This window comes from Meriones unguiculatus, chromosome 20, assembly GCF_030254825.1.
Source record: "Meriones unguiculatus strain TT.TT164.6M chromosome 20, Bangor_MerUng_6.1, whole genome shotgun sequence".
Taxonomy (NCBI): domain Eukaryota; kingdom Metazoa; phylum Chordata; class Mammalia; order Rodentia; family Muridae; genus Meriones; species Meriones unguiculatus.
Window position 1 is genome coordinate 39,221,973 of NC_083367.1, and position 212,035 is coordinate 39,434,007.

General features: G+C 39.2%; 3 protein-coding genes and 1 long non-coding RNA gene across 11 annotated transcripts; 1 reads left to right on the forward strand and 3 right to left on the reverse strand.

Moving 5' to 3' along the window:
• Window positions 1-44,961: 44,961 nt before the first annotated feature.
• LOC110540127 (amine sulfotransferase-like) lies at window positions 44,962-184,093 on the reverse strand. Of its 5 annotated transcripts, none has more exons than XM_060373643.1 (7): window positions 184,045-184,093; window positions 83,755-83,906; window positions 70,717-70,925; window positions 69,230-69,356; window positions 68,075-68,169; window positions 52,022-52,208; window positions 44,962-45,197 (listed from the first exon to the last, which is right to left on the reverse strand). In XM_060373643.1, exons 2-7 carry the CDS (start codon window positions 83,894-83,896, stop codon window positions 45,079-45,081), a joined length of 879 nt encoding a protein of 292 aa, XP_060229626.1. In that variant the 5' UTR covers window positions 83,897-83,906; window positions 184,045-184,093; the 3' UTR covers window positions 44,962-45,078. The 5 variants fall into 5 exon arrangements, with proteins under 5 accessions (XP_060229626.1, XP_060229625.1, XP_060229627.1 ...); XM_060373642.1 differs by lacking the exon at window positions 184,045-184,093 and adding an exon at window positions 94,247-94,400; XM_060373644.1 differs by lacking the exon at window positions 184,045-184,093 and adding an exon at window positions 94,191-94,201.
• On the reverse strand, window positions 137,095-184,083 carry LOC132649571 (amine sulfotransferase-like). 3 transcript variants are annotated; one of them, XM_060373649.1, is made up of 7 exons: window positions 183,904-184,083; window positions 171,767-171,918; window positions 160,190-160,398; window positions 158,670-158,796; window positions 157,536-157,630; window positions 144,148-144,334; window positions 137,095-137,331 (listed from the first exon to the last, which is right to left on the reverse strand). In XM_060373649.1, exons 2-7 carry the CDS (start codon window positions 171,906-171,908, stop codon window positions 137,213-137,215), a joined length of 879 nt encoding a protein of 292 aa, XP_060229632.1. In that variant the 5' UTR covers window positions 171,909-171,918; window positions 183,904-184,083; the 3' UTR covers window positions 137,095-137,212. The 3 variants fall into 3 exon arrangements, with proteins under 3 accessions (XP_060229632.1, XP_060229630.1, XP_060229631.1); XM_060373647.1 differs by lacking the exon at window positions 183,904-184,083 and adding an exon at window positions 183,875-183,892; XM_060373648.1 differs by lacking the exon at window positions 171,767-171,918 and having other exon boundaries at window positions 183,904-184,047.
• Window positions 148,094-148,674, forward strand: LOC132649573 (large ribosomal subunit protein P2-like). Its single transcript, XM_060373650.1, has one exon. It carries the CDS (start codon window positions 148,094-148,096, stop codon window positions 148,403-148,405), a length of 312 nt encoding a protein of 103 aa, XP_060229633.1. The 3' UTR covers window positions 148,406-148,674.
• A 4,364-nt stretch (window positions 184,094-188,457) lies between the features above and the next one.
• LOC132649574 (uncharacterized) lies at window positions 188,458-198,375 on the reverse strand. Of its 2 annotated transcripts, none has more exons than XR_009588083.1 (3): window positions 191,955-198,375; window positions 190,681-190,889; window positions 188,458-188,515 (listed from the first exon to the last, which is right to left on the reverse strand). It is a non-coding gene; the product is annotated as an uncharacterized LOC132649574 (long non-coding RNA). The 2 variants fall into 2 exon arrangements; XR_009588082.1 differs by having other exon boundaries at window positions 188,461-188,515; window positions 190,693-190,889.
• Window positions 198,376-212,035: the final 13,660 nt, after the last annotated feature.

Below are 212,035 nucleotides of genomic sequence, written 5' to 3' on the forward strand. Positions count from 1 at the left end.
CCATTCTGAACAAGTCAATTAAAAGATCTAAGTTAATAATACAAATTAGAAAAAGGAGATTCATTCCATATGACCACATATAAAGTAGGACAACAAGAAGAAAAGAACCCCTCAGGTCCTCAAGTCCATCAGCCTTATCTGCATTTTTGATGCTGCCATTTTTTCTGCAGTAAGATGGAATTGCAAAGAGGTTTTAATTGGAATGTGTTTTAATTGTTAAATGCTGTTTAAAATATTTGTTGGCTATCTTGAGAATTATCTGTTCATTTCACTAGCATGTTTGTTTATTGGATTAGTTAGACTTTGAGTACTTATATTTTGCAAATCTTTATGTGCCCTTGACATTAAACCCCATTATTTTTAATTAATTAATTTATTACCATTTACTCACTTGTATCTCTCTCTTTCTTTCCCTCCTGTGTTCTTGTATTCAATTTGTATTTTCTTGAGAATTTTTGAGTCAATATTTATAAGGGAAACTGGTCTGAAATTCTGTTTCTTTGTTGAATCTTTCTGTGATTTATATATTAGGGTAACTTGATAGAGCCCACTAAATCAGTTACATGTGCTTCCAGAAAGGGGGTGAGGATTGAAGAGAAAGAGACAAGGTGAGACAACATTAAAGACTGAAGCCAGTTTATTTTTTACATGCTCACTTATATAACTAAGTGAGCTTACAGCTTAAGTCTTACAGAACAGTCAACTTATTCCCAGAATAGAGGTACAACCAAGAACAGAAGTTATCTAACTCCCATAATTATAAACCCGTGAGGCATGAACAGGACAGCATGGACTTGGTGCTTATCAAAGTATTTAAATATTAACTTCCTTAAAAACAAGTTTTCTGCAGCTTTAACAGGAGAAAGGTCTTAAGGTTAAAGCTACACGCTAAAATCAACATGGGGTCAACAATATTCATGGCTCTCCATAGTAACTGTGGCCAAGTACAATGAGTTTGGCAATGTTTCTTCTGTTTCTATATTATGGAATAGTTTCAGGTGTGTTGGTATCAGCTCTTCTTAAGAAGTTTGGTAAAAGTATGTGCTAAAATTGTCTGGCTTAGGCCTTTTGTTTTGGTTGGGAGACTTTTAACAACTAGTTCTGTTTCCTTAAGGGTTACAGGCTTATCTAACTTGTTTACCAGATCTTGATTTAACTTTGGTAAGTGGTATATATCAAGAAATTTTTCCCTTTCATTTAAAATTTGCTATTTTATGGAGTATAGGCTTTTGAAATAAGTCCTAATGATTCTTTGGATTAGCTCAGGATCTCAGTATATCCCCCTTCTCATTTCTGATTTTGTTAATTTGATTACTATCTTTCTAACTTTTAGTTAGTTGGGCTAATGGTTTGTCTATCTTCTTGATTTTCTTTTTTTTTCAAAGAAAGATGTCATAAGCTTTATTATTTGAGTTATTTTAAAACAAAAATTATATAATATTTACTGAGAAAAAGCTTGTAGGTTGTCCAGCCAGTTATATTATTGGAGTTATGTTATATCTCATGAAATAAAAGAGACGCTTTAAAGTAGTTGTCTTTGTCACCTTTTAAATGAAGACATTGGTTTTTGATTATTCATGACAATGTTTCTCAGAAAGAAAAGTTTTCCCACCTTCAGTTTTTGAAGTCAGAGGAAATTACAGGGATGTCAATGAAGCTGTAATGGTTTAAACCATCACCCACTCATCAAGTATCTATGTACACTTCCAGCACTCTTGTTTCCTTATATGCAAACTGGACACAATCAAACTTTACTTTGTAATGGTTTAGAAGATTGCACGAGAAGGCACACAAAGGCTTTATCCAGTCCTTGGTACACATTCCATTCTCTAACAATTACATTAAAATGTCCAAAGGCTAGAAATATCCAAAGTCTAGATTTGTCAGTCATTTCTCCCAAAGAAAAGCCTGTGAAAGTGTCCTGAGGAATAATACTCTGCAACAGTTCTTTCATTTGAAATGAAATTTCCATGTTAGGGGGGTCTTCCTATTTAATAGAGGCAATGTTTTCAAATATCGGAACTTAATCTAACAGTGGAAACAGAGATTTTCATGGTGCCTGTGGTACTTGACTTTGAGTGCACTAAAGACTTTTAGTCCCAAATTCCAGTGCCTTTTACCATTCACAAGATGTTCAATGTACTCCCAGAATGCATGCAAGTGTTTCTTGTTGATTTCCACAAATAATCAGCTCTTGGTATTGTTGATTCTTTCTTTTGTTCTCTTTGTTTCTAATTTATTGATGTCAGTCCTGGGTTTGATTATTTTCTGCAATTTACTCCTATTTGGTGTTTTTTTCTTCTTTTTCTTCTAGAACTTTCAGACATACTTTTAAATTGCTAGTGTGAGATCTCTCCAATTTCTTTATGAAGGCACTTGGTGCTATGAACTTTTCTTTTATCACTGCTTTCATTTTGTCACATAATTTTGGGAATGCTGTGCCTTCATTTTCATTCAATTCAGTAGTTATTGAGTAGAGAGTTGCTCCATGAGTTTGTAGCCATTCTGTTGTTTCTGTTTTTGTTGTAGTCAAGTTTTAACCAGAGTGGTCTGATAGCATACAAAGAAATATTTAAATTATTTTGTATCTCTTGAGGCTTGCTTTGTGAGTGACTATATGGTCAGTTTTGAAGGAGATTCTGTGACGTTCTGAGAATGTATATTCTTTTGTGTTTAGGTGAAATGTTCTATAGATAACTGTTATGTCCATTTGATTCATTATGTCAGTTAGTTTTGTTTTTCCTCTGCTTAGTTTCTGTCTTGATGACCTGTCCATTGGTGAGAAGGGGGTATTGAAGTTCCCCACTATTAATGTGTGAGGTTTGATGTGTTATTTAAGAGTAGGTAATGTTTCTTTTATGGTGGTATTGTTCTTGAATTTGGTGCATAGATGGTCAGAATTGAGATGTCATTTTGTTTAATTATTCCTTTGATTAGTATGAAGTGTCCTTTTCAACGACTTTTCATTAATTTCATTGAAAACCCATTTTTGAGATATTTCGTATTGACAGGTATTAATGACCAAGGATTATTAATTCCTGTTGTTTTGATGATGGTGGTGGGAGAGAGAGAGAGAGAGAGAGAGAGAGAGAGAGAGAGAGAGAGAGAGTTTTCTTTCTTTTGATTTGTGGGGGTGGGGTTATTTAAATTACATGTTTTCTTGAATGTGGTTAACCTTTTTGTGTTTAAGTTTTTCTCTAGTATCTTCTGTAGTTATAGATTTTTGGATACATGTTTAAATTTGGTTTTCCCTTTGAAGATCTTGTCATCACCATCTATGGTGATTAAAAGATTTGCTGGGTATAGTAGTTTGGGCTGATGTCTGTGGTCTATTAGAGTCTATAATGTCTGCCTGGGCCTTCTAGATATTAGAGTCTCTGTTGAAAAGTCAGGTGTAGTTTTAGTAGGTCTGTCTTTATGCTTTTAATAGTCTTTACTTCTGTATGTTTAGTGGTTTGATTATTATGTTGTGGGAGAGTTTTCTCTTCTGGTCCAATCTATTTGATGTTCTGTAGCCTTCCTTTATGCATGTAGACAGATATTGTTTTGGTTTGGGGAAGTTTTCTTCAATGATTTTATTGAAAATATTTTCTGGGCCTTGACACTGAGTCTTCTCCATCTTCTGTTCCTATTATTCTTAGGTTTGGTCTCTTCATAGTGTCCAAGGTTTTAAGGAATGCTTTGTGTCAGGAACTTTTTAGGTTTAAGATTCTCTTTGACCCATGTATCAATTTCTTCAATACTATCTTCTATGCCTGAGATTCTCTCTTCCATCTCTTATATTCTGTTGGTACCTGCACCTATAGTTTCTGTCCTCTTTCCTAGGTTTTCTTCTCCAAGATGCCCTCAGTTTGTGTTTTTTTATGGTTCCACTTTCATTTTCATATCTTGAACAATTTTGGTTATTCCCTTCACCTCTTTGTTTCTATTTCCCTGTATTTTTAAAAAGATGTATTCATAATGTAGGACTTAAGGTCATCTTTTTGTTCTTTGGCTGTGTTAAGATATCCAGGGTGTGTTGTAGTAAAATAGCTCAGATCTGATGTTGTAATATTACCCTGGCTCTTGTTGATTTTGCTCTTATGCTGGCCTTTAACCATCTACTTGTTCCTGGTAGTACCTGGATGTTCCTGATGCTGCAGGACTCCTAGGGGAGACAGGAAGTATCTTGAGACTGACTATGGTGCTCAATGAACAGCTCACCTTTGCTGCTTACACCCCAAGTGGATATTAATGTTCCTGGGATCCAGAGGCCTCCTTGGTAAAAGAGGCATAGCCTTGGGCCTGACAATTAAGCTAAGGGGACATAGCTTAGCTCACCTCTTGGCTATGCCCTGAGAAGACCAAGAAGATTGTAAGGCAAGCCTGTAGGACATTTTCTTAATTACTAATTGATGTGGGAGGACTTACTCAATTTTTGTTGGGTGCCACCCCTGGGTTCTAGAGAAAGCAGATGAGCAAGCCATAAAGAGCAAGCCTGTAAGCAACACCCTTCATTACGTCGACATCTGCTCATGCCTTTAGGATACTGCCCTAATTGGGATCCTGTTCTTATTTTTTTTTTTATGATGAGCAAATATGTGGAGGTTTAATCCAAATAAATCTTTTTCTCTTCGAGTTGTGTTTGGTCGTTTTATTTTTATCATGGAAATATAAGACACAGTGTTTGAATACATATTAATGGATATTAATGGACTAAAGAAGGATTTCATGAGAGAATATACATGTTTATATCAATTTTTATGAGATTAAAAATGAAAAATAGAGAGGTGTTAAACATGTTGCCAATACTGTAGTTCAAGAATCTCTGTAGATTATTCATTCATAAGTGTTTGGAAGTCCTGAAAAAGAATCAAGTTACAAAACTGTCAATTATGGTTTGTGTTGGATGGATAGAACTAAAGGTGACTTGGAATTATTCATATGAATATATGGAGCAATAAATGAAGACTATGAATCTAAAGCTCAGAAAAATGCTTTGAGTTGAATATATCATTGGTGGCAATTTGGATATTGTCACTGAAACAATAAATGTAAGTAAACAGAAGAAGAGAAGAGTAGAAGGAAGGGTTGCAATAAGGAGAAGGGAAGAAGGAAGGGAGGAAAAAGGTTTGAAAGAGTAGGGAAGAGCGAGAACTGGAGTAAACTCCTGTGAAACTTTGGCCAGTTGTTTTCTCTAGGAGCTATGAGCCCACCAGAGAAACAAAGGCAGGATTATCAGGGAGGTAGAATGAAAACATGCAATGTTCCTCTCAGGAATGATTGCTGAAATCTTTAAGCAATCCAAGAAAATCTTCTGTAGCCAACCACTGCCAGGCATTCTAGAGGCAATCTGATGCTGTCACCTAAAAGAAAAGTAAGTAAATCAAAAGTCATCTGGTCTGAACACTTCTGGAAGTAAGTTTGATTGGTAAAAGGTGCCACCAGCTTAGGACACAAAAAGGGAGGTCATAAGCAACAACAGATCTTTGGTCTGGCATCCTTATGACACTTCACCAGACTCCCCTGGTCTGTTCAGAGGTATGAATGTGTGGTGGCTACCCATGTATGTCTTTATTGTGTGTCTCTATGTATGACAGAGTCCCCCTACCCGTGTGTCTCTCTTTTTATTTCTGTTAAATCTGTTTGGTTGAGAAACAAATCTAAAGTAGTTTTGTGCTGAGACCACTGCCACAGCTGCCACTGAGGCAGTGGAGGATTTACTGAAGTCTTGTGGTCCATACAAGGCCCATACTGCCCACCAGTGCTTTGGCACTTCTTTTCTACCAGTGACTGAACGCTGTTTCTGCTGTTGTTATGGTGAGACTGGCAGCTCCCTAGCATGGTTCAGCCACTAGTTTTCATGGAGTAATCAATGTTTTTCTCTGTTGTGAGGATACTCCCGTTGGTTTAAGACATGTGCCCTCTTTCAGGGAACTGAAATATTTTTTGCCCAACTAGGTTAACCACAGAAATTGCAAAAGACCCTTCATCTGTTCCCTCAGTCCTGCTGCAGGGAATTCTTAGAGCCACATACTTCACCACCTGCTCTAAACAGTTGGTTGTATGGGGAGGGAGGATATTTCACTCATATAGCAAAGCAACTCTATGCCAGCATCTGGGGTAAAAAGCCTTTGAGATGGGCTGAGACTGAGCAGAAACTCTTCAAAGCATTGAAAAAAAATGCTGTGAAGCATGCTCTGGCCCTCCAAGACATTACAAAGCCATCTTCTGTACCTGGATGAAGCCAGAATCATTGCCCTGTGGTCCTTATGCAAAGTCTTGGACTCTGCAAAAGAGTCATATCATATCTGTACAACAGAGTTGACCTATTGACAACTAGATAGTCATCATGAACACAGACCATAGCTGCCACTGTCCTGCTGGTAAAAGAAAGTAATACATTAGCTTTAAGACACAACTGTTCCTGACACCCGCATACTCTCTTGAGGACTCCCTAGAAAAGAGCTTATATACAGATGAAATCTCCTATTCCTACTTCCCCATTTTCTTAACTTAACTTTTTTATTGATTCTTTGTGGATTTAACATCATGCATGTCTATCCAAGCCATCTTGCCATCCCCTCACATCTACACTCCAACTGTACAACCTCTCCTACCCAACGAAAACAAAATGAAATAAAATAAATCTAAGCATGGACACTTCAGAGTCTCATGGTGTGTCACATGGTGATCCTCTTGCTCACACAGCTTTATTTACAAATGCACATTGCAATGAGTCATTAGTCTGCTTTGAGAGCTCTGACTTGTTACACTATCAACACTGGATTCTCTTGGACATTCTGCTGTTGCCCTGTGCCATGCTGATCCCACAGATCTGGATATACAGGAATGGCCCTTTCGTATGCTTGAATAGTCAATAGATGGGGTGGATGTTGAGGTGAGCCAACTCAGAACCCTGAATCAGGTGTATGGTAGAAGCTGAGTTGGTCACCCACCAGCAATCCCTTGCCAGCACTTCCAGGAAAAATCATCATCTCTTGCCCAGGCAAGAGCCAGCTTGCCTATATCCATACCACCAGGGCCAGCTCTACTGGGTTGCCCAAGTGAAGTTTAGGGCCCACTTTACCAAGTGCTGCAGCCAGCAAGGAGTCAGTCCAGCCATCTGTCTCTCAAGGGAACAAGCCTTTGGGAACAGTTCCTCTGCCCACTGCAGGTCAGATAGGTGAGAGGATTCATTTCTATTCAGGCCATGCCACCACATGGTAGATGAGGAATGGAGCCACCCCCTTGCTGTCATAATTTTGGAGCTGACATTCTCATAACTTTGGTGCCTCCACCACCAGGGTCAGCTTCACTATGTTGTCCAGGCTAAGTGCAGGGCCCTGCTTTTCTGAGTGTCACAGTCTGTGAAGGACAGGACCATCTTTCCGCAAGTCACTCTATTAGGACCACATATTTCACACCCATACCATCAGTGCCGGATCTCCTGTCCAGATAAGGGACAGGGCCAACTCTCTAGAGTATGGTGGCTGGTGATTGGCACCTTGGAGCCTACTTTCTGATGCTTCCACCAACAGGGTCAGTTCCACTATGTTGTCCAGGCTAAGTGTAGGGCCCTGCTTTTCTGAGTGTCACCGTCTGTGTTGGGCAAGATCAGATTTCCAGCAGTCACTCTATTAGGGCCACATATTTCACAACCTTGCTATCAAAGCCAGATCTCCTGCAAAGTTAAGGGGCAAAACTAATGCTCCTGAGTATGGTGACCAGTCATTAGCAGCGCCAGCCAGTCACTGAGCTTATCTATCAACATAGTCTCAGGTGGTAGCCCAGACCAGGAACATCTCCATGGCCTTTGGTGGTAAAACAGGCCTTGGACATCAACATAGACCCTGGCTACCATACATCCACAGAAATGACATGGCCCTTGGTGGCAGCATGAATCCATGTGCTACCATGGTATCTCAATACTCTTCAACATGGGAACACTGAAAAACAAAGCCAGTCCCCAAATGGCAACACCATCCCAAATAGTTCAAAATAACCTCATTGATCAATAGAGTCCAAGGCAAATATGATGGCACAGTTTGAAGTGCTCAGGCTAGAAAGAGATGTTCCAAGAGTCAGATATGAAAGAAAATTTAAATGTGTTTTTCTGTTTCACCAAAGGAGAGATAATAAATATCTGCTGCACCTAAAGGCAAAGAGAAAAATGTTTCTGTAGTAAATGACTTCAACAAATGTCCCTCATTTACGTAGTGCAGCTGATGAGGGATGGGGTCAGCACTCCTGAGTGCCACAGACTAAAGGGCTTAGGACCAGCTCTTGAGGGGGGACAGCTCACTGTGAGTGGCAGACACCCCCAAAATAATTTCTTCATGGTCATCATTTTATTATTGGTCACAACATGCCCTCCAAGTCACATCCTGTTACCCATTCTCAACAAGGCAATTAAATGAGCCAAATTAATAATTGAAAACAGAAAAAAGACTTATTCAACATGAGCATGATGAGAAGAAGAAAACAGTCCAGATAATCCTTAAGTCCTCAAGTCTATCATCCTCATCCTCCTTCCTGAGTATAGCCATTTTGACTGCAGTGAGATGGAGTCTCAAAGTTGTTTTAATTTGGCTGTGTCCAAACTGTTGAATAGTTTTTCACATATGTATTGACTATCTTGAGAATCATCTATTCATATCACTAGTGCATTTGTTTACTGGATAAATTGGACTTTGAATGTTTAGATTGTGCAGATCATTTGGGTGTGGTGGCACATGCCTTTAATCCCAGCACTTGAGGAGGCAGAGGCAAGCAGATCCCTGTGTGTGCAAGGCCAGCCTGGTCTACCAAGAGAATTCAGAACAGCTTTCATCTTGGAGTCCCAATTGAGTTCATTTTCTCTACAAGTTAATGTGGAGAAGTAATATACAAACATATGCCTCATTTTAATAATGGAAGAGATTTCAATTTGGCTTAAAGATAAACAGATCAGATGAATGAAATATGCATGTATTCAATCACTAATAATGCAAAGATAAAATAAATCTATCTGTAGTATATCACACATTAAACCTACGCTACATGAATTTGTTAAATATAATAAAAAGTAACTAGGAACAGGTAATGTTAAATATAATAAACAAGTAACTAGCAACAGGTATTTTTACTTATAATTCTCTAAGAGAAACATTTTTTTTTTTTTTTCAATGCAGTTTATTCAGGAACATTGAACAATCCTCGGACCCCGGGGAAAGCCAGCCCACAGCTTAAATAGCCTCTGGGTAGCCAACCCAGGCGTGCCACGGGGGCAATGCAGATAGGTCCACATACATGGAAGCAAGCCAGATCCTCGGCCTTAGCCAAATGTGGAGTTGTTCGTGACAGAGAGCACTCACCATCGGGAAGGTGGAAGGCAGAAACCAGCTCCATCTTTAAGGCATAGCATTCTGCAGCTCTCTACAGTTCCCCCTTTTTGTTTTAGACGCATCAGGCAAGAGTAGAGGTCTGATCTCTGATATTAGAAATAAATTGGGACTTTGTACAGATGTTCATTTAGGTGTCATCCACCCAAAGAGCATCAGACCGTCCGATACCTTTTTCTCAGAGGCGGGACCTGGGGCATCAACCCGCATGCAATCAGACATGCTCTTCTCTGGGTCCAAAGCGGCTGACCCTGAGTGCAGTGCTTAGCCTCGCATCCTGAGCGTATCATTTTAGCTTTTTATGGTATCCAACCATGCTTGGGGAGAATGTCCTGCTTCAATGGCTGTAAAGGCCTGAATGATCATGGCTGCATCACACTGTTGTGAGACTCTAATCTTGCATATATACCACAGGCAAACCAAGGAGACCAACACCAGAAGGCCTGCTAACCCTCCCATGCCCGCCCATTCCTTCAGATGATTCATGGCTGCAGCAATCCATGTTGATAATCCTGTGGCTAGTCCTGCGTCCACTCCGGTAGAATTTACTGTGACAATGGCCACTCTCAGCTGCTCCATCGTAGTATCGAATTCTCCAGTCCAATTACCTAAAATATAGCTCGACAATTGTTTAGACAGATTTGCAGCACAGGAAAAATTCTCATGTTGTATGCTAGTGACACAAAGTCCAGCATACTTTCATTGACAGCCAGGTTGAGCGATTTGCCATAGGGTATCAATTTGCTCCTGCAAGAGGTCAATCCTCTGATTGAACACCATCAAGCTTCCTTTTAGTTGAGCATTAATTCCTTTATGTACAACTAAGGCATGAGCTACATTGGCTAAATGATTATTCAGAGTCTGAGCAGTCTGCCCAGTATGACTCATGGCTAATGCCCTGGTGGTAGCTCCAACAGCCGTCAATGAGATGGTAGTAACAATGGTGGCTGTAGTTCCAAGATCCCTTTTCTGTCTGAAGAGAGTCATAGCGTGAGGGGCATCAATGGGCATAGGCACCCAGTGAGGCATGCGAGTAACCAGGGCATACCTAACTTTACTAGCATTCCAGCATTGGGCAAAAAAGCAAGTATCATTACCACAATTACTTGGCTCTATCTGGCTAATAATGAATAAAAATGGGGGATATAGACAAATAGGTGTGGGCTTATAGGAAATATTATGAGAAGCCTTAACCCCTCGTTGGAACATCCTGCGTCAGTTCTAGAACTAGCAGTGGTGGTGTCCGAGGTCTGAGTAGGTTCAGGAGACCATTGCCCCCAGGGGCGAGACGTGCTCCATGCCAATTGACTAACTCCATGTTTTCCTCCAATTTTGAAAGTCATTTAAGGTTCTTAAATTATTTTTTCCCTTTTTTCTTAAATTTTTCATCAATTACACTTTATTCATTCTGCATCCCCCCATAACCCCCTTTCTCCTCCCATCCCAATCCCACCCTCCCTCCTCCCTCTGCTTGCATGCCACTCCCCAAGTCCACTAATAGGGGAGGTTCTCCTCTCCTTTCTGATCTTAGTCTGTCAGTTCACATCAAAAGTGGCTGTATTGTCCTCTACTGTGGCCTGGTAAGGCTGCTCCCCCCCCCAGAGGGAGGTGATCAAAGAGCAGGCCAATCAGATTATGTCAGAGGCAGTCCCTCTTCACATTACTATGTAACCCAATTGGACTCTGAACTGCCCTGGGCTACATCTGTGCAGGGGTTCTAGGTTTTCTCCATGAATAGTCCTTGGTTGAAGTATGAGTCTCTGGGAAGTTCCCTATGTTCAAATTTTCTTGTTCTGTTGCTCTCCTTGTGGAGACCCTGTCCGCTCCAGCTCTTACTATTTCCCAGTTCTTACCTAAAATTCCGTTCACTCTGCCCAACAGTTGCCCATCAGGCTCAGCGTCTGCTTTGATAGTCTGAAGGGCAGAGGCTTTCAGAGGCCCTCTGTGGTAGGTTCCTAGGTTGTTTCCTGTTTTCTTCTTCTTCTGATGTCCATCCTCTTTGCCTTTCTGGATGGGGATTGGACGTTTTAGTTAGGGTCCTCTCTCTTGCTTAGTTTCTTTAGATGCACAGGTTTTAGTGGGTTTGTCCTATGTTGTATGTCTATATGAGTGAGTATATACCATGTGTGTCTTTTTGCTTCTGAGACAACTCACTCAGGATGATCCTTTCCAGATCCCACCATTTACCTGCAAATTTCATGATTTCCTTATTTTTCATTGCTGAGTAATATTCCATTGTGTAGATGTACCACAATTTCTGCATCCATTCTTCAGTTGAGGGGCATCTGGGTTGTTTCCAGCTTCTGGCTATTACAAATAAAGCTGCTACAAACATGGTTGAGCAAATGTCCTTTTTGTGTACTTGAGCCTCTTTTGGATATATGCCCAGTAGTGGTATGGCTGGATCTTGAGGAAGCGCTATTCCTAGTTGTCTGAGAAAGCGCCAGATTGATTTCCAGAGTGGTTGTACAAGTTTACATTCCCACCAGCAGTGGAGAAGGGTTCCCCTTTCTCCACAACCTCTCCAGCATGTGTTGTCACTTGAGTTTTTGATCTTGGCCATTCTCATGGGTGTAAGGTGAAATCTCAGGGTTGTTTTGATTTGCATTTCCCTAATGGCTAATGAGGTTGAGCATTTCTTTAAGTGCTTCTCTGCCATTCGGTATTCCTCTACAGAGAATTCTCTGTTTAGCTCTGTTCCCCATTTTTTAAGTGGATTACTTGGATTGCTGCTTTTCAGCTTCTTTAGTTCTTTATATATACTGGATATGAGTCCTCTGTCAGATAAAGGGTTGGTGAAGATTCTTTCCCAATCTGTAGGTGGTCGCTTTGTTTTGATGACGGTGTCCTTTGCTTTACAGAAGCTTTTCAGTTTCATGAGGTCCCATTTATTGGTTGTTGTTCTTAGAGCCTGTGCTGTTGGTGTTCTGTTCAGGAAGTTTCCCCCTGTACCAATGAGTTCTAGGGTATTTCCCACTTTTTTTTTCAAGCCGATTTAATGTGTCTGGTTTTATGTTGAGGTCTTTGATCCACTTGGACTTCAGTTTTGTGCAGGGTGACAAGTATGGATCTATTTTCATTTTTCTACATGTAGACATCCAGTTAGACCAGCACCATTTGTTGAAGATGCTATCTTTTTTCCATTGTATGGTTTTGGCGTCTTTGTCAAAGATCAGGTGTCCATAAGTGTGTGGATTTATTTCTGGGTCCTCTGTTCGGTTCCATTGATCCACCATTCTGTTTCTATGCCAGTACCATGCAGTTTTTAAAACTGTTGCTCTATAGTACAACTTAAGATCAGGGATGGAGATACCTCCAGAAGATCTTTTATTGTAGAGGATTGTTTTAGCAATTCTGGGTTTCTTGTTATTCCATATGAAGTTGAGAATCTTCCTTTCCAGGTCTGTAAAGAATTGTGTTGGTAATTTGATGGGCATTGCATTGAATCTGTAGATTGCTTTTGGTAAGATGGCCATTTTTACTATGTTAATCCTACCAAGCCATGAGCATGGGAGATCTTTCCATCTTCTCATATCTTCTTCTAATTCTTTCTTCAGAGATTTGAAATTTTTTTCATACAAGTCTTTGACTTCCTTGGTTAGGGTTACTCCGAGGTACCTTATGTCATTTGTGGCTATTGTGAAGGGTGTTGTTTCCTTAATTTCTTTCTCAGCCCTTTTGTCTTTTGTATACAGGAGGGCTACTGATTTTTTTGAGTTAATTTTGTATCCTGCCACTTTGCTGAAGGTGTTTATCAGCTGTAGGAGTTCCCTGGTAGAGTTTTTGGGGTCACTCACGTATACTATCATATCATCTGCAAATAGTGATAATTTGACTTCTTCCTTTCCAATTTGTATCCCCTTGATCTCCTTCAACTGTCTTATTGCTCTAGCAAGGACTTCCAACACTATGTTGAAGAGATATGGAGAGAGTGGGCAGCCTTGTCTTGTCCCTGATTTCAGTGGGATTGCTTTAAGTTTCTCTCCATTCAGTTTGATGTTGGCTATAGGCTTGCTGTATATCGCCTTTACTATGTTTAGATATGTGCCTTGTATCCCTGATCTCTCCAATACTTTGAACATGAATGGATGTTGGATTTTGTCGAAGGCTTTTTCAGCATCTAGGGAGATTATCATGTGGTTTTTTTCTTTCAGTTTGTTAATATGGTGGATCACATTGATGGATTTCCGTATATTGAACCACCCCTGCATACCTGGGATGAAGCCTACTTGGTCATAGTGGATAATATCTTTGATGTGTTCTTGGATTCGGTTTGCAAGTATTTTATTAAGTATTTTTGCATCAATGTTCATAAGGGAGATTGGCCGGAAATTCTCTTTCTTTGTTGAGTCTTTGTGAGGTTTAGGTACCAAGGTGACTGTGGCTTCATAGAATGAATTTGGTAATATTCCTTCTGTTTCGATTTTGTGGAATAGTTTGAAGAGAATTGGTGTTAGCTCTTCTTTGAAGGTCTGGTAGAATTCTGCGCTGAAGCCATCTGGTCCTGGGCTTTTTTTGGATGGGAGACTTTTGATGACCGCTTCTATTTCTTTGGGGGATATAGGTCTATTTAGTTGATTTACCTGGTCCTGGTTCAGCTTTGGTAAGTCAAATCGATCAAGAAAATTGTCCATTTCATTTAGATTTTCAAATTTTGTGGCATATAGACTTTTGAAGTAAGTCCTAATGATTGTTTGGATTTCCTCAGTGTCTGTAGTTATATCCCCCTTTTCATTTCTGATTTTGTTGATTTGGGTGGTGTCTCTCTGCCTTTTAGTTAGCCTGGCTAAGGGTTTGTCGATCTTGTTGATTTTCTCAAAGAACCAGCTCTTGGTTTCATTGATTCTTTGAATTGTTTTATTTGTTTCCAATTGATTGATTTCAGCCCTGAGTTTGATTATTTCCAGCCGTCTACTCCTTCTTGGTGTGTCTGCTTCTTCTTTTTCTAGGGTTTTTAAGTGAGCCATTAGGGTGCTTGAATGAGCTGTCTCGAATTTCTTTTTGAAGGCACTTAGTGCTATGAACTTTCCTCTTAGCACTGCTTTCATTGTGTCCCACAAGTTCGGGTATGTTGTGTCTTCATTTTCATTGATTTCTAGAAAGACTTTAATTTCTTTCTTTATTTCTTCCCTGACCCAGCTGTCATTTAGTAACAAGTTGTTCAGTTTCCATGTGTGTGTAGGCTTTTTGTTATTTCTGTTATTGTTGAGGTCCAGCTTTATTCCATGGTGATCAGACAAGATACATGGGATTATTTCAATCTTCTTGTATTTGTTGAGGCTTGCTTTGTGACCCACTATGTGGTCTATTTTGGAGAAGGTTCCATGAGGTGCTGAGAAGAAGGTAAATTCTTTTGTGTTTGGGTGTAAAGTTCTGTAAATGTCTGTTAGGTCCATTTGATTCATGACCTCTGTCAGAGACATTGTTTCTTTGTTTAATTTCTGTTTGGTTGACCTGTCCTTTGTTGAGAGTGGGGTGTTGAAGTCTCCCACTATTAATGTGTGTGGATCTATATGTGCTTTAAATTTTATCAATGTATCTTTCACAAATGTGGGTGCCCTTGTATTTGGGGCATATATGTTCAGGATTGTGATGTCTTCCTGGTGGAATTTTCCCTTGATGAGTATGAAGTGTCCTTCCCCATCTCTTTTGATTAATTTTGGTTGAAAGTCTATTTTATCAGATATTAGAATGGCTACTCCTGCTTGCTTCTTGGGTCCGTTTGCTTGGAAAGTCGTCTTCCAACCCTTTACCCTCAGGTAATGTCTATCTTTGTGTCTTAGGTGTGTTTCTTGTATGCAACAGATTGCTGGGTTTTGTTTACGTATCCATTCTGTTAATCTGTGTCTTTTTATTGGAGAGTTGAGTCCATTGATGTTGAGAGAGATTAATGACCAGTGGCTGTTAGATCTCTTGATTTTGATGTTGGCTGTGGTCATCAGGTTGTGTGCTTGGTTGCTTTTTGTTTTACTGAAGTGAGGTTATTTATTTCCTGTGTTTTCTTGAATGTAGCTAGCTTTCTTGGGTTGTATTTTCCCTTCCAGTGTCTTCTGTAATGCTGGATTTGTTTGTAGGTATTGTTGAAATTTGTTTTTGTCATTGAATATCTTGTTTTCTCCATCTATGAGGACTGAGAGTTTTGCTGGGTATAGTAGCCTGGGCTGACATCTGTGTTCTCTTAGGGTCTGCATGATATCTGTCCAGGCCCTTCTGGCTTTCATAGTCTCTGTTGAAAAGTCAGGTGTGATTCTAATGGGTTTGCCATTATATGTTACTTGGCCTTTTTCCCTTGCAGCTTTTAGTATTTTTTCTTTGTTCTGTATACTTACTGTTTTGATTATTATGTGGCGGGAGGATTTTCTTTTCTGGTCAAATTTGCTGGGTGTTCTGTAGGCCTCATGTATTCTAATTGGCCTCTCCTTTAGCTTGGGGAAATTTTCTTCAATGATTTTGTTGAAAATATTTTCTGGGCCTTGGAGAAGGGAGTCTTCTTTTTCCTCTATACCTATTATTCTTAGGTTTTGTCTTTTCATATTGTCTTGCATTTCTTGGATGGTCTGTGTCAGGAATTTTTCAGATTTAACATTTTCTTTGACAGATACATCGATTTCTTCCATTGTATCTTCTACACCTGAGATTCTTTCTTCCATCTCTTGTAGTCTGTTGGTTATGCTTACCTCTGTAGTTCCTGTTTTCTTCCCTAGATTCTTCCTTTCCATTATTTCTTCCATTTGTGTTTTCTTTAATTTTTCCAATTCTATCTTCAGGTCTTGAGTTGTTTTGTTTACTTCCTTCACCTGTCTGATTGTACTTTCCTGTTTTTCTTTTAGTTCCTTCAACTCTGTTTCTTTCATTTCATTCAGTGTTTTAAGCATTTCCTTTCTAAAGGCCATAAACTGTTTGGCTGCAGCTTCCTCTATTTCTTTACGGATGGCAATATTCTGTTTGAGTTTATCTTCCTCTATGTCTTTACGAATCTTATTTGTTTCCTCTGTTATCATCTTCATGAGCATACTTGTTAGGTCATCTTCTTGGATTTCAGTTATGGTGGGGTGTCCAGGGCTACTTGCCCCTGGGTAACTGGGTTCTGGAGATGCCATATTGCTCTGTCTTTTGTTGCTTGAGCTTTTACGCTGGCCTCTACCCATTGTGTTATCTTAGGAGTTTGGGGTTATTTTCTGGTGGTTCCTGGGGATCCTGTGGTGGAGAGAATCCCCTTTGCAGAAAGCTGGATTTTCCTGAAGGATGTCTTCTCAGCTTTTTGGGTATAGTCCCTGGATGGCTGGTGTTTTTTCAGGAGTTGCTCACCTCAAGGATATAGACCTGAGTGGTAACTGTGGTCTTTGTTAGTTGAGAGGGTTCTCCTCTCACCCAGGGAAGTCCTGAGGGCAGCTGCCCTGTTTCTGGGTTTCTTGTTGCAAATTTAATGATCAGCTGCTGTGACCCAGTTGGACATCAGGCGCGCCTCAACTGTTTGTGCCTGTGTCTGGAGCACAGCTGAGTGCTGGCGCCTCGGCCCCACTAGACTACTAGACTTTTTCTAGGGAAGGATTGGGTGATTTAGATCAGTACAGTTTCCTTCCTTCCCCGTGGATTCTCTGGAGACACGGACTCCTAGTGTCTTTTTTTGCCCTGGTGCACACTGCTCAGTGTCCGCCAGCTGGCTGGCCACAGAAATTTGCCTGTGCCTGGAGCACAGCTGTGTGAGGGCGGCTCAGTCTCTGCCAGCTGTCTGGTGCGCAGAAACTGCCTGTGTCTGCCTTTGCGGCTTTTGGGGGCCTGAGTGCTTCCCTCAGATGGGTAATTTTCCGGGGACCTTTTCAGGTTGGGGGTGAGCTGAGTGCTCTGAGATCAGACCCGCCGTTTCTATCTCCGGCGGCGAATCAGGCGCGCAGGCAGGCAGGGCTCTGTGCCGGAACCTGGGTCCCCGGCTCTGGCTCCGGGCTGGCTCCTGGGGTGCCCGTTGAACCCGCCTGAGTCTTTTCCAGGGGATGTCTGGGTGACCTAAGGCCGGTCCCAATCGTTTCCTGTACCCTGGGGTTATCTCTCGACTGAAAATTCCAGTCTCTGATAGTGTGGTGCCCAAGGTTCAGTCTGGGACCGTGACCAGAGACACTGGCTTGTGGCTCTGGGCTAGGGCTGGGGCTGGCGGCCGGCAGCCAAGCGTCTGGCGGAACCGGGATCTCTTCCGCGGTTTAGCCGGGGTGAGTTAAAAGCTGATTGAATCCCCCACCGTGGGGTATCCTCTCACCTGGGAAACACAATGACTGTGTTTTATGGCCGAGAGTTCTGATTGCTGTTCACTGTGCTGATCCTGCTGTGCTGCTGCTCAGAATGAGAGTCCTCCCGGCGCCGCCATCTTGCCCCTCTCCCTAAGAGAAACATTTTTAAACCATAAAAGCAGAGGTAAAACTTTTAAAAGTTCACTAAGTTTACAATCATAAATATTTACACTCTGGAATAGTATACAGCCATTAAAGAAAAAAATCGTGAAATACACAGATAATTGTATGGAACTAGAAAAAAAAATCAACTTGTTGGAGGTAACCAAGACCCAGAAAGACAAATGTGGTGTGTATTCACTTCTGTGGACGTTAGCTGTTTAAAGTCTGTAATATACAAGGTATAATGCAATAACCATAGAAGTTAGGTACAGAGTAAGAAATAGGGGGAAGGAAAGATCTCCACAGGAAGGTCAAATAGAATAGTTATGGATAGACAAAGGAGGACACTACAGTTGGAGGATCAAGAAGGGAGGGGAGTAAAGAGGGAAACATGGGAGGGAATATGAGAAAGAAAGTAAAAACTAAGCCATTTGAAGGGTGTAATGGAAAGCTTATGTGTGTGTGTGTGTGTAAGATATATTATGTATAAGCTGATATATATACATTTATATACCAGTTTAAATGAAATATTTACAAATATATATAAATATATAAATAAATATAAATAAGTATACATATATGTATATATATATATCAATGTATATATATATATATATATATATATATTTCAGTTTAAATTAAATCACCAAGCAAGGGGAGATACAAAGCCCCTACTAAATATCACCTGTCACTAAATGAAGCTTCCAACACAGGAATGGGTTACATCCAACCAAGGTGTTGGCCAAGGAGTCTCCATTGGAACCCAGATTAGTGCCAAGGATTCTTGATTTTTGACAAGAAGGTAAAATCATGCAATGGAAAAACAGAGAGCATCTTCAACAAATGGTGCTCATCTACCTAAATGTCTACAGGTAGAAAAAGGAAAATAGATCCATATTTATCACCCTGCACAAACTAAAGTCCAAGTGGATTAAAGACAATATAAAACCTGACGCCTAAACCTGTTAGAAGAAAAAGTGGGAAAGAGTCTTGAAATCATTGGAACAGGAGACAACTTCCTGAACAGAACACCAGCAGCACAGGCTCTAAGATCAACAATCAATAAATGGGACCACATGGAACTGAAAAGCTTCTGTAAAGCAAAGGATACTGTTGTCAGAACAAAATGACAGCCTACAGATTGGGAAAGAATCTTCACCAACTCTATATCTGACAGAGGACTAGTATCCACAGAGGACTAGTATCCAGAATACATAAAGAACTAAAAAAGTTAATCACCAACAAACCAAGTAATCTAATTTAAAATGGGGTACAGAGCTAAACAGAAATTTTTCAGTAGAAGAATATTGAATGGCAGAGAAACATTAAAGAAATGGTCAACATCCATACCGATCAGGGTAATGGAAGTCGAAATGAGCCTGAGATATCACCATACACCAATCAGAAGCACTAAGATCAAAAACTCAAGAGACAACACATGCTGGAGAGGATGAAGAGAGATGGAAACCTTCTTCCATTGCTGGTGGGAATGTAAACTTGTACAACCACTTTGGAAATCAATCTGGCACTTTCTCAGAAAATTAGGAATAGTGCTACCTCAAGAACCAGCTATGTTATTCCTAGGCATATATCCAAAATAGGCCAACTGTTCAACAAGGACATTTGCTCAACTATGTTCATAGCTGCTTTATTTATAATAGGCAGAATATGGAAATATAATAGGCAGAATTTGGAAATGTCTCTCCCTCAACTTAGGAATGGATACAGAATTTGTGGTACATTTATACAATGGAATACTACTCAACAATTAAAAATAAGGGAATCATGACATCTTTAGGCAAATGATAGGAACTAGAAAAGATAATCCTGAGTGAGGCATCCCAGAAACAGAAAGACACATATGGTATATATTTACTTATAACTGGATATTAGCCATATTATATAGGATAAACATATTAAAATCTATACTCCTAAAGAAGCTAAATAACAAGGAGTCCCCTAGGGAAGATGTTTAACCCTCACTCTGGAGGATAGACATCGAAAGTTGAAGATGACAGGGAACAAGACTCGAGGCTAACACAGGGGGGCTCTAAAAGACTCTACCCATGAAAGTATCAAAGTTGAAATTCATAGCCAAACTTTGGGCAGTGTGCCAGGAATCTTATGGAAGAAGGGAGAGATAGAAAGACCTGGAGGAGACAGGAGCTCCACAAGGAGACCTATAGAGTCAAAAAATTCTGGTCCCAAGGGGGCCTGCAGAGACTAATACTCTAACCAAGGACCATGCTTGGAGAGGACCTAGAACCCCTGCTCAGATGTAGCCCATAGACTCAGTCTCCAAGTGTGTTCCCTAGTAAGAGGAGCAGGGGCTGTTTCTGACATGAATTCAGTGGCAGGCTTCTTGATAACCTCACTGTAGGCGGGTGCAGCCATACAAGACCGCAGAGGAAGACCATGCACCTAGCCTGATGAGACCCAATAGGCTAGTGTCAGATAGAGTGGGAGAGGGACCTCCCCTATCAGTAGACTAGGAGAGGGGCATTGGGGGAGAAGAGGGAGGGAGGGTGGCACTGAGAAGTGATGAAGGAGGCGGCTATAGCTGGGATATAAAATGAATAAATTGTAATAAATAATAAATAAAATAAAAATAAATTGTATATGTGTGTGTATGTATGTGTGTGTGTTTAAATGAAATGACCAAGTGAGGGGAGATACAAAGCCCCAACTACAAATAACTTGTTTAAAAATGAAGCTTCAAGTCATTGGCCAAGGAGTCTCCATTGGAACCCTAAACAAACCACCACGCTACTCTTAAGGGTATTGGTTGTTCTCTGAAATCTGATGGGAGGGAGCTATTCCTGAAGACAACAGCTACACAACTCATTGAACACGGAGAAGTCAAGTTGGTCTATACCTAGAATCTGCCTAGTGTTCATAGCACTGGAAGGCAGAGCTTCAAACCTGTTGATCTACAATGATGATTTTCCTGCAAGATTTGCAAGTACAATAGGGGCACCAAGTTTCTGTGAGTAAATTTGATTGGATTTAAGCCCACTCCATGAAATGGAACCCATTCTCAACACTGCTGAGGTAGACAAGAACCTGAGACTAGATAGCCCAGGGACTTGGGGTAAAGCCAAATACTACTGTTCTCCTAAAGCAGTGGTTCTCAACTCTGGATCATGACCCCTTTGCAGAATCACATATTAGACAATCTGCATGTCTTATGTTTAAATTACAATTCAAAAGAGTAGCAAAATTACAGTTATGATATAACAACAAAGTAATTTTATACCTGGGTTCGCCACAACATAAGAAACTGTACTAAAAAGTCCCAGCTGCCCTGGGTCCACACTAACACTTCATCTTCTCAAAAACATGCTTTAGCGACTTTAATAGGCTTTTGAAGGTATCCAAAGGTTTCACTTTGAAGGTAGCTAGTTTGCGTCTTCCAGGTGATAAATGATACTAAACGTTTCATCAGTTGACATTTACACGGTGCTTTTGAAGGTGACCATTCAGTTACTATCCATTTCTTGTCATTTAACTTCTGAATATTGAGTTTAAGAATCTTTCATATTTCTATAACTTTTCAGTATGCAATTTGTTAACATTTTCTCTTGGACAAGGCTTATGTTGGTATTTGTTTTAATTTTTAACAATACCATCAGAGAAGAGAAATTGTATTTTGTTAGAATCAAATTCTTCCTTTTATGAATTTTGTGTTTCATCTAAGACATTTTTCATCAATGTAATATCACAATAAACTTCCCTCTTTGTTTAAAAAAAAGTATTAAAGCAATAAAATGACTCCCAATGACATTTTCTTATATTCCTAAATCAGTGCCTTCCTGAGCTATCATCTGAGAAGTTTCCTCCTGCAAATATAGGAGAACAAATACAGAGGTCCACAGCCAGACAATGTGCTGAGTGAGAGATTTGGAACATTCAGTCTTAAAGGGGATTTCTCCATCAAATCTCTTCCCTCAGGGATGAGAGCACCCAGAGGAAGAGGAGCATCAGGATTGTAAGAGTCAGAGCAGATACAGGACACCAAGGAAACTTGGCCTATATTCACAGTAGGACTGACTCGCATATGAACTCACAGAGATTGCAGCAGGCACTGGGTCTGCATGAGCGGCACTGGGAGAAGAGTCGATGCAAGTTCCCATCTCTACTTCAGACCCTTTCTCAAATAAATTGTAACTCACAAATGGAAAATTAGTTTTCTCCAATGGAGTGTCACTGGGGATACAAACCACTATTAAGGGCAGGTGATGTGTCTAGCAGTAGATGGTCAAGCCAAAATGAAAACAGTGGCATCTTTGGAAGTTCTTTGTGACATAGTGTTATAAGGTTTTCTGTTTTCATTTTCTGTGTTGATTTTTAACTTGGCAAGTTCTTAGTTTATATATTCTAGCTTCCAGACTTGTGTGTTTATGGGATTGTTGTGTGTGCATGAACATGTTTTTTTTCCTACATCTACATGTATTTCTTGTGTTTTTTCTTGGCTCTTTCTCTTTTGTTTGTTTTGTTCTATTCTGATTTTTTTGTTTTGTATTGTTCTATCTCATTTGATTATTATTTTGATAGATGCTGTTTAGTATCTGTGATAAGCTAGAAAGTGTGTGGATAACAATGAAAGGGCAGTTGGGGAAGACTTCAGAGGAGTTTGGGGGAGGAAGTCTATTTTCAATAAAAGAAAAATCAAAAAAGGTAAAAAAATAAATAAAAAGCACAAATTGTAAGGGTAGCTCATTTATAGCTAATGCTAAATGCAAACAGACTTTGTGCAGGGCAGCATCTGAATTATGTTTCAGATTTTGATTGGTACCACTTTTATGGTAAAATCTTACCTTCTACTGGTGGGCTTTGTCAGTCACATGAGATACCAACCAGGCTGTTGCTGTCCATAGTGAGTATCTTGGTATTATTTGCCCCTGGCCATCACCTGCAAAGCCTGCAGATGCTTTTGGGACTACTCTTTCAGATTCTGAGAAGCCCCATGACAGCCAGGAGAAGAGTTAGTGATGAATAAAGCTGCAAAATATTGGCAGAAGCTATAGAACACCATACCAGGAATTAAGGAAGTTTGCAGCTTTGGAAATGATTAATAAAATTATTAGCTTTGTTTATAGTGACTTATGAATGTAGTGTGATAAAGCAGACACCTGCTGTTGTCCTCTAGTTCCATAATAGCAACATGAACCTATAGTATGCATATAAAGAGAGAGACAGAGAGAGAGAAAGAGAGAGAGAGAATGCTAAACAATCCAAACTTCACACAAGGACTACCTCAAAAGTTCCTTTTCAGGGTCTTTCTTTAATTTTTTTATTTATTACAATTTATTCACTTTGTTTCCCAGCTGAAGCCCCTTCCCTAGGCCCTTCCCAATCTTGCCTTCCCTCCGTCTTCTCACCCCATGCCCCTCCCCCAGTCCACTGATAGGGGAGGTCTTTCTCCCCTTCCCTCTGTTCCTAGCTTATCAGATTTTATCAGAAAGGTCTGCATTGTCTTCCTCTGTGGCCTGGCAAGACTGCACCTTCCCTCAGGGGGAGGTGATCAAAGAGCCAGCCACTGAGTTCATGTCAGAGACATTCCCTGTTTCCCTTACTTGGGTACCCACTTGGAGTCTGAGTTGCCATAAACTACATCTGCTCAGGAGTTATAGGTTATATCCATGAAGTTACCTTGGTTGAGTTATCAGTCTCAGAAAAGATTTCTGGGCCCAGATTTTTGGTCTTGTTGTTCTTGTGGAGCTCCAGTTCCCTCCAGGTCTTTCTATCTCCCCCTACTTCATAAGATTCCCTGCACTCTGCCCAAAGTTTGGCTGTGAGTCTCAGCATTGGCTTTTATAACCTAATGGGTAGAGTTTTTCAGAGGCTCTCTGTGGCATGCTCCTGTCCTGTTCTCTGTGTTCTCTGTCTTCCAATATTTATCCTGTTTGTCTTTCCGAATGAGGATTGAGCATCCATCTTATCCAGGGTCTGCCTTCTTGCTTAGCTTCTTTAGGTGTATGGATTTTAGTATGATTAGCCTATATTATATGTCTATTATCCACTTATAAGGGAGTATATACCATGTGTATCTTTCTGTTTCTGAGACACCTGGCTCAGGATGATCTTTTCTAGATCCCACCATTTGCCTGCATATTTTATGATTTCCTTGTTTTAATTGCTGAGTAGTATACCATTGTGTAAATGTTCCATGATTTCTGTATCCATTCCTCAATTGATTGATATCTGGGTTGTTTCCACATTCTGGTTATTATGAGTGAAGCTGCTATGAACATAGTTGCGCAAATGTCCTTGTTGTGTACTTGTATATATTTTGGATATATGCCTAGGAGTCGTATAGCTGGATCTTACTTTCAGAAAAAGTGCCAGATTGATTTCTAAAGTGGCTGTACAAGTTTACAATCCCACCATCAATGGAAAGGGTTCCTCTTTCTCCACATTCTTTCTAGCACTCGCCTGGATAGGTTCTTTCTATGCAGCCCTGGCTGGCCAAGTTCTCAGCCTCCAAGTTGGCTTCTTGCTCTGCCTCTGCCAGGATTAAAGGCTTGCACCACCACACACAGATCACGAGTCTTTAAAGTGGCAGAGATAGTGATAAGAAAGCTCTCAACAACACAAAATACCTGATTTTTCTATATTAGAATATCTGAGAAAAAGTACTCATAAAAGACATTGACTCTTAATGCTTTCATTGACATTAATCAGTTTGCCAAGGCATGATTAGAATTGAATACTACACAGCAGGGTTCTAGATTGAGTAGTTTAACAAGGTTTATAGGATAAAAATAAAAAATTTTATACTAACCTGATATATTGTATGAATGAAAAACTTCACATCAAATGCAACAGAAAACCACCTACAATTATGGGCATCCAAATGCACATTCATAAATTAATCAAGGTTAAAGATTATATCATTTTTAAAAAATTTTTCCTGATTTTGCTTTCTTTATTTTGTGAACGAAATCTGTTATTTACAATCCTACAATACAGGCCTCTAATCTCTGGAGTTTCCACTAGCTTCTTAGACTTCCTTTCTTTTCTCTTCCTTAATTTCTTTTTTCCTTCCTTCCTTCATACTTATTTTCCTCCTTCCTTCCCTCCTTCCTTCCTTTTTTCTCTCTTTATTTCTTCCTTTCTCTCTTTCTTTCTCTTTCTCTTTCTATGTATCGAATCAAAGAACCCTTTCACCAAGTGACACTCGCAGTCTTAAATACCTATATATCTCCCCTTCAAACTTCTACCATATTCTTCTCTCCTTTTTTTTCTTCTCTAGACCTCTTCAGCAACTCAGTTACTTGAGTTTTGGTGCCCCTGTCCTTCAACACGGGTGTGCATGGAACACAGCTGTCTCTAAAGTCCACAAGCAGAAGCTAAAAATCAATCAAACAAACAAACAAACAAACAAAAACCACTACATGTAATTAAGAATAGATACTATTAAGGTTGGTTTTAACATCAACTTGTCATGAAGCAAAATATCTGAGTAGGGAGCTTCCCTGAATAATATCTTTCCTTGGTTGATTTCAGAAGACCCTCCCTAATTGTGTCAACTTCCTCTAGTATTTTAGATAAAAAATGGTGTTGCCAAAGGAAGATAATGCCTCCATTTGTACATTTGACATTCCTTCTTGCCAGCTAGTTAATTTGCACAGTTGTTGCTGCTGTTGATTCCTTCCCATATCCCAGAACCAAGGTTTCCAAAATTTCATTGTAGACTAGGGAGTAGGAGCTATCTAGGAAGTTCCCATGTTACTACTACAATATCTGGACTGCTGAGTATTGTGGACTGGATAATTCACCACACCCCCATTTTCTGCTGAGACAGTCATTGTGGGACTACACAGGATACTCAGGTACCTATGGCAAGGACCTAGTAACCCCTGGATCCTAAGGATATCTCAGCTGTGATTGAGACAATGCTACTATATTAAAATTGAATTAATAAATTCACATACACACTTAATTCATGAGGTGAGTCATTGGAGACATTTAAATGAGTTCTAGATATTGTCAGTCACTAGTTTAAAATGTAGTTCACAGTATCAATAAAATTATGTGTTCAAGCTAAAGAAAATCTTAAGTGAATTATTCACAAATTTTGGTAAAAATAGTAACATCACTCAATTGTATATTAATATAAAAATCATCAAAAAATTCATCAATAAAAGCTTAGATTTTATTAAGTAGATGAGTACATCTTCTTTTCTCTCTCCTACCTCATATCTTAATCGTCAATTCTGGTTTTCTTCAATGATTGGCTATGGGAAGTCTTTTCATTTTCTAAAGTTTTCCTTGATTTCTTCAGATATTTAAACTTTTCATGGCAGAGCTCTATCCCTTTCCTGGTTAGGTTCACCTTCTTGGTTAGTTTTACTCCAGGATATTTTATTGGCCTTGAAGCTCCTGTTAATGGGATTATATCCATCATCTCTTTCTCAGCATGTTTGTTGTTGGTGTGTAGAAAGGCCACTGATTTTTGTAAGATGTATCCTATTCTGCTGAAATTCTTGTATCTTGTATCTATAGTCTTTCTCCTGGAATTTTTGTTTTATCTTATGTATAATATCATATTATATCACATAAGGATATGTTGGCTCCTTTTTTGCCTGTTTATATATCTTTAATTTTTTCCCTCTTGTCTTAATAGATTTTCCTCCTATGATTCAGGTACTATGTTAAAAAACAGTGGGTATAGAGGGCATCTCTGTCTCGTTCCTGTTTCTAATGGGCCAGTTTTAAGTTTGTTTGTTTGTTTGTTTGCTTTTCAATTTAGGATCTTGACTGTGGGTTTATTATATATAGCCTTTATTGTGTTGAGGTATGATCCCTCCAGTTACACATTCTCTAGGAATTTTATCAAGAAATTATCTTTAATTTTGTAGATGCAGGCTTTTTCTGTGTCTGCTGAGATGATCATGTGATTTTATCTCTACGTCCATTTTTATGACTTATTACATTTATGGACTTACATATGCTGAATCAGGTATGCATTTCTCGAATAAAGCTAGCTACTTGGTGTTTGTAAAATCATGGATTTTACTTCATTTCTAACTTTTTGGGTTTTGAGGATGGTGTCTTGTTGCATCTCTAACTGTCCTGAACTTGCTTTGTAGAGCAGGCTGAACTTGAGCTCAGAAATTGACTTTTTTCTGCCTCTGGAGTGCTGGGATTAAAAGCTCATGATACCATGCCAAACAAAGTTCTGGTTTTTAGAAAAGAAGCTACTACCATCAGCCTAATAGATAAGAATCCCTACCTGAATTCTGAAAGATATTCTTTATTACAGATGAGTGTATCTGTTAACAGTCATCAAAGAAATTTCTCTTTATGTCAAACAGAGACTGTTAGAGAAAACCTAACAGGCCATAATGCAGAGATGAATGGCTCCTATGGAACTCATTTCTAATGAACACACGTTTTTATAACCTGACTCCTATAGCTAAGACTCAGGAAACATGTGGAAGTGTGGTGAGAGACTGTAAGTGTGATGCTTTGCCTCCTAAAATGACAGATAAAACTATACAGAGAAGAGATACTCATGGTATCTCAACAATATGGCTTCCTAAGTAAGACCTGAACAATGATAATATCAATAGTCATGCTAAGAGTCTTTGTGTGGTTTATGTGTCACGGTGACTGTAGTCACACAGAAAGAGTTTGGCAATGTTTTTTTCTGTTTCTATATTGTGGAATAGTGTGAGGAGTATTGGTATTACATCTTCTTTGAAAGTGTGGAAAAATTCTATGCTAGAGCCATCTGGCCTAGGGCTTTTTTGGGTTTTGAAGACTTTTAAGATCTGCTTTGTTTTTTTAAGAATTATGGTTTTGTTTAAATTGTTAAGTAGATCTAGTTTTAATTTTGGCAAGTGGTATCTATAAAGGAAATTGTCCGTTTCATTTAAATTTTCCAATTTTGTGAACTATAGGCTTTTGAAATAAAACATAAGAGTTCTTTAGATGATTTCAGTGTCTCTTGTTATGTCCCTTTTATTTCTGATTTTGTTAATTTAATTACCGTCTCTCTGTGTTTCAGTTAGTTTCTCTTGTTGATTTTCACAACGAACCAGCTCTTGGTTTGGTTGATTCTTTTTATTGTTCTCTTTGGTCCCAATTTATTGATTTCATCTGAGAATTTAATTATTTTCTGCATCTGGTACTCATGGGTGTTTTGCTTCCTTTTGTTCTAGAGCTTTCAGGTGTGAAATTACTAGTGTAAGATCTCTCCAATTCTATTATGAAGGCACTTATTGCTATGAACTTCCATATTAGCACTGCTTTCTTTGTGCCCATAAGTTTGGGCATGTTGTGCTGTTATTTTCATTGAATTCAGTGGTCATTGTGTGGAGAGTTGTTAGGTTTACATGAGTTTGTAGGCATTCTGTTCCTGTTCCTGTTGAATTCCATCTTTAATCCATGGTGATCTGATAGAGTACAAGGAGTTATTTCTGTTGTTTGCTTTGAAAATTGCTATAATGCTCAATTTTTGAGGAAGTTTTGTGAGGTGCTGAGAAGAAGGTATTCTTTTGTGTTTGGGTGAAATGTTCTGAAGATTTAGGTCCATTTGATTCATAATTTCAGTTGGTTTCATTATTTCTCTTTTAGGTTTTGATTGAACCCCAGGGCACCAGAGATTTAGAGGCACTGTCGGGAGAAAACCTCACAGGGAATGAAGCAAAGGAGACAGACTCAGGCCACCCAGTACATCCCTGGAAAATCTCCCAACTGGCCCAACCCATGTGCCCAAAATCCTCATGTGCAGCAGATAACCTGCTGCTATCAGGAGAACAATACTCACCCGCCACAGATTACCGCTTGGGTACTGGGGCACAGAGACCCAACCTGAGACCTACAAAAGCCTGGGATCCCTGAGATCAACCCCAGATACTGCTCTAAGGGGCAACGAGTTATCCCTAACAAAACTGACCAAACCATGGGACACCCAGGTTACAGCAGCAGATCACTAAATTTACAGCAAGAAACCCAGCATCAGGGCAGCTGTCTCAAGGACTTCTCCAGGTGAGAGGAGAGCCCTCTCAACTAACAAGGGCCACAGTTATCATTCATGTTTCTATGCATGAGGTGAGCTGTGGCAACTCCTGAAAAAACACCAGCCATACAGTGACCATACCCAAAAAGCTGAGGAGGCTTTCTTCAGGAAGAAGCATCTTCCTGCCAAGGCGATTCTCTCCACCACAGGATTCCAGGAACTACCAGAAACTAACTCCAAACACCCAAGATAGCCCAATGGGTAGAGGCCAGTATAAAAGCTCAACCAACAAAAGACAGAGCAATATGGCATCTCCAGAACCCAGTTATCTAGGGGCAAGTAGCCCTGGACACCCCAGCATAATTGAAATTCAAGAAGATGATCTAACATCTATGCTCATGAGGAGGATAACAGAGGAAACAAATTAAATGCATAAAGACCTAAAGGAAGATAAACTCAAACAGATTATGGCCATCCATAAAGAAGCAGAGGAAGACAAAAACAAAATTATGGCCATCCATAAAGAAATACAGGAAGTTGCAACCAAACAGTTTGTGGCCTTTAGAGACGAAATACTTAAAGCACAGAAAGAAATAAAAGAAACAGAGGATCGTTCAAATAGCTGAAAATTTTGAAGGAAAACACAGTCAGACAGGTGAAGGAAATCAACAAAACAGCTCAAGATCTGAAGATAGAATTGGAAAAATTAAAGAAAACACAAATGGAGGAAATTGTGGAGAGAAAGAACTTAGGGAAGAAAGCAGGAACTACAGAGATTAGCATAACCAATAGACTACATGAGATGGAAGAAAGAATCTTGGGTGAGGAAGTTACAATGGAAGAAATTGATGTATCAGTCAAAGAAAATGTTAAATCTAAAAATTCCTGACATAGACCATCCAAGAAATTCAAGACAACATAAAAAGAAAAAGCTAAGAATAATAGGAATAGAGGAAAAAGAAGATTCCCTCCTCCACAGCCCAGAAAATATTTTCAACAAAATCATTGAAGAAAATTTCCCCAACTTAAAGGAGAGGCCAGTAAGAATACAAGAGGCCTACAGAACACCAAATGAATTAGAACAGAAAAGAAAATCCTCCGGTCACGTAATAATCAAAACAGTAAGCATACAGAACAAAGAAAAAATACTAACAACTGCAAAGGAAAAAGGCCAAATAGCATATAATGGCAAACCCATTAGAATCACACCTGACATTTCAACAGAGACTATGAAAGCCAGAAGGGCCAGGACCGATATCATGCAGACCCCAAAAGAACACAGATGTCAGCCCAGGCTACTATACCCTGCAAAATACTCAGTCCTCATAGAGAAAACAAGATATTCAATGACGAAAACAAATTTCAACAATACCTACACACAAATCCAGCATTACAGAAGACACTAGAAGGGAAAATACAACCCAAGAAAACTATCTACTTTTAAGAAAATGAAAGAAATAATTAACCTCACTACAGTAAAACAAAAAGCAACCTAGCATACAACCTTATGACCACAGCCAACATCAAAATCAGGGTATCTAACAGCCACTGGTCATTAATCTCTTTCAACAACAATGGACTCAATTCTCCCATAAAAATACACAGACTAACAGAATGGATGTGTAAGAAAAGACCCAGCAATCTGCTGCATACAAGAAACACACAGAAGTCACAAAGATAGACGTTACGTGAGGGTAAAGGGTTGGAAGATGGCTTTCCAAGCAAATGGACCCGAGACGCAAGCAGGAGTAGCCATTCTAATATCTGATAAAACAGAATTTAAACCAAAATTAATAAAAAGAAATGAGGAAGGACACTTCATACTCATGAAGGAAAAATTCCACCAGGAAGACATCACAATCCTGAACATCTATACCCCAAATAGAAAGGCACCCACATTTGTAAAAGAAACATTGATAAAACTTAAACCACACATAGATCCCCATGCACTAATAGTGGGAGACTTCAACACCCCACTCTCAACAAAGGGCAGGTCAACAAAACAGAAATTAAACAGAGAAACAATGTCTCTGACAGAGGTCATGAATCAAATGGACCTAACAGAGATTTATAGAACCTTCCACCCAAACACAAAAGAATTTACCTTCTTCTCAGCACCTCATGGAACCTTCTCCAAAATAGACCATATAGTTGGTAACAAAGCGAGCCTCAAAAGATACAAGAAGATTGAAATAATCCCTTGTATCCTGTCTGATCACCATGAAATAAAGCTGGACCTCAATAACAACAGAAATAGCAAAAAGCCTACACACACATGGAAACTGAACAACTTGCTACTAAATGACAGCTGGGTCAGGGAAGAAATAAAGAAATTATAGTCTTCCTAGAATTCAATGAAAATGAAGGCACAACATACCCAAACTTGTAGGACACAATGAAAGCAGTGCTAGGAGGAAAGTTCATAACACTACGTGCCTTCAAGAAGAAATTTGAGACAACTCATTCAAGCAACTTAATAGTTCACTTAAAAACCCTAGAAAAAGAAGAAGCAGACACACCAAAAAGGAGTAGACAGCTGGACAAAATCAATTTCTGGGCTGAAATCAAACAATTAGAAATAAATAAACCAATTCAAAGAATCAATGAAACCAAGAGCTGGTTCTTTGAGAAAATCAACAAGCTAGACAAACCCTTAGCCAAGCTAAGTAAAAGGCAGAAGAGACACCATCCAAATCAACAAAATCAGAAATGAAAAGGGGGACATAACCACAGACACTGAGGAAATTCAAACAATCATTAGGACTTACTTCCAAAGTCTATATGCCACAAAATTTGAAAATCTAAATGAAAAATGGACAATTTTCTTGCCGGATTCGATTTACCAAAACTGAATCAGGACCAGATAAAACAATTAAATAGCACTATATCCCCCAAGGAAATAGAAACAGTCATCGAACGTCTCCCATCCAAAAAAAGCCCAGGACTAGATGTTTTCAGTGAAGAATTCTACCAGACCCTCAAAGAAGAGCTAACTCCAATTTTCTTCAAACTATTCCACAAAATAGAAACAAAAGGAATACTACCAAACTCATTCTATGAAGCCACAGTCACCTTGATACCTAAACCTCAGAAAGACCCAACAAAGAAGGAAAATTTCAAGCCAGTCTCCCTTATGAACATTGATGCAAAAATACTCAACAAAATACTTACAAACAGAATACAATAACTCATCAAAGATATCATCCACTATGACCAAGTAGGCTTCATCCCAGGTATGCAGGGGTGGTTCAGTATTCAGAAATCCATCAATGTGAACCACCATATTAACAAACTGAAAGAAAAAAATGATAATCTTCTTAGATGCTGAAAAAGTATTTGACAAAATCCAACATCCATTCATGTTTAAAGTCTTGGAGAGATCAGGGATAAAAGGCACATTTCTAAACACAGTAAAGGCAATATACAGCAAACCTATAGCCAACATCAATCTGAAGGGAGAGAAACTTAATGCAATCCCACTGAAATCAGGGACAAGACAAAGCTGCCCACTCTCTCCATATCTCTTTAACATAGATCTGTAAGTTCTTACTAGAGAAATAGACAGTTGAAAGAGATCAAGGAGATACAAATGGGAAAGGAAGAAGTCAAAGTATCGCTCTTTGCAGATGATATGATAGTATACGTGAGTGACCCCAAAAACTCTACCAGGGAACTCCTACAGCTGATCAACACCTTTAGCAAAGTGGCCAGATAAAAAATTAACTCAAAAAAATCAGTAGCCATTCTATATACAAAAGACAAAAGTGCTGAGAAAGAAATTAGAAAAACACCCTTCACAATAGCCACAAGAGACATAAAGGATAGGTGTAACCCTAACCAAGCAAGTCAAAGACTTGTATGAAAAAAAAATGTAAGTCTCTGAAGAAAGAATTAGAAGACGATATCAGAAGATGGAAAGATCTCCCATGCTCATGGCTTGGCAGGATTAACATAATAAAAATGGCCATCTTACCAAAAGCAATCTACAGATTCAATGCAATTCCAATCAAATTACCAACACAATTCTTTACAGACCTGGAAATAAAAATTCTCAACTTCATATGGAATAACAAGAAACCCAGAATTGCTAAAACAATCCTCTACAATAAAAGATCTTCTAGAGATATCTCCATCCCTGATCTTAAGCTGTACTATAGAGCAACTGTAATAAAAACTGCATGGTACTGGCATAGAAATAGAATGGTGGATCAACGGATCTGAACAGAAGACCAAGAAATAAACCCACAAACTTATGGATACCTGATCTTTGATAAAGATGCCAAAACCATTCAATGGAAAAAAGATAGCATCTTCAACAAATGGTGCTGGTCTAACTGGATATCTACATGTAGAAAAATGCAAATAGATCCATACTTATCACCCTGCACAAAACTAAAGTCCAAGTGGATCAAAGACCTCAACATAAAACCAGATACATTAAATCGTTTAGAAGAAAAAGTGGAGAAAACCCTTGAACTCATTGATACAGGAGACAACTTCCTGAACAGAACACCACCAGCACAGGCTATAAGAGCAACAATTAATAAATGGGACCTCATGAAACTGAAAAGCTTCTGTAAAGCAAAGGACACCTTCATCAAAACAAAACGACTGCCTACAGATTGGGAAAGAATCTTAACCAACCATTTATCTGACAGAAGGCTAATATCCAGTATATATAAAGAACTAAAGCAGCTGAAAAGCAGCAAACCAAGTAATCTAATTAAAAAATGGGTAACAGAGCTAAACACAGAATTCTCTGTAGAGGAATATCAAATGGCAGAGAACAATTAAAGAAATGCTCGTGACTCAAAGTCCAGCATATTTTCATTGACAGCCAAGTTGAGCGATTTGCCATAGGGTATCAATGTGCTCCTGCACGAGGTCAATCCTCTGATTGAACACCATCAAGCTTCCTTTTAGTTGAGCATTAATTCCTTTATGTACAACTAAGGCATGAGCTACATTGGCTAAATGATTATTCAGGGTCTGAGCAGTCTGCCCAGTATGATTCATGGCTAATGCCCCGGTGGTAGCTCCAACAGCCGCGAATGAGATGGTAGTAACAATGGTGGCTATAGTTCCAAGATCCCTTTTCTGTCTGAAGAGAGTCATAGTGTGAGGGGCATCAATGGGCACAGGCACGCAGTGAGGCATGCGAGTAACCAGGGCATACCTAAATTTACTAGCATTCCAGCATTGGGCAAAAAAGCAAGTATCATCACCACTATTACTTGGCTCTATCTGGCTAATAATGAATAAAAATGGGGGATATAGACAAACAGGTGTGGGCTTATAGGAAATATTATGAGAAGCCTTAACCCCCTCGTTGGAACATCCTGCGTCAGTTCTAGAACTAGCAGTGGCTAACATATAACATGAGAATTTTTCCTGTGCTGCAAATCTGTCTAAACAATTGTCGAGCTATATTTTAGGTAACTGGACTGGAGAATTCGATACTACGATGGAGCAGCTGAGAGTGGCCATTATCACAGTAAATTCTACCAGAGTGGACGCAGGACTAGCCACAGGATTATCATCATGGATTGCTGCAGCCATGAATCATCTGAAGGAATGGGCGGGCATGGGAGCGTTAGCAGGCCTTCTGGTGTTGGTCTCCTTGGTTTGCCTGTGGTATATATGCAAGATTAGAGTCTCACAACAGTTTAATGCAGCCATGATCATTCAGGCCTTTACAGCCATTGAAGCAGGACATTCTCCCCAAGCATGGTTGGATACCATAAAAAGCTAAAATGTTACGCTCAGGATGTGAAGCTAAGCACTGCACTCAGGGTCAGCCGCTTTGGACCCAGAGAAGAGCATGTCTGGTTGCATGCGGGTTGATGCCCCAGGTCCCGCCTCTGAGAAAAAGGTATCAGACGGGTCTGATGCTCTTTGGGTGGATGACACCTAAATGAACATCGGTACAAAGTCCCAATTTATTTCTAATATCAGAGATCAGACCTCTACTCTTGCCTGATGCATCTAAAACAAAAAGGGGGAACTGTAGAGAGCTGCGGAATGCTATGCCTTAAAGATGGAGCTGGTTTCCGCCTTCCACCTTCCCGATGGTGAGTGCTCTCTGTCACGAACAATTCCACATTTGACTAAGGCTGAGGATCTGGCTTGCTTCCATGTATGTGGACCTATCTGCATTGCCCACGTGGCATGCTGAGGTTGGCTACCCAGAGGCTATTTAAGCTGTGGGCTGGCTTTCCCCAGGGTCCGAGGATTGTTCAAGGTTTCTGAATAAACTGCATTGAAAAAAAAAAAAAAAAGAAGTGCTCAAGGTCATTAGCCATTTGGGAAATGCAAATCAAAGTGACCCTGAGATTTCACCTTACACCCATCAGAATGGCCAAGATGAAAAATTCAAGTGACAACATATGTTGGAGAGGCTGTGGAGAAAGGGAGAACTCTCCTCCACTCCTGGTGGGAATGTAAACTTTTACAACCACTCTGGAACTCAATCCGGTGCTTTCTCAGACAACTAGGAACAGCGCTTCCTCAAGATCCAGCCATACCACTCCTAGGCACATATCCAACAGAGGCTCAAGTACACAATAAAGACATTTGCCCAACCACGTTTGTAGCAACTTTATTTTTAATAGCCAGAAGTTGGAAGCAGCTCAGATACCCTCAACTAAAGAATGGATGCAGAAATTGTGGTACATCTACACAACGGAATATTACTCAGCAATGAAAAACAAAGAAATCATGAAATTTGTGGGACCTGGAAAGAATCATCCTGAGTGAGCTGACCCAGAAGCAGAAGGATGCACACGGTATACACTCACTCATATAGACATGTAATATAGGATAAACCTACTAAAACTTTTACATCTAAAGAAACTAATCAAGAGAGAGGACCCTGAATAAATGCTCTATCCCCATCGTGAAAGGCAAAAAGGAAGACAATCAGAAGAAGAAAACAGGAAACAACCTAGGAACCTGCCACAGAGGGCCTCTGAAAGCCTCTGCCCTGCAGACTATCAAAGCAGATGCTGAGACTTATGGCCAATGTTGGGCAGAGTGCCTGGAATCTTAAGTAAGAAGTGGGAAATAGTAAGATCTGGAGAGGACAGGAACTCCACAAGGAGAGCAACAGAACCAGAAAATTTCAACACAGCAGTCTTCCCAGAGACTCATATTCTAACCAAGTACCATGCAAGGAGATAACCTAGACCCCCTGCAGAGATGTAGCCCATGGCAGTTTTGTGTCTAAGTGGGTTCCATAGTAATGGGAAGAGTGACTGCCTCTGACATAATCTGATTGGCCTGCTCTTTGATCACCTTCCCATGAGAGAGGAGCAGCCTTACCAGGCCACAGAAAATGACAATACAGCCACTCCTGATGAGATCTGATAGACTAAGATTAGAAGGAAGAAGAGGATGACCTCCCCTATCAGTGGAATTGAGGATGGGCATTCGTGAAGAAGGGGGAGGGAGGGAGAAATCAGGAGGGGAGGAGGGAAGGGCTTATGGGGGATATAAAGTGAATAAAGTGTAATTAATAAAATAAAAATTAAAAAATAAAATAAGGTCTTCACATAGAAAAGGGGAGAATAGAGGGAAGCAAGGGAGGGAATGTGAGGAGGAACACCTAAAAACTAAGTTTAATTTGAGAGATCATACTGCAAGGTAATACAATAGAAGATAGATAAATAGATTATAGGTAGGTAGATAGATAGATAGATAGATAGCTAAATAGACAAATGACAATAAGATGATGGAGAGTTAGAGCAATACACATATAGATCCATATATATTTACATATATGAGAGTTTAAATGAAATTATTAATTAAGGGGAGATATAAAGGCATGTCTTGTCACCAAATGAAGCTTTCAGCATTGTGAATGAGTTATATCCAAACAAAGTGGCCAAAGGTCCCCAGTGGGACCCGAATCAATCCTGGCAATAGCTATTGCCAAAGCTATTGATTTCTCTCCTAATATGCTGGCAGGGCCAAGTGCTGAGGACAACAGCCACATCACTCAATAAACATGGATAGGTCAAGCTGGTGCCTATCTGACCCCACTGACTAGTGCTTGTGGCACTGTACACCATCACAGTATAAAGGGAACCATCAACTGATCTATGTATGTTCTGATCTACAATGATAACTGGCCTGAAAGTTTTGTAAATACAACTCTGGTACAAAGTTTGTATAAGTTACCAAACAACATCTGATGGTATTTAAAGCACATAAGATGGAATCTATCCTGGACGCTGCTGGTTACCCAAGACCCTGGGAAGAAACAGCCCAGGGACTAAGGGTAAAATAAATACTACTATACTTCTAAAGCACTTGTTCTCAACTGTGAACCAGGACTTCTTTGATAGTCACTTATCAGTTATTCTGCTTACTGATATTTTTATTACAATTCATAATAGTAGCTAAATTATAGTTATGAAGAAGCAACAAAATAAATCACACCACAGCATGAGGAACTGCATTAGAGGGTCACAGCATTAAGAAGGTTGAGAATCACTGTTACTAAACACATCAATAAAATGACTGCAATGTCATTTTGTTATATTCATAGATCAGCATTGTGCTGGACCATCATCCATCTACTGCAAGTAGGAAGGAACAAATACAGTGATCCACACCCAAACAATGTGCAGACTGAGAGACTTGGAACCTTCAGTGTTAAAGGGGATTTCTCTATCAAATCCCTCCTTTCAGGGATCAAGAAATCCTGAGAAAGAGGAAGAGCAACCATCTAAGGGTTAGAGCAGATTGAGGACACCAAGAAAACAGGGCCTCTATGAATGAAAGGACTGACACATATATGAACCCACAGAGACTGCAGCATGTACAGGGTCTGCAAGAGTTTGTACTGAAGCTCAAAACTGTAATTCAGATACCATCTCTAATTGACAACCGCTTACAAATGAAAAATTAGATTTTTATAATGAAGTATAACTGGGGATACCAGTGCTATTAAGAGCAGGTATTATACCTTTAGCAAACTGGCTGCATAAAAGATTTCTTAAAAAAAGAAAAACCAGTACTCTTCCTGTATGCAAATGACAAAAAGGCTGAGAAAGAAATTAGGGAAACTACACGCTTCACAGTAGCCACAAATAATGTAAAGTATTTTGGTATAACTCTAACCAAGCAAGTAAAAGACCAGTATGACAAGAACTTCAAATCTAAAGAAAGAAATTGAATAAGATATCATAAGATGGAAAGATGTCCCATACTCGTGGATCAGTAGGTTTAACATAGTAAAAATGGCCTTCTTACTAAAAGCAATTCATTGCAATCTTATCAAAATACCAGCACAGGTTTTTACAGACTTTGAAAGAATAATTGTAAACTTCACACAAAGAAAAACTGAGAATAATTAAGTTAATCCTTTACAATAAAAGAAATTCTGAAGGCATCTCCATACCTTACTTCAAGCTGTACTACAGAGCAATAGTAACAAAAACTGTCATAGAAATAGGCTGGTTGATCACTTGAATAGAAGCAAAGACCCAGAAATAGACCCACACACATACAGACACTTGATTTTTTAACAAAGGAGCCAAAACCATATAATGGAAAAAAGCAGCATCTTCAGCAAATGGTGCTGATCTAACTTGATGTCTACATTTAGAAAAATGCAAATAGGGGTTGCAGATATGGCTCGGCCATTAAAGGCTAGGCTCACAACCAAAAGTATAAGAAAAATGCAAATAGATCCATGTTTATCTCAATGCACAAAACTCAAATACCAGTGGATCAAAGACCTCAATATAACACCAAATCCACTATGTCTATTAGAAGAGAAAGTGGGGAAGGGCCTCAAACTCCTTGACACAAGAGAAAATTACTGAACCAAACACCAATAACTCAGTCTCAAAAATCAACACTTAATAAATTGGACCTCTTGTAACTGAGACCTCTGCCCCTGCCCCTGCCCCTGCCCCTGCCCCTGCCCCTGCCCCTGCCCCTGCCCCTGCCCCTGCCCCTGCCCCTGCCCCTGCCCCTGCCCCTGCCCCTGCCCCTGTTCCTGCCTCTGCGGATTAAAGGCCTGTACCACCATACCCAGCTCATAAGTTCTCAAAATGGCAGAGAAACAGTAATAGGAGGGTTTTTAAATTTAAATTTGTTTTTTTTTGTTTTTTACAATTTATTCATTGTGTTTACTGACTGAAGAGCCCTCCATCAACTCCTCCCAGGCCCACCATCCCTTTCTCTTACCCCCTATCGCCTTCCCCTAGTCCACTGATTGGGAGAATTTTCCTCCTCTGTCATCTGCCTATAGCTTTAATTATCAGGACTGCCTGGATCTTCTTCCTCTGTGGCCTGGCAAGACAGCATCATCATGGGCATGTGATCAAAGAGCAGGCAACTGAGTTTATGACATAGGTAGCCCTTGCTCCCATTACTCTGTGATCCACATGTAGACTGAGGTGTTAATCGACCACATCTGATCAGGGGTAATAGGTCGTCTCCATACATGATCCTCCGTTGGTGCATCAGTCTCTTCAGGACCCTGTGGCTCAGAATTTTTAGCTTTGTTTTTCTCCTTGTGGGGCTCCTGTCCACTTCAGGTCCTACTATCTCTCCACACCACTTTTTCACAGTACTCGCTGTGCTCTGCCTGAAGTATCGTTGTTAGTCCCAGCATCTACTTCTATCCCCTGTTGTATGGACAGTTTCATGATTCCCTCTATAGTACCCTGGCATCCTTTTTCCTCTCTTCCACCACTTCTGGTGTTTATCCTGTTTGACATTCTTTTTTTTTTTCAACTTTTATTAGTTACACTTTATTCACTTTGTATTTCCCCAATAAACCCCTTCCCCCTCCCCTCATAATCTGACCTTCCCATCCCCTTCTTCATGGAAGTCCACTGATAGGGGAGGTCCCCCTCTCCTTCCTTCTGTTCTTAGTCTATCAAATCTAATCAGGAGTAGCTGCATTCTCATCTTCACTGGCCTGGTAAGGCTGCTCCCCCCTCAGGGGGAGGTGATCAAAGAGCAGGCCAATCACTTCATTTCAGACGCAGTCCCTCTGCCCATTACTATTGAATCCACTTGGACACTGAACTGCCATGGGCTACATCTGTGCAGGGTTTCTAGGTTATCTCCATGCATGGTACTTGCTTGGAGTATGAGTCTCTGGAAAGACCCCTGTGTTCAAATTTTCTGGTTCTGTTGTTCTCATTGTGAAGTTCCTGTCCTCTCCAGATCTTACTATTTCCCACTTCTTTCATAAGATTCCACGCCCTCTGCCCAACAGTTGGCCATAAGTCTCAGCATCTGCTTTGGTAGTCTGCAGGGCAGAGCCTTTCAGAGGCGTTCTGTGGCAGGTTCCTAACTTGTTTCCTGTTTTCTTCTTCTTCTGATGTCCATCCTCTTTTTTTCTGAATGGAGATTGAACATTTTAGTCAGAGTCCTCCCTCTTGATTAGTTTCTTTAGATGTACAGATTTTAGTAGGTTTATCCTATATTACATGTCTATATGAGTGAGTATATACAGTGTGCATCTTTCTGCTTCTGGGACAGCTCACTCAGGATGATCCTTTCCATATATACAAAAGAGGCTCAAGTACACAATAAGAACATTTGCTCAACCATGATTTTAGCAGCCTTAGTTGTAACAGCCAGAAGCAGGAAACAACCCAGATGCCCCTCACCTGAAGAATGGATACAGAAATTGTGGAATATTACTCAGCAATATCACAATGGAATATTACTCAGCAATGAAAAACAAGGAAATCATAAAATTTGCAGGTAAATTGTGACAACTGGAAAGGATCATCCTGTTTGGCATTCTTAATAAGATTTAAGCATCCTCCCTAGGGTCCTCCTTGATGTTTAGCTTCATTAGGTCTGTAGATTTTAGTATGGCTATCCTATATTATATGGCTAATATCTACTTATAAGTGAGTGTATACCATGTGTGTTTTGCAGTTTCTGCGTTACCTCACTCAGGATGATCTTTTCTAGTTTCATCCATTTGCTTGCATGATTTTCTTGTTTTTAATAGCTGAATAGTGTTCTATTGTGTAAATGTACCACCATTTCTATGTCTATTCTTCATTTGAGGCATATCTAGGTTGTTTCCACAATTTGGCTATTACAAATAAAACTGCTATGAACATAGTTGAATGGTGACACATCTTTTGTGTATATCTCCAGGACTGGAATATACCCAGTCCTGGATCTTGAGGTAGATTTTTTTGAGATAGCTCCAGATTAATTATCAATGTCAACAACAACAGAAATAGTAAAAAGACTACAGACACATGGAAACTGAAGAACTCTCTACTCAATGACACCTAGGTCAGGGAAGAAATAAAGAAAGAACTTAAAGGCTTCTTGAATTCAATGAAAGCATTGCTAAGAGGAAAGTTCATAATACTGGAAAGGTTCTTAAAAACAGATTATTTGAGAAAAAAACTTATTTGTAAATGCTATTACCTATTGTTGTTTTCATTGACAGGAGCTGTTTGGTATGGCATTATTAGCAACTGAAAGCAACAGAATAAGGTTCTATGCTGAGTAGTTTGAGAAGCTTCATGAAAATTTTCCTACTAGCCTGATCTAGTATATGAATGAGAACCTTCACATGCAAGGCAACAAAAATCGCATACAATTATACACATTAAAACTCATATACATCATTTCTTTAATTTGCCCTGAGCTTGCTTCTTCTTTAATCTGAACTAAATCTGCTATTTCCAATGTTATTTCTGACTCTAATATCTGTTTTTTTTCTTTTCCTTCTTAGTGTTGTGGTAGGGTTGCTGTGTCTCCTCCCATTCTATTCCCCAACTCTCTGTAAATTATGACTCATGAGGCTCAAAATATTATTTAAAACTTCTATAGGGAATATGGCTGGACTCTTCTCTGACGATCTCAATACTTAAAATAATGCATTTATTATAATCTACATTCCGCCATGTGGCTGCTACCTGAGCTCAGGTAATAGCGTCTGTCCTCACATATTGCTGAATGAAAATTCTGCTTCTGTCTCCATTCTACAATCTTCTTTGCCTACTGGATGTCCCACCTCCTGTTTCCTGTCCAAGCAATAGGGCATCAGATTTATAATTGACAGGTGCTACATCCATACACTATATACGATATTTCTTCTACATCATAGGCTCCTTTTTCTTTACTCCATCTTAATTTCTTTCATTCATCCTTCCTTCTTTTTTCCCTCTCTTTCTTTTTTTCCTTCTTACAACTGAGTCAAAGGACTTATTCACTTGATGACACTCCCGTAGAGTCTTTAACAGCTACATATGTCCCCCTTCAAATCTCTACCATACTCATCTCTCTTGCAACCCTTCGATTCTCTAGCATCCCAGTCAAATGAATTTTGGGCTCCCTGCCCTTCATCCATGTTATGCATGGAACACAGTTATCTCTATACTTAACAAACCAAAGATATTTTTAAAAAACAACCTGGAGTCAATAATAGATATTATTATGGTTGGTTATAACATCAACTTTCCATGAATCAAAATACCTTAGTAGAGAGCCTTTCCTGAATAAGTATCCTGCCTTGGTTAATGTGGATTTAATCAATCATGAATTGTTTCAACTTCCTGATATAATTCAAATAAAGAGTGGTGTGACAGAAGATAGTTCTTCTGTTTGTACATTTGACCTTCTTCTTTCCCACTCAGGTAATTTGCCCCAATTGATGCTGCTGTTGATTCCTTCCCTGATAGCAGAACCAAGCTTTCCAAGATGTCATTGTAGACTAGGCACCAACAAATCTCCAGGGACACTCCAGGCTTCTGCTACCTGATTGGGAATGCTCAGCCACCCAGCCTTGTGGACTGGACACCTAACTGTTGTCACCACACACCTGTGCCTGATGACACAGCCATAGTTGGACTACATTGGCTGCACAGGTACCCATCACAAGCACCTTGCTACCACTGGGTTCTTGGATTCTCTCAGGTGTGATTTTGTTGTTACTGTAGTAATCCTGAGTTAATAAAGTCACATGCTCATTTAATTTACTGGGAAATGCTTTGAGACATTTAAATGAGTTCTAGATATTTTCCCAGTCATTAGCTTAAAATTTAGTTAACACTATATAATGATTGATATTGCATTATATGTACAAGCAAAAAAAATCTTAAGTGCATTATTCAACAATTTTAGTAATAATAGAAAGAAAAATCCATTGTATAGTAATATAATATTATCAAACATTAAAACGCCACAAAATTCAAACCTTATTAAGTAGATGAGAATATTTTCTTCCCTCTTTTCTACCTCTTAATTGTCAATTCTGATTCCCTTCGGTGCTTGTCTAGAGTTTTTCAAGTTAAAGATTCTAATATCCTTTTTCTGTCTGAAGAGAGTCATAGTGTGAGGGCATCAATGGGCACAGGCACCCAGCGAGGCATGCGAGTAACCAGCTAGTAAATTTACTAGCATTCCAGCATTGGGCAAAAAGCAAGTATCATTACCACAATTACTTGGCTCTATCTGGCTAATAATGAATAAAAATGGGGGATATAAACAAACAGGTGTGGGCTTATAGGAAATATTATGAGAAGCCTTAACCACCTCATTGGAACATCCTGCATCAGTTCTAGAACTAGCAGTGGTGGTGTCCGAGGTCTGAGTAGGTTCAGGAGACCATTGCCCCCAGGGGTGAGACGTGCTCCATGTAAATTGACTAACTCCATGTTTTCCTCCACTTTTGAAAGTCATTTAAGGTTCTTAAATTATTTTTTCCCTTTTTTTAAAATTTTTCATCAATTACACTTTATTCATTCTGCATCCCCTCATAAGCCCCTGCCTCCCCTCCCAGTCCCATCCTCCCTCCTCCCTCTGCATGCATGCCACTCCCCAAGTCCACTGATAGGGGAGGTTCTCCTCTCCTTTCTGATCTTAGTCCATCAGTTCCCTGAATAACCTTTTAGCCAATGTAGCTCATGCCTTAGATGTACAAAAAGGAATTAATGCTCAACTAAAAGGAGGTTTGATGGTGTTCAATCAGAGGATTGACCTCATCCAGGAGCAAATTGATACCCTATGGCAAATCGCTCAACTTGGCTGTCAATGAAAGTATGCTGGACTTTGAGTCACTAGCATACAACATGAGAATTTTCCCTGTGCTGCAAATCTGTCTAAACAATTGTCTAGCTATATTTTAGGTAATTGGACTGGAGAATTCGATACTACGATGGACCAGCTGAGAATGGCCATTGTCATGGTAAATTCTACCAGAGTGGACGCAGGACTAGCCACAGGATTATCATCATGGATTGCTGCAGCCATGAATCATCTGAAGGAATGGGCGGGCATGGGAGCGTTAGCAGGCCTTCTGGTGTTGGTCTCCTTGGTTTGCCTGTGGTATATATGCAAGATTAGAGTCTCACAAGCAGCCATGATCATTCAGGCCTTTACAGCCATTGAAGCAGGACAGTCTCCCCAAGCATGGTTGGCTACCATAAAAAGCCAAAATGTTACGCTCAGGATGCGAGGCTAAGCACTGCACTCAGGGTCAGCCACTTTGGACCCGGAGAAGAGCATGTCTGATTGCATGCGGGTTGATGCCCCAGGTCCCGCCTCTGAGAAAAAGGTATCGGACGGGACTGATGCTCTTTGGGTGGATGACACCTAAATGAACATCAGTACAAAGTCCCAATTTATTTCTAATATCAGAGATCAGACCTCTACTCTTGCCTGATGCATCTAAAACAAAAAGGGGGAACTGTAGAGAGCTGCGTAATGCCGTGCCTGAAAGATGGAGCTGGTTTCCGCCTTCCACCTTCCCGATGGTGAGTGCTCTCTGTCACGAACAATTCCACATTTGGCTAAGGCTGAGGATCTGGCTTGCTTCCATGTATGTGGACCTATCTGCATTGCCCACGTGGCATGCTGAGGTTGGCTACCCAGAGGCTATTTAAGCTGTGGGCTGGCTTTACCCAGGGTCAGATGATTGTTCAAGGTTCCTGAATAAACTGCATTGAAAAAAAAAAGATTCTAATATCCCTCAAACATGCTTGACTCAAAATAAGTTAACCTTTCATTGTATGAATAAGAAATATGAAGATTCTTAATGTTTGTGGACCCAAAATTTAATTGTAGACTATGAAGAAAAATGTGCACTATACATTACTCTTTGCAGACATTTTTCTATACCACAAAGAACCATAATTTATATCATTAGTGTATATTACTAATGCTAAGTAGGATTCAAACAGTTTAATTTTGAAAACTGAAATCATTCATTAATCTCATTGTTATTAATCAAGGCATAGTTTAGTCATTTTTCCTTAATAAAGCTTTGTATTTATTGATGAAAACACAGAAACATCAATATTGATTTAACAACATGCCTTCTACTTAATAGATTTTTATGTTTATACAGACACTAGATAGAATTTTATTCTTTTATATCCCAGATAAACTTCAAGGGAAAATTTTTCATGTTCCTCTTAAATATCATGTCAAATCTTTCATTCTGATCCACAGTCAGATGGTTTTTCCAGTCTCCAGTGGCACCTAATAGGATAAGCACAGGAACAGAATAAAGGTAAGTAAATGGAATTGTCAAAGCAAAACTCAGTCTAATCAACTTCAGTATCTTCTCCAACCCATGCAAAATAACTGTGATTTTTTTTTGGCAGAGGTTGTTAACTCTTCTTTGTAGAAGAATTATCACTGAAAGAAATGTATTCAATAACACAATAAATTTACTAATACTTCACTGGCCCATGTATCAGCCAACCAACCATTAAACAAGCTTTACAATGAAACCAAACACTAATAAATATAAATACATGAGAACTTTAAAGTGTGTTTCATTATATGTAACATATATCATGTGCCTGTGGTTATACCTACAATGGTTTGAGGCGTCTATTTTATCCTCTTGATCTCGATTACAGATTTGGAAATATGAAATGGAAATCCTCCAGCATCTGTTTGTCATGATTGCTTTGAATGTTCTGATATTCTAGTAACTTTAAGATGGCCTTTATTTGTATATTTCTGAGAAGAATGTTGTGAGCATTTTGATTAGAATTGAATTGAATCTATAAATTGCTTTTGGTAAAGTCATCATTTTCTCTATATTAAATCTACAAATCCATAAACATCCCATCAGAAGACTATTTTTTAACATCTTTGAACTTGAAAAACACAAAGAAGTTTAAACTCAGATTTAAACTTTTCATTGAAGAGTTCTTTCACCGACTTGGTTAGGTTCAGCTTCTTTGTTAGGTTTATTCCAAGATATATTATTGCCCTTGAAGCTTCTGTAAGTGAGATAATATCCATAGTCTGTTTTCCGTTGATGTATAGAAAGGTCACTCATTTTTGAAAGTTGGTTTTGTTTCCTGAAACTCTGCTGAAATTGTTGTTTCTACAGGCATTCTGGTAGAAATTTTAAATTCTCTTATGCATATTATGGTATCAAAAGTGATACTATGTCTTCTTTTTTTCCCCTGACTATATATCCTTAATTTCCTTTTTATGTTTTAATATTTTGAATAGTGCTTCAGGTACTATGTTTAAAAAAACTGGATATACTTGAGATCTTTTGGCTATATGCCTAGGAGTGGTATACCTGGATCATGAAGTAGTACTATTTCTAATTGTCTGAGAAAGTGCAAAATTGATTTCCAAAGTGGATATACAAGTTTACATGCCCACAGCAATGGAGGAGTGTTCCCCTTTATCCACATCCTCTCTAGGATGTGCTGTCACTTGAACTGATCTTAGCCATTCTGATGGGTGTAAAATGAAGTCTCAGGGTTGTTTTGATTTGCATTTCACTGATGAGTAAGGATGTTGAGCATTTCTTTAAGTGTTTCTCTGCCATTTGATATTCCTCTATTGAGAATTCTCTGTTTAGCTCTCTACAATTTTTTAATTGGATTACTTGATTTGTTGCTGTTTAACTTCTTGAGTTCTTCATATATTCTGAATATTCACCTCTGTCACATACAGGGTTGGTGAAGAACCTTTCCCAACCCAGAGGCTGTTGTTTTGTTGCAATGAGAGTGTCCTTTGCTTTGCAGAATCTTTTCAGTTTCATGAGGGCCCATTAATTGATTGTTGATCTTAGAGCCTGTGTTGTTGGTGTTCTGTTTAGGAAGTTGTCTCCTCTGTGGGCTCTTCCCCACTTTTTCATCTAACAGGTTTAGTATCTGTTTTTTTTTTTTTTTTTTTTTTTTTTTTTTTTTTTTTTTTTTGTTAAGGTTATTGATCCTCTTGGACTTTAGTTTTGTGCAGAGAGATGAGTATGGATCTATTTGTATTTTTCTACATGTAGACATCCATTTAGACCAGCACCATTTGTGGAAGATGTTATCTTTTTCCACTGTACGGTTTTGGCTTCTTTGTCAAAAATCAAGTATCCATAAGTGTATGGGTTTATTTCTGGGTCTTCTATTAGATTCCAATGATCTACCATTCTGTTTCTATGCCACTACCATGCAGTTTTTGTTACTGTTGCTTTATAGTACAGCTTAAGACAACAAGGATATTTGCTCAACCATGTCTGTAGCACCTTAACTTGTAATAGCCAGAAGCTGGAACAAACCCAAATATCCCTCAATAGAGGAGTAGATACAAAAAATGTGGTACATATCAGGAAGTAAAAACACGGAAATCATAAAATTTGCAGGCAAATGGTGGCAACTAGAAAAGATCATCCTGAGTGAGCTATCCCAGAAACAGAAAGACAGACATGGGATAAGCAGATATTAGACATATAATGTAGAATAATCATACTAAAATCTGTAAACCTAAAGAAGTTAAGCAAGAAGGAGGACCCTGGGTAAGATGCTCAGTCTTCATTCACCAAAGCAAGTAAGATAGACATCAGAAGAAGTTGAAAATAAGGAACAAGACAAGAGCCTACCACATTGAGCCTCTGAAAGACTCTACCCAGCAGGGTATTAAGGCAGACGCTGAGACTCATACCCAAACTTTGGACAGAGTGCAGGGAATCTAATGGAAGAAGGGGAAAACAGACTTGGAAGGGTCTGGAGCTCCATAAGGAGAAACACAGAACCAACAAATCTGGGCCTAGGGGGTCTTTTATGAGACTGATACTCCAACCAAGGACCATTCACAGAGATAACCTGGACCCTCTGCACAGAAGTAGCCTGTGGCAGCTCAGTCTCCAAATGGACTCCCTAATAAGGGGAGCAGGGACTGTCTCTGACCTGAACTCAGTGGCTGGTACTTTGATCACATTGCCCTGAGAGGCGAGCTGCCTGACCAGGCCACAGAGGAAGACTATGAAAGACAATCCTGAGACCTGATAGGCAAGGGTCCAATGGAAGGGGAGGAGGTCCTCCACTATCAGTGGATGGGGAAAGGACATGGGAGGAGATGATGGAAGAAGGGAGTGCAGGAATGGGAGAGAACGGGGGTGGTGCTACAGCTGAAATACAAAATGAATAAATTATAATAAATAAAAATTATATTTAAAATTGGATATAGCAGGCAGCTCTATCTCATTTGTGTTTTTAATAGGATAACTTTAAGTTTTTCTCAATTTAGGATACTGGTTGTGGTTTTGGCACATGTAGCCTTTATTATGTTGAGATATGTTCTCTCCAGTTTTACACTCTCCAGCACTTTCATCATGAATGTATATTTCATTTTGTCTGCATCTATTGAGATGATCATGTGAGTTTTGTCTCTAAGTCCATTTTTATATGCATTAAGACATGTATGGACTAACATATTTTGAATCAACTCTACATTTCTGGGAAAAAGCTAACTACTTGGGGCTTGTAAGGTCATGGAATTTACTTTATTTTTCAGTTTTGGGTATTTTGAGACATGGTTTATGGCTTTCCTGGAACTTTCTTTGTATGGTACACTGTTGCTGAAAAAAAATTGTGTCAGGCTAAATAATGTTAATTGTTTGCACTTTGATTATCATGGCTGCATTATTTAACCTTCTATCACAATCAATAAGGCATAGACAATGTTAGATTTTATAATTCCTTATTTACATTGTGCTGGTCAGATATTTCACCTGTACTATCGCAATAACATTCCATTCCACCTCCCAATCCGCATCCAATGCCATCCACCTTAACTATTCCTACCTCGGCTACCTTTTATACATAATCTTTTAAACACTTGCTTATATTTTTTGATCTTGGTGTTTTCTTCATCCATGCCATCCTCATCCTTCCTCTTGGCCCATGTGGTCCCTTCTCCATTGTGGCTTTCTCTCTTCCAGTATTCCTGTCTGTTTCCTGTGAATCTCCTGAACCTAAAGCCTGGGAAACTTAGCCACCCTTACCCCATCCTGCCCTGTCCAGGTTTCAAGCCTTTTAATCAACCTCTCAGAAATAATGTTTTAGGCAGGTTTGCACAATTAGATAAGATAGTAACCAGATCTTGAGGGTCAGTAATAAACATCAAAATATTAGCATCTGATCAACCCCCAAGTGCAGACTGACCTTCAGTCCAGAGACTGGATTGTCTCTGCCTCTGGAATTGTAGATTAAACTCATGTGACATCATGCCCAGCAAGGTCTTTATATTTGTTTTTATCTTTATTGGGGGGAAAAGAACCTAGTACTACCAGTGTAATACAAGAGAATAATTCCTACCTGCATTTAAAGATATTCTTATGCCACATATAATTGTAGCTGCTACCAGTCATCAAAGGAATTTCTCTTCATAAAAAATGGAGATACTTTAAGAAAAGTCTAATATAATCTATAATGCAGAGATCAATGACACCTGTGGAGCTCATTTCTTTTTTCTTCCACTTATTTATTTATTCACTTTACACCCTGATTCGAAGCCTTCTCTACTCTCTTCCATGTTCCCTCCTCACAGGCCCCTCCAATCCATTCTCCACTCCCCTCCTCCTCAGAGAACGAGCAGGTCTCCCATTGGTACCAAGCCACCCTGGCACATTAAGTCACTGCAGGACTAGGCATATCCTTTCCCACTGAAGTCAGATGAGGCAGCCTGATTATGTAAATGGGATCCAAAGGCAGTCATAACAGTCAGAAAGGGCCATACTCTAGTTGTTGGGGTACCCACGTGAAGTCAAACTACACATCTGCTACATATATACAGGGGGCCTAGGACCAGTCCTTGCATTCTCTTTGGTTGGTAATTCAGTCTCTGTGAATCCCCTTGAGTCCAAGATAGTTGACTCTGAAGGTCTTGTGGAGGTCTTGACCCCTCAGGCTCCCTCAGAGTATCCTCCCAGCTCTGCCATAGACTCCTCAAGCTCTGTCTAATGTTGATGTGTCTCTGCATCTGTTTCCATCAGCAGCTGGAGAAGCTTCTCAGGGGAGTTATGCTAGGCTCCTCCTGTCTATAAGTCTAGCAGAGTAACATTAATAGTGCCAAAGATTGATTCTCTCCCATGCGATATTGTGCCTCCTAGAAATGACAGAGAAGCTGTGCAGATAAAAGATACTCATGATATGTCAACAACATAGCTTCTTAAGCTAGATATGAACAGTGATTCTATCAATAGACATCAGTAAAAGTTGCAAAAAAAAGAACTATATTTAAAATTAATGACTACTGAGAAAAGGAAAAATAAGACTCCTAACTGTTTTACAAATTCAAAGTAGTTAGCCATGAAACTAAATACAGAAAACCCACATTGAAGGAATCAGTTTTTGTTTAAATACTTGTAAATTTATGTATGTAACAACAAAAAACAAAAAAGGACATTAGTTTGACAAGAAGTGGGAAGGCTCATAGGGAAATATAGAAGAAAGGGGCATGGCAAAAGTCAGAAGTAGTACAAGAAAGGAGCAAAGTAATGTAATATTTTGATTAAAATTTGCAATAAAATTTTAAAGAGAAATGTATGGACCAAAAAAAATTATAATTTCAGAATGCCATAATTGGGGGGATTTTAAAAATTAAATTGTTATCTACCTCCCATATAAATGTATGATATATATATATATGCAATCTATAATTTAACATTGTTAATTTCTCCATATTCAGTGAAAAAAATGAGACCCAAATGACATCAATTAATGATATCAAGTTCAGAGAGGGCAGCAGAACTGCCACCACTGTGATTCCACAGGATAAACACTTGCAACTACCATTAATAGTCTTTTAAAATGGAAACAGTAGTATGATGTTTTCTGCTATCATAAGTAATTATACTAGCAATAAATATTTCTTGCAATTGGAATAGACAGAAAACAAATATTCAAAGAATAATTGATGAGCATTGGTCTAGTTTGAAGATAAGAAGTAAAATTATATTAAACCAAAAAAGACAGAAAAGGAACATTATTGAAAATTATCTTAATCTAGGGAAATTACAATAAGACTTTAAGAAATTATGTACAAGCCATTATCTATTTTCAAAATGGAAAGTGATGAATAACTTAAAGGAACCAAAATACATGACACGTTATGCTATAAAATGTTGCATTAAATGATTTTAATGAATTAAACATTTTAGTTTGGAGAGAAAAGAGCATCAAGTTAGGGGAAGCTGTTCTTCCTTAACAGCTTCTGACATAATAAGGTCACAAGGCCAGGATATGGTTGTTCATAACTATATTCCCACAACCTGGGAGGTGGAGGCAGAAAAAAAGTGTTGAAGGGAATGCTCAGTTACACAGAGCAAGTTCAAAACCATTCCTAGTCCCATGATTGAGGGAATGTCTCAAAAAGGAAAACAAAATCTCAACTGTTGATGATACATAACTCAATTTTAAAAAGATTAAAAAAGATACCTCTGTATTTATTGTGTAGTCATGTGAATTGTTGTTTAATTATGGAAAAAAGTGACACAGAAAAAGAGCAATTTAACCTCCTGCACTTAAAATATGCAGTTTGTTATTATTTTATAAAATCTGGAATAAAAGAGAGCTGAAAAGTAAAATTCTTCTGGACTAAGCCAAGAAAGTTGCCTCAAATCTATATCCCAGCATTTGCAACAAAGGCAGGAGAAAATCAAATTCTAGTCCAGCCTGAGCTACATGGTGTCTGTACTGCCAGCCTGGACCACACAGTATTATGTTCTTTCAAAATATAATAAAATGTCACAATTTAGAGTTTCTAAAATATCTATGGCAAAGGTCAATACTACTGATATGCCATGAAGAGATGAGTCATGTGAGGTATAAAGAAGAAAAGACACATTTATTAAATAACTAAGCTATGGTACTTTATACTAAAATACTATTAAATTTTTGGTGAAACTCCTAGTTCTATTTCCATTAAGATATTTAATGTTCTCTGTGTTGCAGTCTTTATCAACTTGAGAAACAATTGGAAGTCCAGTGCAATTGCTCCAAAGGATCAGGCTAAAGAGATTCACAATATTATGATTAGGACAGACCGTTGAGTCTAACCTTTGCGCAGGAAGGAGCCCTCATTGTGTTTGGTCCCAATTTTAGTATTTATAGACTGATCATAATTTTCTCGTGGGTTAGATTTCATATTCTGAAATGTAGCTTGTCTCACAATAGCATTCACGTCTTCTTCACTCAGTTCTTTCTCCAGAAAACTGCAGATTTTAAGCACTGAGCCTCTGAGATCCTGAAACAGTCATGGGTTGAGAAATTACTGATCTTATTATGAAGGTATGAGTTACAGCCAAACATGAGACATGATTATGTAATTGCTGGATTCCTTCCTGGAATGCAAAGATGGCTCAACAGAAGCAAATAGTGAATAGGAGTCCTATCAGGCTCAGGAAAAATTGAATTTGGTTATTTCCACTGATACAGAAGAAAATCAAGTAAGCACAACAAACAGTAGTAGAAAGAATGCACTTCAAACACAAAAGGCTACATGTAAAATATCTGCACATTAAATCATACAATACAGCCACTTTTGATGTGAACTGACAGACTAAGATCAGAAAGGAGAGGAGAACCTCCCCTATTAGTGGACTTGGGGAGTGGCATGCAAGCAGAGGGAGGAGGGAGGGTGGGATTGGGATGGGAGGAGGGAGGAGCTTATGGGGGGATGCAGAATGAATAAAGTGTAATTGATGAAAAATTTAAGAAAAAAGGGAAAAAATAATTTAAGAACCTTAAATGACTTTCAAAATTGGAGGAAAACATGGAGTTAGTCAATTGGCATGGAGCACATCTCGCCCCTGGGGGCAATGGTCTCCTGAACCTACTCAGACCTCAGACACCACCACTGCTAGTTCTAGAACTGACGCAGGATGTTCCAACGAGGGGTTAAGGCTTCTCATAATATTTCCTATAAGCCCACACCTGTTTGTCTATATCCCCCATTTTTATTCATTATTAGCCAGATAGAGCCAAGTAATTGTGGTAATCATACTTGCTTTTTTGCCCAATGCTGGAATGCTAGTAAAGTTAGGTATGCCCTGGTTACTCGCATGCCTCACTGGGTGCCTATGCCCATTGATGCCCCTCACGCTATGACTCTCTTCAGACAGAAAAGGGATCTTGGAACTACAGCCACCATTGTTACTACCATCTCATTGACGGCTGTTGGAGCTACCACCAGGGCATTAGCCATGAGTCATACTGGACAGATTGCTCAGACCCTGAATAATCATTTAGCCAATGTAGCTCATGCCTTAGTTGTACATAAAGGAATTAATGCTCAACTAAAAGGAAGCTTGATGGTGTTCAATCAGAGGATTGACCTCTTGCAGGAGCAAATTGATACCCTATGGCAAATCGCTCAACCTGGCTGTCAATGAAAGTATGCTGGACTTTGTGTCACTAGCATACAACATGAGAATTTTTCCTGCGCTGCAAATCTGTCTAAACAATTGTCGAGCTATATTTTAGGTAATTGGACTGGAGAATTCGATACTACGATGGAGCAGCTGAGAGTGGCCATTGTCACAGTAAATTCTACCGGAGTGGACGCAGGACTAGCCACAGGATTATCAACATGGATTGCTGCAGCCATGAATCATCTGAAGGAATGGGTGGGCATGGGAGTGTTAGCAGGCCTTCTGGTGTTGGTCTCCTTGGTTTGCCTGTGGTATATATGAAAGATTAGAGTCTCACAACAGTGTGATGCAGCCATGATCATTCAGGCCTTTACAGCCATTGAAGCAGGACATTCTCCCCAAGCATGGTTGGATACCATAAAAAGCTAAAATGATACGCTCAGGATGCGAGGCTAAGCACTGCACTCAGGGTCAGCCGCTTCGGACCCAGAGAAGAGCATGTCTGATTGCATGCGGGTTGATGCCCCAGGTCCCGCCTCTGAGAAAAAGGTATCGGACGGTCTGATGCTCTTTGGGTGGATGACACCTAAATGAACATCTGTACAAAGTCCCAATTTATTTCTAATATCAGAGATCAGACCTCTACTCTTGCCTGATGCATCTAAAACAAAAAGGGGGAACTGTAGAGAGCTGCGGAATGCTATGCCTTAAAGATGGAGCTGGTTTCCGCCTTCCACCTTCCCGATGGTGAGTGCTCTCTGTCACGAACAACTCCACATTTGGCTAAGGCCGAGGATCTGGCTTGCTTCCATGTATGTGGACCTATCTGCATTGCCCCCGTGGCACGCCTGGGTTGGCTACCCAGAGGCTATCTAAGCTGTGGGCTGGCTTTCCCCGGGGTCCGAGGATTGTTCAATGTTCCTGAATAAACTGCATTGAAAAAAAAAAAAAAAAAAAGGACACCAGTAAAAAAATTCTTCAAATATTTTTCAAAAAGAGTAACAAGAGTTTACTGTGAGAGCGAATATCCTAGTAACATCAAAAGCTACACTCATTAAGTCTCATCAAAATGGCTGCATAAATAGGACCTGAACAAAGATGATCCCAATAGGCATGCTAATGTGAAATGGGGAAATCTCCTAAGTCCTCAATCATGGAAGAAAACCTACAGGTGACTAAGAAATATTAAGAGGGAGAGCAATAGTCTTCCCCAGAAAAAGAGCACAAAAATTGGTTATTCAAGGCCAGGTGGTCAGCCCTGAAATGATACACATAAAAGTAACATGATATGTACTGAGTAGATTGTATCATATATATATATTTAAACAAAAAGAGACCATAAATTTTAAAAAGGGTGGAGGCATACATAAGAGGGTTTGGAGGGAGGAAAATGAAAAATTATTGTCATTATAACCTTGAATTTTTTAATATTGAAAGAAAACAATAAAGTATTTGTCAAATATGAAAAAAAAATCATACTCAATTGAGAAACACACAAAGATTTTTCAGTTCATGTTGGAAATAGCTAAAACTTTCCTACCTCTATTGCTACAACCATGAAAATAAATAAAGAAGAGAAAATTTGGTCAATAACAAGAAAAGCAGAATGTAAACTGAACAACTCTAAGCAGGCTACGTGGTTTTCAAAGGAAAAAATTCAAGCAGAATTAATGACATTTTACGATGGTGTAGAGTACAAAATCAGAACCATAAAAATACCAAGGGAATGTGAAGAAAGTGAAGAAAATTAATAGATAAACAATCTACACTCAGGGCAATTCTACTTTGAATCTCATTTTAAAAAAAAGTATGTTGGAAAATTCATATGAGAAGAATTGAATACATAAATAACCTTAAAAAGAGAAGGTAAATTTGTGGTTTTCATACCTCAATATTTCAAAAGTTAGTAAAAAATTATTGTACTCAATATGATATAGTAATGATATAAATAGAGCATGTGAACCAAATTCATTTTCTGGAACTTCATTTTGAACTTTAACGTGCTGTTAAAATTTGTATAAATGGCTCAGGATTAAATTTTAGTATATTGTAACAAAGTTTTTTGATTAAAGACCAACAGTAAGAACTTAAATATGAAATTATGACTTCTAATTATATAAAATAAACATCAATGGACATAAAAATTCAGATAGATCCTGAAAAAATATTAGTGGCCAATTTCAGTGCCTCACATTTGATTCTAGATAGACCATCCAAATTTAAAGTCAACATAGAAAATTCAAAGCTAAATTACATCACAGATCAAAAAGGTATAATAGCTATTTACAAAATGTTCTAGCTGTATTTGTTTCATTTCTATTGTGATAAAAACAATGAGGCAAGAAAAGGATTGTTTCTCCATTTCAGTTACTATCCATCATTAGAGAAAGTCAAGAGGTGAAGGATAGAACTGAAGCAGAACTATCGAGAACCTCTGCTTGCTGACTTCCTCCTCAGGGCTTGCTCACCCTGCTTTATAATATGCAGAGGGCACAATCAGGGGTGACACAGCCCACAGTGAGCTGGGCCCTTCCAAATCAATCATTGAAGCAGAAAGACACACATGGTATATACTCAAATATAAGAGGATAATAGACATATAATATAGGATAAACATACTAAAATCTGTACACCTAAAGAAGCTAAGCAAGAAGGAGGACCCTGGGTGAGATGATCAATCCTCACACAGAAAGACAAACAAGATGGACATTGAAAGAAGAAAAGAGGAAACAGGACAGTGCCTAAAACAGAGGGCCTCTGAAAGACTCTATCCAACAATGTATCAAAGCAAATGCTGAGACTCATAACCAAACTTTTTCCAGAGTGCACGGAATCTTATGAAAGAAGGGGAGCTATTAAGACCTGGAGAGTACAGGAGCTCCACGAGGAGAGCAACAGAATCAAAATATCTGGGCCCAGAGGTGTTTTGTGAGACTGATACTCCAACCAAGGACCATTTGTAGATATAACCTAAAACCCCTGCTCAGATATAGCCCATGGCAGCTCAGTATCCACGTTGGTACCCTAATAAGGGGAATGGGTACCATCTCTAACATGAACTCAGTGGCTGGCTTTTTGACCACCTCCCACTAAATGTGGAGCAGCCTTGCCTGGCCACAGAGAAGGACAATGTAGCCAGTCCTGAAGAGACCTGATAAGCTAGGGTCAAATGAAGGGAAGGAGGAACTCCCCTATCAGTGAACTTGGAGAGTGAACTTGGAGAGGAGCATGTGAGGAGATGAGGGAAGGAAAGTGAGATTGGGAGGTAGTGAGGGAGGGGGCTGCAGCTGGGATACATGCAAGCAGAACACTGTAAACATAATAAATAAATCTTTAAAAAAAAAGGTTCAATGAAAACTATTGTGGGATTATTATTTATTATTTCTAGTGAGCTAAGAAATTAGAGAACCTCCCCTATTAGTGGACTTGGGGAGTGGCATGCAAGCAGAGGGAGGAGGGAGGGTGGGATTGGGATGGGAGGAGGGAGGGGTTTATGGGGGGATGCAGAATGAATAAAGTGTAATTGATGAAAAATTTAAGAAAAAAGGGAAAAAATAATTTAAGAACCTTAAATGACTTTCAAAATTGGAGGAAAACATGGAGTTAGTCAATTTACATGGAGCACGTCTCACCCCTCGGGGCAATGGTCTCCTGAACTTACTCAGACCTCGGACACCACCACTGTTAGTTCTAGAACTGACGCAGGATGTTCCAACGAGGGTTTAAGGCTTCTCATAATATTTCCTATAAGCCCACACCTGTTTGTCTATATCCCCCATTTTTATTCATTATTAGCCAGATAGAGCCAAATAATTGTGGTAATGATACTTGCTTTTTTGCCCAATGCTAGAATGCTAGTAAAGTTAGGTATGCCCTGGTTACTCGCATGCCTCACTGGGTGCCTATGCCCATTGATGCCCCTCACGCTATGACTCTCTTCAGACAGAAAAGGGATCTTGGAACTACAGCCACCATTGTTACTACCATCTCATTGACGGCTGTTGGAGCTACCACCAGGGCATTAGCCATGAGTCATACTGGGCAGACTGCTCAGACCCTGAATAATCATTTAGCCAATGTAGCTCATGCCTTAGTTGTACATAAAAGAATTAATGCTCAACTAAAAGGAAGCTTGATGGTGTTCAATCAGAGGATTGACCTCTTGCAGGAGCAAATTGATACCCTATGGCAAATCGCTCAACCTGGCTGTCAATGAAAGTATGCTGGACTTTGTGTCACTAGCATACAACATGAGAATTTTTCCTGCGCTGCAAATCTGTCTAAACAATTGTCGAGCTATATTTTAGGTAATTGGACTGGAGAATTCGATACTACGATGGAGCATCTGAGAGTGGCCATTGTCACAGTAAATTCTACCGGAGTGGACACAGGACTAGCCACAGGATTATCAACATGGATTGCGGCAGCCATGAATCATCTGAAGGAATGGGTGGGCATGGGAGTGTTAGCAGGCCTTCTGGTGTTGGTCTCCTTGGTTTGCCTGTGGTATATATGCAAGATTAGAGTCTCACAACAGTGTGATGCAGCCATGATCATTCAGGCCTTTACAGCCATTGAAGCAGGACATTCTCCCCCAAGCATGGTTGGATACCATAAAAAGCTAAAATGATATGCTCAGGATGCGAGGCTAAGCACTGCACTCAGGGTCAGCTGCTTTGGACCCAGAGAAGAGCATGTCTGATTGCATGCGGGTTGATGCCCCAGGTCCCGCCTCTGAGAAAAAGGTATCGGACGGGTCTGATGCTCTTTGGGTGGATGACACCTAAATGAACATCTGTACAAAGTCCCAATTTATTTCTAATATCAGAGATCAGACCTCTACTCTTGCCTGATGCGTCTAAAACAAAAAGGGGGAACTGTAGAGAGCTGCGGAATGCTATGCCTTAAAGGTGGAGCTGGTTTCCGCCTTCCACCTTCCCGATGGTGAGTGCTCTCTGTCACGAACAACTCCACATTTGGCTAAGGCCGAGGATCTGGCTTGCTTCCATGTATGTGGACCTATCTGCATTGCCCCCGTGGCACGCCTGGGTTGGCTACCCAGAGGCTATTTAAGCTGTGGGCTGGCTTTCCCCGGGGTCCGAGGATTGTTCAATGTTCCTGAATAAACTGCATTGAAAAAAAAAAAAGAAATTATTATTCTTAAAGACTACAAACTGCTTTAAAAATAGCAATATTCGGGGCCTGTGGAGATGGCTCAGTTGGTAACGTGCCTGCCAAGCCAGGAGGAGGATATGAGTTCAGATCTCAAGCACTGAGGTAATCCCCATGCTAGGGAAGCAATGACAGGCTGGTTCTTGGAGTTTGCTGGCCAGGTAGCTTCGCTGAACCTGTCTCAGAACCAGTGGGAGCCATTTAAGGAGAAACATCCAATGCTCTGTTGTAGTGATAGAACAGTCTGAACAAAAGCCATGTGGTTGAAAAAAGGGGTTTATTTGGTTCAGAAAGGAACTCCAGCAGGAGCTTATAGCAAAAAGCACAGAGAAATGATGCTTTCTGGCTTATTCTCCAACTTCCAGGCTTATGCTTAGCTAATTTTCTTGACAACCCAAAACCGACTAAAGACAGTACCACTTGCAGGGGACTGTGCCTGCCTACATCACTTGTGACAAACTCTCGCACACATAGCCCAACCTGATAAAAAAAATTACATAAGACTCCGTTTTCAGGGAATTCTAGGGTGTGTCAAATTGACAATCAATGTAAACTAGGACACCTGACATTAACCTATAGCCTACACACCCAGACACACACAAACAACAAACACAACTGGCCATGCAAGGCCATAAATCTAGCATTTGGAAGTCTTCATCCTCCTTCCCCTCTTTGCAGAAGGATTGTAAGTCCAAGTTCAGTCTGAGCTAAATAGTAAGACTCTTTTGAGGGGTTTGTGGGGAGATACAGTAGTTGGGACTCAGTTAAGTTATCCTCATATGCAGAGACTATACAACTGCCAACAACTGTCTCACAAAATCAACTATATAAGCAAAAAGGTTCACAAATAGTATATACCAATCTGTACGGAGAGGTGTTAAAAATTGTATATCCATTAGTGTTTATGAATAAAATCATGTGTGTAGACTTTATGAGTGGTTGTATGTAGGATTTCCTTTGTTTTTATTCTTAACCATCTTTGCTAAGAGCATATTAATTACTACTTAACTGATCTACTGCCTAACTGATCTCTCAAGAAAGAAAAGCATTGTTAATGGGATTTCACTTGCTTTTTAACTCTTAATAGCACTAATTCTGGTATATTCTGGTATATTCACCACTATTTTGTCCAAACAATGCATATGGGTAAAATTTTCATTTTAGACGCATCAGGCAAGAGTAGAGGTCTGATCTCTGATATTAGAAATAAATTGGGACTTTGTACCGATGTTCATTTAGGTGTCATCCACCCAAAGAGCATCAGACCCGTCTGATACCTTTTTATCAGAGGCGGGAATGGGTGGGGTCCACTCTCGGGCCGCACAGCCAGAAAAGAACCCGTGTAACTTGGGCTTTGGGTCTCCGGGTGGGTGCTGCAAGCCTGCATGTCTTGATCACTTTCCCAGGCTGATTGGTGGGACTGGCAGTCCCAGTCACAAAAAAAAAAAAAAAAAAAAAACCCAAGGGGAAAGAAAGTTGCAAGACTGATCACAGGTCACCCAGACCTTACCTGCCCCCATCACAACTGAGCTCCCGCTGCTGAGAGCTGCACGCCCAGCTCAAAATCCCTACTCCCTCTTGGGAGGAGGCAGGAGGTAGCCAGCAGAATTTGCCACAGACCACATCGTCTGTACCCCAACCTGAGATCGGGGCTGAGAAAACCCAATCCTTTTGGGCACTCCCCCAAACGCTGCCATAACCTGGCCGTGGCAGAGCAGAAGGATAAAGAGGCACACCGCGGCTTCACAGGGCTGGAATTCCAGTGCTGCCAGCTGCTACTAGCAAACAAACTTTAGCTTGGGATATGGGACTATGGCCATTGTACTCGTCCTGAGATTCTCCTGGGTCCAGCGCAATAAGGTCTAGCAGCAAGTTCTATCACCGCCCCCCCCCCCCCCCCGACCACTGGCCAAGAAACCCCAGGTCAGGATTGGACTGAGAAGCCCCAACCACTTCTGGCACTCCCCTGAGAGTACCTCCATAAGCTTGCCCTAGCAGAGGGGAAGGACAGAGAGGCAGCCTGCCAAGGACACAGCACCCTCTCTCCAGCTCACCCAGCAGCCCCTAGCAGAAAAACCCAAGCTCTGGATCTGAGGACACTCAACCCTACCTGGTACTCTCTCAGGATCAACAAACATAGGCTCTACCTCCAGGCTGCTTATGGCAGAGAGATCTAGGCCCGGGATCTGGGATTGAGAACACTCAACCTAACTCTTTCTTGCGCCACTCCAGGACCAGTCAATATAACCCCTCCTGGCAGAGGGAAAGGACAGAGAGGCAGCACACAGGAAAGGTGGACACCGAGTCCTGTGGCCACAGTGTCACAGAGCTGACTGTTGGCCTACCCACGCACTCTCCCCAGCAGGACCAAATCAGAGAGTAGAGAGCAAGGGGAACCCCTGTGCATTCCAACTGGTCCTGCAAGAGAGTGAGTGAGCCTTCTAGGGAGAGTTTGCCCCAGACCACTGCAGTAGTCAGAGAATCCGTGCATGCACCCTGCGCCCACTAAAAGCGCACGTGAATAGCGCCAGCGTCACATTCCTTACTTAGGCAAAACTGAAACCAGAGTGCACACTCCCAAACCAATGAACCTCTCTCATCTTCCTGAAAAAAAAAAAAAAAAAACAGTCCAGAAAACAGAAAGAGATGATCATAGCCCAAACTACAATCTCGAGGAACAAACAGTGAGGGTTATAAATAACCAGATGGCTAGAGGCAGACATAAGAACACTCCCAACAAAAATCAGGACATAATGGCCTCACCAGCAACCCCACAAAACAATGCACACTTCAATTCACTAGATATACAAGAAAATGACCTCAAAACTATGTTTCTCCAGCTATTAGAGGCCCATAAAGATGAAATGAACAAAGCCCTCAGAGAAATAGCCAAAGAAATTGAGACTAACCAAGAGGAAACCAATCGTGCTCTCAGAGAAATGACCACGAAAATTGAGGCAAACAAAGAAGAAATGCACAAAGCTCTCAAAGAAATGTCCACACAACGAAAGGCCAATAAAGAAATAAACAAAGCTCTCATAGAAATACAGGCAATTATACCCAAAGAAGTAGAGGCACAATTAGTGATACATAGAGAGGAAACGGACAAAAAAATAGAAGCTGTCATGGAAAAGCAGGACTCCACATTCAAACAGATGAAGGAAATGGTGCAAGACATGAAAACAGAATTAGAATCAATAAAGAAAACACAAATAAAGAAAAACCAGGAGCTGGAGAACATAGAGAAAAGATCAGAAACTACAAAGGTAAGCATCACCAACAGAATACAAGAGATGGAAGAAAGAATTTCAGGAGCCAAAGATACACTTGCAGAAATTGATACTTCTCTCAAAGAAAAAATTAAATCAGAAAAGTTCCAAACACAAAACATCCAAGAAATCAAGGACACCATGAAAAGACAAAACCTAAGAATAATAGGAGTAGAAGAAAAAGAAGACATCAGGCTCAAAGGTCCGGAAAATATTTTCAAGAAAATTATAGAAGAAAACTTTCCCAACTTAAAGAAGGAATTGGCCATAAACATACAAGAGGCCTACAGAACACCAAGTAGACTAGACCAGAAAAGAAATTATTCACGTCACATCATAGCCAAAACACAGAACCTACAGAACAAAGAAAAAATTCTAAAAGCAGCAAGGGAAAAAGGCCAAGTAACATATGAAGGTAGACCTATCAGAATCACACCAGACTTCTCAACAGAAACTATGAAAGCCAGAAGGGCCTGGACAAAAATCATGCCTTCCTTAAGGAAACACAGATGCCAACCCAGACTACTATACCCAGCAAAACTTTCAATCAACATAGACGGAGAATTCAAAATATTCTAAGACAAAACCAAATTTAAACAATACCTACATAGTAACCCAGCTCTACAGAAGTTACTAGAAGGGAAACTCCAAACCAAAGAAAACAACTACATTAAAGGAAACAGAGGAAATAGATAACTACACAACAAAAAACCCAAAAGAATACAAGCAATAAAACTCAGTGACATCACCAACCCCACATCTAAAGTAAGTAACAATTGTTGGTCACTAGTTTCTATCAACATCAACGGACTCAACTCCCCAATAAAAAGACACAGACTAACAGAATGGATGCAGAAACAGGATCCAACATTCTGCTGCAATCCAAGAAACACACCTATGCAACAAAGATAAACACTACCTCAGAGTAAAGGGCTGGAAAAATGTTTTTCACTCAAATGGTTCCAGAAAACAAGCTGGAGTAGCCATCCTAACATCTAATAAAATAGACTTTCAACCCAAGTTAATCAAAAAAGATAAGGAAGGCCACTATATTCTCATCAAAGGAAAAATCCACCAAGAGGACATCACAATTTTGAATATCTATGCCCCAAATACAAGAGCACCTACATTCGTAAATGAAACAATATTAAAGCTTAAATCACACATTGATCCTAATACCCTAATAGTGGGAGACTTCAACACTCCACTCTCACCTTGGGACAGATCAACTAGACAGAAAACAAATAGGGAAATAAAAACACTTACAGAGACCCTAACTCAAATGGACCTAATACATGTCTACAGATCTTTTCATCCAAACTCAAAAAAGTATATCTTCTTTTCAGCACCGCATGGAACCTTCTCCAAAATAAACCATATAGTTGGTCAAAAAGCAAGCCTCAACAGATACGAAAAGTTTGAAATAATCCCCTGTATTCTATCTGACCACCATGGACTAAAGCTGGACCTCAACAACAACAGAAATAACAAAAAGCCAACACGCACATGGAAACTGAACAACTTGTTACTCAATGACAGCTGGGTTAAGGAAGAAATAAAGAAAGAAATTAAAGACTTCCTAGAATTCAATGAAAATGAAAGCACAACATACCCAAATTTATGGGACACATTGAAAGCAGTGCTCAGGGGAAAATTTATAGCACTAAGTGCCTGCAAGAAGAAATTCGTAACATCACATACAAACAACTTAATGGCCCAAATGAAAACCCTAGAAAAAAAAAAAAAAAGAAGCAGATACACCCAAAAGGAGCAGATGGCTGGAAATAATCAAACTCAGGGCTGAAATCAATCAATTAGAAACAAATAAAACTATTCAAAGAATCAATGAAACAAAAAGCTGCTTTGAGAAAATCAACAACATAGACAAACACTTAGACAAACTAACTAAAAAGCAGAGAGAATTTGTCCAAATCAAGAAAATCAGAGATGAAAAGGGTGACATAACTACAGACATTGAGGAAATTCAAACAATCATTAGGTTATACTACAAAAGCCTATATGCCACAAAATTTGAAAACCTAAATGAAATGGACAATTTTCTTGATAGATTCCATCTTCCAACATTAAGTCAAGAACAGGTAGAAAGACTGAATAGCCCTATATCCCCCAAGGAAATTGAAGCAGTCATTCAGTCTCCCCTCCAAGAAAAGCCCTGGGCCAGATGGTTTCAGTGAGGAATTCTACCAGACCTTCAAAGAAATGCTAACACCAATTCTCCTCAAACTATTCCACAAAATAGAAACAGAAGGTACATTACCAAACTCATTCTATGAAGCGACAGTCACCCTGATACCTAAACCACACAAAGACCCAACAAAAAAAGAGAACTTCAGACCTATCTCTCTTATGAACATTGATGCAAAAATACTCAATAAAATCCTTTCAAACCGAATCCAAGAACACATCAAAGATATCATCCACCATGACCAAGTAGACTTCATCCCAGGCATGCAAGGGTGCTTCAACATACGGAAATCCAGCAATGTAATTCACCACATAAACAAACTGAAGGAGAAAAACCACATGATCATCTCCTTAGGTGCAAAAAAAGCATTTGAAAAAGTCAAACACTCATTCATGTTTAAAGTCTTGGAGAGATCAGGGATACAAGGCACATATTTAACATAGTAAAGGCAATATACAGCAAGTCTATAGCCAACATCAAACTCAATGGAGAGAAACTCAAATCAATCCCACTGAAATCAGGGACAAGACAAGGCTGCCCACTCTCTCCATATCTCTTCAACATAGTACTTGAAGTCCTAGCCAGAGCAATATGACAACTAAAGGAGATCAAGGGGATACAAATAGGAAAGGAAGAGGTCAAAGTGTCACTATTTGCAGGTGATATGATAGTATATATGAGCAACCCCAGAAATTCAACCAGAGAACTCCTCCAGCTGATAAACACCTTCAGGAAAGTGGCAGGATACAAAATAAACTCAAAAAAAAAATCAGAAGCCCTCCTGTATATCAAAGACAAAAGGGCTGAGAAAGAACTTAGGGAAACAACACCCTTCACAATAGACACTAATAACATAAAGTTCCTTGGGGTGACACTAACCAAGCAAGTGAAAGACCTTTCTGAGAAAAACTTCAAGTCTCTGAAGACCGAAATTGAAGAAGATCTGAGAAGGTGGAAAGATCTCCCGTACTCATGGATTGGTAGGATTAACATTGTGAAAATGGCAATCCTGACAAAAGCAATCTACAGATTCAATGCAATTCCCATCAAAATAGCAACTCAATTCTTTACAGACCTTGAAAAAAAGATTCTCAGCTTCATATGGAGAAACAAAAAACCCAGAATCTCCAAAACAATCCTATACAACAACAGATCATCTGGAGGTATGTCCATCCCCGATCTCAAGTTGTACTACAGAGCAATAGTAATAAAAATTGCATGGTATTGGCATAAAAACAGAAAGGAGGATCAATGGAACCGCATAGAAGATCCAGAAATAAATCCACACACCTATGAATACTCGATATTTGACAAAGAAGCCAAAACCATTCAATGGAAAAAAGACAGCATCTTCAACAAATGGTGCTACTCCAACTGGATGTCCTCATGCAGAAAAATGAAAATAGATCTATATCTATCACCCTGCACAAAACTTAAGTCCAAGTGGATCAAAGAACTCAGCATAAAACCAGATACTCTAAATCTCTTAGAAGAAAAAGTGGGGAACAGCCTAGAACTCATTGGCACATGAGACAACTTCCTGAACAGAACACCAACAGCACAGGCTCTAAGAGCAACAATCAATAAATGGGACCTCATGAAACTGAAAAGCTTCTGTAAAGCAAAGGACACTATCATCAAAACAAAACGACTACCTACAGATTGGGAAAGAATCTTCACTAACCCTTTATCTGACAGGGGACTAATATCCAGTATATACAAAGAACTAAAGAAGCTGAAAAGCAGCAAACCAAGTAATCCAATTAAAAAATGGGGAACAGAGCTAAACAGAGAATTCTCGACAGAGGAATATTGAATGGCAGAGAAGCACTTAAAGAAATGCTCAACCTCATTAGCCACCAGGGAAATGCAAATCAAAATGACCCTGAGATATCACCTTATACCCATCAGAATGGCCAAGATGAAAAACTCAAGTGACAACACAAGCTGGAGAGGTTGTGGAGAAAGGGGAACCCTGCTCCACTGCTGGTGGGAATGTAAACTGGTACAACCACTCTGGAAAGCTATCTGGCGCTTTCTAAGACAATTAGGAATAGCGCTTCCTCCAGACCCAGCTATACCACTGCTAGGTATATACCCAAAGTTTGCTCAAGTACACAAAAGGGATACTTGCTCAACCATGTTTATAGCAGCTTTATTTGTAATAGCCAGAACCTGGAAACAACCCAGATGTCCATCAACGGAGGAATACATACAGAAATTGTGGTATTTTTATACAGTGGAATACTACTCAGCAATCAAAAAGGAGGAAACCATGAAATTTGCAGGCAAATGGTGGGATCTAGAAAAGATCATTCTGAGTGAAATATCCCAGAAGGAGAAAGACAAACACGGTATATACTCACTTATATAGACCTATAAGATATGATAAACATAATGAAATCTCTACACCTAAAAAAGATAATCAATTGAGCGGACATGGGGTAAGATGATCAATCCTCATTTAGAAAGACAGATGGGATGTGCATTGAACGTATGACAGGAGTCTACTGAGCAAATCTGAAAGACTAACTAGCAGTGTTTTCAAAGCAAAGACTCATGACCAAACCTTTGGCAGAGTACAGGGAATCATAAGAAAGAAGGCGAGTTAGGCTGATGGGGAAAGGATAGGAGCTCCACAAGGACCAAATATATCTGGGCACAGGGTCTTTTCTGAGACTGACATTCAACCAAGGACCATGTATGGATATAACCTAGAACCTCTGCTCATATGTAGCCTGTGGGAGCTCAGTAACCAATTGGTTTCCCAAAGTGAGGGGAACAAGGACTATTTCTAACAGGAACTCAATGACTGGCTCTTTGGCCTCCCCACCCCCCAAGGGAGGATCAGTCCTGTTAGGCCACAGAGGAGGACAATGTAGCCCGTCCTGATGAGACCTGTGCAATGAGAATGAAAGGACATGAAAAGTAAGACAATGTGGTGAAGAAAAAAATGAAAACAGAATGATAGAAATAGAATAACTAATGTTACAAAAATGAAATTACTTCAAAATTTTTAATATAATAATGTTTATTACATTCAAGGCGATAAAAGACAAAATTAAAAATTATCCAAAAACCTAGATTTGGCTGAAAATGTAGATCAGTAGAATATTTATTTGTATAGCATGTATAAGATACTGGTTTGCATCAATGCCATAGAAACAACAACAAAATAAAAATAAAGATAAAAAATGCAACGGAAAACTAAATGGCCAAGATGGCATACAAGATAAATCATTGAGTGCTTTAAGTGCATTCCTTATGGAAAAGAGTGTGGATCTTACACAAGTAAAAATAGGCACATCATATGATCCAGCAGTATTATTCCTAGTTATATGAAAATAAAGTTATCATTCCAAACCTTACTGGCATCGATTGTGATTAAATTCTTCTCTACAGTCAAAACATGCAATAGTTCTAGAAGCTGATTAGATCATTAGATCTAGCTGTTCATTAGGTCATCTAGATGCTCTAGAAAAATGAAAGTGTGATATACATATATATATGTATATATATATATACAATAGAAGTGTTATTTAGATACACAAAAAAGTAAAGCTCATTGAAAGTGGAGGAACCTTAAAACAGATTAAGAGAAATCAGCCAATACAGAGAAATAGTTATCACATCTCTCTTTCTCATGTTGGGGAAAAATAAAAGAATTATAAAACACCTATCATTCTGAAAGTTGAAGGATGATTACTAGCAACTGGGAAGAGTCCTGAACAAGGGTGAGAAGTAAACAAAAGTGACTGGATAAGGGCAATAAATGCTGGTTCATAGATGGCCTTATCACACTGAATCTACTGATACAAATAATTGAAGGTTGATAATTTCTTGAAAAGAGAAGTCTACTCTAGATACATAAGATTGTCTTCATTGACACAGGAAGCTACCTAAGAAGAAATCACAAGAACCAACTACAAGAAGAAAAAGCCCCTGGGAAGAATAGTCAACAAAGGAGGGTCTGGATGTCAGGAAACTCCTCCCACAGGAAGCCCAAGTAGTAGTGAGGTAAAAGGATATTGGAGATTGGGTGGTTTAAACTCAGAGATGGGAAATAACTTTCAACACAACTTTTTTGTCTCACCTTCTTCATGTCTTCATAACTCAGAAACATTATACTGAAGTCATGTCTGTGTTCATACCAGCCTCTAATGTGATCAAACCAACAGCTTCCTGCAACTGAAGGAAAAATTACTGACTAACAGGAAAAGACACTACACTTACTGAACAGCAAACTCTATTATTTTTTATGATTTAGCCTATTAGAAATAAAACCAACACCCCTACATTTGAATGTCTATATGACATTCAATTGTAGGGGTGTTGGTTTAAATTTCATTTGGGTATAACAATTTACACAAGACTTATACCAACTTAAATATTTCAGGCCCCAACTAGACAGACATACAGATATTCAAGAGTTAGTTGCTAAAGACACTGCTTCGTTGTAAAAGTGTTGGCTGCTCCTGCAGAAGACCTGAGTGTGGTTCTCTGCACTAACATGGTGGCTCATAAAACAGTTATAAATCTAGTTCCAGGGAATCTGGTGCTGTCTTGTGACCTCTACATTCAATGTACACATGGTTCACATACATCTATGCAGGCAACACACTCATAAAGTAAATCAACCTAAAATCTTTTTAATAAAGAAGTTCAAGGGTCTGAACTTAAGATTTTTTTAGGGAAATTACTCTTTCTCCTCTATATGAAAGCATGTCTCTGTTTCTTCCATCCTACAAGATTTCTGAACAGCAGTGTTTCCTTTCTACAATGAAACAGAACCTGAATATGATAACGTAAATGTTTGGGATCCTGATTCCACATATTCCACATTCCATGTGCCTCTTTCATTAATCCATTATAATTCCATTCTCAAGAACTATATGAAATATTCCTCAGCTTCCCTTCAAGTTCTTGTCATGGAGAGCACACCTGCATCCTGAACTTTATTGCTATGATTCTTCCTACTCCATTAGCGAGAAGAAAAAAAAAGTGGATAAACTATTTGTAAATATGGTCTTGCTTAAACATTTCCTAAATAATTCAGTGTTGCAATACTGACACCCCTCAAATCATCCAAACATGGCAGAAAAACCACCGTGCATCACACTAAGTTCATTCAAATGTCTTATTGCTCTTTAACTGTCCCCTCAACCTCTTAGATATATGTTCTGTACATTGAGATGGTATAAATATCATCTCTACTTTTTAGACAAGTAAGAGGGGTAAATGTTTTTACCTTTACCATCTAGAAATTTTTCCAGAAAATGTTCTATGATGTCTGTAGATTCCATGGTTAACAACCAATTTGAAAAATAGAAATATGAAATCAAAACATCTTTGGGATTTCTGTAAATATAAAGAATCTGCAGAAAAAAAACCACAAAGCTACTTTAATAATTCTAGGTTCCCCTTTTAATTTCTGATCAATTATATGATAATTTATTTTCCAAAGAAATCAGTGTTTTCAGTCAGGTAATATTTATTAAAGTGTAGTTGGTTATCAACTTGTTTCATGCTATAAAAAGTAAAGGACTATTTTCATTTACATATTATTCCATACATGCACAAGAAGGCAGGTCAGCTTCCCTAGAAATTGTATTATTTGTAATGTTGATAAATATAGTAAATACATTTTCCTAAGGGAAATGACATTCATTGAGTTTTCTAAGCCATTTGATATGCAGCCAAGGTAGTACTGAAAATAGAAAAAAATGAACTACTATCTTGGTACAAACAAAAATAATATCCACATTTAAAAGGAAAATTCTCTCATACTATTATGCATAGTAACTAACACATTTATTAAGAATGTTAGACCAAAATAAATATATGTTTAGTATTAAACCAAGGAAATAGTTCTTAAATAAGTTATTGTTATTATTGCTTTGTTAGGTATGTATGCATATATATGGGATTTTTTTAGAAAGGAACTAAATTATTTGGGAGGGTAGGTATGGAAGAGATTCTGGAAGTACTTGCAAAGGGGTAGAATATGGTAAACATACATTCAGTTTAAAATGTGTTTTAAATAATAAAAATATAATAAAAAGAAATGAGGTAAATAATGAATTTATATTTTAAGAAGTCAGTATTTGATGATATTAAAGTTGAGTGTTACAAATCGAATTAAACCACAACATTACACAAAACTCTAAACCATAAGAAAAGCCACTAGTAAAGAATCCTAGTAAAAAGCCACATCAGAATCCACTAATGAAAGAATTCAAATCAGTAGGAAAATTATACTAAAGTTACAATAATGAAAAGCAAGACCAATGGTAGAGCCCTTTCACAGAATTATAAATGATCATGCTCAATAAATATCAAATATGTCTTGTCTCAATATTGAGCACATATATGCAATTTAAAAACAATGTGAAATACCGACAAATAACTGCCATGTTGACAAATATTTAAGTCTGATGTGTCAATTTCCTAGAGGAAAAGTAAGGATTCATCCTTTGCTGGTTTCAGCAATAATGATTATCCACTTTCTTCAGAAATACAGCCCCTCCTCTGTAAGTTGAGTAACTCTCATACTTGTGACTCTCTACTTCCCATTCATAGATGTGAATTCTAGGGAAGCTGCTGGAAGAATGCCCAGGAGACAAACTCAACAATGTTCAGATCACTGCACCATCACAGCACAAATACTGAAGTACTCATGTTATTCAATAATTAAGATACTGTATCTATGTAAAAAGAAAAAGCTCTATGACATACTTTAGCCTTTTTGCTCTTGAGACCTTTTGGTACTAAGTAATATGGAAGGTGGGAAGTAAAGATGCGAGGTGATGGCATTTTGACATAGTCTTGATCCATAATATTGTACTCCAAGAAAGGTATTGTATCAAATGTTTGGAGATTTCCATTGCTGTTCCGTTCACCCTCAAAATAAATCAAGAAAAGGATATACCGAACCCAGATGGTCCCTGTTAAAATAAATAACAAACCTCTTTTGAATTCTGCTGTAGGTTTAAATAATAAATATGTACAGTAATACCATCCATCATAATGTCTGATGCTTTTTTAATACTTCATTTGTATTTACAAACAAATATAGTTTTGCTTTATTTTTATCTGTGTTTAGGAATAAGATTAGAACAAGCATAATCAAAGGTCCTGAGTTCCCTTTTTATTTGTATAGTGTTTTTTTGTTGTTGTTGCTGCTGTTCTAATTTCTTGATAGTGAGTACTCAAATTATTCCTCTAGATTTTCCTTTCCAAAGAAAGTCTTTTTGGAGTCCTTTACTTCTCATGGACAGATACTATTTGTGGATATTAATAGATATGATATCATTATATCCCACATATACACACTGTGCTAAAATTGCATCAGAATGAGTAGCAATAATATAGTACTATATTTATAGTGGTGGTGATGATGACTGGAGCCTTATGGGTCATTTCTTCTTGGTCTTCATAAACATATTTATTTAAGTTATCCGTTGCCTTTTTACTGTGCATTGCAGGCAGTTCTATTTCTCTCTAAGACTTTCTTAGAAATTTGCTATAACAAAATTGAAAAGCATTCAGTTTTCTTTCCTTCCTGCTTTCTTAATTCCAACCCAAGGTTTCCATGTCCCCAACAATGGATTTTAAATACATTGTAGGGAAAAAAAAGAGGTCAAGGTTTATAGTTTTCTTACTGACTCTTGTATTAGTAACTATCATAATGGTGTTGATGAATACAATGAAAATATTTGGGAAATACATATGAATACCCAAACATGTTTTCACTTCAAACCAGTCTAGGCGTGATCAAATGTCATGGTACTAATGTTTGGCCTATTTCTTAATGATGATTCAAAATGATAAGCCAGTGCATATTTTTACTTAAGCATTCACTCTCATTATTCTGAGAAAGTGACACTAGTGAATTTAATGAAAGGGCCCCTGCAATTTTGAAATAACTATTCTTGGGAATATGTCAGAGACTCCAGAGATGTAGCAAGGAGGATAACATGTCCTATAGCCCATCATACTCCCTCATCGTTATTCTAGCCTTCATCCAGAACATCCATTACCAGTGAGCAATTCTCCATTGATAATTTTGTGTGTGTATGATCCCAAGCATTTAATTGTGATTACTCTGAGAAGTCTTTTTTTGCAATTTATTCATTATACATCTTGATTGAGGCCCCATTCCTCAACTCCTCCCAGTCTCAACTTTCCTACCTCTTTCCCATTTTCCTAGACTACTGAAAGGGGAGTTCTCCTCATCTGCGGCCTTCCCAAAGCTTATTGAGTCTCACCAGGACTGCCAGAATTGTAGCCTGGAAAGGGTGCCTCACCAGGAGCAAGTGATCAAAGAGCAAGCAATTGGGTTCATGATGGAAGCAGAGCATGCTCCCCTTACTCGGATGCCCACATGAAGACTGAACTGCCTGTAGGCTACATCTGAACATGGGTCTAGGTCTTCTCCATATATAGTCCTTGGTTGGGGCATCAGTCTCTCCAGGACCCTCTGGGCTCAGGTTTTTAGCTTTATTGGTCTCCTTGTGGGGCTCCTTCTTCCATAAGATTCCCTGCACTCTGTCCAAAGTTTGGCTGTGAGTCTTAGCATCTGCTTCAATTCCCTGGATAGCCATACTAAAAGCTACAGACCTAAAGAAGCTAAACAAGGAGGGCCCTTGTGAGGATGTTTAAATCTCATTCAGAATTGCAAACAAGATAGACACCTGAACTGGTGGAAGAGAGAGAACAGGATGGGGGCCTGTTTCCCATCCTGTTACTTCATAGAGGAACTAAGAAAAACTCTACCCAACAGGGAATCAAAGAAGATAATAGGTTATTTAAGGCACCAAACCAAGGGAGTGAAAGAATGAAGAGCTTGGTTTACCCTTTTCTCTTATTGCCATGATAAGATAGATTGGCAGTGCAGACCACAGCCAGAATACACCTCATGTGTATTCATGTGTGTGAATGTACAACATCTAAAATCAAATTGATCCCAGGTCCATACATTGAAAATTTTTCTATAAGGCTTTGATGTGGTTATACAATGGAAACTTAAAGTTAATCTCAGAATAATTATTTTGTCTCGCCAAATTTTTCTAATAAGAACTGTCAGAACACTGGGATAGGTGATGATTGGTGGAAAATAACCCTCTAAGAAAAAGCCACCCAAATGAGAGGGTTATGCTACTGCTGTTCCGTAAGTGTAAAACAAAACTAAACAAAAATAAAAGCTTCTATTCGTGAACAAGGTCTTTTTTTTTTAACAATAAACCAATATTTATGAACCTGCCAAAGTTTAACTTGTCAGTGTATACAAACACAAACACGTGCAGGCAAGCCTGCATTTGGCCTTCTGCGACTGTGTACTTTCCTCCCACAGGTACAGATAGTGCACCAATGCACATGCTGAACCACTCTCAGCTTCCTGAAGAACTCTGCAGATGCCAGAGATATACAGTACCAGTCTGAAGTGCAGAATCCAGAAACAAACAGGGAAGGTTTCAGATAGGCCAATGGTCAGGGGAAGGCGAGAGAACACATCCAATATAAATCAGGACATCATGACTTCACCAACAACCCCGAAAATTGATGGATACTCCAATTCATCAGAAGCACAGGGGAAATTACTTTAAAGCTATGCTTACCCAAGTATTTAAGGCTCATAAAGAGGAAACAAATAATTCTCTCAGAGCAATAGCCATGCAAAGTTAGACAGTTAAAGATGAAATGAAAATTTTTATCAAAGATCTGGCCAGTCAGTTGGAGGCAAAGAAAAAGAAAATGGACAAAATTCTTAAAAAACACAGGCAAATATGGCCAAACAAATAGAGGCACAAGTAGAGGTACAATTAATGGCATATGGAGAGGAAAAGAACAACAAAACATAGAGACCATGATAGAGAGACAGGAATCCATATTCAAACAGATGAAGGAAATGGTGCAAGGCATGAGAACAGAATTAGAATCAATAAAGAAAACAGAAACGGAAAAAAACCTGGAGTTGGAGAACTTGGAGAAAAGATCAGAAACCACAAATTGTAAGCATCACCAACAGAATTCAAGAGATGGAAGAGAGAATCTCTGAAGCTGAAGATACACTCACAGAAATTGATACTTCTCTCAAAGAAAAATTAAAATCAGAAAGTTCCAAACACAAAATATCCAAAAATCAAGGACGCCATGAAAAGACAAAATCTAAGAATAAGAGCAATTGATGAAAAAGAAGACTCCAGGCTCCAAGGTCCAGAAAATATTTTCAAGAAATACATAGAAGAAAATTTTCCCAACTTAAAGAAATAGATGTTCATAAATATACAAAAGGCCTACAGAACACCAAATAGATTAGAACAGAAAAGAAACACATCACGTCACATCATAATCAAAACACTAAATCTACAGAACAAAGATAAAAGCAGCAAGGGAAAAAGGCCAAGTAACATATGAAGGTAGATCTATCAGAATCACACCGGACTTCTCATCAGAAACCATGAAAGCCAGAAGGGCCTGGGCAGGTGTCATGCAGAATCTAAGAGACCACAGATGCCAACCCAGACTACTATACCCTGCAAAGCTTTCAATCAACATAAATGGAGAAAACAAAACATTCCATGACAAAAGTAAATTTATGCAATATCTACACAGCAAACCAGCCCTACAGAAGATACTAGAAGGAAAACTCCAGTCCAATGAAAACAACTTCACCCAAGAAAACATAGCATACAGATAATATCCCAACAATAAATAAAAGAAAAAAGCAATAGAATACAGTAAGACCACTGACTCCAATATAAAAGGAATTAACATTCATTAGTCACTATTATCTATCAACATCAATGGCCTCAACTCTCCAGTAAAAAGACAGAGACTAACAGAATGGGTGCAGAAACAGGATCCAACATTCTGCTGCATCAAAGAAAGGCACCTCTGTAACAAAGACAAATACTTCCTCAGAGTAAAGGGCTGGAAAAATGTCTTTCAAGCAAACGGACCCAGAAAATAAGCTGCAGTAGCTATCCTAATACCTAATAAAATAGATTTTCAACCAAAATTAATAAAAAATGATGTGGAGGGGCACCACATTCTCATCAAAGGAAAAATCCACCACGAGGACATCACAATTCTGAACATCTATGCCCAAAATACAAGAGTGCCTACATTCATAAAGGAAACATTATTAAAAATCAATTCATGGACAGTACAAGATGGCTGCACCAGGAGAACACTGCACCTGAGGAGCAGGACAATATTTTCCGTACAGCGACCAATACACTAAACTCTAGGCCCTAAAACAACAGCGATTGTGTTTCCCAGGTGAGAGGAAACCCCCACGGTGTGGGAATCAGGCGGGTCCATGCTCAGGTCACCCAGCCAGAACCCAGAAGAGATGCTGGGTCCCGCAGGCACTAGGTCGCCAGACCCGAGCCACACACCTGCATGTCCTGATCACCTTCCCAAGCAGTTTGGTGAGCACAAAAATAACACCAGAGACTGGGTGTCCCAGTCGCAAGAAAACCCTACAGGGAAGGAAGGAAATGGTACTGACTTGGTCACCCATTCTTCCCTAAAAAAAGTCTCACAGAACAGCAGGTACAAGCCTCCATCACTGAACTGGACTCCAGCCACGGGCACAGACAGTTGCTGTTCGCCCAGCTCTCTGGCACAGACAGAGCTGTGTGCCCCAGGGCAGTAGAGACTGGGAGTCACTGTCAGGAGAAATCCTCACAGGAAAAGAAGCAAAGGGCACAGACTTAGGCCACCCAGTATATCCCTGAAATAGGTCCAGCAGACTGGTCTAACCCAGGGACCTGCTGTGCACCTGATAGCCTGCTGTTACCAGGAGAGTGGTACCCAACTGCCACAGATTACTGGATGGGTACTGGGGCACAGAGCCCCAACCTCAGACCTATAAAAGCCCGGAATACCCAAAATCAACCCCCAGATACTGCTCCAAGGGGCAACCAGTTATCCCTAACAAAATTGACCAAACTATGGGACACACAGATTACAGCAGCAGATCACTAAATTTACAGCAAGAAACCCAGAAGGAGGGCAGCTGTCTTCAGGACTTCTCTGGGTGAGAGGAGAACCCTCTCAACCAACAAGGACCACAGTTACCACTCAGGACTCTATGCCTGAGGTGAGCAGCGGCAACTCCTGAAAAACACAGGCCATCCAGATACTATACACAATAAGCTGAGAAGGCTTCCTGCAGGAAGAAGCATCTTCCTGCCAAGGGGATTCTCTCTACCACAGGATTCCAGGAACCACCAGAAACTAACTCCAAACTCCTAAGATAACCCAATGGGTAGAGGCCAGCATAAAAGCTCAACCAACAAAAGACAGAGCAATATGGCATCTCCAGACCCAGTTATCCAGGGGCAAGTAGCCCTGGACACCCCAGCATATTTGAAATCCAAGAAGATGACCTAATATCTATGCTCATGAAAAGGTTAACAGGGGAAACAAATAAAATATGTATAAGACCTAGAGGAAGATAAACTGAGACAGATACAGAGGAAGTTGGAGCCAAACAGTCTGTGGCCTTTAGAGAGGAAATGCTTAAATCTGAAAGAAATAAAAGAAACAGAGGATTGTTCAAACAAACAGAAGGAATTGAAGGAAAAACAGTAAAATTCAGTCAGACAGGTGAAGGAAATCAACAAAACGGCTCAAGATCTGAAGATAGAATTAAAAAAATGAAAGAAAACACAAATGGAGGAAATTGTGGAGAGAAAGAACTTAGGGAAGAAAACAGGGACTATAGATGTTAGCATAACCAATAGACTAAAAGATGGAAGAAAGAATCTCAGGTGTGGAAGATACAATGGAAGAAATAGATGTATCTGACAAAGAAAATGTCAAATCTAAAAAATTCCTGACACAGACTGTCCAAGAAATTCAAGACAACATAAAAAGACAAAACCTAAGAATAATAGGAATAAAGGAAAAAGAAGATTCCTTTCTCCAAAGCCCAGAAAATATTTTCAACAAAATCATTGAAGAAAATTTCCCCAACTTAAAGGAGAGGCCAATAAGAATACAAGAGACCTACAGAACATGCAATAAATTAGACCAGAAAAGAAAATCCTCTGCCACATAATAATCAAAACAGTAAGTATACAGAACAAAGAAAAAACACTAAAAGCTGCAAAGTGAATAAAGTGTTATAAATAAAATAAAATTTAAAAAATGTTATTAAAAAACTCAATTCACACATCAATCCCAACACCTTAATAGTGGGAGACTTCAATTCCCCACTTTCACCAAGAGACAGATCTTCTGGACAGAAGCCCAATGAAGAAATAAAGGCACTTACAGAGGTCCTAAATCAAATGGACCTAATAGATATCTATAGAACTCTCTACCCATAATGAAAAGAGTATACCTTCTTTTTAGCACCTCATGGAACCTTCTCCAACACAGACCATATAGTTGGTCACAAAGCAAGCATCAACGTATACAAGAGGATTGAAATAATCCCCTGTATTATATCTGACCACCATGGACTACAGCTGGAATTCAACAACAATGGAATTAGAAAAAAGTCTACAAGCACATGGAAACTGAACAACTTGCTACTCAATGACAGCTTGGTTAAGGAAGAAATAAAGAAAGAAATTAAAGACTTCCTAGAATTCAAATAAAATGAAGGTACAACATCCCCTAATTTATGGGACACAATAAAAGCAGTGCTCAGAGGAAAATTCATAGCACTAAGTGCCTTCAAGAAGAAATTTCTGACATCTCGTACAAGCAACTTAATGGCACAACTGATATCCCTAGAAAAAAAAATAAACAAATACACCCAATAGGAGCAGATGGCTGAAAATAATCAAACTCAAGGCTGAAACCAATCAAGTAGAAACAAATAAAACTATTCAAAGAATCAATGAAACCAAGAACTGGTTCTTTGAGAAAATCAACATGATAGACAAACCTTTAGCCAAACTAAAAGGCAGAGAGAAACTATCCAAATCAGCAAAATCAGAAATGAAAAGGGGGACGTAACTACAGACAGTGAGGAAACCCAAACAATCATTAGGTCATATTACTAAAGCCTATATGCCACAAAATTCGACAAACTAAAAGAAATTGACAATTTTCTAAATAGAGTCCATCTACCAAAATCAAATCAAGATCAGGTAGAAAGATTGAATAGTCCTATATCCCCCAAGGAAATAAAAGCTGTCATCAAGAGTCTCACTTGCAATAATAGCCCTGGGCCAGATGGATTCAGTGTAGAATTCTACCAGACCTTCAAAGAAGTGCTAACTCCAATTCTCTCCAAACTATTCCACAAAATAAAAAAAGAAGGGACATTACCAAACTCATTCTATGAAGCCACAGTCACCTTGATATCTAAACCATACAAAGACCCAACAAAAAAAGAGAACTTCAGACCTATCTCTCTTAAGAACATTGATACAGAAATACTCAACAAAATATTTGCAAACCGAATCCAAGAACACATGAGAGATATCATCTACCATGACCAAGTAGGCTTCATCCCAGGCATGCAAGGGTGCTTCAAAATACAGATTTCCATCAATGTAATTCAACACATAAACAAACTGAAGGAAAAAAAAAAAACACATGAACATCTCCATAGATACTGAAAAAGCATTTGACAAAGTCCAACACCCATTCATGTTTAAAGTCTTGGAGAGATCAGGGATACAAGGCCATACCTAAGCATAGTAAAGGCAATATACAGCAAGCCTAGAGCCAATATAAAACTCTATGGAGAGAAACTTAAATCAATCCCACTGAAATCAGGAACAAGACAAGGCTGCCCACTCTCTCCATATCTCTTCAACATAGTACTAGAAGTCCTAGCTAAAGCAATAAAACAGTTGAAGGGGATATAAATTGAAAAGGAAGATTTGCAGATGATATGATAGCATACATGAGGGACCCCAAAAATTCAACCAGAGAAGTCCTTCAGCTGATAAACACTTTCACCAAAGTGGCAGGATACAAAATCAACTCAAAAAAATCAGAAGCCCTACTGTATACCAAAAACAAAAGGGCAGAGGAAGAACTCAGGGAAACAACACCCTTCACAATAGCCACTATTAACATAAAGTACCTTGGGGTGACTTTAACCAAGTAGGTGAAAGACCTGTTTGAAAAAAACTATAAGTCTCTGAAGAAAAAAATTGAAGAAGATATCAGAAGATGGAAAGAACTCCCGTGCTCATGGATTGGTAGGATTAACATTGTGAAAATGGCCATCCTGCCAAAAGCAATCTACCAATTCAATGCAATCCCATCAAAATCCCAAATCAGTTCTTTTTTAATTTAATTTAATTTCATTTTATTAATTACACTTTATTCACTTTGTATCTACCCATAAGCTCCTACCTTCTCCCCTCCTCATCCCACCCTCCCTCCCCTTTTTTCACGCATGCACTTCCCCGAAAGTCCACTGATAAGGGAGGTCCTCCTCTCCTTCGTTCTGATCTTAGTCTAACAGATCACATCAGGAGTGGCTGCATTGCCATCTTCTGTGGCCTTGTAAGGGTGCTCCCCCCTAAGGGGGAGGTGATCAAAGAGCAGGCCAATCAAATTATGTCAGAGGCAGTCCCTCTTCCCATTTCTATGTAACCCACTTGGACACTAAAATGCCATGGGCTACATGTGTGCAGGGGTTCTAGGTTATCTCCATGTCTGGTACTTGGTTGGAGTATGAGTCTCTGGGATAACCCCTTTGTTCAAATTTTCTGGTTTTGTTGCTCTCCTGGTGGGGATCCTGTCCTCTCCAGATCTTACTATTTCCCACTTCTTACATAAGATTCCATGCACTGTGCCCAACAGTTGGCCCTAAGTCTCAGCATCTGCTTTGATAGTCTGTAGGGCAGAGCCTTTCAGAGGCCATCTGTGGCAGGTTTCTATGTTGTTTCCTGTTTTCATCTGATGTCCATCCTCTTTGCCTTTTGGGATGGGGATTGAACATTTTAGTCAGGGTCCTCTCTCTTGATTAGTTTCTTTAGATGTACAGATTTTAGTAGGTTTATCCTATGTTATATGACTATATGAGTGAGTATATAACATGTGTGTCTTCTGCTTCTGGCACACCTCACTCAGGATGATCCCTTCCAGGTCCCACCATTTACCTGCAAATTTCATGATTTCCTTATTTTTCATTGCAGAGTAATATTCCATTGTGTAGATGTACCACAATTTATGCATCCATTCTTCAGTTGAGGGGCATCTGGGTTGTTTCCAGCTTCTGGTGATTACAAATAAAGCTGCTACAAACATGGTTGAGCAACTGTCCTTATTGTTTGAAGATCCAGCCATACCACTCCTAGGTATATAATCCAACTCAGTTCCTTACAGACCTTGAAAGAAAGATTCTCAGTTTCATATGGAGAAAAAAATCTCCAAAACGATCCTGTACAAGAACAGATTATCTGGGGGTATCTCAATCCCCATTCTCAAGCTGCACTATAGAGCAATAGTAAAAAAAAATGCATAGTATTGGCATAGAAACAGAAAAGAGGATCAATGGAACCGAATAGAAGACACAGAAATAAACCCACACATCTATGAATACTTGATTTTTGACAAAGAATCCAAAATCATTCAATGGAAAAAAGACAGCATCTTCAACAAATGGTGCTGGTCCAACTGGATGTCTACATGCTGTAAAATGAAAATAGGTCCATATTTATCACCCTGCACAAAACTAAAGTCCAAATGGATTAAAGACCTCAACATGAAACCAGATACTCTAAATTGTGTAGAAGAAAAAATGGGGAAGAGCCTAGAACTCATTGGCACAGAAGATAACTTCCTGAACAGAACACCAACAGCACAGGTTCTAAGAGCAACAATCAATAAATAGGACCTCATGAAACTGAAAAGCTTCTGTCAAGCAAAAGATATTGTCGACAGAACAAAATGAGAGTGTACAGACTGGGAAAGTATCTTCACCAACCCTGTATCTGACAGAGGGCTGATATCCAGCATATATAAAGAACTAAAGAAGTTAAAAAGCAACAAACCAAGTAATCCAATTAAAAAATGGGGTATGGAACTAAACAGAATTCTCTGTAGAGGAATATAGAATGGCAGAGAAACACTGAAAGAAAATGCTCAAACTCATTAGCCATCAGGGAAATGCAAATCAAAACAACCCTGAGATTTCACCTTACACCCATCAGAATGGCTAAGATGAATAACTCAAGTGACAACACATGCTGAAGAGTTTGTGGAGAAAGGGGAACCCTCCTCCATTGCTGGTGGTAATATAAACTTGTACAACCACTTTGGGAGTCAATATGGTGCTTTCACAGACAATTAGGAATAGTGCTTCCTCAAGACCCAGCTATACCACTCCTAGGTATATACCCAAAATTTGCTCAAGTACACAACAAGGACATTTGCTCAGCCATGAATGTAGCAGCTTTATGTGTAATAGCCAGAACTTGGAAACAACCCAGATGTCCCTCAACGGAGGAATAGATACAAAAATTGTGGTATTTTTACATAATAGAATACTACTCTACAATCAAAAACAAAGAAATCATTACATTTGCAGACAGATGGTGGGATTTAGAAAAGATCATTCTGAGTGAGGTATCCCAGAAGGAGAAAGATACACATGGTATATACTCACTCATAAAGTCCTATAAGATATGATAAACATAATGAAATCTACACACCTAAAGAAGATAATCAAGAAAGTGGACACAGACGAAGATGATCAATCCTCATTTAGAAAGACAAATGGGATGTGCATTTAAGGTATGACAGGAATCTACTGCAAAAGGCATTTGAAAGACTCTACCTAGCAGTGTTTCAAAGCAGACATTAAGACTCAAAACCAAACCCTCGGCAGAGTGCAGGGAATCATATGAAAAAAAGGGGAGTTAGTATGATATGGAAAGGATAGGAGCTCTACAAGGACCAAATATATCCGGGCACAGGATCTTTTCTGAGACTGACACTCAACCAAGGACCATCTATGGATATAACCTAGAACTTCTGCTCGGATGTGGCCCATGGTTGCTCAGTAACCAAATAGTTTTCTAAAGTAAGGGGAACAAGGACTATTTCTAACAGGATCTCAAGGTCAGGCTCCTTGACTCCCCCCACCCCCAGGGGATGAGCAGTCCTGTTAGGTCACAGAGGAGGACTCTACAGCCAACCCTGAAGATACCTGATAAAACAGGGTCAAATGAAAGGGGAGGAGGTCCTCCCCTATAAGTGGATTTGGAAAGGGGAAGGGAGGAGACCAGGGAGGGTGTGTGGGGTTGAGGAGGGACTGAGGGGGCGGGATACAGCGGGGACACAGAGTTAACAAAATGTAACTAAAAAGAAAAACAAAATTAAAAAAAAAAGAAAGACAAATGGGAGGTGCATTAGACATAGGAGAAAACAAGCAACAGGACAGGAGCCTATGGCATAGGGCCCCTGAAATACTCTACCTAGCAGTGTATCAAAGCAGATACTAAGACTCATAACCAAACCTTTGGCAGAATGCAGGGAATCATATGAAAGAAGGGGCAGTTAGTATGACTTGGAAAGGATAGGAGCTCCACAAGGACCAAATATATCTGGGCACAGGAGTCTTTTCTGAGACTGACACTCCAACAAGGAGTATGTATTGGTATAACCTAGAACCTCTGCTTGGATGAAGCCCGTGATAGCTCAGGAACCAATTGGTTTCCCCTCTTAAGGGGAACAGGGACTATTTCTGACAGGAACTCAATGGCAGGCTCTTTGACCTCCCCACTCCCCAAGGGAGGATCAGTCTGCTAGGCCACAGAGAAGGACTGTGTAGCCAGTCCTGAAGATACCTGATAAAACAGGGTCAGGTGAAAGGGGAGGAATTCCTTCCCGATCAATAGACTTGGAAAGGGATGGGTAGGGAGATAAGGGCGGGTGGGTTGGAAGGAATGAAGGAGTGGGATATAGTTGGGATACAGAGTTAATAAAATATAACTAATAATAAAAAAAGAAAATTCATGTGTACTTATGCATGTATATTTCTGTGTATGTGTTTGTGTTTGCATGTGTGTGTGCTTCTTAAACTGTGTGAAGTACACCGAAATTCTTTGAAATATTTTTGAAGTTCACACTATGTGGTAGAAAACTCATCTTAAAAAATTTATTTCTAATATCAGAGATCAGACCTCTACTCTTGCCTGATGCGTCTAAAACAAAAAGGGGGAACTGTAGAGAGCTGTGTAATGTCGCGCCTTAAAGATGGAGCTGGTTTCCGCCTTCCACCTTCCCGATGGTGAGTGCTCTCTGTCACAAACAACTCCACATTTGGCTAAGGCTGAGGATCTGGCTTGCTTCCATGTATGTGGACCTATCTGCATTGCCCACGTGGCACGCCTGGGTTAGCTACCCAGAGGCTATTTAAGCTGTGGGCTGGCTTTCCCCAGGGTCCGAGGATTGTTCAAGGTTCCTGAATAAACTGTATTGAAAAGAAAAAAAAAGAAGCATTTGCAATAAAAAGAAAAGGTTTCTGAATGTGCCATTCCTGTCCACCAGAGTGAACAGGTCAGAGCCGACCAAATGTTGGCTCTTGGCTGTATGCTGCACATCTCATTTCTTTGACATTCCTACTCAGCATCAGAATGTATAGTATATGCATTCATGGTAGATTTCTGTCCTATAGATTGAGTTTCATTTATATTTTATCTGACCATAAATTGTTATGTAAATGTAGGTTTCTGCAAATATTATGTAAATGCTCTTGGTGAATGGACAAGAACCAATTTCTCACACACAAGAATAACATAAAGGAGGCATTATTAGCACTTGGCCTATTCCTGGCATTACCAGATTTTGGATAGGTGATGAGGAAGACATCATCATCGCGAATTTCAATATCTTCCATCTTTTCTAACTCCTCAGTGTTCACCAATTTTTTGTTAAAATTAAATCCTTTAAAGTTTAACAAATATTCATTTGAATTGTCCATAATTATTCACCTAGAAGAAAAAAATATGAATTAATTTCATTGTGAAGTATTATACAATACTGAATAATAATTACTGAGAGGTCAATATGCATGAAAAACTATTTAAATATCTTTTTATAATTTTTAATTTTTATATTTATCAGATGTTATTTACTTTGTATCCCAGCAGTAGTCCCCACCCTCAATTCCTCCCAATCTTACCTTCCCTCATCTCCTCCCTACGCCTTTCCAACTCCACTAATAGTGGAAGTCCTCCTCCCCTTCCATCTGACCCTACCTTATGAGGTATCTTCAGGACTGACTACAATGTCCTCCTCTGTGGCCTAGCAAAAGTCATCTTCCCTCCATGGCGCAGTGGGGCATGAGGTCAAAGAGCCAGCCATTGAGTTCATGTCAGAGACAGTCCCTCTTCCCCTTACTAGGGAACCCAGTTGAATACTGAGCTACCATGGGCTACATCCAAGCAGGGGCTCTAGGTTATATCCCCATTTAAATATCTTAGGTGTATATTTACTCTGACAAATATATAGTGAATGACATAGATTTTGTTATATAAATATCATAATACTTCAATGATGTGACTTTTAAATCTTGTTAAATATGAGGAAACAAAGAGTAAATTGTTAAGTATACATTCCTGTAATTACATTGGGAAGGGTTATCACAAGTCTCAACATACAAATGAGAAAATGCAGCTACACAGAGGTCAACAAAACTATCCAAGTTTGCTCAGCTAGCCATCCTCAGGGGATTTCATAACAATTTGGAGAAAGTGTCCACGTATATATTCAATAATATATTGTATTTTTATTAGCTTCTTTTTTTTATTCTAGCAAAAATAAGAAACTCTTTAGGTTTGCTATTGGTATTTGATGTACAGTTTGAATAACCTGGTCTCTATGAGTGAGGGTTCCCTGAATTACTACTGAGTGGCTCTCTGAAATTAGTAACAACAGTGTATGTGCTTCTGAAAGATTACACACTTATACCTAAAAGGTCTGGTCTGAAACTTGTCATGATTTTCATTTCCAACCAAAGAACCTAACATCAGAATGTAATTTAAGTCTAACTTATAAATGAACTAAAAATATAAAGCACACAATCTCAGGATATGTCTGATCTTCTCAAAGCTTTATCAAGCCAAATATCTCTACCAGATCTGTAAGAGAATGCTCTCCTTAAAAGTAGTGGTGAGAGAATGCAAACACTTCTAATATTACTTTACTATTGGTATGCTTCCATACATTTGATTATTTTAAAAAATTAAGTTCCTCATTGCCAAACTCATTCTATAAACCACAGTCACTGTGAACTAGGTTTAGTTGTGTGTACCTAAACCACACAAAGACTCAACAAGGAAAGAACTTCAAATCATTTTCACTCATGAGCATCATTACAAAAATATTAAATAAAATAACTCAAACCAAATCCAAGAACACAACAAATTCATCATTCACCATGATCAAGTAGGCCAAGGATGGTTCCACATATGAAAATCCATCATGATAATCCATTACTTAAACAAACTCAAAAAATCATATAATATATTTCACTGGATGCATAAAAAGCCTTTGACAAAACAAAACAAAACAAAGCAACAACAACAACAACAACAACAAAAACACACACACAGCTATGGACACCTGATTTTTGACAAAGTTGCCAAAACCATACAATGGAGAAAAGATAGCATATTCAAGAAATGGTGCTGTTCTGACTGGATATCTAAATGTAGAAAAATGCAAATAGAGCCATACTTATCATCCTGTACACAATTAAAGTCCAAGTGGATTAAGACCTCAACATAAAACCAGACAAACTAAACCTGTTAGAAGAAAAAGTGGGGAAGATCCTTGAAGTCACTAACACGAGAGACTGTGTGCTGAACAGAACACCAAGAGCACAAGCTCTAAGATCAACAATCAAAACATGGGACCTCATGAAAACGAAAACTTCTGTAAAACAAAGAACACTGTCATCAGAATAAAATGACAGCCCACAGACTGGGAAAGGATCTTCACCAACCCTATATCTGACAGAGGGCTACTATTGCGAATATATAAAAAATTCAAGAAGTTAAAAAGCAACAAATCAAGTAATCCAATTAAAAAAATGGGGTGCAGAGATAAATAGAGAATTCTCAGTAGAGGAATATCGAATGGCAGAGAAACACTTAAAGAAATGCTCAAGGTCCATAATCATCAGGAAAATGAAAATCAAAAGGACTCTGAGATTTCAACTTATACCCATCAGAATGGCTAAGATCAAAAACTCAAGTGACAACACATGGTGGAGAGGATGTAGAGAAAGGGGAACCCTCCTCCATTGCTGGTGAGAATGTAAACTTGTACAACAACTTTGGAAATCAATCTAGCACTTTTTCAGAAAATTAGGAATAGTGCTACCTCAAGATCCAGCTATGCCCCTCCTAGGCATAGATCCCACGTATAGACATTTCCTCAACCATGTTCATAACACCTTTATTAATAATAGCCAGAATCTGGAAACAACCCAGATATCCCTCAATAAAAGAATGGAAACAGACATTGTGGAACATTTAAACAATGGAATACTACTCAGCAATAAAAAACAATGAAGTCAAGAAATTTGCATGCATGGTGGGAACTAGAAAAGACCATCCTGAGTGAGGTATCCCAGAAGCTGAAAGACACACATGGAATATAATCATTTATAAGTGGATATTAGACATATAATATAGGATAAACATACTAAAATCTCTACACCTAAAGAACCTAAGCAAGAAGGAGAATCCTGGATAAGAGCCTGGGTTGGCTACCCAGAGGCTATTTAAGCTGTGGGCTGGCTTTCCCCAGGGTCCGAGGATTGTTCAAGGTTCCTGAATAAACTGCATTGAAAAAAAATAAAAATAAATAGAGGAATCAATAAAAAAATAAAGATCCTAAATCTTCATTCAGAAAGGCAAACAAGATAGACAGTAGAAGAGAGAAAAAACAGGGAACAGCACAAGAACCTACCACAGAGGGCCTCTGAAAGAATCTACCCAGCAGGGTATCAAAGCAGATGCTGAGGCTCATAACCAAACTTTGGAGAGAGTGCAGGGAAACTTATGAAAGAAGGGGGAGCTAATAAAAACTGCAGAGAACTGGAGTTCTACAAGGAGAACAACAAAACCAACATATCTGGGCCCACGGGACTTTTGTGAGACTGATATTTCAAACAATGTCTATTCATGGAGAAAACATAGAACGCCTGCACAGATGGGCTACCATGGCAGCTCAGTCTCCAAGTGGGTTCCCTAGTAATGGGAACAGGGACTGTCTGTGACATGAACTCAGTGGCTCTCTCTTTGATCACCTCTCCATGAGAAGGTGGGCAGCCTTACCAGACCACAGAGGAAAACAATGCAGCCAGTCCTGATGAGACCTGATAGGCAAGGGTCAGAGGGAAGTAGAAGAAGATCTCTTCTAACAGTGAACTGTTGCAGAGGCATGGGAGAAGAAGAGAAAGGGAAGACAAGATTGAGGAACAAGGGAGGTGGCTACAGCTGGGCTACAAAGAGAATAAATTGTAATAAATAAAAATAAATTTAAAAAAGATCTTCAAGCAGAGAGACACCTGTACTGGTCAGAACAATTAAATCTCTCCTACTCACCAAGCACAGAAAACAGAACTATAATAGAACTATCAATCTACTCACTTAAGATAAGATGAGTAATTAACTGTAAATTAATTGATACCAGAAAATCTTGTCTATTTGATCAGTGAATATTTTCACCTCATACATGCTATAGCTCAAACTGGTAAGCTATAAACATGTAGATGGAAACAACAACAACAACAAAAACAAACAAACAAAAAAAACAAAAGACAATATTTTTCGGGGCAAAAAAAAAAAAGAATTACTCAACATCCTTAGTAATCAGGGAAAGGCAAATCAAAATGACCCTGACATTCCAACTCACATCTGTTTGAAAGGCTAAGATCAAAATCTCAAGAGAAAACCCATGCTCACAAGGGTTGGGAGAAAGGAGAAGATTCCTCCAATGCTGGTGGGAGTAGGAACTTCTACAACTACTTTGGAAATCAATCTTGTGCTTTCTTATAAAATTGGGAATAGCTTTACCTCAACACCCAGCTATATCTCTGCTGCATAAATACCCAAATGACACTCTACCATAAAACAAAAACACTTGCTCAACTGTGCTCATAGCAGCTTTATTCACAGTTACCAGAATCTGGACACAACCATGATGTCCCTCAATGAAAGAATGGATAAAGTAACTATGGCATGTTTACATAATGGAATACTACTCAGCTATTTTAAAAGTTAAGAAATTTGGAGACAAGTGTATGGAACTAGAAAAGATCATCTGGCTGGCATGAGGTAAGCCAGACCAGAAAGACATACATGGTATTTACTCACCTAAAAGTGGAATTTAGCCATATAGTACAGTATAAGCATTCTACCCAAAGAAGATAAATAACATAAAGGATCCAAGGGAGGCCACAGAAATCTCACTCAGAAGAGGAGATAGAATAGACAGAGATAATAGATGGAGAGAGGGAACAAGGTGGGAAAGGGGTCACTAAAAGTTAAGAGGAAGGAGATCAGATCTGGGAAGAGTGAGGTCGAGAGGACAGAAGACCTGGAGAGAAAATAGAAACTGAGGGTGGGTGTATCTCTGTTACAATCTTGAGACCTAAATCAGGGTATCTTCCTGGGAGGATATAAGGGGGACTCAAGCAGAGACTCCTCGTAGCAGAGGCCATAGAGAATGAAGAGGACATCCTCTAAGCAGAGTAGTTCCAAAACCCAGAGATAAGAACACCAAACTTCCCACAAAAACATCCACACAAAATTTACCCTGCCTATAAGATGTGTAAGGATAAAGACAGCAGATAGAGGAGAGATTGAGGGAATGCCCAACCAAAGCTTGGCCTAACCAAAGACTCACTCTATTGGAGAGTCTCAATCCTTGACCCTATAAAGAACACTCTGCCAAGCTTGCAGATAAAAGCCTGTCAGAGTTGCCTCTGAGAGGTTCTACCCAACAGCACCTCAAAAGAGATGCCAAGACTCCCTGCCAAGCATTGGTTGGTGCCTAGAGAGTCTTGAGAAATTGGGAGGAAAAAGAAAAGGACCTGGAGGTGACAGGAGCTCCACAAGAAGAACAGCTGAGTCAACACTCCAGGGCCTAGAGGGGCTTGTTGGGACACAAGCATAATCCAAGGACTATGCATGAACTGTACCTAGACACCCTAGAAAGATTTAGCAGATGGGGAGAATAGGCTTCATGTAGGTCCACTAGTAAAGAAAGGGAAGACTGCATCAGACTCATTTGCCAGCATTTGGTCACTTCCCCCTGGCAGGACTGGCTTACTAGACCACTGGGGAAGAGGACAAGCTCAGTTTTGATGCAACTTAATGAGCTGGGGTAGATGAGAAAGGGAACTCCCCTTTTCACAGAAAAATGGGAGGGAGAGGGAAGGTGTGAAAGTGAGGCTGGGAGTATAGGAAGGATGGGGCTACAAGAAGGACATAAAGTGAATAAAATTTTATGTTACCAAGAAATTCAATTAGGCAAAAATCTAAAAATATGGTGTTGACTAAATTACATTTTTAACAGCCATTGGTCGTTGATCTCTCTCAAAAATCAATGAAATAAAGGTTACAATAAAAGATTCAGACTAACAAAATGGATGTATAAACAAGATCCAACAATCTGTTGCATGAAAGAAACACACCCAGTCTTTGCTTTGGGGACAGCCTTTCTGTCTGTGATGGCAAGTAGGGGGACATAACCACAGACACTGAAGAAATCCAAACAATAATTAGGTCTTATTTCCAAAGTCTATGTGCCACAAAATTTGAAAATCTAAATGAAATGGACAATTTTCTAGACCAAGTCTACATGCCAAAGCTGAATCAAGACCAGGTAAACCAATTAAATAGTCTTATATCCCTTAAGGTAATAGAAGCTGTCATCAAAAGTCTACCATGCAAAAAAAAAGCCCAGGGCCAGATGGTTTCAAAGCAGAATTCAACCAGACCTTCAAAGAAGAGCTAACACCAATACTCTTCGAACTATTCCACAAAATAGAAACAGAAGGAACACTACCAAACTCATTCTATGAAGCCATAGTCACCTAAAGCTAACAAAGACCGAACAAAGAAACAGAATTTCAGGCCAATCTCCCTTATGAACATTGATGCAAAAATACTCAACAAACTACTTGCAAACCGAATCCAAGAACACATCAAAGATATCATCCACTACGACCAAGTAGGCTTCATCCCAGGCATGCAGTGGTGGTTCAATATACAGAAATCCATCACTGTAACCTACCACATAAAAAAACTGAAGCAAGCCTACAGCCAACATCAAACTCAGTGGAGAGAAAATTAAAACATTCCCACTGAAATCAGGGACAAGGCAAGGCTGTCCATTCTCTCCATATCTCTTCAACTTTGTTCTTGAAGTCCTAGCTAGAGCAATAAGACAATTGAAGGAGATCAAGGGGATACAGATTGGAAAGGAAGAAGTCAAAGTATCACTGTTTGCAAATAATATGATAGTATATCTGAGTGACACCAAAAATTCTACCAGAGAACTCCTACAGCTGATAAACACCTTCAGCAAATTTGATGGATAAAAAATCAACTCAAAAAAATCAGAAGCCCTCCTGTATACAAAAGACAAGAGAGCCGAGAAAGAAATTACGGAAAGAACACCATTCACAATAGCCACTAACCACATCAAGGACCTTGTTGTGAACCTAAACAAGCAAGTCAAAGACTTGTATGAAAAAAATTTCCACTCTCTGAAGAAAACATTAGAAGAAGATATCAAAAGATGGAACGATCTCCCATGCTCATGGCTTGGCAGGATTAACATAGCAAAAATGGCCATCTTACCAAAAGCAATCTACAGATTCAATGCATTTCCCATCAAATTGCCAACAGAATTCTTTACAGACCTGGAAAGAAAAATTCTCACCTTCATATGGAACAACAAGAAACCCAGAATTGCTAAAACAATTCTCTACAGAAAAAGATATTCAGGAGGTATCTCCATCCCTGATCTCAAGCTGAACTATAAAACACCAATAATAAAAACTGCATAGTACTGACATAGAAATAGACTGGTGGATCAAGGAAATCAAATAGAAGATCTTGACATAAATCCATACACTAATGGACACCTGATTTTTTACAAAGATGCCAAAACCATTCGATGGAAAAAAAAAAAAAAGAGCATCTTCAACAAATGGTGCTGGTCTAACTGGATGTCTACATGTAGAAAAATACAAATAGATGCATACTTATCACACTGCAAAAAACTAAAGTCCAAATGGATCAAAGACCTCAACATAAAACCAGACTCACTAAAACGCTTAGAAGAAGCAGTGGGGAAGAGCTTTGAACTCATTGGCACAGGAGACAACTTCCTGAACAGAAGACCAACAGCACAGGCTCTAAGAGCAAAAATCAATAAATGGGACCTCATGAAGCTGAAAAGCTTCTGTCAAGCAAAAGACACTGTCCTCAGAACAAAATGATAGCGTACAGAATGGGAAAGGATCTTCACCAACCCTATATCTGACAGAGGACAAATATCCAGTATATATAAGAATTAAAGAGGTTAAACAGCAAAAAAATCAAGTAATCCAGTTAAAAAATGGGGTACAGAGCTAAACAGTGAATTCTCTGCAGAAGAATATCGAATGGCAGAGAAAAAGTTAAAGAAATGCTCAAACTCATTAGCCATCAGGGAAATGCAAATCAAAATGACACTAAGATTTCATCTTACATCCATCAGAATGGCTAAGATCAAAAACTCAAGAGACAACACATGCTGGAGAGGTTGTGGAGAAAGGGGAATCCTCCTCCACTGCTGGTGGCAAGGTAAACTTGTACAACCACTCTGGAAAACAATCTGGCGCTTTCTCAGATAACTAGGTATAGCGCTTCCTCAAGATCCAGCTATACCAATCCTGGGCATATATCCAAAAGAGTCTCAAGTACACAATGAAGACATTTGCAAAACCATGTTTGTAGCAGCCTTATTTGTAATAGGCAGAAGCTGGAAACAGCCCAGATGCCCCTCAGTGGAGGAATGGATGCACAAATTGTGTTATATTTACACTATGGAATATTACTCAGCAATAAAAAACAAGGAAATCATGAAATTTCCAGGTAAATGGCGGGATGTGGAAAAGATCATCCTGAGTGAGCTATCCCAGAAGCAGAAAGACATACACGGTATATACTCACTCATATAGACATATAATACAAGATAAACCTACTAAAATCTGTACTCCTAAAGAAACTAATCAAGAGGAAGGACTCAGATCACATCAGGAGTGGCTGTATTGCCATCTTCTGTGGCCTGGTATAAGGCTGCTCCCCACTCCGGGGTAGGTGATCAAAGAGCAGGCCAATCAGATTATGTCAGAGGCAGTCCCTCTTCCCATTACTATGTAACCCACTTGGACAGGGAACTGTCATGTGCTACACCTGTGCAGGGTTCTAGGTTGTCTCCATGAATAGTCCTTGGTTGGAGTATGAGTCTCTGGGAAGTTCCCTGTGTTCAAATTTTCTAGTTCTGTTGCTCGCCTTGTGTGGTTCCCATCCTCTCCAGCTCTTACTTACTATTTCCCACTTCTTACATAAGATTCCATGCACTCTGCCCAACAGTTGGCCATAAGTCTGAGTGTCTGCTTTGATAGTATGCAGGGCAGAGGCTTTCAGAGGCCCTGGGTGGCAGGTTCAGAAGGAAGGAGAAGAGGACCTCCCCTATCAGTGGACTTGGGGAGGGGCATTCGTGAAGAAGAGGGAGAGAGGGTGGGATCGGGATCGGAGGAGGGAAGGGTGTATGGGGGATAAAAAGTGAATAAAGAGTAATTAATAAAAAAAAAGAATCTCCAATTTTCTGAAGTTCCTGGAGATTGAACAGAAGTAAGTCTGGATGGATCAACAAGGCCGGTTTGTTGAAATAAAGAAACTCATGTTCTGGGGGTGGGAGGGAAAGAAAGAAAAAATAGAGTGAGGGTTCTTGCTAAAATGCTCAATTACTATCCAGAAAGGCAAAAAGGCTGGACATCAGAAGAAGGAGAAAAGAGGGAACAAGTCAGGAGCCTGACACAGAGGACCTCTGAAAGGCTCTGCCCTGCAGACTATCAATACAGATGCTGAGACTGATGGGCAAAATTTCGGGAAAGTGCAGGGAATCTTAAGAAAGAAGTGGTAAAAAGTAAGATCTGGACAGGACAAGGAACTCCACAAGGAGAGCAACAGAACCAAAAATTCTGAGCACAGGGGTCTTTCCAGAGACTGATATTCCAAAAAAGGTCTATGCATGGAGATAACCTAAGACCACTGCACAGATGTAGCCCATGGCAGTTCAGTATCCAAGTGGATTTCATTGTAACAGGAAAAGGTACTATCTTTGACATGAACTGATTGGCCTGCTCTTTAATTACCTCCTGCTGAGTGGGAAGCAGCATTATCAGGCCACAGAAGACAATGCAGCCACTCCTGATTAGACATAATTGACTAGGATCAGAAGGAAGGAAAAGAAGACTTCCCCTATCAGTGGACTTTGGGAGGGGCATGCATGCAGAGGGTGAAGGAACGGAGGGATTGGGACTGGAGGAGGAAGGGAACCATAGAGGTGAGACAAAGTGAATAAAGTGTAATTAATAAAGAAAAATAAAAAGAAACACACCTAAGGCACAAAGAAAGACATTACCTGAGAATTAAGGGCTGGAAGATTGTTTTCAAAGCAAATGGACCCAAGAAGCAAGCAGGAGTAGTAATTCTAATTTCTAATAAAATAGACTTTCAACCAAAATTAATCAAAAGAGGTGGGAAGGTCACTTCATACACATTAAAGGAAAATTCTGCCAAGAAGACATCACAACTCTGAACATCGATGCCCCACATACAAGGGCACCCAATTTTGTAAAAGAAACATTAATAAGACTTAAACCACACAGAGATCCCCACACATTAACAGTGGGAGACTTCAACACCCCACTCTCAACAAAGAACAGCTCATCAAAACAGAAATTAAACAAAGAAACAATGACCCTAACAGAGGTCATGAATCAAATGGACCTAACAGACATCTATAGAACTTTTCACCCAAAAACAAAAGATTTCCTTCTTCTCAGCACCTCATGGAACCTTCTCCAAAACAGACCATATGGTTGCTCATAAAGCAAGCCTCAACAGATACAAGAAAATTTAAATAATCCCTTATATCCTATCAGACCACCACAGACTAAAGCTGGACTTCAACAACAACATAGTGTGCAGATGAGAGGAAGAGCATTGGTAGTGCTAATCTATACTTTTCTACTCACAGTGTGCAGATCAACGGATGAAGGAAAATCAGTTTGGATGAAATGGTAAGAGTAGTAGGAATTGATGATGAGATATAAATACTTTCTGCCAGATATTTCTTAGCAAATGGCAAGTGTTTTGGAAAGTAAAGTGAACTTCGATTTGTTAGGTTTGGAAAGATTTTGATGGTACTAGAAAAATCTTATCAGATGTTTTCCTTAGGTGCATAAATGAAATCAAACATTAAGAAATTACAGGTAAACATTACAGCAACTGAAGGGCAAATTTCACTCTTACTTAATTATGAGAATTATTAGGCAAGAACCAAGAGGGTTTTTTTTGTTTTGTTTTGGTTTGGTTTTTACAAATATGGCCCCAACCTGCTTGAGTAATTTTTATCAAATGATGGTCACCGAAGTGTTTTTAGGTGTATATGAGTGACTAGGTCTAATTTTTCAGGAATTTATTACACATTTCTTCATCCAAGTTTCTGCTGCTTAATTTTTTTATTTTTGTTTTTGTTTTTTCTTGTTGGATTGATTGGATTATTGGTTGGTTGGTGTTTTGAAGTTGGTTAGTTGGTTTTTCTCCTCTTGACAGGAGCTGAGCAATATGGGAAGAGGAAATTGAGGAATTGAGCCATTGTCAGACTGGCGGGTATGGAGTCTGTGGGACATTTTCTCAATTAATGATAAATATGAGGAACTGAGCCTACTGTGGGTGCTGCCACTCCAGGGTGGACAGTGCTGGGTTGCAAAAAAAAAAAAACAAAAAAAAAAAAAACAAAATAAAAAACACCAAGTAAGGGTAGAACCCAGCATTATCCACAGCTTTCTTCCAGCTTATAGCCCATCATGAAGAGGAGTCAGAACAAGAACTCGGGGCAGACACCTGTGCACTAGAGCTGAAGCAGAGTCTATAGAGTAATGCAGCTTCTTGAAAGAGTAGGGAAGAGCAGGAACTAGAGCAAACTCCTGTGGGACCAGCTCAAGTTGTTTTGTCTAAAAGCTCTACTCCTATCAGAGAAACAGAGACAGGGGCATTAGACAGATTTTGAACGGAAACATGGCATGTGTGGTCACTTGTCTACCAAGTGTGCTTACCAAGAATGATCTCTGTGATTTGTGAAATCTTTATGATGGCCAAATCATGGACCAGGCTGACTCCATCTTAAGATTAGAAACCATCTTGTTATTACAAGGTTAAAATAAGTTCATTCCAGTTCTTTTCACACTAAATTTGACCATGTCCTGACACATTGTCCAAATTGAATATGTTCTTGATTTAAAAAATAAAAGTTCTCTACAGCATTACACTGTAGTTTACCTCATTCTTTAAGGTCTTCCAATCCCATGTCTCAAAGACAGAGCTGGATAGCTCAATGAATGTCAACACTAAGATGTCAAAAACGTTCATCCGAGAAGAGCCATCCAGTTTATCAAATCAGGTTGTGTAATTTTTCTACAGGAGATAACAAATCAGGCTAACTGAACTAAACTACACTAAATCAAACTGAACTACACCAAACATTACTAAAAAAAATAGTTAAATCTATTCAGAAACTCAATCAATTTATACTCAGAGTTTTAAATTTTCAACATGTAAATCTTTCATGAAATCAAGCTGAATAAAACCATAAAAACAAGTAACATATAGAAACACATGTATTTCCCATAGAGGCACAGAAAGGATACTTTAAACATTTAATTGAATGCCAATAGCAAGTAATAGTGACTATTCTGAAGTAAACTCACTCCTATCTTCCACACCTGGAAGGAGCATGAAAACACATTCCATAAACAATTCTGAGTTTTGAAGAAATTGAGATCACACTATTGTCTTATTTTCTTGGAATATTCACACAAGTGCTCAGAATTCTCCTCACAAGGGTCCATTCCTATAGACTATGCTCTGACAGTTCTATAGAACTCAGTGGAGGAAATACAACAGGAGAATAGGATCCAAAAGCCACCAGAGTTGCTTGACATGGCCCTGAGGTCAGACTGGATGGATTTTTAAATGAAATATCCACAGAGCATCCTGCTCCAGTCAGTAGACCATCTACTCATATCTCCAAACCCAGAAAAAGAACGTAGACACGAATAAAAGTCCTTCTGTATGGCCAACCAAGCTATGTTTCTGTCAGGTCACATTCCTAAGCTACAACCTAGAAGAAGAAGGACAAATACTTCCTATAACCTTATTTCAGTTGTCCTGCAAATACCCATCCCCACAATGATCAGGAAGAAGTTGAATATTGCTGGCCATGGATAATGAGATTTTCTCATGTTGTCAAGACCCTCTATTCCAGCATCCTGAATATACACACAGCCATTGGGATGGACTGAGACTGTGGAGCAGGCCTTCAAAACCATGAAAATTTCCTTATGTCTGTCCTTGCAAAGACCCTCCCAGATGTTAATATGCCATCTAACGTTTTTCTGGATAAATCTAGAAGCATTATCCTGAGGTCCTTATGCAAACTCTGGGACCCTGAAAAAGACTCATGTCTTATCTGTCCAATATATGTGACATGGTCAAAGCCAGGTGGTCACCATGAATTTTGGCCATAGCTGCCTCTGCCCTCTTGGCAAAAGAAACTGAAACATTCAGTTTAGGACACCAACTGTTCCTGATACTCAACTTCCCTTGAGGTTCCCCTAGAGATGGAATCTCCCATCTACAGTGTACCCCTTTTTATTAAATTTTTTATGGATTCTCTGTGATTTTCACGTCATGCACCCCAGTCACACCAATGACTTTATATCTTTCTATTTGCCTTCCATCTGTGCAAGGTCTCCTCAAAAAACACAATAATAATTTTATATGAATATAACAAAAGAGATTAGATGATTAGCTAGTTTAAAAAACAAAACTTCAAAAATAATATGTAAGCCTGGTGATATGTTTCTTCATAAAATACAAATTGTTGTCAGCTAAGCCTAAGAAAAACCTCGTTGTTGTAGAATTAGCTTGATTAAAGGTTGTTAATCAACTACCAAAAATTATTGCTTTGGGGTTACAATGAACTTGTGAAGGCAAAGATAGTTTGAAAAGGTTTAATTAGGTATGAGTTTCAAAAGAGGAATATATAATCAATAACTTACTGTAATTTTCTTACCTGTAATATTTTTATTCTGTTTGTGAAGACTGTTTTGTGGTGATGGTTTTAAAAGACTGTCTAACTTGTGGCTATTTATTTCTAACATAAAAAATTTTTGTCTTAGGTGGTATAAAAGTCTAAGGAAAAAAATTAAGTTGTTGGAACTTTGCTTCATCCACCCAAAGTGTAAATGTATATGTATGTATGTAAAATGGTTGGAGCTTTGCTACATCAACCAAATGTGTGTATGTATATTATATATGTATATACGTATGTATGTACGTATGTGTATTTGTGAAGTTGTTGGAACTTGATCATTGGAGTTTTTCATCTACCAAGTGTGTGAGTATGTGATTTCTTTACATTGACACCAAAATCCACTCACTAAATGACTGAACACACTGTTGGAGCTTGTCTTCAAAAGCCAGCTCTCCCACAACCATGCTGCCAGAGCCACCTCTCCTGCCCAGGTGAGGGCCAGAACCAACTTTCCTTAATGTTCGGCCAGAGACAGACAGGGATAGCTTAGCAGGATACTAGGCCATCAGCATGTCCTCATGCAATAGCCCAGACTAGAAACCCCCAATGGTGATAACATAAGCCTCAGACATAAAGACCCTGGTGGTGAGAAGACCACATAACCAGAAAGGCCCCTGGCAGCAGCATGGTCAGATGTCACCTTGGCCTCAGATTTGGCAGTGCAGGATACCCTGGTCAATATGAAGGAGATTTCCTCACGTTTTCCTGAGTCCTCTGAACATTAACGTGACAAAGCAGCATCTTCCAATGTTTCTAAAGCCTGTGACTTTGATTAGAGTCAGGAAGATTGACAATTCCTTGAGAACTCTCTTATCCACTGCTAGAGTCTCTGTGTGTTTTCATTTAATAGTAATACCTCAGTACTCTTCAAAAGAAGAACACTGATCCTCCTGCCTCTGCCTCCTTCAGCAAATCCTACCAGTGGGAACCTACAAAATTTGTCATGTTTTTCTTTCTGTGAGGTCTCAGAGAGATAGAATAGCATTGTGGTAAGGAGAGCAAAATGCTACTGAATATGTCTACAAAAACTGCAGTAAGTAAATGTTGTAGAAGACCATCAAGAGCTTTAGAACCTTACTGCAGCTTCCAGATTTCAAGGTACCAAGAAAAAGAGGTAGTGAAAACTAAGAGTTTGATTTTAGTGTGTGCATTCTCCGTACTGCTGGATAGAGACAGCACACTTAGATCTCCTGTGATTTGTAACTCATTACCTGTGCCATTTTTTTTCCAAATGTATTATAGTTATCCCTCTGCCTTATGTTCTGCTGTTTTCACCAATTCTGCTTAAACATTTCTAAAGACACTGAACCTATTTTACCTTATGTGTGGATATTTCCATCTCCATGTAGCAGTCCTGTAAATATCTCCCTGTAACAATAAAATATAGTTTTAATTATTGGTAATGCTTCCGAGTTTTCATCAAATTTCCATACTCTGTGCCAAACTGTTGGATGGTTTATTTTGGTTTTGAATTATAATTTAAATGCCTCCTATTTCTACAGATAAAAAGAAATAGCAACACTGAAACACAAAGCCAGTCACCACCAAAGAGTTCACTGCTCAAGAGACCAAAGTTCTTTGTGAACTGGCCAGAAAAAGAAATCCCAAAGGTCAGATATGAAAAAATGTTCTAATTTGATTTTTTGTCTTCACCAAAGCAGAGGCAAAAAACATCTCCTGCTGACAAAGGGCAGAGAGGAAAATATCCAGGCAATGCAGGATTTCAACAAGTGCTTAATGTTTAACCTTTTATCTATGCCTGAGGTCAGCTCACTGTGACGGGAAGTCATCCTCAAAATGTTTATTTTTCCCTTAGTGGTCATCATTTTATAATTGGGCTAGTGATTCACAACCTGTGCCCCAAGTCAGACCCTGCTACCCCTTCTCAACAAATCAACTAAAAGAGCTAAATTAATAATAGAATTTAGAAAAAGGAGATCATTCCATGCAACCACAACATTAAGTAGGACAAGAGGGAAAAAAAGAACCCCTCAGCTCCTTAAGTCCTCAGCCTAATCTGCATTCTTGATGATAGCCATTTTTCCTGAAGTGAGATGAAATCACAAAGAGGTTTTAATTAAATTTAATTGTGTTAATTGTTCAATACTGTTTAAAATATTTGTTGTCTATCTTGAGAACCATCTATTTATTTCACTGGCATGTTTGTTAATTGGATTGGACTTTGACTATTTACATTTGGCAAATCTCTATGTGTCCTTGACATTAAACACCACTCTTTATTTAACTAATTAATTAATTTTTCATTACAATTTACTCACTATGTATCCCACCTGTAGCACCTTCCCTCTTCCTCTCCTATGTTCTTGTATCCAATTTGTATTTTCTTGAGAACTTTTGAGTCAATATTCACAAGGGAAAATGGTCTGAAATTCCTTTTCTTTGTTGAATCTTTCCATAGTTTACACATCAGGGTATCTTGACAGATCCCACTAAGTCAGGCACATGTGCTGCAAGAAATGGGTGAGGACTGAAGAGAAAAATACAAGGTGAGACAACATTAACTGGACTTCAGGAAAGAGTGGAGCAAGTTTATTTTTTTACATGCTCACTTACATACTAAGAAATGCTTACAGCTTAAGTCTTACAGCACAGTCAGCTTCCTTATTTCCAGAATAGAGGTTCAACCAAGAGCAGACCGTAATCTAACTCCTCTAATCATAAATCTGTGTGGCAAGAACAGGACAGCATGAACTTGGTGCTTATCAAAACATTTAGCAGTAACTTCTTTAAGAACAAGTTCTCTGCAGCTTTAACAGGAAAAAGGTCTTAAGGTTAAAGCTGTAAGCTGAAATCAACATGGAGTCAACAATATCCATTGCTCTCCACAGTAACTGTGTCCAAATACAATGAGTTTGGCAATGTTTCGTCTGTTTCTACATTGTGGAATAGTTTCAGGTGTATTGGTATTAGCTATTAGAAAGTCTGGTAAAATTATGTGCTAAAATCATTTGGCTTAAGCTTTTTTTTAATTTGGAGACTTTTAACAACTAGCTCTGTTTCTTAAGTGTTATAGGTCTATTTAAGTTGTTTATCAGACCTTAACTTTGGTAAGTGGTATATATCAAGAAAATTGTCCCTTTCATTTAAAATTTCCAATTTTATGGAGTATAAGCTTTTGGAATAAGTCCTAATGATTCTATGGATCAGCTCAGTATCTCTTATTATGTCCCCCTCCTCATTTCTGATCTTGATAATTTGGTTTCTGTCTTTCTGCCTTTTAGTTAGTTGGGCTAATGGTTTGTCTAGCTTGTTGATTTTCTTTTCTTTTTTTCACAGAAAGATATTGTAAGCTTTATTATTTGAGTTATTTTAAAAGAAAAAATACATAATATTCACTGAGAAAAAAACCTATAAATTGTCCAACCAGTTATATTATTGGAGTTTATGTTATGCCTCATGAAATAAAAGAGACACTTTGAAGTAGTTGTCTTTGTCACTTTTAAAATGAAGTCATTGGTTAAATGGCTTCCATAGGCTTTGATTATTCATGACAATATTTCTAGGAAAGAAAAGTTTTCCCACCTCCAGTTTTTGAAGATCAGAGGAAATTACATGGATGTCAATGGAGCTGTAATGTTTTAAACCGTCACCATTGAACTATCTATGTATACTTCAAGCACTGTTATTTCCCTGTATGGAAATGAGACATAATCAAACTTTACTTTATAGAGGTTTAGAAGATTGCATGAGAAGACACACAGAGGCTTTGTTCAGTCCTTGGCACACATTCCATTCTCTAACAATTACATTAAAATATCCAAAGACCAGAAAAGTTTTGCCAGTCATTTTTCCCAAAGATAAGCCAGTGAAAATGTCCTGGAGAATAATATTCTGCAATATTTCTTCCATTAGAGATGAAAATTCCATCTTTTGGGAGGGTCTTCTTATTTATCTAAAGGCAATGTTTTCAAATATTGAAACTTAATCTAGTAATGGAAACAGATTTGCAGGGTGCCTGCAGTAGATGTCTCTGAATGCACTAAAGATTTTTGTCCCAAATTCCAGTGCCTTTTACCATTCACAAGATGTTCAATGTACTCCCAGAATGCATGCAACTGTTTCCTGTTGATTTCCACAAATAATCAGCCCTTGGTAATGTTGATTCATTCTTTTATTATCTTTGTTTCTAATTTATTGATGTCAGACCTGAGTTTGATTATTTTCTGCAATTTACTTCTATTTGGTGTCTTTGCTTCTTTTTCTTCTAGAACTTTCAGATGTACTTTTAAATTGCTATCATTAGATCTCTCCAGTTTCTTTATGAAGGCACTTGATGCTATGAACTTTCCTTTTACCACTGCTCTCACTGAGTCACATAATTTTGGGAATGCTATGCCTTCATTTTCATTGAATTCAGTGGTCACTGAGTAGAGAGTCGTTCCTTTAGTTTGTAGTCATTCTGTTGTTTCTCTTTTTGTTGTAGTCAAGCTTTAATCAGTAGTGGTCTGACAACTTACAAATAGATATTTAAATTATTTTGTATCTCTTGAGGCTTACTTTGTGAGTGACTATATGGTCAGTTTTGGAGAAGAATCTATGAGGTTCTAAAAAGATATATTCTTTTGTGTTTGGGTGAAATGTTGTGTAGATAACTGTTATATCCATTTGATTCATTATGTCAATTAGTTTTGTTATTTCTCTGTATAATTTCTATCTTGATGACCTGCCCATAGAAGGGGGTGTTGAAGTTCCCCACTATTAATGTGTAAGGTTTGATGTGTGAGTTAACCTTTAGTAATGTTTCTTTTATAATGGTGGGTGCTCTTGAATTTGGGACATAGATGGTCAAAATTGAGATGTCATCTTGTTTAGTTTTTTCTTTGTTGAGTATGAACTGTCCTTTTCGAAGTATTTTCATTAATTTACATTGAAAACCCATTTTTTAGATATTTGGTGTTGAGAGGGGTTAATGACCAATGATTGTTAATTCCTGTTGTTGTTGTTCTTTATATAGTGGTAGGATACAGTGTGTGTGTGTGTGTGTGTGTGTGTGTGTGTGCACGCGTGTGTTTTCCTTCTTTTGATTTGCAGATGTGGAGTTATTTATTTTCTGTGTTTTATTGAATGTAGTTAATCTTTTTTGTTTTTCTCTAGTATCTACTGTAGATCTAGATTTGTGGACAGATACTGTTTAAATTTTATTTTCCCTTTGAATATCTTGTCTTCTCCATCTATGTTGATTAAAAGTTTTGCTGGGTATAGTAATCTAAGCTGATATCTGTGGTCTCTTAGAGTCTATAATATGTCTGCCTAGGCCCTTCTGGATTTTAGAGTCTCTGTTAAGAAGTCAGGTAATTCTAATAGGTCTGCCTTTATGTTTTTGATTGTATTTCCTTGTTCTGTATATTTGGTGGTTTGATTATTATTTGGTGGGAAGGTTTTATTTTCTGGTCCAATCTATTTGATGTTCTGTCGCCTTCTTGTATGCATGTAGACAGATATTGCTTTAGGTTGGGAAAGGTTTCTTCTATGAATTTGTTAAAAATATTTTCTGGGTCTTGATGCTGAGGGTCTTCTCCAACTATTGCTATTATTCTTAGGTTTGGTCTTTTCGGTGTGTCCAAAGTTTCATGGATGCTTTGTGTCATGAACCTTTTAGATTTAAGATTCTCTTTGACTTATGTATCAATTTCTTATCTTCTATGCCTGAGATTCCCTCTTCCATTTCGTATATTCTGTTGGTGTCTGCACCTATAGTTCCTGATATATTTCCTAGGCTTTCTTCTCTAGGATTCCCTCTGTGTTTTCTTTAAGATTTCACTTCCATTTTCATATCTTGAAAAGTTTTGTTCATTCCCTTCACCTGTTTGATTCTATTTCCCTGCATTTTTTAAGGAACATAATCATTTCCTCTTTAATGACCTCTATCATCTTCATAAGGTAAGAGTTAAGATCATCTTTTTGTCCTTTGGCTGTGTTAAGATATCCAGGGCTTGTTGTAATAAAATAGCTCGGATCTGCTGTTGCCATATTGCACTGGCTCTTGTTGATTGTGGTCTTAGGCTGGCCTTTAACCATCTGCTTGTCCCTGGTAGTAGCTGGATGTTCCTAATGCTGCAGGACTCCTAGGGGAGACAGGCAGAATCTTGGGACTAACTATGGTGTTCAGGAAATAGCTTGCTTCTCACCTCTGCTGCTTGCACCCCAGGCAGACCTGAATGTTCCTGGGATCCCACAGGCCTCTTTAATAAGAAAGGCATGCCCTTTCTCCTCAAAAGTGAGCTCAGGAAACATAGCTGAGCTCACCTCTGCTGGCTATGCCCAGAGAAGACCAAGAAGGTTGTAAGATAAGCCTGTAGGACATTTTCTTAATTCCTAATTGATGTGGAAAGACTTACTCAATTTGGTTGGGTGCCACACCTGGGTTCTAAAGAAACCAGATGAGCAAGCCATAAAGAGCAAGTCTGTAAGCAACACCCTTCATGACCTCAGCATGACCTACTCATGCCTTTAGGATCCTGCCTTTCTTGGGCTCCTGTTCTTACTTTTTTGGATGATGAGAAATTATGTGGAGGCTTAAGCCAAATAATCTTTTCCTCAGCAAGTTGTGTTTGGTTGTTGTGTTTTATCATAGAAAAATAAGACATGGTGTTTAAAGACATATTAATGGATATTAATGGACTAAAGAAGGATTTAATAATATATAGATGTATGTCAGTGTTTAGGAGATTAAAAATGAAAAATAGAGAGGTGTTAAGGGTGTTGCCAATGCTGTAGCTCAAGAATCTCTGTAGATTATTCATTCATAAGTGTTTGGAAGTCCGGAAACAGAGTCAAGTTACAAAACTATCAATTATGGGTTGTGTTTGATGGATAGAACTAAAGGTGACTTGGAATTATTCATATGAACAGATTGAGCAATAAATGAAGACTATGAATTTAAAGCTCAGAAAAATGCTTTGACCTGAATATATCATTGGTGGTAATTTGGATATTGTCACTGAAACAATGAATGTAAGTAAACTGAGAAAGAGAACAGTTGAATAAGGGTTGTAATAAGGGAAAGGGAATAAGAGAGGGAGGAAAAAGTCTGAAAGAGTTTTGAAGAGCAAGAACTAGAGTAAACTCCTGTGAAACTTTGGCCAGTTGTTTTGTCTAAGAGCTATGAGCCCACCAGAGAAACAAAGGCAGGATCATCAGGGAGGTAGAATGAAAACATGAGGTGTTCCTCTCAGGAATTATTTCTGAAATCTTCAAGAGATCCAAGAAAGTCCTCTGTACCCAACCACTGCCAGGCATTCTAGACACACTGTGATGCTGTCACCCAAAAGAAAAGTAAGTAAATCAAAAGTCATCTGTGTGGACAGTCGGGGTTTGGTCGCCATGGCGCTGGCTTCCGCCCTCAAAACTGGTAAACAAGTCCTAGAGCGCATGACCATTCAGAAATGGCGCGCCAAGTCACGAGCCCAGCCCGGGGCGTCATATGGGGTGATGGGTGAGCAGCCAATCAGGGGATGATACGTCATCTCACACCACTCTGGTGTGAGCAGGACTTATATAAACAGCACCACTTCGGGGCTCGGGGTCTTCCTCTTTTCATTGTAATAAAGCTTGCTGCAGAAGGATCCTGTTGTCCGCGTGCGTTCTTGCTGGCGAGACGATTACGCGGGTCACAACACATTTGGTCTGAACACCTCTGGAAATAACTTTGATCAGGAAAAGCTGCCATGAGGTTTGGACACAAAAGGGGAGGTCATAAGCAACAACAGATCCTGGGTCTGGGATCCTTATGACACATCACCAGACTCCCCTAGTCTGTTCAGATATATGAATGTGTGGTGGCCACCCATATATATCTTTACTCTCTCTATGTATGACAGAGCCTCCCAGTGTGAATCTCTGTGTATTTTTCTGTCAGTTCTGTTTGTTTGAAAAACAGATCTAAAGTGCGTTTGTCCTGAGACCACAGCCACAGCTGCCCCTGAGGTGGTAGAGGATTTACTGAAGTCTTGTGGTTCATACAAAGCCCATACTGCCCACCAGTGCTTTGGCACTTCTTTTCAGCCAGTGACTGAAATCTGGTTCTGCTGTTGCTATGGTGACACTGGCAGCTCCCTAGTATGGTTCAGCCATAGTTTTCATGTAGGAACCAATGTTTTTCTCTGGTATGAGGATACTTCCCTTGGTTTAAGACATGTGCCCTCTTTTAGGGAACTGAAATACTTTTTACCCAACTAGGTTAACCACAGAAATTGCAAAACACCCTTCACCTGTGTCACTGCCTGCAGCGACACTTGAATACCACCTGAGTGAAGGCTAGGTAGAAAAAGAGCAGGACAACGCAAAGGAGGACAGCAAATCAAGACTCTGATCAAGGTGTTGTTTACTGATCATGAACACAGCACTTAAATAGCAGAAAATTACAAGCAGTTTCTCATGGTAGCAGCTTCACTTTGTAAAGTGTCTGAGGATTCACTCAAGGTTACACAGAATTTGCTATCTGGTCCCCATGGTTGCATGGAGTTTATTATCTATTTCTCAGGGTCAGAGCTTCTGCTGCTAAGATTGCCAAGGTCAGTCTCTGAGACATTGAGCTTTAGATTAGACCCATGTTTACCAGGACCAGGAGGCAAAATTCCACCGCTCAGACTCAGCACCAGACAGCAATACACACTCATATTTGGCTACCAACTCCATTTTGGCTGCCACACATCTGTTCCCTCAGCCCTGCTGCAGGGAATTCCTAGAGGAACATACTTCACCATCTGCTCTAAACAGTTGGTTGTATGGGGAGGGAGGATGTAATTCCCCAGTAACACCAAGGAGTAGAAGGTCTACTCCTTCTCTGTTCATGGTTTATTTTCCTTTCTCTATGTAGGGAAGACCCGAATCATTCCCTTTACAAGAAGACGCAGGCCCTTATCAGCCTGGTGGAAACTATTGAAAGTAAGAGGCCATAGGAAGCTTCTCTTTTCAACAAACATTACTGGTAGGATTAAAGGCAGCAGTCAGGAAACCCACTAGGTAACTTGCCAGAGGCCATGTTGCTCAAGGACCTGATGATGGGTTTTTGGAAAGGATCTATGAGACATATTAAGTATTTACCCTACTCCCACCCCCAAAAGAAGCCACTAATGTTGCATTTGTCATGCAGTCAACTCTAGACATAAGGAGAAATTTCCAGAAATTACAGGGTTTTGAAGGGATAAATAGATTTCAAGTTGGAATGTTGTACTGGAATACAGCAGCCAAGATTCAGATGAAGACAGACAGGAATAGAAACTCCCCAGTGCTGTGATTACTTTTCTTGAAGAAAGAGACAAAAGACGAAATGGAGGAGGTCAACCAGGAGAAGAGGTCTAGGAACCACCAGTATTGTTAGATGGGCATTAAAACAGAAATACTCACAAAGCACCCTGCTCTAGATTGTATATGGTTTCCTCATAGTTCCAGACATTGAGAAGGAATGTAAACGGCTAATAAAAGGCCTTTTTAGATTCCCTGCAAGCTCTAGGGTACAGCCAAGAAGGTACAGCTATGTGTGCCTCGGGTCACATTCCTACGCTGCAACCTAGAGGAAGGAGAGTGAATGCTTCCTATGACCTTATTTCTGCTATCCTGCAAATCCACACTCCCTCATTGAGTTGGAAGAAGTTGGATACTGCTGGCCATGGATAATAAGATTCACTCATATAGTGAAGCTCCTCTATGCCAGCATCCAGGCTTCACTGCCTTTGAGATGGGCTGAGACTGAGCAGAAAGTCTTCAAAGCCTTGAAAATTGCTGTGATGCCTGCCATGGCCCTCTAAGACATTATAAAGTCATCTCACCTGTACCTGGATGAAGCCAGAATCATTGCTCTGTGGTCCTTATGCAAACTCTTGGATCCTGCAAAAGACTCATGTCATATCTGTCCAATACAGTTGACCTGTCGCAGCTAGATGGTCACCATAAACACAGACCATAGCTACCACTGTTTTGCTGATAAAAGAAGGTAACACATTAGCTTTAGGACACAAACTGTTCCTGACACCCACATACTCTCTTGAAGACTTCCTAGAGAAGAACTTATATGCAGATGAATTCTCCTATTTCTACTCCCCCATTTTCTTTTCTTAAATTAAATATTTTTATTGATTCTTTGTGGATTTAACATCATGTATGCAATGCCAGCCCTCTTGCTATCCTCTCATATCTATACTCCAAACCTACAAGCTCCCCTTTCCCAGGAAAGCAAAATGCAATAAAATAAATCTCAGCATGGAAGCTTCCGTGTGTCCTGGTGTGTCACATGGTGACCCTTTTGCCCATACAGCTTTATTAACAAATGTACATTGCGATGAGTCATTAGTCTGCTTTGAGAGCTCTGACTTCTGTTACGATATCAACACTGGATAATACTCTTGGATATTCTGCTGTTGACCTGTGCCATGGAGATTCAACAGCTCTGGATTTACAGCTTTGACCCTTTCATGTGCTTGAGCATTTAATAGATGGGTGGACATTGAGGAGAGTCAATTCAGAGCCCTGAGTTGGGTGTATGGTGGAAGCTGAGTTGGTCACCCACCAACACTCCCCATAACAGCACTACCAGGACAAACTTTCCTGTCTTGCCAGACAAGGGCCAGCTCTCCTGTAACCATGAATCAGGGCCAGCTCTACTAACTTGCCCAGATGAGGTTTAGGTCCCATTCTCCTGAGTGCTGCAGAGTGAGGGATAGGGCCAGCTATCCCTCTCTCAAGCCCTTGGGAGCAGCTCATCTGCCTGCTGTAGGTCACATGTGTGAGAAGGTTATTTCTATTAATCCCAGGCCATCACATTGCAGATGAGGAATGGGGACACCTCTCCTGCTCTCAGAACCTTGGAGCCCACTTTCTACAACCAGGGACAGCTCCACTATGTTTTCCAGGCTAAGTGCAGGAGTCTCTTAAGGATCCAGTATTGATAGTGTAGCAGAAACTAGAAGCCTTGAAGTATACCAATGAATCACTGCAATCCACATTAATGAGTAAAGCTGTTTGGACAAAAGCATATACTGTATGATACACTGTGACCAACGAGAGCTCTCCCAGAGAGTTTTTTTAATAATTAATTAATCAATTTTTATTTCCTTTATTTTCATTTTATTTTATGTCTTCTTGTGCTCACCACCTCCCATCCCTCAAAAAAGGCAGAAAAAGCAGATGTCAGATATTAAAGTATGGGATTATGAATGGGATTGTGCTGTGTGATGTGAAATCCACAAAGAATTAAAAAAACGGTGAAAATAATAAAGAACTATAAACAACTAATGACAGTTAACCTTGTCAAGGAATAAGCCTCCGAATTAGTCAATGAATGCAAAGTAGTTAGCCCTGAAAATAAAAAATACAACTCATACTAAAAGAACTCAGCATGTAGTATGTATATTTTTATGCATTTATATATGTCACAAAAAGGAGCAAACTATGGCCATCAATTTGAGAGGGAGTGAGGGTGTCACATGGGAGAAGCTGGAGGGAAAGGGTTACAATACTGCAAGGAAGGAGGTAAGTGATATAATATTTTAATTAAAATTTGTAATAAAAATTAAAGAACAGTGTAAGGGCCAGAAAAATTGTCATTGCTGAGTGCCATCATTGGGGGACTTTTTTACACGCATGAAAATGTATGATAATATATAACATATAGTTAAACATTGTGAATTTCTGTATTTTCAGTGAAAAATGAGAACCAAAGACATTCAGTTTATGATGTCAAGACCACAAAGCACAAGCACGTCAGAGCTGCCACAACCACAACTCTAGAGGAAAAACACTTTCACGCACCATCAGTACCTTTTTAAATTGGAAGCAATAGCACGTTATTTTCTGCTATCACATGTGATTGCAGTAACAATATTTCTTGCATTTGAAATAGCAGAAACTAATACTGGCATGAGAATTGACAAGCATTGGTGTCAATAGTTTGAGAATTAAAAATAAAAGGATGTTAAATGGGAGAAGAGGAAAAAAGGAAAATTCTTGTAAATTATCAAAATCTAGAGAAATTTCAAAAATGTTTTAAAATTATGTTCAAAGTCAATGTGATCATCATAGAGGGAAGTGATGAATAACTTAAAGTAATCAAAACCAATGTCAAGATTTGCTTTACAATGTTGTATTAAATGATCTACTGAATCAAATTTCTGAGTTTGGAGAATAAAGAATATCAGTGCAGGAGAAATCATTCTTTCTTAACTTCTGACACATATTAAGGTCACAGTGCCTGGATATGTTTGTTGATAACTGCATTCCCATTATGATGGAGGAAGATGCAGGGCTAAGAATCATAGGGAATCCTTACTTACACATAACAAATTTAAAATCAGCCTGAGTCCCATGAATGATACTATGTCTTAAAAATTGAAATTAGATGTAAATTGTTGATATATAATGTGATTACAGCAGATAGGGCAAATAAGACACCTCACATTTCAGTGTGTGATGTTATGGTAATTGTTATGAAATCATGAAGAAAAATGCCAAAAAGAAAGAGTGACCTCCTAAACATCAAATGTACAGTATATACAGTATGTTATTTTATAAAATACTATCCTGACAGTAATGTAAACCATGAGAGTTGGGTCAAGTCTAATCCCAGCATTTGCATGCAAGGGGCAGGAGAAAATCAACTTCTAGGTCAGCCTGAGCTTCTTAGTGTCTGTGATTGCACCCTGGACCAAATAGAATGACTTTCTTTCAAAATAAATTAAAATAACATGCAGTACAACTGCCTCTTCTAAAATGTTCATTGCCTAGGTAAACACAACTGACATGCCTTAAAAGAGTTGGGTGGGAGGAGGGGCAAGATGGCAGAGCCGGGAGGACTCTCATTCTGAGCAGCAGCACAGCAGGATCAGCACAGTGACCAGCAATCAGAACTCTCGGCCATAAAACACAGTCATTGTGTTTCCCAGGTGAGAGGATACCCCACGGTGGGGGATTCAATCAGCTTTTAACTCACCCGGCTAAACCACGGAAGAGATCCCAGTTCCGCCAGAACTTGGCTGCTGGCCGCCAGCCCCAGCCCCAGCCCAGAGCCACAAGCCAGTGTCTCTGGTCATGGTCCCAGACTGAACCGTGGGCACCACACTATCAGAGACTGGAATTTTCAGTCGAGAGATAACCCCAGGTTTCAGGAAACGATTAGGACCGGCCTTAGGTCACCCAGACATCCCCTGGAAATGACTCGGGCGGGTTCCACGGGCACCCAGGAGCCAGCCCGGAGCCAGAGCCAGGGACCCAGGTTCCGGCACAGAGCCCTGCCTGCCTGCGCGCCTGATTTGCTGCCGGAGATAGAAACAGCGGGTCTGATCTCAGAGCACTCAGTTCACCCCCAACCTGAAAAGGTCCCCGGAAAATTACCCAGCTTAGGGAGCCACTCAGGCTCCCAAAAGCCGCAAAGGCAGACACAGGCAGTTTCTGCGCACCAGACAGCTGGCAGAGACTGAGCCGCCATCACACAGCTGTGCTCCAGGCACAGGCAATTTCTGCGGCCAGCCAGCTGGCAGACACTGAGCAGTGTGCACCAGGGCAAAAAAAGACACTAGGAGTCCGTGTCTCCAGAGAATCCATGGGGAAGGAAGGAAACTGTACTGATCTAAATCACCCAATCCTTCCCTAGAAAAAGTCTAGCAGTCTAGTGGGGCCGAGGCGCCAGCACTCAGCTGTGCTCCAGACACAAGCACAAACAGTTGAGGTGCGCCTGATGTCCAACTGGGTCACAGCAGCTGATCATTAAATTTGTAACAAGAAACCCAGAAACAGGGCAGCTGCCCTCAGGACTTCCCTGGGTGAGAGGAGAACCCTCTCGACTAACCAAGACCACAGTTACCACTCAGGTCTATATCCCTGAGGTGAGCAACTCCTGAAAAAACACCAGCCATCCAGGGACTATACCCAAAAAGCTGAGAAGACATCCTTCAGGAAAAACCAGCTTTCTGCAAAGGGGATTCTCTCCACCACAGGATCCCCAGGAACCACCAGAAAATAACCCCAAACACCTAAGATAACACAATGGGTACAGGCCAGCGTAAAAGCTCAAGCAACAAAAGACAGAGCAATATGGCATCTCCAGAACCCAGTTACCCAGGGGCAAGTAGCCCTGGACACCCCACCATAACTGAAATCCAAGAAGATGACCTAACAAGTATGCTCATGAAGATGATAACAGAGGAAACAAATAAGATTCGTAAAGACATAGAGGAAGATAAACTCAAACAGAATATTGCCATCCGTAAAGAAATAGAGGAAGCTGCAGCCAAACAGTTTATGGCCTTTAGAAAGGAAATGCTTAAAACACTGAATGAAATGATAGAAACAGAGTTGAAGGAACTAAAAGAAAAACAGGAAAGTACAATCAGACAGGTGAAGGAAGTAAACAAAACAACTCAAGACCTGAAGATAGAATTGGAAAAATTAAACAAAACACAAATGGAAGAAATAATGGAAAGGAAGAATCTAGGGAAGAAAACAGGAACTACAGAGGTAAGCATAACCAACAGACTACAAGAGATGGAAGAAAGAATCTCAGGTGTAGAAGATACAATGGAAGAAATCGATGTATCTGTCAAAGAAAATGTTAAATCCGAAAAATTCCTGACACAGACCGTCCAAGAAATGCAAGACAATATGAAAAGACAAAACCTAAGAAGAATAGGTATAGAGGAAAAAGAAGACTCCCTTCGCCAAGGCCCAGAAAATATTTTCAACAAAATCATTGAAGAAAATTTCCCCAAGCTAAAGGAGAGGCCAATTAGAATACATGAGGCCTACAGAACACCCAACAAATTTGACCAGAAAAGAAAATCCTCCCGCCACATAATAATCAAAACAGTAAGTACACAGAACAAAGAAAAAATACTAAAAGCTGCAAGGGAAAAAGGCCAAGTCACATATAATGGCAAACCCATTAGAATCACACCTGACTTTTCAACAGAGTCTATGAAAGCCAGAAGGGCCTGGAAGGATATCATGCAGACCCTAAGAGAACACAGATGTCACCCAGCAAAACTCTCAGTCCTCATAGATGGAGAAAACAAGATATTCAATGACAAAAACAAATTTCAACAATACCTACAAACAAATCCAGCATTACAGAAGACACTGGAAGGGAAAATACAACCCAAGAAAGCTAGCTACATTCAAGAAAACACAGGAAATAAATAACCTCACTTCAGTAAAACAAAAAGCAACCAAGCACACAACCTGATGACCACAGCCAACATCAAAATCAAGAGATCTAACAGCCACTGGTCATTAATCTCTCTCAACATCAATGGACTCAACTCTCCAATAAAAAGACACAGATTAACAGAATGGATACGCAAACAAAACCCAGCAATCTGTTGCATACAAGAGACACACCTAAGACACAAAGATAGACATTACCTGAGGGTAAAGGGTTGGAAGACGACTTTCCAAGCAAACGGACCCAAGAAGCAAGCAGGAGTAGCCATTCTAATATCTGATAAAATAGACTTTCAACCAAAATTAATCAAAAGAGATGGGGAAGGACACTTCATACTCATCAAGGGAAAATTCCACCAGGAAGACATCATAATCCTGAACCTCTATGCCCCAAATACAAGGGCACCCACATTTGTGAAAGAAACATTGATAAAATTTAAAGCACATATAGATCCACACACATTAATAGTGGGAGACTTCAACACCCCACTCTCAACAAAGGACAGGTCAACAAAACAGAAATTAAACAAAGAAACAATGTCTCTGATAGAGGTCATGAATCAAATGGACCTAACAGACATTTACAGAACTTTACACCCAAACACAAAAGAATTTACCTTCTTCTCAGCACCTCATGGAACCTTCTCCAAAATAGACCACATAGTGGGTCACAAAGCAAGCCTCAACAGGTACAAGAAGATTGAAATAATCCCATGTATCTTGTCTGATCACCATGGAATAAAGCTGGACCTCAACAATAACAGAAATAACAAAAAGCCTACACACACATGGAAACTGAACAACTTGTTACTAAATGACAGCTGGGTCAGGAGAGAAATAAAGAAAGAAATTAAAGTCTTTCTAGAAATCAATGAAAATGAAGACACAACATACCCGAACTTGTGGGACACAATGAAAGCAGTGCTAAGAGGAAAGTTCATAGCACTAAGTGCCTTCAATAAGAAATTCGAGACAGCTCATTCAAGCACCCTAATGGCTCACTTAAAAACCCTAGAAAAAGAAGAAGCAGACACACCAAGAAGGAGTAGACGGCTGGAAATAATCAAACTCAGGGCTGAAATCAATCAATTGGAAACAAATAAAACAATTCAAAGAATCAATGAAACCAAGAGCTGGTTCTTTGAGAAAATCAACAAGATCGACAAACCCTTAGCCAGGCTAACTAAAAGGCAGAGAGACACCACCCAAATCAACAAAATCAGAAATGAAAAGGGGGATATAACTACAGACACTGAGGAAATCCAAACAATCATTAGGACTTACTTCAAAAGTCTATATGCCACAAAATTTGAAAATCTCAATGAAATGGACAATTTTCTTGATCGATTTGACTTACCAAAGCTGAACCAGGACCAGGTAAATCAACTAAATAGACCTATATCCCCCAAAGAAATAGAAGCGGTCATCAAAAGTCTCCCATCCAAAAAAAGCCCAGGACCAGATGGCTTCAGCGCAGAATTCTACCAGACCTTCAAAGAAGAGCTAACACCAATTCTCTTCAAACTATTCCACAAAATAGAAACAGAAGGAATATTACTAAATTCATTCTATGGAGCCACAGTCACCTTGGTACCTAAACCTCACAAAGACTCAACAAAGAAAGAGAATTTCCGGCCAATCTCCCTTATGAACATTGATGCAAAAATACTTAATAAAATACTTGCAAACCGAATCCAAGAACACATCAAAGATATTATCCACTATGACCAAGTAGGCTTCATCCCAGGTATGCAGGGGTGGTTCAATATACGGAAATCCATCAATGTGATCCACCATATTAACAAACTGAAAGAAAAAAACCACATGATAATCTCCCTAGATGCTGAAAAAGCCTTCGACAAAATCCAACATCCATTCATGTTCAAAGTATTGGAGAGATCAGGGATACAAGGCACATATCTAAACATAGTAAAGGCGATATACAGCAAGCCTATAGCCAACATCAAACTGAACGGAGAGAAACTTAAAGCAATCCCACTGAAAACAGGGACAAGACAAGGCTGCCCACTCTCTCCATGTCTCTTCAACATAGTTCTGGAAGTCCTTGCTAGAGCAATAAGACAGTTGAAGGAGATCAAGGGGATACAAATTGGAAAGAAAGAAGGCAAATTATCACTTATTGCAGATGATATGATAGTATACGTGAGTGACCCCAAAAACTCTACCAGGGAACTCCTACAGCTGATAAACACCTTCAGCAAAGTGGCAGGATACAAAATTAACTCAAAAAAATCAGTAGCCCTCCTGTATACAAAAGACAAAAGGGCTGAGAAAGAAATTAAGGAAACAACACCCTTCACAATAGCCACAAATGACATAAGGTACCTCGGAGTAACCCTAACCCAGGAAGTCAAAGACTTGTATGAAAAAAATTTCAAATCTCTGAAGAAAGAATTAGAAGAAGATATGAGAAGATGGAAAGATCTCCCATGCTCATGGCTTGGTAGGATTAACATAGTAAAAATGGCCATCTTACCAAAAGCAATCTACAGATTCAATGCAATGCCCATCAAATTACCAACACAATTCTTTACAGTCTTGGAAAGAAAAATTCTCAACTTCATATGGAATAACAAGAAACCCAGAATTGCTAAAACAGTCCTCTACAATTAAAGATCTTCCAGAGGTATCTCCATCCCTGATCTTAAGTTGTACTATAGAGCAACAGTTTTAAAAACTGCATGGTACTGGCATAGAAACAGAATGGTGGATCAATGGAACCGAACAGAGGACCCAGAAATAAACCCACACACTTATGGACACCTGATCTTTGACAAAGACGCCAAAACCATACAATGGAAAAAAGATAGCATCTTCAACAAATGGTGCTGGTCTAACTGGATGTCTACATGTAGAAAAATGAAAATAGATCCATACTTGTCACCCTGCACAAAACTGAAGTCCAAGTGGATCAAAGACCTCAACATAAAACCAGACACATTAAATCGGCTTGAAAAAAAAGTGGGAAATACCCTAGAACTCATTGGTACAGGGGAAAACTTCCTGAACAGAACACCGACAGCACAGGCTCTAAGAGCAACAACCAATAAATGGGACCTCATGAAACTGAAAAGCTTCTGTAAAGCAAAGGATACCGTCATCAAAACAAAGCGACCACCTACAGATTGGGAAAGAATCTTCACCAACCCTTTATCTGACAGAGGACTCATATCCAGTACATATAAAGAACTAAAGAAGCTGAAAAGCAGCAAACCAAGTAATCCACTTAAAAAATGGGGAACAGAGCTAAACAGAAAATTCTCTGTAGAGGAATACCGAATGGCAGAGAAGCACTTAAAGAAATGCTCAACCTAACTAGCCATTAGGGAAATGCAAATCAAAACAACCCTGAGATTTCACCTTACACCCATGAGAATGGCCAAGATCAAAAACTCAAGTGACAACACATGCTGGAGAGGTTGTGGAGAAAGGGGAACCCTTCTCCACTGCTGGTGGGAATGTAAACTTGTACAACCACTCTGGAAATCAATCTGGCGCTTTCTCAGATAACTAGGAATAGCACTTCCTCAAGATCCAGCCATACCACTACTGGGCATATATCCAAAAGAGGCTCAAGTACACAAAAAGGACATTTGCTCAACCATGTTTGTAGCAGCTTTATTTGTAATAGCCAGAAGCTGGAAACAACCCAGATGCCCCTTAACTGAAGAATGGAAGCATAAATTGTGGTACATCTACACAATGGAGTATTACTCAGCAATGAAAAATAAGGAAATCATGAAATTTGTAGGTAAATGGTGGGAACTGGAAAGGATCATCCTAAGTTAGCAGAAAGACATACACGGTATATACTCACTCATATAGACATACAACATAGGACAAACCCACTAAAACCTGTGCATATAAAGAAACTAAGCAAAAGAGAGGACCCTAACTAAAATGTCCAATCCCCATCCGGAAAGGAAAAGAGGATAGACATCAGAAGAAGAAGAAAACAAGAAACAACCTAGGAACCTACCACAGAGGGCCTCTGAAAGCCTCTGCCCTTCAGACTATCAAAGCAGATGATGAGCCGGATGGGCAACTGTTGGGCAGGTGAACGGAATTTTAGGTAAGAACTGGGAAATAGTAAGAGCTGGAGAGGACAGGGTCTCCACAAGGAGAGCAATAGAACAAGAAAATTTGAACACAGGGAACCTCCAAGAGACTCATACTCCAACCAAGGACTATTCATGGAGATAACCCAGAATCCCTGCACAGATGTAGCCCAGGGCAGTTCAGAGTCCAATTGGGTTACATAGTAATGTGAAGAGGGACTGCCTCTGACATAATCTGATTGGCCTGCTCTTTGATCACCTCCCTCTGTGGGGGAGCAGCCTTACCAGGCCATAGTAGAGGACAATACAGCCACTTTTGATGTGAACTGACAGACTAAGATCAGAAAGGAGAGGAGAACCTCCCCTATTAGTGGACTTGGGGAGTGGCATGCAAGAAGAGGGAGGAGGGAGGGTGGGATTGGGAGGGGAGGAGGGAGGGGCTTATGGGGGGATGCAGAATGAATAAAGTGTAATTGATGAAAAATTTAAAAAAAAAAGGGAAATAATAATTTAAGAACCTTAAATGACTTTCAAAATTGGAGGAAAACATGGAGTTAGTCAATTGGCATGGAGCACGTCTCGCCCCTGGGGGCAATGATCTCCTGAACCTACTCAGACCTCGGACACCACCACTGCTTATTCTAGAACTGACGCAGGATGTTCCAACGAGGGGTTAAGGCTTCTCATAATATTTCCTATAAGCCCACACCTGTTTGTCTATATCCCCCATTTTTATTCATTATTAGCCAGATAGAGCCAAGTAATTGTGGTAATGATACTTGCTTTTTTGCCCAATGCTGGAATACTAGTAAATTTAGGTATGCCCTGGTTACTCGCATGCCTCACTTTGTGCCTGTGCCCATTGATGCCCCTCAAGCTATGACTCTCTTCAGACAGAAAAGGGATCTTGGAACTACAGCCACCATTGTTACTACCATCTCATTGGCGGCTGTCGAAGCTACCACCGGGGCATTAGCCATGAGTAATACTAGGCAGACTACTCAGACCCTGAATAATCATTTAGCCAATGTATCTCATGCCTTAGTTGTACATAAAGGAAGTAATGCTCAACTAAAAGGAAGCTTGATGGTGGTCAATCAGAGGATTGACCTCTTGCAGGAGCAAATTGATACCCTATGGCAAATCGCTCAACCTGGCTGTCAATGAAAGTATGCTGGACTTTGTGTCACTAGCATACAACATGAGAATTTTTCCTGTGCTGCAAATCTGTCTAAACAATTGTCAAGCTATATTTTAGGTAATTGGACTGGAGAATTCCATACTACGATGGAGCAGCTGAGAGTGGCCATTGTCACAGTAAATTCTATCAGAGTGGACACAGGACTAGCCACAGGATTATCAACATGGATTGCTGCAGCCATGAATCATCTGAAGGAATGGGCGGGCATGGGAGCATTAGCAGGCCTTCTGGTGTTGGTCTCCTTGGTTTGCCTGTGGTATATATGCAAGATTAGAGTCTCACAACAGTGTGATGCACCCATTATCATTCAGGCCTTTACAGCCATTGAAGCAGGACATTCTCCCCAAGCATGGTTGGCTACCATAAAAAGCTAAAATGATACGCTCAGGATGCGAGGCTAAGCACTGCACTCAGGGTCAGCCGCTTTCGACCCAGAGAAGAGCATGTCTGGTTGCATGCGGGTTGATGCCCTAGGTCCCGCCTCTGAGAAAAAGGTATCAGACGGGTCTGATGCTCTTTGGGTGGATGACACCTAAATGAACATTGGAACAAAGTCCCAATTTATTTCTAATATCAGAGATCAGACCTCTACTCTTGCCTGATGTGTCTAAAACAAAAAGGGGGAACTGTAGAGAGCTGCGGAATGCTATGCCTTAAAGATGGAGCTGGTTTCTGCCTTCCACCTTCCCGATGGTGAGTGCTCTCTGTCACGAACAATTCCACATTTGGCTAAGGCTGAGGATCTAGCTTGCTTCCATGTATGTGGACCTATCTGCATTGCCCACGTGGCACGCCTGGGTTGGCTACCCAGAGGCTATTAAGCTGTGGGCTGGCTTTCCCCAGGGTCCGAGGATTGTTCAAGGTTCCTGAATAAACTGCATTGAAAAAAAAAAAGTTGGGTGATGTGAGCTATACAGAAGGAAAGCCACAATAAACAGAGAGATCATAAAACTATATTCTTTTTTATTAAAATACTATTAAATTTTCTGAGAACCTCTTAGTTCTCTCCCCACTAAGATTTTTTTACAATCTTTGGTTCCCAGTGTCTTTATCCCCTGGAGAAACAAATTGGAAAACCAATATTATTGTACCTTGAGAATAGATTCTGATAAAATAAAAGTACTTTATCAAATACTTTAAACAATGTATTTTATAAAATTCCTTGAGTAACTCAGTTTGATCCTTTCCAGGTCCCACCATTTACCTGCAAATTTCATGATTTCCTTATTTTTCATTGCTGAGTAATACTCCATTGTGTAGATGTACCACAATTTATGCGTCCATTCTTCAGTTGAGGGACATCTGGGCTGTTTCCAGCTTCTTTCTATTACAAATAAGGCTGCTACAAACATGGTTCAGCAAATGTCCTTATTGTGTACTTCAGACTCTTTTGGATATATGCCTAGGAGTGGTATGGCTGGATCTTAAGGAAGCGCTATTCCTAGTTGTCTGAGAAAGTGCCAGATGAGCTGTCCCTGAAGCAGAAATACACACACGGTATATACTCACTCGTATAAACATATAATATAGGATAAACCTACTAAAATCTGTACATCTAAAGAGAATAATCAAGACAGAGGACCCTGACTAAAACGCTCAGTCCCCATCCCGAAATACGAAGAGGATGGACATCAGAAGAAGAAGAAAACAGGAAACAAGCTAGGAACTTGCCACAGAGGGCCTCTGAAAGGTTCTGCCCTGCATCCTATCAAAGCAGTTGCTGAGAGTTAAGGAAAACTGTTGGACAGAGTACATGGAATCTTATGTAAGAATTGGGAAATAGTAAGATCTGGAGAGGGCAGGAACTCCACAAGGAGGGCAACAGAAACAGAAAATTTGAACACAGGGGTCTTCCCAGAGACTCATACTCCAACCAAGTACCATGCATGGAGATAACCTAGAACCCCTGCACAGATGCAGCCCATAGCACTTTAGTGTCCAAGTAGGTCACATAGCAATTGGAAGAGGGACTGCCTCTGACATAAACTGATTAGCCTGCTCTTTGACCACCTCCCCCTGAGTGGGGATCAGCCTTATCAGGCCACAGAGGATGACAATGCAGCCACTCCTGATGATATTTGATAGACTAAGATCAGAAGGAAGGAGAGAAGGACCTCCCCTATCAGTGGACTTGGGGAGGGGCATGCGTGAAGAAGGGGGAGGGAGGCTGAGACCAGGAGGGAAGGAGGGAGGGGCTTATGGGGGGATACAAAGTGAATAAAGTATAACTAATAAAAATAAAAAGAAAGAGTCGTGTGAAATACATCTAGTCAAAAAACAATAGATCCTGTATGAAAGCTGGAGTTGATCTACAATGATCAATTATGAAATTTAGTATTTTTTAAATTTTCTCTTACTGCCTTGCAGCCACATAACACTAGAGAGTTTGCTGATTCTTATGTGACTGGACCTAGTGTTTATCAAACTCATTCATTGTGTAGTTTTGGCAGACTCCTTATACAGATCTTTTAAGGCTTACCGATATTTTCATATGTAGGTCTGAGAGGCAGTAGTATGACTTGAAGTTAGATTTCTTGATGCTCCATCACCTCAGTTCCTCATCCTTCAAGACCCATTTCTGATTCATACCACCACAGTCCCTTATTTTATTGTAATGAATTTATGTTAATATTACATTCTTGGATCATCTTTAGAATCCTTAATAATAAGAATAAAGTCACCATATTATCATATCACCTACCTTACTTCACCAAACAGTGGACTGTTCATTGATTGACAAGATAGAGCTACAATTGGACAGACAAATAATGAAACAGATAGACAGATGCCAGGAGCCAATGGCATGTCATATATTAAGACTGTATGCTACTAAGAGTTTCTATGTGGGGATACAAGGTGAATAAAGTATAATTTATAAAAGTTTAAAAACATTTATTGATTGTTGCTCTTAGAGCCTATGCTGTTGGTGTTCTGTTCAAGAAGCTGTCTCGTGTGTCAATGAGTTCAAGGGTATTACCCACTGTTTTTCTAACCGATTTAATGTGTCTGGTTTTATGTTGAGGTCTTTGATCCACTTGGACTTTAGTTTCGTGCAGGGTGATAAGTATGGATCTATTTTCATTTTTTTACATGTAGACATCCAGTTAGACCAGCACCATTTGTTGAAGATGCTATCTTTTTTTCCATTGTATGGTTTTGGCATCTTTATCAAAGATCAGGTGTCCATAAGTGTGTGGGTTTATTTCTGAATCCTCTGTTCGGTTCTATTGATCCACCATTCTGTTTCTATGCCAGTACCATGCAGTTATTATAACTGTTGCTCTATAGTACAGCTTAAGATCAAGGATGGAGATACCTCCAGAAGATCTTTTTTTGTAGAGGATTGTTTTAGCAATTCTGAGTTTCTTGCTATTCCACATGAAGTTGAAAATTTTTCTTTCCAGGACTGTAAAGAATTGTGTTGGTAATTTGATGGGCATTGCATTGAATCTGTAGATTGCTTTTGGTAAGATGGCCATTTTTACTATGTTAACCCTGCTAAGCCATGAGCATGGGAGATCTTTCCATCTTCTCATATCATCTTCTAATTCTTTCTTCAGAGACTTAAAATTTTTTTCATGAAAGACTTTGACTTGCTTGGTTAGAGTTACTCCAAGGTACTTTATGTCATTTGTGGCTACTTTGAAGGGTGTTGTTTCCCTAATTTCTCTCAGCCCTTTTGTCTTTTGTATACAGGAGGGCTACTGATTTTTTTGAGTTAATTTTGTTTCTGGCCACTTTGCTGAAGGTGTTTATCAGCATTAGGAGTTCCCTGGTAGAGTTTTTGGAGTCACTTACGTATACTATCATATCATCTGCAAATAGTGATAATTTGCCTTCTTCCTTTCCAATTTGTATCCCCTTGATCTTCTTCAACTCTCTTATTGCTCTAGCAAGGACTTCCAGAACTATGTTGAAGAGATATGGAGACACTGGGCAGCCTTATCTTGTCCCTGATTTCAGTGGGATTGCTTTAAGTTTCTCTCCGTTCAGTTTGATGTTGGCTATAGGCTTGCTGTATATCGCCTTTACTATGTTTAGGTATGTGTCTTGTATCCCTGATCTCTCCAATATTTTAAACATGAATGAATGTTGGATTTTATCAAATGCTTTTTCAGCATTTAGGGAGATTATCATGTGGTTTTTTTCTTTAAGTTTGTTAATATGGTGGAACACATTAATGGATTTCCATATATTGAACCACCCCTGCATACCTGGGATGAAAAGCTTCTGTAAATCAAAGGACACCATCATCAAAACAAAAGGGCTGCCTAAAGATTTGGAAAGGATCTTCACCAACCCTTTATTTGACAGAGGACTAATATCCAGTACATATAAAGAACTAAAGAAGCTGAAAAACAGCAAACCAGTAATCCAATTAAAAAATGGGGTACAGAGCTAAACAGAGAATTCACTGTAGAAGAATATCGAATGGCAGAGAAACACTTAAAGAAATGCTCAACGTCATTAGCCATTATGGAAATGAAAATCAAAACGAACCTGAGATTTCACCTTACACCCATCAGAATGGCTAAGATCAAAAACTCAAGTGACAAAACATGCTGGAGAGGTTGTGGAGAAAGAGGTACCCTCCTCCACTGCTGGTGGGAATGTAAACTTGTACAACCACTCTGGAAATCAATCTGATAGTTTCTCAGACAACTAACAATAGTGCTTCCTCAAGATCCAGCCATACCACTCCTAGGCATATATACAGAAGAGGCTCAAGTACACAATAAGAACATTTGCTCAACCATGTTTGTAGCAGCTTTATTTGTAATAGCCAGAAGATGGAAACAGCCCAGATGCCCCTTAACTGAAGAATGGATGCATAAATTGTGGTACATCTACACAATGGAGTATTACACAGCAATAAAAAATAAGGAAATCATGAAATTTGCAGGTAAATGGTGGGAACTGGAAAGGATCATCCTAAGTGAGCTATCCCAGAAGCAGAAAGACACACACGGTATATACTCACTCATATAGACATATAATATAGGATAAATCTACTAAAATCTGTACATCTAAAGAAACTAATCAAGACAGAAGACCCTGACTAAAACACTCAATCCCCATTCTGAAAGGCAAAGAGGTTGCACATCAGAAAAAGAAGAAAACAGGAAACAACCTAGGAACCTGCCACAGAGAGCTTCTGAAAGCCTCTGGCCTGCAGACTATCAAAGCAGATGCTGAGACTTATGGCCAACTGTGGGGCAGAGTGAATGGAATATTATGTAAAAAGTGGGAAATAGTAAGAGCTGGAGAGGATGCGAACCACACAAGGAGAGCAACAGAACCAGAAAATTTGAACACAGGAGTGTTCCCAGAGACTCATACTCCAACTAAGGTCTATTCATGTAGACAACTTAGAACCCCTGAACAGACATAGCACATGACAGTTCAGTGTCCAAGTGGGTTACATAGTAATGGGAAGAGAGACTGCCTCTGACATAATCTAATTAGCCTGCTCTTTGATCACCTCCCCCTGAGGGGCAGCAGCCTTACTAAGCCACAGAAGATGACAATGCAGCCAGTCCTGATGCGATCTGATAGACTAATTTCAGAAGGAAGGAGAAGAGGACCTCCTCTATCAGTAGACTTGGGGAGGGACATGTGTGCAGAAGGGAGAGGCAGGGTGGGATCCGGAGGGAAGGAGAAAGGGGCTTATGGGGGATACAAAGTGAATAAAGTGTAATTAATAAAATAAAAATTAAGAAATAAAAAAATAAAATAAATTCTTCATATAGAAAAGGAGAGAATAGAGAGAAACAAGAGCGGGAATGTGAGGAGGAACAGGTAAAAACTAAGGTTCATTTGAGAGATCATAGGGGAAGGTAATACAATAAAAGATAGCTAAATAGATTATAGGTCGATAGAGAGACAAATGACAATTAGATGATAGAGTTAGAGCAATACACATTTAGATACATATATTTACATAGAGATATGATATATATATTATATATATATATGACAGTTTAAATGAAATTATCAATTAAGGGGAGATACAAAAACATGTCTTCTCACCAAATGAAGCTTCCAGCATTGCGAATGAGTTCAAAGTGGCCAAAGGTCCCCATTGGGACCTGAATCCATCCAGGCTATTGCCAAGGCTATTGATTGCTCTCCTAATATGCTGGCAGGGCCAAGTGCTGAGGACAACAGCCACATCACTCAATAAACATGGATAGGTCAAGCTGGTGCCTATCTGACCCCACTGACGAGTTCTTGTGGCACTGTACACCATCACAGTAGAAAGGTAATCATCAACTGATCTATGTATGTTCTGATCTACAATGATAACTGGCCTGAAAGTTTTGTAAGTACAACTCTGGTACAAAGTTTGTATAAGTGACCAAAGAACATCTGATAGTATTTAAAGCACATAAGATGGAATCTATCCTGGACGCTGCTGGGTGGCCAAGAACCTGGAAAGAAACAGCCCAGGGACTAAGGGTAAAGTAAATACTACTATACTTCTAGAGCACTAGTTCTCAATTGTGAACCAAGACCTCTTTGATAGTGACTTATCAGTTATTCTGCTTACTGATATTTTTATTACAATTCATAATAGTAGCTACATTATAGTTATGAAGTAGCAACAAAATAAATCATACCACAACATGAGGAACTATATTAGAGGGTCACAGCATTAAGAAGGTTGAGAATCACTGTTACTAAACACATCAATAAAATGACTGCAATGTCATTTTGTTATATTCAAAGATCAGCGTTGTGCTGGACCATCATCCATCTACTGCAAGCAGGAAGGAACAAATACAGTGATCCACACCCAAACAATGTGCAGACTGAGAGACTTGGAACTTTCAGTGTTAAAGGGGATTTCTCTATCAAATCCCTCCTTTCAGGGATCAAGAAATCCTGAGAAAGAGGAAGAGCAACCATCTAAGGGTTAGAGCAGATTGAGGACACCAAGAAAACAGGGCCTCTATGAATGAAAGGACTGACACATATATGAACACACAGAGACTGCAGCATGTATAGGGTCTGCAAGAGTTTGCACTGAAGCCCAAAACTGTAATTTAGAAGCCATCTCTAATTGACAACCACTTACAAATGAAAAATTAGATTTTTATAATGGAGTATAACTGGGGATACCAGTGCTATTTTTTTCTTCAATGCAGTTTATTCAGGAACCTTGAACAATCATCTGACCCTGGGGAAAGCCAGCCCACAGCTTAATAGCCTCTGGGTAGCCAACCCCAGCGTGCTACGTGGGCAATGCAGATAGGTCCACATACATGGAAGCAAGCTAGATCCTCAGCCTTAGCCAAATGTGGAATTGTTTGTGACAGAGAGCACTCACCATCGGGAAGGTGGAAGGCGGAAACCAGCTCCATCTTTAAGGCATAGCATTCCAGAGCTCTCTACAGTTCCCCCTTTTTGTTTTAGACGCATCAGGCAAGAGTAGAGGTCTGATCTCTGATATTAGAAATAAATTGGGACTTTGTACCGATGTTCATTTAGGTGTCATCCACCCAAAGAGCATCAGACCTTTTTCTCAGAGGCGGGACCTGGGGCATCAACCCACATGCAATCAGACTTGCTCTTCTATGGTCCAAAGCGGCTCACCCTGAGAGCAGTGCTTAGCCTCGCATCCTGAGCATAACATTTTAGCTTTTTATGGTAGCCAACCATGCTTGGGGAGACTGTCCTGCTTCAATGGCTGTAAAGGCCTGAATGATCATGGCTGCATCACACTGTTGTGAGACTCTAATCTTGCATATATACCACAGGCAAACCAAGGAGACCAACACCAGAAGGCCTGCTAAAGCTCCCATGCCCGCCCATTCCTTCAGATGATTCATGGCTGCAGCAATCCATGATGATAATCCTGTGGCTAGTCCTGCGTCCACTCTGGTAGAATTTACTGTGACAATGGCCACTCTCAGCTGATCCATCGTAGTATTGAATTCTCCAGTCCAATTACCTAAAATATAGCTAGACAATTGTTTAGACAGATTTGCAGCACAGGAAAAATTCTCAGGTTGTATGCTAGTGACTCAAAGTCCAGCAAACTTTCATTGACAGCCAAGTTGAGCAATTTGCCATAGGGTATCAATTTGCTCCTGCACGAGGTCAATCCTCTGATTGAACACCATCAAGCTTCCTTTTAGTTGAGCATTAATTCCTTTATGTACAACTAAGGCATGAGCTACATTGGCTAAATGATTATTCAGGGTCTGAGCAGTCTGCCCAGTATGACTCATGGCTAATGCCCCGGTGGTAGCTCCAACAGCCGCCAATGAGATGGCAGTAACAATGGTGGCTGTAGTTCCAAGATCCCTATTCTGTCTGAAGAGAGTCATAGCGTGAGGGGCATCAACGGGCACAGGCACCCAGCGAGGCATGCGAGTAACCAGGGCATACCTAAATTTACTAGCATTCCAGCATTGGGCAAAAAAGCAAGTATCATTACCACAATTACTTGGCTCTATCTGGCTAATAATGAATAAAAATGGGGGATATAAACAAACAGGTGTGGGCTTATAGGAAATATTATGAGAAGCCTTAACCACCTCATTGGAACATCCTGCATCAGTTCTAGAACTAGCAGTGGTGGTGCCCGAGGTCTGAGTAGGTTCAGGAGACCATTGCCCCCAGCGGTGAGACGTGCTCCATGTAAATTGACTAACTCCATGTTTTCCTCCACTTTTGAAAGTCATTTAAGGTTCTTAAATTATCTTTTTTTTTAAATTTTTCATCAATTACACTTTATTCATTCTGCATCCCCCCGTAAGCCCCTCCCTGCTCCCCTCCCAATCACACCCTCCCTCCTCCCTCTGCTTGCATGACACTCCCCAAGTCCACTGATAGGGGAGGTTCTCCTCTCCTTTCTGATATTAGTCTATCAGTTCACATCAAAAGTGGCTGTATTGTCCTCTACTATGGCCTGGTAAGGCTGCTCCCCCCCAGGGGGAGGTGATCAAAGAGCAGGCCAATCAGATTATGTCAGAGGCAGTCCCTCTTCACATTACTATGTAACCCAATTGGACTCTGAACTGCCCTGGGCTACATCTGTACCTTTAGCAAACTGGCTGCATAAAAGATTACTTAAAAAAATAATCAGTAACCCTCCTGTATACAAATGACAAAAGGGATGAAAAGGAAATTAGGGAAACTACACCCTTCACAGTAGCCACAAATAAGGTAAAGTATTTTGGTATAACTCTAACCAAGCAAGTAAAAGACCGGTATGACAAGAACTTTAAATCTAAAGAAAGAAATTGAGTAAGATATCGTAAGATGGAAAGATGTCCCATACTGGTGGATCAGTAGGTTTAACATAGTATAAATTGCCTTCTTACTAAAAGCAATCTACAGATTCAATGCAATCTTATCAAAATACCAGCACAGGTTTTTACAGACTTTGAAAGAATAATTCTAAACTTCACACAAAGAAAAGACTGAGAATAATTAAGACAATCCTATACAATTAAAAAAAAAAAACTTCTGAAGGCATCTCCATACCTTACTTCAAGCTATACTATAGAGCAATAGTAAAAAAAAAAAAAAACTGTCATAGAAATAGGCTGGTTGATCACTTGAATAGAAGAAAAGACCCAGAAATAGAACCACACACATACAGACACTTGATTTTTTGACAAAGGAGCCAAAACCATACAATGGAAAAAAGCACCATCTTCAGCAAATTGTGCTGATCTAACTTGATGTCTACATTTAGAAAAATGCAAATAGGGCTGCAAAGATGGCTCAGCCATTAAAGGCTAAGCTCACAACCGAAAATACAAGAAAAATGCAAATAGATCCATGTTTATCTCAATGCACAAAACTCAAATACCAGTGGATCAAAGACCTCAATATAACACCAAATCCACTATGTCTATTAGTAGAGAAAGTGGGAAAGGGCCTCAAACTCATTGACACAAGAGAAAATTACTCAACCAAACACCAATAACTCAGGCTCAAAAATCAACACTTAATAAATTGGACCTCTTGTAACTGAGACCTCTGCCCTGCCCCTGCCCCTGCCCTTGCCCCTGCCCCTGCCCCTGCCCCTGCCCCTGCCATTTTCCCTGCCTCTGCGGATTAAAGGCCTGCACCATCATACCCAGCTCATAAGTTCTCAAAATGGCAGAGAAACAGTAATAGGAGGGTTTTTTAATTTAAATTTTTTTTTTTTTACAATTTATTCATTGTGTTTACTGACTGAAGCCCCCTCCATCAACTCCTCCCAGTCCCACCCTTCCTACCTCTTCCCCCTATCACCTTCCCCTAGTCCACTGATTGGGAGAATTTTTCTCCTCTGTCATCTGCCTATAGCTTTAATTATCAGGACTGGATCTTCTTCCTCTGTGGTCTGGCAAGACAGCATCATCATGGGCATGTGATCAAAGAGCAGGCAACTGGGTTTATGACATAGGTAGCCCTTGCTCCCATTACTCTGTGATTCACATGTAGACTGAGGTGTTAATCGACCACATCTAATGAGGGGTAATAGGTCATCTCCATACATGATCCTCCGTTGGTGCATCAGTCTCTTCAGGACCCTGTGGCTCAGATTTGTTAGCATTGTTGGTCTCCTTGTGGGGCTCCTGTCCACTTCATGTCCTTCACAGTAATTGCTGTGCTCTGCCCAAAGTATGGTTGTTAGTACCAGCATCTGCTTCTATCCTCTGTTGTATGGAGAGTTTCATGGATCTCTCTATAGTACCCTGGCATCCTTTTTCCTCTCTTCCACCAGTTCTGGTGTCTATCCTGTTTGACATTCTTTTTTTTTTCAACTTCTTTAGTTACACTTTATTCACTTTGTAGTCCCCCAATAAATCCCTCCCTCCTCCCCTCCTAATCCCACGTTCACTCCCCCTTCTTCACGAAAGTCCACTGATAGGGGAGGTCCCCCTCTCCTTCTTTCTGATCTTAGTCTATCATATCTCATCAGGAGTGCTGCATTGTCATCTTCTGTGGCCTGGTAAGGCTGATCCCCCCACAGGGGGAGGTGATCAAAGAGTAGGCCAATCAGTTCATGTCAGACACAGTCCCTCTTCCCATTACTATTGAACACACTTGGACACTGAACTGCCATGGGATACATCTGTGCAGGGGTTCTAGGCTATCTCCATGCATGGTACTTGATTGGAGTATGAGTCTCTGGAAAGACCCCTGTGTTCAAATTTTCTGGTTCTGTTGTTCTCATTGTGAAGTTCCTGTCCTCTCCAGATCTTACTATTTTCCACTTCTTTCATAAGATTCCATGCACTCTGCCCAACAGTTGGTCATAAGTCTCAGTGTCTGCTTTGATAGTCTGCAGGGCAAAGCCTTTCAGAGGCCCTCTGTGGCAGGTTCCTAACTTGTTTCCTGTTTTCTTCTTCTTCTGATGTCCATCCTCTTTGTCTTTCTGAATGGAGATTGAACATTTTAGTCAGAGTCCTCTCTCTTGATTAGTTTCTTTAAATGTACAGATTTTAGTAGGTTTATCCTATATTATATGTCTATATGAGTGAGTATATACCATGAGTGTCTTTCTGCTTCTGGGACAGCTCACTCAGGATGATCCTTTCCATATATACAAAAGAGGCTCAAGTACACAATAAGAACATTTGCTCAACCATGTTTGTAGAATCCTTATTTGTAACAGCCAGAAGCTGGAAACAATCCAGATGTCCCTCAACTGAAGAATGGATACAGAAATTGTGTTATATCTACACAATGGAATATTACTCAGGAATGAAAAACAAGGAAATCATGAAATTTACAGGTAAATGGTGAGAACTGGAAAGGATCATCCTGTTTGGCATTCTTAATAAAATTTAAGCATCTTCCCTAGGGTTCTCCTTGTTGTTTAGCTTCTTTAGGTCTGTAGATTTTATTATGGCTATCCTATAATATATGGCTAATATCTGTTTATAAGTGAGTGCATACCATGCGTGTCTTTCAGTACTGGGTTGTCTCACTCAGAATGACCTTTTCTACTTTCATCCATTTGCCTGCAAATTTCATGATTTTCTTGTTTTTAATAGCTGAATAGTGTTCTATTGTGTAATTGTATCACCATTTCTGTGTCCATTCTTCAGTTGAGGGATATCTAGGTTGTTTCCGCATTTTGGCTATTACAAATAAAACTACTAGGAACATAGTTGTACAAATATCCTTGTTGAATGGTGACACATCTTTTGGGTATATCTCCAGGACTGGAATAACTGGATCTTGAGGTAGTTTTAGTCCCAATTATTTTGAGAAAGCTCCAGATTAATTATCAATCTCAACAACAACAGAAATAGTAAAAAGTCTACAGACACATGGAAACTGAACAACTCTCTACTCAATGACACCTAGGTCAGGGAAGAAATACAGAAAGAACTTAAAGGCTTCTTAGAATTCAATGAAAACAAAGTCACAATATACCCAGACTTATGGGCCACAATGAAAGCATTGCTAAAAGGAAAGTACATAATACTAGGAAGGTTCTTAAAAACATAGATTATTTGAGTAAAAAACTTATTTGTAAATGCTATTACCTATTGTTGTTTTCATTGACATGTACAGTTTGGTATGGCATTATTAGCAACTGAAAACAACAGAATAAAGTTCTATGCTGAGTAGGTTGAGAAGCATCATGAAAATTTTCCTACTAGCCTGATCTTGTATATCAATGAGAACCTTCACATCCAAATTAACAAAATAATCACATACACTTATAAACATTAAAACTCATATACAACTGATTTAGAGTATCAAGGACCTCAACATAAAACCAGATACTCTAAATCAGTTGGAAAAAAAAAGTGGAGAACAGCCTAGAACTCATTGGCACAGGAGACAGCTTCCTGAAGAGAACACCAACAGCACAGGCTCTAACAGCAACAATCAATAAAAGGGACCTCATGAAACTGAAAAGCTTCTGTAAAGCAAAAGACACCGTCATCAAAACAAAACGACTGCCTACAGATTGGGAAAGAATCTTCACCAACCCTTTAGCTGACAGAGGGCTAATATCCAGTATGTATAAAGAACTAAAGAAGCAGAAAATCAACAAACCAAGTAATCCAATTAAAAAATGGGGAACAGAGCTAAACAGAGAAATTCTCCATAGAGGAACATCAAATGGCAGAGAAACACTTAAAGAGATGCTCAACATCATTAGCCATTAGGGAAATGCAAATCAAAATGACCCTGAGATTTCACCTTACACCCATGAGAATGGCTAAGATGAATAACTCAAGTGACAACACATGCTGGAGAGGTTGTGGAAAAAGGGGAACCCTCCCCAGTTGCTGGTGGGAATGTAAACTGGTACAACCACTTTGGAAGTCAATCTGGCGCTTTCTCAGACAATTAGGAGTAGTGTTATGTCAAGACCCAGCTATACCACTCCTAGGTTATATACCCAAAATTTTCTCAAGTACACAACAAGGACATTTGTTCAACCATGTTTGTAGCAGCTTTCTTTGTAATAGCCAGAACCTGGAAACAACCCAGATGTCCATCAACGGAGGAATGGATACAGAAATTGTGGTATTTTTACACAATGGAATACTACTCAGCAATCCAAAAGGAGGGAATCATGAAATTTTCAGGCAAATGGTGGGATCTAGAAAAGATCATTCTGAGTGAAGTATCCTAGAAGGAGAAAGACAAACATGGTCTATACTCGCTTATATAGACCTACAAGATATGATAAACATAATGAAATCTACACACAGAAAGAAGATAATCAAGAAAGCAGACACAGGCGAAGATGATCAATCTTCATTTAGAAAACAAAATGGGATGTACATTGAATGTATGACAGGAGTCTACTGCAAAAGGCATCTGAAAGACTCTAACTAGCAGTGTTTCAAAGCAGACACTAAGACTCATAACCAAACCCTCGGCAGAGTGCAGGGAATCATATGAAAGAAGGGGAGTTAGTATGATATGGAAAGGATAGGAGCTCTACAAGGACCAAATATAGCCGGGCACAGGGTCTTTTCTGAGACTGACACTGAAACCAAGGACCATCTATGGACATAACCTAGAACTTCTGCTCGGATGTGGCCCATGGTAGCTTAGTAACCAAGTAGTTTTCCAAAGTAAGGGGAACAAGGACTATTTCTAACGGGATCTCAAGGGCAGGCTCTTTGATCTGTGCCCCCCCCCTCAGGGGAGGATCAGTCCTGTTAGGCCACAGAGGAGGACTTTGCAGCCAGCCCTGAAGATACCTGATAAAACAGGGTCAAATGAAAGGGGAGGAGGTCCTCCCCTATCTGTGGACTTGGGAAGGGGCAGGGAGGAGACCAGGGAGGGAGTGTGGTGTTGGGGAGGGAATGAGGGAGCGGGATACAGCTGGGACACAGAGTTAACAAAATGTAACTAATAAGAAAATTAAAATTAAAAAAAAAGATAAAAAAACCTCATACACATAATTTCTTTAATTTGCCCTGGGCTTGTGTCTTCTTTAATGTGAAGTAAATCTACTATTTCCAATGTTATTATTTCTTACTGTAATATCTGGTTTTTTTTTCTTTACCTTCTTAGTATTGTGGTACTGTTTCTGTGTCTCCTCCCCCTCTAATCCCCAACTCTCTGTAAATGATGACTCATGAGGCTCAAAATTTTATTTAAAACTACTTAGGCCACATAGCTGGATTCTTCTCTGACAAGCTCAATACTTAAAATAATATATTTATTCTAATCTACATTGCACCATGTGGCTGTTACCTGAGCTCAGGTAACACTGTCTGTCCTCACATATTGCTGAATGAACCTTCTGCTTCTGTCTCCATTCTAGAATCTTCTTTGCCTACTGCATGTCTCATCTCCTGTTTCCTGTCTAAGCTATAGGTCATCAGATTTATAACTGATAGGTGCTACATCCATACACTATATACGATATTTCTTCTACATCATAGGCTCCTTTTTCTTTACTCCATCTTAATTTCTTTCATTCATCCTTCCTTCTTTTTTCCCTCTCTTTCTTTTTCCTTCGTTCTTTTTTTTAATTTTTTTTTAATTTGCCTAATTCTTTTTTTTTTCTCAATGCAGTTTATTCAGGAACCTTGAACAATCATCTGACCCTGGGGAAAGCCAACCCACAGCTTAAATAGCCTCTGAGTAGCCAACCCCAGTGTGCCATGTGGGCAATGAAGATAGGTCCACATACATGGAAGCAAGCCAGATCCTTGGCCTTAGCCAAATGTGGAGTTGTTCCTGACAGAGAGCACTCACCCATCGGGAAGGTGGAAGGCAGAAACCAGCTCTATCTTTTTTTATTCCCCCTTTTTTATTAATTTTTCATCAATTGCACTTTATTCATTCTGCATCCCCCTTAAGCCCCTCCCTCCTCCCCTCCCAGTCCCCCCTCCCTCCTCCCTCTGCATGCATGCCACTCCCCAATTCCACTGATAGGGGAAGTTCTCCTCTCCTTTCTGATCTTAGTCCATCAGTTCACATCAAAAGTGGCTGCATTGTCCTCTACTATGGCCTGGTAAGGCTGCTCCCCCTCAGGAGGAGGTGACTAAAGAGCAGGCCAGTCAGTTCATGTCAGAGGCAGTCCCTCTTCACATTACTATGTAACCCAATTGGACTCTGGACTGCCCTGGGCTACATCTGTGCAGGGGTTCTGGGTTATCTCTATGAATAGTCCTTGGTTGGAGGATGAGTCTCTGGGAAGTTCCCTGTGTTCAAATTTTCTTGTTCTGTTGCTCTCCTTGTGGAGACCCTGTCCTCTCCAGCTCTTACTATTTCCCAGTTCTTACATAAAATTCCATTCACTCTGCCCAACAGTTGCCCATCAGGCTCAGCATCTGCTTAGATAGTCTGTAGGGCAGACGCTTTCAGAGGCCCTCTGTGGTAGGTTCCTAGGTTGTTTCCTGTTTTCTTCTTCTTCTGATGTCCATCCTCTTTGCCTTTACTGATGGGGATGGGACATTTTAGTTAGGGTCCTCTCTTTTGCTTAGTTTCTTTAGATGCACAGGTTTTAGTGGGTTTGTTCTATGTTGTATGTCTATATGAGTGAGTATATACAGTGTGTGTCTTTTTGCTTCTGGGACAACTCACTCAGGATGATCCTTTCCAGATCCCACCATTTACCTGCAAATTTCATGATTTCCTTATTTTTCATTGCTGAGTAATATTCCATTGTGTAGATGTACCACATTTTCTGCATACATTCTTCAGTTGAGGGGCATCTGGTTTGTTTCCAGCTTCTGGCTATTACAAATAAAGCTGCTACAAACATGGTTGAGCAAATTTCCTTTTTGTGTGCTTGAGCCGCTTTTGGATATATGCCTAGCAGTGGTATGGCTGGATCTTGGGGAAGCACTATTCCTAGTTGTCTGAGAAAATGCCAGATTGATTTCCAGAGTGGTTGTACTTGTTTACATTCCCACCAGCAGTGGAGAAGGGTTCCTCTTTCTCCACAACCTCTCCAGCATGTGTTGTCGCTTGAGTTTTTGATCTTGGCCATTCTCATGGGTGTAAGGTGAAATCTCAGGGTTGTTTTGATTTGCATTTCCCTAATGGCTAGTGAGGTTGAGCATTTCTTTAAGTGCTTCTGGATGTCTACATGTAGAAAAATGAAAATAGATCCATACTTCTCATCCTGCACAAAACTGAAGTCCAAGTGGATCAAAGACCTCAACATAGAACCAGACACATTAAATCAGCTTGAAAAAAAAGTGGGGAATACCCTAGAACTCATTGGTACAGGGGAAAACTTCCTGAACAGAACACCAACAGCACAGGCTCTAAGAGCAACAATCAATAAATGGGACCTCATGAAACTGAAAAGCTTCTGCAAAGCAAAGGACACCGTCATCAAAACAAAGCTACCGCCTACAGATTGGGAAAGAATCTTCACCAACCCTTTATCTGACAGATGACTCATATCAAGTATATATAAACAACTAAAGAAGCTGAAAAGCAGCAAACCAAGTAACCCACTTAAAAAATGGGGAGCAGAGCTAAACAGCTCTATCTTTAAGCGCGGCATTACACAGCTCTCTGCCGTTCCCCCTTTTTGTTTTACACGCATCAGGCAAGAGTAGAGGTCTGATCTCTGATATTAGAAATAAATTGGGACTTTGTACCAATGTTCATTTAGGTGTCATCCACCCAAAGAGCATTAGACCCGTCTGATACCTTTTTCTCAGAGGCGGGACCTGGGGCATCAACCTGCATGCAATCAGACATACTCTTCTGGGTCCAAAGCGGCTGACCCTGACTGCAGTGCTTAGCCTCGTATCCTGAGCTTAACATTTTAGCTTTTTAGGGTAGCCAACCATGCTTGGGGAGACTGTCCTGCTTCAATGGCTGTAAAGGCCTGAATGGTCATGGCTGCATTACACTGTTGTGAGACTCTAATCTTGCATATACACCACAGGCAAACCAAGGAGACCAACACCAGAAGGCCTGCTAATGCTTCCATGCCCACCCATTCCTTCAGATGATTCATGGCTGCAGCAATCCATGATGATAATCCTGTGGCTACTCCTGCGTCCACTCTGGTATAATTTACCGTGACAATGGCCACTCTCAGCTGATCCATCGTAGTATCGAATTCTCCAGTCCAATTACCTAAAATATAGCTAGACAATCGTTTAGACAGATTTGCAGCAGAGGAAAAATTCTCAGGTTGTATGCTAGTGATTCAAAGTCCAGCATACTTTCATTGACAGCCAAGTTGAGCGATTTGCCATAGGGTATCAATTTGCTCCTGCACGAGGTCAATCCTCTGATTGAACCCCATCAAGCCTCCTTTTAGTTGAGCATTACTTTCTTTTTGTACATCTAAGGCATGAGCTACATTGGCTAAAAGATTATTCGGGGTCTGAGCAGTCTGCACAGTATGACTCATGGCTAATGCCGCGGTGGTAGTTCCAACAGCCGCCAATGAGATGGCAGTAAAAATGGCGGCTCTAATTCCAAGATCCCTTTTATAACTGTGTCAAAGGACTGCTTCACTTGAGTCTTTAACAGCTACATATGTCCCCCTCAAATCTTTACCATACTCATCTCTCTTGCAACCCTTCGATTCTCTAGCATTCCAGTCTAGTGAATTTTGGGTTCACGGCCCTTCATCCATGTTATGCATGGAACACAGTTACCTCTATACTCAACAAACCAAAGATATTTAAAAAAAAACCTGGAGTCAATAATAGCTATTATTATGGTTGGTTATAACATCAACTTTCCATGAATCAAAATACCTTAGTAGAGAGCCTTTCCTGAATAAGTATCCTGCCTCATTGATTAAATGTGGATTTAATCAATCATGAATTGTTTCAACTTCCTGTTATAATTCAAACAAAAAGTGGTGTGACAGAAGAGAGTTCTTCTGTTTGTACATTTGACCTTCTTCTTTCCCACTCAGGTAATTTGCCCCAATTGCTGCTGCTGTTGATTCCTTCCCTGATAGCAGAACCAAGCTTTCCAAGATGTCATTGTAGACTAGGCACCAACAAATCTCCAGGGACACTCCAGGCTTCTGCTACCTGATTGGGAATGCTCAGCCACCCAGCCTTGTGGACTGGACACCTAACTGTTGTCACCACACACCTGTGCCTGATGACACAGCCATAGTTGGACTACATTGGCTGCACAGGTACCCATCACAAGCACCTTGCAACCACTGGGTTCTTGGATTCTCTCAGGTGTATTGTAATCCTGAGTTAATAAATTCACACACTCATTTAATTTACTGGGAGAGGCTTTGAGACATTTAAATGAGTTCTAGATATTTTCCCAGTCACTAGCTTAAAATTTAGTTAACAGTATATATTGATTGATATTGCATTATATGTGCAAGCAAAAAAAATCTTAAGTGCATTATTCAACAATTTTAGTAAGAATAGTACGAAAAATCCATTATATACTAATATAATATTATCAAACAATAAAACGCAACAAAATTCAGACCTTATTAAGTAGATGAGAATATTTTCTTCCCTCTTTTCTACCTCTTACCTTAATTGTCAATTCTGATTCCCTTCAATGCTTGTCTAGAGTTTTTCAAGCTAAAGATTCTAATATTCCTCAAAAATGCTTGACTCAGAATAAGTTAACTTTTTATTGTACGAATAAGAAACATGAAGATTCTAAATGTTTCTGGACCCGAAATTTAATTGTAGACTATGAAGAAAAATGTGCACTATACATTACTCTTTGCAGACATTTTTCTATACCACAAAGAACCATAATTTATATCGTTAGTGTATATTACTAATGCTAAGTAGGATTCAAACAATTTAATTTTGAAAACTGAAATCATTCATTAATCTCATTGTTATTAATCAAGGCATAGTTTACTCATTTTTCCTTAATTTACTAATTTATTTTATTGATGAAAACACAGAAACATCCATATTGATTTTACAACATGCCTTCTACTTAATAGATTTTTAAGTTTATACAAACACTGGATAGAATTTTATTCATATATATCCCAGATAAACTTCAAGGGAAAATTTTTCATGTTCCTCTTAAATATCATGTCAAATCTTTCATTCTGATCCACAGTCAGATGGTTTTTCCAGTCTCCAGTGGCACCTAATAGGATAAGCACAGGAACAGCACAAAGGTAAGTAAATGCAACTGTCAAAGCAAAACTCAGTCTAATCAACTTCAGTATCTTCTCCAACCCATGCAAAATAACTGTGATTTTTTTTTGGCAGAGGTTGTTAACTCTTCTTTGTAGAAGAATTATCAGTGAAAGAAATGTATTCAATAACACAGTAAATTCACTAACACTTCCATGGCCCATGTATCAGCCAACCAATCATTAAACAAGCTTTACAATGAAACCAAACATTAATAAATATAAATACATGAGAACTTTAAAGTGTATTTCATTATATGTAACATATATCATGTGCCTGTGGTTATACCTACAATGGTTTGAGGCATCTATTTTATCCTCTTGATCTGCATGCCTATCTTGTTCCAGTGCTACACTGGTGTATCATTCTACCTCGATTACATATTTGGAAATATGAAATGGAAATCCTCCAGCATTTGTTTGTCATGATTGCTTTGAATGTTCTGATATTCCAGTAACTTTAAGATGGCCTTTATTTATATATCTCTGAGAAGAATGTTGTGGGCATTTTGATTGGAATTGAATTGGATCTATAAATTGCTTTTGGTAAAGTCATCATTTTCTCTATATTAAATCTTCTAATCCATAAACATCAGAAGAGTATTTTTTAACGTAATTGAACTTGAAAAATTCACAGGAGTTTAAACTCAGATTTAAACTTCTCATTGAAGAGTTCTTTCACCGACTTGGTTAGGTTCAGCTTCTTTGTTAGGTTTATTCCAAGATATATTATTGCCTTTGAAGCTTCTATAAATGAGATTATATCCATAATCTATTTTCCAGGATGTTTTCTGTTGATGTATAGAAAAGTGACTGATTTTTGAAAGTTGGTTTTGTATCCTGAAACTTTGCTGAAATTGTTGTTTCTACAGGCATTCTGGTAGAAATTTTAAATTCTCTTATGTATGTTATGGTATCAAAAAGGATACTATGGCTCCTTTTCCCCCTGACTATATATCCTTAATTTCCTTTTTGGTTTTAATACTTCACTGCTTCAGGTACTATGTTTAGAAACTGGTAAGACTTGAGATCTTTTGGCTAAATGCCTAGGAGTGGTACACCTGGATCGTGAAGGAGTCCTGTTCCTAATTGTCTGAGGAAGTGCAAAATTGATTTCCAAAGTGGATATACAAGTTTACATGCCCAAAGCAATGGAGAAGTGTTGCCTTTATCCACATCCTCTCTAGCATGTGCTGTCACTTGAACTGATCTTAGCCATTCTGATGGGTGTAAAGTGAAGTCTCAGGGTTGTTTTGATTTGCATTTCCCTGATGAGTAATGACATTGAGCATTTCTTTAAGTGTTTCTCTGCCATTCGATATTCCTCTATTGAGAATTCTCTGTTTAGCTCTGTACAATTTTTTAATTGGATTACTTGATTTGTTGCTGTTTAACTTTTTGAGTTTTTCATATATTCTGAATATTAGCCTCTGTCAGATACAGGGTTGGTGAAGAACCTTTCCCAACCCATACGCTGTTGTTTTGTTCCAATGAGAGTGACCTTTGCTTTACAGAAACTTCAGTTTCATGAGGTCCCATTAATTGATTTTCGATCTTAGAGTCTGTGTTGTTGGCATTCTGTTTAGGAAGTTGTCTTCTGTGTGGATTCTTCCCCACTTTTTCTTCTAACAGGTTTAGTGTCTGTATTTGTTGAGGTTTTTGACCCACTAGGACTTTAGTTTTATGCAGAGTGATGACTACGGATCTATTTGTATTTTTCTACATATAGACATCCAGTGAGAGAAGCATCATTTGTTGAAGATGCTATCTTGTTTCCACTGTACGGTTTTGGCTTCTTTGTCAAAAATCAAGTATCCATAGATGAATGGGTTTATTTCTGGGTCTTCTATCAGATTCCATTGATGCACCATTCTGTTTTTATGCCAGTACCATGCAGTTTTTATTACTGTTGCTTTATAGTACAGCTTGAGACAACAAGGACGTTTGTTCAACCATGTTTTTAGCAGCTTAATTTTTAATATCCAGAAGCTGGAAACAACCCAGATGTCCCTCAATAGATGAGTAGATACAAAAATTGTGGTACATATACACAATGGTATACTACACAGCAAGTAAAAACAAGGAAATCATAAAATTTGCAGGCAAATGGCGGCAACTAAAAAAGATCATCCTGAGTGAACTATCCCAGAAACAGAAAGACAGACATGGTATAAGCAGATATTAGACATATAATGTAGAATAATCATACTAAAATCTGTAAGCCTAAAGAAGTTAAGCAAGAAGGAGGACCCTTCGTAAGATGTGTAATCTTCATTCAGCAAGGCAAATGAGATAGACATCAGAAGAAGCTGAAAATAAGGAACAAGACAAGAGCCTACCACATTGAGCCTCTGAAAGTCTCTACCCAGGAGGGTATTAAGGCAGATGCTGAGACTCATACCCAAACTTTGGACAGAGTGCAGGGAATCTTATGGAAGAAAGGGGAGACAGACTTGGAAGGGTCTGGAGCTCCATAAGGAGAAACACAGAACCAACAAATCTGGACCTAGGGGGTCTTTTCTGAGATTGATACTCCAACCAGGGACCATTCACAGAGATATCCTGGACCCTCTGCATAGAAGTAGCCTGTGGCAGCTCAGTCTCCAAATGGACTCCCTAATAAGGGGAGCAGGGACTGTCTCTGACCTGAACTCAGTGCCTGGCACTTTGATCACATTGCCCTGAGAGGGGAGCCACCAGACCAGGCCACAGAGGAAGACTATGAAAGTCAATCCTGAGACCTGATAAGCAAGGGTCCTATGAAAGGGGAGGTCCTCCATTATCAGTGGATGGGGAAAGGACATGGGAGGAGATGATGGAAGGAGGGAGTGCAGGAATGGGAGGGAACAGGTGTGGGGCTACAGCTGGGATACAAAATGAATAAATTATAAAAAATAAAAATTATATTTCAAATTAGATATAGTAGGCAGCTCTATCTCATTTTTCTCAATTTTGGATACTGGTTGTGGGTTTGCCACATGTAGCCTTTATTATGTTGAGATATGTTCTCTCCAGTTCTACACTCTCCAGCACTTTCATCATGAATGTATATTTGATTTTGTCTACATCTATTCAGATGATCATGTGAGTTTTGTCTCTAAGTCCATTTTTATATGCCTTAATACATGTATGAGCTAACATATTTTGAATCAACTCTGCATTTCTGGGAAGAAGCTAACTACTTGGGGCTTGTAAGGTCATGGATTTTACTTTATTTTTCAGGTTTTGATTTTTGGAGACATTGTTTATGGCTTTCTTGGAACTTGATTTCTATGGTACACTGTTGTTGAAAAAAATTGGTGTCAGGCTAAATAATGTTAATTGTTTGCACTTTGATTATCATGGCTGCATTATTTAACCTAATATCACAATCAATAAGGCATAGACAACGTTAGATTTTATAATTTCCTTATTTACCTTGTGCTGGTCAGATATTTCACCTGTGCTATCTCAATAACATTCCCATCAACCTCCCAATCCACATCCAATGCCATCCACCTTAACTATTCCTACCTCAGCTACCTTTTATCCATAATCTTGTAAACACTTGCTTATATTTTTTCATGTTGGTGTTTTCTTCATCCATGCAATCCTCATCCTTCCTCTTGGCCCATGTAGTCCCTTCTCCAGGCTAATCCAGTGCGGCCTTCTCTCTTCCAGTATTACTGCCTGTTTCCTGTGATTCTCCTGAACCTAAAGCCTGGGAACCTTAGCCAGCCACATTTACCCCATCCTGCCCTGTCCAGGTTTCAAGCCTTTTAATCAGCCTGTCAGAAATAATGTCTAAGGCAGGTTTGCACAACTAGATAAGACAGTAACCAGATCTTGAGGGTCAGTAATAAACATCAAAATATTAGCATCTGATCAACCCCCAAGTGCAGACTGACCTTCAGTCCAGAGATTGGATTGTCTCTGCCTCTGGAATTGTACATTAAACTCATGTGACATCATGCCCAGCAAGGTCTTTATATTTGTTTTTATTTTAATTGGGGGGAAAAAAACCTAGTACCACCAGTGTAATACAAGAGGATAATTCCTACCTGCAATTAAAGATATTCTTATGCCACATATAATTGTAGCTGTTACCAGTCATCAAAAAATTTTCTTTTCATAACAAATGGAGATTCTTAAAGAAAAGTCTAATATAAGCTATAATGCGGAGATCAATGACACCTGTGGAACTCATTTCTTTTTTCCCCCATTTATTTATTTATTTATTCACTTTATGCCCTGATTCGAAGCCTTCCCTACTCCCTTTCTTGTTCCCCCCTCACAGGCCCCTCCAATCCATTCTCCACTCCCCTCCTCCTCAGAGAAGGGGGATGTCGCCCTTTGGTACCAAGCCACCTTGGCACATTAAGTCACTGCAGCACTAAGCATATCCTGTCCCACTGTGGCCAGATGAGGCAGCCTGATTTTGGAAATGGGATCCACAGTCAATATAAGAGTCAGAAAGGGCCATGCTCCAGTTGTTGGGGTACCCACATGAAGTCAAGCTACAGATCTGCTATATATGTGCAGGGGGCCTAGGGCCAGTCCTTGCATTCTCTTTGGTTGGTAATTCAGTCTCTGTGAATCCCTTTGGGTCCAAGATAGTTGACTCTGTAGGTCTTGTGGAGGTCTTGACCCCTCTGGCTCCCTCAGAGTATCCTCCAAGCTCTGCCATAGACTCCTCAAGCTATGTCTAATGTTTACGGGTCTCTGCATCTGTTTCCATCAGCAGCTGGGGGGCGATTCTCAGGGGAGTTATGCTAGGCTCCTGTCTATAAGTCTAGCAGAGTAACATTAATAGTGCCAAAGATTGGTTCTCTCTCATGAGATATTGTGCCTCCTAGAAATGACAGAGAAGCTGTGCAGATAAAAGATACTCATGATATGTCAACAACATGGCTTCTTAAGCTAGATATGAACAGTAATTCTATCAATAGACATCAGTAAAAATTGCAAAAAAAAGAACTATACTAAAAATTAATGACTACTGAGAGATGGAAAAATAAGACTCCTGATTGTTTTACAAATACAAAGTAGTTAGCCCTGAAACTAAATACAGAAAACCCATATAGAAGGAATCAGTTTTTGTTTAAATACTTGTAAATTTATGTATGTAACAACAAAAAACAAAAAAGGACATTAGTTTGACAAGAAGTGGGAAGGCTCATAGGGAAATATAGAAGAAAGGGGCATGGGGCATGGCAAAAGTCAGAAGTAGTACAAGAAAGGAGCAAAGTGATGTAATATTTTGATTAAAATTTGCAATAAAATTTTAAAGAGAAATGTATGGACCAAAAAAAAATTATAATTTCAGAAGGCCATAATTGGGGGGATTTTAAAAATTAAATTGTTATCTACCTCCCATATAAATGTATGATATATATATGCAATCTATAATTCAACATTGTTAATTTCTCCATATTCAGTGAAAAAAATGAGACCCAAATGACATCAATTAAAGATATCAAGGTCACATAGAGCACCAGAGCTGGATAAACATTTGCAACCACCATTAATAGCCTTTTAAAATGGAAACAGTAGTATGATGTTTTCTGCTATCACATGTAATTATACTAGCAATGATTCTTGCAATTGGAATAGACAGAAAACAAATATTCACACAATAATTGATGAGCATTGGTCTAGTTTGAAGATAAGAAGTAAAATTATATTAAACCAAAAAAGACAGAAAAGGAACATTATTGTAAAATTATCTTAATTTACAGAAATTTCAATAAGACATTTAATAATTATGTACAAGCCATTATCTATCATCAAAATGGTAAGTGATGAATAACTTAAAGGAACCGAAATACATGACACGTTATGCTGTAAAATGTTGCATTAAATGATTTTACTGAAGAAAACATTTTAGTTTGGAGAGTAAAGAGCATCAAGTTAGGGGAAGCTGTTCTTCCTTCACAGCTTCTGACATAATAAGGTCACAAGGCCAGGATATGGTTGTTCATAACTATATTCCCACAACCTGGGAGGTGGAGGCAGAAAAAAAGAGTTGAAGAGAATGCTCAGTTACACAGAGCAAGTTCAAAACCATCCTTAGTCCCATGAATGAGGGAATGTCTCAAAAAGGAAAATAAAATCTCAACTGTTGATACATAACTCAATTTTAAAAAGATGAAAAAGATACCTCTGTATTTATTGTGTAGTCATGTGAATTGTTGTTTAATTGTGAAAAAAAAGTGGCATACACAAAAAGAGCAATTAAACCTCCTGCACTTAAAATATGCAGTTTGTTATTATTTTATAAAATCTGGAATAAAAGAGAACTAAAAAGTAAAATTATTCTGGACTAAGTCAAGAAAGTTGTCTCAAGTCTATATCCCAGCATTTGCAAGCAAATGGCTGGAGGAAATCAAGTTCTAGGCCAGCCTGAGCTACATGTTGTCTGTAATGCCAGCCTGGACCACACAGTATTATGTTCTTTCAAAATATAATAAAATATCACAATTTAGAGTTTCTAAAATATCCATCCCAAAGGTCAGTACTACTGATACACCTTGAAGACATGAGTCATGTGAGGTATAAGGAAGAAAAGACACATTTATTAAATACCTAAACTATGGCGCTTTATACTAAAATACTATTAAATTTTTGGTGAAACTCCTAGTTCTATTTCCATTAAGATATTTTTATGTTCTCTGTGTTGCAGTCTTTATCACCTTGAGAAAAAAAATGGAATTCCAGTGCTATTGCTCCAAAGGATCAGGCTAAAGAGATTCACAATATTCTGATTAGAACAGACCGTTGAGTCTAACCTTTGCGCAGGAAGGAGCCCTCATTGTGTCTGGTCCCAATTAGAGTATTTATAACCTGATCACGATCTTCTCGTGGGTTAGATTTCATATTCTGAAATGTAGCTTGTCTCACAACAGAATTCACGTCTTCTTCACTCAGTTCTTTCTCCAGAAAACTGCAGATTTTAAGCACTGAGCCTCTGAGATCCTGAAACAGTCATGGGTTGAGAAATTACTGATCTTATTATGAAAGTATGAGTTACAGCCGAACATGAGAAATGATTATGTAATTGCTGGATTCCTTCCTGGAATGCAAAGATGGCTCAACAGAAGCAAATAGTGAATGGGAGTCCTATCAGGCTCAGGAAAAGTTGAATTTGGTTATTTCCACTAATACAGAAGAAAATCAAGTAAGAGTAACAAACAGTAGTAGAAAGAACATACTTCAAAAACAAAAGGCTACATGTAAAATATCTACACATTAAATCATACTCAATAGAGAAACACATAAAGATTTTCAGTTCATGTTGGAAATAGCTAAAACTTTCCTACCTCTATTGCTACAACCATGAAAGTAAATAAAGAAGAGAAAATTTGGTCAATAACAGGAAAAGCCGAATGTAAACTGAAGAATTCTAAGCAGCCAGGTGGTTTTCAAAGGAAAAAACTCAAGCAGAATTAATAACATTTTACGATGGTGTAGAGTACAAACTCAGAACCATAAAAATACCAAGGGAATATGAAGAAAGTGAAGAAAATTAATAGATAAACAACCTACACTCAGTACAATTCTACTCTGAATCTCATTAAAAAAAAAAAGCATGTTGGAAAATTCATATGAGAAGAACTGAATACATAAATAACCTAAAAAAGAGAAGGTAAATTTGTGGTTTTCATACCTCAATATTTCAAAAGTTAGGAAAAAATATTGTACTCAATATGATATAGCAATGATATAAATAGAGCATGTGAACCAAATTCATTTTCTGGAACTTCATTTTTCATTTTAACATACTGTTATAAATTGTATAAATGGCTCAGAATTAAATTTCAGTATACTGTAACAAAGTTTTTTGATTAAAGACTAATAGTAAGAACTTAAACATGCAATTATGACTTCTACTTATATAAAACAAATATCAATGGACATAAAAATTCAGATAGATTCTCAAAAAATATTAGTGGCCAATTTCAATGCTTCACTTTTGATTCTAGATAGACCATACAAATTAAAAGTCAACATAGAAAATTCAAAGCTAAATTACATCACAGATCAAAAATGTATGATAGCTATTTACAAAATGTTCTAGCTGTATTTGTTTCATTTCTATTGTGATAATAACAATGAGGCAAGAAAAGGATTGTTTCTCCATTCCAGTTACTATCCATCATTAGAGAAAGTCAAGCGGTGAAGGATAGAACTGAAGCAGAAAAATGGAGAACCTCTGCTTGCTTATTTCCTCCTCAGGGCTTGCTCACCCTGCTTTATAATATGCAGAGGGCACAACCAGGGGTGACACAACCCACAGTGAGCTTGGCCCTATCAAATCAATCATTGAAGCAGAAAGACACACATGGTATATACTCAATTATAAGAGGATACTAGACATATAATATAGGATAAACATACTAAAATCTGTAAACCTAAAGAAGCTAAGCAAGAACGAGGACCCTGGGTGAGATGATCAATCCTCACACAGAAAGACAAACAAGATGGACATTGAAAGAAGAAAAGAGGAAACAGGACAGGTGCCTACCACAGAGGGCCTCTGAAAGACTCTACCCAGCAATATATCAAAGCAGATGCTGAGACTCAGAACCAAACTTTCGGCAGAGTGCAGGGAATCTTATGAAAGAAGGGGGAGATAATAAGACCTGGAGAGGATAGAAGCTCCACAAGGAGAGCAACAGAACCAAAATACCTGGGACCAGAGGTCTTTTCTGAGACTGATACTCCAACCAAGGACCATTCATGGATATAACATAGAACCCCTGCTCAGATGTAGCCCATGGCAGCTCAGTATCTAAGTGGGTACCGTAATAAGGGGAATAGGTACTATGTCTAACATGAACTCAGTGGCTGGCTCTTTGACCACCTCCCACTAAGGGGGAGTAGCCTTGCCTGGCCACAGAGGAGGACAATGTAGCCAGTCCTGAAGGGACCTGATAAGCTAGGGTCAGATGAAGGGAAGGAGGACCTCCCCTATCAGTTAACTTGGAGAGGAGCATGTGAGGAGATGAGGGAGGGAAAAGTGAGATTGGGAGGTAGTGAGGGAGGGGGCTACAGCTGGGATACAAAGTGAATAAAAATTTAATTGGAAAAAAAATAAAATGCCTCACAGACCTGTCTACAGCTAATTTGATAAAGGAATTTCCTCAGCTGACGTTCCTCTTCCATGATAACTCTAGTTGGTATTAAGTTCATGAAAAAAAAAAAAACCTTCAAATCCACCCAAAAGACTTGAACTTATCCTACATAGCTATGGTAATAAAAATAACATGGTATTGATATAAAAAAAGACACAATGATCAGTGGAATAGAACTGAAGAACTACATATAAACATACATTCCTATAGCCATCTGATTTTTGAAAAAGAGGACAACTTACATTTGAGAAAAAACAGGGGCTGGAGAGATGGCTGAGGTTTTTTTAGTGCCAGACTCACAACCAATATAAGAGAAGAGATAGAATGTTCAACACACGGTGCTAGTAAACTAGATAGGAACATGTAAACAAACGAAAGTAGATTCTTAGCTTAATTAATGCACAAAATTCAACTCAGAGTGGACTGATGGAATCAACATAAAATCTGATACCTTGAATCTGATAGCAGATAAAGATAGAAGCATGACTAACCTTATAGGAAAAGGAAACAAAGATCTTCTAAACATGATCCTGGTAGCACAAGTAATTAAGGCCAACAATCAACAAATGAGAACTTATGATAAAGTTTCTGAGCTGCAAAAGACACTATCATCTGATTGCAGATGTTGGCTAAAAATAGGAAAACCCTCACCAGCTCTACACCTGACACGGAGTTAGTATCCAAAATATACAACGAATTAAAAATAAAAATCAAACCAAAAATAACTTAAAAATAAACTAAAAAAAAAACTAAACCAAACATAATCAAGAGAGACAACCCAGTTGAAAATTGGGGCATGTAACTAAATAGAGAGTTCTTAAAAGACAATATACAAATCGCTGGGAAATCATTTTGTAAATGCATGGAGACAGTACTTCAAACTGTTTTCACAGGGAAAAAAAGAAGAGGTTACAAAGTTGAGTAGGTAAATAAAGGATAAGGGTCTGGTAGGAGTGGATAAAGAGGTCAAAATGACCAAGAATATTGCAGGGAATTTTAATAGAACTAATAAAATGAGAAAAATGTATAGCAATAGATAAGCATTTTCTGAAAAGGACACCAACAGCTTAGGAAGTAAAGGGGAAAAATGGCAAATATGATCACATGAAATTAAGAGTTTTATGCAGGAAAGGAAAGAATCTGCTGAGTTAAGAGACAATCTTCAAAATAGAGAAAAATGCTTTGTTCACTACACATAAGATAAGGAATTAAATATCTAAAATATAAAGATGTACAAACTAAACACTCAATGTTCAAATCACCCAATCTGTACATGGGCTAAGTAGATGCATAGACGATTCTCAAAAGAAGGAATACAAGTGGAAATGAGCATTTGGGGAAAAAAAAGGCATTTTACATCATATATTCAGGGACATGCTAATTGAACCTTCTTTGACTCACCTTGTCACCCCAGTCACAATGACCATCATGATGAAAATAAATGTTCTCAAATGTGTGCAGAAAAAATAATATACATTACTAGTAAGATTATAACTTCATGCAGACACTATAGAAATCAACATGAAGTTTTCTTTTAAAAAACTAAAATAAAAATACTGTATGGAGGTCGCACACGTGAGGCCTGTCTGCCACTGCCGACATGTGTTACATCGCCTCGGACTTGCTGGCCGCCCTTCGGGGCAACTCCTCTCCTAGCACCAAAGACATCAAGACGGTAGTAGACAGTGTGGACATGGAGACAGACGATGACCAGCTCAACAAGGTCATCAGTGAGCTGAATGGAAAAGACATTGACGATGTCATTGCTCAGGGTGTTGGCAAGCTTGGCAGTGTGCCTGCTTGTGGGGCTGTGGCTGTTTCTGCTGCCCCTGGCTCTGCAGCTCCTGCTGCTAGTTTTGCCCCCGCAGTAGCAGGGGAGAAGAAAAACATGGGATTTGGCTTGTTTGATTAAATTCCTGCTCTCCTGCAAATAAAACCTTTTTCTACATATCTACATATCTTGAAAAAAAATACTGTAGGGACTTATGATAGTTTTGTGCACAAACCTGAAAGATTCTAAGTCAGTATAAGGTATAAATACTTGCACATACATCTTTATCTTTAATTATTTTATTGCAAGGAATAAAATATGTTTATGCATGTTTACAGCTGTGCATGGACACACACATGCATACCTAAAGGTTAGAGGGACATATACAGTAACTTGTTCTCCCCTTCTACTATGTGGGTCCCAAGGATCAAATTCATTTAGTCAGGAAGTAGCCTTTACCATCTGAGCAATCTCATTCAACCTATGTACTTGTTTATATAGCCTTGTTTTTTGTGATATCCTGAAATAAAACCAGCCAAAAAGTCTATCAATATACAACTGCATGAAGAAAAAATGTAGTAAACAATGGAATTATGTACAGTCATAAAAAAATATCAGAACAGGACACTCATGAAAATGGATAAAACTGGATGCCAATATGAAATAAGCCAGATTCAAAAAGACACATACTGCATGTTTTCTTTAACATATGGAAACCATATATAAAAGTTTATACATGTTTGTTGGAGAATATTTGATCACATTGTGCAGCTGGAGACTGTGAACCAGAAAATGTGTGCATACACACACACATACAGACAGACACAAACCTGGTTCTTCTTATGGTGTGGCTCAGCCCTACCACAAACCTTTAACCCAAGATCTTTCTGCTTACTCTAAGGAAATACTTCAGGTGTAGCTCAGACTTAGCAAACACCTCTAATCCCAGAGCTAAATAAAATCAACAATAATTCAAGCAGACAGTTGAAAGGGATTGAACATAAGTAAACAGAAAGGAAGGACACTGAGTTGAGATTATTTAAGACAGGGTGGTGAAGGAGAAAGGGTGGTTTTCCCTGGGATGTAAGGTCACTTATAAGGGCTTTTTCCATGCTATACAAAAGAAGGGTACAAGGGAAGATAGGTGAGAGTGAGAGTGTTGGGAGATAGGGGTGGAAGGGTAGTGTGTGTGTGTGTGTGTGTGTGTGTATGTAGAATCAACAAATTTGTTTGAAATATCATAAGAAAGCATAATACGGTGTATATTTAATGAAAAATAAATTCTAATTTTAAAACAATAAAAATAAACAAACATGACAACTGCAAAAAGGGGGGGTGCTTTTTTTTCCTTCTGAGATGTTGGCTGAGTAGAAAGGTCCACTGGGTTCTTTGTCTGCTTCTCTGAGCTAATAGATTTTCACACACACACACACCATCTGTCTACTGAGTCTTCATTCATAAAATTGAGTGATTTTATTTTTAAAAACAGTATTTTGGCACTTCAACTTGTGGCATAACCGCATGGACAAAGATATCACTCTGGCATTAGACAAAGTGAGAAGCCATCATATTTGGTGAGTCAAACGGGAATTCTTCAAGGAGAAAGTTATGGATGGCAAATACAATAATAGAAGGCTTTCAGACCCTAATGCTACTCTAGATGGCTTGAAAATAGCACAAAATGAAAAGGTAAATAAATTAACTGAAATTTGCCCATTACTGCTTATGATTATTATCATTTTGATATTTTGTACTTTTTTCTTAACAGCCATAATGGCTTTCTGTACTCACTCAAACAAAAAGTGAATTCATAAGTTAGAAAAAAACATAGAGACACTTATAACTGAGATTAAGAAAAATACTCAGATACAGAAAGATGAATTTAGACAAGCCTTACAATGACCTAGAAAAATAGCCAGACACAGACAGAGGAATTTAGACAAGCCATTGAAAGAACTAATAAATATATGCAGACATAGTTAGAGAATTTAGACAAGAGCCTACTATCCCACTACATGAGGAAACTGAAAGGGGCAGCACAAAATTATTAGAAACCTAATCTTAGTTTATCCAATTACCATACAAGACACACCAGAAGAACATAGACACCCCTAAAGTTATAAGTAAATTAAATGGAATCCTACAGACATATTCTATTTCAGGAGATTTAGGGAAATGGTGTTTTCTTATAGTAGGCATTCATCCTAGTTGGAATAGTTTGTAGCACACAAATAGCCGCAAAAGCCACTCAGAATCTACTCTCAGTCAGATATGGATATTTTATTGTATGCACACCCTATGAGGGAGGGAGGGTGAGATTGGGAGGGAATGAGAAAGAAGCTGCAGCTGGGATACAAAATGAATGAACTGTAATTAATATAAAAATAAAGATTTAATTAAAAAATCCCAGAAGCAGAAACACACACATGGTATATACTCACTTATAAGTGGACACGACCTATAAGATAGGATAAAACATACTAAAATCTGAACACCTAAAGAAGCTAAACAAAAAGGAGGACCCGGGGTAAGATGATTGATCCTCACTTAAAAAGACAAACAAGATGGACATTGGAAGTAGGAGAAAACAAGTAACAGGACAGGACCCTACCACAGATGGCCTCTGAAAGACTCTTCCAAGCAGTGTATCAAAGCAGATGCTAAGACATATAACCAAGCTTTGGGCAGAATGGAAAGAGTCATATGAAAGGAGGAGGAGTTAGTAAGACCTGAAGAGGGCAAGAGTCCCACAAGGACCAAATATATCTGGGCACAGGGGTCTTTTCTGAGACTGATTCTCCAACCAAGGACGATTCATGACTATAACCTAGAACCCTTGCTCGGGTGTAGCCCATGGTAGCTCAGTATCCAAGTGGGTACCCTAGTAAGATAAACAATGACTATCTCTGACATGAACTCAGTGGCTGGCTCTTTAACACTCTTTCCGAGGGAGAAGCAGCCTTGCAAGGCCACAGAGGAGGACATTGCAGCCAGTCCTGATGAGACCTGATAAGCTAGGGTCAGATGGAAAGGGGAGGAGGACCACCCCTATCAGTGGACTTGGAGAGGGGTATGGGAGGAGATGAGAGAGGGAGGGTGGAATTGGGAGGGAATGAGTGAGGGGACTACAGCTGGGATGCAAAGCCAATAAAATGTAATTAATGTAAAAAATAAAAATTTACTTTACAAGAGGCAATGCAGAGTTCTAGTCTTTTTGAAAGCTACTATCAAAAACTGTTTAGGATAATTAAGAAATGCAAATTCATAGTCAATCAAACTTGTGGTTTTGTTAGGTACTGGTTTAGATGATCACAGGTGTTTCCTAAGTTAATTAGATAGTTAATAACTAGAGACAAGTAACATTTGCCTATTCAAATATACTGAGATACATACATGATCTTCAAAACCTCAGAGATCTGTAGAATATGGCACTTAAACATGGTTTATTAATTTAAGACTTTTTTGATAATGAGACATGTCAGCTTCTGGCAGCACAACTATACTAAGTCAAAGAAGATGAAGACTATCAAAGAACCTCCTTATGGACTTTGGTTCAAATGTGACAAGCTGCCATTAGGCAAGAACTTGCCCTGCTTCAACTGCTGGAAATGTGCTGTTCAAGCTATGATCAGGCAAGACACAAAGAAAGCCAAATGCAGAACTCTGCCAGGACAAGGTAGAGAACTCTTTCATACTTCCTGCTTCATAGAAAAATCTGTCAGATACCTGGGCCAGTAGGACAAATTGATGGATTCACCAACACTGCAGCAGAATCATGGATGACTGTCCAGGTGGTCAAAAGACTCTGTAATTTGTATAGTTTTGGAAGCTGCTTGCTCTGCACATCCTGCTAATTCAGATCGTATTTATTCTAAGGGCGCTTAGGGGATCGAAGAGTAGAGTTATACTCTCACAGTTAAGCATACTTTAGGATTTAAGAAAAGGATGGTTTTAGGTTGATGAATGCAAGTGATTTGGGTACAGAATTTTGGACTTACCAAGATAGGATAGATAGTAGAATATGTTTCCTAAGGTTGTTAAATATGTATGGGATAGACATCATGGATGGAATTCTTACTATATAGTATATAGTTTATTGATGGTAATTTTTTTATTTAGACAAAAGGGGGATATGTTCAATGATTTTTGATCACACTGTGAACACTAATATTGTGAACTGTAATAATACAAGGGAAAAAAAACTTGTTTCTTGTGGTGGCATATCTCTGCCTAAGCACACATTTTTTTATCCAAGAGCTAAATAAAGTCAACCATAGGTCAAGAGATGGAGCAACCAATCAATCAAAACAGAATGAATATAAGCAAACAGAAAGGAGGGACATTTAGGGTAGTTAAGAGAGTGTGGAGAAGAAGGGGCTTCTCCCTTCTGAGATATGAGCTGAGTTGGGAAGTTTTGTTTTTATTTCTTTTTTTCTGGGAGATTGTCTGAAAAAAAAAAGGTAATCTGGGTGGTTTCTCTCCCACTCTGAGCTAGCAGGTTTTCACCCCAAAATCTGTCACCTGGGTCTTCCTTGCCAAATCACACAATTAGGATTATTGTTTTAAAACAGTGCCTGCTTATGTACATGAGAAATTCTATATGTGAGTTTGTTCACAAAAGTGGACAGGAGACCATAAAAAATGAGGGATAAATATGGTAATTGAAGGCAGGTAGTTAGAAAAAAATGCAAGAAGGAGTTTAGGAGTGACTAGATAAAGAAATGGAACCATAAAGCAATCCCACTGAAATCAGGGACAAGACAAGGCTGCCCACTCTCTCCATATCTCTTCAACATAGTTCTGGAAGTCCTTGTTAGAGCAATAAGACAGTTGAAGGAGATCAAGGGGATACAAATTGGAAAGGAAGAAGGCAAATTATCACTATTTGCAGATGATATGATAGTATACATGAGTGACCCCAAAAATTCTACCAGGGAACACCTGCAGCTGATAAACACCTTCAGCAATGTGGCCATATACAAAAAAATCAGTAGCCCTCCTGTATACAAAAGACAAAAGGGCTGAGAAAGAAATTAGGGAAACAACACCCTTCACAATAGCCACAAATGACATAAGCTACCTCAGAGTAACCCTAACCAAGGAAGTCAAAGACTTGTGTGAAAAAAAATTTCAAGTCTCTGAAGAGAGAATTAAAAGAAGATATCAGAAGATGGAAAGATCTCATGCTCATGGCTTGGCAGGATTAACATAGTAAAAATAGACATCTTATCAAAAGCAATCTACAGATTCAATGAAATTCCCATTAAATTACCAACACAATTCTTTACAGACCTGGAAAGAAAAATTCTCAACTTCATATGGAATCACAAGAAACCCAGAATTGCTAAAACAATTCTCTACAATAAAAGATCTTCTGGAGGTATCTCCATCCCTGATCTCAAGCTGTACTATAGAGCAACAGGTTTAAAAACTGCATGGTACTGGCAAAGAAACAGAATGGTGGATCAATGGAACCGAACAGAGGACCCAGAAATAAACCCACACACTTATAGACACCTGATCTCTGACAAAGATGCCAAAACCATACAATAGAAAAAAGATACCATCTTCAACAAATGGTGCTGGTCTAACTGGATGTGTACATGTAGAAAAATGAAAATAGATCCATACTTATCACCTTGCACAAAACTGAAGTCCAAGTGGATCAAAGACCTCAACATAAAACCAGACACATTAAATCAGCTAGAAAAAAAAGTGGGGAACAGCCTAGAACTCATTGGTACAGGAGAAAACTTCCTGAACAGAACACCAACAGCACAGGCTCTAAGAGCAACAATCAATAAATGGGACCTCATGAAACTGAAAAGCTTCTGTAAAGCAAAGGACACCGACATCAAAACAAAGCAACTGCCTATGGATTGGAAAAGAATCTTCACTAACCCTTTATCTGACAGAAGACTCATATCCAGTATATATAAAGAACTAAACAAGCTGAAAAACAGCAAACCAAGTAATCCACTTAAAAAAATGGAAAACAGAGCTAAACAAAGAATTCTCTGGAGAGGAATATCGAATAGCAGAGAAGCACTTAAAGAAATGCTCAACCTCATTAGCCATTAGGGAAATGCAAATCAAAACAACCCTGAGATTTCACCTTACACCTATGAGAATGGCCAAGATAAAAAACTCAAGTGACAACACATGCTGGAGAGGTTGTGGAGAAAGGGGAACCCTTCTCCACTGCTGGTGGGAATGTAAACTTGTACAACCACTCTGGAAATCAATCTGGCCCTTTCTCAGACAACTAGGAATAGCGCTTCCTCAAGATCCAGCCATACCACTCCTAGGCATATATCCAAAAGAGGCTCAACTACACAAAAAGGACATTTGCTCAACCACGTTTGTAGCAGCTTTATTTGTAATAGCCAGAAGATGGAAACAACCCAGATGCCCTTCAACTGAAGAATGGAAGAAGAAATTATGGTACATCTATACAATGGAATACTACTCAGCAATGAAAAATAAGAAAATCATGAAATTTGCAGGTAAATGGTGGGACATGGAAAGGATCATCCTGAGTGAGTTGTCCCAGAAGCAAAAAGACACACACTGTATATACTCACTCATATAGACATACATCATAGGACAAACCCACTAAAACCTGTGCATCTAAAGAAACTAAGCAAGAGAGAGGACCCTAACTAAAATGTTCAATCCCCATCCTGAAAGGCAAAGAGGATGGACATAAGAAGAAAACAGGAAACAACATAGGAACCTGCTACAGAGGGCCTCTTAAAGCCAGAAGAAGAAAACAGGAAACAAACTAGGAACCTACCCCAGAGGGCCTCTAAAAGCCTCTTCCCTGCAGACTAACAAAGCAGATGCTGAGTCTGATGGCCAACTGTTGGGCAGTGTGAATGGAATTTTATGTAAGAAGTGGGAAATAGTAAGAGCTGGAGAGGACAAGAACTCTACAAGGAGAGCAACAGAACAAGAAAATTTGAACACAGGGAACTTCCCAGAGACTCATACTCCAACCAAGGATTATTCATAGAGATAACCTAGAACCCCTTCACAGATGTAGCCCATGGCAGTTCAGTGTCCAAGTGGGTTACCTAGTAATGGGAAGAGGGATTGCCTCTGACATAATCTGATTGGCCTGCTCTTTGATCACCTCCCCCTGAGGGGGGAGCAGCCTTCCCAGGCCACAGAAGAGGACAATGCAGCTACTTTTGATGAGAACTGATAGACTAAGATCAGAAATGAGAGGAGAACTTCCCCTATCAGTGGACTTGAGGAGTGGCATGCAAGCAGAGGGAGGATGGAGGGTGGCATTGGGAGAGGAGGAGGGAGGGGCTTATGGGGGATACAAAATGAATAATGTGTAATTAATAAAAAATTTTTTTTAAAGTTAAAAAAATGGAACCAGCTATAAGACAATGAACACATAAAAATTGGAGGGAAAAAACAGGATAATGAGAAAATATGATAGTATAAATAAAAGTGCTTAATATACCAAACTAAGAAATTAATAGAAAATGAATTTAAGAAATGGAAAGCAAAAAAAAAAAAGATAAAACATTTCATGTGAGGGGAAGCATGATTAAAATAGAGGGAAACTGCTGTTTGCAGGCACTGAGATGGGGAAATGAGTTGCAGTGCACTATACAAAGGGCAAGAAGAAGGCAGTTGGGATATGGATTGTGGTGTAGTTGCAAGACAAGGTACCCAGACATGAGCACTTAGAATGACATATATTATGGATCATTCATTATGTGGATGTAATGGAGAAAATAACTTGACCATGAATGAGATATGCAGTATTAACTCATAGGAAGGGATATTAATTTATTCTCAGATGGGTTACATTTTTCATGAGGAGAAGAAATATTTCGAAATGCATGGATTTACTTTCTAGAGTATCCAATTAAGTACCAGTTCAGAGGAACTTTAAAAACCAGAAGAATTAGTAAGCTTTAGAAAACTTGTTCCAAAATACACTCACAATAACACAAAGCTGAGCATTATTACGAACAAAGGAAGGGCTTTGTGAGCTTGCCACTGCCATAACACTTTAAAAGTGATCATGTAAAGGAAATGTATGAGGCCTGGACAATAACTACATCATAAAAATGAGCTTATTTCTACGAATAACTTTGCTGTGCAATGAGATGAAAGGACATGAAAAGTGAGACAATGTGGCCAAGAAAAAAAATGAAAAAAGAATGATAGAAATATAATAACTAATGTTAAAAAAACTGAAATTACTTCAAAATTTTTAATATAACAATGTTTATTACATTCAAGGAGATAAAAGACAAAAATTAAAAATTATCCAAAAATCTAAATTTGGCTGAAAATGTAGATCAGTAGAATATTTATTTATATAGCATGTATAAGACCCTGGATTGTATCAATACAATAAAAACAAAAAATATATATCAAATAAAAATACAACCAAAAACTAAATGGCCAAGAGGGCATACAGGATAAGACATTGAGTGCTTTATGTGCATTCCCCATGGAAAAGAGTGTGGATCTTACACAATTAAAAATAGGCACACCATATGATCCAGCAGTATTATTCCTAGTTATATAAAAATAAAGTTACCATTCCAAACCCTTACTGGCATCCATTGTGGTTGAACTCTTCTCTACAGTCAAGATATGCAATAGTTCTAGATGCTCATTAATGTAGAAAAATGAAAGTGATTTTATATATATATATATATATATATATATATAATAGAGTATTATTTAGACACACAAAAAGTAAAGATTCATTGAAAATGGAGGAACCTTAAAACAGATTAAGGGAAATCAGCCAATACAGAGAAATAGTTATCATATCTCTCTTTCACATGTTGGGGAAAAATAAAAAATTAAAAAACACCTATCATTCTGAAAGTTGAAGGATGATTACTAGCAACTAGGAAGAGTCCTGAGCAAGGGTAAGAGGTAAACAAAAGTGACTGGATAAGAGCAATGAGTGCTGGTTCATACATGGCCTTATCACACTGAATCTACTCATACAAATAATTGAAGGTTGATAATTTCTTGAAAAGACAAGTCTACTCTAGACACATAAGATTGTCTTCATTGACATGGGAAGTTACCTAAGAAGAAATCACAAGAGACAACTACAAGAAGAAAAAGCCCCTGGGAAGAATAGTCAACAAAGGAGGGTCTGGATGTCAGGAACCTCCTGCCACAGGAAGCCCAAGTAGTAGTGAGGTAAAAGGATATTGGAGATTGGGTGGTTTAAACTCAGAGATGAGAAATAACTTTCAACACAACTTTTTTGTCTCACCTTCTTCATGTCTTCATAGCTCAGGAACATTATATTGAAGTCATGTCTGTGTTCATACCAGCCTCTAATGTGATCAAACCAACAGCTTCCTGCAACTGAAGGAAAAGTTACTGACTAACAAGTAAAGACACTACACTTACTGAACAGCAAACTCTATTATTTTTTATGACTTAGACTATTAGAAATAAAACCAACACCCTTACAATTGAATGCCTATATGACTATTTTAAACCTCATTTGGGTATAACAATTTACACAAGACTTATACCAACTTAAATATTTCAGGCCCCAACTAGACAGACATACAGATATTCAAGAGTTAGTTGCTAAAGACACTGCTTCGTTGTAAAAGTGTTGGCTGCTCCTGCAGAAGACCTGAGTGTGGTTCTCTGCACTAACATGGTGGCTCATAAAACAGTTATAAATCTAGTTCCAGGGAATCTGGTGCCCTCCTGTGACCTCTACATTCAATGTACACATGGTTCACATACATCTATGCAGGCAACACACTCATAAAGTAAATCAACCTAAAATCTTTTTAATAAAGAAGTTCAAGGGTCTGAACTTAAAGAGATTTTTTAGGGAAATTACTCTTTCTCCTCTATCTGAAAGCATGTCTCTGTTTCTCCCATCCTACAAGATTTCTGAACAGCAGTGTTTCCTTTCTACAATGAAACAGACCCTGAATATGATAACAAAAATGTTTGGGATCCTGATTCCACATATTCCACATTCCATATGCCTCTTTCATTAATCCATTATAATTCCATTCTCAAGAACTATATGAAATATTCCTCAGCTTCCCTTCAAGTTCTTGTCATGGAGAGCACACCTGCATCCTGAACTTTATTGCTATGATTCTTCCTACTCCATTAGCTAGAAAAAAAAGTGGTTAAAGTATTTGTAAATATGGTCTTGCTTAAATATTGTCTAAATAATTCAGTGTTGCAAAACTGACAACCCTCAAATCATCCAAACATGGCAGAAAAACCACTGGCATCACATTTAGTTCATTCAAATTACTTATTGCTCTTTAATTGTCCCCTCCACCTCTTGGATATAGGTTCTGTACATTGAGATGGTATAAATGCCATCTCTACTTTTTAGACAAGTAAGAGGGATAAATGTTTTTACCTTTACCATCTAGAAATTTTTCCAGAAAATGTTCTATGGTATCGGTAGGTTCAAAGGTTAACACCCAATTTGAAAAATAGAAATATGAGATCAAAACATCTTTGGGATTTCTGTAAACATAAAGAATCTGCAGAAAAAAAACACAAAGCTACGTTAGTAATTCTAGGTTCCCCTTTTAAGTTTTGATTAATTATACGATAATTTATTTTCCAAAGAAATCAGTGTTTTCAGTCAGGTAATATTTATGAAAGTGTAGCTGGTTATCAACTTGTTTCATGCTATAAAAAGTAAAGGACTATTTTCATTTACATAGTATTCCATACATGCACAAGAATGCAGGTCAGCTTCACTAGAAATTATATTATTTGTAATGTTGATAAATATAGTAAACACATTTTCCTAAAGGATACAGCAAATGACATTCATTGAGTTTTCTAAGCCATTTGATATGCAGTCAAGGTAGTGCTGAAAATAATGGAAAACAAAGAAAAATGAACCACTATCTTGGTACAAACAAAAATAATATCCACATTTAAAAGGAAAATTCTCTCATACTATTATGAATAGTAACTAACACATGTATTAAGAATATTAGACCAAAATAAAAATAAATATATTTTTAGTCTTAAACCAAGGAAATAGTTCTTAAATAAGGTATTGTTATTTTTGCTTTGTTAGGTATGTTTGTATATATGTACATATATATATATATATATATATATATATATATGGGCTTTTTTAAGAAAGGACTTAATTTTGGGAGGGTAGGTATAGAAAAGAATCTGGCAGTATTTGGAAAAGAATGGAATATGGTAAAAATACATTTATTTTAAAATGTGTTTTAAGTAATAAAAATATAATAAAAAGAAATGAGGTAAATAATGAATTTATATTTTAAAAAGTCAGTATTTGATGATACTAAAGTTAAGAGTGTTACAAATTGAATTAAACCACAACATTACACAAAATTCTAAATCATAAGAAAAGCCACTAGTAAAGGTACATCAGAATCCACTAATGAAAGAATTCAAATCAGTAGGAAAATTATACTAAAGTTACAATAATGAAAAGCAAGACCAATGGTAGAGCCCTTTCACAGAATTATAAATGATCATGCTCAATAAATATCAAATATGTCTTGTCTCATTATTGAGCACATATATGCAATTTAAGAACAATGTGAAATACTGTCAAATAACTGTCATGTTGACAAATATTTAAATATGATGCATCAATTTACTAGAGGAAAAGTAAGGATTCATCCTTTGCTGGTTTCAGCAATAATGATTATCCACTTTCTTCAGAAATACAGCCCCTCCTCTGTAAGTTGAGTAACTCTCGTACTTGTGACTCTATACTTCCAGATGTGGATTCTAGGGAAGCTGCTGGAAGAATGCCCAGGAGACAAACTCAACAACGTTCAGATCACTGCACCATCACAGCACAAAGACTGAAGTAGTTATGCTATTCAATAATTAAGATACTTTATCTATTTAAAAAGAAAAAGTTCTATGACATACTTTAGCCTTTTTGCTCTTGAGACCTTTTGGTACTAAGTAATATGGAAGGTGGGAAGAAAAGATGCGAGGTGATGGCATATTGACATAGTCTAGATCCACAATATTGTACTCCAAGAAAATTGTTTTATCAGATGTTTGGATATTTTCAGTGCCATTCCGTTGACCCTCAAAATAAATCAAGAGAAGGAGATGCTGAGTCCAGAAGGTACCTGTAAAAATAGATAACAATCCTCTTTTGAATCCTAATGTAGGTTTAAGGAATAAGTATGTACAGTAATACCATCCATCATAATGTCTGATGCTTTTTTTAATACTTCATTTAATTAACAAACAAATGTAGTTTTGCCTTATTTTTATCTGTGTTTAGGAATGATTAGAACAAACATAATCAAAGGTCCTGAGTTAGATTTTTAATTATATAGGGATTTTGTTGTTGTTGCTGTTCTAATTTCTTGATAGTGAGTACAAAAATTATTCTTCTAGATTTTCTGTTCCAAGGAAAGTCTTTTTGGAGTCCTTTAAACTTCTCATGGACAGATACTATTTGTGGATATTAATAGATATGATATCATTATACCCCACATATACACACTGTGCTAAAATCTCATCAGAATGAGTAACAAAAATATAGTATTATATTTTTAGTGATGGTGATGATGCCTAGAGCCTTATGGGTCATTTCTTCTTGGTCTTCATAAACATATTTATTTAAGTTATTCAGTGCCCTTTTACTGTGCATTGCAGGCAGTACTATTTATCACTAAGACTTTCTTAGAAATTTGCTATAACGGAATTGAAAAACATTCAGTTTTCTTTCCTTCCTTCTTTCTTAATTCCAACCCAACGTTTCCATGTCCCCAAGAATGGATTATAAATACATTGTAGGGAAAAAAGATGTCAAAGTTTTCAGTTTTGGTGTTGATGAACACAGTGAAAATATTTGGGAAATACATATGAATACTCAAACACGTTTTCACTTCAAACCAGTCTAGGTGTGATCAAATGTCATGGTACTAATGTTTGGCCTATTTCTTAATGATGATTCAAAATGATAAGTCTGTGCATATTTTTCCTTAAGCATTCACTCTCATTATTCTGAGAAAGTGATAATAGTGAATTTAATGAAAGGGCCCCTTAAATTTTGAAATAACCATTCTTGGGAAGATGTCACAGACTCCAGAGATGTAGCAAGGAATATAACATATCCTATGGCCCATCATACACCCTCATCATTATTCTAGCCCTCATCCAGAACATCCAGTACCAGTGAGCAATTCTCCAGTGATAACTTTGTGTGTGTATGATTTGGGATTACTCTGATAAGTCTTTTTTTGCAATTTATTCATTATACATCTTGATTGAGGCCCCATTCCTCAACTCATCCCAGTCTCAACTTTCCTACCTCTTTCTCCTTTCTTTTGCCTACTGAAAAGGGGGACTTCTCCTCATCTGCCATCTTTCCATAGCTTATCAAGTCTCACCAGGACTGCCTGGATCCTAGCCTGGAAAGGCTGCCTCACCAGGATCAAGTGATCAAACAGTAAGCAATTGAGTTCATGACAGAAGCAGACCATGCTCCCCTTACTCGGATGCCCACATGGAGACTGAACTGCCTGTCGGCTACATCTGAACAGGGGTCTGGGTCTTCTCCATGTATCGTCCTTGGTTGGGGCATCAGTCTCTGCAGGACCCGCTGGTTCAGGTTTTTAGCTTTATTGGTCTCCTTGTGGGGCTCCTTCTTCCATAAGATTCCCTGCACTCTGTCCAAAGTTTGGCTGTGAGTCTTAGCATCTGCTTCCACTCCCTGGATAGCCATTCTAAAAGCTATAGATATAAAGAAGCTAAACAAGGAGGGCCCTTGGGAGGATGTTTAAATCTCATTCAGAATGGCAAACAAGATAGACACCTGAACTGGTGGAAGAGAGAGAACAGGATGGGAGCCTAATATAGAGGAACCAGAAAAAACACTTCCCAACAGGGGATCAAAGAAGATAAGGGGTTATTTAAGGCACCAAACCAAGGGAATGAAAGAATGAAGAGCTTGGTTTACCCTTTTCTCTTATTGCCATGACTTAAGATACGTTGACAATGCAGACCACAGCCAGAACATACCTCATGTTACAGTGTGTGAATGTACAACATCTAAAATAAAATTGATCCCAGGTCCATAAAGTGAAAATTTTCCTAAAATATTTCTATAAGGCTTTGATGTGGTTACACACTGGAAACAAAGTTAATTTCATCAAATTTTTCTAATAGGAACTGTCAGAGCACTGCAATAGGTGATGATTGGTGAAAAGTAACCCTCTAAAAGAAAATCCACACAAATGAGAAGGTTATGATATTGCTGTTCCGTAAGTGTAAAACAAAACTAAACAAAAACAAAAGCCTCTATTTGTGACCAAGGTCTTTTTTTTTTTACAATAAACCAATATTTATGAACCTGCCAAAGTTTAACTTGTCAGTAAATACAAACACAAACTATTTTTCAACTTTTGACAACTAAGGCCTTAAGAACTAGTTCTATAGTATGACAGAATGCTTCCTCATGGAGTCTTATAGTTCTGTGATATATGAAAGCATACCAGAAGTGGACAGCAAGGCAGGACTTGTAGTGAAAAATACATTTATTTTTATAGAAAGATATTTTACTGTAGCAGGCTTGCATGTGGATGTGTCTGTTTTGTATTGTCTATCTGCTGTGCATATATATGTGTAGCAGGTGTGTTTGTGTGTGAAATTGTGTAGTGTATATAGATTTCTACATGTACATGCTCATATGTGATTGCAGGCCTGTGTGTATGTAGTGGACAGAGTACTCTTGCCTTCACCATGGTTGAGAAGTGCTTGTTTTCTGAGTATGCAATCCAACTGCCTCATGAACTTCTGGGGATTCTCCTATCTCTACATACCACCATACCATAGAAGAGCCAAGATTATAGACGCAGATTAACACATCTGGCCTACATATCTTTAAGTATTCTCAACTCACTTCTTCATATTTATAAGGCAAAGACAATCATTTTGCTCATTGAGCATCACTTCAGCCTTGATAAGAAATTTATAGTCAAAACATACACAATACTATTGTCTGAAATGTCACATATTTGTTTATTATAATACGTAATTATATTTTTTAATTTTTCTACATATTTTTGGCTGTCCTCCTCAAAACAGCTGACTCACTGAGATCCTCAGCTCAAAGCTAACTGCCTGGGTTCTGCAGCCAGCAGGACATCATGACATCCCCAGCAACCCCCAAAATGGATGGATACTCCAATTCATCAGAAGCACAAGAAAATTACTTTAAAGCTATGCTTACCCAATTATGTGAGGCTCATAAAGAGGAAACAAACAATTCTCTCAGGGCAATGGCCATGCAAATTCAGACAGTTAAAGATGAAATGAACAAATCTATCAAAGATTTCACTAGTCAACTGGAGGCAAAGAAAGAGAAAATGGACAAAATTCTTAAAGAAACACAGGCAAATATGGCTAAACAAGTAGAGGCACAAGTAGAGATACAATTAGTGACATATAGAGAGTAAATGAACAAGAAAAAAAAATAGAGACCATGGTAGAGAGACAGGAATCCGCATTTAAACATATGAAGGAAATGGTGCAAGGCATGAGAACAGAATTAGAATCAATAGAGAAAACAGAAATGGAGAAAAGCCTGGAGCTGGAAAACTTGAAGAAAAGATCAGGAACCACAAAAGTAAGCATCACGAACAGAATACAAGAGATGGAAGAGAGAATTTATGGAGCTGAAGATACACTTGCAGAAATAGAAACTTCTCTCAAATAAAAAGTAAAAATCAGGAAAAAAAATCCCAAAGACAAAATATCAAAGAAAGCAAGGACGCCATGAAAAGACAAAATTTAAGAATAATGGGAATGAATGAAAAAGAAGACTCCAGGCTCCAAGGTCCAGAAAATATTTTCAAGAAAATCATAGAAAAAAATTTTCCCAACTTGAAGAAAAAGATGCCCATAAATATGCAAGAGGCCTATAGAACACCAAATAGGCTAGACCAGAAAAGAAAAACATCACGTCACATCATAGTCAAAACACTAAATCTACAGAACAAAGGAAAAAGCAGCAAGGGAAAAAGGCCAAGTAACATATGAAGGTAGACCTATCAGAATCACACCAGACTTCTCATTAGAAACTATGCAACCCAGCAGGACCTGGGGAGGTGTCATGCAGACTCTAAGAGACCACAGATGCCAACCCAGACTACTATGCCCTGCAAAGCTTTCAATCAATATAGGTGGAGAAAACAAAACATTCCATGACAAAACTAAATTTATGCAATATCTACACAGCAAACCAGCCCTACAGAAGATACTAGAAGGAAAACTCCAATCCAATGAAAACAACTTCACCCAAGAAAAAATAGCATATAGATAATATCCAAACAAAAATGAAAAGGAAAACAAGCAATGGAACACAGTAAGACCACCGACTCCAATATGAAAGGAACTAACGTTCATTGGTCACTATTATTTATCAACATCAATGGCCTCAACATTCCAATAAAAAGACACAGACTAACAGAATGGGTGCGGAAACAGGATCTAACATTCTGCTGCATCAAAGAAATGCACCTCTGCACAAAGACAAACACTACTTCAGAGTAAAGGGCTGGAAAAATGTCTTTCAAGCAAACAGACCCAAAAAACAAGCTGGGGTAGCAATCCTAATGTCTAATAAAATAGACTTTCAACTAAAACTAATCAAAAAATATGCAGAGGGGCACCACATTCTCATCAAAGGAAAAATCAACTGAGAGAACATCACAATTCTGAACATCTATGCCCCAAATACAAGAGCACCTACATTCATAAGGGAAACATTATTAAAACTCAATACACACATCGATTCCAACAACTTAATAGTGGGAGACTTCAACACTCCACTTTCACCAAGGGACAGATCATATAGACAGAAGCCTAATGAAGAAATAAAGGCACTTAAAGAGGTCCTAAATCAAAGTGGACCTAATAGATGTCTACAGAACTTTCAACCCATACTCAAAAGAGTATACCTTCTTTTCAGCACCTCATGGAACCTTCTCCAAAATAGACCATATAGTTGGTCACAAAGGAAGCCTCAACAGATACGATTGAAATAATCCCCTGTATTCTAGCTGAGCACCATGGTCTATAGCTGCACCTCAACAACAATGGAATTAGACAAAAGCCTACAAGCACGTGGAAACTGAACAACTTGCTGCTCAATGACAGCTGGGTTAAGGAAGAAATAAAGAAAGACATTAAAGACTTCCTAGAATTCAATGAAAATGAAGGTACAACACACCCTAATTTATGGGACACAATGAAATCAGTGCTCAGAGGAAAATTCATAGCACTAAGTGCCTTCAAGAAGAAATTTGTGACATCTCATGCAGGCAACTTAATGGCCCAACTGAAAGTCATAGGGAAAAAAAAAAGCAATGCACCTAAGAGTAGCAGATGGCTGGAAATAATCAAACTCAGGGCTGAGATCAATCAAGTAGAAACAAATAGAACTATTCAAAGAATCAATGAAACCAAGAGCTGGTTCTTAGAGAAAATCAACAAGATAGACAAACCTTTAGCCAAACGAAATAAAAGGCAGAGAGAAAATATCCAAATCAGCAAAATCAGAAATGAAAAGGGGCACATAACTACAGACACTGAGGAAATCCAAACAATCATTAGGTGTTACTACAAAAGCCTATATACCACAAATTTTAAAATCTAAAAGAAATGGACAATTTTCTAGATAGAGTCCATCTACCAAAATTACCACGTGATCATCTCCTTAGATGCTGAAAAAGCATTTGACAAAGTCCAACACCCATTCATGTTTAAAGTCTTGGAGAGATCAGGGATACAAGGCACATACCTAATCATGGTAAAGGCAATATACAGCAAGCCTATAGCCAACATCAAACTCAATGGAGAGAAACTTAAATCAATCTCACTGAAATCAGAGACAAGATAAGGCTGCCCACTCTCTCCATAATTCCTCAACATAGTACTAGAAGTCCTAGCTAAAACAATAAGACAGTTGAAGGAGATCAAGGGGATACAAATCAGAAAGGAAGAGGTCAAAGTGTCACTATTCGCAGATGATATGATAGTATACATGAGGGAACCCAAAAATTCAACCGGAGAACTCCTTCAGCTGATAAACACCTTCAGCAAAGTAGCTGGATACAAAATCAACTCAAAAAAATCAGAAGCCCTGCTTCAACGGCTGTAAAGGCCTGAATGATCATGGCTGCATCACACTGTTGTGAGACTCTAATCTTGCATATATACCACAGGCAAACCAAGGAGACCAACACCAGAAGGCCTGCTAACGCTCCCATGCCCGCCCATTCCTTCAGATGATTCATGGCTGCAGCAATCCATGTTGATAATCCTGTGGCTAGTCCTGTGTCCACTCTGGTAGAATTTACTGTGACAATGGCCACTCTCAGCTGCTCCATCGTAGTATCGAATTCTCCAGTCCAATTACCTAAAATATAGCTAGACAATTGTTTAGACAGATTTGCAGGACATTCTCCCCAAGCATGGTTGGATACCATAAAAAGCTAATACGCTCAGGATGCAAGGTTAAGCACTGCACTCAGGGTCAGCCGCTTTGGACCCAGAGAAGAGCATGTCTGATTGCATGCGGGTTGATGCCCCAGGTCCCGCCTCTGAGAAAAAGGTATCAGACGGGTCTGATGCTCTTTGGGTGGATGACACCTAAATGAACATCAGTACAAAGTCCCAATTTATTTCTAATATCAGAGATCAGACCTCTACTCTTGCCTGATGCGTCTAAAACAAAAAGGGGGAACTGTAGAGAGCTGCGGAAGGCTATGCCTTAAAGATGGAGCTGGTTTCCGCCTTCCACCTTCCCGATGGTGAGTGCTCTCTGCCACGAACAATTCCACATTTGGCTAAGGCTGAGGATCTGGCTTGCTTCCATATATGTGGACCTATCTGCATTGCCCACGTGGCATGCCTGGGTTGGCTACCCAGAGGCTATTTAAGCTGTGGGCTGGCTTTCCCCAGGGTCCGAGGTTTGTTCAAGGTTTCTGAATAAACTGCATTGAAAAAAAAATCAGAAGCCCTTCTGTATACCAAAGACAAAAGGGCCAAGGAAAAAATCAGGGAAACAACACCCTTCACAATAGCCACTAATAACATAAAATACCTTGGGGTGACTTTAACTAAGCAGGTGAAAGACCTCTTTGAAAAAAACTTTTAAGTCTCTGAAGAAAGAAATTGAAGAAGATATCAGAAGATGGAAAGATCTTCCCTGCTCATGGATTGGTAGGATTAACATTTTGAAAATGGCCATCCTGCCAAAAGCAATCTACAGATTCAACGCAATTCCCATCAAAATACCAATTCAGTTCTTTTTTTTAATTTGATTTAATTTTCTTAATTACACTTTATTCATTTTATATACCCCCATAAGCCCCTCCCTCCTGGTCCCACCCTCCCTCCCCTCTCTTCACGAATATCCCTCCCCAGGTCTACTGATAAGGGAGGTCCTCCTCTCCTTCCTTCTGATTTTAGTCTATCAGATCACATCAGGAGTGGCTGCATTGTCTTCCTCTGTGGCCTGGTAAGGCCGCTCTCCTCTCAGGGGGAGATGATCAAAGAGCAGGCCAATCAGATTATCTCAAAGGCAGTCTCTCTTCCCATTACTATGTAACCCACATGGACACTAAACTGCTATGGGCTGCATCTGTGCAGGGGTACCAGGTTATCTCCATGAATGGTACTTGGTTGGAGTATGAGACTCTGGGAAGACCCCTGTGTTCAAATTTTCTGGTTCTGTTGCTCTCCTGGTGGGGTTCCTATCCTCTCCAGATCTTACTATTTCCCACTTCTTAAATAAGATTCCATGCACTCTGCCCAACAGTTGACCATAAGCCTCAGCATCTGCTTTGATAGGCTGCAGGGCAGAGCCTTTCAGAGGCCATCTGTGGCAGGATTCTAGGTTGTTTCCTGTTTTCATCTTCTGATGTCCATTCTCTTTACCTTTCAAGATGGGGATTTAGCTTTTTAGTCAGGGTTCTCTCACTTGATTAGTTTTTTAGATGTACAGATTTTAGTAGGTTTATCCTATGTTATAAGTCTATATGAGTGAGTATATATAATGTGTATCTTTCTGCTTCTGGAATACCTTACTCAGGATGATCCTTTCCATGTCCCACCATTTACCTGCAAATTTCATGATTTCCTTATTTTTCATTGCAGAGTAATACTCCATTGTATAGATGTACCACAATTTCTGCATCCATTCTTCAGTTGAGGGGCATCTGGGCTGTTTCCAGCTTCTGGCTATTACAAATAAAGCTGCTACAAACATGGTTGAGCAACTGTCCTTATTGTTTGAAGATCCAGCCATACCACTCCTAGGCATATAATCCAACTCAGTTCTTTACAGACCTTGAAAGAAAGATTCTCACTTTCATATGGAGAAAAAAAATCTCCAAAATGATCCGGTACAAGAACAGATTATCTGGGGGGTATCTCCATCCCAGTTCTCAAGCTGCACTACAGAGCAATAGTAAAAAACTGTATAGTATTGGCATAGATACAGAAAAAAGGATCAATGGAACCGAATAGAAGACACAGAAATAAACCCACACATCTATGAATACTTGATTTTTGACAAAGAATCCAAAATCATTCAATGGAAAAAAGACAGCATCTTCAACAAATGGTGCTGGTCCAACTGGATGTCTACATGCAGTAAAATGAAAATAGATCCATATTTAACACCCTGCACAAAACTAAAGTCCAAATGGATTAAAGACCTCAACATAAAGCCAGATACACTAAATTGTGCAGAAGAAAAAATGGGGAAGAGCCTAGAACTCATTGGCACAGGAGATAACTTCCTGAACAGAACACCAACAGCACAGGTTCTAACAGCAACAATCAATAAATAGGACCTCATGAAACTGAAAAGCTTCTGTCAAGCAAAAGATATTGTCGACAGAACAAAATGAGAGTGTACAGACGGGGAAAGTATCTTCACCAACCCTGTATCTGACAGAGGGCTGATATCCAGCATATATAAAGAACTAAAGAAGTTAAAAAGCAACAAACCAAGTAATCCAATTAAAAAATAGGGTATGGAACTAAACAGAATTCTCTGTAGAGGAATATAGAATGGCAGAGAAACACTGAAAGAAAATGCTCAAACTCATTAGCCATCAGGGAAATGCAAATCAAAACAACCCTGAGATTTCACCTTACACCCATCAGAATGGCTAAGATGAATAACTCAAGTGACAACACATGCTGAAGAGTTTGTGGAGAAAGGGGAACACTTCTCCATTGCTGGTGGTAATATAAACTTGTACAACCACTTTGGGAGTCAATATGGTGCTTTCTCAGACAATTAGGAATAGTGCTTCCTCAAGACCCAGCTATACCACTCCTAGGTATATACCCAAAATTTGCTCAAGTACATAACAAGGACATTTGCTCAGCCATGAATGTAGCAGCTTTATTTGTAATAGCCAGAACTTGGAAACAACCCAGATGTCCTTCAATGGAGGAATAGATACGAAAATTGTGATATTTTTACACAATGGAATACTACTCTACAATCAAAAACAAAGAAATCATTACAATTGCAGACAGATGGTGGGATTTAGAAAAGATCATTCTGAGTGAGGTATCCCAGAAGGAGAAAGATACACATGGTATATACTCACTCATAAAGTCCTATAAGATATGATAAACATAATGAAATCTACACACCTAAAGAAGATAATCAAGAAAGTGGACACAGGCGAAGATGATCAATCCTCATTTAGAAAGACAAATGGGATGTGCATTTAAGGTATGACAGGAATCTACTGCAAAAGGCATTTGAAAGAATCTAACTAGCAGTGTTTCAAAGCAGACATTAAGACTCAAAACCAAACCCTCGGCAGAGTGCAGGGAATCATATGAAAGAAGGGGAGTTAGTATGATATGGAAAGGATAGGAGCTCTACAAGGACCAAATATATCCGGGCACAGGGTCTTTTCTGAGACTGACACTCAACCAAGGACCATCTATGGATATAACCTAGAACTTCTGCTCGGATGTGGCCCATGGTTGCTCAGTAACCAAATAGTTTTCTAAAGTAAGGGGAACAAGGACTATTTCTAACAGGATCTCAAGGTCAGGCTCCTTGACTCCCCCCACCTCCAGGGGATGATCAGTCCTGTTAGGTCACAGAGGAGGACTCTACAGCCAGCCCTGAAGATACCTGATAAAACAGGGTCAAATGAAAGGGGAGGAGGTCCTTCCCTATCAGTGGACTTGGAAAGGGGCAGGGAGGAGACCAGGGAGGGAGTGTGGGATTGAGGAGGGAATGAGGGAGCGGGATACAGCGGGGACACAGAGTTAACAAAATGTAACTAAAAAGAAAAATAAAATTTAAAAAAAAAAAGAAAGACAAATGGGAGGTGCATTGGACATAGGAGAAAACAAGCAACAGGACAGGAGCCTATGGCATAGGGCCCCTGAAATACTCGACCTAGCAGTGTATCAAAGCAGATACTAAGACTCATAACCAAACCTTTGGCAGAGTGTAGGGAATCATATGAAAGAAGGGGGAGTTAGTATGACTTGGAAAGGATAGGAGCTCCACAAGGACCAAATATATCTGGGCACAGGCGTCTTTTCTGAGACTGACACTCCAACAAGGAGTATGTATTGGTATAACCTAGAACCTCTGCTTGGATGAAGCCCGTGATAGCTCAGGAACCAATTGGTTTCCCCTCTTAAGGGGAACAGGGACTATTTCTGACAGGAACTCAATGGCAGGCTCTTTGACCTCCCCACTCCCCAAGGGAGGAGCAGTCTGCTAGGCCACAGAGAAGGACTGTGCAGCCAGTCCTGAAGATGCCTGATAAAACAGGGTCAGATGAAAGGGGAGGAGGTCCTCCCCAATCAGGGGACTTGGAAAGGGATGGGTAGGGAGATAAGGGAGGGAGGGGTTGGAAGGGAATGAGGGAGTGGGATATAGTTGGGATACAGAGTTAATAAAATATAACTAATAATAAAAAAAGAAAAAAAGAAAATTCATGTGTACTTATGCATGTGTATTTCTGTGTATGTGTTTGTGTTGGCATGTGTGTGTGCTTCTTAAACTGTGTGAAGTACACCGAAATTCTTTGAAATATTTTTAAAGTTCACGATATGTGGTAGAAAACTCATCTTAAAAAATGAAGCATTTGCATTCAGAAGAAAAGGTTTCTGTATGTGCCATTCCAGTCCACCAGAGTGAACAGGTCAGAGCCGACCAAATGTTGGCTCTTGGCTGTATGCTGCACATCTCATTTCTTTGACATTCCTACTCAGCATCAGAATGTATAGTATATGCATTGATGGTAGATTTCTGTCCTATAGATTGAGTTTCATTTATATTTTATCTGATCATAAATTGTTATGTAAATGTAGGTTTCTGCAAATATTATGTAAATGCTCTTGGTGAGTGGACAAGAACCAATTTCACACACACAAGAATAACATAAAGGGGACATTATTAGCACATGGCCTATTCCTGGCATTTACCAGATTTTGGATAGGTGATGAGGAAGACATCATCATCTCGAATTTCAACATCTTCCATCTTTTCTAACTCCTCAGTGTTCACCAATTTTTTGATAAAATTAAATCCTTTAAAATTTAACAAATATTCATTTGTATTGTGCATAATTATTCACCTAGAAGAAAAAAATATGCAATTAATTTCATTGTGAAGTATTATACAATACTGAATAATAATTACTGAGAGGTCAATATGCATGAAAAACTAAATATCTTTTCATAATTTTTATTTTTTATATTTATCAGATGTTATTTACTTTGTATCCCAGCAGTAGTCCCCACGCTCAATCCCTCCCAATCCTACCTTCCCTCATCTCCTCCCTACTCCTTTCCAAGTCCACTAATAGTGGAAGAACTCCTCCCCTTCCATCTGACCCTACCTTATCAGGTATCTTCAGGACTGGCTACAATGTCCTCCTCTGTGGCCTAGCAAAGGTCATCCTCCCTCCATGGCGCAGTGGGGCATGAGGTCAAAGAGCCAGCCATTGAGTTCATGTCAGAGACAGTCCCTCTTCCCCTTACTAGGGAACAAAGTTGAATACTGAGCTACCATGGGCTACACTGAGCAGGGGCTGTAGGTTATATCCTTATTTAAATATCTTAGGTGTATATTTACTCTGACAAATATATAGTGAATGACATAGATTTCGTTATATAAATATCATAATACTTCAATGATGTGACTTTTAAATCACCTTGTTAAATATGAGGAAACAAAGAGTAAATTGTTAAGTATACATTCCTATAATTACATTGGGAAGGGTTATCACAAGTCTCAACATACAAATGAGAAAATGCAGCTACACAGAGGTCAACAAAACTATCCAAGTTTGCTCAGCTAGCCACCCTCAGGGGATTTCATAACAATTTGGAGAAAGTGTCCATGTATATATTCAAGAATATTTTGTATTTTTATTAGCACCTTGTTTTTATTCTAGCAAAAATAAGAAACTCTTTAGGTTTGCTATTGGTATGTGATGTACAGTTTGAATAACCTGGACTCTATGAGTGAGGGTTCCCTGAGTTACTACTGAGTGGCTCCCTGAAATTAGTAATACCAGTGTATGTGCTTCTGAAAGATTACACACTTATACCTAAAAGGTCTGGTCTGAAACTTGTCATGATTTTCATTTCCAACCAAAGAACCTAACATCAGAATGTAATTTAAGTCTAAGTTATAAATGAACTCAAAATGTAAAGCAAACAATCTCAGGATATGTCTGATATTCTCAAAGTTTTATCAAGCCAAATATCTCTACCAGATCTGTAAGAGAATGCTCTCCTTAAAAGTCGTGGTGAGAGAAGTTCCCCATTGCCAAACTCATTCTATAAAGCCACAGTCACCATGAACTAGGTTTACTTGTAAGTACCTAAACCACACAAAGACTCAACAAGGAAATAACTTCAAATCATTTTCACTCATGAGCATCATTATAAAAATATTAAATAAAATACTCTCAAACCAAATCCAAGAACACAACAAATTCATCATTCACCATGATCAAGTAGGCCAAGGATGGTTCCACATATGAAAATCCATCATGATAATCCATTACCTAAACCAACTCAAAAAATCATATAATATATTTCATTAGATGCATAAAAACATCATTTTGACAAAACAAAACAAGACAAAGCAACAACAACAAAAAAAAACACACAGAGCTATGGACACCTGATTTTTGACAAAGATGCCAAAACCATACAATGGAAAAAAAGACAGCATATTCAAGAAATGGTGCTGTTCTGACTGGATATCTAAATGTAGAAAAATGCAAATAGAGCCATACTTATCATCCTGTACAAAATTATAGTCCAAGTGGATTAAGACCTCAACATAAAACCAGACAAACTAAACCTGTTAGAAGAAAAAGTGGGGAAGATCCTTGAAGTCACTAACACGAGAGACTGCGTGCTGAACAGAACACCAAGAGCACAAGCTCTAAGATCAACAATCAAAACATAGGACCTCATGAAAATGAAAACTTCTGTAAAACAAAGAACACTGTCATCAGAATAAAATGACAGCCCACAGACTGGGAAAGGATCTTCACCAACCCTATATCTGACAGAGGGCTACTATTGCGAATATATAAAGAATTCAAGAAGTTAAAAAGCAACAAATCAAGTAATCCAATTAAAAAATGGGGTACAGAGATAAATAGAGAATTCTCAGTAGAGGAATATCGAATGACAGAGAAACACTTAAAGAAATGCTCAAGGTCCATAATCATCAGGAAAATGAAAATCAAAAGGACTCTGAGATTTCAACTTATACCCATCAGAATGGCTAAGATCAAAAACTCAAGTGACAACACATGGTGGAGAGGATGTAGAGAAAGGGGAACCCTCCTCCATTGCTGGTGAGAATGTAAACTTGTACAACAACTTTGGAAATCAATCTAGCACTTTTTCAGAAAATTAGGACTAGTGCTACCTCAAGATCCAGCTATGCCACTCCTAGGCATAGATCCCACTTATAGACATTTCCTCAACCATGTTCATAACACCTTTATTAGTAATAGCCAGAATCTGGAAACAACCCAGATATCCCTCAATAAAAGAATGGAAACAGACATTGTGGAACATTTAAACAATGAAATACTACTCAGCAATAAAAAACAATGAAGTCAAGAAATTTGCATGCATGGTGGGAACTAGAAAAGACCATCCTGAGTGAGGTATCCCAGAAGCTGAAAGACACACATGGAATATAATCATTTAAAACTGGATATTAGACATGTAATATAGGATAAACATACTAAAATCTCTACACCTAAAGAAGCTAAGCAAGAAGGAGAATCCTGGATAAGATCCTAAATCTTCATTCAGAAAGGCAAACAAGATAGACATTAGAAGAGAGAAAAAACAGGGAACAGAACAAGAACCTACCACAGAGGGCCTCTGAAAGAATCTACCCAGCAGGGTATCAAAGCAGATGCTGAGGCTCATAACCAAACTTTGGAGAGAGTGCAGGGAAACTTATGAAAGAAGGGGGAGCTAATAAAAACTGCAGAGAACTGGAGCTCTACAAGGAGAACAACAAAACCAACATATCTGGGCCCAGGGGACTTTTGTGAGACTGATATTTCAAACAATGTCTATTCATGGAGAAAACATAGAACCCCTGCACAGATGGGCTACCATGGCAGCTAAGTCTCCAAGTGGGTTCCCTAGTAATGGGAACAGGGACTGTCTGTGACATGAACTCAGTGGCTCCCTCTTTGATCACCTCTCCTTGAGAAGGTGGGCAGCCTTACCAGACCACAGAGGAAAACAATGCAGCCAGTCCTGATGAGACCTGATAGGCAAGGGTCAGAGGGAAGTAGAAGAAGATCTCTTCTAACAGTGAACTGTTTCAGAGGCATGGGAGAAGAAGAGAAAGGGAAGACAAGATTGAGGAGCAAGGGAGGTGGCTACAGCTGGGCTACAAAGTGAATAAATGGTAATAAATAAAAATAAATTTAAAAAGATCTTCAAGCAGAGAGACACCTGTACTGGTCAGAACAATTAAATCTCTCCTACTCACCAAGCACAGAAAACAGAACTATGATAGAACTATCAATCTACTCACTTAAGATAAGATGAGTAATTAACTGTAAATTAATTGATACCAGAAAATCTTGTCTATTTGATCAGTGAATATTTTCACCTCATACATGCTATAGCTCAAACTGGTAAGCTATAAACATGTAGATGGAAACAACAACAACAACAAAAACAAACAAACAAAAAAAAAAAACAAAAGACAATATTTTTCGGGGCAAAAAAAAAAAGAATTACTCAACATCCTTAGTAATCAGGGAAAGGAAAATCAAAATGACCCTGACATTCCAACTCACATCTGTTTGAAAGGCTAAGATCAAAATCTCAAGAGAAAACCCATGCTCACAAGGGTTGGGAGAAAGGAGAAGATTCCTCCAATGCTGGTGGGAGTAGGAACTTGTACAACTACTTTGGAAATCAGTCTTGTGCTTTCTTATAAAATTGAGAATAGCTTTACCTCAACACCCAGATATATCTCTGCTGCATAAATACCCAAATGACACTCCACCATACAACAAAAACACTTGCTCAACTGTGCTCATAGCAGCTTTATTCACAGTAGCCAGAATCTGGACACAACCATGATGTCCCTCAATGAAAGAATGGATAAAGTAACTATGGCATGTTTACACAATGGAATACTACTCAGCTATTTTAAAAGTTAAGAAATTTGGAGACAAGTGTATGGAACTAGAAAAGATCATCTGGCTGGCATGAGGTAAGCCAGACCAGAAAGACATACATGGTATTTACTCACCTAAAAGTGGAATTTAGCCATATAGTACAGGATAAGCATTCTACCCAAAGAAGATAAATAACATAAAGGATCCAAGGGAGGCCACAGAAATCTCACTCAGAAGAGGAGATAGAATAGACAGAGATAGTAGATGGAGAGAGGGAACAAGGTGGGAAAGGGGTCACTAAAAGTTAAGAGGAAGGAGATCAGATCTGGGAAGAGTGAGGTCGAGAGGACAGAAGACCTGGAGAGAAAATAGAAACTGAGGGTGGGTGTATCTCTGTTACAATCTGGAAACCTAAATCAGGGTATCTTCCTGGGAGGATATAAGGGGGACTCAAGCAGAGACTCCTCGTAGCAGAGGCCATAGAGAATGAAGAGGACATCCTCTAAGCAGAGTAGTTCCAAAGCCCAGAGATAAGAACACCAAACTTCCCACAAAAACATCCACACAAAATTTACCCTGCTTATAAGATGTGCAAGGATAAAGACAGCAGATAGAGGAGAGATTGAGGGAATGCCCAACCAAAGCTTGGCCTAACCAAAGACTCACTCTATTGGAGAGTCTCAGTCCTTGACCCTATAAAGAACACTCTGCCAAGCTTGCAGATAAAAGCTTGTCAGAGTTGCCTCTGAGAGGTTCTACCCAACAGCACCTCAAAAGAGATGCCAAGACTCCCTGCCAAGCATTGGTTGATGCCTAGAGAGTCTTGAGAAATTGGGAGGAAAAAGAAAAGGACCTGGAGGTGACAGGAGCTCCACAAGAAGAACAGCTGAGTCAACACTCCAGGGCCTAAAGGGGTTTGTTGGGACACAAGCATCATCCAAGGACCATGCATGAACTGTACCTAGACACCCTATAAAGATTTAGCAGATGGGGAAAATAGGCTTCATGTGGGTCCACTAGTAAGGAAAGGGAAGACTGCATCAGACTCATTTGCCAGCATTTGGTCACTTCCCCCTGGCAGGACTGACTTAATAGACCACTGGGAAGAGGACAAGCTCAGTTTTGATGCAACTTAATGAGCTGGGGTAGATGAGAAAGGGAACTCCCCTTTTCACAGAAAAATGGGAGGGGGAGGGAAGGTGTGAAAGTGAGGCTGGGAGTATAGGAAGGATGGGGCTACAAGAAGGACATAAAGTGAATAAAATTTTATGTTACCAAGAAATTCAATTAGGCAAAAATCTAAAAATATGGTGTTGACTAAATTACATTTTTAACAGCCATTGGTCATTGATCTCTCTCAAAAATCAATGAAATAAAGGTGACAATAAAAGATTCAGACTAACAAAATGGATGTATAAACAAGACCCAACAATCTGTTGCATGAAAGAAACACACCCAGTCTTTGCTTTGGGGACAGCCTTTCTGTCTGTGATGGCAAGTAGGGGGACATAACCACAGACACTGAAGAAATCCAAACAATAATTAGGTCTTACTTCCAAAGTCTATGTGCCACAAAATTTGAAAATCTAAATGAAATGGACAATTTTCTAGACCGAGTCTACATGCCAAAGCTGAATCAAGACCAGGTAAACAAATTAAATAGTCTTATATCCCCTAAGGTAATAGAAACTGTCATCAAAAGTCTACCATGCAAAAAAAAAAGCCCAGGGCCAGATGGTTTCAAAGCAGAATTCAACCAGACCTTCAAAGAAGAGCTAACACCAATACTCTTCGAACTATTCCACAAAATAGAAACAGAAGGAACACTACCAAACTCATTCTATGAAGCCATAGTCACCTAAAGCTAACAAAGCCCGAACAAAGTAACAGAATTTCAGGCCAATCTCCCTTATGAACATTGATGCAAAAATACTCAACAAACTACTTGCAAACCGAATCCTAGAACACATCAAAGATATCATCCACTATGACCAAGTAGGCTTCATCCCAGGCATGCAGGGGTGGTTCAATATACAGAAATCCATCACTGTAACCCACAACATCAACAAACTGAAGCAAGCCTACAGCCAACATCAAACTCAATGGAGAGAAAATTAAAACATTCCCACTGAAATCAGGGACAAGGCAAGGCTGTCCATTCTCTCCATATCTCTTCAACATTGTTCTTGAAGTCCTAGCTAGAGCAATAAGACAATTGAAGGAGATCAAGGGGATACAGATTGGAAAGGAAGAAGTCAAAGTATCACTGTTTGCAGATAATATGATAGTATATCTGAGTGACACCAAAAATTCTACCAGAGAACTCCTACAGCTGATAAACACCTTCAGCAAATTGGATGGATAAAAAATCAACTCAAAAAAATCAGAAGCCCTCCTGTATACAAAAGACAAGAGAGCCGAGAAAGAAATTACGGAAAGAACACCATTCACAATAGCCACTAACCACATCAAGTACCTTGTTGTGAACCTAAACAAGCAAGTCAAAGACTTGTATGAAAAAAATTTCCACTCTCTGAAGAAAACATTAGAAGAAGATATCAGAAGATGGAAAGATCTCCCATGCTCATGGCTTGGCAGGATTAACATAGCAAAAATGGCAATCTTACCAAAAGCAATCTACAGATTCAATGCAATTTTCATGAAATTGCCAACACAATTCTTTACATACCTGGAAAGAAAAATTCTCACCTTCATATGGAACAACAAGAAACCCAGAATTGCTAAAACAATTCTCTACAGAAAAAGATATTCAGGAGGTATCTCCATCCCTGATCTCAAGCTGAACTATAAAGCACCAATAATAAAAACTGCATAGTACTGACATAGAAACAGACTGGTGGATCAAGGAAATCAAATAGAAGATGTTGACATAAATCCATACACTAATGGACACCTGATTTTTTACAAAGATGCCAAAACCATTCAATGGAAAAAAAAAGAGCATCTTCAACAAATGGTGCTGGTCTAACTGGATGTCTACATGTAGAAAAATACAAGTAGATGCATACTTATCACACTGCAAAAAAACTAAAGTCCAAATGGATCAAAGACCTCAACATAAAACCAGACTCACTAAAACGCTTAGAAGAAGCAGTGGGGAAGAGCTTTGAACTCATTGGCACAGGAGACAACTTCCTGAACAGAAGACCAACAGAACAGGCTCTAAGAGCAACAATCAATAAATGGGACCTCATGAAGCTGAAAAGCTTTTGTCAAGCAAAAGACACTGTTCTCAGAACAAAATGATAGCGTACAGACTGGGAAAGGATCTTCACCAACCCTATATCTGACAGAGGACTAATATCCAGTATATATAAGAATTAAAGAGGTTAAACAGCAAAAAAATCAAGTAATCCAGTTAAAAAATGGGGTACAGAACTAAACAGTGAATTCTCTGCAGAAGAATATCGAATGGCAGATAAAAAGTTAAAGAAATGCTCAAACTCATTAGCCATCAGGGAAATGCAAATCAAAATGACACTAAGATTTCACCTTACATCCATCAGAATGGCTAAGATCAAAAACTCAAGAGACAACACATGCTGGAGGTTGTGGAGAAAGGGGAACCCTCCTCCACTGCTGGTGGCAAGGTAAACTTGTACAACCACTCTGGAAAACAATCTGGCGCTTTCTCAGATAACTAGGTATAGCGCTTCCTCAAGATCCAGCTATACCACTCCTGGGCATATATCCAAAAGAGTCTCAAGTACACAATGAGGACATTTGCAAAACCATGTTTGTAGCAGCCTTATTTGTAATAGGCAGAAGCTGGAAACAGCCCAGATGCCCCTCAGTGGAGGAATGGATGCACAAATTGTGTTATATTTACACTATGGAATATTACTCAGCAATAAAAAACAAGGAAATCATGAAATTTGCAGGTAAATGGTGGGATATGGAAAAGATCATCCTGAGTGAGCTATCCCAGAAGCAGAAAGACATACACGGTATATACTCACTCATATAGACATATAATACAATATAAACCTACTAAAATCTGTACTCCTAAAGAAACTAATCAAGAGGAAGGACTCAGATCACATCAGGAGTGGCTGCATTGCCATCTTCTGTGGCCTGGTATAAGGCTGCTCCCCACTCCGGGGTAGGTGATCAAAGAGCAGGCCAATCAGATTATGTCAGAGGCAGTCCCTCTTCCCATTACTATGTAACCCACTTGGACAGGGAACTGTCATGTGCTACACCTGTGCAGGGTTCTAGGTTGTCTCCATGAGTAGTCCTTGGTTGGAGTATGAGTCTCTGGGAAGTTCCCTGTGTTCAAATTTTCTGGTTCTGTTGCTTGCCTTGTGTGGGTCCCATCCTCTCCAGCTCTTACTTACTATTTCCCACTTCTTACATAAGATTCCATGCACTCTGCCCAACAGTTGGCCATAAGTCTGAGCGTCTGCTTTGATAGTATGCAGGGCAGAGGCTTTCAGAGGCCCTGGGTGGCAGGTTCAGAAGGAAGGAGAAGAGGACCTCCCCTATCAGTGGACTTGGGGAGGGGCATTCGTGAAGAAGAGGGAGAGAGGGTGGGATCGGGAGCGGAGGAGGGAAGGGTGTATGGGGGATAAAAAGTGAATAAAGAGTAATTAATAAAAAAGAAAAGAAAAAAGAATCTCCAATTTTATGAAGTTCCTGGAGATTGAACAGAAGTTAAGTCTGGATGGATCAAAAAGGCCGGTTTGTTGAAATAAAGAAACTCATGTTCTGGGGATGGGAGGGAAAGAAAGAAAAAATAGAGTGAGGGTTCTTGCTAAAATGCTCAATTACTATCCAGAAAGGCAAAAAGGCTGGACATCAGAAGAAGGAGAAAAGAGGGAACAAGTCAGGAGCCTGACACAGAGGACCTCTGAAAGGCTCTGCCCTGCAGACTATCAATACAGATGCTGAGACTGATGGGCAAAATTTCGGGAAAGTGCAGGGAATCTTAAGAAAGAAGTGGTAAAAAGTAAGATCTGGACAGGACAAGGAACTCCACAAGGAGAGCAACAGAACCAAAAATTCTGAGCACAGGGGTCTTTCCAGAGACTGATATTCCAAAAAAGGTCTATGCATGGAGATAACCTAAGACCACTGCACAGATGTAGCCCATGGCAGTTCAGTATCCAGGTGGGTTTCATTGTAACAGGAAAAGGTACTATCTTTGACATGAACTGATTGGCCTGCTCTTTAATTACCTCCTCCTGAGTGGGAAGCAGCATTATCAGGCCACAGAAGACAATGCAGCCACTCCTGATTAGACATAATTGACTAGGATCAGAAGGAAGGAAAAGAAGACTTCCCCTATCAGTGGACTTTGGGAGGGGCATGCATGCAGAGGGTGAAGGAAGGGAGGGATTGGGACTGGAGGAGGAAGGGAACCATAGGGGTGAGACAAAGTGAATAAAGTGTAATTAAAAAAGAAAAATAAAAAGAAACACACCTAAGGCACAAAGATAGACATTACCTGAGAATTAAGATTCTTTTCAAAGCAAATGGACCCAAGAAGCAAGCAAGAGTAGTAATTCTAATATCTAATAAAATAGACTTTCAACCAAAATTAATCAAAAGAGGTGGGAAGGTCACTTCATACACATTAAAGGAAAATTCCGCCAAGAAGACATCACAACTCTGAACATCGATGCCCCACATACAAGGGCACCCTATTTTGTAAAAGAAACATTAATAAGACTTAAACCACACATAGATCCCCACACATTAACAGTGGGAGACTTCAACACCCCACTCTCAACAAAGAACAGCTCATCAAAACAGAAATTAAACAAAGAAACAATGACCCTAACAGAGGTCATGAATCAAATGGACCTAACAGACATCTATAGAACTTTTCACCCAAAAACAAAAGATTTCCTTCTTCTCAGCACCTCATGGAACCTTCTCCAAAACAGACCATATGGTTGCTCACAAAGCAAGCCTCAACAGATACAAGAAGATTTAAATAATCCCTTATTTCCTATCAGACCACCACAGACTAAAGCTGGACTTCAACAACAACAAAAATAGCCAGAAGCCTACACACTATGGAAACTAAGCAACTCTCTACTCAATGACAGCTTGGTCAGAGAAGAAATAAGGAAAGAAACAGAAGACTTCCTAGAATTCAATGAAAATAAAGGCACAACATACCCAAAATTATGGGACACAATGAAAGCAGTGTTAGCTAAAAGAAAAGTTCATAGCACTAACTGCCTTCACAAACCAATTCAAAACATCTCATGTAAGCAACTTAACTGCTCACATGAAAGCCCTAGGAAAAAAAAGAAGCATACACACCCAAGAGAAGTAGATGGCTTGAAACATCAAGCTCAGGGCTGAAATCAATAAACTGCAAAGAGACCAACTCAAAGAATCAATGAAACCAAGAGCTGGTTCTTTGAGAAAATCAACAAGATAGACAAGCCCTTAGTCAAACTAAGCAATAGCAAAGAGAGACTACCCAAATCAACAAAATCAGAAATGAATAGGGAGACATAACAACAGACACTGAGGAAATCCAAACAATCATTAGGTCTTACTTCAAAAGCCCATATGCCACAAAATTTGAAAATATGAATGAAGTGGACAATTTGTTTGATCAATTCCACTAACCAAACCTAAATGAAGTGGCAATTTGTTTGATCTATTCCACTTACCAAAGCTAAATCAAGACCAGGTGAATAAATAAAATAGTCCTATATCTCCTAAGGAAATAGAAGCTGTCATCAAAATTCTCCCATTCAAAATATTACAGTCAATAAATATTTAACTTGGTATGTGGAGGTTTTTAGTGAGTCAAGCATTCTCCATGTAGTCTAGGCTGGCCCAGAACTTAATATGTTCACTAGGCTAGACTCAATATGCACGGATGCTCTTTCTTGTACTGGGATTATACTCATGTGCAGTGTGACTGAGGAATTTCTTTAGCGATATCTATCAGGTAGAAAATCACTTGTATTAGATTCACCTGGGTGATCCTATGTAGGCTGTAGACCACAAGTAAAGATGTCTATTGAGGTCCTCCCACCTCCCAGGTTTCCTCTTTGACAGAAAATGTCCAAGGACCCTAACTATTGGGTATTGGAAATAGAAAGGCTGGACTGAAGAATCACACACATTCACTCAAACACACACACACACATGCGCACACAACATGGTCCTATCTCTCACACACATAAACATACACACCAACTCACACAAACATATACACACATACATTCACGGATATTGAAACACACACACACAATGATTTCAGTGGAGATAGATGGGATTGGTATTAAAAAGAAAACAAATTTATCCTTTGAAGTGCACAGAAATATTACTGATGACATAACAGTGATCAAGGGAGTTTTCATTCATAGAGAATATTGCTGAAGTGAAGAGGAAATAGAAGTCAAATCAAATCTCACCTTTAACCCATACTATATTCTACACACTCTCTAAACACCTGTTATGTATTCCCTTAGCTTCTTGACTAGGAGTGTCAGAATACCTCTTTAAGCACAGGGAAGGAAATTTTCATTTGTTATATTTTACGTTCATTTATCCAGCTAGCCTGTGTTTTATAAGAAAGATAAGGAAGGGAGGAGACAGAAATAGTTCAGAACAGGGAGAATGATTTAGAGGGGAATGATAGAGAGGAAGAGAGAGAAAGAAGAAAACATTGAAGGAGAGAGAGAAATTCATTCTCTAAAACAAACAGAATAAACAATTTGAAAAAGTTTCATTTTAGAACTGGACATGAGAGATTTTTAGTAATAAAAGAAAACATCTTATTTAGAGAGAAAGAAAATCTATGTCTCCTTATTTTCTCACTGAAGCCCAAGCAAAGGAGGAATACAACATTAGTGAGAAAAAACATCCTAAGACTATTTCCTTATGTAGCCCTGGTTGACCTGGAACTCACTATGTAGACAAGGATCGTCTTGAACTCACAGAGATCTCTCTTGTTCTGCCTCCATAGTGCAGGGATTAGTGATGCACCACCATGCACAGACTGTGAGGAGATAATTGTGCACATATTGTGCAGATGAGTGGAAGAGCATTGGTAGTGCTAATCTATCCTTTTCTACTCACAGTTTGCAGATCAACGGATGAAGGAAAATCAGTTTGGATGAAATGGTAAGAGTAGTAGGAATTGATGATGAGATATAAATACTTTCTGCCAGATATTTCTTAGCAAATGGCAAGTGTTTTGGAAAGTAAAGTGAACTCCGATTTGTTAGGTTTGGAAAGATTTTGATGGTACTAGAAAAATCTTATCAGATGTTTTCCTTAGGTGCATAAATGAAGTCAAACATTAAGAAATTACAGGTAAACATTACAGCAACTGAAGGGCAAATTTCACTCTTACTTAATTATGAGAATTATTAGGCAAGTACCAAGAGGGGTTTTTTTTGTTTTGGTTTGGTTTGGTTTTTACACATATGGCCCCAACCTGCTTGAGTAATTTTTATCAAATGATGGTCACCGAAGTGTTTTTAGGTGTATATGAGTGACTAGGTCTAATTTTTCAGGAATTTATTATACATTTCTTCATCCAAGTTTCTGCTGCTTAATTTTTTTATTTTTGTTTTTGTTTTTTCTTGTTGGATTGATTGGATTATTGGTTGGTTGGTATTTTGAAGTTGGTTAGTTGGTTTTTCTCCTCTTGACAGGAGCTGAGCAATATGGGAAGAGGAAATTGAGGAATTGAGCCATTGTCAGACTGGCGGGTATGGAGTCTGTGGGACATTTTCTCAATTAATGATAAATATGAGGAACTGAGCCTACTGTGGGTGCTGCCACTCCAGGGTGGACAGTGCTGGGTTGCAAAAAAAAAAAAAAAAAGAAAAAAAAAAACCACCAAGTAAGGGTAGAACCCAGCATTATCCACAGCTTTCTTCCAGCTTATAGCCCATCATGAAGAGGAGTCAGAACAAGAACTCGGGGCAGACACCTGTGCACTAGAGCTGAAGCAGAGTCTATAGAGTAATGCAGCTTCTTGAAAGAGTAGGGAAGAGCAGGAACTAGAGCAAACTCCTGTGGGACCAGCTCAAGTTGTTTTGTCTAAAAGCTCTACTCCTATCAGAGAAACAGAGACAGGGGCATTAGACAGATTTTGAACGGAAACATGGAATGTGTGGTCACTTGTCTACCAAGTGTGCTTACCAAGAATGATCTCTGTGATTTGTGAAATCTTTATGATGGCCAAATCATGGACCAGGCTGACTCCATCTTAAGATTAGAAACCATCTTCTTATTACAAGGTTAAAATAAGTTCATTCCAGTTCTTTTCACACTAAATTTGACCATGTCCTGACACATTGTCCAAATTGAATATGTTCTTGATTTAAAAAATAAAAGTTCTCTACAGCATTACACTGTAGTTTACCTCATTCTTTAAGGTCTTCCAATCCCATGTCTCAAAGACAGAGCTGGATAGCTCAATGAATGTCAACACTAAGATGTCAAAAACGTTCATCCGAGAAGAGCCATCCAGTTTATCAAATCAGGTTGTGTAATTGTTCTACAGGAGATAACAAATCAGGCTAACTGAACTAAACTACACTAAATCAAACTGAACTACACCAAACATTACTAAAAAAAAAATAGCTAAATCTATTCAGAAACTCAATCAATTTATACTCAGAGTTTTAAATTTTCAACATGTAAATCTTTCATGAAATCAAGCTGAATAAAACCATAAAAACAAGTAACATATAGAAACACATGTATTTCCCATAGAAAGGATAGTTTAAACATTTAATTGAATGCCAATAGCAAGCAATAGTGACTATTCTGAAGTAAACTCACTCCTATCTTCCACACCTGGAAGGAGCATGAAAACACATTCCATAAACAATTCTGAGTTTTGAAGAAATTGAGAATACACTATTGTCTTATTTTCTTGGAATATTCACACAAGTGCTCAGAATTCTCCTCACAAGGGTCCATTCCTATAGACTATGCTCTGACAGTTCTATAGAACTCAATGGAGGAAATAAACCAGGAGAATAGGATCCAAAAGGCACCAGAGTTGCTTGACATGGCCCTGAGGTCAGACTGGATGGATTTTTAAATGAAATATCCACAGAGCATCCTGCTCCAGTCGATAGACCATCTACTCATATCTCCAAACCCAGAAAAAGAACGTAGACAGCTAATAAAAGTCCTTCTGTATGGCCAACCAACCTGTTTCCATCAGGTCACATTCCTAAGCTACAACCTAGAAGAAGAAGGACAAATACTTCCTATAACCTTATTTCAGTTGTCCTGCAAATACCCATCCCCACAATGATCAGGAAGAAGTTGAATATTGCTAGCCATGGATAATGAGATTTTCTCATGTTGTCAAGACCCTCTATTCCAGCATCCTGAATATACACACAGCCATTGGAATGGACTGAGACTGTGGAGCAGGCCTTCAAAACCATGAAAATTTCCTTATGTCTGTCCTTGCAAAGACCCTCCCAGATGTTAATATGCCATCTAACGTTTTTCTGGATAAATCTAGAAGCATTATCCTGAGGTCCTTATGCAAACTCTGGGACCCTGAAAAAGACTCATGTCTTATCTGTCCAATATATGTGACACGGTCAAAGCCAGGTGGTCACCATGAATTTTGGCCATAGCTGCCTCTGCCCTGTTGGCAAAAGAAACTGAAACATTCAGTTTAGGACACCAACTGTTCCTGACACTCAACTTCCCTTGAGGTTCCCCTAGAGATGGAATCTCCCATCTACAGTGTACCCCTTTTTATTAAATTTTTTATGGATTCTCTGTGATTTTCACGTCATGCACCCCAATCACACCAATGACTTTATATCTTTCTATTTGCCTTCCATTTGTGCAAGGTCTCCTCAAAAAACACAATAATAATTTTATATGAATATAACAAGAGATTAGATGATTAGCTAGTTTAAAAAACAAAACTTCAAAAATAATATGTAAGCCTGGTGATATGTTTCTTCATAAAATACAAATTGTTGTCAGCTAAGCCTAAGAAAAACCTCGTTGTTGTAGAATTAGCTTGATTAAAGGTTGTTAATCAACTACCAAAAATTATTGCTTTGGGGTTACAATGAACTTGTGAAGGCAAAGATAGTTTGAAAAGGTTTAATTAGGTATGAGTTTCAAAAGAGGAATATATAATCAATAACTTACTGTAATTTTCTTACCTGTAATAGTTTTATTCTGTTTTTGAAGACTGTTTTGTGGTGATGGTTTTAAAAGACTGTCTAACTTGTGGCTATTTATTTCTAACATAAAAAATTTTTGTCTTAGGTGGTATAAAAGTCTAAGGAAAAAAATTAAGTTGTTGGAACTTTGCTTCATCCACCCAAAGTGTAAATGTATATGTATGTATGTAAAATGGTTGGAGCTTTGCTACATCAACCAAATGTGTGTATGTATATTATATATGTATATACGTATGTATGTATGTATGTGTATTTGTGAAGTTGTTGGAACTTGATCATTGGAGTTTTTCATCTACCAAGTGTGTGAGTATGTGATTTCTTTACATTGACACCAAAATCCACTCACTAAATGACTGAACACACTGTTGGAGCTTGTCTTCAAAAGCCAGCTCTCCCACAACCATGCTGCCAGAGCCACCTCTCCTGCCCAGGTGAGGGCCAGAACCAACTTTCCTTAATGTTCGGCCAGAGACAGACAGGGATAGCTTAGCAGGATACTAGGCCATCAGCATGTCCTCATGCAATAGCCCAGACTAGAAACCCCCAATGGTGATAACATAAGCCTCAGACATAAAGACCCTGGTGGTGAGAAGACCACATAACCAGAAAGGCCCCTGGCAGCAGCATGGTCAGATGTCACCTTGGCCTCAGATTTGGCAGTGCAGGATACCCTGGTCAATATGAAGGAGATTTCCTCACGTTTTCCTGCGTCCTCTGAACATGAACATGACAGAGCAGCATCTTCCAATGTTTCTAAAGCCTGTGACTTTGATTAGAGTCAGGAAGATTGACAATTCCTTGAGAACTCTCTTATCCACTGCTAGAGTCTCTGTGTGTTTTCATTTAATAGTAATACCTCAGTACTCTTCAAAAGAAGAACACTGATCCTCCTGCCTCTGCCTCCTTCAGCAAATCCTACCAGTGGGAACCTACAAAATTTGTCATGTTTTTCTTTCTGTGAGGTCTCAGAGAGATAGAATAGCATTGTGGTAAGGAGAGCAAAATGCTACTGAATATGTCTACAAAAACTGCAGTAAGTAAATGTTGTAGAAGACCATCAAGGGCTTTAGAACCTTACTGCAGCTTCCAGATTTCAAGGTACCAAGAAAAAGAGGTAGTGAAAACTGAGAGTTGATTTTAGTGTGTGCATTCTCCGTACTGCTGGATAGAGACAGCACACTTAGATCTCCTGTGATTTGTAACTCATTACCTGTGCCATTTTTTTTCCAAATGTATTATAGTTATCCCTCTGCCTTATGTTCTGCTGTTTTCACCAATTCTGCTTAAACATTTCTAAAGACACTGAACCTATTTTACCTTATGTGTGGATATTTCCATCTCCATGTGGCAGTCCTGTAAATATCTCCCTGTAATAATAAAATATAGTTTTAATTATTGGTAATGCTTCCGAGTTTTCATCAAATTTCCATACTCTGTGCCAATCTGTTGGATGGTTTATTTTGGTTTTGAATTATAATTTAAATGCCTCCTATTTCTACAGATAAAAAAAAAAATAGCAACACTGAAACACAAAGCCAGTCACCACCAAAGAGTTCATTGCTCAAGAGACCAAAGTTCTTTGTGAACTGGCCAGAAAAAGAAATCCCAAAGGTCAGATATGAAACAATGTTCTAATTTGATTTTTTGTCTTCACCAAAACAGAGGCAAAAAACATCTCCTGCTGACAAAGGGCAGAGAGGAAAATATCCAGGCAATGCAGGATTTCAACAGGTACTTAATGTTTAACCTTTCAGCTATGCCTGAGGTCAGCTCACTGTGATGGGAAGTCATCCTCAAAATGTTTATTTTTCCCTTAGTGGTCATCATTTTATAATTGGGCTAGTGAATCACAACCTGTGCCCCAAGTCAGACCCTGCTATCCCTTCTCAAGAAATCAACTAAAAGAGCTAAATTAATAATAGAATTTAGAAAAAGGAGATCATTCCATGCAACCACAACATTAAGTAGGACAAGAAGGAAAAAAAGAACCCCTCAGCTCCTTAAGTCCATCAGCCTAAGCTGCATTCTTGATGATAGCCATTTTTCCTGAAGTGAGATGAAATCACAAAGAGGTTTTAATTAAATTTAATTGTGTTAATTGTTCAATACTGTTTAAAATATTTGTTGTCTATCTTGAGAACCATCTATTTATTTCACTGGCATGTTTGTTAATTGGATTGGACTTTGACTATTTACATTTTGCAAATCTCTATGTGTCCTTGACATTAAACACCACTCTTTATTTAACTAATCAATTAATTTTTCGTTACAATTTTTTTTCAATGCAGTTTATTCAGGAACATTGAACAATCCTCGGACCCCGGGGAAAGCCAGCCCACAGCTTAAATAGCCTCTGGGTAGCCAACCCTGGCGTGCCACGGGGGCAATGCAGATAGGTCCACATACATGGAAGCAAGCCAGATCCTCGGCCTTAGCCAAATGTGGAGTTGTTCGTGACAGAGAGCACTCACCATCAGGAAGGTGGAAGGCGGAAACCAGCTCCATCTTTAAGGCATAGCATTCCGCAGCTCTCTACAGTTCCCCCTTTTTGTTTTAGACGCATCAGGCAAGAGTAGAGGTCTGATCTCTGATATTAGAAATAAATTGGGACTTTGTACAGATGTTCATTTAGGTGTCATCCACCCAAAGAGCATCAGACCCGTCCGATACCTTTTTCTCAGAGGCGGGACCTGGGGCATCAACCCGCATGCAATCAGACATGCTCTTCTCTGGGTCGAAAGCGGCTGACCCTGAGTGCAGTGCTTAGCCTCGCATCCTGAGCGTATCATTTTAGCTTTTTATGGTATCCAACCATGCTTGGGGAGAATGTCCTGCTTCAATGGCTGTAAGGCCTGAATGATCATGGCTGAATCACACTGTTGTGAGACTCTAATCTTGCATATATACCACAGGCAAACCAAGGAGACCAACACCAGAAGGCCTGCTAACACTCCCATGCCCGCACATTCCTTCAGATGATTCATGGCTGCAGCAATCCATGTTGATAATCCTGTTGCTAGTCCTGCGTCCACTCCGGTAGAATTTACTGTGACAATGGCCACTCTCAGCTGCTCCATCGTAGTATCGAATTCTCCAGTCCAATTACCTAAAATATAGCTAGACCCTGCTACCCCTTCTCAACAAATCAACTAAAAGAGCTAAATTAATAATAGAATTTAGAAAAAGGAGATCATTCCATGCAACCACAACATTAAGTAGGACAAGAGGGAAAAAAAGAACCCCTCAGCTCCTTAAGTCCATCAGCCTAATCTGCATTCTTGATGATAGCCATTTTTCCTGAAGTGAGATGAAATCACAAAGAGGTTTTAATTAAATTTAATTGTGTTAATTGTTCAATACTGTTTAAAATATTTGTTGTCTATCTTGAGAACCATCTATTTATTTCACTGGCATGTTTGTTAATTGGATTGGACTTTGACTATTTACATTTTGCAAATCTCTATGTGTCCTTGACATTAAACACCACTCTTTATTTAACTAATTAATTAATTTTTCGTTACAATTTACTCACTATGTATCCCACCTGTAGCACCTTCCCTCTTCCTCTCCTATGTTCTTGTATCCAATTTGTATTTTCTTGAGAAATTTTGAGTCAATATTCATAAGGGAAAATGGTCTGAAATTCCTTTTCTTTGTTGAATCTTTCCATGGTTTATACATCAGGGTATCTTGACAGATCCCACTAAGTCAGGCACATGTGCTGCAAGAAATGGGTGAGGACTGAAGAGAAAAAGACAAGGTGAGACAACATTAACTGGACTTCAGGAAAGAGTGGAGCAAGTTTATTTTTTTTTACATGCTCACTTACATACTAAGAAATGCTTACAGCTTAAGTCTTACAGCACAGTCAGCTTCCTTATTTCCAGAACAGAGGTTCAACCAAGAGCAGACCGTAATCTAACTCCCCTGATCATGAATCTGTGTGGCAAGAACAGGACAGCATGAACTTGGTGCTTATCAAAACATTTAGCAGTAACTTCTTTAAGAACAAGTTCTCTGCAGCTTTAACAGGAAAAAGGTCTTAAGGTTAAAGCTGTAAGCTGTAAGCTGAAATCAACATGAAGTCAACAATATCCATGGCTCTCCACAGTAACTGTGTCCAAATACAATGAGTTTGGCAATGATTCGTCTGTTTCTACATTGTGGAATAGTTTCAGGTGTATTGGTATTAGCTATTAGAAAGTCTGGTAAAATTATGTGCTAAAATCATTTGGCTTAAGCCTTTTTTAATTTGGAGACTTTTAACAACTAGCTCTGTTTCTTAAGTGTTATAGGTCTATTTAAGTTGTTTATCAGACCTTAACTTTGGTAAGTGGTATATATCAAGAAAATTGTCCCTTTCATTTAAAATTTCCAATTTTATGGAGTATAAGCTTTTGGAATAAGTCCTAATGATTCTATGGATCAGCTCAGTATCTCTTATTATGTCCCCCTCCTCATTTCTGATCTTGATAATTTGGTTTCTGTCTTTCTGCCTTTTAGTTAGTTGGGCTAATGGTTTGTCTAGCTTGTTGATTTTCTTTTCTTTTTTTCACAGAAAGATATTGTAAGCTTCATTATTTGAGTTATTTTAAAAGAAAAAAAATACATAATATTCACTGAGAAAAAAACCTATAAATTATCCAACCAGTTATATTATTGGAGTTTATGTTATGCCTCATGAAATAAAAGAGACATTTTGAAGTAGTTGTCTTTGTCACTTTTAAAATGAAGTCATTGGTTAAATGGCTTCCATAGGCTTTGATTATTCATGACAATATTTCTAGGAAAGAAAAGTTTTCCCACCTCCAGTTTTTGAAGATCAGAGGAAATTACATGGATGTCAATGGAGCTGTAATGTTTTAAACCGTCACCATTGAACTATCTATGTATACTTCAAGCACTGTTATTTCCCTGTATGGAAATGAGACATAATCAAACTTTACTTTATAGAGGTTTAGAAGATTGCATGAGAAGACACACAGAGGCTTTGTTCAGTCCTTGGCACACATTCCATTCTCTAACAATTACATTAAAATATCCAAAGACCAGAAAAGTTTTGCCAGTCATTTTTCCCAAAGATAAGCCAGTGAAAATGTCCTGGAGAATAATATTCTGCAATATTTCTTCCATTAGAGATGAAAATTCCATCTTTTGGGGGGGTCTTCTTATTTATCTAAAGGCAATGTTTTCAAATATTGAAACTTAATCTAGTAATGGAAACAGATTTGCAAGGTGCCTGCAGTAGATGTCTCTGAATGCACTAAAGATTTTTGTCCCAAATTCCAGTGCCTTTTACCATTCACAAGATGTTAAATGTACTCCCAGAATGCATGCAACTGTTTCCTGTTGATTTCCACAAATAATCAGCCCTTGGTAATGTTGATTCACTCTTTTATTATCTTTGTTTCTAATTTATTGATGTCAGACCTGAGTTTGATTATTTTCTGCAATTTACTTCTATTGGGTGACTTTGCTTCTTTTTCTTCTAGAACTTTCAGATGTACTTTTAAATTGCTATCATTAGATCTCTCCAGTTTCTTTATGAAGGCACTTGATGCTATGAACTTTCCTTTTACCACTGCTCTCACTGAGTCACATAATTTTGGGAATGCTGTGCCTTCATGTTCATTGAATTCAGTGGTCACTGAGTAGAGAGTGGTTCCTTCAGCTTGTAGTCATTCTGTTGTTTCTCTTTTTGTTGTAGTCAAGCTTTAATCAGTAGTGGTCTGACAACATACAAATAGATATTTAAGTTATTTTGTATCTCTTGAGGCTTACTTTGTGAGTGACTATATGGTCAGTTTTGGAGAAGAATCTATGAGGTTCTAAAAAGATATATTCTTTTGTGTTTGGGTGAAATGTTGTGTAGATAACTGTTATATCCATTTGATTCACTATGTCAATTAGTTTTGTTATTTCTCTGTATAATTTCTATCTTGATGACCTGCCCATAGAAGGGGGTGTTGAAGTTCCCCACTATTAATGTGTAAGGTTTGATGTGTGAGTTAACCTTTAGTAATGTTTCTTTTATAATGGTGGGTGCTCTTGAATTTGGGACATAGATGGTCAAAATTGAGATGTCATCTTGTTTAGTTTTTTCTTTGTTGAGTATGAACTGTCCTTTTTGAAGTATTTTCATTAATTTACATTGAAAACCCATTTTTTAGATATTTGGTGTTGAGAGGGGTTAATGACCAATGATTGTTAATTCCTGTTGTTGTTGTTCTTTATATAGTGGTAGGATACAGTGTGTGTGTGTGTGTGTGTGTGTGTGTGTGTGTGCACGCGTGTGTATTCTTTCTTTTGATTTGCAGATTTGGAGTTATTTATTTTCTGTGTTTTATTGAATGTAGTTAATCTTTTTTGTTTTTCTCTAGTATCTACTGTAGATCTAGATTTGTGGACAGATACTGTTTAAATTTTATTTTCCCTTTGAATATCTTGTCTTCTCCATCTATGTTGATTAAAAGTTTTGCTGGATATAGTAATCTAGGCTGATATCTGTGGTCTCTTAGAGTCTATAATATGTCTGCCTAGGCCCTTCTGGATTTTAGAGTCTCTGTTAAGAAGTCAGGTAATACTAATAGGTCTGCCTTTATGTTTTTGATTGTATTTCCTTGTTTGGTATATTTGGTGGTTTGATTATTATTCGGTAGGAAGGTTTTATTTTCTGGTCCAATCTATTTGATGTTCTGTCGCCTTCTTGTATGCATGTAGACAGATATTGCTTTAGGTTGGGAAAGGTTTCTTCTATGAATTTGTTAAAAAATATTTTCTGGGTCTTGATGCTGAGGGTCTTCTCCTACTATTGCTATTATTCTTAGGTTTGGTCTTTTCGGTGGGTCCAAAGTTTCATGGATGCTTTGTGTCATGAACCTTTTAGATTTAAGATTCTCTTTGACTTATGTATCAATTTCTTATCTTCTATGCCTAAGATTCCCTCTTCCATTTCGTATATTCTGTTGGTGTCTGCACCTATAGTTCCTGATATATTTCCTAGGCTTTCTTCTCTAGGATTCCCTCTGTGTTTTCTTTAAGATTTCACTTCCATTTTCATATCTTGAAAAGTTTTGTTCATTCCCTTCACCTGTTTGATTCTATTTCCCTGCATTTTTTAAGGAACATAATCATTTCCTCTTTAATGACCTCTATCATCTTCATAAGGTAAGAGTTAAGATCATCTTTTTGTCCTTTGGCTGTGTTAAGATATCCAGGGCTTGTTGTAATAAAATAGCTCGGATCTGCTGTTGCCATATTGTACTGGCTCTTGTTGATTGTGGTCTTAGGCTGACCTTTAACCATCTGCTTGTCCCTGGTAGTAGTTGGATGTTCCTAATGCTGCAGGACTCCTATGGGAGACAGGCAGAATCTTGGGACTAACTATGGTGTTCAGGAAATAGCTTGCTTCTCACCTCTGCTGCTTGCACCCCAGGCAGACCTGAATGTTCCTGGGATCCCACAGGCCTCTTTAATAAGAAAGGCATGGCCTTTCTCCTCAAAAGTGAGCTCAGGAAACATAGCTGAGCTCACCTCTGCTGGCTATGCCCAGAGAAGACCAAGAAGGTTGTAAGACAAGCCTGTAGGACATTTTCTTAATTCCTAATTGATGGGGAAAGACTTACTCAATTTGGTTGGGTGCCACACCTGGGTTCTAAAGAAACCAGATGAGCAAGCCATAAAGAGCAAGTCTGTAAGCAACACCCTTCATGACCTCAGCATGACCTACTCATGCCTTTAGGATCCTGCCTTTCTTGGGCTCCTGTTCTTACTTTTTTGGATGATGAGAAATTATGTGGAGGCTTAAGCCAAATAATCTTTTCCTCAGCAAGTTGTGTTTGGTTGTTGTGTTTTATCATAGAAAAATAAGACATGGTGTTTAAAGACATATTAATGGATATTAATGGACTAAAGAAGGATTTAATAATATACAGATGTATGTCAGTGTTTAGGAGATTAAAAATGAAAAATAGAGAGGTGTTAAGGGTGTTGCCAATGCTGTAGCTCAAGAATCTCTGTAGATTATTCATTCATAAGTGTTTGGAAGTCCGGAAACAGAGTCAAGTTACAAAACTATCAATTATGGGTTGTGTTTGATGGATAGAACTAAAGGTGACTTGGAATTATTCATATGAACAGATTGAGCAATAAATGAAGACTATGAATTTAAAGCTCAGAAAAATGCTTTGACCTGAATATATCATTGGTGGTAATTTGGATATTGTCACTGAAACAATGAATGTAAGTAAACTGAGAAAGAGAACAGTTGAATAAGGGTTGTAATAAGGGAAAGGGAATAAGAGAGGGAGGAAAAAGTCTGAAAGAGTTTTGAAGAGCAAGAACTAGAGTAAACTCCTGTGAAACTTTGGCCAGTTGTTTTGTCTAAGAGCTATGAGCCCACCAGAGAAACAAAGGCAGGATCATCAGGGAGGTAGAATGAAAACATGAGGTGTTCCTCTCAGGAATTATTTCTGAAATCTTCAAGAGATCCAAGAAAGTCCTCTGTACCCAACCACTCCCAGGCATTCTAGACGCACTGTGATGCTGTCACCCAAAAGAAAAGTAAGTAAATCAAAAGTCATCTGTGTGGAGAGCCAGGGTTTGGTCGCCATGGTGCTGGCTTCCACCCTCAAAACTGGTAAACAAGTCCTAGAGTGCATGACCGTTCGGCAATGGCACGCCAAGTCACGAGCCCAGCCCGGGTTTTCTTATGGGGTGATGGGTGAGCACCCAATCAGGGGATGATACGTCATCTCACACCATGGGTGAGCAGCCAATCAGGGGATGATATGTCATCTCACACCACTCTGGTGTGAGCAGGGCTTATATAAACAGCACCACTTCGGGGCTCGGGGTCTTCCTCTTTTCATTGTAATAAAGCTTGCTGCAGAAGGATCCTGTTGTCCGCGTGCGTTCTTGCTGGCGAGACGGTTACGCAGGTCGCAACACATTTGGTCTGAACACCTCTGGAAATAACTTTGATCAGGAAAAGCTGCCATGAGGTTTGGACACAAAAGGGGAGGTCATAAGCAACAACAGATCCTGGGTCTGGGATCCTTATGACACATCACCAGACTCCCCTAGTCTGTTCAGATATATGAATGTGTGGTGGCCACCCATATATATCTTTACTCTCTCTATGTATGACAGAGCCTCCCGGTGTGAATCTCTGTGTCTTTTTCTGTCAGTTCTGTTTGTTTGAAAAACAGATCTAAAGTGCGTTTGTCCTGAGACCACAGCCACAGCTGCCCCTGAGGTGGTAGAGGATTTACTGAAGTCTTGTGGTTCATACAAAGCCCATACTGCCCACCAGTGCTTTGGCACTTCTTTTCAGCCAGTGACTGAAATCTGGTTCTGCTGTTGCTATGGTGACACTGGCAGCTCCCTAGTATGGTTCAGCCATAGTTTTCATGTAGGAACCAATGTTTTTCTCTGGTATGAGGATACTTCCCTTGGTTTAAGACATGTGCCCTCTTTTAGGGAACTGAAATACTTTTTACCCAACTAGGTTAACCACAGAAATTGCAAAACACCCTTCACCTGTGTCACTGCCTGCAGCGACACTTGAATACCACCTGAGTGAAGGCTGGGTAGAAAAAGAGCAGGACAACGCAAAGGAGGACAGCAAATCAAGACTCTGATCAAGGTGTTGTTTACTGATCATGAACACAGCACTTAAATAGCAGAAAATTACAAGCAGTTTCTCATGGTAGCAGCTTCACTTTGTAAAGTGTCTGAGGATTCACTCAAGGTTACACAGAATTTTCTATCTGGTCCCCATGGTTGCATGGAGTTTATTATCTATTTCTCAGGGTCAGAGCTTCTGCTGCTAAGATTGCCAAGGTCAGTCTCTGAGACATTGAGCTTTAGATTAGACCCATGTTTACCAGGACCAGGAGGCAAAATTCCACCGCTCAGACTCAGCACCAGACAGCAATACACACTCATATTTGGCTACCAACTCCATTTTGGCTGCCACACATCTGTTCCCTCAGCCCTGCTGCAGGGAATTCCTAGAGGAACATACTTCACCATCTGCTCTAAACAGTTGGTTGTATGGGGAGGGAGGATGTAATTCCCCAGTAACACCAAGGAGTAGAAGTTCTACTCCTTCTCTGTTCATGGTTTATTTTCCTTTCTCTATGTAGGGAAGACCCGAATCATTCCCTTTACAAGAAGACGCAGGCCCTTATCAGCCTGGTGGAAACTATTGAAAGTAAGAGGCCATAGGAAGCTTCTCTTTTCAACAAACATTACTGGTAGGATTAAAGGCAGCAGTCAGGAAACCCACTAGGTAACTTGCCAGAGGCCATGTTGCTCAAGGACCTGATGATGGGTTTTTGGAAAGGATCTATGAGACATATTAAGTATTTACCCTACTCCCACCCCCAAAAGAAGCCACTAATGTTGCATTTGTCATGCAGTCAACTCTAGACATAAGGAGAAATTTCCAGAAATTACAGGGTTTTGAAGGGATAAATAGATTTCAAGTTGGAACGTTGTACTGGAATACAGCAGCCAAGATTCAGATGAAGACAGACAGGAATAGAAACTCCCTGGTGCTGTGATTACTTTTCTTGAAGAAAGAGACAAAAGATGAAATGGAGGAGGTCAACCAGGAGAAGAGGTCTAGGAACCACCAGTATTGTTAGATGGGCATTAAAACAGAAATACTCACAAAGCACCCTGCTCTAGATTGTATATGGTTTCCTCATAGTTCCAGACATTGAGAAGGAATGTAAACGGCTAATAAAAGGCCTTTTTAGATTCCCTGCAAGCTCTAGGGTACAGCCAAGAAGGTACAGCTATGTGTGCCTCAGGTCACATTCCTAGGCTGCAACCTAGAGGAAGGAGAGTGAATGCTTCCTATGACCTTATTTCTGCTATTCTGCAAATCCACACTCCCTCCGTTGAGTTGGAAGAAGTTGGATACTGCTGGCCATGGATAATAAGATTCACTCATATAGTGAAGCTCCTCTATGCCAGCATCCAGGCTTCACTGCCTTTGAGATGGGCTGAGACTGAGCAGAAAGTCTTCAAAGCCTTGAAAATTGCTGTGATGCCTGCCATGGCCCTCTAAGACATTATAAAGTCATCTCACCTGTACCTGGATGAAGCCAGAATCATTGCTCTGTGGTCCTTATGCAAACTCTTGGATTCTGCAAAAGACTCATGTCATATCTGTCCAATACAGTTGACCTGTCGCAGCTAGATGGTCACCATAAACACAGACTGTTTTGCTGATAAAAGAAAGTAACACATTAGCTTTAGGACACAAACTGTTCCTGACACCCACATACTCTCTTGAAGACTTCCTAGAGAAGAACTTATATGCAGATGAATTCTCCTATTTCTACTCCCCCATTTTCTTTTCTTAAATTAAATATTTTTATTGATTCTTTGTGGATTTAACATCATGTACGCAATGCCAGCCCTCTTGCTATCCTCTCATATCTATACTTCAAACCTACAAGCTCCCCTTTCCCAGGAAAGCAAAATGCAATAAAATAAATCTCAGCATGGAAGCTTCCGTGTGTCCTGGTGTGTCACATGGTGACCCTTTTGCCCATACAGCTTTATTAACAAATGTACATTGCGATGAGTCATTAGTCTGCTTTGAGAGCTCTGACTTCTGTTACGATATCAACACTGGATAATACTCTTGGATATTCTGCTGTTGACCTGTGCCATGGAGATTCAACAGCTCTGGATTTACAGCTTTGACCCTTTCATGTGCTTGAGCAGTTAATAGATGGGGTGGACATTGAGGAGAGTCAATTCAGAGCCCTGAGTTGGGTGTATGGTAGAAGCTGAGTTGGTCACCCACCAACACTCCCCATAACAGCACTACCAGGACAAACTTTCCTGTCTTGCCAGACAAGGGCCAGCTCTCCTGTAACCATGAATCAGGGCCAGCTCTACTAACTTGCCCAGATGAGGTTTAGGTCCCATTCTCCTGAGTGCTGCAGAGTGAGGGGTAGTGCCAGCTATCCATCTCTCAAGCCCTTGGGAGCAGCTCATCTGCCTGCTGTAGGTCACATGTGTGAGAAGGTTATTTCTATTAATCCCAGGCCATCACATTGAAGATGAGGAATGGGGACACCTCTCCTGCTCTCAGAACCTTGGAGCCCACTTTCTACAACCAGGGACAGCTCCACTATGTTTTCCAGGCTAAGAGCAGGAGTCTCTTAAGGATCCAGTATTGATAGTGTAGCAGAAACTAGAAGCCTTGAAGTATACCAAGGAATCACTGCAATCCACATTAATGAGTAAAGCTGTTTGGACAAAAGCATATACTGTATGATACACTGTGACCAACGAGAGCTCTCCCAGAGAGTTTTTTTTTAATAATTAATTAATCAATTTTTATTTCCTTTATTTTCATTTTATTTTATGTCTTCTTGTGCTCACCACCTCCCATCCCTCAAAAAAGGCAGAAAAAGCAGATGTCAGATATTAAAGTATGGGATTATGAATGGGATTGTGCTGTGTGATGTGAAATCCACAAAGAATAAATAAAACGTTGAAAATAATAAAGAACTATAAACAACTAATGACAGTTAACCTTGTCGAGGAATAAGCCTCCGAATTAGTCAATGAAGGCAAAGTAGTTAGCCCTGAAAATAAAAAATACAACTCATACTAAAAGAACTCAGCATGTAGTATGTATATTTTTATGCATTTATATATGTCACAAAAAGGAGCAAACTATGGCCATCAATTTGAGAGGGAGTGAGGGTGTCACATGGGAGAAGCTGGAGGGAAAGGGCACTGCAAAGGGTTACAATACTGCAAGGAAGGAGGTAAGTGATATAATATTTTAATTAAAATTTGTAATAAAAATTAAAGAACAGTGTAAGGGCCAGAAAAATTGTCATTGCTGAGTGCCATCATTGGGGGACTTTTTTACACCCATGAAAATGTATGATAATATGTAACATATAATTAAACATTGTGAATTTCTGTATTTTCAGTGAAAAATGAGAACCAAAGACATTCAGTTTATGATGTCAAGACCACAAAGCACAAGCACATCAGAGCTGCCACAACCACAACTCTAGAGGAAAAACACTTTCACGCACCATCAGTACCTTTTTAAATTGGAAGCAATAGCATGTTATTTTCTGCTATCACATGTGATTGTGGTAACAATATTTCTTGCATTTGAAATAGCAGAAACTAATACTGGCATGAGAATTGACAAGCATTGGTGTCAATAGTTTGAGAATTAAAAATAAAAGGATGTTAAATGGGAGAAGAGGAAAAAAGGAAAATTCTTGTAAATTATCAAAATCTAGAGAAATTTCAAAAATGTTTTAAAATTATGTTCAAAGTCAATGTGATCATCATAGAGGTAAGTGATGAATAACTTAAAGTAATCAAAACCAATATCAAGATTTGCTTTACAATGTTGTATTAAATGATCTACTGAATCAAATTTCTGAGTTTGGAGAATAAAGAATATCAGTGCAGGAGAAATCATTCTTTCTTAACTTCTGACACATATTAAGGTCACAGTGCCTGGATATGTTTGTTGATAACTGCATTCCCATTATGATGGAGGAAGATGCAGGGCTAAGAATCATAGGGAATCCTTACTTACACATAACAAATTTAAAATCAGCCTGAGTCCCATGAATGATACTATGTCTTAAAAATTGAAATTAGATGTAAATTGTTGATATATAATGTGATTACAGCAGATAGGGCAAATAAGACACCTCACATTTCAGTGTGTGATGTTATGGTAATTGTTATGAAATCATGAAGAAAAATGCCAAAAAGAAAGAGTGACCTCCTAAACATCAAATGTACAGTATATACAGTATGTTATTTTATAAAATACTATCCTGACAGTAATGTAAACCATGAGAGTTGGGTCAAGTCTAATCCCAGCATTTGCATGCAAGGGGCAGGAGAAAATCAACTTCTAGGTCAGCCTGAGCTTCTTAGTGTCTGTGATTGCACCCTGGACCAAATAGAATGACTTTCTTTCAAAATAAATTAAAATAACATGCAGTACAACTGCCTCTTCTAAAATGTTCATTGCCTAGGTAAACACAACTGACATGCCTTAAAAGAGTTGGGTGGGAGGAGGGGCAAGATGGCAGAGCCGGGAGGACTCTCATTCTGAGCAGCAGCACAGCAGGCTCAGCACAGTGACCAGCAATCAGAACTCTCGGCCATAAAACACAGTCATTGTGTTTCCCAGGTGAGAGGATACCCCACGGTGGGGGATTCAATCAGCTTTTAACTCACCCGGCTAAACCGCGGAAGAGATCCCGGTTCCGCCAGAGGCTTGGCTGCCTGCCGCCAGCCCCAGCCCCAGCCCAGAGCCACAAGCCAGTGTCTCTGGTCATGGTCCCAGACTGAACCGTGGGCACCACACTATCAGAGACTGGAATTTTCAGTCGAGAGATAACGCCAGGGTACAGGAAACGATTGGGACCAGCCTTAGGTCACCCAGACATCCCCTGGAAATGACTCGGGCGGGTTCCACGGGCACCCAGGAGCCAGCCCGGAGCCAGAGCCGGGGACCCAGGTTCCGGCACAGAGCCCTGCCTGCCTGCGCGCCTGATTCGCCGCCGGAGATAGAAACGGCGGGTCTGATCTCAGAGCACTCAGTTCACCCCCAACCTGAAAAGGTCCCTGGAAAATTACCCAGCTTAGGGAGCCACTCAGGCTCCCAAAAGCCGCAAAGGCAGACACAGGCAGTTTCTGCGCACCAGACAGCTGGCAGAGACTGAGCCGCCATCACACAGCTGTGCTCCAGGCACAGGCAATTTCTGCGGCCAGCCAGCTGGCAGACACTGAGCAGTGTGCACCAGGGCAAAAAAAGACACTAGGAGTCCCTGTCTCCAGAGAATCCACGGGGAAGGAAGGAAACTGTACTGATCTAAATCACCCAATCCTTCCCTAGAAAAAGTCTAGCAGTCTAGTGGGGCCGAGACGCCAGCACTCAGCTGTGCTCCAGACACAAGCACAAACAGTTGAGGTGCGCCTGATGTCCAACTGGGTCACAGCAGCTGATCATTAAATTTGCAACAAGAAACCCAGAAACAGGGCAGCTGCCCTCAGGACTTTCCTGGGTGAGAGGAGAACCCTCTCGACTAACAAAGACCACAGTTACCACTCAGGTCTATATCCCTGAGGTGAGCAACTCCTGAAAAAACACCAGCCATCCAGGGACTATACCCAAAAAGCTGAGAAGACATCCTTCAGGAAAAACCAGCTTTCTGCAAAGGGGATTCTCTCCACCACAGGATCCCCAGGAACCACCAGAAAATAACCCCAAACACCTAAGATAACACAATGGGTAGAGGCCAGCGTAAAAGCTCAAGCAACAAAAGACAGAGCAATATGGCATCTCCAGAACCCAGTTACCCAGGGGCAAGTAGCCCTGGACACCCCACCATAACTGAAATCCAAGAAGATGACCTAACAAGTATGCTCATGAAGATGATAACAGAGGAAACAAATAAGATTCGTAAAGACATAGAGGAAGATAAACTCAAACAGAATATTGCCATCCGTAAAGAAATAGAGGAAGCTGCAGCCAAACAGTTTATGGCCTTTAGAAAGGAAATGCTTAAAACACTGAATGAAATGATAGAAACAGAGTTGAAGGAACTAAAAGAAAAACAGGAAAGTACAATCAGACAGGTGAAGGAAGTAAACAAAACAACTCAAGACCTGAAGATAGAATTGGAAAAATTAAAGAAAACACAAATGGAAGAAATAATGGAAAGGAAGAATCTAGGGAAGAAAACAGGAACTACAGAGGTAAGCATAACCAACAGACTACAAGAGATGGAAGAAAGAATCTCAGGTGTAGAAGATACAACGGAAGAAATCAATGTATCTTTCAAAGAAAATGTTAAATCCGAAAAATTCCTGACACAGACCGTCCAAGAAATGCAAGACAATATGAAAAGACAAAACCTAAGAAGAATAGGTATAGAGGAAAAAGAAGACTCCCTTCGCCAAGGCCCAGAAAATATTTTCAACAAAATCATTGAAGAAAATTTCCCCAAGCTAAAGGAGAGGCCAATTAGAATACATGAGGCCTACAGAACACCCAACAAATTTGACCAGAAAAGAAAATCCTCCCGCCACATAATAATTAAAACAGTAAGTATACAGAACAAAGAAAAAATACTAAAAGCTGCAAGGGAAAAAGGCCAAGTAACATATAGTGGCAAACCCATTAGAATCACACCTGACTTTTCAACAGAGACTATGAAAGCCAGAAGGGCCTGGAAGGATATCATGCAGACCCTAAGAGAACACAGATGTCAGCCCAGGCTACTATACCCAGCAAAACTCTCAGTCCTCATAGATGGAGAAAACAAGATATTCAATGACAAAAACAAATTTCAACAATACCTACAAACAAATCCAGCATTACAGAAGACACTGGAAGGGAAAATACAACCCAAGAAAGCTAGCTACATTCAAGAAAACACAGGAAATAAATAACCTCACTTTAGTAAATCAAAAATCAACCAAGCACACAACCTGATGACCACAGCCAACATCAAAATCAAGAGATCTAACAGCCACTGGTCATTAATCTCTCTCAACATCAATGGACTCAACTCTCCAATAAAAAGACTCAGATTAACAGAATGGATACGCAAACAAAACCCAGCAATCTGTTGCATACAAGAAACACACCTAAGACACAAAGATAGACATTACCTGAGGGTAAAGGGTTGGAAGATGATTTTCCAAGCAAACAGACCCAAGAAGCAAGCAGGAGTAGCCATTCTAATATCTGATAAAATAGACTTTCAACCAAAATTAATCAAAAGAGATGGGGAAGGACACTTCATACTCATCAAGGGAAAATTCCACCAGGAAGACATCACAATCCTGAACCTCTATGCCCCAAATACAAGGGCACCCACATTTGTGAAAGAAACATTGATAAAATTTAAAGCACATATAGATCCACACACATTAATAGTGGGAGACTTCAACACCCCACTCTCAACAAAGGACAGGTCAACAAAACAGAAATTAAACAAAGAAACAATGTCTCTGATAGAGGTCATGAATCAAATGGACCTAACAGACATTTACAGAACTTTACACCCAAACACAAAAGAATTTACCTTCTCAGCACCTCATGGAACCTTCTCCAAAATAGACCACATAGTGGGTCACAAAGCAAGCCTCAACAGGTACAAGAAGATTGAAATAATCCCATGTATCTTGTCTGATCACCATGGAATAAAGCTGGACCTCAACAATAACAGAAATAACAAAAAGCCTACACACACATGGAAACTGAACAACTTGTTACTAAATGACAGCTGGGTCAGGAGAGAAATAAAGAAAGAAATTAAAGTCTTTCTAGAAATCAATGAAAATGAAGACACAACATACCCGAACTTGTGGGACACAATGAAAGCAGTGCTAAGAGGAAAGTTCATAGCACTAAGTGCCGTCAAGAAGAAATTCGAGACAGCTCATTCAAGCACCCTAATGGCTCACTTAAAAACCCTAGAAAAAGAAGAAGCAGACACACCAAGAAGGAGTAGACGGCTGGAAATAATCAAACTCAGGGCTGAAATCAATCAATTGGAAACAAATAAAACAATTCAAAGAATCAATGAAACCAAGACTGGTTCTTTGAGAAAATCAACAAGATCGACAAACCCTTAGCCAGGCTAACTAAAAGGCAGAGAGACACCACCCAAATCAACAAAATCAGAAATGAAAAGGGGGATATAACTACAGACACTGAGGAAATCCAAACAATCATTAGGACTTACTTCAAAAGTCTATATGCCACAAAATTTGAAAATCTAAATGAAATGGACAATTTTCTTGATCGATTTGACTTACCAAAGCTGAACCAGGACCAGGTAAATCAACTAAATAGACCTATATCCCCCAAAGAAATAGAAGTGGTCATCAAAAGTCTCCCATCCAAAAAAAGCCCAGGACCAGATGGCTTCAGCGCAGAATTCTACCAGACCTTCAAAGAAGAGCTAACACCAATTCTCTTCAAACTATTCCACAAAATAGAAACAGAAGGAATATTACTAAATTCATTCTATGAAGCCACAGTCACCTTGGTACCTAAACCTCACAAAGACTCAACAAAGAAAGAGAATTTCCGGCCAATCTCCCTTATGAACATTGATGCAAAAATACTTAATAAAATACTTGCAAACCGAATCCAAGAACACATCAAAGATATTATCCACTATGACCAAGTAGGCTTCATCCTAGGTATGCAGGGGTGGTTCAATATACGGAAATCCATCAATGTGATCCACCATATTAACAAACTGAAAGAAAAAAACCACATGATAATCTCCCTAGATGCTGAAAAAGCCTTCGACAAAATCCAACATCCATTCATGTTCAAAGTATTGGAGAGATCAGGGATACAAGGCACATATCTAAACATAGTAAAGGCGATATACAGCAAGCCTATAGCCAACATCAAACTGAATGGAGAGAAACTTAAAGCAATCCCACTGAAATCAGGGACAAGACAAGGCTGCCCACTCTCTCCATGTCTCTTCAACATAGTTCTGGAAGTCCTTGCTAGAGCAATAAGACAGTTGAAGGAGATCAAGGGGATACAAATTGGAAAGGAAGAAGGCAAATTATCACTATTTGCAGATGATATGATAGTATACATGAGTGACCCCAAAAACTCTACCAGGGAACTCCTACAGCTGATAAACACCTTCAGCAAAGTGAAAGGATACAAAATTAACTCAAAAAAATCAGTAGCCCTCCTGTATACAAAAGACAAAAGGGCTGAGAAAGAAATTAAGGAAACAACACCCTTCACAATAGCCACAAATGACATAAGGTACCTCGGAGTAACCCTAACCAAGGAAGTCAAACACTTGTATGAAAAAAATTTTAAGTCTCTGAAGAAAGAATTAGAAGAAGATATGAGAAGATGGAAAGATCTCCCATGCTCATGGCTTGGCAGGGTTAACATAGTAAAAATGGCCATCTTACCAAAAGCAATTTACAGATTCAATGCAATGCCCATCAAATTACCAACACAATTCTTTACAGACCTGGAAAGAAAAATTCTCAACTTCATATGGAATAACAAGAAACTCAGAATTGCTAAAACAATCCTCTACAATTAAAGATCTTCCGGAGGTATCTCCATCCCTGATCTTAAGTTGTACTATAGAGCAACAGTTTTAAAAACTGCATGGTACTGGCATAGAAACAGAATGGTGGATCAATGGAACCGAACAGAGGACCCAGAAATAAACCCACACACTTATGGACACCTGATCTTTGACAAAGACGCCAAAACCATACAATGGAAAAAAGATAGCATCTTCAACAAATGGTGCTGGTCTAACTGGATGTCTACATGTAGAAAAATGAAAATAGATCCATACTTGTCACCCTGCACAAAACTGAAGTCCAAGTGGATCGAAGACCTCAACATAAAACCAGACACATTAAATCGGCTTGAAAAAAAAGTGGGAAATACCCTAGAACTCATTGGTACAGGGGAAAACTTCCTGAACAGAACACCGACAGCACAGGCTCTAAGAGCAACAACCAATAAATGGGACCTCATGAAAATGAAAAGCTTCTGTAAAGCAAAGGATACCGTCATCAAAACAAAGCGACCACCTACAGATTGGGAAAGAATCTTCACCAACCCTTTATCTGACAGAGGACTCATATCCAGTATATATAAAGAACTAAAGAAGCTGAAAAGCAGCAAACCAAGTAATCCACTTAAAAAATGGGGAACAGAGCTAAACAGAGAATTCTCTGTAGAGGAATACCGAATGGCAGAGAAGCACTTAAAGAAATGCTCAACCTCACTAGCCATTAGGGAAATGCAAATCAAAACAACCCTGAGATTTCACCTTACACCCATGAGAATGGCTAAGATCAAAAACTCAAGTGACAACACATGCTGGAGAGGTTGTGGAGAAAGGGGAACCCTTCTCCACTGCTGGTGGGAATGTAAACTAGTACAACCACTCTGGAAATCAATCTGGCGTTTTCTCAGACAACTAGGAATAGCACTTCCTCAAGATCCAGCCATACCACTACTGGGCATATATCCAAAAGAGGCTCAAGTACACAAAAAGGACATTTGCTCAACCATGTTTATAGCAGCTTTACTTGTAATAGCCAGAAGCTGGAAACAACCCAGATGCCCCTTAACTGAAGAATGGAAGCATAAATTGTGGTACATCTACACAATGGAGTATTACTCAGCAATAAAAAATAAGGAAATCATGAAATTTGTAGGTAAATGGTGGGAACTGGAAAGGATCATCCTAAGTGAGCTATCCCAGAAGCATAAAGACATACACGGTATATACTCACTCATATAGACATACAACATAGGACAAACCCACTAAAACCTGTGCATCTAAAGAAACTAAGCAAAAGAGAGGACCCTAACTAAAATGTCCTATCCCCATCCGGAAAGGCAAAGAGGATGGACATCAGAAGAAGAAGAAAACAGGAAACAACCTAGGAACCTACCACAGAGGGCCTCTGAAAGCCTCTGCCCTTCAGACTATCAAAGCAGATGATGAGCCGGATGGGCAACTGTTAGGCAGGTGACAGAATTTTAGGTAAGAACTGGGAAATAGTAAGAGCTGGAGAGGACAGTGTCTCCACAAGGAGAGCAACAGAACAAGAAAATTTGAACACAGGGAACCTCCAAGAGACTCATACTCCAACCAAGGACTATTCATGGAGATAACCCAGAATCCCTGCACAGATGTAGCCCAGGGCAGTTCAGAGTCCAATTGGGTTACATAGTAATGTGAAGAGGGACTGCCTCTGACATAATCTGATTGCCTGCTCTTTGATCACCTCCCTCTGTGGGGGAGCAGCCTTACCAGGCCATAGTAGAGGACAATACAGCCACTTTTGATGTGAACTGACAGACTAAGATCAGAAAGGAGAGGAGAACCTCCCCTATTAGTGGACTTGGGGAGTGGCATGCAAGAAGAGGGAGGAGGGAGGGTGGGATTGAGAGGGGAGGAGGGAGGGGCTTATGGGGGGATGCAGAATGAATAAAGTGTAATTGATGAAAAATTAAAATAAAAAGGGAAATAATAATTTAAGAACCTTAAATGACTTTCAAAATTGGAGGAAAACATGGAGTTAGTCAATTGGCATGGAGCACGTCTCGCCCCTGGGGGCAATGATCTCCTGAACCTACTCAGACCTCGGACACCACAACTGCTAATTCTAGAACTGACGCAGGATGTTCCAACGAGGGGTTAAGGCTTCTCATAATATTTCCTATAAGCCCACACCTGTTTGTCTATATCCCCCATTTTTATTGATTATTAGCCAGATAGAGCCAAGTAATTGTGGTAATGATACTTGCTTTTTTGCCCAATGCTGGAATGCTAGTAAATTTAGGTATGCCCTGGTTACTGGCATGCCTCACTGGGTGCCTGTGCCCATTGATGCCCCTCAAGCTATGACTCTCTTCAGACAGAAAAGGGATCTTGGAACTACAGCCACCATTGTTACTACCATCTCATTGGCAGCTGTCGAAGCTACCACCGGGGCATTAGCCATGAGTCATACTAGGCAGACTGCTCAGACCCTGAATAATCATTTAGCCAATGTAGCTCATGCCTTAGTTGTACATAAAGGAATTAATGCTCAACTAAAAGGAGGCTTGATGGGGTTCAATCAGAGGATTGACCTCGTGCAGGAGCAAATTGATACCCTATGGCAAATCGCTCAACCTGGCTGTCAATGAAAGTATGCTGGACTTTGTGTCACTAGCATACAACCTGAGAATTTTTCCTGTGCTGCAAATCTGTCTAAACAATTGTAGAGCTATATTTTAGGTAATTGGACTGGAGAATTCCATACTACGATGGAGCAGCTGAGAGTGGCCATTGTCACAGTAAATTCTACCAGAGTGGACGCAGGACTAGCCACAGGATTATCAACATGGATTGCTGCAGCCATGAATCATCTGAAGGAATGGGCGGGCATGGGAGCTTTAGCAGGCCTTCTGGTGTTGGTCTCCTTGGTTTGCCTGTGTTATATATGCAAGATTAGAGTCTCACAACAGTGTGATGCAGCCATGATCATTCAGGCCTTTACAGCCATTGAAGCAGGACATTCTCCCCAAGCATGGTTGGATACCATAAAAAGCTAAAATGATACGCTCAGGATGCGAGGCTAAGCACTGCACTCAGGGTCAGCAGCTTTCGACCCAGAGAAGAACATGTCTGACTGCATGCGGGTTGATGCCCCAGGTCCCGCCTCTGAGAAAAAGGTATCGGACAGTCTGATGCTCTTTGGGTGGATGACACCTAAATGAACATCGGTAAAAAGTCCCAATTTATTTCTAATATCAGAGATCAGACCTCTAGTCTTGCCTGATGCGTGTAAAACAAAAAGGGGGAACTGTAGAGAACTGCGGAATGCTATGCCTTAAAGATGGAGCTGGTTTCCGCCTTCCACCTTCCCGATGGTGAGTGCTCTCTGTCACGAACAACCCCACATTTGGCTAAGGCCGAGGATCTGGCTTGCTTCCATGTATGTGGACCTATCTGCATTGCCCCCGTGGCACGCCAGGGTTGGCTACCCAGAGGCTATTTAAGCTGTGGGCTGGCTTTCCCCGGGGTCCGAGGATTGTTCAATGTTCCTGAATAAACTGCATTGAAAAAAAAAAAAAAAGAAAACTATGTATATTTTTATGTGTGAAAAAACAATAAACCATGATGTATTAAATGTTCCTCAAAATAATGTAAAATTAAGCTCTATTGTAATAAAAATTCTGTTCAAGAAAAAAAAAAAAAAAAAAAAAAAACCTCATACACATAATTTCTTTAATTTGCCCTGGGCTTGTGTCTTCTTTAATGTGAAGTAAATCTACTATTTCCAATGTTATTATTTCTTACTGTAATATCTGTTTTTTTTTCTTTACCTTCTTAGTATTGTGGTACTGTTTCTGTGTCTCCTCCCACTCTAATCCCCAACTCTCTGTAAATGATGACTCATGAGGCTCAAAATTTTATTTAAAACTACTTAGGCCACATAGCTGGATTCTTCTCTAACAAGCTCAATACTTAAAATAATATATTTATTCTAATCTACATTGCACCATGTGGCTGTTACCTGAGCTCAGGTAACACTGTCTGTCCTCACATATTGCTGAATGAACCTTCTGCTTCTGTCTCCATTCTAGAATCTTTTTTGCCTACTGCATGTCTCATCTCCTGTTTCCTGTCTAAGCTATAGGTCATCAGATTTATAACTGATAGGTGCTACATCCATACACTATATACAATATTTCTTCTACATCATAGGCTCCTTTTTCTTTACTCCATCTTAATTTCTTTCATTCATCCTTCCTTCTTTTTTCCCTCTCTTTCTTTTTCCTTCGTTCTTTTTTTTAATTTTTTTTTTAATTTGCCTAATTCTTTTTTTTTTTTTCTCAATGCAGTTTATTCAGGAACCTTGAACAATCATCTGACCCTGGGGAAAGCCAACCCACAGCTTAAATAGCCTCTGAGTAGCCAACCCCGTGTGCGATGTGGGCAATGAAGATAGGTCCACATACATGGAAGCAAGCCAGATCCTTGGCCTTAGCCAAATGTGGAGTTGTTCGTGACAGAGAGCACTCACCATCGGGAAGGTGGAAGGCGGAAACCAGCTCTATCTTTTTTTATTCCCCCCTTTTTTTAAATTTTTCATCAATTACACTTTATTCATTCTGCATCCCCCCATAACCCCTCCCTCCTTCCCTCCCAGTCCCCCCTCCCTCCTCCCTCTGCTTGCATGCCACTCCCAAATTCCACTGATAGGGGAAGTTCTCCTCTCCTTTCTGATCTTAGTCCATCAGTTCACATCAAAAGTGGCTGCATTGTCCTCTACTATGGCCTGGTAAGGCTGCTCCCCCTCAGGAGGAGGTGACTAAAGAGCAGGCCAGTCAGTTCATGTCAGAGGCAGTCCCTCTTCACATTACTATGTAACCCAATTGGACTCTGGACTGCCCTGGGCTACATCTGTGCAGGGGTTCTGGGTTATCTCTATGAATAGTCCTTGGTTGGAGTATGAGTCTCTGGGAAGTTCCCTGTGTTCAAATTTTCTTGTTCTGTTGCTCTCCTTGTGGAGACACTGTCCTCTCCAGCTCTTACTATTTCCCAGTTCTTACATAAAATTCCATTCACTCTGCCCAACAGTTGCCCATCAGGCTCAGCATCTGCTTAGACAGTCTGTAGGGCAGACGCTTTCAGAGGCCCTCTGTGGTAGGTTCCTAGGTTGTTTCCTGTTTTCTTCTTCTTCTGATGTCCATCCTCTTTGACTTTACTGATGGGGATGGGACATTTTAGTTAGGGTCCTCTCTTTTGCTTAGTTTCTTTAGATGCACAGGTTTTAGTGGGTTTGTTCTATGTTGTATGTCTATATGAGTGAGTATATACAGTGTGTGTCTTTTTGCTTCTGGAACAACTCACTCAGGATGATCCTTTCCAGATCCCACCATTTACCTGCAAATTTCATGATTTCCTTATTTTTCATTGCTGAGTAATATTCCATTGTGTAGATGTACCACATTTTCTGCATACATTCTTCAGTTGAGGGGCATCTGGTTTGTTTCCAGCTTCTGGCTATTACAAATAAAGCTGCTACAAACATGGTTGAGCAAATTTCCTTTTTGTGTGCTTGAGCCGCTTTAGGATATATGCCTAGCAGTGGTATGGCTGGATCTTGGGGAAGCACTATTCCTAGTTGTCTGAGAAAACGCCAGATTGATTTCCAGAGTGGTTGTACTTGTTTACATTCCCACCAGCAGTGGAGAAGGGTTCCTCTTTCTCCACAACCTCTCCAGCATGTGTTGTCGCTTGAGTTTTTGATCTTGGCCATTCTCATGGGTGTAA

What these genes read in the sequence shown, in the direction of transcription:
- LOC110540127 (XM_060373643.1), bottom strand. Translation starts at nt 83,896, where the DNA reads ATGGACAATTCAAATGAATATTTGTTAAACTTTAAAGGATTTAATTTT. An exon ending in CATCACCTATCCAAAATCTG is followed by an intron (nt 70,926 to 83,754) that starts GTAATGCCAGGA and finishes TTATTTTAACAG; the next exon opens with GGACCATCTGGGTTCGGTAT. An exon ending in GTTATGAAGACATGAAGAAG is followed by an intron (nt 52,209 to 68,074) that starts GTGAGACAAAAA and finishes TGACTGTTTCAG; the next exon opens with GATCTCAGAGGCTCAGTGCT.
- LOC132649573 (XM_060373650.1), top strand. Translation starts at nt 148,094, where the DNA reads ATGTGTTACATCGCCTCGGACTTGCTGGCCGCCCTTCGGGGCAACTCC.
- LOC132649571 (XM_060373649.1), bottom strand. Translation starts at nt 171,908, where the DNA reads ATGCACAATACAAATGAATATTTGTTAAATTTTAAAGGATTTAATTTT. An exon ending in TCAAGAGCAAAAAGGCTAAA is followed by an intron (nt 158,797 to 160,189) that starts GTATGTCATAGA and finishes TTTTTTCTGCAG; the next exon opens with ATTCTTTATGTTTACAGAAA. An exon ending in GGGCTCCTTCCTGCGCAAAG is followed by an intron (nt 137,332 to 144,147) that starts GTTAGACTCAAC and finishes TTATCCTATTAG; the next exon opens with GTGCCACTGGAGACTGGAAA.